Source organism: Embiotoca jacksoni, unplaced genomic scaffold (genome assembly GCF_022577435.1).
Source record: "Embiotoca jacksoni isolate LCO1_2020_lvr unplaced genomic scaffold, fEmbJac1.0.p SCAF_29, whole genome shotgun sequence".
Classification (NCBI taxonomy): Eukaryota; Metazoa; Chordata; class Actinopteri; family Embiotocidae; genus Embiotoca; species Embiotoca jacksoni.
The window spans coordinates 869,570-1,157,927 of NW_027185380.1; the positions used below are offsets into that span (position 1 = coordinate 869,570).

General features: G+C 40.0%; 6 protein-coding genes across 11 annotated transcripts; 3 read left to right on the top strand and 3 right to left on the bottom strand.

Annotated features, from left to right (window-relative positions):
- The first annotated feature begins 9,987 nt into the window (after positions 1-9,987).
- Positions 9,988-160,433, top strand: ryr3 (ryanodine receptor 3). 3 transcript variants are annotated; one of them, XM_069161764.1, is made up of 108 exons: positions 9,988-10,102; positions 27,460-27,579; positions 33,786-33,890; positions 36,921-36,941; positions 40,366-40,380; positions 40,817-40,891; positions 41,267-41,345; positions 41,786-41,898; positions 44,646-44,745; positions 45,119-45,212; positions 46,129-46,203; positions 47,316-47,472; positions 48,915-49,079; positions 50,594-50,715; positions 50,845-51,025; positions 51,529-51,664; positions 53,992-54,087; positions 54,238-54,356; positions 55,379-55,512; positions 55,809-56,050; positions 56,829-57,021; positions 57,574-57,790; positions 58,190-58,294; positions 59,927-60,030; positions 60,531-60,614; positions 60,876-61,035; positions 61,213-61,357; positions 61,777-61,982; positions 62,385-62,559; positions 63,647-63,855; positions 64,043-64,206; positions 64,359-64,407; positions 64,513-64,673; positions 65,806-65,968; positions 66,870-66,956; positions 67,300-67,526; positions 68,441-68,653; positions 69,494-70,100; positions 70,617-70,817; positions 73,056-73,158; positions 73,535-73,669; positions 79,497-79,770; positions 79,953-80,067; positions 82,119-82,251; positions 83,891-83,994; positions 84,641-84,776; positions 86,090-86,273; positions 88,028-88,130; positions 88,657-88,777; positions 89,518-89,687; positions 90,949-91,169; positions 91,990-92,080; positions 92,653-92,793; positions 93,292-93,455; positions 93,668-93,746; positions 93,927-94,016; positions 94,557-94,700; positions 95,701-95,763; positions 95,864-95,939; positions 96,064-96,187; positions 96,465-96,580; positions 96,683-96,750; positions 96,844-96,965; positions 97,176-97,225; positions 97,316-97,376; positions 97,497-97,735; positions 98,291-98,372; positions 98,890-99,020; positions 99,177-99,295; positions 99,844-100,042; positions 100,841-100,935; positions 101,217-101,362; positions 101,862-101,949; positions 102,043-102,135; positions 103,792-103,959; positions 104,249-104,308; positions 104,410-104,544; positions 104,977-105,089; positions 106,338-106,434; positions 107,470-107,582; positions 107,776-107,827; positions 107,935-107,988; positions 108,138-108,237; positions 109,112-109,191; positions 109,296-109,372; positions 109,457-109,530; positions 110,505-110,519; positions 111,367-111,447; positions 111,549-111,637; positions 111,729-111,857; positions 111,983-112,087; positions 112,629-112,710; positions 112,881-114,163; positions 151,955-152,007; positions 152,090-152,252; positions 152,402-152,488; positions 152,672-152,878; positions 152,957-153,087; positions 153,553-153,595; positions 153,890-154,017; positions 154,954-155,014; positions 155,188-155,334; positions 157,015-157,149; positions 157,750-157,906; positions 158,038-158,102; positions 158,781-158,881; positions 159,013-159,064; positions 160,132-160,433. In XM_069161764.1, exons 1-108 carry the CDS (start codon positions 10,055-10,057, stop codon positions 160,225-160,227), a joined length of 14,580 nt encoding a protein of 4,859 aa, XP_069017865.1. In that variant the 5' UTR covers positions 9,988-10,054; the 3' UTR covers positions 160,228-160,433. The 3 variants fall into 3 exon arrangements, with proteins under 3 accessions (XP_069017865.1, XP_069017866.1, XP_069017867.1); XM_069161765.1 differs by lacking the exon at positions 40,366-40,380; XM_069161766.1 differs by lacking the exons at positions 36,921-36,941; positions 40,366-40,380.
- On the bottom strand, positions 160,423-192,355 carry aven (apoptosis, caspase activation inhibitor). The gene is made up of 6 exons (XM_069161774.1): positions 192,105-192,355; positions 190,096-190,267; positions 164,377-164,447; positions 162,751-162,846; positions 162,018-162,309; positions 160,423-161,855 (listed from the first exon to the last, which is right to left on the bottom strand). Exons 1-6 carry the CDS (start codon positions 192,297-192,299, stop codon positions 161,674-161,676), a joined length of 1,008 nt encoding a protein of 335 aa, XP_069017875.1. The 5' UTR covers positions 192,300-192,355; the 3' UTR covers positions 160,423-161,673.
- On the top strand, positions 165,040-170,237 carry LOC138205653 (uncharacterized). Of its 4 annotated transcripts, none has more exons than XM_069161768.1 (2): positions 165,040-166,379; positions 167,359-170,237. In XM_069161768.1, the coding sequence occupies exon 2, from the start codon at positions 168,644-168,646 to the stop codon at positions 170,159-170,161; it is 1,518 nt and encodes a 505-aa protein (XP_069017869.1). In that variant the 5' UTR covers positions 165,040-166,379; positions 167,359-168,643; the 3' UTR covers positions 170,162-170,237. The 4 variants fall into 4 exon arrangements, with proteins under 4 accessions (XP_069017869.1, XP_069017873.1, XP_069017870.1 ...); XM_069161772.1 differs by having other exon boundaries at positions 165,040-166,323; XM_069161769.1 differs by lacking the exon at positions 165,040-166,379 and having other exon boundaries at positions 167,148-167,753; positions 167,949-170,237.
- chrm5b (cholinergic receptor, muscarinic 5b) lies at positions 180,551-198,446 on the top strand. Its single transcript, XM_069161767.1, has 2 exons — positions 180,551-181,657; positions 192,976-198,446. Exon 2 carries the CDS (start codon positions 193,049-193,051, stop codon positions 194,576-194,578), a length of 1,530 nt encoding a protein of 509 aa, XP_069017868.1. The 5' UTR covers positions 180,551-181,657; positions 192,976-193,048; the 3' UTR covers positions 194,579-198,446.
- emc7b (ER membrane protein complex subunit 7b) lies at positions 197,755-201,304 on the bottom strand. Its single transcript, XM_069161775.1, has 5 exons — positions 200,957-201,304; positions 199,639-199,758; positions 199,411-199,549; positions 198,899-198,979; positions 197,755-198,668 (listed from the first exon to the last, which is right to left on the bottom strand). Exons 1-5 carry the CDS (start codon positions 201,181-201,183, stop codon positions 198,519-198,521), a joined length of 717 nt encoding a protein of 238 aa, XP_069017876.1. The 5' UTR covers positions 201,184-201,304; the 3' UTR covers positions 197,755-198,518.
- A 616-nt stretch (positions 201,305-201,920) lies between these two features.
- Positions 201,921-207,391, bottom strand: katnbl1 (katanin p80 subunit B-like 1). The gene is made up of 10 exons (XM_069161795.1): positions 207,138-207,391; positions 206,394-206,547; positions 206,218-206,255; positions 205,711-205,993; positions 205,493-205,608; positions 205,354-205,404; positions 204,188-204,277; positions 203,777-203,881; positions 203,142-203,235; positions 201,921-202,522 (listed from the first exon to the last, which is right to left on the bottom strand). The coding sequence occupies exons 2-10, from the start codon at positions 206,400-206,402 to the stop codon at positions 202,490-202,492; spliced, it is 819 nt and encodes a 272-aa protein (XP_069017896.1). The 5' UTR covers positions 206,403-206,547; positions 207,138-207,391; the 3' UTR covers positions 201,921-202,489.
- Positions 207,392-288,358: the final 80,967 nt, after the last annotated feature.

A 288,358-nucleotide genomic window follows, 5' to 3' on the forward strand; every position in this document is an offset into this window, starting at 1 on the left:
ATTGTCAAAAGAAGAAATGGTTTCAGTCAACACAAACTAGTGATCATTTTTGTGGAGGAAGTGAACAATTTTAAAATAATAATAATGTGTCGCCTACAAATTCATGGTCACAATTGTTAAGTTATAATTGTAATTATTAATGCAAAAGGCCAAGTTTAATGCTGCGTTACAGTGATTTTAAGTTGTGACTCTGAAGGTGCAGTTACTGAATTACGACACAAGGGGGAGTATCTGCTACTGAGCGCGAGTTGTGGTGAAGCTGCGCGAGACTTCCGCTCCTCAGACGAAGAAGAAGGAACACGTCTGACGTCTCTTTTCTCTCGCTTCCCGTAACAAAACAGGTCAGTAATGATTGTTATATCATCACAATGTAATTGTAAGTAGTTTAAGAGTCTTTTCTGTGTTGTTTCAACAAGGTTTTCTGTCGAAAATAGTTGGTTTGGTCTGATTTAGAAACGTATCTGTCCACCACAGTGGAGTCCCGCCGGCTCCCGACAAAACCACGTAACAAAATGACGGCCATTTTACTGAAGCTCTTTGACGTGTAACTTCATAAACTTCAGGTTTCCTTAAGTTATTTAAATGTTAGTAGTTTTTCATTCTGGTCACGTCAACATTGCTAATCCTCTTTTTTTTTTTTTTTTTTTTTTTTTTAACAACAGACGTTGTACTTTGTGAATTGTAATATTTCAGCCGGTTTGTACACGAAGACTAAAAACAGATAAAAGTCTGTTTAATCAAACACATCCAACAACTCTTCTTTTTTTCTGGCTTCCTGTTACAAAACAGGATGTATCTAATGATTACTGGCGACTCCTGTTTGAGGCAAATCTTTAAAAAAAAAAAAAAAAAAAAGCAAAAAAAAAAAAAGCTTAAATAAATAAATATAAAATAAGGTCAACAGATCATAAAAATATGAACAAGAAATTACATTTATCATAAAAGATAGGAGGCAAATCACTGAAGGGAAGAAAGACATGTATTTGCTGATTATCTGTACAAATACAGTCACTTTAAAAAAAAAGGCTTCGAGTCTCACTGGTTTCAATCTAACAGGGACATTTTTCAAAGTATTACTGATCAGTTTAATAAATATTTCTTCACTATGTGTGTTCATTTTTTTTTTTCATGGATTCCAGAAGTAAAATAACCCAAATAAGACTCTTTAAACTTCCTCCTTCACTGTTTGACTTATTCTTACTTATCATCTGGTTCCACCCTTGTTTGCTGTCATCTTATCGCAGCCAGCAGGTTGTCGACAAACCACGTCGGTGATATTATTTTATATTTTTACTGCCTGTCATTACACTGTGTACATTTCCTTAAACAGTTATTGTACTTCCTGTGTCTGAGACGTGCCTGTTTACCTGCAGTGAGGTCTTAACAGGCCACACATAAGCTTACGAATGCTAATACAGTGTTTTTGCATGCATTAATCAGTATTAATTTATACTGTACGAGTTTGTGTGTTTATGTAACAGGAGTGCATGCAGATAATCTTGTGAAATAGCATTAGAAAGAACAAATACGCTGAACTGGATCCAGTATTATCCACTGTCCACTTTTAAGTGGATCTGAAATCATATTTTTGGTGATAGAAACGAAGTAAGACGCATCTTAAGGAGTATTTTCACCATAAATGATCATCTTTTTGTGTTTTAGTTTAGTCTTTTTCTAACTACTCTATAGATTTGATTGTTTTTAAAAGAGTTTTTGTTTATTTATTTGCCATGTGCTGCTGCTAATCTTTGTTCTGGTGCTTCGCTTTACTTTTTAAAAATCCTTTCTTGCAATCTTAGAGATGCTTTTAAAATCTCATTTTAAACACGACGCGTTAACGTCAAAAGCACTCATGCATGCACACAGTGGGAACCAGGAGTGAAGAGGTGGAGGTGCCCTTTAAACCAGAAATAAACTGTGGCGAGGCACTCAACCATCACGCCAAGTCTCTCACTCTACTCACCCTCAGCTCTCGGGGGAGAGGCGTGGACGTGGGTGTGTCACTGATGTCGTCCTCGGGGGCGGTGATGCGCAGGAAGTCGACGTGTTTCGGTCGGGACGCATCAAAAAGCGAGCGGCAGAGAGAGAGCGAGTCCTCGACCTCCTGCTGCCAGATCTCCTCCTGCCTCTGCAGAGCCTCATCTGGAGAAGATACGAACCGTCACACAGAGGTCAGACTCAAATCCTTTGCAATAACGTGCAGAAGTATTCGGACAGTATTTTGAACCCCTGACCTTCGGGGACGTGCTTAAAGGCTTAAGTTTGCAACACAGGTCCTTCGGTGTTAACATAAACCCACTCAAAGGAAATCTGAGACTTGGCACGTTCATGTTGCATCCTTCATTAGCAAACTGTATTTGCTCAAACACAGAGTCCGAAGGGGGAAAAAAAAAAGATAAATCCAGACATTTACAGTCTGGACTGTAGAGTTGCATAAAAGAAAAGAAAGTCCATCTTTCACTGGAGTTTCACTTTAAACTTCAAACGCCAACTAACTTTCTAAAGCAGCTGAATGTTGAGCTTTAGTGTCACCATGAGGATTTAAGAAGGAACTTCAGAGAAAGAAAAAATTGTAATTACAAAAACAAAACATCTCTCGTGATGGTGTTGCGTACTGATTCCCTGCATTAAAAACAGACAATTCTTGAATTGATCTTTAATTATGAGACAAATGCACTTGAAAAGTTTGTATGTGAAAGTTTAGTAGCACCTCCCAGATGCACTATTATTTCTTATTACGATTCTTCAGTATGTTTTTAACAGATTTATTATTGCTTAATTTGTTTTAATGGCCTGATTTGTTTTAATTATGATGGATGATGGTGTTTTAATTGTGTGCTAAATTACAATACGGATTTGACTCGATTATCTTTGCTGATGCATTCATGTAAAGCACCATTTATACACTTGAACTAATGACACTCTTTTTCTCGATGTAACAAACTTCTTGTATTTGGTTAAAAACTACTGGAGAAGGCTTCTTCACTGCAGTAAATCTGTGAGTCTCATTTCAGGGAGTCGTGTTACTTTCAGGAGACACGTAACCGTTCCACAGGATTAATCCGTTTACAGTAATGTGGTATCTGTTCCCAGTTTGACCACACTGAACAGAAAACTGGATTTCTTTTCAGGATAACCTCCAGAAGGCACCGAAAGTCTTTCTTCCTCTCACTAATCGTCGTCCCCTGAAGATTTGTTGAATTTCACAAAGCTCAGGGCTTTAATCCTATTTGGACAGCCTGCAGCCCGGCGGCACCGAGGACGAGACATCAGACTGTCTGCCGATCGGAGTGGATGCCAGGCTCGGCTACAGCAAATACATTTACTGGGCAAGTATTTCTATACACGAACGTGTTCTCGTTTTCCCTTTTTATTTCCCTGAAGAAGGCTGTTGAATAATCTGTACATAAGATCAATATCATCTTCCAGCTCTTCCATTTCTCTACACGGGGCTTTGAAATGCTCCAAATAATAGTTGTTGTTTTTTTTTTTTTTTTTTAAAGAGATTAGAACAATGTTTAGCTGCACCACATGAATTTGTATTAAAAAGCAACCTGACATTTTGAACTTTATTAACCCTTTAAACATTCACGCCGTTTTATGCGAAGCGAGATTTACCGAAATGCAGTTGTTTGTCTCTACCAACCGGTCGAGTTGCAGTTTCCTTCCACGCATGTCCAGATTCATTTAATACGTGTAAAGACCCCGAATTTGTCCAATAAAACTGATTCTGATAGAAAAATGTGTTGCCATGACAGCGTACGATGCTTCCAAATATGGATGTCGCTGCAAAGAAGCGACAAATTGGTGCTTCGCAGACATCTTCTGTGCGAGAACATAACACACTCCTAACACCACCACAACTTAATACCAAACCCCAAACCATCGCCATAAAACCAAGTCCCAACCCGCAGGCCAGCAAACATGTCTTCACCAAGGACAAAAACTATGTTTCTCAGGTCGCTGCAGATCGAGCGTTACAACAGTGTTCACATCAGGTGCTCACGAGTTCTTCACGCCTGGGTGACCGCAGACACTCGCACACCTACTCAGATGTTGTGGTATGTCAAACCAGCAAGCGGTCATTATTTACAGACTACCACACATCCTTCTGGTCTGCGGTGTGTGCGCGCGCGCGCGCGCGTGTGTGTGTGTGTGTGTGTGTGTTCAACGACCCAGATCAGACTGCAGACGCATCGTCGGAGCATCGAAATCAGAAGCGTTTTAATCGATGTGTAAATGTGACAGTCAGGACTCATCTGTTCTTCCTCTGGTGTTCACTTCACTGACCAACCACTAAACACACACACACGCACGCACACACACACGCACTTCTCCCACTGTATCACCGCTGGGAGCTTGAATCCACCGTATGCAGAGTGACCGCGAAGCCACATCTGTTGGAAGGAGGATTATCGGAGAGGAAGCCGCTCTGCGTGACGGCCACGCTCACAATCCTTTAACGTCATTCGTAACGTCTTTCACTTCCACGGAAACACTGGATTCTCTGGACACCTCTTGTTGCGGAAGAAATCTGATTAACTCATTAACATCATTCTTTTTCTTTTTTTTTTTATTAATGACTAAGCTTGGATGGCTTAGAAAATAGTCTGGAAAGTATGCGCCCCTATGGAGGAAAAAAAAAAAAAAAAGATTTTGTTGTGTAGTCACTCTTATTACAAAATAAGGATCTATTGTTTTTGTGGTGTCGGCATCTGAAAATGATTTCCACGGTTTTAATCATGAGGCTTTGGGCTTTCAAACGATGTCTGGTTTGTCACATTTCATTTAAAATGCGTTCTCGCCATTCAAAATACAAACACAGGACTTTCGGGCAAAGGGGTCAAAGGTCACTCAACTTTCAATCCAGAGATGATGTATATCAGAAATGTCTCTATAAATGATACAAAGCGCAAAGCTGGCGACTCGATTAGATTCATGCTCTCTTGTGTTTAATTTTAATTAATCAGTTTTTAATTTCTATAATTATTTGATAATTGTGTTTTGACAACATTTAACACTTCTAGAAAAAAAAAAAAAGGGTATTACAGAAGTACAAAAGTGGTGTTTTGGTATCGTAAGTCTTGGTTTGCTTGGGAGAAAAGAGTCTTTTCATCAAGGTAGCTCTTCACAGTTCAAAGCTAAATGGAAATAATCGTTTATGTTTATGTCTAAATCTCGAGTGTTGAAGCTGAAAACTTTAGATTTTTCTTCTTGGGACAGCAGAGTTTTAGGAAGTGAAGCAGATTCTTACACCATCATGAAAGAAAACCACCCGGCGGGCGTCGGTTTGAGAGCGCTGGTAACGTCTTTACCTGAAGAGAGCAGGTGGTCTTCCTCCGGACGTCCGTCTGACCGGGCGAGCCGCTCCCGCGCGTTCCTCCGATCAGCTCCTCCTCTTCCTCCTCCGGCGGCTGCAGTGTCACTCTCGCAGCCTCCGGCCCCGCGTGCGTCTTCCGCCGCGTCGGCCCGCTGTCCGCGGCCGTCAGAGACGCCCGCCTCGTGCCGATCGCTGCCTCTCAGGCCGGGCGCGAGCGGGGGGGGACGTCTGTCCGAGCTGCCGGACGGTCTCGAAGAAACCGCCGGGGTCGCAGACGCGACGGGGGGGTTTTCTCCGCCGGCCGAAGGGGCGCACGGCGAGGGGTTGTTTGGCACAGCAGAGGCGGAGCTGTGACGACGCGGCGGTGGATGGGGAGGTCTTCCCGTCGCGTCGCGCTGCTCGCAGAAAGTCTCGTTTGCCTCCGTGAAAGCTTCGCCTCTTGCTTTTGCTTCCTCCATCCTCAGAGCGCAGTGCAAACTTTGGCTCAGGGCTTCTCCCAGAACTCGAAGCTCCTCGACCAGCGACGGTGTGTCCTTGTCGGACTCCCTCTCCTGGTCCTCCAGCCAGGCCTCGGTACTGAATTCAGCCAAGTATCTCTGCTGCGGGATCTGGAGCCGCTGCAACTCCTCTCCGGCGCCTTCATCTGCTCTTTCGCCGTCTTCTTTGATCAAGTCCGAACTGGTGAGACTCACCCGGTGCAGGATCCCCTCCACCTCCTGGATCTTACCCATTACTCGCTGCGCCGCCGCCCCCTTCCTCACCTCCTCAGACCTCTGCTGACGGGGCTTCGTCTCTGCACCTTTTGCCTTCTTCTCCTCCTCGCGTTTTTGGCCCGTCGCCTTGCTGCCCTTTCCCTCAATACTAGAGATGAAGGTGGAGTACGTGTCGTTGTCGTACTCGGAGAGGTCGGTGTCTGAGTTGGCGGGAGCACGTTCGTCCCCTCGGGGGGCGAAAGGCCCTTTTCGGCCGTACGATCTGGAAAAACCTGCAGACGAAGCGTCAGGCAGCTTCCACTCCTGTGTGGGAGCACTTCTACTCTCCTTCTCTTTCCCAATGACTCTCTTTCTTCTAGCAGCGGGAGTGCAGTTGACCGGCATCTCCTCCCGGAAATTCCACTCCCCAAAGGAAGGAGAGCTCGTTACCCGGGGCCTCGTTAGTCTCCTCGCCTTCGGAGGCACCCGTGGGATCCGCGGCGTCGTCTTGAGGTCATGCTGAAGGTCGCCGCTGTAAACGAACCCCTCCGCTCTTCTCCTTCTCTTCTGAGGGATTCTGGGGGACTTTGGTAAAGCGCTCCAACTTTCTGGATGGCAGTGCGTCTTCAGTTTCGTGCCCTGTTGGTTGCCCATACTCGTGAAGCCCTGGCAGTCCGAAATCAGCGGTAACAACTCTGTCAACCAGTAGATCTCAGACGAGTCATCCAACGCTTTGAGGGTTTTCTTCAAGTCCGTGAGGCTGAGTTTGTGTGCTTGACCCTCCTCCTCTTCCTCTTCCTCCTCCTCCTCCTCCTCCTCCGCCTCGTCCTCGTGCTTGGAGACGAGTCTTTGTTGGTAGCCGAGAGGGGCTTCAGAGGGGGGAGATGGGCCCCTGAACAGGGAGAGGGATGGACTCACGCGGCACCTCTCCATGATGGGTCTGGAGAGGTGTAAGGTACTGTGTGTGCTCTCCATTATGTTTTTTTTATTTTTTTATTACCACAGACAAAGCAGGTGAAGGTTGGTTCTGGAGAAATCTCAGTCGCCACGAACCAACCACAAGAGACCTGCCATAAAAAGGAAAAAAAAACACGTTTATTTCACACCTGTTTAAAATAAATCGTGTTTGTATCTGCTTTCAGTATCGTCCAACCATACTATTAAAATCAATTTAAAGTTTAATTAAACACATGCATGGAACATTTATATTAAAAAAATATAAAGTTCTTACTTTGAGTTCCTAAATTGACTTTTGTTATTTTGCTGAAACCTCTACAAAGATGAAAAAAGTAAACGTTACATGGAACAACTAGAAAAGCTTCCACTTTCTTTTGTATTTTTTGAATACATAATTAACATTTGAATATGTCACATAGATGGAAATAAAATACATATTATTTACTGCTCACTTACTTGTAGTAAACTGTAGCATCCCTTCTCACTGTAGCTGATCACTCTGTTGAACTTCCAGCAACGCTCAGGTGACAGAAGTGAAGCCCCGCCCACTGCATTGACACACAGGCTTCAGCCAATCACGGACGCCAGCTGGAAATATGAAGGACTCCCTTTGGCTCATCAGTTCAAGCTCAGGACCACTAATCCCCTGAGGGCTGACAGGTACTGAGGGGAGCACATTAACAAACAGACGGTAGGCTCGGGGAGGATTTGGATTTATCATTGTAATCTGCTTGACTTCAATCTATTTCCAAATAAATACATAATGTGCATCGCTAGGGTTTGCAATTGTGTTCCTATTAAGACATATTATTGCAATATTTCAGGGTTAAGAGCTGCTTTTAGTGTCTTGTGACAGTCAGTTATGCTCCACAGAAGTGCACATGTCTGTGATCAGGAGTGGAAAAAGTCATCAGATCTTTAAATTAAGTCAAATTAACAATAACACAACTCCAAAAAACTATTTATACGTAAAAGTACTCATTACGCAGCAGAATGGGTATTCATATTTGTGTTGGGATTTTGAATCTATTACGTAACATTTTATATTGTATTGTTTGTAAATTCCTAATTGTTCAGTTACATTTCATCGCTGAGTAAACTCTTGAGAAATAATGTTCCTCGTGGTGAGTTACTGCTGCGTGTCCTTCCCTACGGGACTGTGTATGTGCAGTATAATCTCTATTAGCCAGGATCGCGTAAATCACATCTGCCCTGCAGCAGTCCACTTACTATGTAGGTCAGCTGCGCCCCATGCTGTGCACTGGTCAGTGCACGCACCGGGCTAATCTCACCGTTGGCCGGCTGTCTGCGATGGATTACAGACGTTTACAGAAAATAAACAGCTGTTAGCGTCACTGAAACCAAAACAATGACAGCTTTTCAGATGCAGATAAGAAGATGGATGATTACAAATTAGGTTACTCAAAAAAAAGACAACGGAGTCAAATGTAACTTATGCAGAATATTATAATGACAATATGAAGCGATTTAAATCTCCCAACATGTTATAATATTTCATTAATGTATACCACCTCGTTTTTGAATAATAATTGACCGTCACAGATGATTTTGTAGCTAAAAAAGTAAATGAAAAAAAACAACGGCAAATTCAAAGCACAACACATTCGCTGAGGAACAAAGAAAGAACAATAACTTTGATCAATGAAGATCAGCATGCTGCAGCAAACAAAGGGAGAGACTCAGCAGGGTGTGATCCAGGCCTCTTATTGGTTCAGGTGTTCCAGATGGGTAGAGGCAAAGTCCCCCCCCCCCCCTCATCCCGTGCCATGTGCACAGTTTCACTGGATGTTCACCACGTGACCACTAGATGTCAGTCATGTCTCAGCAGCAAACATGATGTAGAACCTATTTTTCTTGTGTCTCCTGATCAGCGAATAAATCCACGATTCTCACCTGACTCATGTTTTAGAAACTTGTCTAGAAACTCAATTAAAACAATACAAATACAATTCAAGTTAGATGTTTGTTTGGTTGTGGAGATTCTTTGGAACCAGGAGCAACTATTCTTCATTTTCAGAAATCATTCATTTGTTTTTCTGTTCCGTTTAAAATCTGCTCTGCATCAAGTCATTTCCTTCATATATACCTTTTTACAATACTGATATTATGCCTTTTCAATTGTAAACTGTAATTATCTCAGCAAATATGCTTATAATCTTTATTAAGTCATTTCGAAGAAGAAACTGCATTCGGTATCTCATGAGGATCCTTTGAAAATCTTGTTTAAATCAAGTGAGTCAGTGAGGACATCCACGCTTAAGTTATTTTTCCGAATACTAAACTATATTGATGCAACTGGCCACTTGTGGAATGACAGATTCATACTTTTCTAATGAAATGAAATCATGTATTTGTGACTGGATTTTTTTTTTTTTTTAAGAATCTCGGTTCATTAGTCAGTAGATAAATCAGCAAGCATGTAAGTAACTGCAGGATGAGATATGCAATAAAGCAAGTCGAGACCAAATTGTGATTTGAAAGTATAATCCCTGTCTGCAATTAAAACAATTAAACTACAATCACACCTGCCTGCAGACTTTGTGCACCGGTGTTTAATGTGCGAGCTGGGCTGCACTGTGGCTGCACACGGGGACGTTCATAACTTTACATTCAGCCCCACAGCTGCCAGCCAGGACCAGCATGCGTCACTGTCAAGACAGGGACTCGTTAAACTGCCGAATCAATTGGCAAACGGAGGGTTGATTCGCCGCAAACATTTTGAAAAGTATTTGAGCACCATCACCCATCGGCACCCATCAGCTGCCAGCGGCATCACCGGGAGTCTCGTCCCCTGACGCCCCGGCTCTGTCCGCCCGCTGGTCCGCACTGCTGTTGCTGCTGCTGGCGTCAGGGAAGGAAGGAGGGGGGAGGGAGGGGGTAGGAGGAGAGGGGAGGGGAGGCGTAGAAAGGGTGGACGGGGGAGGGGGGGGGGGGGGGCTCGGCCGGGCTGCCCTATATGGTTGTGGATGAGCACTATGCTAATATCGGCTTGAGAGGCACAGCATCGCGTTTCTGCCGGCAGTCAGTGGTGGCTTCCAGAGTCTGAGCAGGCTCCTTCACAGCCATGGCTGAGGGTGGAGAAGGGGAAGATGAGATCCAGTTCTTGAGAACTGTAAGTAAAGAGAATTTCCTTCGGCTCGGCCATAGCGGGCGCTTCAGTTTCGCCAATTAACTCGTTCATGTGCAGCCGGATCGCCCGTCCAAGTTGAATCATTGTGGAAGTTTCTGTTTTAAAAAAAAAAAAAAAAAGCATTGTCAGTAGTTAATTGTGCTTTTGCGCCTGTACGGTTGATGACTGTGGAAGTTGCCGCAGGTTGCACGCTGCACCCCGCGGCCACGGCGCACCTGTCGACAGGACTCTAGATGTGGGGAATCTCAATGACTCCCGTCTGCAGGTGCAAGGGCAAAAATGTCTGAACGCTATCTTGACATTTCATCCAACATACACCCCTCTCTCATTTGACCCCTTCATCGCTGTCTGATCTGTCTCTTTCTCTGAGGAAAGCCTCGTGCGTAAACATGTATTTTATTTATTTATTTATTTTTTAACCCAATCATCCACTGCTGCTTTTTTTTTTTCTTCTTCTGCTTTTCATGGGTGTATTTTTCTCCCCGGGGAGAAGAATACTTTCACTAAATTGTTGCTCACCCGCAAGCCACACTCTGCCATTACTATTTTAGTTTGTTTGACGCAGGTTGCTTACGGGGTCCCTGCTCTGGGTGGTTGTGCAAAGCAGCTATCCTTGTAAATGATATGACAGCTTGTATGTTGGTGTGGTGGGAATATATCTCTCATGGTGGCCTCCCTCATGAAACTTTGTGGTGTTTCATGAAGAGCAGTAAGACTCTGGCTACATGTAGAGCAGGGATGGCTACCTGGTTTATATCACCTACTTCTTGATAGGACTTTTATTTTTGTCCTTAGAAAACATGTGTGGATTTTGTTGATTTCAAATTGTGAATGTGTACCTTTGGTTTGACTTGTTGATTTAATTGGCATAGATTTCTCGTGATATTAAAAGCCTAAAACTATTTCTTGGACCTTAATCAGAACAGATTTATATAAACACAACTTTTGTCAATAGTTTGATTTCCTGGAATTTGTTGGTATGTCAATGGTGCTGTCGAAATGAGAAATTTAGTGCGATTTATTAAAGATTACTTTTACTTATTAACATAACAATACTGTTGTGATTTAGAAATGCGGATTTACTGTGCAATATTTAGTTTATTATTTCTTGGAACTTGCATGAGTTGTGTAAATCATCCCAGTTAACATCAAGTCTGCAATATTTTTCATCAAAGTTGTAGAGCTGTTATGAATTATTCAACATTTTAAGCTCATTAAGACAATAAAATATTTACAAAAACTGTCAACAAACACCTGTTAACTGTGAAAGACTACATAACTCAAGCAACTTTCACGCATGTGCCAATAGAGTTAAAAGGAAACCAATGGCTGCCTGGAACTGTAAATAAATACCCTGGAAATAACAGCAGGAGTACTCGCATCAGATTAGTATCACACTTCCATAATGTCAGAGGGCTTATTGGAGACTAAGTGGTCAAAATTGTTGCAGCAGTAGCCAATATATTCTGACTTTTAGTCACAATAGTATTATAGAGTCACACCCTATAAATTCCTACAAGCAGTGATGTTACTTGGTCGAATCTCTTATTAGACCCACATCTTTCAAACTCCCCACAGCCAAACATGACGTCCTCCAGAGGTTTAGATTATTCAGATGTTTTCAGAGGCTCTAATGCTTTTCTCATAACCTTTATTTTGTAGAATTTGGGTAAAGTTTTAAAGGAACTTAAACGTGCCAACACAGCATGATCTTTTAAGTGTCACCCTCTTCCCATTGACGCCCGTTCATAGCTCAGAGATGTTGAAACATGCGTTTATTGTTAATCCTCCGCTGAAGGCCAGGCTGGTTGTCAGGGGCAGGCGGCACCCTGCGTCTCGCAGCTCCTACTATTTGTGATGCCAGTGATATGCTGACCCATGTGCCTCTCAGATTCTACTGTCACTGTGGCATCCTGGTTATCTGATGACAACAGCGGTTTGGAGAGGGGGGCTTCCCCCTGAGGCTCACCGAGCCTTGTTATCAAACCTCTGTGGTGAGAGAAACGTGCCCTCGCAGGAAGCCCTGAAATAAGAGCGCTAATTGAAACACACTGCGTTACAAAGTGTTGAACATATAGGAATAAGCCTGTGTACAAGTGGTGTGGCTTATTGTGGAGCCAGAAGTCAACATTGCTTAATTGGTTTTGTCAGCAACTGCAGATATGGTGCTGCCTTTGTTTGGGTTTTAGAAGGAAGATAGTTCAGCATAAATTGTGGTGGAGTTTGCGTCTGAAAATTGAAGAGGAAGAATTCGACATGGTCAAAAGTGCAAAGTATCCGGCTACTGGATTTAATCCTGCCAGGTGGTGATAGAGGTCCGGACATTGTGGTTCAGTTCCAGCGTGGACGCTCTTCGCTGTTGATGTGTAACGTTGGCAAAGCTGGCAGCGACGAGTGCTTCTCTGTCAAAGGTGAAGACAGCAGTCCCTTCTGTGACTTTATATTCCCACACTAAAGCTCGCTCTTTTGTCTGACACGGGACAATAGCTTGCACATTAATGAATGGCTAAAAAAAAAAACACCTCACAATACATCGAAGGTATGTGATTAGGAAAGAGTTCTCTTGGACAGCTCATTTAATTTGGAATAAAGCTGACAGTAATGATGTGGTGTAGTCGGTTCCTGGAGCTTGTTTGGTGTCACACTCCAGTGCTCATGAACAAAGAGCAACAAAATAGTATTTATTGTGGTGCCAAGCTGCTGAAAATGATCAGCGTTGAGATTTGGCTTGTACTTCGCAAGGAAGCTGGAGATGCAAACAACATTGTTTTGGCTTTAATTTTGTATTTTCTTCCTACTGGGAGCTGCGTTATAAGAACACTGGGTGGTAATTGAAGTGCCATCAGAAAATAATGTGCAGTCACCTGATTTATTTGCTGTATTGGTACTCATTAATTGTGCAACTATGTTAAACAGTGCCGTTACAAAAAAAAAAAAAAAAGCAGAAATATAAACTTCCTGCTTTAATTATGTAATTCTGGAGTGCATTGTGATTCACAAGTTGTTTTTTTTTGTCCAGACTGTCAAATCATAGCAACTGCACCAAGGCATGCTAGTGTCTCTCAAACTTTGTATTTCTGCACATGTTGCAGTAGCATGCATTGGGCATGTGATTTTTTTAACCATAAAAAAACCCAATAATCCACCGAAAAAGAAACAGAATAGATTAAAGGGCGTGTTTATCTGTTGTAAGATGAGCAGCAAATGTTCGCTTGTCCGGCTTATTAACGGCCTACTCGCACTATTAACCGAGCATTGCTTCCCAGGCTGAATGTTAGCATATCATCTGCTGAGTATATCAGTCTGTTGGGTTCCAGCGTACGTTTAAAAAAAGCCTCTTTACAACCAGCACGTCTACTGTATCTCAAAGGATTTGTGCTATCAGATTTTGGGCTAATGTTAATGGCTCTGCCTTCTGGAGTGTTGATTCAATAGTGATACCAGAGATGGTGTTAATAAACCAAACACACCCAGACAAACATTTCAAGTAAAAACATAGGCTTCTGTTTTAAAATGAGACGTAGTTTAGGATGAAATAAAAGTCTGAGCTGATATTTTTCTACCCAAGAAAAAAGGCTGTTTCTTTATTAAATGGATCAACAGGTGATTTGGTGAAGTTTTGCTTTGGACATGCATCTTTATCCTCCCATCTTTTACCACAATCGTGCATATAGTCATCAGAGTGCGCTCTACATACAGTGGGTACGGAAAGTATTCAGACCCCTTTAAATTTTTCACTCTTTGTTTCATTGCAGCCATTTGCTAAAATCAAAAAAGTTCATTTTATTTCTCATTAATGTACACTCAGCACCCCATCTTGACAGAAAAAAACAGAAATGTAGAAATTTGTGCAAATTTATTAAAAAAGAAAAACTGAAATATCACATGGTCATAAGTATTCAGACCCTTTGCTGTGACACTCATATTTAACTCACATGCTGTCCATTTCTTCTGATCCTCCTTGAGATGGTTCTACTCCTTCATTGGAGTCCAGCTGTGTTTAATTAAACTGATTGGACTTGATTAGGAAAGGCACACACCTGTCTATATGAGACCTTACAGCTCACAGTGCATGTCAGAGCAAATGAGAATCATGAGGTCGAAGGAACTGTCCAAGGAGCTCAGAGACAGAATTGTGGCAAGGCACAGATCTGGCCAAGGTTACAAAATAATTTCTGCAGCACTCAAGGTTCCTAAGAGCACAGTGGCCTCCATAATCCTTAAATGGAAGAAGTTTGGGACGACCAGAACTCTTCCTAGACCTGGCCGTCCAGCCAAACTGAGCAATCGTAGGAGAAGAGCCTTGGTGAGAGAGGTAAAGAAGAACCCAAAGATCACTGTGGCTGAGCTCCAGAGATGCAGTAGGGAGAGGGGAGAAAGTTCCACAAAGTCAACTATCACTGCAGCCCTCCACCAGTCGGGGCTTTATGGCAGAGTGGCCCGACGGAAGCCTCTCCTCAGTGCAAGGCATATGAAAGCCCGCATAGAGTTTGCCAAAAAACACATGAAGGACTCCCAGACTATGGGAAATAAGATTCTCTGGTCTGATGAGACCAAGATTGAACTTTTTGGCGTTAATTCTAAGCGGTATGTGTGGAGAAAACCAGGCACTGCTCATCACCTGCCCAATACAATCCCAACAGTGAAACATGGTGGTGGCAGCATCATGCTATGGGGGTGTTTTTCAGCTGCAGGGACAGGACGACTGGTTGCAATTGAAGGAAAGATGAATGCGGCCAAGTACAGAGATATCCTGGAAGAAAACCTCTTCCAGAGTGCTCTGGACCTCAGACTGGGCCGAAGGTTCACCTTCCAACAAGACAATGACCCGAAGCACACAGCTAAAATAACAAAGGAGTGGCTTCGGAACAACTCTGTGACCATTCTTGACTGGCCCAGCCAGAGCCCTGACCTAAACCCAATTGAGCATCTCCGGAGAGACCTGAAAATGGCTGTCCACCAACGTTCACCATCCAACCTGACGGAACTGGAGAGGATCTGCAAGGAAGAATGGCAGAGGATCCCCAAATCCAGGTGTGAAAAGCTTGTTGCATCATTCCCAAGAAGACTCATGGCTGTACTCACTCAAAAGGGTGCTTCTACTCAATACTGAGCAAAGGGTCTGAATACTTATGACCATGTGATTTTTCAGTTTTTCTTTTTTAATAAATTTGCACAAATTTCTACATTTCTGTTTTTTTCTGTCAAGATGGGGTGCTGAGTGTACATTAATGAGAAATAAAATGAACTTTTTTGATTTTAGCAAATGGCTGCAATGAAACAAAGAGTGAAAAATTTAAAGGGGTCTGAATACTTTCCGTACCCACTGTAAGTTCAACCACTTCATGGAGCTACTGTTAGATTAATTAGCCTGAGACAGTTGTCATTGGTTAGAAATGAGCCTGCTGTTGTTTACATGTGTCTGAAATCAATGATCCATTGTTTTTTGTTTTTTTTAAATTAACCATGAATTTTGACAGGTACATTTTCCGCCATTACGGTCGTAAACCGCACGTGTCAAATGAAAACGGAAAGCCTGACAGGTGTATCTACTGTTTTTAGTCGGCTGCAGTCAATCCAAGCTTTTATTTTCGAGATATTGTATTTGTACCCGACAACAGAATTTTTTTTGTTTTTGTAATCTTTTGTTGTACTGTACAGGTGAGCTGCTGTTGCACTTTTTTTTTTCTTTTTTTTTTAAAAACAAGGTGATCGAGTCTAGCAGCTCCTCAGGGCTTATTTGGAGTTTATGTTGTTCTGGAAGCCCTCTGCATACCAAGGCGAGGACTCGGGGGGTTTAAATTTAGCCTTTTTAAAGATGATGCTTCCACAGCACATACAGCTCTGCTCCCCTGGCACCAAACCGCAGCACGGACAGGCAGTGCTTCAGCCGGGGCAGCACAAGACCAGCGACACTTTAACACCATTTTTATAGGGATAAAGTAGCATTTAGAAATCAAATGCTTAAAACCACACGGTAATATACAGCATGCGCTGAAGCTTAATTTGTCAAAGTAATGGGCAGTGTCACCAGGGTTTCAGATGGGGTGCAGTTTGGTAGATTTTAAAACAGAGGTGTGAACCTTGAATACGTTTTGATGAGTTTATTACTCCTGCTTTCAAAGGTGGCATTTTTTTTTTTTTTTTTTTTTTTCATCAAATGTCCATTTTGTCCCGCGTCTAAATAGCGAGAGAAGATTTAAGTTACTGCTAGCTGCGCATTTTTAGGGATGATGAAATTAATAGCTGGCTATTATTATTACATACAGTGCCACTAAAATGTATTCCTACAACTTTAGATGTTTTGACGTCATATTGTTTTACAGCATTGAATCAAAGTAGATTTAATGGGGAATTTGTGCTACTGTAGACTAGAAAAAGATTCTTTAATATCAAAGTAAAAGCAGCTTTTTGCAAATTCAGTGAAAGTTAACAGGAGTAAAAGCAAATTTCCCTCAGTCAAACCTAACCTATTTACACCAGCTGAACACACAAGAAATGTAATGTCATTTTGAGGGATTATTTCCGAGAGGTGGTTTGCATTTGTTTCTGCAGGTCTCAAGTGATTGACAGTAAACAGACAGTAATGAAATTCAACACCGAATGGAAACTGGAAACTGATCCGAACTAAAATGGAGGATAACAAACCCAAACATTTTGGTTTAGCTTTTCATCCTGGCAGTATATGACTCGTCCTCTGAAAGCTGTTAAACAGTTTTACATCAGCAGATGTAAGTTATAGTATAGTTGAATAAACCTAACACACAATCCGGAGTATTGGGAAGTAGGAGCTATAAACTCCTGTTTCCTCTTGAGTCACTGGATCACGAGTCCAGGACGCAGCCTTCACTGTATCGCGCTAGTCGCTGCTAGATATGGAGCGTTGTTTTGACGGCCGCAGGTGAACCTCCCTCGGCTTGATAAGAATTGAATGGGAAGGATTTCCTCTGTATTGATTGACCGGGCTGTGATGGCAGAGCAACAGTTTAGCTCCCTGGCAACTGCCGGCTCTCTCCAGTCATCATCGCTGAAGGACGACGAGGCCGCTGCCGTCAACGTCGTTTACACAACCTTGACGTCACAGTGGCAGGACCCCAACGCCACTAAATCTCCTGCATGCTTTTTAATTTGTACATTTAGAAGTGAGGGGTTTGACTGAGGTGGCCCTGTTTGGTTGAATGATAGATTAATTTAAGAATACAAGGTGATCTAAGCTCATTTGGTGGTGCATTCATTAGCATACAAATGTCGACATTATTCATTGCTCTTGTGTTTGGTAAGGAGAGGGAAGCCTTATCTTTGCGTTACTCCGTCTTCAGCTGTGAAACTGGTGTTGAACAGCTTATGTAAGACCCGTAAAACATGAAGTAGGAAGGACAAGGCTCTCGTCAGAGCGAGGCCTTTAGGGCAGCCGTCACCTGCAGACCTGCAGTTCATTCCCAAAATGCTGCATATCAGCATGAAGGAACTCCTTAATTATAAAACGGTGTACTATCTGTCTGTAAATTTCAAGGTATCTCGTATGGTTTTGTATTTCCTGCTTCAACTATTATTTTTTCCTTGACCGTAGCTGTGGCCCTTTTCTGCTGTCTCACAAATCATAAAAATGCAACTGATTTAATTTGCAAACACGACACAATCACAATCAATACCTACGTTTAAATTGTTGGCTCTGAATGCACTTACACCGCAATATAATTTCACACTGCATGCATTAAGTTTTATTTCCTAGCCAATAACACAAATACATGTAACTCATGTTTTGCACATATTGATTAGTTTCAGCGGGAAAGATTGTGCAGTAAGTTGCTGTGGAGGTCCAGGCAGAGTTAGAAAATCCCAGCAGCAGCAGCAGCGTGAGTGGACTCTCAACCCAAATAATTACCTTCATTACTCAACAGAAGACAGAAAAAGGTGTAGCCGGCGAGCTTCCTAGCATTTTAAGTGTCCCCGAGGTCACTCGGTTCGTTTTCATTTAAGACCAGCACGGTTCAGTTTAACGTCGGGTCTTTGTCCATAATGGTTTCTCCTTTCGAAACCAGTTAGCATAATTTGTAGCCTTTACGAATCCACCTTTAAGGCAACTGACAACTTTAGTTTTTCTGTCAGCTTCTTATTTGCTGGCAGTAATGAGTTCCGACATAAAGCGACTATTCTATGCTGAGGTTTGAACAGTTCCGGTTGTTTTGCAGGAGACATTTTTGTACTTTCTTGTTTGTGTTTTTCTTGTTGGTCTGCAGTGGGCGGGGCTTTATGTGATGTCACTTTAGTGCACCAATCAGATCTAAGAACGTTTTAGTTTTACACAATAAATAAATTCTACCTAAATTTATTTCTTAATAATGTTTGAGTTTCTTATTTTGTCATGAAAATGAAAACAATTAAAGTCAACAATGTTTGGCCAATTAAAGGTGCTGTATTTTTTACATTCAGATTTCCATTTCTTATTTGACGCTTAAGCGGGTCTTTGAGCTATATAAATACTGTGAAAGTGTCAAAATGTTCAGTCCACAGAGAAATGCAATGCTTCTGTAAGTTTGTGATGTCACAAACTCACACTAATACACACTCCGTTGCGGAGATAGAAAACTACAAGAGCAAAGAAAACCTGTTATTGGTCTGGGCATGTGTCACTCAGAAAAGATTCAGCCAATCAAAAGGGTCATTGGTATCAATGCACCTTAAAGACATAGAAACCACCGACATCATCGTCTTTTTAAGTTCATATGGCAAACTTGATAGCAAACAGTTATTCACACATCCTGCAGTTGCAGATAAACGTTATCCCTCATATGGAGTCATGTTTCGGTCTATCTGGTGAATTTAAGTGAATTATTCACTGTCCTTTTGGTTCTGTTTTTGGGCTCTTCCTCTTTTTTTTTAAATTTTTATTGAAATAGCAGCGTGGTGAAGCCAAAAGTGACATTATGAGAGCAAACAGCTAAACAATGAGCTTTAAGTCACCTCAGAGCCAAGCAGAGCTGCAGATTCAGGTGACATCACCACATACGACTCCTCTCAAAATGACAAATAGTTTGCTCGTAGTCATTTGACACATTGTTATTATGACATGTTTTATTAGGGGCTTGAAATGTACAGCATGCATATAAGCATTTTTTTTTCCAAAGACGCGTTGTTTTATCGTCCCTGAAAAACTCCCTGATGCAGACTGGTGCTAAGTGCCTTGCTCAAAGGCACCTTGCAGTAATAATGAAGGAGAAACAAGCACTTTTTCATTATTATCGCAAATAAATAATCAATTGTTTGAATTGCTGATCCCATTTTAATTATTTTCTGTCATGATGGGATTTAAGGATTTTTCACTGAGAAACATGATTATTTATTTTTTTTGGTCATTTTCCTAATAAATCACTCATCTTCAGTTTTTCCAGTAAGACAGGCCGTTCTATTTGCCGTGTGCATCCGGCCGTGGCAGCTGCAGTCTCGAGATGACATCTTGTTGCTGGATGGATCTGGAAACCATTTCCAGCCCTTGTTTGGAGGGAGGTTTACCTTGTCACCGGCCGCCTCTGATGTATTGCAGAACACTTAAAGGCTCATGCAATTTATCTCGTGTCACGTTTTCTATTGACCCGCAGTGATTCAGTCTGTCTCGGGAGGGAACACTCGACCTCCGTGAAAATCTATTGAAACGGGATCAGATTGCGGTCTTCTGAGGCTTTTGTATCACGAGAGCTCAAATCTTTTTGAGTTTGCATCAAATCTGACACACAAAGCACCGCCGGCATTGAAGGGTGAAGCGGCTGTTGGCCCGGGTCGGGAGCTGAGAACTTCAGAGTGAGAAAAGAAGACTTGAAGTCAGCTTCAGGTAAACGTCTTTACTTCACCCGACCTCCGCACTTCTCTTCTCAGACGCAACCACACAGATCCCTCACCACCCCGTCGCACCCCGCTACATCTCGCCTGTGTCTGCTCTGTCTCATCAGACAGGATGATGGATTTTAGAGACGCTCCTGCTTCATCCCTCAACCACAGGAGCCCTCCGCACACATTTCTCTGCACTTCTGCTGAGGTGGACACTTCGGCCCTGCATGCATGGGGTCGAGGGGGCTCTATTATTTGAAGCTACTCTAAAGCAACACGCATTCAAAACTAAGCCAAGAAAAATCCAGTTTGTTATGAGAACACCATATAAATCTTGGAGTCTGTGATCCATGGCGGTGCACCGTGGGGCAAAACTCGCCCGACTGCAGAATTTAATTTAATTTTTTTTTTTTTTTAATATAGAGCTCAGATGTGTGGTGCATTATTCATTTTGACCAATGACGTTACATCAGATATATACACACACACACACACACACACACACACACACACTAGTATATACACGCATACACGCATAATATACGCTCATATGTCTGAACATGAAACATGACAGTTGCTGCATAATATTAAATGCATCCTTGGTGACAAAACTGCGTGTAGCTCCTGAAGTCTTAAGAGATTATTTAGTCTTTGAAGATTTTATTTAGTTTTAAATCACCAATATATCTTTGATTCTCTGAGGCTGGCTGTGTGACAGCTTTGATCATCTGCAGAGAGTTCAAAACCACCTTCGTGATCCATTTTTGGAGGGTCAAGATATTTCCGAAAACTCTTAATGCAGTAATTATAGACGAGAACAAGGCAAAAATAACTGGATAAACATGATGTGAGTCCTTAATTATTTTCTACAAAGTCCAACTCATTAATAATGTTTTCATAGAAAATCTGAAGACAAAATCTGAGGGCATAACTTTTGTCAACTACTTGCCCTGTGCTTCCAGTTTATGTCGTGTAATAAAGTTTTCCAATTCTAATCTTCTTTCACGGGACGCACATCTGTTGTCTGTCCCTCGTGTACAGACAGAGATGGGAAAGAAGAAAACTGCCATGTTTTCTGCTCCAGCTACTTCAAATAGTTCTTAGAAGAAAACTGAATTAAAGACTGAATTCAAAGCTGTAAACTCTGTAAAAGATTCTGTTCCTGATTGTTTTTAGCTCATTTTACCTTTCTTAATACTGATAACTTTCTCTGTTCTTTGGGCCTTTATACAATACTGTCCTTCTTTTATTTCTCGGCCTGGTGTTGTATTGCTATTCCTGAAACCTCCTGCCATGCTGGCCAAGAATCTTTGAAAAAAAAAGAAAAAAGGTTGCTGTCTGTACCTGTAATTAACGTTAAAACAAAACCTGCAGAGTTGACAGATGTCTTTTTTAATGGGCAAGTAAAAGTGAAACCAGTACTTAAATCAAACCCAGCTGAGTTCAGGACCTGCCACAACTTATCAAGAGGAGTGAATTTAGAGGAGCTCTCCAGCAGGAGTCCCCGATCAGACCACAAAGGGTGACCGGACAATGACAAGAGGGCAGCAGCAGGAAGTGACAACAAGAGCAAAGCGCTGAAGTTATGGAGAGGGTGACAGCAAAGTCTGAAACCTGAAAAGTCTCTTTTGTGTTGAGGGAAAAAAACAAACCACATTATACATTGCTTTTGTTAATATGAAAAGTTACTAAATACATAACTCGCACCGATTGCTTCGAATCCTGACATTTCCGGCCGAGGCAGCAGATTCTGCACTGTAGCTTCATTTTGTTTGTGCGCTGAAGCTGAATGCGTTTTGTGAATAAAGAGACGTGGATCAACATCTAAATCTAATTAATCATGACATCACATTTATCAGTTATGACAGGAAGCGGTCTAGCTTTTGTTGTTGACTCGGTGTAACTGCTACCGCGGCTGAAACCCAGACTATGATGAATTATTATTGCACAGGGCAGCAATGTGGAAGTTTAAACTTTAGAAATGAAAGGACAAAATCTCTGTCTCCTACTTTTACCACCTCTTCATTTCTCGGTTTCATTTTTCTCTGATCTGAGTGCAATCTAGCGGCAAATTTAATCTTGATGAATAACTTCTGGTAACATGTTTTAATGACAGAATTCAAATATGGCCAGCGTCCCCGTCATTAATCTTGATAAAACTAATCTTGCATTTTATAAACTCGCCATATATGTCATATGTAAAATGTTAACCTGAGAGTTAACTGTAACTGAGACAGAGATGTAGTGGAGTAAAAGTCCAACATTCCCCTCTGAAGTAAACCAAGTAGCATAAATAGAAATACTCATGTAAATTGTACACAAATATGGTTCTTGAGTAAATAAGTTACTTCTCACCATTTTTTTTTTAACGTTGCAGACTTTTGCAGAAAGATATGGGGCCATTGATTCAGAGTTTTCCTGTCAGCAGATGATGTGGATCAGTGTTCATCAAAGTTTAATGCGTGTTTGGGAGCCAAGGTGGGAACTATTCTAACAGCTCGGTAGATCTGAAGAGTCTTTTGTGTTTTATTCTGGGAGCTGGGAGTTGCTGGACCGTTAAGGTAATCTAAGATTGTTTTGTAACTTAATATTTGAATCAAACAGGCTTAAATGTATTATTTATTCTGTAATTTCTACTATATTTATAAAGACTGTTGCATCTTTGTGTTTGTATGCAACCACTGCAGCTGACAGTATTGAATAGCTGGAGTTAGTATCAGTCAAACAACAGCAGCAGACTGAGACCAGACACGTCATCCGTTTTCTCTTTAACCAGAAATACTGAGAGTCCATAGAGCTCGGGTCATTAGCTCATTTCTACCTTCAGGGCATCTTGACTTTTGAAATATGTCTGTGAAGCTGCAGTGAAAATTTCCAACTCCTAAAATATCAGTTTCTCAGTCCTCGTCTCGGCTTGCTGCATATGTTGTTTTATTTTTTTTGTACTGTTGCTGAACTCTGTCATGGTCTCCTTTCTTCCTTTAATCATTTTTCTCTCACTATTTCCTGAGGCTCGACAAGGTTTTAAAAATTTAACATGAGGTTGGAACTTTATGAACACTAACTTTATTATTTATAGTCGGGTGCTATAGTGACGGATCACTCATGAATGCAAATCATTTTAAGCTCTGATCGTTTCCATCAGGGGTTCAAAGAAAGAAAGTTGAGACCACGATCCATGGATACAACATCTTTCTTATCAGAAAATAACGCCTGAATCTCCTTTCAACAAACAGATCTCCGATAGACACCAAAATCAGCCCTTATCAAGCTTGTCAGGGTGTAGTTCTCACACATCTACACTCTATCTTCTTCGCTCTTCGTGGTGTTAGCTAAGCTCCTCTAAAAACACGTAGCTCAACCTGCACTTAGCACCCCGCCTGACATTTATGAGAAACACGACTCCTGAGCAGTCACAGCATTTTAGACCGACTGCACACCGAGACCGTGTGAACAAGCAGGCAAATGTGCTGGGATTTTCTCGATTCCCTTTATTTTCCAACCCTCTCTTAAAAAAATGTTCCCCCCCCCCCCTCCCTCACTCTCTCCTCCCAAAGCCTGCCTGTTTTGATCTCCACTGAGCATGTGCAAAGCATGTGTGTCAAAATAGCAGCGCTGAGGGATTAAACAGATTCACCTTTTCTCAAGTTCACATTGGTGGCAGCGCCGGGTGAGTTGTGGGAGTTTATTTGGCATGCTGGAGCATCGGGAGTTCTCGGGTTTCTGTTGGTGGCTGCATCAGGCCGCACGCAGGCAAACACGCACACACACACACACACACACACACACACACACACACACACACCTGTCGCTGTCAGTTGAGTCACACACAGACCGGCTGCTCCGGAGGAAGACGAAAAGAGGCGAGTGGGAAATGCTGAGGGTCTGGGAAAGAGAATCGGTGCATCCAACAGTAGTAGTGGTCGGTGAAGGAAGTCTCTGACCAGAGTGACAAACTCTTAATTTTGGTTTGTTAAAAGTGGAGAAATGTTTGGGCGGGTGGCGTCGGGCTGGGAGCAGGCAGGGTCAAGTTCCCGCTCGACACTTGGAAGCTGGGTGAAGCAGCCACCCAACCCTCGCTCGCCTCCTCCTGCTGCAGGCCACGGCCCTATACATAGTAATGATGCTGCTCTTTAGCTGTCTAGCAGATGGTCGCGCCGCTGCGGCCGGGATCACTTTGCCTCAGATTCACCGGATTCTCTGGCTCTGAATCAAGTCAGGAGTGCAGAGACAGACAGAAACTGTCTTAAGAAAGCTTCTCCGCGGTGGCCACACATGGCCCTTTCATTAGATTTCGAGATTTGATCACAGCGATTGGATTTTTATGAGAAAATGCTGCTGTGTGTCCACTCATGACATTAAACCCTCCCGTACAGTGTTTCCTGTGGTTATATTTATTTAAACCTGCATTGGCGCTATCATCCATTCTGCTCTTCCTCCTGTTGCCTCACCCTCATCAGATGACCGGATGGCATCTAATCTATGAAGCTTTCTGATCTCAGTGCAACTCTGTTCACTTCTGTCTCTGAAGCTGCTCAATCGGAGTGAGAATAATATATATATTTGTGCACCTGAGCCTTTCAGTGTGGTCGTCCACTTTGACTGAACTGTTGCTTTAGAGGGTTTTTCAGAGCCTGGCTCCGCCCACCTATCGCTCACAGGTTTCAGTTTTGAATTGCAGTCTGGAAACCCTGTTGGCATGAAGGTTCGGCTCGGCCGCTCTGAAGGGCAGACCAATCAGTAACAAGTGGTAATCATGGCTCAGTGCGATGACGTTAAAGTCAAGCATTTTGTTTTGAAATATAGTTCCAACGTCGGTGACAGTAGCGAGCTGAAGTGATACCAACAGCTGCGGCAATGCGATCGAATGTTAAGGAACTACAAGAGCGATGCCTACAAATTTAAGAAAAAGTATGCAAATGGTCATCTACCCACGTGGCAGTACACTTTTCTACGTTGGGGGAGGGTTTCTTGCGGTGTTTACGGCTTGGTGAGTTTTGGTGGACAACATATATATAATATGGTGATCAGTACCGACTGGTTAAAGTCTCCTGCAACACTTTAATGGGTCTAAACATTAACGTCGACCACTTGCAGATTCTTTTTCCTTCTCTTTCGCGTGACAGGAGGTGAAGTTGTGCCAGAAATGATTGGTTAAAGGCTCAGGCATTGGTTTAAAAATTATCCCAAAAGTCGACGCCCATTTGGATGCAACAACTGTAAACAATCCCCAGTGGAGCCTGACCAGACCCATAAATTAGGAGGAGAATGTAAGTCTGGCAATGCCAGATAAATAAACACGTAAGTATAGTGTGTTGGTAAGGGTGCGAGGACCCGCTAAGGCCACCAGAATCCCAAACAGCTTAAAAGAAAGAGGTGTATATATTCGATCTTAAAGAGGTGGCAAGTCTTTGGTCATCCTGCGGCCGTGTTGAGTTTCTGTATCTCTGACCTGAAACAACAAGCTGTGTTTTCTCCATCACACGAGTATACCAGGAAAGCTCGGGTGATTCTGAGCCAGTGCCGATGCTTTCTGCTAACAGTAATCCTCCCTGAAACCCACAGTCGGGTCAGGGGGTGTTTAAAATGCTGCTGGTGTGGACTGCTGTGCCAGCCCCCCCCTCCCCCCCTCCCACCACCACCATGACATTTAACTTGACTGTGCTTCACTTTTAACACTGGAAGATGGATTTTTACTGACCAAAACACAGCCTCGAAACAAGAACTTTGGCTTTCAGTCTCAAATCAGCGGCTGTGCAGTCGTGCCTCTTTGTGCCTCGATATAAGATGAGTTAGTTTATTCATTTATTTCAGTTTTTTCCTCTTCAGACATAAGATATGATCGCTGAAACATGCTGCAGCTGGAAGCCAGATGATAATTTTTTGCCTGCTGCCATTTAAGATCAATTATTAATTTATGTTGCATGCAAATAAAAGATTCAAAACCTCAATATCACAGATTTGTATACCCTGCTAGTTTTTAAGCTATGAAATGCCGTCCTATTCATACAATATGTTTTAAGTAAAGTGAAGCACTATTTATGCCACAAAATGTCTGTTTTTTAAGTTTTTTTTTAGGAATGATGTTATATTATGCCCAAAATGTAGAATTCTATCAAATACAGCAAAACTTGCCCGAAAGAAATGTCCCCATGGGGACAATAAAGTGTATCGTAGCATTGCGTGTCGTAGATCTGGACTAGTTCCAATATTCACCCAATTCTTAGCATAAAAATTCACACAAACAATGTTGAGGAAAAGTCTGACATTTTGGAAAATAGGTTGATTTGCTTTGAGTTGGATGACGAGTTCAGTTCAGTTCATTTCCTCTTCTTTCCAGCCTTTCGGCAAAGCAAAGCCAACCAGCTGTGGTTTTGTATTTAGATACAAGGGTGGTATGGATCTTTTCATATAACTCCAAGCGTATTCCTAAAATGTTGTACTTTTCATCGAATGCAGCTCAGTTGTTTTATTCTGGTGGGTGTTACTGTTGTGGGAGAACACAGTCCAGTCATTTGTGAACACCTCCCACGTGTAGAAACCAGAAAGAGGCTTTGGGTCCGTTTGAACTTTTTAGCTGAAAGAACATGACAGTCTGTCATAAGACGCTTTTTCTCTTGTTTCCAATCCATTTCCATTCATCCGGCAGTGTGAAATTACTGACTGGAAACAATTTACTCCTACATTGTTGGATATGCTAAATTGAACCGAATGCTTTCTAATGCAGAAAAACGTCTGACAGCGTAATGGGATATATATTCAAAAACCTTCTTAAATCCTTTTCTTCTCGGCTTTTTACTTTCTAATCACAAACTTTCCTCGTTTGGGGTCCAATGTGCCGTTTTTGTCTGAAATATTGTCCGGGTCTGTTATCTCGCCTCCTGAGTCTGTGGGTGCTCCACAGCCTGTGTCTGAATCTATTGAATTAATACTGCTGTGAAAGAGGTGGGAGCCAGAACCATGGCAACCATCAGCTCAGATTAGTGTGGGACGCGAGCTGGCAGGAGACATCACACACACGCTACACACCCACATACATATACACACACACACACGCACACGCACAAACAAATCAATATCTGTGCCAAACAGAGCCCGACCCTCTCCGCCCTGACAGATACAGATGTTCAGTTATTGGTTGCACTGATTGAATCGAGGTCTTCCTCTACTCCCACAGAGATACCACAGTGTGCGTAACAGGTTTAGAAATGATATGACTCAGAGCCACATGCCCTCAATGCTATTGATTGATGTGGTTTTCCTTCTTTTCTTTTCTACTGCTGAATTGAACAGTCGTAGAAAATAAATAAATATTGGGTATCAGATCAAAATGCTGCTTCTATATCTGGTAATTTTGAGGCTCGACAAACTCGAAGGGTTTTTATCTTTTATGTCTGAAATCTAAGTTTCACAGGAGTTTAATTGGGTTTCCAGGTCGGAGAGGCGTCTTGTTTATTTTGATTGGGTCGCTTTTACAACATATTTGGCTTTAACGCTCGTCTCTCCTCCGGCAGGATGACGAGGTGGTGCTGCAGAGTGCGGCCAGCATCCAGAAGGAGCATCGCAAGTTCTGCCTGGCCGCCGAGGGACTCGGAAACCGCCTGTGTTACCTGGAATCCACGTCTGAAGCTAAGGTGAGGAGGGCACGCAGCTTTGTTTTCACCTGCATTTCAAAGCTGCTATAAATCTCCTGGAGAAAATGGGAAAACAGCGGCAGGTTTGCATTAAACATGCAGCTAGAACTAGACGTTGCTTCTCAAAAGTAGTGCTGGCGACTTTTTTGTTTTGTTTTTATATCCTTCAATTTCATTTTTTGTATTGTTACCATCTTTTTTTTTTGCCTGTTGTAACCCCACGGCCCCATTAGGTGAATTTCCAAACCTCTTCTTCGACAGTCACAGCATACGCAACTATCGTTATTTCTTTCACAATTAATCATCAATATTTAAGTATATTTGCTCAGGTTTGCATTTATACACTCAAAGAGGTAAAAAAAATTTGACATGTCAACCAATAAAACATTTCTTTTACCCCAATATTTCAACTGTTAACTATTTCAACCATTTATTCTTATTTTTCGCGATTTCGATTATTTTCTTTTAACCACCAATTTAACCATTTAGCGTTTAGCAAACTATATTGTTTACTTTCAGCTATCACAACAATCTATTGTATCATTTGGCAACAGTTATATATCACTTCTAGTTTACTTCAAACATGAGACCTTATGCAGCTCAACTGTTTATATCTTACTTGTAGTCATTTGAACCATTTATCCTTATTTTTGCTAAGTATTTAAATTATGATCTAACTATTTCAACCATGTTTCCATTACTTTGTTTAGCATTTACTTTTAGCCATCTGGGCTAGCTATCCTTACATTTAGGTAACGAGTCCAGTTTTCAGTTTCAACCAATTACCCTTATATAAAGCTAACTGAACTTTTTAGCTATAAGTTAACCATTTACCAGTTGCCATTTCCACCATTTATGTTCATTTTTAGCAAACACAAACTATTCCAACCTTTCTTTTAACTTCTTATCATTTTTAAGCAACATGGGATTTTCCGGTATTGCAGCGAGTATTACTATAGTTGAGCTTCCCGTGTACCCTCTGGCAACCACAGAAATACCCCATGTTTACAGAAGGAAGCTGGTTTCTTGATGACGTGACAGAATTATAGTTTACGAGACTAAATATTCAGCGTAGACGTATCCAACCTGTTGAAATGTACCAGATATAAACGCTCTGGCATGACGAGACATCTCGTCGTCTCATTCGTCGTTTAATCCCGATAAGCAATAGATGGGTTTCCTTAATCAGGAGGACGATGTTAATTCTGATGAAGTGTGACAACACAATCAGTTGGCGTCGTATTAGTTTCTGTTTTTCTATCATGTTCGTGTCGCCTCTCAAACAATGAATTACATCTCCCACTAATTTGAACCCTTCAACAATTGAAATGGGATCTGAAAAAAAAAAAAAAAAAAAAGATTTCTCCTGTGTAGCTTAATAGATGCACCAAATAATATTGCATCCAAATATGTCTTCAGGTTTGTTCTTGGCATCTCTCGTACTGACAGCATGTAAATCACTGAGACCCATTTGTTTATCCTGTCTTTTCTCTCCAACTGCTGCTGTTCAGATGAGCGCTCCTGGCAAATATGGGATGAATTAGAAAAAGTGAAGATTCTGTACAGACCCCGAGGTGCAGCTAACTACAGCTAATTAGATTTAAAAAAAAAAAAAAAAAAAAAAACAATCTTAAAATGGGCGTGTTGGTGAGCACACCATCACTGCAGTGATCCAGGTTCAGTTACTTCCAGCTTGGCTTGACAGCGTTTACGGGGTCAGTTTGGGGCGTTGCACTTGTTTCTGCTCTGGTGCATCTCAGCGGTTCGTCCTGACAAAAAAAAAATAACAAGTCTGATATTTACGGAACAGGATTTTGACCACTTTTTGTTGGTTTGTTGTCAGAGGAGTGATTTATTATTATTCTTTTTTTTTTTTTATTATTATTGACACTGAATGGTGTTGTAGCAATGCGGCTGAGCTGTCAGCAGTCTGTTACGCAACTCGCTAATCTTTTTGACAAAAAGAAAACGTACAAGACAAGACACGATGAAATGAAGCAGATCGTGTTCGCTCCGGAGAATGTGCTGCTTAATAGCTTTGTAATTGCTGTGTATCATTATGTGCATCATTAGTCACAAGATTTTTTTTCAGTGCGAGCATGTTTCCTGCCAGTCAGTCAGTACTCCGCTTCACACATACTTCACATGTTGGAGTGATAATCTCAAGATCACGATTTGTGAAACTCTCCAACAGGGTTCGGATTATTGTATGAGCTGTGCGCATGAAGCCGGGCTGGATTTTTTTTTTTTTTATCGGGCCAATGAGTAATACGACTTTAAGTAAATTTGGGGACAGGTTTGTGCTCACTCACCTGGAACAGTCGTCGAGCTGGAGGGCATCACCTGCAGAGCTCCGGGCAGACCGCCTCAAACGCCTCTCACCTTGGTATCGGTGACAATGCTTCGGGCCTCCTCGGGTGTGAAATGCGGCCGAGCATCGAGGCTGGCGGCTGTTGTTTTTGGCACGAGGGGAGTTGCTGTCATCTGCGAGCCGATCTCAGGTGTTGACACCTCGTTTCGCAGACTCTTAATGAAGCCGGACCGCCTGCCGCAGCCGGTGGACAGAAAAAAAGGGCAAAGTGAAACACTGGGTCCGATTTAAAGAAGAGTTCTTATAGTGTTTAACATGTACTGTTTGTGTTATTATATAACATACGATATCTTTCCATGGCACGTTGTCAGCTTCCATTGTTGTTGAACGATCTCTAATTCTTGTGAATTAACTTCTGCACGACACGTAATAGAAACCACTTACTGACTCCGATGATTCTGCAACTGAGATCAGATTCGATCTTTGAATATCTTCCTGCAAAAGTATGAAAATCTTTCAAGGAAAAATGTAAGAATTGAGATGTTCCCATTGGAGTTACAGACTGATAACTGACATTTGTTCATTGATTAAATTATCCCATGCCCTTCTTATCATTACTGCTTTTATCTAATGCATAGTTTTGATCACTTCTGTTGAAGGTTTTAATTGTGCTAAAGGATAGAGATGACGATATTAAACATTCTTCCTGTTAATAATCCCATAAAACTCGTTAAACTCTGAACGGGATCCAGCTTCCCCAAAGCCCATTTGGTCCCTTTGAAGAAATAGATCCATAAAATTATTTATGAATACATACTTATTAAAAAAGACTAAATAGTTCCATATAAAGTTTGTAGAGACGTTAATCCAACCGGACTGAATGGTGATTTCGTTGGAGACCATTTTAAATCATGGAATTGTACACACTTGGTCCTTTAGTGTGTATTTTCTGCAGCAGGACGGTTGACTCAAAATAAACTGCAGTGTGTTCATTGTAATAAAGGTGTTGTGCACTGGTGTCGCTCTCTGATGTCTTTTTAATATCCTTTAGACATCAATAATCTGTTTTGTAGAGGAGGAAGATATGTGCGAATTTTGCTACATAGACTTTTTTTTAAAAGGATCACTTTACTGTCGGCCTTTTTATGAGATTTTTTTGACAATAGGAACAAAAATTTTGAATATCATTTAGCTTTTTCCTTTATCAGCAGATGGCCTTGAGAAGATGGAGTAAGTCATTTCATTTCCTTTTATTTGATTTCTTCTAAATAGCTTGCATATGACATTATATTCCAGACTGTCAAATAAGTCAGTTAGATCTCCTGAAGGATTATTTTACCCCTTTCATTGCACTCAATCAGGCTCCCTGTAGAGCGCGAAAGAATTTGACTTTCTAAAAGGTGACTGCGACCACACCACGGAGAGAGAGAGAGAGAGAAAAAGAGACAGTCTCTTCTCCACCCAGACGAGGCAGAACTTTCAGTGTGTCTGCCCAACCCGGGAAGAAGTATGATAATTGGAAAATTGGCGGTGAATAATTCATAAGAGGTGTAAGGTTTGCAGCAGGTTGCGAGTTATCGCCGAAGAAGGTCGGATGACACCACAGGTGTAGCTGCATCTTGTCATGTTGGCTCCTCTTGAGGGTGAAAAATAAATATTAAAGTAACCTTTATCTCATATTTTGTGGTGCGATAACTGGATTTTAGGGGCTGCTGGCCTATTATATAAGTCTTTTCTATTATTTTCCTCAGCTTTTGTATCACTGGCAGCATCTTATCTAAATGGAATTAAATGATGAGTATCTGAGCGAACGGGGCTGTTGGTTACAGTGAACTGGATGCGCGCGCGCACACACACACACACACACACACACACACACACACACACACACACACACACACACACACACTCTGTCAGGGGTTGGAGGTTCCTTTGCATTTTTGTGTTGAGTTACAGAGCAGCTCCATCGCCATTATCACCCAGCAGCCCTCCCCTCTGCTCACATTTCTTTCTTCACTCCAGAGGTCAAAGGTCAGCCGGTTGTGCTCCTGCTCGTCCACATCTCTGCTGGGGAAAAACATGGACTGTGATGCATGTTACGCTGAGCCGGCTGTTGTTATGAAATGATATGATACGTTATGAAACACTGTTACTTATGTATTGAATAACATGAGGACGTATATGAACTGATGAAGGCGTGGGAGTTACTGGCCGACGGCTAATTTGTCCGTTTACGTGTTGTTGTTTACACAAAATGTCAGCAGTGCAATATTAATCAACACTGCCATCTAGCATATCACATTAATTTTTCATACTTTGACAAATAAATACAAGGTCTGCCTCTGTGCTGCATTCGAGCTGCAGGTATTTTACAAACATGATTTAGCCTCAAACACACATTTTAATTGTTCAGCATCGTCTCTTTGCATTGGCTCTGAACAGCTGTCTTGATTTGGGGATTTTTTTTTTTTTTTTTTTAAAACCATCACATCTACCCCCCTTCTTGCGGACAGTTGTTGATCACTGAATAATGCATAATCATCTGCTATTACTGAATTTATTGAAGCACAGCCGGTGGGGCTTTCACTCTGAAAGCCAAATCTGATGCCGACTTCCGCGGAAAGCCAAACAACCCCGCGTCTGGAGGAATGAAGGCCTTTAGCCAAACTAATTATGGGTCACTGTAGCTGCAGGCTGCACACCTTGTGACAGCTCTCCTCATATAATCCCCAGCCTCTCGTTAGCGGCACACCGGGACGGCGAAGAAGCCGGAAGTCATCGATATTATTTGTGAGCACCATTCGTCCCTGAGCAGTTTAATCATTTCAGTTGGTCTCTTGTGTCCCGTTCAGGGCCTGTGGTTAATCTAGTGACCAACTATTGCAGCAGAAAGTTTAGTAAATGTTTAGCAAGTTAGATAAAATATTCTCCAAATATATTTGTGTACATGTGCTTGAATAAATAAACATTGTTTCACAGTACTGCATTTCCCTGTTATCAAGTTAATTTAGTTAAATTTCCCCAAGATGCATAAAGATAGATGCTGACAAACGTCTCCTGGGACAGTCGATGCCGAACTTTTCTGACCAAACCAGATTCTCCAAGTCCTGCTTCCGATTGCAGATATCAATATTTCTTCATGGACTAAAATTCAGTTAACAATGAAAACTAACATCATGATGCGTCTGTTTAAAATCAAAGAATAGAAAAAAGTTCCCTCAGCATCACAATAGACCTCCCCAAAACAAATCAATCATATTTATCTCAGCTGTCTGTGTGTCGCTGATAAAATCTTTTTATTAGTTTATTTATGATGTCCTGTAGAAGAAGAACCTGCGTAATGGTACAAAGGCACCAAACTGAAATTTGAGGCGAAAATCCACAGTCAGGTGGTATGTTTATAGATTTTATGTATATATTTATATATATGATTAAAATTTAAATATCTTCTGAATATATTGCCTCCAGTTTTGAGCTACTTTAGACTGACAGTGTCATTTGTATTTAGGTCACTGCCTGCACATCACAGTCCATCAAATTATTCAGATACTTCACACGTTTGCTTTGAAAATGTCAGTGAAAATCATGAAACATGTTTATGGATTAGGTTTCCAGAACTGCTCTGAACTCTTTAGTTTTTGTATGAACCTGGAATATTCATCTCAGAAACAGGATTGCAAATCAGGGGAGTTTGATGCAGCTGCTTTCCTATGAAGCTCTACAGGTAACATAAAAGGCAATTCAAGGAGAGTAAACTCCTGCCACAGTGTTTTTTGTAACCAGCAGAGGAGCCTGTATTTGCTAAAAATACCTTGTCATTGCCTCTTCTGCTAATGTTTATTTCCCTCTGTCCCTTTGCCCTCCTCCTCCTCCTTTCCGTCCTTTCATCCTGCAGCATGTTCCTCCAGACCTGTGCATCTGTAACTTTGTGTTGGAGCAGTCCCTGTCAGTGCGAGCCCTGCAGGAGATGCTGGCGAACACCGGGCAGAGCAGCGAGGGGGTGAGTACCTCCTCCCTCCTTCCCATCATACCCCTCTCCTCTCCGTCTAATACACACTCTCACATGCTTGTGTAGACCAACACATCCGCGCACACTTGCATAAATGAATCAGTCTGCAGTCTACCACTCACTCTCCGGTCCAAGATGCCCCTGAGGTTTTTTTTTTTTTAGTTGCTGTTAGAAGTCTGTACTTCTGTGATCTTGCTGCTTCATGTGACACAGAATCAGTATAAGTGATTAATATTCTTCAGACTGTTTTCCAGTGAACATAGTTTAGCTGAAGGGGAAACCCCACGGCAGAGCAGTCGCAGTATCGGAAGTACAAATGCACTGAGTCTGCTTTAAAATAATTTAATCCGGGAAACTGGCATTATATTTCAGGGATTTGTTTGAGTCCAGCCAATCAAGGCAGAGTCCAGCCATGACGCATTTACTGCCGTTTCCAAAATCATCCTTCACAGAAGGAAGCAGGACTTCAAACACCCTCTGATGTCAGATTCAGACATCAAATACTTTGTAGAGTTGATCACAGACAATTATTTTTCAAGTAAATTATGTGGAAGATGTAATTTGACGCTAACGCAAGTACCTGCTGGAAATCTAAGTTGGAGGTTGGCCATTTTGGATGTCCCACTTTCTCGTCTGCACATCCGACCTTCACATAAAAGTTTCAGGAACCAAGAAAACAAATGAAATCTTTATGTAAATTGACTTCAATAGATAAGCACTTTGCTGTTTAAGGCAGCCAATCAAGTAACTTTTCACATCACAAATCAACATGAACACAAATACTAACACATATAACAAACAAACATCGACAACAAGTAAATCTTATGTTTAACAGGTCATTACTATATTTTTTTTAAAACATACTTTAAGAAAATACTTTACAATGTCAATTGAATCCCCTTCTGTTTTTCAGGAGGCTTTTATTTTGAAGATATTTTGCAAAATGCATGTTGGAGTTTTGTTCCTTTGCTTTAATTGGTCACTGGATTTCTTTTTCCTTTCAGCAACTGAGTTTTTAGGTCTATGTGGAACATTTTTCGGACGGTGATTAAAAATAACCGCAAGTTCGAGAAACTTAGAACAACACAATTTAACAACTTAAAAACTCCAGAAGGTCCCATTAATCACGACACTGAATACACTTACCAGGTCTAAGATGTCTTAACTGACTAATGCTCATTTGTTGCTGTTCATTGATGGGTAGTTGTGTTTTTACTTCAAACTACTTTTGCAGTAAATTTGAACTTTTAGAAGTGAATGTGGTGAAAATCAATAAGTAGCTTGGATCAAATCCCCGGGGTGTTCGGACTGAGTAGACAGACAACACCCAGCAACACCCTGAGCTCCGTTAACACCAAGAACTGGAACTGAATCCTAAACAGAAGGTGTCTCTTTTCATTCTGTGTAACACATTCCTGTTTTGCCCCCCAAAAAAAGACATCAGAAGGCCGTCAAGGGTCAAAGAAAGGAGGAAAATTATCTGTGAGGGCTCTGCCGCATCCACAGCATCCTCTCTCCTCCCCTTCCGCTCTCTTGATTTACACTAAACAAGGCTGAACCCTTTCGTCCCCCCCTCCGCTCCAGCGCTCACTTGGCATGTTTATTAGAGCAGGTAAGTAATCTTGGATGGGGCAGATTCGCTGCAGTGCCACCGGGGGTGTCATCGATAGCAACGAGGCGCAAGGATGCCGGGGGGAGGAGGGGGCTGTAAATCTTTGTCAGACGATCGCATTCACTCATGCTGCTGTGCTCTAACGGAGTCATTACATATGTCGTTTAAATTTCATCGCCCAGCTAGCCATAGACGTAAAGAGACGACACCACCCAGGGGCGTTACCGGGGGCCTCTTCAGGGAGATACTCTCATATACCATAGGAAATATATTATAATCTCCTTTTATGAACCATGTCAACGGATCTTTCTCTTGTTAATTCCAATTTATTGTCAATTTATTTCCCATTGTTAAGTAAAACATAAGTGTGTGACCCCCCCCACCCCCATTGACTTGGTTGCACCCGTGCTACCCTTATTAGCCAGCTAGGCAGCGCTGTATGTCCAAATTGGTAGCTGCCTCTAAAGTCAGTAAACGCAAAAGCAGCTGACCAAAACAAAGTGGCAGCAACTGTCTTGATTCACAGATTAGGTGATTTCAAATAGTAAATGCAATCTAGCAAATTTTCCCAATGTCCCAATTGAACCCAACGTCAACACAAATGGTTACACCCTTGTTTTGGATAAATTATTATCCACATGTTTTGGGAAAAAACAAAGAGAAAACAGTGCTTAAATCTCTAATAAGGTTAAATTTGGAGAAATAAACCACCACGTGCAATAAATTGCTCGTTAGTTTTTTTTTTTTTTTTTTTTGTATAAATCTCTTCCTATTGGATACACATGGTCTGTTCCAATTTAAAAAAGCATTCCTCAATTGATGGATTTAATTAGTATCATTAGCCGATACTTAGTTTGAAACAGATCACCGGTATTCTAGGATTAGAGATGACAAAGCTACGGTAGCATGAATCATTGCGCAGTGCAGCGATTACACAAACCCGGCCGCTGCGCAGCCTCACCGTGCTACTTGCGAGATGAATTGAGTGCAAGATCCCGCACACTACTAATGCAAGGTAGTCGGCGCTGCGTGCTGTGCTGGGTTGCTCCGCCACTGTACTTTGATGCACCACGCAGCCCTCTGGTACAGATGGTTCTTTAAGTGTCTTATTTCCGTATCCCGCTTGGGCTCTCTCTGCTGGAGAATCAGGCCTGCGTTGTTATTAGCCTGGATAGCAGATTTGTTTTGTGCTCAAGAGTGCAGCATTGTTGGCTGGCCCCTGTTTGGCAAGACAACACGACGTTGGCTCAAATACAAACTCTCTGCTAGCGAGGCTAATAAATCACCCCGCTCCTACTTTTCCACGGGAAAGAACCTGTTTCTCCCCGTTGTCGCTCTCAGATTTGTGTAACTGACTGCCGTACGTCCCCAATAACACGTTCTTTTCATTTGTATTTGTGTATCACTAGAGTGCTGACCATGAAAAATGGGTAGGTCCATCAGTGTGTTCATCCATCATGTTGTCGGTGTGCATGACAAAACCTCCTGACTGCCAAACGGAAAGGGTTGAACTTTCACTGAAAGCAATGCCTATTTCTCGATTGTCATTTAAAGCTGCATCCGTAGTGTGTGCAGCAGTTTAGTTTAGAAGTAGATGGCAGCTGCTGCATTGTAGAGAGATGTCGGACTAATAGCAGTACATTTCAATTTATTCCACATATTGCTATCAAAGAGACATTTATTTCTGTGTGGACTCCATCAGGACAGTAAATGAGCCTTTCACCTCAGCGTAACTCAACACATTCTCTTTCCCCTCAGTCAGCCTACAGACGTTCAATTAACTTGTCACACGTCTCCCAACTTTAACGTACGGCAATCTTGAAATAGACATCCGTTGCTGCTGCACATGAGTCAAATGTTTTTGCTTGGCCTCTTTGCGGACTACCTGGTGTGCAAGTGTGCAAACAATCGTGTCTGCGTCTCATTTGCTTAAAGCATTCATTATCGCATTTTTGCTTTTCAAACGCAATAAATTCAAGCCTTATAATATATGTTAAAAATGTTTGTGCTGCAAAAAAAAAAAAAAAAAATTCCATATTTTACAAATGTTGCAGATAAATGGTAATAATGAGCTCTCCTTATTAATCTAATTCATCAAATCTAAATGAAAGGATCTGAAATCCCACATGTTGGCAGAAAACTCACTTTGTTGTTTGGGGCGTGCTGCTCTGTTTTCTCTGGGTTTGGTCTCTAACATCAATTAATTTCAAGAATATTGTTAAGAGGAAATGTCCTGAAATCAGAAGTGATTTCAGAGCGTTCACGTTGCACAGCTCAGTATTGTTTTTGTTTTTTTTACCTGCCTATAATTAACCAACATTACATATCACAACGCATATCATATTTTGAATTACTGATATAAAGTACATGTGGAGCAAATGTAGCCCAATCCCTGTCTTATTATCCGGATGATTTAAAGGACAGGGCATTCAATATGTACATGAGGATCAATATATCAGATGGTACTTAGCAAATGAGTCTGGCATGAATCATTTCTCCACGGCCTTGGAAACATTTATTAGTGTGCTGTTTCCTCTCTCCTGGCCGTTCCACGTAATAATATTAATATTTATATTAAGTGAACATTTAGGGAAATTACTTAGTCATGGTTTGGTGTAATAGCTCTGGCAAAGAGAAGGCAGACACTCTTCTGTTCTTGTAAAGGCAAGCGGCCATGGACATAAAATGACTGTTTCGGATATTGGATCGTCTGAGTGACTATAAATAGACATCAAAGTCGTCCGTGTGTTCGGAGGAGTCACAATTTTCACCCAATGACATATTAACAGAAAACAAGCAAAATATTCTGTGATCATCATATTTTTGGTTGTAGGTAAGCGTAGTAATCAAAGGCACGGCCTCTATCCGTGTGACTAGCAGATATAAATGGATCAGTTCGACTCTGATTAAAAACGCAGGAGTATTTTGATATTTTGGGTGGAAGTTGTACTTTTTTTTTCTTTTTTTCTTTTTTTTTTACAGCTTACTAGTTAAATTTTTAACTGGCATCTGCCTTTGATCCGGGGTATGTGTTGACAGGTCGCGGTGAAAAATGGGTTGAAATTTTATGTACTGTTTTTAACTACCGTTTCCTAATGCCAGTTGAACAGATTTGAGCTCTATCAATGGTCTACAAAGCAAATCTATTTACCTACAACTAATTCCATACAAAGTAAAAAAAAAAAACTAAAAAAAACTGGATCTGCACGTTATGAACGTTACTGTTTAGTTTTTCTTTGTCTAAATTGCCTGTAGTTTGTATAAACTGCAATACACAGCAACTTTAGCTTCCTCCAACAATTAGATATGGATCACGATAACTGGTACATTTACTGGTACATTAGTTTTACTGGTACACTAATATCAGTATTTGTGTGTTCAGGTGTTCGCTTGAGGTAAAGAGCAAACCGTCTGACACATGGATGATTTCGGTGTCTAGCTTTGATCTCACAGCTTTCCCGACTGAACAGAAATTTTCAGCAGTCAACCAATTAAAATTCAAACAACTTGGGAGAATTTAAGACAAAATTGGCTCGTTCCTATAATTTTCCTATTATTAGTTAAAATCCCATGAAAAGACCATAATCGGTCTCACGTATTTGAAACTCCACATCGTCACAATCTGTGTAGCTGTTTCTGAAATAACTATATTGTCCATAAGTTTTGTAACAAAGAAACATGTCACCCAGTACAATGGCGTGGCCCTGTGATGAATTTTTAATGGTGTTTTTGTTAACAATGAAATAAGCTAAAGCCGACTTTGGATGTCAGACACAATATTTGTCAGGAGGATCAATTCCTTCTTGGTTCTAGTCTTTTTGGGATTTGTTGACGAAAAGAAAAACCTAGAAAATCATCAAAGATATGCTTTGAATGTATATTATGTAACCAAACTATTGCTATAACACACACGCACTCATACAAACCCTTATACGACAAAACTTCCTGACACAAATCACAGCCAACAGTGCTCCGCTGTTCAGGATACAGTGTGCAGCGGGAGGGGCACCGAAACCAAAGGTCACAGTTCCTGGCAGTGATGTGTCAGCACGACAGTAGGCCTGAAATACAGGCCAGCTCTCCCTCTCTTCCTCCACCCCCCCCCCCACCCCCCTCGCTCCCAGCTGTTGCTGGATACTCTTCCCATTTTTCTTTTGATCGAACCCTCCGTTTCTTTTTTCGTCTATCTTATACGAGCCATCTGGGAGAGACTTTTGAGGCCAAGAGAGAATTAGCTTCGGGTCATGTTTAGGGGGACAGTTGGGAGTTCCCTTTAGGTCTGTTTAAATATGCCCCTGCCAGCACACACAAATTAACGCTGACAACTGGACAAGAAAGAGGATAGCTTCTATGTGTTGCTTGTTGGATAAACACTACAGGGTGCAGCTTAGTGGGGAGCAGAGTCGTAAACCTTGGTTGTTTCTAGTAGAAGCTTAAAAAACAGTCAAATTAAGCGGACTGGGCATCTAATGTATGAGAAGAGCGTGTTCATTTTTAGTCCCGATGATAGAATTTGTTTTAATGACAGTGAGAAATATCTAACAAAATAACGTTTTCGTAACAGTATCTATTACATAAGTATTATGCTAGATTATTATTATTTTTTTGAACAATTTAATCCAAAATTTAAAAATCAAACTTTGAGAAATATACCAAAACTATCTCATGGAAAATAACTTGTACATAATTGTCTGCCTTTGCCTCACACTCGTTTGATTTAGAAGTGAACTGACTCCAGCTGTCGGCTTGTTCCAGATTTATATTTGCAAAACCAAAATCACAGCTGCAGATGCAGAGGTGATTTAGATGTCACCGCTCATTTTATATTCTTTTTTTTTTTTACTCCGCTGCTAGAGGTTGATTAAAAAGGTAAGTCATTTCTTTATTCACCATGATGACGGTGAAAAAAAAAAATCTCATCTTCATCCTTTTTCTTTTGCTCAACCGTTTCCTCACATTTCCTCGGGCACTTTGCTACTGTTGGTCACAGTTATTCTTGTTTTGTCACAAGAATAAGCAATCTGTCTACTGAGTGTGGTACCGTACTCGTGTTCGTTGGTTTGTTTGACTCTGAATGTGGCTTTGCGTGTTTCTCCTCCCTCTTTATTTGTCTGTTTCCTGCTTGCACTTCTAATGGAGGTCCAATTGTAAAACACAAAGGGAACTCAGATTTAATATCTTAATCAGAGGTGAAGTGGAAGGTACTAACTTAGACTATAAATGCGAAATATCAAGCCTGACACGGTCCGCAGGTGAAGGATGCTGGGACATGATAATAATCTGTTACCTGTTTATTTCCCGGTAGGCGGGTCAGGGCGGTGGACACCGGACGCTGCTCTACGGCCACGCCATCCTCCTACGCCACTCCTTCAGTGGCATGGTGAGTATCAACGATACAGCGCGGAGCTGAGTAAGACATGCTGGAATGAAATTAACTTTTGTAATAAGTGTATAAAGTTGACAATGACACAGTGACCAATGTGAAGTATTCAAACTGCTTATTTTGTTTGCACTACAATTATAAAACCAGACAGACAAAATGTAGATTTTTTTTAATTTTTTTTATAATAGATCATTTTCTGATCTTACAACATACTAATTGTTTAGCACTTTAATGCTCTAAACCATTAATGTTTTTGTTAAATATGCAAATACCTTTAATTCTAATGAGGTACTATAACAGGAGCTTTATTCCACTCGCAGCTGTTTTTTTGTGTGTGTTTCCTTTGACACTAATTCATTTTCCACTCACCAGTACTTGACCTGTCTGAAGACATCGAGGTCTCTGACAGACAAGCTGTCATTTGATGTCGGACTACAAGAGGATTCAATAGGTACAGTATGACGAATGGGCCGTTGAGTTCAGTCTTCCTGAGTGGCCATTTCAGGACTTAACCTTGAGATTGAATCGATACACTTTGGAGAAATATTGTGAAACCACGTGGGCTGTGTGTGTGTGTGTGTGTGTGTGTGTGTGTGTGTGTGTGTGTGTGTGTGTGTGTGTGTACACTGTAGTGCTACATTTAACATTTGAACCATAAAAAGGCATCGTCATTTATCAAGTGCAAACAAGACTCTCACTGCTCCTTCAGTCTTTCTCAGATGGTTGATATTTTTTTTATGGTTTTTGCTGTTTGTTTGACAGACATATTAACAAAAGAGAATAAAATAGCATGTTTATGACTGCGTCTCTAAATAGATATGCTCCAGTTTTGTGCTCCATTTTTTATCACCAATTAATGGATAATGTTTTTGTGTGTTTGTGCGTCGATAGGAGAGGCCTGCTGGTGGACCATTCACCCTGCGTCCAAGCAGAGATCCGAGGGAGAGAAAGTCCGTATCGGAGACGACCTGATTCTCGTCAGCGTGTCGACGGAGAGATACCTGGTTAGTCGCATCTAATGGCTCCTCGCCACAGTACAAACTTTCAAACTCACCTGTAACGGAGGAAAAATTAGACTGCTAAAGGTTTAAATATGTAGTTTTGATAGTTTCACAAGCAAACAAACTGTAATTAGCACAAATAATCTCGTACGTTATTTTGTTTAAAAGATGACAAATTCACGTTTCTTGAATTCCAGAAATTCAGTCCAACATAACTTTAGTCACTTCTGCAGTTGAAGCAGCAGCTTGCTTCAGTCCACAAGAAGTAGGAGAGGAAAAAACACTTTTAATCATAAAGTCTCATTTTATTTTTACAATTGCAGTTTATAAAATGAAAAGCCATGTGGACTTGGTAATTATTACATGAATAAATAATATGATTATCCAAAAATACCTAATTAACCACATACACACACTTTTACACCAAGTAATAAAGTCAAGGAGAAAACATCTGATGCTTTTCATTTCGTACATCTACCCTTAATTACCTGGTTTATTGACAGTGATTACAAATACGCGTACCGCTTTGTTTCATCTGTAACTTGCTAATTCAAAGCGTCATTTACCAGCTAGCAGGGAACAACTCCAATGATTAGACATTATGGTCAGTCAGCATCTTGTTACTAAAGTAGTCTCTCGTCAGAAACTGGGAGACGGCGGCACAATGCGTCGCACACTGGAGAGGAAGATGCAGCTTTTAAAGATGGCTCGTTAACTGTAACAGTTCTCATTAAACCGGCACGCTTCTCCTCAGTTTCTCACTGCCAGATAACACTCTTTTTCCTCTCATGATTATTTACTGTTTTTCAGACAGTCTGGATACATTCTCAGTATTGGTCTCTTGTTTCTGACTCACTGCGTACGACCTTCTCTGTTTTCATGTGTCTGTCTCGAAGCTTGAAAGAGAATTGTACCAAATGTAATGAGGGATGGTTGGGTGTTGTTTTTTTTTGGGGGGGGGGGGAGATTATGCGCCCCACATAGCTGGAGTTGTCTGCTTTTTGTTTGCTGTCTGTCTCAGAAGGCACTTCGGAAAGTTTCATAGCCATTGGATAGCTCTGATACCCGTCTCACTCCAGCTAACTTAAGATTGACAAGGCAGTTCAAGGGGAGAACTGGAGAACTTTTCACAGCTATCTGTAATGGAAATCTGATTACCTGAAAAGCCATCCTGTGCACTTTCCTTTCAAAAAAATATTTTTTATGGAACTCATCCATCTAACTGATGAGCTTGGAGTTAATGCTGTGTCCCCTATGCAGAGCGATACACCCAACCTCAATTAACTTGCTCGGTAAGGAGGGAGGAGAGGAAGAGGAAGAGGCAGAGAGAGAGAGAGAGAGAGAGAGAAATGGCGAAAGGGAGGTGCAGCGACGTGCCAGGCATCGGAGAGTGAGCAGTCTTCTCGGGGCTGCTCCGTTCCTTCAGGGAGGGAAATGTGCAATTAAAGCAGAACCGGCAAACAGCTAGACTTTCATGTCCCCCGATGGGAAATCTTCACCTGATTCGGTGCGACAGAAATTTGTCTTTTGAAGAATGCGACGCATCAGAAATTCAGGCAAAAGTAATCAGTGCTTTATTACCGTGAACAATCAGGGAGGTTGTGATGCAGTGTGTTGTAGGTGTTGGCTGCTTTGTGTCTTTGTGTCCGGTTCGGCTGAATTATGTCAGCAGTTTTCCTTCCGCTCTGCATCCAGGGTTGAAGCCGGGTGCCCAAATGTCAGGATGATAAAAAATAAATCATGTTAGGGAGCACCAGTGCAGTTATAATTCAAAACACTGATGTGCATCTCTCCATCACTCCATATTATCTGTCTACACGGTGGGGCGTGTGCACGGTACAGTTTCAGAAAGAACTCAAAAGCTGACACCAATATGGACTAAATTTGCTGCTTATATTTGGCTCAACAACGATGTAAAAAATATGTTGTTTTTCAATGGTTATACTGTGCAAAGGGTTTTAGGCAATAAAAGTCTTAAGCGAGAATAGTTGCAAAAATAATACCATGAAGCGTTTCTTTTTATACGACGAATTTAAAGTAAATCAAACCATTTTTTTTTGTACGACCACTCAATGCATTTACCACCAGTTCTCATTGGTACGAGCAGTTTTTCGGGTTTCAGGTTGGCTGGTAGGCTGTTTTTCGGTGGATTGAGGCTGTCTTAAATAGATGATGTGGAGATCGGGGTTGTGTTGGGGTCAGATTGTCTGTTGCAGGACTCTTTGTTCCTCTTGTCTCTGAAGATAATTCTTTATAACTCTTGACTGTATGTTTTGGGTCATATATCATGCTGCAGAATACATTTGGAACGGATCAGACGCCTCCCTGGTCGTGTTGGGTGATGGATCAGAATTTACACGTCTAAGGTGCCTAAAACTTCTGCGCAGTACTTTAAAAATTACAAAACAACATGCCACCTCTTACTTGAATGTTGCTGAAGCTTTCACTCACCTCTGAATGCTACCACATCTCCACATCATCTATTTAAGACAGACTACTGGAAAGAAAATATTTTATTATGAGGACTCTGCTGCATAGAGAAACACATTTTACTCAACAGTGTTGGAACGCTGTTTGGCAGCTTCGGAGGAGAGACACAAAGTTTGTTTCGCCTCTTTTCAAATCCAAACACTGGGACATCTCCGTCCTCTGTGCAGCGTCGCTGAATCTCACTGTTTGTCTCCGTTTCCCTCTCGCTAACACAACAACTGTCTGTCTGAAGCACTGTGTGACCTGCTTCTGTCTTCCAGCATCTCTCCATCTCCAACGGCAACATTCAGGTTGACGCCTCCTTCATGCAGACCCTGTGGAACGTCCAGCCGACCTGTTCATCGGGGAACATGGCTGTAGGTGAGTTATTAACCGCAGCAACAACCAGAGGAACAGCTGTTCATTTCTTTTCAAGGACAGTTTTCTGCATATTAAGTAAAGCTCTCAAATACAATGGGTCTCTTGTGTCTAATGAAGTTCTATACACGCTAAGCCGTTATGCTAAAAGGGGGGGGGGGGACATTTAAAGTAAACTCTAATCATATTTTCAGTTAACAGCACTCCAGTATTTTTAATGTTGAAGTCTTTAAATTAATATTTCCACGTCTTCTCTTTCATTATACAGTTGGTGTCTGAAAAAAAGAGGAACCATACACCCATATTAAAGATACAGAGTTTCTGCAAGATCAAACAGGAAAATATTGAAACATCATGTTGTTTTTGTTTCTGTCAGGGTTTTTGATTGGTGGACATGTGATGCGTCTCTGTCATGGGCACGATGAGAGTTTGACCATCCCCGGAGCAGACAAGAGTGAGGAGGAGCAGAGGTTTGTAATTAGCTGTCTCAGTAATGCAACTAAATTCAGCTGAGTTGTTTTGTGACCAGAGAGTTTTAAATCTCTGAAGCTAACAATAGAGAAAGATGTTTTTTTTAGGGATGATAATAGAGAAACGCTGTCCTTTTCTAATGGCCAAAGTGCTGTTTGATGGAGAAACTTATCAAAACTTCAATGAAATTACTTAGTGACCAACTGTAATATGACTTAACTTCTGTCCGTGTACTGTATATATGATGGTATGAAGTGCCGAAATAGAGCAATTATGCGAACTGAGGTTTAAAGTTTCACACTTACAATACATGTCCAGTGTCCTTCTCTTGAGTTCAAGGAGAATTCATACAATTCCCCTTTTTGTATTCGTTCATGAGTGTAAAATTCAGCTCAGATCCTTTTTAATGTCAGCTCATTTTCTGGTTTAATCTTCGGCAAAGGCAGACGGGTCATATTTTGCTGAGAAGCTCTGACCTTTCACGTTTCACTGTGGAAATTTTCTTCCTCCTGAATCAGTTTCACTAAAAAGTGTCCAACTGCTTGAGCAGGGAGATCTGATCAGGATTAAAGGCATTCCCTGCTCCACTGAACAGATTTCAGGGTTTTCATTTCTATTATAACACTGAGGTGCAACACCAAAAGGTTTTTTCTAAGCCACTGTAGCTTCACTGAACTTTGTTTTATGTGTTTAATTATTATTTTTATGGCAGACAGTGCGCTTTCAAATAAATATTGCAATGATAATAGTCCAAAATTGTGTGAAAATACGTAGTTTTTAGTCAAATAATTGCCTACCACCTATAACACTATGACAGCATCAGAAACAGAGGAAAAACCCTGGAATTTCCTCATATTATTTTTGCTGGGTCTTGAAGGATCGAAATAACTGAGTCTTGTGTCTTTGTGCTCCCAGGATAGTCAACTATGAGGCGGGTAAGGGAGCGTCGAGGGCCCGCTCACTGTGGCGACTGGAGCCTCTCCGGATCAGGTGCGATCGCACCTGAATACACACTCACTGCATCTAAATAAAAACACCTGTAAAGTAAATAATATAAAACTCTGACATAGATTTCTCTCAGAAACACACCAATTTCCTATTTCCTAGTCCTGTTTGGGTGGGATCTTCAAGAACAACATAAAGAATTGGAGCTTTATGTCTGAACGTTACAGACGCTGTACTGTAGGTTATATATAAACTTCACCTCCCTCTACTCTGAGCTGTCGCTACCAATTAGTTGGCAGAATCCTCAAGAGTGTGAGGTTCTGTTTACCATCTTTTTCAATCCACTTCTCTCCTGTCTATCACCCTCCCTCTTCTTTCTTCTCTTTCCTTTCTTTAACTGGCCACCCACGCAATTTCTCTCCAGTCACATCTTCTGCCAGCTCTCACTGGGAATTCCTGTCAGAGTCGCTACACGTTGAGACGGCGCAGGTGCATCTATTATGGCACATTTTCTTCTTTTTGGCTCAGGGAGGAATTTTGAGCAGGATTTTTCACACTGAATCATCCATATCGAGAAAGTTAAACTCCATTGACATAAAACTTGAGCCAGTTCTAGTTCATAAACTCTAATTGTATATTGTTTTGGATACATTTAATGTTTTCCAGCTGGGTGATTTAATCGTCACTGCAGAATTAAATAGCAGTCAGTGTTTCTGTAAATACAAAGGAGGGAATTATGGTAAACGAATATCAGTGGTGTTATTTTTCTTTCATTCATGAAGTCAAGTTTTTCATTCACTTAACAGATCTATGAAGCACTGAGAGCAGTTTGGTCAACTTATGTGAATAACTAGCTCTGCAAGAGAACTATATTATTTGGTTCTGTCTGTTAATTAAACTAATCTACCTCCAAAATCTGGCTGGATATTGTTCAATATCTTTAAAAATAAATATGGCCCTGAAGCTTCAGACATCAAAAAAGTCCTTTTTTCGAGATCTTTCAGATACATTTTAAACATTTCTTACAAATTCCTTTTCAAAGTGCTGCTTTGATACCTGTCACCTGTTAATGTCAAATAAAGGGACGTTTACACTGTCGAAAAACAGACAATCGTACATTGTATCCAAAGTTTATGACACCGTTTCTCTGTGTTCAGCTGGAGCGGCAGCCACATCCGGTGGGGCCAGGCCTTCCGACTGCGCCATCTCGCCACCGGCCACTATCTGGCCCTGACCGAAGACCGTGGACTGGTCCTGCAGGACAGAGAGAAGTCCGACACCTCGGCCACCGCTTTCTGTTTCAGGGCCTCGAAGGTCGGTGTTCTCTTTCCCTGTGTAAACATAATTCTATTTTTACCACCAGCCCCGATGTGCCTTTTGAGCAAGGCAGTTGCACCATTTGAAGGCTTCCCTGGGTGCTGATGTAAATAAACGCTGTTAGTTAACTTACCTCATTAAAAGAGGACTCAAAATATCTTCCCCCGACTCCTTCATCAAAGACTCCCGAGGCGATTCTATAAGCTCTTAATGAGCTCAAGCCTTTCTGCCATAAATTGACCTTTTCACAGCTGCTGAGTAGACAACATGGTAAACATTTATGTTTTCCATACACTGGCCTGCATTTAGCCGTTTTCAATTTGGAAATTAGGAGAAATTTACCTTCACTGCTGCAGTATTAGGAATTGCTCTGATCCTTTGAGGTTTTATTTTTCTCAGGATACCCACTTTGTATTCCTTCCTTAATTCATTCCCTCAATAATAGCCTGTTCTTTTGTCTCCCACGCTCGCTGTGTTGAACCCTGCAGGTTTCTGCTTCTGTTTTATTAGCCTGCCTTCCAAAAATAACATCTCGCTGCTAAAAATAAGCCTGAGAGAGGAGCATGTGATTTACTTAAAATTCTAATTGAAGATAGGCAGTTGAATGATGCTCAGAAATGTTGTAAAAAGTGTTTCAAACTGTGCTGCAGAAGGTAAAGATTATATTACAGATCGTTTTTCCATTGTGATCAAAAGAAGACCTAATATTGAAATAGGAAAATGCTTTATTGTGTACATTTTTGTGCACCACACTGTTTGTTTTGAGAGGAATCCTTCATTATTATCATGTGTTGAAATGACTACAGTCACATAAAAAGAGCACAACACATAATGAGTCTCCTTCACGGAGCTCCATTGTGTCCCTGTAGATATCCTTTTATCTACAGTAGATACAGTATAAAATCCTCCTGAGTCCTGTCAACTGTTTCTCGACTCGTGTAACTGCCCCCGTAGTAATCACTGCGTCAGGACCCTTGAGGGCTTGTGAGATTAATGACGACTCGTGCTTGTGTGGAAAAGTCGATTCTTTCTTATATACAAAGACTCTTTTTTCATTTCTGAGTCTTGTCTCCTTCCCATTTCCTTATCTACAACACCCTGTGCCAGTCAGTTCCTGTACCTGCAAAGGTCAACGCTTTGCCATGTTGAACATTGGTATTAATATGTTCCTTGCCGTTTGCTGTCGCCTGCGATCACCTGCATCGCTCCATCTCCGTGCCAGAAATGTAGCCGAGTTAATGAGGCCAGCAGCAACGTCCTGGCAGGCCGATGAATGCACTCTCCTCAACCTGCCTCTCTGATTACTGTCTAATCACAATATATCTTAATTTTGCATATTCCCATACCTGTGTGGTGTGTGTGAGTGTGTGTGTATGCTAAATTTCTGTCAGTGTATATTTGCTAATGTGGGTATGTTCCTCTCAATGTAAACATGACAGGAAAAGGGGGACTCTGGCCCAAAGAAGGACATTGAAGGTATGGCAGTGCCGGAGATCAAGTACGGAGACTCTGTCTGCTTCATCATGCACTTGGAGACAGGACTGTGGCTGTCCTACCAGGCGCCTGACGCCAAATCGTCTCGTCTTGGTCCCCTGAAAAGAAGGGTAAGTAGGACAAAACCTTTCTTGGGAAAGTTTAATTTTACCGAATCATTCCTGCACACATTAAAAATATTTTCCAACCCCCCCTCCCCTCCCCCCTCCCCGCACTGGCCCTAGGTTTCCTGTATGTAGTCTGTTCAGTGAAATGCGCCATGAGACCACAAAACACACAAACACAAAATAATAAAGCTGCTCAAAATAGATTTTGGCAGATGACACCTCTGTTACTGCTCCCTCTTTCCCTCTTCTACTACACCTGATAGTATCAGAACAAAGTCGGTGTTGTACTTTGGCAGTGCAAATCCCCAAACAGGTAATCAAAGTAATCGCATCGTGAACCTGAGACTTTTAAACATTCACCTACTTTAATCTAGTCTTTTTTTTTTTATGGTTAACAAAAGTTCAACAATACGATGATGTCATGAGGAGCTATCTGTATCACCGGTGAAAGTGCCAAATGTATAATTATGACTCAATCGTTGAATAGTGATACACATATCTATGTATCTATGTATCCCGGCAAATGTTTATTCTCCCCCTCACATGAAAACATTGTCTACGCCGGGTCCACTTGTTGCGGCGCCACTCTGCAAACTCGCACCCGTCCTGCACACGAGGCAGCAGCCTGTTTAAATGTGATAATTGGTCACATGGAGGGTGACAGTTAGTTTTGGGTGAGACAGGGGGATTAGGGCAACACATGAACGCCGCTCATTGCCGGGCATTCCTCCAGGGACATCGAACGCCACCTCGTGCTGGCGCCAGACAGTCCCTGCAGCCTTGGCAGCGCGCCAATGCACCTGACAGGAGGTGATGGTCAGTTTACACTTTAATCCTCCTGCTCGCCCTCTCTTCTCTCGATCATGCTGTTTGATCACAGTGAGTCACATTTCACTGAGCTTTGGTGGCGTATACCCTCTAGCTGCAGGAGCCTCTGTCTTTATAGTTACAGATTACGTACGAATATATCATTACATAATGATGATTTTAGATGAGCTCTGTGCTGCAGAGTTTGGTTCAGTGGTCCAAATTTTAATGGAAGACTTTGTCCTAATCATGCTTCATAAATCATAATCATTGATGATGTGTTCACCTTAGTTAATGCTTTAATTGATGTGTTGTTCATGCATGAGATCATGAATAAAAGACTTTGAATCCACGTTACTTCCTGATGACTTCATGAGGTATTAATGCATGAATCCTTGATAATTCATTCACCCTGAAACAAAGTGTTCACATTTTTTTCTTCTAGCTCGTGGTTGCAGAATACCTGCTAAAACTGTGATGTTATATCTAAGAATAATCAAAAAGCAATGTTGGGTTAACTCTGTGTTTGTATGATTCTTTAATAGCTGTTAAAACATGAACATCTCAGATATTACACTGATACATTTTCAAAAATCTGATTGGACAAAAGGTGCCTGGCTGGTTTTTGGTGCCTGGTTGTATCCCTGGTTTGTGTTGGTTCTATTTTAATAATAAAATCAAATTAAAACCCGTGTTTTGTCCGTGTGTAGGCCTGCCTACATTCTGAGGGCCACATGGACGACGGGCTCACCCTCCAGCGCTGTCAGCATGAGGAGTCTCGGGCCGCGCGCATCATCCGTAACTCCACGTTCCTCTTCACCAACTTCATCAAGTAAGAGGAGCATTCGCATATACTTTAATTTGCCCGTCACAAAAAGACAGCATGATAGTTATTTTCACCAGGTCTGTTTCAAGTTTTACAGTTTGAGTCTCGTCCTCGCCTCCCCTGTCTTTCCTGTAGGGCTTTGGACAGAACTGCCGACGGCGAGTCCACGGCGGTGGCCGGGTACGTCGAAGAGGTGCTGCAGACGCTGAACGACTTGATCGAGTACTTTAAGCAGCCCGATTTAGAGCTGGAGCACGAGGAGAAACAGTGTCTCCTCCGTTCACTCATCAAACGGCAGGACCTCTTCAAAGAGGAGGTGAGAGGGGAGCCATTGACTTCTCTAACAAAAGGCTGATTGTGACGTTCGCTACGTCAGGATAATTTATATCGTTGGTACACCAACAGATAATTAAACTTATTCTCGATAAAAAGGGGCTTAAGATGTCCGATGTTTGAAATACTTTGGATAAAAGTTTCCCATACTGTTTTCAGTGCATCAACTACATCAACGGAGAAGTAATTCACAGTCTGAAGCCTTTTAAATCTGGTTCAACTGGAGCATCAAAAAGATTGGGAAGAAATACAATACATTTTTTATACACACTGAATTTTTATTTTTTAATCTCACAGTTTTGATTTGGCCAGAGTTCCATAAAATATATGCACAAAAAAAAATAAAAAAAAATTCACCAAATTCAATAATTTCAAAGGTATTATTTCTCTGTTTTTTGATACAAAAAAGAATATAGTTCTGGTCTGCTGCTGTAATATCACATATTATCCATTAAATCGTATGATTCATATTTGTTTTTTTCTCAGGGTATGCTGAGTCTCTTGTCCAAATGCATTGACCGGATGAACGTGTACAACAGTGCAGCCCACTTCGGAGAGATGGCCGGGGAGGAGGCGGGCGCGGCGTGGAAGGACATCCTCAATCTCCTCTATGAACTGCTGGGTAAGCCGGCCAGAGCGATGGATCACTGCAAAGATCTTCTTTCCAGCGCTGTCGGCTGTTGACTCCTGCCGGACGAGCAGTATTAATCTTCCCCTCCGTGTCTTTGCCGAATCCTCCTCCTCTCCTTTACACTCCTCCTCCTCCCTTATAAACTCACTCCTCACTATTCTTGTTTCATGCCTCTGGAGTTCACAGCTGGTCACAGACTTTACATGACATTTATTTGTAATTATTTGTGATTTGGGACTGGAGAGAGAAAAAGCCTTTTGAATTCATCATTTTGTAGTCTGACCTGCCTTCCATCTAGGTCACATCCTCTCTGAAGGCAGAGCAGGGAGCAATGAGCTGAATATTTGAAGAAAAAGACAACATCATTAACAAAATGCCAGCCATCACAGGTGCTGGCATTTTCCCATCCTCTCAGGGCCGGCACTGAGTCATAAATGTTAAAGCTTTGACCTTGAAAAGTTGTACTTTTTTTTCGGGGTAGTTTGTTTTTGCTGTCATTGGAGCTCTCCCGTCAACAGCTTCCCCTCGGCTCACCTTGACTGCCCTTATATTCATCATCCCCTCTCCCGCATGTACTCTCCACATGTACACACACATGCTGAAAAGCCACACAAACACACTCCTCTGAGTAGACTTCGAGCCTTCCCCACAGTGGGGTCATCCCCAAGGATGCAGAGGGCGGCCTGCTGGAGCACATTTTGCATGATGAATTGTGCAGCGGCCTTGTTTGTTCTGACCTTCTCTCCAAAGAGCCAGAGGGTCTTAATTTTTAAGGAAAACACACACTTATTGATATAAGCTAATTGTCCAGACAGCAAGTGTTCCCAAAGAGGTAGATCTGTGATTTTGAATGTCTGTTTTGTTTTTTTTGTTTTTTTTAAGAGCCTGTATCTGTATTGTGTTATTAATAACGTTTATAATTTATTACAATACATGAATAATTTAGGGTTCAGGTCATTGTTGACCTTTGGAAGCAGCAGTTAAGAAAACAGTTGCACCGCAATGTTGAACATCCAGCTATTTTGGAGATATTTATCAAATCACATGTTCTTTATCGCCAGATGAAGTTGGTCAAGTTGTGTCAGTATTGACAGACAGACTTTATTGATCCCACGAAGGTAAATGGTTTCGCTACAGCAGCATTGGTTAGAAAGATAAAGCGTAAAAGCAATACAATTATGTTGTGTGTTTACTGTGTGTTGACAGTAGAGTGAGTCTATTGAGTCTATTGTCCACAATGGAGAGCAGATTGTTGTCATAATTATTGGCATTAATGTAGATGTTTACATATTTCTATTCCCTTCTATTCTAAGAAATGAGGAGTTTATTTTTAATAAGAAAAACTTACTGCCCTCACTTTTAAAAAAATTTTGAAGTTAATTTACGTGTACAGGAGATCAATGCAGCAAATGGTAAAGTTTAATCACTACAGGCCAGCAAAAACAAATTTTTTTTGAGGGTCTTCATCCACTAGTATGACTTATACAATGTTTTGTTGATGTTTTAATGCATAGCTAATGGGAACCTATTCAAAATTCCCCATCTAATAGGTAAAATGTGACAAATAAAGTTAAATTTTCAGTAAAGAGACCTTGTTTATGAGGCATAATTGTTGATCATGGATTAAAAAGCATAAATCTTTTCATTTCCATCGCTTAACCTCATTAAATTGCTGCCAGTGTCACTATTAAAAGCTCTGCCCTCTCTCTGTTAAGTAACATTAGCATTAACTAAGACACTCTATGCTAATGTAACCACAATGTGAAGTCTGTGTAGCCCCAAGCTCTCGTCTCTGTCCTTTCATTTCACTTTCACATCATTCACAGTGAGCATCACTGCCTCCGACTCGTTCTGTGTTCGCATTGAACTATAACTTTTCTGAAGAGGCTGAATTATAGGAGATTAGACCACCATCAGTATTCCTTGGGCACAAAGTGCTGTTAAATTGTTTCACGGGCATTATCTGTCTGGTGTCCCTGAATCATAATGGTGAAAAATGATCCGGGAAAGTAATGAGGGAGACTTCTTAATGTTGCCACAGTGGCACCCAAAGGGCACAAGGCAACACACCTCAACTTTTTATAGGGCAGTGAGCTCGTGATTTCACAGTGGCTTTACAGATTTTCCCAGATATTTTCTAGCAGAAAGATTTTATAATAGTTCCTGTCATGTAGTTTCACAGATTTAATGAATTCTAATATCTACCTGGTGACCAGAAAGTCATACATCCAGCAATATCCACTGTTTGGCGGTAATTTTACACATTTAAACATTATTATTGTCTTCACTAAAGCTTATGTGTGTTTGTGTGTTTTAAGCGTCACTGATTCGTGGAAACAGGAACAACTGCACCCAGTTTTCTCGCAACTTGGACTGGTTGGTCAGCAAACTGGAGAGACTCGAATCTTCATCAGGTATCATGGGAAACACTTTTTTTTTTTTCAGATTCTTGATTGAAAACTTTAAAAACATGCATGAAATAACTGCTCGATGGATGTTAAGATGTTGTCCACTGAGTAAACATTTGCTCTGTTAACGACAAATATTTTGTATCACCCTTTAAGGAATCCTGGAAGTCCTCCATTGTATCTTGGTAGAAAGCCCAGAGGCTCTGAACATCATCCAGAAAGGGCACATTAAATCCATCATCTCTCTGCTCTACAAGCACGGACGCAATCACAAGGTGGGTCAAAATATGAAGGCAGGAGCCTAAATATTAGGGAGACGTGTTTTGGAGCGGAGAGTGATTGGCTCCTGGTGCGAGCCAAGACTCCAAGTAGAACACTTGGATTATATTTAGACTGAATGTCATGATTTTTGAAAGACAAAATCATAATAAAGTAATAAACCAGAAAACCAAAATCCTAAATGGATTAAAAATAGAGACATTTGTCACCTGTTGAGGTCAAAATTTTAATGTTTAGTGTGACCTCATCTTACTTTCATCAGAGTCTAAAAGCTCAGCCGTGCTTTTAGCTGAATCTTAATGTGAAATTAGGTGAAGCCATAAAATACAAATATTTTATTATATGTTGCAACTGGAAGCAAATGTTTTAGGTATTTTTTCATTTCTGAAATGCAGGAAATTTCATGATGTTTTTCCTTAATTACAATCCTGTTTGAGTGGAATTTTATTTGTTATTTTCTTTTGAGTTAATTCAAATTCAAGTCTATTCACAATGGACAAATCCGAATTTGATTGAAAAGCACATTATAGCTCTACCTAGCTCTAGCCTTTATCTGAACCCCCGAATCATTTCTTCATCCTCTTTAATGCGTGACATCGTCTTGATTCTGACACCAAATTTACATATTGGCTCATAATCCTCAATCACTGTTAAACAAAAGTGAAGCTGACAAACTTGAACTCTAAAAACAGTCTATTTAAAACCTTTTGCTATGGCTTAAGTGTTTAGCTGCATTCCCGCTGTGCGTTTTAAACACAGTGTTCAAATGTCACAGTCTCCTAATATTTACCTTGTAAATCGTACCAGGCATGAAATGGCATCCTTGTAAACAATAGCTGCTGATCATGATTGACAGGTGGAACCCTGTAGTCCTGCTGCCTAGACGGCCCTTCATGCTGCGTGCATGCGCTGCATGCGTCGCAGGTTACAGAGAATCTGAATGTTTTTTATCTTAGTGTGTGAATGATTGACACATTTGTCCTGCCACAAGTGTTACCTTGACTTCTCTCTCTGTCAGATTCTGGACGTCCTGTGCTCCCTCTGTGTCTGCAACGGGGTGGCGGTGAGAACCAATCAGAACCTGATCTGTGACAACCTGCTTCCCAAGAGGGACCTGCTGCTTCAGACTCGACTGGTCAATGACGTTCAGAGGTAAAGAAACAGACGAGTGTTGGTGCAGCCTCCTGATGGATTTAGTTTTCACTCACAATATTTTAAATCCGCTTTGATCGTTGGTTAAAATGAGAAATATCAGTGTCTTACTGCAACCGATAGCACCCCTAAATCTCAAATTATTATCCCATTGCACTCAGTTGATGTTTTGAATGGGTTAAAAGAGGAAATTTGGGATCAATATTTGGAGCTAATTTCAAATATACCTAAATAACTTTTCCACTACCACTACTTTTCATCAGTCACCCGTCTTCATGCTCTGTTTTCCCCTCCAGTATGAGGCCCAACATCTTCCTGGGCATGGCTGAAGGCTCGGCTCAGTATAAGAAGTGGTATTTCGAGCTGGTCATCGACCAGGTGGACCACTTTGTGACCGGAGGGCCGACCCACCTGAGGGTCGGCTGGGCCAACACGAAGGGCTACGCTCCGTACCCCGGTGGAGGAGAGGGGTGGGGGGGCAACGGCGTCGGGGACGACCTGTACTCCTACAGCTTTGATGGGCTTCATTTGTGGTCAGGTGGGTTTCTCAACCTAATATTTCACAGGTGTCTGGTTTCATGTGAGTGTTGAGATTTAAAACCTGTAAGAACACAAAGAGACACAAATTTTGTCTGCTCTATATAATAGGAACTGGTAAAATCCTTCTATACCAGTTTGTAACATTATTGTGTGTTATACAAAAAGAAAAAGACACATGGAAGGACTTTTCCCTGACAGATCTTACAATGAATAATGCAGCAGCCTGCTGTCCACTCTCTTGGCTGCTTGTTACATTTTCCACACAGTGAAGGACACACAGCACTGATACTGATGTAAAAATTCCACCATGAAACCTTTACCCGACAGACCTCCGTGAGTGGTTCTGAAAAGCCGTACACCTTCGCTAATGACTTCGATATACCTGCATGACACCTTCAAACACGCTGCAAGGCCTCTAACTCAAGTGCAAGGCTGATTGCAGAGATATTTCTTTTGCCTGCATCAGAGGAAAGAAGTTGCCAGTAATTTGGCTCAGCCAACTGTTGGCTCGGTGCTTCAGGGCTCTTCTCTTCTCTTCTCTGCCCTAAAAGCATACTGTAACACCTACTTCACCTCTCTTCCCTTCTAAATCTGCGGAAAAGACCCATCACCTCGCCTCATCCATTTCATGTCATTCCTTTTTAAAGCAATCATCTCCACCTCTCTGCTTCCCTCTCTTCTCCTCGCCGCGTCATCCTGCCCTACATTCGCAATGACTTTGCAGCCGTATAACAGCCATCCATCCTCCCTCTCTGTCTCCGCCCGGCGTTGTCTAGGCCGAATCCCGAGGGCCGTGGCCTCCATTAACCAGCACCTGCTGAACTCGGACGACGTGGTCAGCTGCTGTCTGGATCTGGGAGCTCCCAGCATGTCCTTCAGGATCAACGGGCAGCCGGTCCAGGGCATGTTCGAGGACTTCAACACCGACGGGTTCTTCTTCCCCGTCGTCAGCTTCTCAGCAGGTGTCAAGTAAGGCTCTGCGTTTATAATTTGGAAATCCACTGGAAAAGTATTTCCAACAGAGGTGCTGGTTGTTTTTTTGTATGTTTGCAGCTTGTCAGCCTTTATCAGCAATATTGTCGTCCTAAATTTAACCTTTGCTAAGTCACATAAGTACAGTGTCCACTGTTCGTTCATAGCTTGGCATCTCTTTCTCCTTGTTTCATGTGTGTGCCTCTTCACTATTCCCTAAAAAATAACCTAAACAAACACATAACTGAACTGATTTATGTCCTGTCATGAAGAAAAAAGAAACCCGACACCGTTCCCTGAAAGTTGTTGCTCACCACTTTAATTATATTTGTGTTAGAAAGTAGGAATACATTTATTGACTGAAAGATTTATTTCAGTAGAAGCAGGTTGGTAAAATCGCTGCCTTTCATCAGCTTTACTCTTCACTGCAGCCCCGGTCTTATGTGATGACAGAGGTCCGTTTGTTTGAAGTTATATTTGAGTAGAAATAAAATTCCTGATTACAAGGTGAAAGGATTTCGTCCAATGCTGTGTCACCTCCCATCTCAGAGCCCGTTTCCTGTTGGGCGGACGCCACGGAGATTTCAAGTTTTTGCCGCCCACCGGTTACTCTCCGTGCTATGAGGCGCTGCTGCCAAAGGAGAAGATGCACGTGGAGCCTGTGAAGGACTACAAGAGGGACATCGAGGGGGTCCGTGATCTGCTGGGAACCACCAAGTTCCTCTCTCAGGCCTCTTTCATCCCCACCCCTGTCGACACCAGCCAGGTGAGGCGGAAAATTCAGGACGCAGCCAAGGACGAATGTAGATAATAAAAGAGCAAATGAAGATTTGCAGATTTCTGCTGTATGTCTGATCTGCTCCTTCTTCTTTAAGTATCGTTTAAAAATAAAATAAAAGCTCAGGAGGTTTAAGGAATCTCCCTTTTAAGATGAATTTACTTTGTGTCACACCCCTGTTACATAACATTTGGACCTGCAGCAGTTTCCCTGAAGCACAAATGCAAAATAGGTGCTCAGTTCTACAATCCCCAGCAATCAAACACATGCATGGACAGAAGTAAAAAAAATGTTTTTTAAAGAGAGCGGTTTTCTTTTGTCATCTTATTTTTCCTCCCACATCTTTCTTCCAACTCTACCATCTGCTCCCTCCTCCTCATGGTGCAGATCGTTCTGCCCCCTCACCTGGACAACATCCGGGACAAGCTGGCAGAAAACATCCACGAACTGTGGGGGATGAACAAGATTGAACTGGGCTGGACCTACGGCAAGGTAATCCTGCTATTCATCCTCATCACATGCAGACTGTGACAAAACTCACACAAAAACACCCCGGGTGTGTTTGGAAAGGGGTGGTGATGAAGGTCATGTCCAGCCATCGACATTATAATGCTTGTTAATGGCTCATTAACTCGAAGATTTCAGTCCCTCAATCTACACGGCACGACCTACACAGCTACAGAAAAAGACTGTTCCACAACACTCAAGTGAAAGAAAGGAGATTTTAAAGCTTCATGTCAGTTGAAGAAGAGAAGAAAGGAGACAATGAAAGATGTTATAAAAGAGGAACACAATCACAGAAAGAAAGTATCTTTTACTGGGAAAAGACGGTTTTCCATCAAAGAGTTTTTACCTGGCGGGTAATCTGTCTTCATACATACACAATCAGTCTGTTACCTGCTGTAAGAAATCACTGTTTCGTTTAGTTTTCACTGTACAATGTTCTCCTGGAGCAAACACTTCTCAGAAAAAGCTTTAACTAACAGAAAAAAAAATTGGAAAAAAAATGGCGCTGATGATTATAAACAGAGTTTTGTTCTGCTGGGTTTATTTTTAAGGTAAATTACAATACAATTAAACGTAGATTTTTGTATTAGTGATTTTATTATTATTATTTTCAAACTTACCGAAAATGGTACAGAAATAAGTTAAAGATAACTGCAGTTAACATCTTGTACATCCGCAGACATTTTAATCGGTCCTGTCTCCACTGTCCCTCTATCTTTCTCCCATCATTTCACTGTCAGTCGATGCTCTTGTTCGCTGCAGGACAGCTCCGTTAAAAGTCCGATCACACACACGCAGCCTCTTTTGTGCTCTAGTGGTTATCAGAGAATCATTTCCCTCTGAGGCTTTTCGCCACTGCGGCCGTTTAACAAACTTAATGAGTGTCTCACCTTCCAAAGAGTATGACATCCACATTAATTAAGACGTGAGGACGCTGCACTCGGGGTGTTAGCCCCAGATCTTACAGTTTATTAAGGACAACATTTAGGTCCAAACAGCTGCTCGGTGTTTAATTTTGCTGTAACAAGCTCAATGAGTCAATGAGGTCGGAGTGACGTTGCACTCGATCCAAGACCGACACATCTTTGGACGAGCAGCGGATATTTTGGCAGGCGGGATGATAATAAAGTTGGATGCAGCGTCGTTGTTTTCATTTCTTGCCCTTGCTGTACGTTGCTCATACCTTATGCGCACCACAGCTATTGCCAACAGCAGATAGCACATTATCAGAAGGAGTCACTGGCGGCATCTTATTGAGAGTCTTCGTGCAGCAGTAAATTTTCCTTTAGTCGACTCTTTCGGAGAGAGCTGAGCTTCCCTCCTCTGTGACTCTGTTCTTTAAGCTCATTCAGGCTTATCTGCGCTTCATTAGAAAAATTAACACCTCAGGCTTAAACCAGTCAAAGACTAAAACAAACATATATAATGCATCCGTGAACATCCTCTGCAGATAAAATTGATTACAGCCCCGATTTTATTTTCTGAATACCGAGCGAGGCTTAATCTTATTTAACTTCGGGGTGTTTTTGTCTTGAAATCTGTAACAGTTAGAGACGCTTATAAACCAAAAGACTGAGTGCTGCGAGACAAAGCGTGCAGTAACTGCTTTCTCTCCAGGTTCGTGATGACAACAAGAGGCAGCACCCTTGCCTTGTGGACTTCACCAAGCTGCCTGAAACTGAAAGGAACTACAACCTGCAGATGTCGAGTGAAACACTTAAGTAAGGCCGGGCAGTTCGCTAAATAATCCAATTACATATTCATGGAACTGCTGCTGCTCCCTGCTGAATGCCGCGCAAGAGCAGATTCAGACTAAGATTAAAGCCCTGCTTGTAATGACTTGCATCTCCTGAGTGAATTATACTATTGATTTTTGAAGAAATATTGGGATCCAAAGCTTATTTGAGCCAAATACTGAGTCATCTCACTGTAAAAACATTTGGCCTGGCTCGATGAGGGCCTCCTCTTACAGTGAGCTTCAATCAGGTATGCAGTTCATCGATTACATACTGTATCCACACAGCCAAAGCTGAGTGCTGCTCATATTGTTACTGCATCGATTCACTGAGATTTATCAATGTCTAATGAGCTGCATTAAAAATCTCCCTCAGTGGATTTCTTTCTGCTGTAAGGCTCAGACTTTTTCATCTAATGAGGTGTAATAGGGCTTGAACATTGATATTATCACTCTCCCTGTTTCATATCTGTCTTTTCTCCTCAGGACCCTGTTGGCTCTGGGATGCCACGTTGCCCAGGTCAACGTTAATGCTGAAGATGATCTGAAGAAAATCAAATTACCCAAAGAGTACGGCATCTGTCTATGAATTCAATTCAACATAAGAATTTTCTACCTGCAGTTTATTATTTTCGTTGGTTTTAATGATTTTTTTTTTTTTTTTTTTTAATCTATTGCCCAAATTTCGAATTTGTTAAATTTAGTAAAGCAAACATGATGCATTTTACCGTCTATATGTGATCAAATACATTCTTGTTGAAGTCATGTAGATGTCAAGGTGCAGTGCTTTCATCTTTATCCTCTGATCTTGTCGTGTTGTATCGTCTGCAGCTACATGATGTCTAACGGGTACAAGCCTGCGCCACTGGAACTGTCTGACGTGAAACTGAATGCAGGTCAGGAGGTTCTAGTTGATAAACTGGCCGAAAATGCACACAATGTGTGGGCCAAAGACAGAATTAAACAAGGATGGACCTATGGCATCCAGCAGGTAAAAGTTATTACTCTTTCTTAATGAGTAAGAAACTGGCTTTAGTTTTCAAATGCTTTTATTAGAGTAACCTCAGATTATTTTACCTTTTTATTTTATTTGCACTGTAATAAATGACTGTAGTCTGTCGGCATGCTTCCTCTTTTTTTATTGTTTGGTTGTCTTTGTTTATGGCAGGATTTGAAGACCAGGCGTAATCCTCGCTTGGTGCCGTATGCTTTACTGGACGAACGCACCAAAAAATCTAACAGAGATAGTCTGCGAGAGGCCATCAGGACTATGGTTGGATACGGATATAACATCGACCCTCCAGACCAGGAGGGTGAGACCAGCACGGAACCTTTAAAACCTATATATACACTTACTTAAATATAAATAATATAAAAATTTCAGGGCCATTTGCTGTTTATTATAAGTGTCGTCACCTAAATCTAAAGACGCCTGATGAATGCTCATTTTTATCTGTAAGCTTTCAGTTAATGTTGTTGAATGTTCAGGGGTTACTTTGTTGATGAGCAACATACATATTTAGTATTATTATGCTGTACTACAGTAAATACTACAATTTAGTAACTCTTAGTTAGCCTATGCAATATTTTCACATATTCAAATCCCGCAAAACAACTTTCTCCTAACCTTTGTTATTTCAGCCTGTCATTTGTTGGAAATATCAGCATGTGTGTATCATTCATGTTAGAGGCTCAGTTTTGCCGTTCTCTCTCTCTTTCTCTCTCTCCACAGCCTTGCACACGTCCGATGATCAGAGCATTGAGACCATCCGCTTCTTCCGCGTGGAGCAGACGTACGCGGTGAAGACAGGGAAGTGGTACTTTGAGTTTGAGGCCCTTAGTGGAGGAGACATGAGGGTCGGCTGGGCCCGACCGGGCTGCAGACCTGACATGGCGCTGGGAGTGGACGACCAAGCCTTCGTCTTTGATGGATTAAGGGTGATCCACATGTGTCCTTTCTTTTAACCTTAAGATGACTGACAGCGAGAAAAGAAATTATTTTGATTTTTGAAGGTCAAAGATAGACAGCAGTTTTGATTTAGTGTACATTTTCTGGACTGAGCGGTTTTAGTTAGGAATCCAAAAATAACAGCAGTATCTTTGTATTTAGAAAGGTTTTTGTGGAAATCACATAAAGTTGTATATTTTTTCATAATTTTGTTTGCTGATACACATTTTCTAAAACAAACAAACATATAGATATTATTATTGATATGACTCTTATTGTGATATTTTGACTAAATATACATTCACAGTCACGCTAGCTTCAGCAGGGTTTTCATTTAGTCAGTAAATTTTGCAAAAACAAACATATTTTTGTTGTTGTTGTTGTTTCTTCAGGGTCGACGTATGCATGCAGGCAGCCGCTACTTTGGACTTCCGTGGAAGGAGGGCGACGTGGTTGGTTGCATGATCAACATGGAGGACAAATCCATGATTTTCACCCTGAACGGAGAGCTCATGATCACTGGCAAAGGGTCTGAGCTTTGCTTCGCTGACTTTGAGACGGAGGACGGTGAGGGCTCCACACTCCAGTCAACTTAAAGTGCTTAGTCATTCATTTATTCTGTGCGTGTTTCCTCCACGGTGTCTCCAGGGGTAAGCCTGGGCTTGTTTGTTTGCATGCGGCAAAACAAAACAAGAAAAGTACAGTAATGCTAACAATGTTGCAATTTAATGAAGTCCATTGTGTCTTTGGCCCATTACTCTGTCAATGAACCATCTTTCAGGACAAGACAGGGTAGACAGTCACATAGGAACAATAAAGATATTAAAATGAATTGTTAGATGCTGGTTTCTGCTGCAATATAGAGTTTGCAAAGTGCTGAAACACTGATGACTTTTATGTGCTTTTCTGGGAAACAGTTGTGCTAATTTAAAAGTTTAATAATTTTTAGTACCAGAGTTTTTATTTTTTTAACATATATATATATATATATATATATATATTTATATGTATTTATATATATTTTAACATATATATATATATATATATATATATATATATATATATATATATATATATATATATATATATATATATATATATATATATATATATATATATATATATATATATATATATATATATATATCTATATCTATTGGGCGGCACGGTGGTGCAGTGGTTAGCACTGTCGCCTCACAGCAAAAAGGTTCCGGGTTCGAATCCGGTCCTGGGCCTTTTTGTGCGGAGTTTGCATGTTCTCCCTGTGCTTGCGTGGGTTCTCTCCGGGTTCTCCGGCTTCCTCCCATCATCCAAAAACATGCACCTCAGGTCAGGTTACCTGGCGCCGCACTAGTGGCAGCCTGCTGCAGCAGCTCCCCCCTGAGAGCCCCCCTGCTGTAGCGAAGAAATTTCCCCTCGGGGATTAATAAAGTGTATAAAATAAAAATAAAAAATATATGGCTAATTAAATGTAGCTTTTAGGGGTAGGGAAACTAAGTTATGATGGTCCAACTTTGTTTGAAAAGGAACCTTTAAAATGTCAACATGGAATGAAATGACTGACGTGCCATATTTCAGAAATCATTAATATTTTCTCACTATACGTCTGTCAATCACAGGTAAAAACCCACTAATAGACCCTACCCTCCTTCAGGTTTCATCCCGGTGTGCAGTCTCGGCATGTCTCAGATCGGCCGCATGAACCTGGGCAAGGACGCCAGCACCTTTAAGTATTACACCATGTGTGGTCTCCAGGAAGGTTTCGAGCCGTTTGCCGTCAACATGAACAGAGACATCACCATGTGGTTCAGCAAGCGCCTGCCCACCTTCTTCAACGTACCTCAGGACCACGTGCATATTGAGGTAGAGAAGTATTCTCACTTTTGTTATTATTTATATCATCTGATCTCTGGTGTTTTGGCCATTTTCTATCTTACTTGACACTTATAGTCATACCTAACAATGCGACTGGATTGGATGGACTTATTGATATTGCTGCTCTTCTTCTTTGTTTTTTTTTATTCCCTCCTCCTGACTCCTAACTCCTCAGGTGACGAGGATCGACGGAACAGTGGACAGCCCTCCCTGCCTTAAGGTCACCCACAAGACTTACGGCACCCAGAACAGCAACAGTGACATGGTCTACTGCCGACTGAGCATGCCTGTGGAGTTCTACTCTGCAGACAAGCTGCTGGACGAATCACTGAAACTCAGGTCGGACGTTCAGTGAGGCAGCTGCTTTCTGAAACTGTTCTAATAGGATTGACAGACTCAATTTGTACTTAAATTCTCCGTGTGAAATGAGCTTGTCGTTTCTAAGATGCACGCAAATCTCTAAAGCGGTCCGGTTTTTGTTTTTTTTGCAGCCACCCTCCGAAGGAAGATGGAGGTGTCAACTACGGAAGCATCACAACTGTAAATCAACCTGAAATTTCAGAGTTACACACGACATCTGAAAAAAAAAACCTGAAAAAACTAAAAAATGTCCTCTCTGTCTGTCGTGGGTTTTTTTTGGGGCAGTACTACCACTCAGTGCGAGTGTTTGCTGGACAGGAACCGGCCTCGGTGTGGGTGGGCTGGGTCACACCCGACTATCATTACTACAGCAAGAACTTCAGCCTCAACAAGACGCGTACAGTCACCGTCACCCTGGGAGACGAGAGGGGCCGCGTCCATGAGAGGTACGTTCCCTGCTGGAGTTCATATGAAGGTTGTGAACCCTGTTGTTGTACACGGCCCTTTAGGACGCTGCAGGATATGTCTTATGCATTCTGCTTGATCATTACACCTTCTCCATTCCCTTTCATTACTTTTTGATTTCTCATGTTTTCTCTTGATGTGTTAGCACGCTTCAGGCAGAGTTTGAAGTAAAAATAAAGCTGGTCCGTTAAAGTAGGTTAGTGCTGTGTGTTGCAAGAGAGTGTACTATGTTGAAATATGGGTGAATGTCGTAGTGTTGTGAGAGAATCCAATTCGACACAGACGCCCCAAACAAATATTACATTAGATTCGATTTTTTAATATTAACTTATCCAATGTTTTTCCAGAAGATAAGCTCTGCTCAGTCAGCAAATTAATGTAAATGAAAAAAAACAAAAAAAACAAAACCCAATAATAACTCTACAATTAGAATCATGATATGACATTTTGTGTGATTATCTCCTTTGCAAACAGGGAGCACTGGATGAACCTTCCATAATCAAATATGGGCAGAATAGCCACCATTAAAATTACAACTATTGCAATGCCTGGTCAAAATAGCCTGCTTGGCAGTATGATTGCCTGGCTTGTGCTATAGCTGTGTAGCTTTCTTGAGTGTGCAGTGCGACTCAGTGCCCCCGCGACTCTGCACCAAATTCGACAACGCATATCCTCGGGTCCCAAATGACACACTCACCAAGTTTGAAGCAGATGGATTGAACGGTTGTCGAGATATGCGAGGGACAAACATACATACGTACATACAAAGAAAGAGTACTTGCATTATAATATAGATTCCCCCAAATCAAACATACAATAATCATGTTAAATAAAAATGTGTGGCAGACCTTTGATTGACACGTATCGATTTATCTTTTATCAGCTGGTTTTCATCCTTATTCAGTATTCAGGGGAGTAAAAAAGGAAGAGAGCATCTGTGAATAAGAATGAGGCAAAAGTCACAAGTCAACACGGATCGATAAATGTTGACATCATGTAAATACATTGCACACGAGTTCTTTGTTTTTCAGCCGTCTCCGTTGTCCTGTGCGCGGTCACATTCACGTGTGTTTACAAGTGCTGGTGCTCATCGTTGTGCTTATTGTGCTGCAGCGTTCAGAGGAGTAACTGCTACATGGTGTGTGGAGCAGACGCCGTCGGCCCGTCTTCCTCCAGCCGCTCCAACTCTGACCTGGAGATCGGCTGCCTGATCGACCTGGCCACCGGCCTCGTCTCCTTCACTGCCAACGGCAAGGAGCTGCCCACCACGTATCAGGTAAACAAGCACAAGTGTGACGCAGAGGAGCGAAGCACAAACTCCAGGATGTGCTTTTAATGACTTCTTTCTCCTGTGGTAAATATATATATAAAGTAGTTTTCTAAACCAGTCTGGAAGGAGTGGAACGTTGTTGAAATTAGAGTATCTACCCCTCAATGCTTTGCTCCATCACTAATTATAGTCACCATTTTTGGTTTAATAAATCTTTCCAAAGACTCACCCCATATTTGTATTACCCACACGCACTGATAAAGACCCTCCATTCTCTCTTCCTTTCAGGTAGCGCTAACAAATTTGCACTGCAGTAAATTGGACCTGCAGAAAGGTAGTTAGGAAATTATACAGCTGAATTCTCATCTTTTATTTTATACTGGAGTCATAACGAAGACAGACATCTGCTCAGTAATCCTCGTCTCGCCTTGCTGATCTCCAGGCTTCATCCTGAATACCTGACTATACGTTGAAGCGATGCCCCGAGAAGCTTCCATCATCCTCGTCTATTTCTCTTCTTTGTCTCTGTTATTGTCTGCTGGTTTCCTCTCTTCTATTCTCTGCCTGACGTCGTCGTGAATTGGCATTTTTTTCAAAGGGGGGGGGGGGGAACCCCTCTGAGGGAATCAAGAGGCTTTTAACTTGATGAAAAAGATTTTTGTCCTATTACCGCATCAAAGCTCAAACTTTTCTGTTCTCTCTCTTCAATCCGTGATCTTTATCATTGAAACAACTAATACTAATGCAACTGGGCTTGGATGGAAAACTCCAGATAATCCATCTGCTTAAAGGTTTAAATACTTCTGACATTTTGTTTTTAATACAATTTTTAGGTGCTATGAATTTGCTATGAAGTTAGGATTGAGTTAATATGTGATGTGGATAACTTCACTATGTTTATTTTCAGGTGGAGCCAAATACCAAACTCTTCCCAGCTGTGTTTGTACGCCCCACCAGTGCAAACCTCTTCCAGTTAGAATTTGTCAAGATCAAGGTTTGTTTTTCTCTCCAAATCAAACAGGGGAGTTTTAAGCATTCTCATTGATTCGTACCATGGCCATTCGCTTCACCTCCCTCACAGTAATTAATAGGTCACTATCATATGTAGAAGCATGGGGCCTTGTACATTTTTTTTATGTCACTTCATTTCAAATAGTCATGCACTGGTCAGCAGGCCCAGATATTGCAATAATTGATTTAATGTTTTCTGTCTGTGCTTGAAGTGTCAAAATGTCAATTCAAGAGACTGTAATTTTAACACCAAAAGCACGCAATACACCCACGAGTTAATATAGTTTTTATTCTTGAAACGTATCTGATTTTCCTTCTGGTCTCAGGATGCCATGCCGCTCTCGTCGGCCATCTTTAAGAGCGAGCACAGGAACCCGGTGCCACAGTGTCCGCCACGACTGGATGTGCAGACCATCGTGGCCGTGATGTGGAGCCGGATGCCGAATACCTTCCTCAGTGTGGAGACAGCTCGGGTCAGTGAAAGGCACGGCTGGGTGGTCCAGTGCCTGGAACCTCTGGAGATGATGGCTGTTCATATACCGGAGGAGAACAGGTAACAGAACAGAATATATGAACACTGTCACCTGCAGTAAATGACTGGTTCAGTTATACAAAGTTATGTTGTGTTGATATCATCTATACATAGGTCATACTTTAGCTGTATGGGACTCCTAAGCGGTGCCTTTTTGCCATCGCAATCATATGTTTTTCATAGACTTTTCATAATGTAACTGTAGGACACATGTTTATAGGCCGGTCTGTCTCTCAGTGGTTTTAGCCATGAGTCAGCTGATTCAGGTACACCAGCAAGTTGTTTCCTTTAATATTCATTTCTCTTAAACTAGGCTAACAAAACAGGGCTGGTTTAGGGCTGATTAACTACGAAATACTGACTTTAAATGTTATAGCAAATGGTACAAATAGCACATGGACTGCAATTGTAAAGCACTTTTTTTTTTTTTTTTTTTTTTTTTTACCTTTGTTAAATGTTTTGCCTCTTATTCACCCATTCACACACACTCACACACACTAACAGAGCTGCCAAGCAAGGTGCTCACCTGCCGTCAGGGTTCGATGTCTTTCCCAAGGACACTTTGGCATAATTAGTGGATCACCCGCCCCACCATCTGAGCCACAGCTGCCCATAATGCAACATTCTATAAATACCGTAGTTACACTTGTCATAACTTAGATTACCCCAACTTTTTAAAACCTAATTTCCATGAAAAGCTGTCATCTCATATCCAGACGAATATGTCATCCTTTTCCTCCTAATTGATAAAATCAACGTGTGAAAGAGTAGAAGCTGTCTGACAGATTCATATCGTCTCACGGCTTACGTTGTAATATTGTTTAATCCCTTTTGTAAACAATGACATTCTGGTTTGCCAACTAAGCGCACACTGCAGCAGTGTAAACGGCTTCTGTGGTCGACACAATCCTATTTTCTTCCTGTCCGTCTTCCAGGTGTTTGGATATTCTGGAGTTATCCGAGCATGAAGACCTACGGAAGTTCCACTACCACACGCTGAAGCTGTATTGCGCCCTCTGTGCTCTGGGAAACACGCGCGTAGCTCACGCCCTCTGCAGCCATTTGGACCAATCACAGCTGCTCTACACCATCGACAACCAATACCTCTCCGGCATGCTGAGGGAGGGCTTCTACAACGTCCTCATCAGGTGTGTTAGCTGGACTGTCAATCACTGGGTTTGAATTTAACATAATCAAATAATATTATTTTTTTGAATTCTTGTCATTTGGAAAATTGTCTTATTTGTCTGCATGTGAGCTATAGAAGAAACACTGGGGAAAATAATGGATGCTTTTGTCAGTGACACAAAATTAACGTCTACAATACTGCAAGTTCTAGACTTTAATAACCTCAACTGTCATGCACAGAGAAAAAGAAGGTTGGCAATATTTTTAGTCATCAGTAATTGAATGATAATCTTAAATACAATTATTTCTTATTACTGTGTCAATTCCAGCAACATTAACTGTTAAATCGATGGAGCGGAGCACGAGATCACTGAGAAAATCTGTCTTATAAATCATAATAATGGTTCAGTGACGTGTTTATATTGCCTTCTCACATCCAGTGTAATTAAGGCTCTCTTTTCTTCATGTTATGTCACATAATAGAGCAAAATCACATTTTGTACTTTAATGACGTCGTCCCTTCCTCCATTATCAGTGAAAACACACTTTTATATGGACGGTATAAACAACTTTTTGGCCTGGTTTTGTTTGAGAAGTTTAAGTTGGAGAACTCAGTAGCTGAGTAGCTCGTCAGGTAACTGCTGAGTCATAGGTATTGATCAACAACCCTCCCTCAGATATATTATGGTAATACTGTTCTATGAGGCTGTAGAAGTCTTACTAATAGCACATTTATACTATTTAAGGAAAGGTTATTGTTAGTACTACATCTAGAGTCCTGAGTCATTATTTGCTGGTACGTGTAATGGCCAGTTACCTCGGACAAATGCAGTGATTGATCTAATTCTTCTTATTACCAGCATCCATCTTGAGACAGCGAAGGAGGCTCGCCTAATGATGAACAACGAGTTCATTATCCCCGTGACGGACGAGACGAGGTCCATCAAGCTCTTCTCCGACGAGTCCAAGCGACACTCGCTGCCCGGCGTTGGCCTGAGCACCTCCCTCAAACCTCGGGTCAACTTCTCGCCCGTCGGCATCATCAGCACAAAGCGCCACCAGTTCCTTTACAGCCCCCAGATCCCCCTGACCAATCTGAAAGAGAAGGCCATCAGCATGCTTACAGAGGCCGTGCAGGGCGGAGGGCTCCACATCCGAGACCCGGTGGGCGGGAGCGTCGAGTACCAGTTTGTTCCCATCCTGAAGCTGATCGGAACACTGCTGATCATGGGAGTCCTAACCAGCGACGAGGTGAGGCTGATCCTCCTCCTCATCGCCCCCATCGTGTTCGGCGAGGCCAAGGAGGGCGAGGAGGAGAAGGGGGACGAGGCGGCGGCGAGGGAGAAGGAGGAGGTGAGCAAGAACGAGGAGAAGGCCGTGGAGGCGGGCGAGGAGGAGACCAAAGAGAGCAAACCGCCCGTTAAAGGCCTGCTGAAGAAGTCGCTGCCCGAGTCCGTCAAACGCCAGGTGATTAAAACGGTCATGAAAAAAAAATGCATTTAATTTCAGTGATTAAGAATGAAGATCGAAAATACCGACATAAAACCAAGTCCATCAATTTATCTGCCATGGTTTTAATTAAATTTAAATTTTGTCCATCTTATTTGCCTTCATCCGATTTGGTACACTAATTCCTCATTTGTCGGCAGTTAAGAGCTTCTATGATTTATTTCTTGCTGAGTAGTGACTGCCTGCGTGTGAAGGAAGGTGGTGGCTGAATACTAATGTTCTTGTCAACGACAAAAATCTTCACAATGCTGTAAACATTAAGCCTTGATAAACACAATTTTTAATCCGTGGATGATGGAGGCGGAGACGGATAATCTCTGGAAAATGGCAGTAATAGGCGACATTTCTCACTGAAAGAAGTCATAAAACTTAGGGGAAAAAAACGGATATTGCAATAATAATTCAAAACCCACATCGAATTGTAGAGACAAAGAAAAAGAGAAAGGTTTTTAAATGGCTTTCTGTCCCTTTCAGATGTGCGAGCTGCTGCACTACTTCTGCGACTGCGAGCTGAAGCATCGCATCGAATCCATCGTCTCTTTCTCCGACTCCTTCGTCTCCAAGCTGCAGTACAATCAGAAGTTTCGCTACAATGAGCTGATGCTGGCTTTCAACATGTCCGCCGCCGTCACCGCCAAGAAGACCAAAGAGTTTCGCTCGCCCCCACATGAGCAGGTACAGTACGCTGCGGTGGAGAAAGTGTATCACAAATTGTTTACACTCTTTGTAGAGATGTATTTTATGTTCAAGGTTGTTTTAGGTATTATACAGGAACAAAAAAAAACAAAAACTGGAAGGACAACTTGGACCACGGGATGAAAAAAAAAAAATCAATGACCTTGAGTGCTGCAGAGTCCGAGGCACAGACTGGAATAAGGGCTTTTGTAGTTCTCCAAGTGCCTTTTAGATTTCAGTTGTTTTTTTAGCTTTACTTTCAGCTGGGATCCCCAAAGGGTAAATTGGGCCATATGTGCAGCTAAATTGAACTTGGAGAAAGCTAAACATCTGGCATTCAAGAGGAGATAAATTGTTATTAGACCCAAAGGGGAAAATATTTGTTACAGTGTGTTCAAATTTGTTAAATTTCAAATATGTTTACAGCTCAGGATTCAGTGAGAAACACTGTCTACGATGCACTTACTCACAGGTCAGCCTTAAAGTTGTTTCTAAGGTCGGTGACGGTTGTGCCAAAAACAAAACGAGGCAAACAGTAGGTGTTGCTGCTGAGAAGCCTAAAATCAAACTGACAAACGGAGCAGCCGCTGCCATCTAAACCTTTCAGACCAAAATATCCTCCTGAGGATTCACTAACTCTCACAACAGATGCTCAAGCAGTCTGCCTCTTTTACTTTTGTGAGATCAGACTCAGGTTTCATTATGCCGTGACGGGGCAAAGGTCAGTCCGGGGTCAGAGTGGATTGTGTAACGTTTATTGTTATTTGGATCCGTATTAGTGGTCACTCTCCTTCAGTTATGCTTGTCATCGACCGAGGCTGCTGGAGGACCTTCCATAATGCATTGACCTCCTCTCTTGTCTTCTCCTCTCTTTCACTCTCTATGCATTTATATGCCACCATTGCATCTCGTTATCTTTATTCGTTCTCTCTGAATTGTTGGTTTCCTCTTTATAATGTTTTAAAATGTTTTCTATATTCATTGCCCTGAGATGACTTGTGTTGCGATTTTCCGCCACATTAATCAAAATTAATTGAAACATTTTATAGTCACTAAGTTGTTTATACAATGCATATGTTCGGCTTTCAAGGAACGGCTTGACCAAGTTGCTTTATTCTCATCATTCATTTGTTGATGATTGAAACACTCGCTGTCCAAAATCAATGGATTCCTCTATTGCAGTTTTATAAAACTCACTTTTGGCTTCCTTTTTTCTTTTCTTTTACTATTTCCTTGTGATTAAGTACTGAATCTCGCTCTTCAGTGGCTCACTATGTCACAAAATTCACAGATCCCCTTGTGGCCACCACACGTTTTTAGTGTTTCAAGTTCAGTGTGTAGACAGATTGCTGTTTTGTTATCATCAGGCCCCATTTTAACATCAATTTATTTTTCATTATTCTTTGTTCCTGCCCAGTAGTCCTGAAGTCTCAGTCATTTCTTTCCTTCGTGTTCAGATCACTTAGTACCGGGCCGAGTAGTGTTCTCGAATGCAGCACAGCAGCGAGTGAAGTTTAATATATGCTCGACTGCGAGGCATCCGTGTTCGGAGTATTTAATTCCAAATCCTCTGACTTATTTAACACTGTAGATAGGAACTTGTCCACAGCTCCACTCTGATCCCTGAAAAATAAGTGGTGGTGGTCAGCAGCAGGTGTTTCCTGTTTATTAAAAAGCTCTGCTAGAAATAGACATCAGAATAGCCTAAACCAGACTGTGCATTTGCGCAGCCTGAGGATGCATCTCATTTATATTTAGTGTTTTATAGTTAGCTTGTGACAAACTGTAAAGCAAACACAGCAGGTTTGTGACTAATTAAAGTAGCGGAAGTCTTTTGTACGTCATGTGATGTGAAGTATTTTAATGATTTAATCTTCACTTGATGTAAAATGCTTCAGATGACTTCTTTCTGCATTGATCAGACAGATATTAAAAGAAAAGTGTGTGTGTGTGTGTGTGTGTGTGTGTGTGTGTGTGTGTGTGTGTGTGTGTGTGTGTGTGTGTAGAGACTGCATGAGTAATTCTGCTGTTCACTGTGACTCAGGATGGTAACGTGCTGTCCTACGTGACCTTCCACTGCTCTCTGCTGTGACGTCCCTCTTTTATTCATTCCTTCACACTCTTCTGTTCTTGTCTGCTTCCTTTCTCTTCATCCCTTCTCCTCTGAAAAACCCATTAAATACAAATTCCCTTCCTTGCTCTTCTAACCGTATTGCGCCGTTCGTCATTTTCCGGCAGATCAACATCCTGTTGAACTTCAGTGCCGGGGAGGACTGTCCCTGCCCCGAGGAGATCCAGGAAGAACTCAACTCTTTCCATGAAGAGTTGCGACTGCACTGTGGTAGAGTCCAACTGCTTACTCAGTAGATGCAGTACAAACACAAGATATTGTCCAAACATGTCACTGTAAATAGCTTTTGACACATCCAGCTTTGGTCATTAGATTTCATTCTAATAAGTTTGTTCTTGAACTTTTGATAAACACAAGTCAAGCATTATGTTTTATGTTTTTTATTTTTTTTATTTTATCATGAGCAGTAATTATATGCCCGGTGTAAAAAAAAAGAGGTTTATGACCAACAGTGATCCACACATTATTTGAAGATATTACTATATTAGCCACCTTCAACAGGGCTGTAAATTTCTGTGCACAATTAAATAGTGTATAACACTTTAAAACTATTGAGTGTCTGAAAGAAATACGTTTCTCCTTGCAGGAATTCCAGTGGAGGAGGAAGAGCAAGAGCATGACACTTCGATAAAAGGCCGCCTCCTCGCTTTGCTCTACAAGATCAAGGGCCCACCTCAGAAGACAGAAGAGGAACCCACCGAGACGGAACAGGCTGTTCCAAGTAAGTTCCTTCAAACACCTGTGAGGCCTAATAACCTGCAAGTGTACTCGTCTGATAAAGTGTCGTGACAGCAGAAATAAATGATTTTCTGTGGGCGTTCATGTTGCCTGATTGTTGTTGTCATGTGAATGCTCTCAACTAGGAAATGGGATGTTCCCAAATGCAAACTTTACCAATGTCCTGCTGCCTGAACACACAATATAAGTTCAACTATATGCTCGGTGTTTTGCTCTCAAACGTGCACAGCTGTGGTAGACCTACGATATATTAGCTTTACCTGGCAGAGTTCGCACTGCAGTTCATTTTCATTTATGCTTTTGAAGGAGTTTTTGATGGCTCTATCTGTCTGTGCACATTTATAATATTTGTAACATTGCATCCAATTTCACGGTGCCAAATATGTTCTACTTGAGCCTGGTAATAAAGCCATGTTTTTCTCCTTCTTTTGATACTTAATGGCATAAAGCTTTTAGGTAGTAGTAACACAATATAACCAGGTGCCGGTAAAAACAATATATAGTTTATGTGATATATATATATATACATATATATAGTAATATATATAGTTATACAAGTTTTTTTATTCTTTAATGACCATTTAAAAATTACAACTCATCTCTGGTTGCCATTAAATTAATATCTATTCAATATCCACATTTTTTTATCTAATTTCTAAATGGCAAAACACTACATCTTTCATTAAACATCACATTGCACTGCTAAATTTTGAAACTGGTCCAGATTTATCCATCATGAATGATACAGAACATAAAACACTTGGGGGTCAGTGGTTTCAATCTTCCTTTCTGCTCCCGTTTGCTGTAAGTGTGGTTTTGTTCTGTATCAAATATTAGAAGACTAATGGACAGTCTCTGTCAGACTCCCTGCTATAAATTTTAATGCCTTCCTCCAGCCTCCCACACCGAGCCTGCATTATTGAAAAGCTTTATAAATGGACAAATGATGTGACTCAGTGATTCTCATACTGAAGCATTACCTTTTCTACATCATATGAAGATCATATTGAAGTACGCTGATTAAATGATGTGTGTGGGGGTTGGAACTTATGGGAAGAAATGTATCACTAGAAACAATTTGAATCGTTTATATTCTCATTTGAATTGCTCAACTTGAATAATTGCATTTTAAATTCAATTAGAATCGCAAAATTGGAATTTGTACTATTTAACTTGAATTTGAGTTTGAGTTTCGCACATCTGGGTCATTAAGTACAGTAGCCTACATGCATGATTACAAATGCCAGATGTATTAACAACCAGCTTAATCAACATCATTACATTCTATTTGTAATAGAGGTTGGTTTCCTGGTTGGCTTTATTTACTCCTACATCACAGAGGCCTACTTGATATTCTGACAACATATTGATAGAATTTTTAAAGATTATACAGAATTGAATTTTAATCACAGGATTATTTTTGCTCAATTTTAGTCCTGCTGGTAAAGGCAGACTCTGCGGCTGTATTGTGGTGTTACGCTAAATACATTTAAAAAAAAAAAAAAAATGAACTGAGCAAGTGAGAGCTCTGAAATTGTATCATTTACAATTAAAGACATGTGGCCAACTCAGAGTTTGGCCATTGCTGATTTTGGAGCAGCTTTGAAACTGAAAAGTCTTTAGAAATGATACTTCACGTTTGATTGTGATCATTTGCAGATTAGCTTGCAGACCGTGTAGTTTTTTTTTTGGACTCCCTTGTGAGCCGCAGTTTGAGATGATGCAAAGCAGATGTGAGCCTGCGAGACATTCACCTTCAGGGCAGCTGGCCTCCTCTTCCTCCTCCTCTCCCTCTTTTTTTGTTTCTGTCTCGTCTCTAATTAGGATTCTGCTCGGATCTGACCCGCTGTTTGCTACAGATGTTGTGTTGTTTGACTTAAACACTCAAAGTTCAGCGATAACTTTGGAATAACAATGTTATCAGTTAGAGAGGTGCAGCATTCAGCTACAGACTTTTCATTCCTCACTCCGGGTCAGCGAGTTTCTCCGTCGCGGGGCTTTGTTTTTATTGTTGCTTGTCATCTGTAAGATTAAAGTTTGATGTGACCTTAAAATCTGTGAAAAAACTGTGGCTAAACTGCAGACTAAGCATCCCGGTGCATTTTTGGCAGTTACTGGAGACTTTAACCACACCAGTCTGGATAAAGTACTGCCAACTTTGCACCAGTATGTTAACTGCCCCACACGGAACAATAAAACTCTGGACTTACTGTATGCTAATGCCATGGATGCATACAGTACTACTGCCCTTCCCCCCCTTGGTAGATCAGACCACAACCCGGTCCTGCTGACTCCCAAGTATGTTCCCCTGGTGCAGAGGCAGCCTGTGACCACCAGGACTGTGAGGAGGTGGACACAGGAGGCTAAAGATGCCCTGCAGGACTGCTTTGAGTCCACGGACTGGAATGTGCTGTTTGGACCACATGGGGAGGACATCAACAGCATGACGGACTGTATCACAGAATACATTAAATTCTGTGAACACACCACCGTACCATCCCGGACTGTAAAATGCTTCCCCAACAATAAGCCGTGGATCACCAGTGACCTGAAAGTTCTTCTTAATAAGAAGAAAGCAGCTTTCAGGTCTGGGGACAGGGAGGAGCTCAGGAGAGTGCAGCGCCACCTGAAGGAGAAGCTCAGGGAGTGCAAGGACTCCTACAGGAGGAAGCTGGAGGCCAAACTCCAGCAGAACAACGTGAGGGAGGTGTGGACCGGTATGAAGGAGATTACTGGGTTCAAAGGGAGAGAGAGACAACCAGGGGGCTCCCTGGAGAGGTCAAATGAACTAAACTGTTTCTTCAACAGGTTTAGTTCACCACCCTCATCTGTCTCCTCCACACCTCACACCTCCCAAACACCTCTGCTGCCTCCCCCCCCCCCTCTGCACCCCCTGGTGAACTGCATAGAGCCCTCAATCTCAAAGGGCTCTTCCTCCATCGACACCTCAACCCCCCTCCCCTCACCCCCCTCTCTGTGACGACTGGCCAGGTTAGGAGACAGCTGGAGAGAATCCACCAGCGCAAGGCTGCAGGACCTGACGGCATCAGCCCCGTGGTCCTGAAGACCTGCGCCGTCCAGCTGGCTGAGGTCCTACAACACCTCTTCAACCTGAGCCTGAAGCAGGAGGAGGTCCCGGTGCTGTGGAAGACGTCCTGCCTGGTTCCTGTCCCCAAGAAGACGACTCCATCTGGCCTCAACGACTACCGACCGGTTGCCCTCACATCTCATGTGATGAAGGTGCTGGAGAGGCTGGTCTTGGCCCACCTCAGGCCGCTGGTGAAATCTTCTCTGGACCCTCTGCAATTTGTGTACCAGCCTCGTGTGGGAGTGGACGACGCCATCATCTACCTGCTGCAACGAGCTCAGTCTCACCTGGATGGAACCGGTGAATCTGTGAGAATCACTTTCTTTGATTTCTCCAGTGCATTCAACACCATCCAACCACTGCTGCTGAGTGAGAAGCTGCGGGTGGTGGGGGTGGACGCGTCCACAGTCTCCTGGATCACTGACTACCTGACAGGCAGACCACAGTTTGTCCGTCTGGGCAGTGTGCTGTCTGATACGGTGGTCAGTGGTACTGGAGCTCCACAGGGAACTGTTCTGTCTCCCTTTCTGTTCACCTTATACACAACTGACTTCCAGTACAACTCAGAGTCCTGCCATCTGCAGAAGTTCTCTGATGACTCTGCAGTGGTCGGATGTATAAGGGATGGACGGGAGGACGAGTACAGGGCAGTAGTGGAGGACTTTGTGGAGTGGGCGGGAAGAAATCACCTGCTCCTGAACGTGGCCAAGACCAGAGAGATGGTGGTCGACTTCAGGAGGAAGACGACGGCTCCACAACCGCTGAGAGTTCTGGGAGAGGAGGTGGACATGGTTGAGGAGTACAAGTACCTGGGTGTGTCCATTGACAACAGACTGAACTGGAAGACCAACATCAACGCTGTCTACAAGAAGGTGATGAGTCGACTCTTTTTCTTGAGGAAACTTTGATCCTTCAATGTGTGCAGCGAGATGTTGGAGATGTTCTACCAGTCTGTTGTGGCCAGTGAACTGTACTTCGCTGTGGTCTGCTGGGGGAGCAGCATTGGAGCCGGCGACACCAACAGACTTAACAAACTGGTTAAGAAGGCCGGCTCCATCATCGGCTACAAACTGGACAGTCTGGAAAAGGTGGTGGAGAGGAGGACGCTGAACAAACTATTGTCCATATTGGATAATCCTGTCCACCCTCTCCACCACCTGCTGCAGGGACAGCGGAGCACTTTCTCTAAAAGATTCCTCCAGCTCCGCTGTCACAAGGACAGATACAGGAGATCATTCCTGCCCACTGCAATAAGACTGTACAATAACTCACCTCTGGCAAAATCCATCACAGTACAATAACACTGTTGACTGTGTTTCTTGGTTTGTTTGTATATAATATATATAGATATATACTGTACTGTGTATATATATATATATATATATATATATATATGTTGACTGTGTTTCTTGGTTTGTTGTATATAATATATATAGATATATAATGTACTGTATATACTGTGCATTTTATATTTATATTTTTTACTGCTATTTACTGCTATTTTATTTTATTGCTTTTCTATTATTCTATTATTCTATTCTATTCTATTATTTTATTATTTCTATTATTATCTTATTGCTTCTGTATGCTGCTGTAGCGAAAAATTTTTCCCTCGGGGATTAATAAAGTAAATACCTACCTACCTACCTACCTACCTAAATGGAGTTTCAAAGGCTCAACCAGATTTAGCAACTTTTTAAGAAAAAAAACACCTCCCTCCTGGGCTGCAGTTTAATTGGTCTGTCTCTGTATCTATATATATATGCTATAGATGTGCTCTAAATGTGGATAAAGTACAGGAAGTAAACTCATGTTATCCCTTTTTTTAAATGAAAACCCTTTCTGTTGTGTGAGGGGAACAGACCCACAGATGTTTCTCAACAGTCCTTGGAAACCTTTAATACATGTGATTACTGCAGGAAGTGAAAGAATGTGTTATCCACATAATCCAACCTTAATGACTTACATCTGATGTTGGTTTTCTCCTGACATAAATAACAAAAGACACACTCTGTACTTCTGTTTCTAAACCAAACACTTTTTGCTTGGTTGTGGATTTTTCTTGCTGATAATAATTTTTTTTTTTCCTGAATATTTTACTTATGTGCCCCCTCAGGTCTGTTCCTGAGCCTCTTAAGCTCCTTATTGGCTTCTTTTCATGCGAATGATATAATCGTTTTGGTTTCCTTTACGATTCAATACATTACAGAAGCCTGTTCACATTGTGCTGTGTGCTAAAAACCTGAAATGTAAATATAATAATCGCAACGCTGGTGACGGTCACGTAGCCGCCCTGAGGCCTCTGATCAAATCATACAAGTTAGATCGTGATTGTCAATTACTTTATTGTGTTGCCATTTTGGCTTCATCAAAAACTTCCACTAAGATACTGTTTAGATAAGTGAACCGTGGATGATTCATGCAGAGCATCTTGTGTGGTTGTTTGGTTGGCGATTCTCCTTCTAAATTGTTTGCTAATGATTTATTCATCTCTGTCAGATCTGCCTGCTGCGAAGGACAAAAAATAAGACGTAATGGTCGGGATAAAATCATGTGTCAGCACAACAGCGGCATTTTGCAGAAGTGGTGCCCAAACTCTGTCAAAACCAATCCAACACACAGGGACTTTCTGTTTAGTGGTGGTCAGGCGTAGAGGCACAATTAGCCCCTGATAACAGGACAGCAATAACTGTATACCATTATTGAATTCTCGCTTCTCCAGCCAACCTGAAGGAGCTGATCTCCCAAACCATAACCAGCTGGGCTCAGGAGTCTCACATCCAGGACCCCGAGCTGGTCCGGGTGATGTTCAGCCTACTGAGGAGGCAGTATGACGGCATCGGGGAGCTGCTCCGGGCCATGAAGAAATCCTACACCATCAGTGCCGCGTCCGTGCAGGATGCCATCAACCTGTTGGTGTCTCTGGGTCAGATCAGGTCTCTGCTGTCGGTGCGCATGGGCAAGGAGGAGGAAAAACTCATGATCGACGGACTCGGGTAAGAAGATATGTTGCTATGAACAGAGTGACGCCTCTTTCTTTGTATTTTTTAAAGGCTGAGTACAGTAAATTGTAATTTAAATAACTGTTCCTCGTTGAATATTGTCCTGTGTGCAACATAGTGCCTCAAAATGATTTCATGTACAATACTGTGACCTTCACTATTCACTGACTATCCAGTGACATCATGAACAACAAGGTATTCTACCAGCATCCCAATCTGATGAGAGTGCTGGGCATGCACGAGACAGTCATGGAAGTCATGGTCAACGTGCTGGGAGGAGACAAGTCCCAGGTAGGCTTGACAAGAGTTAGAATAGATTTGCTGCTACAAAATTATTGAATTAATCAGTTTCTTTGTCCCAAAAGGTAAATTTATTGCAACTTGCAATTTTTTTCAAACAAGCTCAACTCAAAGTTCACTTACACACAATAACTGGAGCTTTCGGCCACATGAGAGTCCTCATTTCCACTGGAAAGGTTTATATTACAACTTTTTATTGGTTAGAGCACCTCTAATCGTTCCCATCTGTGCTGATTTGTTGAGTAAATTGTATTTTGAACAGAAAACGATCCAGGCACCAGAAGGAAGACCTTCGTAAAAATGTTGAAACTTTACCTGTATTTTAGACACAGGAACCTAATTTTGTGTTTCTGTCCCCTTAAAAGTCCCTTCATCCCAAATTAAGTGGCCACTTTCTTCTTAACCAGGGCTACCAGGATTAATATACAGATTTTGTCTATAAAATGTCAGAAAATAATTAAAAAAAAAAAAAGAAATCCATCAAAATATAGCTGACCCCAAGGTGTTGTCTTCAAATTGTTTTGTTCAATTAATAGTCTGAATGGCAAATATATATGAAACAATGGAAGCAGAAAAACGTCACCTTTAAGGAACTGGAAACAACAAATGTTTGGTATTTTTACTTGAAGAATAACTCAAACAATTGATCCATAGTTACAAATTGATTATCTAAACTAACTTAATTACCAAAATCAATTATCTAATCTGAAAAAGTCTTGTTTTGGGGGAAATGCACATGAAAAGTTCACTGTTAGTTCCTGATTCAGATGGTTTGTTAAACTGTTAAGGCCTCACACGTCATGTACTGATCTCAGGAGAACAGATGTTATCCTAAGAAGTTTGAGGTGAGCCAAGAGCAACCGGCTGATACCCAGATAAAAGCCACAGGGGTAACGGAGAGGGCAGAGAAGTGAACTGAGCAGAGGAAGGCATGAGAATGGAGAGAGGAGGCCTCTTCAACCTGACCTTTTTGGGCTGTGCTGACAGAAGCTGGAAGAGCTGGTGGAGATTTAATGCCACGGCCAGTGCCAAGCTTGAAGTGAAGCTCAGACAGATAGACCGACCTCAGGGAGACACTCAGGCCTTCACGTCTGACTCTGGCCGTCGAATCACACAGTCTCAGACATAAATTCCAGACCAGTTTACTGACACTCGATACAACTTCGCTTACCGCGGCCATATAAAGTGCCACTATTGCAGCTTGTAAAAGTATATCAGCTTTGTAATATTTACTCTGTGATTATCTTTGCTGTTGTCTTCGTCGTGGCATGGTGATGAATAATATCAAACCGTTATTTATTTAGTTTAAGATAAGTTAAAATAATTATATCAGAAAAGCAAAAGTTTAAGAATCAACAGGCTTTTTTTTCCAAACCATACTTTAAACAATCAAACTTTATTTATGTCGCACTTTTCATACATTTTGGTGCAGTTCAAAGTGCTTCACAGATGATTGACAGCTCAATAATAAGACCAGAAAAATGATGATTGAAAGTTCACCAGTTGTCAGTTGTCTGATGAGAAGTGTGATTTTCTGAGCCGTGCATTTGCAGATTGTAATTTGCTTGAAGTAATATGGAGGATTTCTCTCACTCTAGTGTCTATCCATCTCTCTGGCAGTTTACTTTTTACATTCGTGGTGTGGAGAAAATGACTCGGCTGATTTATGCTCAGACTGAACCTTGGAATGAGCCCATAGTAGAACTTAGATAAATGAGGATGACACTGAGGTAATGGGATTAGCTAATAAAAAAAATTAAAAAAAAGGGCTTGAAGGTGAAATCCTTTTCCGGCTGTTGTTTTCTGAGCAGGAAATAAATTTTACTGATTGACATAAGCTTTTTGATGGTTTTGTGAGCAATCTTTATCCAAGCCGAGCATGAGATACTCTGCATCCTCCAGACATATCTAAATAAATTCAAAAATCTCCCTGAATTCCTGCAACTGCTCCTTCAGTCAGATATTAGATAATATCTTCAAACATTCAGGAGTCTGGTGGTGCTCCGGTACATGTACATGTGTTTCCATTTCTTCTTCCTCAGGAGATTGCCTTCCCCAAGATGGTGGCCAGCTGTTGTCGTTTCTTGTGCTATTTCTGTCGCATTAGCCGCCAGAACCAGAAAGCCATGTTTGACCACCTGGGCTACCTGCTGGAGAACAGCAGCGTCGGACTGGGTAAGTAACTGTAGATTCACGAAATGAGGGACAGCCGAGCTTCTACTGACAGTCACCGTACGGCTTTTAGAGTTAATCATTCTGGGAGGAAGACAGGTTCAAAATGTGGGAAAGAATACAAATATGCAGCAAAAGAAAAAGTTCTAGAAGTAAAGTGAAGAGGAGAATTACTGAGAAAAGTAGTGATGGGAATACTTTGGCATTTTGAAATTCTTCCTCAAGTGTTTGCCAAACTATGACGACTTAGAAATGCCCTTTTGCTGCTCCTAAAACAATACAAAAAGTTCATGGAAACCAGCCGTTGCTACTCGCTGGAAGCAGTTTTCAAGGTTAATTGAAGTGCAGACTCAGACTTTTCACCCACATTATGCTGTGCGGCCGGTGAACAAGAATAGCAGGCTGTAATTCAAAATGCCAGGATAAGAGGCTGAGAGTGGAAGGTGCAGAGAAGGAGGCGGCTGATAGAGAGAGAAGAATGGCAGCGAGGGCGGGAGGAAGATGAGAGTTATTTAGGTGTGCAGGGCAGGACTGATGAGTCACTGGGCTGCGTGTGCTGCTGTAAACTAAAGCACCTGCCTGAGGAAGACGAAGAGGCTCATGTGGTCCTGAGAGGACGTATGAATGCAAACACAGCAGTTGCGGTGCTGAAAATGACACATTTGATATTTGCGTGTTTATAATTTACATGCGTCAATGTGTTGGAAGCTTTCAGTGCAAATTGTCCCAAATGATAAATTTGACTGCATGAAGGACACAGTTATGATATATGAAATATTTTGTGATCTTAATTGCTCTGAAATAGTTTGCATAATTACTTAGGAAGAAGGTGTCCGCTGGGAATGGTAGCATTTACGTGGGCGGGGAGTTTTTGTGTGTGTGTGTGTGTGTGTGTGTGTGTGTGTGTGTGTGTGTGTGTGTGTGTGTGTGTGTGTGTGTGTGCGTGCGCACAGAGGATTCATTACCTTGAATGTAGGATTATCTGCATAACGTCATCAGTATTTCTGCTGCTGTTTCTCTGAAGATGTTTCTAAAAAGTATATCGGTTACAGTATGTTCATTGCGGAAAATTGGAGTCACAGTTGTAGAGATGCTTCATCTCTGAAATATTATCTGAATCACAATTCATTATTGTCAAAGCATAGGTTACAACCAAAATTGAGAAAAGTAATATAATATATATAGTAATATAAAAGGTAATGTATATTATTTTTTTATCTCAATGGTTTCTCCAAATTCTCTTGCTGTTCGCACCTCTAATTGAATGCCAAATATTATTGAAATTATATTTTCAGTAGAATTGTATTAATTAAATATTTTGTGAAATTTAACACCCAGTTATTTTCTAGAACATGTGTTTTGGTGCTTTTAGTTTAATCTGATAAAGTCAAAAAAAAATTTGCTCTCCTTAAATATCTAAAATGTTAAAATAATATTTAAAAAAGGTCAGATATTAAGTCAAACTAGTTTCTACATGACCTGATACTCAGACAGAACAGGGAACATGTGATGTGTTGATAGACTGCCCCCTGTTGTTTAATACAGGACATACGTAAAGTTTGCTCTGCTCATGACTCTGTGTGTGTGTGTGTGTGTGTGTGTGTGTGTGTGTGTGTGTGTGTGTGTGTGTGTGTGTGTTTAGCCTCTGAAGCCATGCGGGGCTCCACTCCGCTGGATGTGGCAGCATCTTCAGTGATGGACAACAACGGCCTGGCTCTGGCCCTGGAGGAGCCCGATCTGGAGAAGGTTTGTTACATCCACATGAAAAACAAAATCACAGCTAAATCAAGTTTACAAATGGCTGACTGCACAGCTACTAATCCTACAGCACCAGGCAGATTAGATTACCAGCCAGTGTTTACTCTGCTCGGTCTGACCTCGAGGTATTTGTTATTGTAGCAGTTAAATCTGTCACATGATCCTGGATTTAGTTTGATGTTAATACTATTTCAGGCTCTGTAAAATTGTAAAATGAATCAGATTTCATGTATCGTCCTGCGAGAAGAGAACACGATATATTTGTAGTATGTCAAAAAAGCACGTGTGCTGGGACATTGAGATGAGATAAGCCTCGATAGTGCTACAATTTTCAAATTATGTTTATATATTCGGTCATATTAGTAATAAATACCAGAACAGTTTGAAATACAAAAAGATCAGCAGATATCCTTGCTCTTATTAAAGCTTGTCATCACTGACTTACCCCGAGAGTAGGTCAAATAGAAAACTCATGCCGCCCACGTTTTTCTCTGAAAAAATGCAGAAAGATGTGACAGTTGAAAAAGCTGACTCAGCAGATGCTTTCAAACTGTCACCGCCGCTGACACCGAGAGTCAAAAAGACAGTGTGCCATTATAAAACCCTGGAGTGAAAGAGCATCGTTTGTGTGTAGGTGGTGACGTACCTGGCCGCCTGTGGTCTTCAGAGCTGTGCCATGCTGGTTGCCAAGGGTTACCCCGACATCGGCTGGAACCCCATCGAAGGAGAGCGCTACCTATCGTTCCTCAGGTTCGTCGTCTTCTGCAACGGTACGTACGTCGGCTTCGGTGGTGTGAATATTGTAAATATTTTCTTTCAAAGAGAAATGTCACATCCCCTGTTGTTCCTCTCACTTTGGAAGTTTACCCCAGCGTCTTGTCAGCTCACCGTCAGTGCACTTACAACAAAACGCACTTCTGACTGCACCCATCAGTGATGCTGAACAGACGTCAAACAGACTTGGAAGATGTTAACCCAGAGAGAGCATGTCTTTGTGGTGTTAAGGTGTCCTGTGGAGTTTTACTAAAAAAACAAAACAAAGTTTGTTTCTTTACATTCAGTGTTATGAAAAAAAAAAAGTGTTCTAACATGTCCATCATTAAACATTTTCATTGCATCACCAGTTTTCACTCAGTAAAAATTTAGTGAAAACTATTTCCAGGATTATGTATCACATTACCCTCGGTTGTGCGTGTGTACAGCACAAAACAAGAAAACAAATATTTCAAAACCTTTGAAGGGGTAAGCACCTGTTCTGGCTGAAAAACGCCTTTCATAACTCTAATTATGAGACACACAACATTACATAGCTATTGATGACTGGTTACCCCAAGATTACATATAAATATATTGGACTGGAAGCAATAATTCATTTCATTAGATTATATTTGTTGGATGTGTATCTATGTGTAATTTTGTGACTTTTAGGTTCTTTTAAATTCGGAGTAAAATAGATTAAAACAAACAAACAAAATTCCATAGCACTGCAGGAGGTTAAAAAGTCCAAAGGGTACAACAGAGTTACTCTTTAAAAGTACTTAAACAGATTTAATAAAAACTTTGACAAGATGCCTGGAAGAAGCAATAAATGATTAATATCAAGAAAATTTCTAATTAAGAAACACCAACTTCAAAGTACTTTATTTTGTATGTGAATGCAGGGATTTAGTAGGTGCCACTTCAACTTTATAAAATGTTGTATGTAACCTTAATAGAACATTAATAATGTATAAAATGTAATATGTTATATTCATAAATGTGAGAAGTGCGTATAGATGCATTTCTGAGGTGTAACACTGACACTGTTATTGTTAGAGAAATAAAAAACAAAACAAAAACAGGATTTGCACAAATCACAGAGTCTGCCAGGGAAACCAAAACTGGGAGGTTCCAGAGTGGAAATGTTAGTCAGCTTTTCCTGGATAAAAAAAAATGTAAGCAGGGCGCTGAGTACCACTTTCAGGATCGCTGCGCTCCAGCTGACTCTGACCTTTTCCTTCGGGGATAATTTAAATCATAACCGAATGTGCGAGAAGGCTGAGTGCCAACGCTTTTCTATTGGTCTGCTGTGTTTGTACACCAGGTGAGAGCGTGGAGGAAAATGCCAACGTGGTGGTGAAGCTGCTGATCAGACGCCCGGAGTGTTTCGGCCCCGCGCTGAGGGGAGAGGGAGGTCAGGGTCTGCTGGCTGGCATGAAGGAGGCCATCAAGATCGCTGAGGATCCTGCCCTCGACCTGCCCGAGACCCCTGCTGGAGTCCCCACTGGGTACAAAACCACACCAGTTTCCTACATAATAGTTTTTCTTGAGTGTTGAAAAGCTGCTGAATCAGCATTTAGATCACCACGAGAAAAGCCCTTTAGAGGCTCGAAAGCCGTCGCTATAGTGATTAAATCTCCCATTATCTTTGTCTTTGTGTGAATTGTTACTTTAATGACATTTCCCTGTGTGTCTGAGCTTCGCTAAACCAACATTATTCTTAGGTGTTACACACTTTAATAGAGACATATATTTTATGTTGTTCAGTCAAATTAGTGGGAAGATATTAAAGTTTATTAAGGAAAACGAGGTTGCTCTTAGTCTGAATGTCGACTTTTAGCTGCATATTAAAATGCTAATTAAAAAATAACTTGCCAAACCAGGAAAAGTCAAGTCTGTGATGACCATTGACAATATATATAAGTTGATGCAGCTTCTGGGTCGGAAAAAAAGAGGCTAATGTGAAAGTGCCTTAAACTGCACTACCACCAAGGGCCACTAGGGGTTGGTTCCAAAAAGCCTCTAACTCCATAGACTCCCATTCAACTTCTCTTATGAAATATAAAGTCAATATTTTTTCCCCACGGGTCATTATGGTGCAATTTCATAAAGTCACTCATTGTTATTAGTTTTCTGGCGATCCATCTGAAACTAATTCCACCATTTATTAGATATTAGGCTTCAGAAAGTTGTATGTGTCTGTTCAATTGACAGCCCTGCGGTTTAGTCAGGTTTCTGCTGTAGGTGGGGCGGGGCTTAGTGTCCTCTGTTTCCCAATCAGATTCATTGCTCAACTCCCCATGAGCGCGTCCAAATATGGTCACTTCTGGCTTCAAAATACCAAGATGGCAACGGGCAAAAATCCAAACCTCAGGCTTCATAAAACCACCAGTGGTTGACATCACTGTTGGTTGCCGCTTGGTGATGAGATGGACTTGATTTACTCTTTATTCAACCACTTCATGTCAAATATGAAGCACTGTTCCATAGATGGTAGCATCGTTTTTAAGACACATAAAATCTATTTAGTTTTAACTAATGGTTTTTCCAGCATGTTTTTAAATTAAGCGGGAACTTAAAAATGCAATGATGGATACAATGCAAAACAAGTCAAACTTTTCCAATATTGAGTTCTTAAATAAAAATGTTGAATGTTTGTTTTATTCCGTGAAATTAAAGATCAACTTGTTTTATTTAAAAAAATTTTTAGAGTTAACTCATTTTTGTTTCAAGGTACAATATAAGTTGAACTACTAATGCAACTGACAATTATTTGTTAAAGCAAGCCTTGAATAACAGAATCTGATATATTGTGAAACATTAACTGGAACATACGAGCATCATGCGGAGGTGCTCGTCTCTTTAGAGGGTGAAGAGAAAGCAATATATCAGCGTTGACATTGATCGAAGGTGCAGCTGGTGTGCAGGAAATATTTGTCCCCTCCTGCTCACATCAGTATGCAGTCACGCTGTAAACACACTGGCGGAATTTTAATGTTGAAAGTTGTTATTGCAAGAAGTGAGGAGAGGGATTTGGAAGCTGTTCAAAATCAATAAGTAAAATAGCGGCCTGTGAGGAGATCATGTATTGTATAAATAAACGCTGTTATAAATGCTCACAGAATTGTCCATCTGTTGCTCATTTAATTCTTAAATAACCTCGTTGAATTCAGTCTGCAACTTCCAAGAAGGTTTTCGGTATTCAAAAGAAAAACATGTTATTACCTTCACAGTCTTCATGTTTGCGTCCCGTGTGTTTCAGGTCTGGTGAGGAGGGAGGAGAAGTGATTCACATGGGCAACGCCATCATGTCCTTCTACTCGGCTCTCATTGACCTGCTGGGACGCTGCGCCCCCGAGATGCATGTGAGGCTCTGAACACGAGGCTGAGCTGAGGAAAGACACTCCGTAGAGTGAGGCGTGAACTGCAGTGTGGAGGGCACACTCGACTTGAATACCATTAGATTCTTAAAAAAAGAACACATACAAATGAGTAGAATTGCCAGCACCATCCTCGTGATGATTTTTAACATTAGCTTTATTTAGACAACTGTAGTTTTCATATTTATTCACACACTGTTCACACACTGTAAATAAATAAAGTAAAGCAATCCATATTTTGCTTTGGTGAAACAGCTTCCGCTTTCTAAAGCATAAACCATATTCAACTTGACTATTTCAGCTACTCTTATATGCTTTTAAATGTATATTTTATTCATATTTTCTCCTAAATATCGATCAAATTTAGCAGTTATCACGTTAACCTTTTGTTAATTTTCCATCTTGAATGTATTGCCCTGTATGAGCCCTTCTTCATTTTTTGCTAAAGGGATCAATATGACGTAGAGATTTTATTTTTATGTTTAACTGTACATCTCTGCATCTCTTCCAGCTCATCAACGCAGGTAAAGGTGAGGCGCTGCGCATCAGAGCCATCCTGCGCTCTCTGGTTCCCACTACAGACCTGGTGGGCATCATCAGCATCACCCTCAAAACGCCTGTGGCTAATAAAGGTATGCTGGTCTTCTGTGGCTGTTGTTTATTTGTTTGTTTGCTACATGATATCTTTCAGTTGCTGGCAGTTTAAAAGCAGCAGATAAATGGAAAAGTTAAAGCAGGTGGCAGCCAACAAGTGAGATAAAAAACAGTGTTTGGTCTGGATTGAACGCTGAAGCTACAGCGGTCTGATAAAACATTTGAATTTATACTTTGTATACAAACACGAGCTTCAGTATATTGGAGTCCATTTTTCCTGCTTGCTGCTGAAGTAAAACTAATAAAAAGTAGATTTTGGCTCGTATAGCATGTCTGCACTTCCAGAATCATCTCAGCTCTGCCAACTGGGGGTATATCATTGTAAATGGCTGTGTGCCCACCAGCAGGCATGAATCTATTCCCTTCTATCTGTCTCTACTGTCTCTATTGTGGAAGGAGAATCATGCCTGCAGTGCAATTCTTTTGGTCATAAGTCATGTATCATTCAATACTTGTGTTACTTCAGATAACTTCTAATTCCCTTCATCCCTTGTTCTTTTCTTCTTTTTGAATTCACTCTCTTTTAAAGCTATACTTTCTTCTACTTCTCCTAAACTAGATTTTTAAGATAAAATATTCAATTAAATTATCTGAAATGCTGGGAAAAGACTAAACAGCACACTGGTTATTTCTGTTTAATCTCAAAGTGTGTTTCCTTGTACGATTTTCACATAAACCTAAATCTTTTTTTGTGTTTTAAAATACATTTGACCTTCAGATGGCACAGTGACAGAACCCGACATGTCCGCTTGCTTCTGTCCGGACCACAAGGCCCCCATAGTGCTCTTCCTGGACCGAGTGTACGGCATCGAGGACCAGAGCTTCCTGCTCCAGATGTTGGAAGTCGGCTTCCTGCCTGACCTCCGAGCCTCGGCGTCACTGGACACAGTGAGTCCTAAAGACTTTTCACCACATATCTTTTTGCCTTCACATTCCCATTGTGTTAATCACCACCTTCTAAAACATGTATGTCTTTGTTTTTTAGTTGTTTTTTTTAGCCTGTAGTTGCACTGAGTAGAATCTCTGTCTGCCATCTGAAGTAATATCACATCTTTACCATCTGCGCTATTTCTGCTCCTATCACATCTCTATCGGAAATTATACATTTAGTAATCATTTCAATGCACACAGTCATGCTGAATCTCTAGTTTGCTCATCAAGTGTGTGGAAAAGGCAAACAAGCTTAGCAAAAATAAACAATCAAATAAAAACAAAGCCTTGCTGTGAATTTTTAGAAACATTAAGTTAACTATTGGTGCAGTGATCGGGTAACAAACATTAAACATCTGCTCATCCTAATGGAGCAGAATAATATGATTCTGTATTTAGGGGTAAAATACTTTCTACAGGGACAATGTGAATGTCACCATTGGGGCTTCTCCCTGAGAGTTGACGAGTCGGTTGGAAACTGAGATTCTTCAAGTCGAGCAATTGGAAAGGAACATAGGGCGGCCAGGGCGGAGCCAGCACACCACACACAGGTTAAGGTTCTGATTGGTGGGCGAGGACCCGGTTACACTAGACAGCGGCCGGCCTACACGCCCACCCCGATGCCAAGTTTGTCTGCCCTCAGAGCAGACCACTGGGTCTGTGTGGGTGAAAAGGAGTTGTTGGGGGACACAAGGTCGTCGGTTCGGAAGTGAAGCTCAGCCGAGGATGTTTTTTTCTCACCATGCCAGTCTCTCCAAGTGAAAGTCTGCTTGGGTGTAGACGAGGGCAGATGTTTCGGGCCATTTTACTGATTTTAACGGAGATTGATTTTCTGCCAACAACTAATCAAATAGTCCTGTAATTGTTTCAGCCCTTTTTTGATATAAGGAATTGTTTGCTTTTGGCAAGTTCATTTGCATAGAGTTAAACAACACCATCACAAATAGCACCTGTCTCCCATAAAAGTCAAATTAACATGAAATTACAAAAGCAAATCATGTCCACTCAGTGCCGCCTTATTCAAACTTTGGTTTTAATGAGTAAAAATATTCCCATCTGTAACATCAGTCGTTGATCACCACCTTTTTTCTGTTAGAGAATCAGATCATGTTTGCTTTTAGGAGGAACTTGTAATCACTGCAACCTGTTTATCTTCACACGTGGGGACTGTACTGCGCCTGTCATCCTTCAGCTGCATGTATTGTTCTCCGTCCCACAGGAGGTGCTGAGCACCACGGAGACGGCGCTGGCCATGAACAGGTACATCGGCTCGGCGCTGCTGCCGCTGCTGACCCGCTGCGCCCACCTCTTCGCCAACACGGAGCACTACGTGCAGCTGGTCGACTCCACGCTGCAGACCATCTACCGGCTGTCCAAAGGCCGCTCGCTCACCAAAGCCCAGAGGGACTCCATCGAGGAATGTCTGCTGGCTATCTGCAAGTAAGGAAGCTTTGTTCACACTCAGCTGGGTGAAAAGCATTAAAGGTCAGCTGGACATTTTCAGAGGCTGCGTGATAATATTTTTCAAACAATCGAGCCGTGAAATGGCTTGTCGCAGGCACTAGTTAAAAAAAAAAGAAAAGAAATTGCACTGGTTAAAACATTAAGGTCTGCTCTGTAAAAAGAAAAAAAAAATACATATTTTAACCAGGCTTTTGTGTACTTTTCAACCAAAACATACACGTGATATACATATACATAAAACATAATACACCATTTTTGGGTTTTGGTACCTGGTAATAGTGAAAGCAGCTAGCTTTTGGAATTTACTTCATTTATTATTTCAGGTTTATATATTTTGCCCATTAAGTACGCGTGTATATGTTGTACTTTAATTAATGCAACATTATTTATATTAACGGCCTATTTACTATTACAAAATGATTGTACTTATAATTAAGGTTTTTAACAACATTACAATTGGTTGCTATTTTTACTCTCTTTCACGGTTTGCCATTCATTTACCCAGAATCATGCAGTATGTTGCATACAATAAGTGAACTTACTGAAAGTTTTCTTTCACAAAGTTGCACCTGGCATTTCACATCTAAGTTTTTTTAATTCTTGGATTTGAGCATATTTACATTTTCTTCAGGTGCTTGACTCAGTTTAATTGCACAAGAGAGAATAATATTGCAGTGCAGTATAATGCTGAAAGACACCTCTGTTAAATCTGCATTTATTTTCCCCTTTTAGGATGTCCTCAGAGTCCACCCACATCTTTGTTTGAAGAAAATGTAACTCTGTTCTTATTCCACAGGTATATTCGTCCCTCTATGATGCAGCAGCTGCTCAGACGTCTGGTGTTCGACGTTCCTATGCTCACCGAATACTGCAATATACCGCTGAAGGTGAGACACGGAACCGTTTTCTGGTCAATGATGTGTTTGGTTTATGAGCTGAAAGATTTATTGGATAATTATAACAAGCGATCACGGGCCTGTAATACTTCACAACCCATTCATCTTCCTCACTTCCCGTGTGATGAACAAGAAGATCTCTTTCCCCATTTCTTACATTTAGCAGCAAGCATTTTAGCTTTTCTATAAACCTCTTTTAGAAGCATATCCCATTGTGTGACCTCTGGTTTTGCTTCTTTTGTCTAATTGTTACAACTTACCCCGCTAGTTGAGAAGGTTGTAACAAAGGAACTCCGTGTATTTCACATCAACTCGCGAGGTTTGTGATATTCTTACAGAGGCTTGAGTTTCTGCCAATTGTTGCACACAAATGAGTGTAGTTTGTATAAAAGTTTAGATAAGTAACAGGTCCTGAAGCAAAATGTGTTACAACCATACCCGGTCTCCCCCTCATGTACAATCCAATGTTTTCGTTCAATGGGACAGTGAAAACGTTAATAATTGTCCTTTATCGTCTTGTCACTGCAGCATTAAGTTTTAACCTGAATCCTTTTGATTTCTAGCTGCTAACCAACCACTATGAGCAGAACTGGAAATACTACTGTCTGCCGTCAGGGATGGGCATCTTCGGCACAGCCTCCGAGGAGGAGCTCCTTCTCACCAAGAAACTCTTCTGGGGGATCTTTGACTCACTCTCTCAGAAGGTACAACCAGAACTCATGTCGCAAACATTATTTAACATTAGCTAACAGTGAGTACTCATACCTGTAGAGAGCAGTAATACTCTGAAGTTTCAAGAGACAGATGAACATTTCCCTGATATACCTTCTTGTAATGTTTGGTAGTCTAGTGGTGTTCCCTCTCATGAAGCTCTCCTCTGTTTACTTCTGTTTTTTTTCAAAGATATCTTGAGTTTTTCAATACTTGTGTGTGGCTCTCCAGAGAGAAAACTTCTTGGTAGTCGAAGGCAGTGAAGTGAAAGTTCAGTGAAGTGCTTGTGAGCGGTGCAGCTGAAGCAAAGCCAAAACATATGAATCATTTATCAGTCTGTGACAGGCCGTTACTCGCTGCAGAGTTTCCCAGTGTTTGAGCTTTCAGTTTCACTGCTTTTTCTCTTCCGGCCGTTATACGCAGACGTGCCCTCAAAAACATATCAGAAAAAACAACCTCCTCCCTCTCTTCTGTATGTTCCTCTTGTGTAGAAGTATGATGCTAAACTTTTCGAAATGGCCAAGTCGTGCCTGTGTGCCATCGCGGGAGCGCTGCCTCCGGACTTCGTGGATGCCAGTTTAGGGGCAACGCTGGAGAAACAGGCTTCAGTGGATGCGCAGGGAAACTTTGACCCCAAACCCATCAATACTGCCAAGTAAGTGGTCTGGAAATGCTCTCACTTACTTTCTTAGAGAAAAGGAGACTTAAAAGTACAATGATGAAATTAATCTTTTTTTAAAAGCTGTTTTTTTTCTGGCATGTTTATTGTCAAAAAAAAATCTAAAGAAAGCTTTTACCTGCTCAATGTTCAAGTAAAAATGACTTTGAAAGACTCCTAAATATTTAAACATGAGCTCTACTTTCCAGCATCTCCCTTCCTGAAAAACTTGACTACATTGCCCATAAATATGCAGAGCATTCCCATGACAAGTGGTCCTCAGAGAAGGTTAGTCCAAGTGTTTCCCTCACACATTTAATTTATGGCATTTCTCCTGTACCGTAGAGACGCATGGAAAGGTCAGCGCAAAATGCAAATTAATGCTAACTTTGTTTACATTTTTATGGTACAAAAACACAGCGGATTTGTTAGACCTGAATGTACAACCGTAATAAACTGCCGTTGCAGATGTCGGCAGGCTGGAAACATGGAGACAGTGTGGATGAGCATGCCAAAACCCATCCGCTGCTGAAGCCATACAAAGCTTTGAGTGAGAAGGTACATACACACAGCTGCTGCTAGGAAGCTAGTTAATAATCTAACCGCTAAACTTTAACGGGTAGATGTGGGGTTTTTATTTAAAAATATATTAACCTCAGTCCAAAGCAGAAATGTTTGGAAGACGAGATATTTGGTATTTTGGTATTTGTATGGCATTTTTTTAGGTGTTTGCTAACTTGAAAACTTGATTAGCAAGGCAGGAACATTTTAAAATTCTAGCATAAAAAAAATGTTCATGCCACTTTTCAATGAATAAAGTAAAATTTAATTAGGATCATAATTTAAAACGGATCATTCTTCAGAAAAAAAGCTTGTTGTATAAATGTTTTCACCTGTGTTGAAGTGTGATGGCCAGTAGGGACACCGCTTTTGGTTTAACAGTTTATTGTCTGAGAATAAGAGGGTCCAACTTTTGTGTGCGTGTGTGTGTGTGCGTGTGTGTGTGTGTGTGTGTGTGTGTGTGTGTGTGTGTGTGTGTGTGCGTGTGTGTGTGTGCGTGTGCGTGTGTGTGTGTGTGTGTGTGTGTTCAATCTGTAGGAGAGAGAAACGTACCGCTGGCCAGTAAAGGAGTCCCTGAAGAGCATGTTGACGATGGACTGGAACATCGAGAGGACCAAGGAGGGAGAAGCCATGTTCCAACAACGAGAGAGCGAAAAGCAACGAAAGATCTCAGAGTCTCAGGTAACATCTTTATTTACACTATGATCCACTTTGATGTGATCAAACTTTTCACAGTTAGACAGTATAATTGTCAGAAATGTCTTCTCTCCTTATTTTCTCTTCGGTGTTTTAATGTGAAGATTCCCACTGTTCAGCAGAGATGATTTATCACGGGGGTCCATTAAAGAAAGTAAATGGGAGGAACGCTCTCTTGTCATGGAAGAATAATAAACACGAAGCAATAAAGCTAATGACTTGTATCAATAATGGCATCGCATTATTTTCAAGCGTCATTCATCATAGAAATGCAAGTTTTTTTTTAACAGATGAGATTCGAGATGAGAGTCGTCTAGGGCTGAAAAGTATCTGCTGCGCTTTCTACACAAGTGATAAATCAAAATGTGTTTGTCAGCACTGTGGACGCTCAAAAGATTGGCCGTGGTCAAATGTGACATGTCCCGTCTCGCCTTCACAATTTCACTTAAAAGTAACGAATCTCTGCGATAATTTCACTATGTTTTTTGAAACATATGTAAAGTGAATCTACTGCAGATAAGATAGTTATGCTACAGTAAAACCTTGTTTCCAAAATAGTGTGTTATTGCACTTAATTCTTCACCCGTCAGTGGTTTTATTATAATGGCTGATCGGTGCATCTCTTGACAAAAAAGTGAGATGTGTACATCCGCGTCATCTGTACACCATGAACATGCAGATGACTTTGAATCAGCTTAGTGATAACTATGTGAGGTACAATGGAAAGGCACTCATGTGATTTTGTGTAGCTGGTGACTGTCAAGAGTTCATACCAACCACTGAATTGCCAAACCAGAATTATGAAACACATCCCGTTCTGTACACTGGAGGATTTTTGTCGTTTTTCTGTTGTGTATTAGTTGGAAAAAGGTACTAAACTACACATTGACTTGACGGCGAAATATTGTGGAAGGATGCTTTTATCTTTTCTGATATTCAAGTGTGTCTCTTTGTTTGCTTGCTTTCCCTCGATTTGACTCTGTAGGTTAATGGATTCTCTCCGACTCCAATGGACCTGCACAATGTCACTTTGTCTAGAGAGTTACAGGTTGGTTGTCACTCGACTCAGAACTATTGTTGCAGCATTTCCTCCAATCTGATTAAAAAAAAAAAGACAGAAACATATAGTGTTGTTCCTGTATCTGCAGGGCATGGTGGAGGTGGTTGCAGAAAATTATCACAACATCTGGGCCAAGAAGAAGAAGTCTGAACTCGTTAGCAAAGGTGAGCCGGTTAAGATTAAACACACTTCAATGATTTGAATTGAGGTAATTCTGACCACTAATTTGTCTTAAAAAAAAACAAAAAAACACTTGAATTGACATCAGAATTTGATTTGACCGACCAGGAGGAGGGACCCACCCGCTGCTGGTTCCCTATGACACCCTGACTGCTAAAGAGAAGTACAGAGACAGAGAGAAGGCCCAGGATCTCTTCAAGTTCTTGCAGATTAGCGGCTATGTTATCACGAGGTTAGCCTCTTCACGCTCACATTTTTTTTATTCGCTTAAATAAGAAGCTGAAATTAGCAACATAATGTCTCAATCTTTAGTAGTTTCAACACAAGAGAAACTTAAACTTACAGTGACTTCACCTCTCCATTAGGCTGTCCTCCTCTAATTCAAAATCCCTTCCACCCCTGCTGTTGATACAAATAATCTTTCTATTATGCTGATAAGCTTTCCTTTTGTTAAAAGGATTGAGTAAGTCATCTGAGCAGTCGTGACCTCTGACCTTTCCGTCTCACAGAGGTCTGAAGGACATAGAGCAGGACTCATCCTCCATGGAAAAGCGTTTCGCCTATAAGTTCCTCAAGAGGCTGCTGAAGTACGTCGACTCTGCGCAGGAGTTCATAGCTCATCTCGGTGAGTGTGTCGCATTTAGAAACACTGATGCTGTCTTAAAGCATCTCTGTAAGTACTAAATGAACTGGCTGACCTTGCCACTCAACACTATCATGAATTCAGAGGCCATGGCCACCAGTGGGAAGACAGACAAATCTCCTCATGACCAGGAAATCAAGTTCTTCGCCAAGGTGAGGAACACTTTTGGCACCCGAGTGACTCGTGTGCTGTTGTTTTGATCTTTAAAAAGGCTTTTTAATAAAGTTTTTACTTCTTCTCTGCAGGTGCTGCTTCCTCTGTCTGATCAAACCTTTAAGAACCAATGCCTCTACTTCCTGTCGACGCCCAGCAAGAACCTGAGCAGCTGTGGCTGTGCCTCCAACAAAGAGAAGGAGATGATCACCAGGTACTGTGTAGAAGAAATGCATCATCTAATCAGCTTTCTCACTGTCAGGTTTTCTCGCTTTGTGTTTTACTATCTAAATGAAAACGTGCATGAAAACAATTCCAATTCCATATTTTTTATGAAAAACCTTTTTTTCTTATTTCCTTCCACTGAGTTGCTTTCCTCACAAGCCCGTCTTCAATTCTGTCCTTGCCTCCTTTCTTTTTCCAGCCTGTTCTGTAAGCTGGCAGCTCTTGTCAGACACAGGATTTCTCTCTTTGGTAAGGTTGGCATTGCCTCTGTCCGTGTGCTCGTGTGCCTGTTTTGCTTTGAATCCCTTCCAATATCTATAGTAAATGTCTCTGTCACAGGAAGTGATTCGGCGATGATGGTGAGCTGCCTGCACATCCTCGCTCACTCACTCGACACCAGGTAAGTACACAGGATTTTCTGAAAATAAGCTGAAGGAAAAAGGGGCAAATTGAACGCTAGAAAACTACTTGCAAATATTATTTTACATGCGCACTAGCTCTCGCCTTCCTCCCCTCTCAGAACAGTGATGAAGTCCGGCTCGGAGCTGGTCAAAGCCGGGGTCAGGACTTTCTTTGAGAGCGCAGCCGAGGATCTGGAGAAGCTGCTGGAGATGCTGAAACTGGGAAAGTTCATGCAGTCCCGCGCTCAGATGAAGAGCGTCACCCAGAGCATCAACTACGTGACGGTGGCGCTGCTGCCCATCCTCTCCGCCCTCTTTGAACACATCAGAACATACGAGTTTGCAATGGACCTGCTTCGTGAGTTCCTGTTTTAATTCTCAGCTTTTTCTGTTTTTTTATTGTATAAGAGAAGAGACTGGAGCACTAGCGGCAACAGCTACATTTATTTATACTGAGAGTGAATTTGATATATGTCTGAGCTTATATTTCCAATGTTCCCAAAACAAATAGGGCCTCAACCTCCTCGTATAAAGAAGCTCTGAAAATGAGTTTTTCTGCTCCTGGTCTCAGATACGCATTCTGATCAGCAACAATTCTTTTCCTTTAGTCTTGCCATGTTAACTCAACATAGTCACCCAGGAGAAAAGATAATAAATAATAAGATAAAATAGACTGAAATGCAATAAAATTTGGTGTGATGTTGAATTAAGGACACTTCAAGTCCATTACACAGTCCAAGAGTAGAAATCTTAAAGAAACACCTTGTCTTTCATACACTTGCCGTCTTTACCAGCTCATTATGCTCGCAATTTCTGCACTTACACGGTACATATTCACCGTTTTTAGTCACGATATTTTGTTTTTAATGTGACTTTCATCTTCTACTTGACGATTTGTTGTTGTTTATTTCAGTGGATGATGTGCAGCTGTCCTGCTACCGAATCCTGACGTGTTTCTACTCTTTGGGGACGGGAAAGAATGTCTTTGTGGAGCGGTAGGAGGCCGAACATTTTTAAATTAGTGAAATAACAAGGCATAATCTGAATTAAGCTTGTCACAGTTAATTAGGATACGGCAGTTTAGCTTTTTCATTACCTTATGTTTATGTTTGTGACAAATACACTCAGGACTTATAATAATAAATGATTGTTTCTGATGTACTTAAGTAAAAGGTGTAATATAATTTGCGTGCCGCAGTTTATGTGCTACAAAATGAAGGCGGAAATTTAAGAAACTTTCCTACTTTTCCTATAAATATTTCAAGGGCTGTAAAATATTTTTCACTAAAGCCACAGTTATTGTTCCCTGACTGGTTGTTACGTGGCTGTAAAACCTCTCAAAAAGGCTGTGAATGAAAAATGTCTACATCTTTCAAGCTAATAAACAGTGAAAAAATGTGACCACAACATGGCACCCTGGAAAAAGAACCTTTTTCCAAACAGAAGAACTAAGTGTTTTAAAACTTTTGGTTTGCTCATTTTCATTGTATGAATCGACATGTTGATTTACAGGCATCTGCCTGCGCTGGGGGAGAGCCTGGCGACGCTGGTGGCAGCCATGCCTGTAGCGTTCCTGGAGCCTCATCTAAACGCCCACAACCCACTCTCCGTCTTCAACACCAAGACCCCTCGAGAGCGAGCCAGTCAGTGTCCACCTGATCCTCCTTTTAAATTCGATCGTCACATGCACATTCATTTCTGCCATCTTCTGTTATTGCCCCCTTTATAGGATCCACATTGTTTTCAGAAACGGTCTTTCTCGTTTCCTCACAGTGGCTGATATTTTTTTTTCTTTGCAGTCCTGAGTATGCCCGACACCGTGGAGGAGATGTGTCCGGAGATGCCTCGTCTCGACAGGCTGCTGAAAGATGTCAGCGATGTCTCTGAGTCTGGTGCTCGCTACAGTGACATGCCTCAGGTCAGAGGGGCTGATGGGATATTTCAGCTCTCTTTTGACATGTTTGGTCCGACAGCTAAAAGCTCACCATTGTACTTGCTTTTAAATTGCATCATTGGAAGTGTAAGATACATTGTGAAACATACAAGGGATAAAAAGTCAGGATATCTCATGTTCAATTAATTTTGACCTTTGCTCCACTTAAAATAGTACAATAATAAATCACCAGGAAACACGTTTTTATGAAGCGGGTACTTCATGGACTATTAGTGTAATCTTAAAAACATCATTGAAGAGGATACGGTTTTCATCTTTGCAGTTTTGCAGTGCACCTAATGTTATTTTACAATCCATTCTAAATGATATAAAAAATTTGAAATCAAACACAATCTTTCATTTAAAAATTATATTAAAAGCCTTTTAACACAATGGGGCCTAAGTCTGATGTTTTGCAACCATAAAATGAATCATTGCTAGAAGCTGTGGATTAATAATATCACATATAAGTTTTGGTGCAAAGTGTAACATGATCTGACTGAGACGTTTAACCTTCGTCCCGTTTCCTGCAGGTCATCGAGGTGATCCTCCCCATGCTGTGTAACTATCTGTCCAACTGGTGGGAGAAAGGTCCGGAGAACTCCCTCTCAGATGCCCAGTGCTGCACCATGGTGACCTCTGAGCACCACAGCATCATTCTGGGAAACATCCTCAGGATCCTCAACAACAACCTGGGCATTGATGACGCCCCCTGGATGAAGAGGATCGCAGGTAAGTGTCTGCCTCAAGGATGTTGGAGAAAACAATAAACGTGATCAGAAAAGATTCCCGCTGTTCAGATTGGGTCGTTTTCAGAGATTGTGGTAAGTTTTTTTGAGGGTGTTGTATAGTTTTAGATCGGGATTGTTCTGTTTTTCTCCAAAAATTCAAAACTACCTCGGTAACCCATTTTCTCTTTTAAAAACATGAACATACAAAGAAAGAGTCAAAGTTAAGGAAGTTTTCCACATAATAAGACAAACTCTGAGAAGTTATTATTTTAGGGAAGCGCCAGTTCGTATAATTGGCTGCCGCGAGGACACAGAGCCTGAGGCACTTTCTGGCTTGTTAAAACTGTATTTGAATTCTATACTTCACAAAAAGGAAATTCGATTTAAAAAAAAAAAAAAAAAAGGCTGTGCTTTATATGTGACTTTTCAATACGGATTTTGTTTTATTTATGGAGGATAGTAGACGTGCTTCTACGTTTAATTTGATCTACTGAATTTTTGCATTATTTGTATGTTTAATATTTGTCCTTTTATGTCCTTGACTCTCCCCGTTAATTGCCATCAGTGTGTTCTTGTTACCCGTATGTTTAATATCTGTCTTAAAACCAATATCCTTCAGGATAGTAAGAAAGTTGAATTCATTTTGAGAACTTGCTGTAGTTGTAAAAAACTTTTGACAGTCTGCACCAGAGCCAATGTTCTTCAGGGACACGGGTGTCTTTGCGGTCCAAATACTCCCTCAAACCTGATTTATTCTCGAGAGCATCAGAATATAATTTTTTCTCCTCTTTGTCTCCAGTCTACTCTCAGCCAATCATCTGCAAAGCCGGAGGAGCTCTGCTGAGGACCCACTTCTTGCCCACACTGGACAAACTGAAGAAGAAGACAGTGAAGGTGAGAGCTTCAAATATTCTGCACGTGGTATTACAGCTGCACATTTTATCCCTTGCTGGGTGTTTTCTGTCATTAAAGTAGATTTTCTGCTGACTTCAGCAAAAGCTGTTGGAAGAATATGTTAATTCACATCCTTTTCTGAGATTAAAAGTGCCTCTGTGTCCTGAGAGAGGAAGGAGAGAGGGGATTATCTCCAGCGGGTGTGAAGGGGTCGTGTGTGCAGACATTTAAACTGATGAACTGATCTCAGGAGGTGAGTTGTTGATGTGCTGTAAACGCAGGTGGTGTCTGAAGAGGAGCTGCTGAAGGCCGATGCTAAAAGTGACAACCAGGAGGCGGAGCTGCTCATCCTGGATGAGTTCTCTGTGCTCTGCAGGGACCTCTACGCTTTCTACCCCATGCTCATTCAATACGTGGACAACAACAGGTGCTATGCACACACAAATACGCGCGCGCGCGCACACACACACACACACACACACACACACACACACACACACACACACACACACACACACACACACACACACACACACTCTCAACGAAACTGAGTTTTTTTGTTTTTTTTGCGGGATTTAGAGTTGCGAAACTTTCACAAATGTTCAGCATCAAATGCCATTTATATATTGCTCAATAACCAATTCTCATTTTCCTTGATATTTTAGGGGATCTATTAATCCAACAGATATATGCTGGTGTTAATATTTGCATGTTTTTATATGATAAGTAAATATGTGAAAAGGGTTTGTTTGCTGATTTAAATTTAAAAAAAAAAATTCCATCCAAATTTCCAAAGTATATTACTTCTTCATTTAATAAACTGAGCTTTGTTGTTGTTGTTGTCGTCCAGTCCTTCGCGGATGTAACATCATGTATCTCATACTTCAGTCAAAACTGTTCCCTGTTTCCGTGTTTGTCCCCTCCAGGTCGAGGTGGTTAAAGGGGCCGGATGCAGACTCCACTGAGCTCTTCAGGATGGTGGCGGAGATCTTCATCCTCTGGTGCAAGTCACATGTGAGTCTCACAGTTTGGTCCATCACAGGAAGACATTTAAAACCAGAATAATAACGGTCTGCTTTACGTCTCTTCTTTCTCCTCTGAATGCAGAACTTTAAACGTGAGGAGCAAAACTTTGTGGTTCAGAATGAGATCAACAATTTGGGTTTCCTAACCGGTGAAGGCAAGACAAAGATGTCCAAGGTAAGAATGTGGACATAAGACATTAACTTTCAAACTAACACTTTTACTGTTTTTAATTATTCTTGAAAAGTTTGAATTTATTAAGACTAACATCCTTACTGGAGGTTTCGGTTTTTGGTATTTCCGTGGAATTTGTGTATGGTAAGAATTTTTTTTTAAAAGACCAGATTACATTAAAAAAAAAAATCACTCCAATTTAGCAGTTATTGAGTATTTTTGATTTTTGTTTTAATCAGGCAGAATTATGAAGCAGTAGACAGAAATATCCAGAAATATCATCACCAGGTCAACAAATAATAAATTAATTTGTATTGATCTGATTATTTGGGTCATCACATTGTACAAATTCTCCTTTGACGTTCTCTAAATATGAATTTCTAATATAAATTTTCAATAAAAGTAAATCTGGCCTCTTCTAAGAGTAAAGCTTTCTTTTTGGAGTTTGACCTCATCACTCCGGGTGACATCGGATGTAACAAACCCTGAAGAGGGAGCCGAGTACATCTCAGTCCTCTCTGGGTTTAATTTGTCTCCTTGACTATGTCAGCACAACCAGACTTTCCTGATGAGATCCTCAAAGTGTTCCAGTTTAAATAAGAAAAAAACCTCCTTACATAAGCACCTCTCTTGTGTCTTCAATCGGGCGTCCCTGACAGATGCTGAACAAGCCGAATATGTAGATAGGAGATGTTCAACAAATCAACCGCAGGAGTTCACACCTCTTAAATTCCACTTTACATCCAGGGTTTTCGACATATGACATTTTTGTCGTGGTAAAGTCGGTCGTATATCTTGATGTGGACAGCGTTCGGTTCGACAGCCGCTCAACCAGCTGTCGCTGGGAGAGTTGGTTGTTTATTTGTTTTGGAGCCAGATTGTTGATTTATTTGTATTCTAGGATTGCTTTGACACGATCGCTCACAGCGGAGAAAAAGCTCTGAAGCCTCTGAGGTACTCTGCTTGCTAACTGGTGATGATGATGATAAAATGATTTTATGGCTAAATTTGATTTGCAATTTAAAATAGTTCATTTAAAAAAAAAAAAGAGTACATTCTCAGAGAACATAAAAAACGGATAAAACCAATGGAAGACATACTGTATATTAAAGCATTAAAGTTAAGGGGATTAAAAAGGATTTGATTGTTTAATTTGATTTGTAAAACACAAAAACTATTCTCCAAGAAATCTTGTTTAATAGGACCCGACATTTAATAACTTGATATCCAGTAAAATACAAAAGATCACAATATAAACAACACAATTTTAACTGTCTTCTGTTTATTTCAGCATTTGTTTGGTTGGAGTTTCTGAGGGAGTGTTATAACCCCGGCTATGAAACATGAAGGCCAAATCATAGCAGGATGAGTTTAAATTAATCAAATATAAAAAAGAACAGTGAGCTCTTCTGTGGACCCAGAGGCTAGATTTACTTCTCTCTAAATCCCTTTAAATAATAACAGTAAAAACTAAATAATTCCAATGGTACGACTGAGGCAAAAAGTGCACGACAAATACAAAATTTCTAATAAAATAATAAAAAATCTGCATCTTAAAGTTTCAGTTTTAAAAACACTTACAGATTCGGGGAAACCTGAAGCTCTCGTAGCGTTACCACATCAATAAATAAACTTCACGCCTCTTGTCTCTCTCTGTAGTCGGGTGGAGACCAGGAGAGGAAACACAAGCGCCGTCGTGGTGAATATTACTCCGTCCAGACGTCTCTGATCATAGCTGCCCTGAAGAAGATGCTGCCCATCGGCCTCAACATGTGCACCCCAGGAGACCAGGAGCTCATCTCTGTGGCCAAGATACGCTACAGTCTGGTGAGCTGACCAAAGACCTACTGTAGAGATTTTCAGACAAACTAAATTCCAGCTAAATACTCCGGCACGTGCTCGTTCTATGAGTGTGTGGTATATCTCGGTGCTTACCAGTGCAACTTTCTACATCAAAGATACAGGTAGACTGGTGCCTCTTGACCAGACCCATTATGTTGTGTCTTTACTTTAATCTTCAGTCTGTATTGTGTGTTTTTAATACTATCGTGACAATTTCTTTTATGGCCACAGCATTGCAATCTTTCTGTGATGTAAACACCTTTTCCGTTCATAGAAAGACACAGATGATGAGGTGAAGGAGCACTTGCGTCAGAATCTACATCTCCAGGACAAGGTAAGACAACTCGGGCAGTAAGAGCAGTGCATAATGATAATAATGTTAAGCCTACTTTTCTGTGGCTTACTCATTGATTTGATTGCTGTGTTTTGCTGTAGTCCGATGACCCGGCGGTCCAGTGGCAGTTGAACCTGTACAAAGACGTCGTGGTGAAGAGCGAAGAACCGGCAGACTCTGAGCACACAGTGGACCGAGTCCAGAGCATCTCTGCTGCCGTCTTCTACCTGGAGCAGGTGAAAAACCACGATTACCATTAGAGCTCAAATAAAAACAATCCATCACGTAGCAATGACTTAGTAGTTCTTGGGACCTAAAGTTAGATCATCTCAAGAAAAGGGATAAAGTATCAGCAGTCCCACAAAGGGTGTCTTCCTCTTAATAGGGCAAATAAATTTAAAAATGACACAGAGCAAGGCCTTCTGGGTGTGTGATAACAGTTTTTCATGAATCAAGTAGTTTAACAAACTGAGGCAAGAGATTTTCTTAATTCTTATAAAAAAAAAATTTTTAAAAAGACGAATTAGGAATTATCATCAATTCAAATCATTTCAGCTCTAAATTAAACTTTAATTTGCAGTAATGTAAATAATAATTTGATACACTAATTATGCCTGTTAAATAATACAGATATTATGTAATTTCACAACTCCCTCATTACTCCTCAGGTGGAGCAACCTCTGAGGAACAAGAAGGCTGTTATGCATAAGCTGCTGTCCAAACAGCGTAAGCGTGCCGTGGTGGCGTGTTTCCGCATGGCTCCGCTCTACAATCTACCCAGGTGAGTCTTTTTTTCTTTTTTTTTTTCTTTTTTTTTTTTCACCTGTCACACTTCTGAAAATAATTACGAAATGTCAATTATTGAATATTGGCATCCTGTGTTTAAACAAGCCACTTAAGACGTTGCTTTATCACAATCTAACCGTACATAATAATCAATCACCGAGTAGCCGTGGGGGGGTGGGCCATTTTTTTTCTTGATTGTGTGCCCATGTGAACCCCTCATCACCTCCCTAATGACAGTCTCTCCTCTGTGTTGTTTTCTTGCATAACACTACCTCATCCTCCCTCAGATACAAAAATAATAATTACTTCCTGAATGGCTATCGGGAGGTTTGGCTGGAAAGGGCGTTCAAAGCCTCCAGCTTTGACCGCCTGTTCTCCCTGCTGACGGTAAAGTGAAACCACGGGGCGAATGCTTCATCTGTCCGACCCCCCCTTCCCCACTCCATCCACCAGGCTGTGGAGCGAGCTGTGCCTAGCAACCAACTGTTTCTGCACTGTTGATTCTGATTGGTCAGCTAGAATGAGCCTGAGAATTGACTGAACCAAACTGATTTGGAAAGTGGAAGCACACTGCAAGCTGCAGGCCTCTGTTTCATTTCAGGTGAACCCTAAAGGAAGGAATGAAGAAAAGGAAAGAAGAAGAAAGAAAGAAATCTGTTAAACGCAGTCTTGACTTTGATAAGCTGATTAGCTGGTTTACAACATTTTTGCTTGGTCACAGTAAGATATAAAAAGCTGTTTTTTTTGTCATATTTCCTCCCCCTATTATGATGATTTAAAGATTTGTTTTTCATCTGACAGATGTGCATTTTCACAACACATCTGTGCATCTTTGTGAAGAAAAATGTATAGAGTGAATTTGATCATTTAAAAGAGGACAAATGGAAGTCGAATAGACCCATTGATGTGTTGGAAAACTGCATATCTCCCCCCCTAAAGTGTGCATGTTCCTATAATGAATTTTCCAACCTGATGAAAGTAGCTGCAGTTGTTTTAGAGATTGAAATATGACCAGTCAGAAGAGCCAGTGGATCCCACATTGACCAATCACCACCCTGCCTGAAATGCACTTCCTGTAACCCCTTCCTCCCCCCTTACATCTCTCCTTCCTGTCTCCTCCTCCAAAAAAAAAAAAAAAAAAAAAAAAAAAAAACCTCACCACAACCCGCCCTAATGCCACTGTACCTCCCTCCCTGCTCCCCTTCATTCCTCCCCACCTCCCCTCACCTCCCCCCCTCCCCAGGCATCGTGCTATCAACTTCTTCATCCCGGCCTATCAGAGACTTTGGATAGAGGCAGAGGAGTACTCCTTTGAGGAGAAGCTAGTTCAGGATCTGGCAGTAAGTACTGGGCTCGCCTCGCCCTCGCCCCGCGTGCCCTGCGTTGGCACCCCTCTGCCGGTCCTGTCTGCCGAATGCTTCTTTAGCTCCACGCCCGTTGAGCCTTGGGAGCGCAGCCGGGCGGGGACCTCGCCCAAAGCACCCAGGGGCCCCCGCTCTAGGCGCGCGAAACCCTTCAAACAGAGATCCGTCAGGGGTCAGAGGCTGCATGACCAACTCAGGAGACACAGGGCCAGCTCCGGCGCGCACAGCTCTAGAAAAGCAGGCTTTCTGACAGCAGTGGTAAGGAGGGCCTTTCCCTAGTAGGAGACTGTCACTAGCTGTTTGGCTGTCAGATCTGGATCCAACCCATCAGTTGTCCTTTCGCTGTACTCTGTAAGTCTGTAGTGTGAGTGTGAAGGTGACGTTACAGTGCGTTCTGTGGCCGTGACGTCGGTGGCATGCTCGCGTAGTCATGTGACGATCACATTTCATATCAGATCTTTGTATGCAGATGTGCAGCAAATTCATCCAAACACCAAAAACTCAGTAAAACCTCAGATACAGAAGCTTTATTATCAGCTCATCCACTGTTATTGATAGGATTGTGATTTTAATTCTACAATTCTGTCAGATTAGTTTAGACTCTTGAAGGTTTGTGTAGCTGTCATCCTCCCTCTTTGTGATGCTCCTTCACTGTCAGGATCATTCCTCATGTTTGAAGTCACATCACCAAATGGCTTACTGCTTGCATCTGTTCGCTGTCACATGCATGTGTTTGAAAACTGGTTCCAGCACTTTTCATAATGCACTCTTTAACTTCCTCGTCCCGTTCCTCTCACACGGATCACCAGGACACAACAACCCATCTGCATGCCAGTGCTAGGTGAACGACTCATCTCAGTGTTTTTCACAAACGCGTGAATGTGCGCGGTCGTCGGTGGGTGTGTGAAGACGAAGAAAATGTGGATGAGTTAAAGCTGTCATGGGATGAGTAGTGAGCTGGTAAAGGTTTGGGCAGAGCTTAACCGTTCACTCCTCTGGACCCCCCTGCAGAAAACCCCCATGAAGATTGTGGAGGAGGAGGAAGAGGAGGTGGCTGAGATCCAGCCTGACCCCCTCCACCAACTCATCCTCCACTTCAGCCACAACGCTCTGACAGAGAGAAGGTGAGGCGTTTAAGTGACTGAACACGGCAGAGTCTACATTTTAAACTGATTTCATTATTGTGGTTTATTTCATCTAGCTTTTACCTTTAAAATTTAACATAAAGGAATAATTCCATCAACAATCTGTCATGTTTGATGTACTGTGTCTGTTATTATGAAACGGACAGTAATGGACTGTGACTTGATTTTTCAGTTACTTGGAAGAAGATCCTTTGTATATTGCGTATGCAGACATGATGGCAAAGGTAGTGCTCGCTTTAGTTCTTTTACCAATCAATAAATACGTCAGGTAAAACTCTCCTTTCTTTAATAAATAAAATTAAACTCGATTGGTGACCTCCTGTGTTCTCAGAGCTGTGCAGAGGATGAGGAAGAAGAGGAAGAAGGGAAAGAGAAGACATTTGAGGTACTCTGGTTCACACATTGGTTGTCAGACTCTTAAAAATGTCCCTTTTGCCAATTACTGTACACGTGTGTGTGTGTGTGTGTGTGTGTGTGTGTGTGTGTGTGTGTGTGTGTGTGTGTGTGTGTGTGTGTGTGTGTTTTGCCCCTCAGGAAAAGGAGATGGAAAAGCAGAAGATTCTGTATCAGCAGGCGAGGCTGCATGCTCGTGGGGCAGCAGAGATGGTGCTGCAGATGATCAGCGCCAGTAAAGGTAATAATGACCTGATCTTTTGTTTAGATTTGTTTTGGGACCAGTTAACTACACAGCTAGTTGGATCCAAAGCTCTGTCACAGCAATTGTCAACATCGTCAGGGTTGGTAAAAGGAAATTATCCTCCAACTTCTTTTACAGACACTTAAAAATGACAGATAAAGGCGGTCTTTTTATTAATAGTAACAACAGCCTTTGACATTGTGCTGGATACCAGCCACCCAAATAATCCATGGATAAGGAGGTTGTGGATGTGCTAGAGCAAAATCAAATTATTTCATTTGAAAGTTTAATAATTTGTTTGTTGATTTTTTTTAAATTTTTTTTGCAAATGTTTTTCTTTTTTCTTTTGATAGAACTAAAGAAACAGTGTAAAGGATTTAGTGGCATCTAGTGGTGTGGTTGCAGATTGAGAGACCTCACCTCTCTTTCATCTCCTAAGTCTAGAAGAGAATGTATTGTGGACGTTAAATTTTCACAAAAACCCCCCGCAAAAAGCCCTCATTAGATCCACTGTTTGGTTTGTCCATTTTGGGCTACCGTAGAAACATGGCGGGCTCCGAGGACGAGGATCTGCTTCCTATGTAGATATTAAGAGCTCATTCTAAGGTAACTAAATGATGATTGTGATGGTCTAAAAGTTTCATTAGAGAGGTTTTTGCCATTACATTTTATTGCAGAAATCTAAAAAAAAAAATCCAAACTAATCAGATCTGACATGAGACATTCTGTCACTTCTACTTCCTACATGATACATGCATATGCACACATGTATTTCGGGCAGAATCCTCGCATCTTTTCCATGAAATGACTTGCTGTTTTATGAACGCCTCACTGATTGGTCTCGACTTTAACCTTACCTTTCTGCCTCCAGGTCGTTTGGGCCCCATGGTGACCTGCACCCTCAAACTGGGTATCGCCATCTTAAATGGAGGAAATGTGCAAGTTCAGCAGGTGAGGTCATCCAGCATTCGTTTATATTCACTTTGTGTGTCCACACAGCCAGTTTAGGATGTGGATTTAACAAGATGTTTAAATCTTCATTTCTCTTATCACAGAAAATGCTTGGTTACTTGAAAGAAAAAAGAGATGCAGGCTTTTTCAAGAGTCTCTCAGGACTGATGCAGTCCTGCAGGTGGGCGACGTGATGTTATACGTTCTGCAAAAACAATTAAAAACATCAGGTGCTGAAAATTGACCTATGACTTTCTTCTCCTAGTGTCCTGGATTTGAATGCGTTTGAGAGGCAGAACAAAGCAGAAGGACTTGGCATGGTGACAGAGGAAGGTTCAAGTAAGTGAAGTGAAGTCTTATTAGATGCGTTGCATTATATTCGATTCTTTTTCTCTTCTAAAACCCACATTTTTGACAGTTTTCTCTTGAAGTTCAGTCGATGCCTGAAGCACCTGGTATTACTCTCGATTACAAAACAACAAAACGACACCGTCCTTCTTCCCCTCACTGAACTAATGCTGAACCATGACAACTGTCAGTGTCCATTCAAAGCTGTTAATAAATGCTAGTTCGTAATAGTGTCTGTATGGCCTTCTGAAATGAATCAAAATTACATTGATGTCACTGAATTCTGATTACATTGCTATCAATGTGAATTTTGATTTATATAAACAGTTTGCTGCTTGCGCTGAAGTCACTGAAGTCGTCAGTGTGGTGTCTTTAATGTCTTTTTTGCAGTAAACAAAGCGTGAGTTAGTTGTAAATATGTTATGGGTCTGTGTACGCTCTAACAGGTGGGATTCATTTAAAAGTAAAATCCCATTTCCTGTCAGTCTTTTTCATGTATAATCGTAGAATATATTTAGTCATAGAGGGCATGGTCCAGCATTAAAACAAGACCTCTGATCTTCCTCCGACTTTTCCACACACTCCTCACTCGATGCTTCACACATCAAACTCTGTCCGTCTCTCCATCAGTCCTCTGCTAAACATCTCCACTGAGCTCTGTGTTAACAAGTCACCGTTACTACTCGTGTCTCTGTTACTGTTAAAAACGTTTCATCTTTACTGAATTCTTATTTGGTACTCATCCTGTTAGATGCAACATAGATACGGCCCAGGCCTTTGGTTTTTCTCCCTCCCCTTCCCTCCGTCTAAAACTATTTTCTTTTTAACTGCATGTCTCTGTTTCTTCACTCGTAGCTGATGTATTCATATCTCCTCGTACTGTAACTCAATGTCCTCTCTTTTTGCTTATGTCTTCGTGTATCGTTTGTCTCCTTCCTGTCATTTTAAAAACTCATCGATGGCAGTCCACACTCAGCGGGGTAAATAGCAAATTTAGATGATCCTGATATGGCTATGCTTCCACCCTGAATGTCCCCTCTCATATCTGTGGTCCACACTTCCTGCTTTATTTTGGTACCCTGCCCCTTCCCGCCCCACAGGTTTCTGCAGGGACACAGAGTGCATGCCGACTGTTGGAGTACACAGAAAGTGGATCTCCAGAATCCATTGCCTGTCCTTTTGTGTGGTATTTGTTTCCCATTCCCTCCATGTTAACATTTACTAATGCAAATCCTATTACTGATGCTCAAATATGCCGCCATCAGGCTATCAGTGCCACCAAGGGTTTGACTGAAGGTCTGTGGACTCGTCTGCAGCCTAAGCAAAGCTTTGTCTTGCTTTGAACTCGGGGCTTATTTCACAAAGCTGGCTATGATACATGTGTCTAACTTTCACATGGTTTTATCTGCTCTCAGAAATGTATTCTGCTCATTTTGTCGGCCGGATTATCCGGTCGATTTATTTAAACCATGAATCACGTAAACCACGTCTGTCCGCTGCGCCTTTCTGAAAATAAAAAACATTCGTCAGGCCCAATCGCGGCCTGCATGTGAAAGTTATTAAGCTTCCACCAGCTTATGGAAATGTCCTAGTGTTGTTTAATATAAGAGCATTTTTACAAAAAAAGCACTTTGGATTCAGTTTTATAACCTGCAATCTAAAGGCCCTGGACTTCAAAAATGTTTTAAACAAGAAACATGTCCTGCTTGCCTCATTAATTGCTTTTAAAGGGAAGTTTCACATATTGTTATACCTCCTTATATTGAGCAAATAAAGACTGCCGTGTTGGGTTTGAGCTTTATTCACAGAAGTATCTGTTTTCTCAAGGCTCCAAGGTACTACAGAACGATGAGTTTACTAAAGATCTGTTCCGCTTTTTGCAACTTCTCTGCGAGGGGCACAACGGAGGTGAGGCCGCGCACACAAACAACGTTTATTTTCTACACCTGTTTCCTGAGAGATCAGCGAGGACACGAGGATGTGGATGAGAAAATATTTGTTTCTGTCAGATTTCCAGAACTTCCTAAGAACTCAAACAGGAAACACAACCACAGTCAACATCATTATCAGCACCGTGGACTATCTGCTCCGTCTGCAGGTAGACTGCCGACATCTCACATATCCTCATCACTTATGCTGTCATTTATTTTTTGATTTGATCCGTCCACTAATGTGACTCTCCTCTTCAGGAATCCATCAGCGACTTCTACTGGTACTACTCTGGCAAAGACGTCATCGATGAAACGGGAAAAATCAACTTCTCCAAAGCTTTATCTGTAGCCAAGCAGATATTCAACTCACTCACTGAGTACATTCAGGTAAGAAGCTGCTCCTTCAGTCAACACGGTTGAATCTGCAAAGTAAAGACTCAATTCCTTTCATCAAATATTTGATGATGTGTTCTTTTTTTTTGTCCTGCATCATCTCTCTCCCTCCTCTTCAGGGCCCGTGTATTGGCAACCAGCAGAGTTTAGCTCACAGCAGACTGTGGGATGCAGTGGTGGGATTCTTGCACGTGTTTGCAAACATGCAAATGAAACTATCCCAGGTACGACAAACCGTGTGTTGCTTGACTTTTTCTCACAGACTGTAACAAGCTGACAGACTTTATTTTGGTATGTCATGAAGTACATCAATAAGTAACCCAATGTGGCTACACCATAGTATGTGGGAAATATGAGAAATCATTTGTTAATTATAATTACCGTAAATTGTATGTAAAAAACGGACTATCCCCATGAAGCTGCGTGTTTGTGCACATTTAAAAAACGTATTTACTCAAAGCATTAGGAAATTCCTTTAGACATTGTTCTATCTTATTAATTTAGATCCCTTAAAAATATCTAGTTCATTTATTCATCTTTTTAAGTTTAAGTCTTTCCATTTTTTGATTCGAGTGTAGCAACTGCTGCTGACGAGTGTATTAATTACAATAGCTAGATATGCATGTATTTGCACGGGGGGGGGGGGGCATTCATGTATGCCACGAAGTAAAACAAAGATTTAAAATGGTGAACGATTGAAGTGTAAACAACTTGGTGTTCTTTCTTGGGAAAACTCCCTCTAAACAGTGTCTGGTCTCCTTGCAGGATGCCAGTCAGATCGAGCTATTGAAGGAGCTGATGGACTTACAGAAGGACATGGTTGTCATGTTGCTGTCTCTGCTTGAGGGTAAGAGCCTGAAGCTGTCATTCAGTGTCAGAGAAATGACAAAAGGAACGGTAAAATCGTTATTCAGAGCTTTAAAAGTAATAACAAATCTGCTGGGATTGTTCTAGTGAACGTCTGTGTTGTTGTTGTGGTGTTGTTTGTAATTTATTCAAATGAACTGTCGCCGTCAGGTAATGTGGTGAATGGAACCATTGGAAAGCAGATGGTCGACACGCTGGTGGAGTCTTCCAGCAATGTGGAGATGATCCTCAAGTTCTTCGACATGTTCCTCAAGCTGAAGGATCTCACCACCTCGGACAACTTCAGGGAGTATGACCCCGAGTGTAAGGGCATTATTTCGAAGAAGGACTTCCAGAAGTCCATGGAGAACCAGAAGCAGTACAACCAGTCGGAGATCGAGTTCCTGCTCTCGTGCGCGGAGGCCGATGAGAACGACATGTTCAACTACAAGGAGTTCGTGGAGCGATTCCACGAGCCGGCCAAAGACATCGGCTTCAACGTGGCCGTGCTGCTGACCAACCTGTCTGAGCACATGCCCTACGACTCGCGCCTCGCCACCTTCTTGGATCTGGCAGAAAGTGTGCTCAGCTACTTTGAGCCTTACCTGGGTCGTATTGAAATCATGGGCAGCGCGAAGCGAATCGAGAGGATTTACTTCGAGATCAGCGAGTCGAGCCGCGAGCAGTGGGAGAAGCCGCAGGTCAAAGAGTCCAAGCGCGAGTTCATCTTTGCCGTGGTCAACGAGGGCGGAGAGAGCGAGAAGATGGAGATGTTTGTGAACTTCTGCGAGGACACCATCTTTGAGATGCAGCTGGCCTCACAGATCTCCGACTCGGATATGGTCGAACAGCCCGAAGAGGAGGAGGAGGAAGAGGGACACAGCCTCCTGGATGAGCTGGAAGGGGAGGAAGAGGACGCGCTGGAGTCGGCCTCTGCCTTCACCACTGCGTGTCGCTCAGTCAAGACGAAGATCGCGCACGTCCGCCAGATTTTCTCTGTTAAAAACGTACGCAAGCAGTTCAAGAAAATAAAGAAGCTGAGCCTCAAGGAGATTATCACCGGCTTCTTCTCCTTCTTCTGGATGCTCTTCACTGGCTTCTTCAAGGGAATCTACGGCCTCATCTTCGGTTTCTTCCACCTCATTTGGTCCTCCATGTTCGGCGGCGGGCTCGTTGAGGGAGCCAAGAACATCAAGGTGACGGACATCCTCGGAAACATGCCTGACCCGACTCAGTTTGGTATCCACGGAGATGTGATAGAGGGTGAGAAAGTGGAGGCCACAGAGTCATTGGGAAGCCCAGACACAGCCATGGCACCGGCAGGGGACATCGCGGAGGTCGACATGATGGACATGCTGACGATGCCTAAAAAAGAAGGCGGAAAACACGTGGAGCCCGGCCTGGGAGATATTTCTGAGCTGACTGCCGAGTCCTCCGCCACTGATCACAAGAAGGTCTGTAGTCCAGAGCTGCAACGATTAGTCGCCAACAAATGTTTTGGCAATCGATTCAATGTTTCGAGTCATTTTTTTTGTGGAAAAATGCAAATATTCTCCGGTTAAAACTTCTTAAATGAGAATATTTTCTAGTTTCTTTAGTCCTCTTTCAGAATAAACTAAACATCTTTTGGTTGTGGACGAAACAAGACATGTTTGGCTGTGCCTTTGGCTTTTGGAAAAACAGGAACAACATTTTGAAAAATTTTCTGACCAAACAACTAATTGCTTGATCAGGAACGTAATCAACAGATTATTTGTTAATGAAAATATAAATTTTTCGCGGCCCTACCGTTATCACAATTGTAAAAAGACTTTTCAACTATTTGATTTTAAATCTTGTAGATAGCAAGCTTGGTGCTGCACCTCGATTTGAACCAATCAGCATGTCCTGAAACCATCCAATGCTCTGCCGCTGCTGTCATTACCAGCACCCGTACCCACTAAAGTGTTTTTTTTTTCCTGCAAACAGCGTATTTTAAAGGCCCAGCACTGAATGTTGCGAAAGCCCTATTGTTCTTGCTATTGCTAATGCTATTGTATGACTTTTTTCACATTCGACGACATACTATAGAACTACTTTTTTTCATAAATTTGAGTGACATGCTATAGCATGACTTTTTTTCAAAAAGACTTACGACGTGTAAAGTATGACTTTTTTCATATTTTGGACGACATGCTATAATATGACTTTTTTTCATATTTTGGACGACATGCTATAGTATGACTTTTTTTCATATTTTGGACGACATGCTATAGTATGACTTTTTTATATATATTTTGGACGACATGCTATAGTATGACTTTTTTTCATATTTTGGACGACATGCTATACTATGACTTTTTTTTTCATATTTTGGACGACATGCTATAGTATGACTTTTTTCATATTTTGGACGACATGCTATAGTATGACTTTTTTCATATTTTGGACGACATGCTATAGTATGACTTATTTTCATATTTTGTACGACATGCTATAGTATGACTTTTTTCATATTTTGGACGACATGCTATAGTATGACTTATTTTCATATTTTGTACGACATGCTATAGTATGACTTTTTTTCATATTTTGGACGACATGCTATAGTATGACTTTTTTTATATATGTTTTGGATGACATGCTATAGTATGACTTTTTTTCATATTTTGGACGACATGCTATAGTATGACTTTTTTTATATATATTTTGGACGACATGCTATAGTATGACTTTTTTTCATATTTTGGACGTCATGCTATAGCATGACTTTTTTTCATATTTTGGACGACATGCTATAGTATGACTTTTTTTTCATATTTTGCACGACATGCTATAGTATGACTTTTTTTTCATATTTTGGACGACATGCTATAGTATGACTTTTTTTCATATTTTGGATGACATGCTATAGTATGACTTTTTTTCATATTTTGGACGACATGCTATAGTATGACTTTTTTTTCATATTTTAGACGACATGCCATAGTATGACTTTTTTCCATATTTTGGACGACATGCTATCGTATGACTTTTTTTCATATTTTGCACGACATGCTATAGTATGCCTTTTTTTGTATATATTTTGGACGACATGCTATAGTATGACTTTTTTTGTATATATTTTGGACGACATGCTATAGTATGACTTTTTTTTCATATTTTGGACGACATGCTATAGTATGACTTTTTTTCATATTTTGCACGACATGCTATAGTATGACTTTTTTTTAATATATTTTGGACGACATGCTATAGTATGACTTTTTTTTCATATTTTGCAAGACATGCTATAGTATGACTTTTTTTATATATATTTTGGACGACATGCTATAGTATGACTTTTTTGTCATATTTTGGACGACATGCTATAGTATGACTTTTTTATATATATTTTGGACGACATGCTATAGTATTACTTTTCTTTCATATTTTGGACGACATGCTATAGTATGACTTTTTTATATATATATTTTGGACGACATGCTATAGTATGACTTTTTTTATATATGTTTTGGACGACATGCTATAGTATTACTTTTCTTTCATATTTTGCAAGACATGCTATAGTATGACTTTTTTATATATATATTTTGGACGACATGCTATAGTATGACTTTTTTTATATATGTTTTGGACGACATGCTATAGTATGACTTTTTTTATATATATTTTGGACGACATGCTATAGTATGACTTTTTTTTCATATTTTGCAAGACATGCTATAGTATGACTTTTTTTATATATATTTTGGACGACATGCTATAGTATGACTTTTTTTTCATATTTTGGACGACATGCTGTCGTATGACTTTTTTGTCATATTTTGCACGACATGCTATAGTATGACTTTTTTGTCATATTTTGGACGACATGCTATAGTATGACTTTTTTTTCATATTTTAGACGACATACCATAGTATGACTTTTTTCCATATTTTGGACGACATGCTATAGTATGACTTTTTTTTCATATTTTGGACGACATGCTATAGTATGACTTTTTTTTCATATTTTGCACGACATGCTATAGTATGACTTTTTTTTCATATTTTGGACGACATGCTGTAGTATGACTTTTTTTGTATATATTTTGGACGACATGCTATAGTATGACTTTTTTTTCATATTTTGCACGACATGCTATAGTATGCCTTTTTTTGTATATATTTTGGACGACATGCTATAGTATGACTTATTTTTCATATTTTGGACGACATGCTATAGTATGACTTTTTTTGTATATATTTTGGACGACATGCTATAGTATGACTTTTTTTTCATATTTTGCACGACATGATATAGTATGCCTTTTTTTGTATATATTTTGGACGACATGCTATAGTATGACTTTTTTTTCATATTTTGCACGACATGCTATAGTATGCCTTTTTTTTTCATATTTTGCACGACATGCTATTGTATGACTTTTTTTTCATATTTTGGACGACATGCTATAGTATGACTTTTTTTGTATATATTTTGGACGACATGCTATAGTATGACTTTTTTTTCATATTTTGCACGACATGCTATAGTATGACTTTTTTTTCATATTTTGGACGACATGCTATAGTATGACTTTTTTTCATATTTTGGATGACATGCTATAGTATGACTTTTTTTCATATTTTGGACGACATGCTATAGTATGACTTTTTTTTCATATTTTAGACGACATGCCATAGTATGACTTTTTTCCATATTTTGGACGACATGCTATCGTATGACTTTTTTTCATATTTTGCACGACATGCTATAGTATGCCTTTTTTTGTATATATTTTGGACGACATGCTATAGTATGACTTTTTTTGTATATATTTTGGACGACATGCTATAGTATGACTTTTTTTTCATATTTTGGACGACATGCTATAGTATGACTTTTTTTCACATTTTGCACGACATGCTATAGTATGACTTTTTTTTAATATATTTTGGACGACATGCTATAGTATGACTTTTTTTTCATATTTTGCAAGACATGCTATAGTATGACTTTTTTTATATATATTTTGGACGACATGCTATAGTATGACTTTTTTGTCATATTTTGGACGACATGCTATAGTATGACTTTTTTATATATATTTTGGACGACATGCTATAGTATTACTTTTCTTTCATATTTTGGACGACATGCTATAGCATGACTTTTTTATATATATTTTGGACGACATGCTATAGTATGACTTTTTTTTCATATTTTGCAAGACATGCTATAGTATGACTTTTTTATATATATATTTTGGACGACATGCTATAGTATGACTTTTTTTATATATGTTTTGGACGACATGCTATAGTATGACTTTTTTTATATATATTTTGGACGACATGCTATAGTATGACTTTTTTTTCATATTTTGCAAGACATGCTATAGTATGACTTTTTTTATATATATTTTGGACGACATGCTATAGTATGACTTTTTTTTCATATTTTGGACGACATGCTGTCGTATGACTTTTTTGTCATATTTTGCACGACATGCTATAGTATGACTTTTTTGTCATATTTTGGACGACATGCTATAGTATGACTTTTTTTTCATATTTTAGACGACATACCATAGTATGACTTTTTTCCATATTTTGGACGACATGCTATAGTATGACTTTTTTTTCATATTTTGGACGACATGCTATAGTATGACTTTTTTTTCATATTTTGCACGACATGCTATAGTATGACTTTTTTTTCATATTTTGGACGACATGCTGTAGTATGACTTTTTTTGTATATATTTTGGACGACATGCTATAGTATGACTTTTTTTTCATATTTTGCACGACATGCTATAGTATGCCTTTTTTTGTATATATTTTGGACGACATGCTATAGTATGACTTATTTTTCATATTTTGGACGACATGCTATAGTATGACTTTTTTTGTATATATTTTGGACGACATGCTATAGTATGACTTTTTTTTCATATTTTGCACGACATGATATAGTATGCCTTTTTTTGTATATATTTTGGACGACATGCTATAGTATGACTTTTTTTTCATATTTTGCACGACATGCTATAGTATGCCTTTTTTTTCATATTTTGCACGACATGCTATTGTATGACTTTTTTTTCATATTTTGGACGACATGCTATAGTATGACTTTTTTTGTATATATTTTGGACGACATGCTATAGTATGACTTTTTTTTCATATTTTGCACGACATGCTATAGTATGACTTTTTTTTCATATTTTGGACGACATGCTATAGTATGACTTTTTTTCATATTTTGGATGACATGCTATAGTATGACTTTTTTTCATATTTTGGACGACATGCTATAGTATGACTTTTTTTTCATATTTTAGACGACATGCCATAGTATGACTTTTTTCCATATTTTGGACGACATGCTATCGTATGACTTTTTTTCATATTTTGCACGACATGCTATAGTATGCCTTTTTTTGTATATATTTTGGACGACATGCTATAGTATGACTTTTTTTGTATATATTTTGGACGACATGCTATAGTATGACTTTTTTTTCATATTTTGGACGACATGCTATAGTATGACTTTTTTTCATATTTTGCACGACATGCTATAGTATGACTTTTTTTTAATATATTTTGGACGACATGCTATAGTATGACTTTTTTTTCATATTTTGCAAGACATGCTATAGTATGACTTTTTTTATATATATTTTGGACGACATGCTATAGTATGACTTTTTTGTCATATTTTGGACGACATGCTATAGTATGACTTTTTTATATATATTTTGGACGACATGCTATAGTATTACTTTTCTTTCATATTTTGGACGACATGCTATAGCATGACTTTTTTATATATATTTTGGACGACATGCTATAGTATGACTTTTTTTTCATATTTTGCAAGACATGCTATAGTATGACTTTTTTATATATATATTTTGGACGACATGCTATAGTATGACTTTTTTTATATATGTTTTGGACGACATGCTATAGTATGACTTTTTTTATATATATTTTGGACGACATGCTATAGTATGACTTTTTTTTCATATTTTGCAAGACATGCTATAGTATGACTTTTTTTATATATATTTTGGACGACATGCTATAGTATGACTTTTTTTTCATATTTTGGACGACATGCTGTCGTATGACTTTTTTGTCATATTTTGCACGACATGCTATAGTATGACTTTTTTGTCATATTTTGGACGACATGCTATAGTATGACTTTTTTTTCATATTTTAGACGACATACCATAGTATGACTTTTTTCCATATTTTGGACGACATGCTATAGTATGACTTTTTTTTCATATTTTGGACGACATGCTATAGTATGACTTTTTTTTCATATTTTGCACGACATGCTATAGTATGACTTTTTTTTCATATTTTGGACGACATGCTGTAGTATGACTTTTTTTGTATATATTTTGGACGACATGCTATAGTATGACTTTTTTTTCATATTTTGCACGACATGCTATAGTATGCCTTTTTTTGTATATATTTTGGACGACATGCTATAGTATGACTTATTTTTCATATTTTGGACGACATGCTATAGTATGACTTTTTTTGTATATATTTTGGACGACATGCTATAGTATGACTTTTTTTTCATATTTTGCACGACATGATATAGTATGCCTTTTTTTGTATATATTTTGGACGACATGCTATAGTATGACTTTTTTTTCATATTTTGCACGACATGCTATAGTATGACTTTTTTTGTATATATTTTGGACGACATGCTATAGTATGACTTTTTTTCATATTTTGCACGACATGCTATAGTATGACTTTTTTTTAATATATTTTAGACGACATGCCATAGTATGACTTTTTTTTCATATTTTGCACGACATGCTATAGTATGACTTTTTTTTCATATTTTGCACGACATGCTATAGTATGACTTTTTTTTCATATTTTGGACGACATGCTATAGTATGACTTTTTTTTCATATTTTGGACGACATGCTATAGTATGACTTTTTTATATATATTTTGGACGACATGCTATAGTATTACTTTTCTTTCATATTTTGGACGACATGCTATAGCATGACTTTTTTATATATATTTTGGACGACATGCTATAGTATGACTTTTTTTTCATATTTTGCAAGACATGCTATAGTATGACTTTTTTGTCATATTTTGGACGACATGCTATAGTATGACTTTTTTATATATATTTTGGACGACATGCTATAGTATTACTTTTCTTTCATATTTTGGACGACATGCTATAGCATGACTTTTTTATATATATTTTGGACGACATGCTATAGTATGACTTTTTTTTCATATTTTGCAAGACATGCTATAGTATGACTTTTTTATTTATATATTTTGGACGACATGCTATAGTATGACTTTTTCATATTTTGGACGACATGCTGTCGTATGACTTTTTTGTCATATTTTGCACGACATGCTATAGTATGACTTTTTTTTCATATTTTGGACGACATGCTATAGTATGACTTTTTTATATATATTTTGGACGACATGCTATAGTATTACTTTTCTTTCATATTTTGGACGACATGCTATAGTATGACTTTTTTTCATATTTTGGACGACATGCTATAGTATGACTTTTTTGTCATATTTTGGACGACATGCTATATAGTATGACTTTTTTTTCATATTTTGGACGACATGCTATAGTATGACTTTTTTTCACATTTTGCACGACATGCTATAGCATGACTTTTTTTCATATTTTGGACGACATGCTATAGTATGACTTTTTTTTCATATTTTGGACGACATGCTATAGTATGACTTTTTTATGTATATTTTGAACAACATGCTATAGTATGACTTTTTTTTCATATTTTGCAAGACATGCTATAGTATGAATTTTTTTTTTCATATTTTGGACGACATGCTATAGTATGACTTTTTTATATATATTTTGGACGACATGCTATAGTATGATTTTTTTTTTCATATTTTAGACGACATGCCATAGTATGACTTTTTTCCATATTTTGGACGACATGCTATGGTATGACTTTTTTTATATATGTTTTGGATGACATGCTATAGTATGACTTTTTTTCATATTTTGGACGACATGCTATAGTATGACTTTTTTTATATATATTTTGGACGACATGCTATAGTATGACTTTTTTTCATATTTTGGACGTCATGCTATAGTATGACTTTTTTTTCATATTTTGCACGACATGCTATAGTATGACTTTTTTTTCATATTTTGCACGACATGCTATAGTATGACTTTTTTTTCATATTTTGGACGACATGCTATAGTATGACTTTTTTTGTATATATTTTGGACGACATGCTATAGTATGACTTTTTTTTCATATTTTGCACGACATGCTATAGTATGCCTTTTTTTGTATATATTTTGGACGACATGCTATAGTATGATTTTTTTTTCATATTTTAGACGACAACCCATAGTATGACTTTTTTCCATATTTTGGACGACATGCTATAGTATGACTTTTTCATATTTTGGACGACATGCTGTCGTATGACTTTTTTGTCATATTTTGCACGACATGCTATAGTATGACTTTTTTTTCATATTTTGGACGACATGCTATAGTATGACTTTTTTATATATATTTTGGACGACATGCTATAGTATTACTTTTCTTTCATATTTTGGACGACATGCTATAGTATGACTTTTTTTCATATTTTGGACGACATGCTATAGTATGACTTTTTTTCATATTTTGGACGACATGCTATAGTATGACTTTTTTTCATATTTTGGACGACATGCTATAGTATGACTTTTTTGTCATATTTTGGACGACATGCTATATAGTATGACTTTTTTTTCATATTTTGGACGACATGCTATAGTATGACTTTTTTTCACATTTTGCACGACATGCTATAGCATGACTTTTTTTCATATTTTGCATGACATGATATAGTATGCCTTTTTTTGTATATATTTTGGACGACATGCTATAGTATGACTTTTTTTTCATATTTTGCACGACATGATATAGTATGCCTTTTTTTGTATATATTTTGGACGACATGCTATAGTATGACTTTTTTTTCATATTTTGCACGACATGCTATAGTATGACTTTTTTTTCATATTTTGGACGACATGCTATAGTATGACTTTTTTTCATATTTTGCACGACATGCTATAGTATGACTTTTTTTTAATATATTTTGGACGACATGCTATAGTATGACTTTTTTTTCATATTTTAGACGACATGCCATAGTATGACTTTTTTCCATATTTTGGACGACATGCTATAGTATGACTTTTTTTTCATATTTTGGACGACATGCTATAGTATGACTTTTTTTTCATATTTTGGACGACATGCTATAGTATGACTTTTTTTTCATATTTTGCACGACATGCTATAGTATGACTTTTTTTTCATATTTTGCACGACATGCTATAGTATGACTTTTTTTTCATATTTTGGACGACATGCTATAGTATGACTTTTTTTTCATATTTTGGACGACATGCTGTCGTATGACTTTTTTGTCATATTTTGCACGACATGCTATAGTATGACTTTTTTGTCATATTTTGGACGACATGCTATAGTATGACTTTTTTATATATATTTTGGACGACATGCTATAGTATTACTTTTCTTTCATATTTTGGACGACATGCTATAGCATGACTTTTTTATATATATTTTGGACGACATGCTATAGTATGACTTTTTTTTCATATTTTGCAAGACATGCTATAGTATGACTTTTTTATTTATATATTTTGGACGACATGCTATAGTATGACTTTTTCATATTTTGGACGACATGCTGTCGTATGACTTTTTTGTCATATTTTGCACGACATGCTATAGTATGACTTTTTTTTCATATTTTGGACGACATGCTATAGTATGACTTTTTTATATATATTTTGGACGACATGCTATAGTATTACTTTTCTTTCATATTTTGGACGACATGCTATAGTATGACTTTTTTTCATATTTTGGACGACATGCTATAGTATGACTTTTTTGTCATATTTTGGACGACATGCTATATAGTATGACTTTTTTTTCATATTTTGGACGACATGCTATAGTATGACTTTTTTTCACATTTTGCACGACATGCTATAGCATGACTTTTTTTCATATTTTGGACGACATGCTATAGTATGACTTTTTTTTCATATTTTGGACGACATGCTATAGTATGACTTTTTTATGTATATTTTGAACAACATGCTATAGTATGACTTTTTTTTCATATTTTGCAAGACATGCTATAGTATGAATTTTTTTTTTCATATTTTGGACGACATGCTATAGTATGACTTTTTTATATATATTTTGGACGACATGCTATAGTATGATTTTTTTTTTCATATTTTAGACGACATGCCATAGTATGACTTTTTTCCATATTTTGGACGACATGCTATAGTATGACTTTTTTTATATATGTTTTGGATGACATGCTATAGTATGACTTTTTTTCATATTTTGGACGACATGCTATAGTATGACTTTTTTTATATATATTTTGGACGACATGCTATAGTATGACTTTTTTTCATATTTTGGACGTCATGCTATAGTATGACTTTTTTTTCATATTTTGCACGACATGCTATAGTATGACTTTTTTTCACATTTTGCACGACATGCTATAGTATGACTTTTTTATATATATTTTGGACAACATGCTATAGTATGACTTTTTTTTATATATATTTTGGACGACATGCTATAGTATGACTTTTTTTCACATTTTGCACGACATGCTATAGCATGACTTTTTTTCATATTTTGGACGACATGCTATAGTATGACTTTTTTTTCATATTTTGGACGACATGCTATAGTATGACTTTTTTTTCATATTTTAGACGACATGCCATAGTATGACTTTTTTCCATATTTTGGACGACATGCTATAGTATGACTTTTTTTTCATATTTTGGACGACATGCTATAGTATGACTTTTTTTTCATATTTTGCACGACATGCTATAGTATGACTTTTTTTTTCATATTTTGCACGACATGCTATAGTATGACTTTTTTTTCATATTTTGGACGACATGCTATAGTATGACTTTTTTTGTATATATTTTGGACGACATGCTATAGTATGACTTTTTTTTCATATTTTGCACGACATGCTATAGTATGCCTTTTTTTGTATATATTTTGGACGACATGCTATAGTATGATTTTTTTTTTCATATTTTAGACGACAACCCATAGTATGACTTTTTTCCATATTTTGGACGACATGCTATAGCATGACTTTTTTATATATATTTTGGACGACATGCTATAGTATGACTTTTTTTTCATATTTTGCAAGACATGCTATAGTATGACTTTTTTATTTATATATTTTGGACGACATGCTATAGTATGACTTTTTCATATTTTGGACGACATGCTGTCGTATGACTTTTTTGTCATATTTTGCACGACATGCTATAGTATGACTTTTTTTTCATATTTTGGACGACATGCTATAGTATGACTTTTTTATATATATTTTGGACGACATGCTATAGTATTACTTTTCTTTCATATTTTGGACGACATGCTATAGTATGACTTTTTTTTCATATTTTGGACGACATGCTATAGTATGACTTTTTTTCATATTTTGGACGACATGCTATAGTATGACTTTTTTGTCATATTTTGGACGACATGCTATATAGTATGACTTTTTTTTCATATTTTGGACGACATGCTATAGTATGACTTTTTTTCACATTTTGCACGACATGCTATAGCATGACTTTTTTTCATATTTTGGACGACATGCTATAGTATGCCTTTTTTTTCATATTTTGCACGACATGCTATAGTATGACTTTTTTTTCATATTTTGCACGACATGCTATAGTATGACTTTTTTTTCATATTTTGGACGACATGCTATAGTATGACTTTTTTTCATATTTTAGACGACATGCCATAGTATGACTTTTTTCCATATTTTGGACGACATGCTATAGTATGACTTTTTTTTCATATTTTGGACGACATGCTATAGTATGACTTTTTTTTCATATTTTGCACGACATGCTATAGTATGACTTTTTTTTCATATTTTGGACGACATGCTATAGTATGACTTTTTTTGTATATATTTTGGACGACATGCTATAGTATGACTTTTTTTTCATATTTTGCACGACATGCTATAGTATGCCTTTTTTTGTATATATTTTGGACGACATGCTATAGTATGACTTTTTTTTCATATTTTGGACGACATGCTATAGTATGACTTTTTTTCATATTTTGCACGACATGCTATAGTATGACTTTTTTTTAATATATTTTGGACGACATGCTATAGTATGACTTTTTTTTCATATTTTAGACGACATGCTATAGTATGACTTTTTTTTCATATTTTGGACGACATGCTATAGTATGACTTTTTTTTCATATTTTAGACGACATGCTATAGTATGACTTTTTTTTCATATTTTGGACGACATGCTATATTATGACTTTTTTTTCATATTTTGCACGACATGCTATAGTATGACTTTTTTTTCATATTTTGCACGACATGCTATAGTATGACTTTTTTTTCATATTTTGGACGACATGCTATAGTATGACTTTTTTATATATATTTTGGACGACATGCTATAGTATTACTTTTCTTTCATATTTTGGACGACATGCTATAGCATGACTTTTTTATATATATTTTGGACGACATGCTATAGTATGACTTTTTTTTCATATTTTGCAAGACATGCTATAGTATGACTTTTTTATTTATATATTTTGGACGACATGCTATAGTATGACTTTTTCATATTTTGGACGACATGCTGTCGTATGACTTTTTTGTCATATTTTGCACGACATGCTATAGTATGACTTTTTTTTCATATTTTGGACGACATGCTATAGTATGACTTTTTTATATATATTTTGGACGACATGCTATAGTATTACTTTTCTTTCATATTTTGGACGACATGCTATAGTATGACTTTTTTTCATATTTTGGACGACATGCTATAGTATGACTTTTTTGTCATATTTTGGACGACATGCTATATAGTATGACTTTTTTTTCATATTTTGGACGACATGCTATAGTATGACTTTTTTTCACATTTTGCACGACATGCTATAGCATGACTTTTTTTCATATTTTGGACGACATGCTATAGTATGACTTTTTTTTCATATTTTGGACGACATGCTATAGTATGACTTTTTTATGTATATTTTGAACAACATGCTATAGTATGACTTTTTTTTCATATTTTGCAAGACATGCTATAGTATGAATTTTTTTTTTCATATTTTGGACGACATGCTATAGTATGACTTTTTTATATATATTTTGGACGACATGCTATAGTATGATTTTTTTTTTCATATTTTAGACGACATGCCATAGTATGACTTTTTTCCATATTTTGGACGACATGCTATAGTATGACTTTTTTTATATATGTTTTGGATGACATGCTATAGTATGACTTTTTTTCATATTTTGGACGACATGCTATAGTATGACTTTTTTTATATATATTTTGGACGACATGCTATAGTATGACTTTTTTTCATATTTTGGACGTCATGCTATAGTATGACTTTTTTTTCATATTTTGCACGACATGCTATAGTATGACTTTTTTTCACATTTTGCACGACATGCTATAGTATGACTTTTTTATATATATTTTGGACAACATGCTATAGTATGACTTTTTTTTATATATATTTTGGACGACATGCTATAGTATGACTTTTTTTCACATTTTGCACGACATGCTATAGCATGACTTTTTTTCATATTTTGGACGACATGCTATAGTATGACTTTTTTTCATATTTTGGACGACATGCTATAGTATGACTTTTTTTTCATATTTTAGACGACATGCCATAGTATGACTTTTTTCTATATTTTGGACGACATGCTATAGTATGACTTTTTTTTCATATTTTGGACGACATGCTATAGTATGACTTTTTTTTCATATTTTGCACGACATGCTATAGTATGACTTTTTTTTCATATTTTGCACGACATGCTATAGTATGCCTTTTTTTGTATATATTTTGGACGACATGCTATAGTATGACTTTTTTTTCATATTTTGGACGACATGCTATAGTATGACTTTTTTTCATATTTTGCACGACATGCTATAGTATGACTTTTTTTTAATATATTTTGGACGACATGCTATAGTATGACTTTTTTTTCATATTTTAGACGACATGCTATAGTATGACTTTTTTTTCATATTTTGGACGACATGCTATAGTATGACTTTTTTTTCATATTTTAGACGACATGCTATAGTATGACTTTTTTTTCATATTTTGGACGACATGCTATATTATGACTTTTTTTTCATATTTTGCACGACATGCTATAGTATGACTTTTTTTTCATATTTTGCACGACATGCTATAGTATGACTTTTTTTTCATATTTTGGACGACATGCTATAGTATGACTTTTTTATATATATTTTGGACGACATGCTATAGTATTACTTTTCTTTCATATTTTGGACGACATGCTATAGCATGACTTTTTTATATATATTTTGGACGACATGCTATAGTATGACTTTTTTTTCATATTTTGCAAGACATGCTATAGTATGACTTTTTTATTTATATATTTTGGACGACATGCTATAGTATGACTTTTTCATATTTTGGACGACATGCTGTCGTATGACTTTTTTGTCATATTTTGCACGACATGCTATAGTATGACTTTTTTTTCATATTTTGGACGACATGCTATAGTATGACTTTTTTATATATATTTTGGACGACATGCTATAGTATTACTTTTCTTTCATATTTTGGACGACATGCTATAGTATGACTTTTTTTCATATTTTGGACGACATGCTATAGTATGACTTTTTTGTCATATTTTGGACGACATGCTATATAGTATGACTTTTTTTTCATATTTTGGACGACATGCTATAGTATGACTTTTTTTCACATTTTGCACGACATGCTATAGCATGACTTTTTTTCATATTTTGGACGACATGCTATAGTATGACTTTTTTTTCATATTTTGGACGACATGCTATAGTATGACTTTTTTATGTATATTTTGAACAACATGCTATAGTATGACTTTTTTTTCATATTTTGCAAGACATGCTATAGTATGAATTTTTTTTTTCATATTTTGGACGACATGCTATAGTATGACTTTTTTATATATATTTTGGACGACATGCTATAGTATGATTTTTTTTTTTCATATTTTAGACGACATGCCATAGTATGACTTTTTTCCATATTTTGGACGACATGCTATAGTATGACTTTTTTTATATATGTTTTGGATGACATGCTATAGTATGACTTTTTTTCATATTTTGGACGACATGCTATAGTATGACTTTTTTTATATATATTTTGGACGACATGCTATAGTATGACTTTTTTTCATATTTTGGACGTCATGCTATAGTATGACTTTTTTTTCATATTTTGCACGACATGCTATAGTATGACTTTTTTTCACATTTTGCACGACATGCTATAGTATGACTTTTTTATATATATTTTGGACAACATGCTATAGTATGACTTTTTTTTATATATATTTTGGACGACATGCTATAGTATGACTTTTTTTCACATTTTGCACGACATGCTATAGCATGACTTTTTTTCATATTTTGGACGACATGCTATAGTATGACTTTTTTTCATATTTTGGACGACATGCTATAGTATGACTTTTTTTTCATATTTTAGACGACATGCCATAGTATGACTTTTTTCTATATTTTGGACGACATGCTATAGTATGACTTTTTTTTCATATTTTGCACGACATGCTATAGTATGCCTTTTTTTGTATATATTTTGGACGACATGCTATAGTATGATTTTTTTTTCATATTTTAGACGACAACCCATAGTATGACTTTTTTCCATATTTTGGACGACATGCTATAGCATGACTTTTTTATATATATTTTGGACGACATGCTATAGTATGACTTTTTTTTCATATTTTGCAAGACATGCTATAGTATGACTTTTTTATTTATATATTTTGGACGACATGCTATAGTATGACTTTTTTGTCATATTTTGCACGACATGCTATAGTATGACTTTTTTTTCATATTTTGGACGACATGCTATAGTATGACTTTTTTATATATATTTTGGACGACATGCTATAGTATTACTTTTCTTTCATATTTTGGACGACATGCTATAGTATGACTTTTTTTCATATTTTGGACGACATGCTATAGTATGACTTTTTTGTCATATTTTGGACGACATGCTATATAGTATGACTTTTTTTTCATATTTTGGACGACATGCTATAGTATGACTTTTTTTCACATTTTGCACGACATGCTATAGCATGACTTTTTTTCATATTTTGGACGACATGCTATAGTATGACTTTTTTTCATATTTTGGACGACATGCTATAGTATGACTTTTTTATGTATATTTTGAACAACATGCTATAGTATGACTTTTTTTTCATATTTTGCAAGACATGCTATAGTATGAATTTTTTTTTTCATATTTTGGACGACATGCTATAGTATGACTTTTTTATATATATTTTGGACGACATGCTATAGTATGATTTTTTTTTTCATATTTTAGACGACATGCCATAGTATGACTTTTTTCCATATTTTGGACGACATGCTATAGTATGACTTTTTTTATATATGTTTTGGATGACATGCTATAGTATGACTTTTTTTCATATTTTGGACGACATGCTATAGTATGACTTTTTTTATATATATTTTGGACGACATGCTATAGTATGACTTTTTTTCATATTTTGGACGTCATGCTATAGTATGACTTTTTTTTCATATTTTGCACGACATGCTATAGTATGACTTTTTTTCACATTTTGCACGACATGCTATAGTATGACTTTTTTATATATATTTTGGACAACATGCTATAGTATGACTTTTTTTATATATATTTTGGACGACATGCTATAGTATGACTTTTTTTCACATTTTGCACGACATGCTATAGCATGACTTTTTTTCATATTTTGGACGACATGCTATAGTATGACTTTTTTCCATATTTTGGACGACATGCTATAGTATGACTTTTTTTTCATATTTTGCACGACATGCTATAGTATGACTTTTTTTTCATATTTTGCACGACATGCTATAGTATGACTTTTTTTTCATATTTTGGACGACATGCTGTAGTATGACTTTTTTTGTATATATTTTGGACGACATGCTATAGTATGACTTTTTTTTCATATTTCATATTTTGCACGACATGCTATAGTATGCCTTTTTTTGTATATATTTTGGACGACATGCTATAGTATGACTTTTTTTTCATATTTTGCACGACATGCTATAGTATGACTTTTTTTTCATATTTTGCACGACATGCTATAGTATGACTTTTTTTTCATATTTTGGACGACATGCTATAGTATGACTTTTTTTGTATATATTTTGGACGACATGCTATAGTATGACTTTTTTTTCATATTTTGCACGACATGCTATAGTATGCCTTTTTTTGTATATATTTTGGACGACATGCTATAGTATGATTTTTTTTTCATATTTTAGACGACAACCCATAGTATGACTTTTTTCCATATTTTGGACGACATGCTATAGCATGACTTTTTTATATATATTTTGGACGACATGCTATAGTATGACTTTTTTTTCATATTTTGCAAGACATGCTATAGTATGACTTTTTTATTTATATATTTTGGACGACATGCTATAGTATGACTTTTTTGTCATATTTTGCACGACATGCTATAGTATGACTTTTTTTTCATATTTTGGACGACATGCTATAGTATGACTTTTTTATATATATTTTGGACGACATGCTATAGTATTACTTTTCTTTCATATTTTGGACGACATGCTATAGTATGACTTTTTTTCATATTTTGGACGACATGCTATAGTATGACTTTTTTGTCATATTTTGGACGACATGCTATATAGTATGACTTTTTTTTCATATTTTGGACGACATGCTATAGTATGACTTTTTTATATATATTTTGGACGACATGCTATAGTATGATTTTTTTTTTCATATTTTAGACGACATGCCATAGTATGACTTTTTTCCATATTTTGGACGACATGCTATAGTATGACTTTTTTTATATATGTTTTGGATGACATGCTATACTATGACTTTTTTTCATATTTTGGACGACATGCTATAGTATGACTTTTTTTATATATATTTTGGACGACATGCTATAGTATGACTTTTTTTCATATTTTGGACGTCATGCTATAGTATGACTTTTTTTTCATATTTTGCACGACATGCTATAGTATGACTTTTTTTCACATTTTGCACGACATGCTATAGTATGACTTTTTTATATATATTTTGGACAACATGCTATAGTATGACTTTTTTTATATATATTTTGGACGACATGCTATAGTATGACTTTTTTTCATATTTTGGACGACATGCTATAGTATGACTTTTTTGTCATATTTTGGACGACATGCTATATAGTATGACTTTTTTTTCATATTTTGGACGACATGCTATAGTATGACTTTTTTTCACATTTTGCACGACATGCTATAGCATGACTTTTTTTCATATTTTGGACGACATGCTATAGTATGACTTTTTTTTCATATTTTGGACGACATGCTATAGTATGACTTTTTTATGTATATTTTGAACAACATGCTATAGTATGACTTTTTTTTCATATTTTGCAAGACATGCTATAGTATGAATTTTTTTTTTCATATTTTGGACGACATGCTATAGTATGACTTTTTTATATATATTTTGGACGACATGCTATAGTATGATTTTTTTTTTCATATTTTAGACGACATGCCATAGTATGACTTTTTTCCATATTTTGGACGACATGCTATAGTATGACTTTTTTTATATATGTTTTGGATGACATGCTATAGTATGACTTTTTTTCATATTTTGGACGACATGCTATAGTATGACTTTTTTTATATATATTTTGGACGACATGCTATAGTATGACTTTTTTTCATATTTTGGACGTCATGCTATAGTATGACTTTTTTTTCATATTTTGCACGACATGCTATAGTATGACTTTTTTTCACATTTTGCACGACATGCTATAGTATGACTTTTTTATATATATTTTGGACAACATGCTATAGTATGACTTTTTTTATATATATTTTGGACGACATGCTATAGTATGACTTTTTTTCACATTTTGCACGACATGCTATAGCATGACTTTTTTTCATATTTTGGACGACATGCTATAGTATGACTTTTTTTCATATTTTGGACGACATGCTATAGTATGACTTTTTTTTCATATTTTAGACGACATGCCATAGTATGACTTTTTTCCATATTTTGGACGACATGCTATAGTATGACTTTTTTTTCATATTTTGCACGACATGCTATAGTATGACTTTTTTTATATATGTTTTGGATGACATGCTATAGTATGACTTTTTTATATATATTTTGGACGACATGCTATAGTATTACTTTTCTTTCATATTTTGGACGACATGCTATAGTATGACTTTTTTTCATATTTTGGACGACATGCTATAGTATGACTTTTTTGTCATATTTTGGACGACATGCTATATAGTATGACTTTTTTTTCATATTTTGGACGACATGCTATAGTATGACTTTTTTTCACATTTTGCACGACATGCTATAGCATGACTTTTTTTCATATTTTGGACGACATGCTATAGTATGACTTTTTTTTCATATTTTGGACGACATGCTATAGTATGACTTTTTTATGTATATTTTGAACAACATGCTATAGTATGACTTTTTTTTCATATTTTGCAAGACATGCTATAGTATGAATTTTTTTTTTCATATTTTGGACGACATGCTATAGTATGACTTTTTTATATATATTTTGGACGACATGCTATAGTATGATTTTTTTTTTCATATTTTAGACGACATGCCATAGTATGACTTTTTTCCATATTTTGGACGACATGCTATAGTATGACTTTTTTTATATATGTTTTGGATGACATGCTATAGTATGACTTTTTTTTCATATTTTGGACGACATGCTATAGTATGACTTTTTTTATATATATTTTGGACGACATGCTATAGTATGACTTTTTTTCATATTTTGGACGTCATGCTATAGTATGACTTTTTTTTCATATTTTGCACGACATGCTATAGTATGACTTTTTTTCACATTTTGCACGACATGCTATAGTATGACTTTTTTATATATATTTTGGACGACATGCTATAGTATGACTTTTTTTATATATATTTTGGACGACATGCTATAGTATGACTTTTTTTCATATTTTGGACGACATGCTATAGTATGACTTTTTTGTCATATTTTGGACGACATGCTATATAGTATGACTTTTTTTTCATATTTTGGACGACATGCTATAGTATGACTTTTTTTCACATTTTGCACGACATGCTATAGCATGACTTTTTTTCATATTTTGGACGACATGCTATAGTATGACTTTTTTTTCATATTTTGGACGACATGCTATAGTATGACTTTTTTGTCATATTTTGGACGACATGCTATATAGTATGACTTTTTTTTCATATTTTGGACGACATGCTATAGCATGACTTTTTTTCATATTTTGGACGACATGCTATAGTATGACTTTTTTTCATATTTTGGACGACATGCTATAGTATGACTTTTTTGTCATATTTTGGACGACATGCTATATAGTATGACTTTTTTTTCATATTTTGGACGACATGCTATAGTATGACTTTTTTTCACATTTTGCACGACATGCTATAGCATGACTTTTTTTCATATTTTGGACGACATGCTATAGTATGACTTTTTTTTCATATTTTGGACGACATGCTATAGTATGACTTTTTTTCATATTTTGGACGACATGCTATAGTATGACTTTTTTTTCATATTTTAGACGACATGCCATAGTATGACTTTTTTCCATATTTTGGACGACATGCTATAGTATGACTTTTTTTTCATATTTTGCACGACATGCTATAGTATGACTTTTTTTATATATGTTTTGGATGACATGCTATAGTATGACTTTTTTATATATATTTTGGACGACATGCTATAGTATTACTTTTCTTTCATATTTTGGACGACATGCTATAGTATGACTTTTTTTCATATTTTGGACGACATGCTATAGTATGACTTTTTTGTCATATTTTGGACGACATGCTATATAGTATGACTTTTTTTTCATATTTTGGACGACATGCTATAGTATGACTTTTTTTCACATTTTGCACGACATGCTATAGCATGACTTTTTTTCATATTTTGGACGACATGCTATAGTATGACTTTTTTTTCATATTTTGGACGACATGCTATAGTATGACTTTTTTATGTATATTTTGAACAACATGCTATAGTATGACTTTTTTTTCATATTTTGCAAGACATGCTATAGTATGAATTTTTTTTTTTCATATTTTGGACGACATGCTATAGTATGACTTTTTTATATATATTTTGGACGACATGCTATAGTATGATTTTTTTTTTCATATTTTAGACGACATGCCATAGTATGACTTTTTTCCATATTTTGGACGACATGCTATAGTATGACTTTTTTTATATATGTTTTGGATGACATGCTATAGTATGACTTTTTTTCATATTTTGGACGACATGCTATAGTATGACTTTTTTTATATATATTTTGGACGACATGCTATAGTATGACTTTTTTTCATATTTTGGACGTCATGCTATAGTATGACTTTTTTTTCATATTTTGCACGACATGCTATAGTATGACTTTTTTTCACATTTTGCACGACATGCTATAGTATGACTTTTTTATATATATTTTGGACAACATGCTATAGTATGACTTTTTTGATATATATTTTGGACGACATGCTATAGTATGACTTTTTTTCACATTTTGCACGACATGCTATAGCATGACTTTTTTTCATATTTTGGACGACATGCTATAGTATGACTTTTTTTCATATTTTGGACGACATGCTATAGTATGACTTTTTTTTCATATTTTAGACGACATGCCATAGTATGACTTTTTTCCATATTTTGGACGACATGCTATAGTATGACTTTTTTTTCATATTTTGCACGACATGCTATAGTATGACTTTTTTTTCATATTTTGCACGACATGCTATAGTATGACTTTTTTTTCATATTTTGCAAGACATGCTATAGTATGAATTTTTTTTTTCATATTTTGGACGACATGCTATAGTATGACTTTTTTATATATATTTTGGACGACATGCTATAGTATGATTTTTTTTTTCATATTTTAGACGACATGCCATAGTATGACTTTTTTTCATATTTTGGACGTCATGCTATAGTATGACTTTTTTTTCATATTTTGCACGACATGCTATAGTATGACTTTTTTTCACATTTTGCACGACATGCTATAGTATGACTTTTTTATATATATTTTGGACAACATGCTATAGTATGACTTTTTTGATATATATTTTGGACGACATGCTATAGTATGACTTTTTTTCACATTTTGCACGACATGCTATAGCATGACTTTTTTTCATATTTTGGACGACATGCTATAGTATGACTTTTTTTTCATATTTTGCACGACATGCTATAGTATGACTTTTTTTTCATATTTTGCACGACATGCTATAGTATGACTTTTTTTTCATATTTTGGACGACATGCTGTAGTATGACTTTTTTTGGATATATTTTGGATGACATGCTATAGTATGACTTTTTTTTCATATTTTGCACGACATGCTATAGTATGCCTTTTTTTGTATATATTTTGGACGACATGCTATAGTATGACTTTTTTTTCATATTTTGCACGACATGCTATAGTATGACTTTTTTTCACATTTTGCACGACATGCTATAGTATGACTTTTTTATATATATTTTGGACATGCTATAGTATGACTTTTTTTTATATATATTTTGGACGACATGCTATAGTATGACTTTTTTTCACATTTTGCACGACATGCTATAGCATGACTTTTTTTCATATTTTGGACGACATGCTATAGTATGACTTTTTTTCATATTTTGGACGACATGCTATAGTACGACTTTTTTTTCATATTTTAGACGACATACCATAGTATGACTTTTTTTCACATTTTGCACGACATGCTATAGCATGACTTTTTTTCATATTTTGGACGACATGCTATAGTATGACTTTTTTTTCATATTTTGCACGACATGCTATAGTATGACTTTTTTTTCATATTTTGGACGACATGCTGTAGTATGACTTTTTTTGTATATATTTTGGACGACATGCTATAGTATGACTTTTTTTTCATATTTTGCACGACATGCTATAGTATGCCTTTTTTTGTATATATTTTGGACGACATGCTATAGTATGACTTATTTTTCATATTTTGGACGACATGCTATAGTATGACTTTTTTTGTATATATTTTGGACGACATGCTATAGTATGACGTTTTTTTTCATATTTTGCACGACATGATATAGTATGCCTTTTTTTGTATATATTTTGGACGACATGCTATAGTATGACTTTTTTTTCATATTTTGCACGACATGCTATAGTATGACTTTTTTTTCATATTTTGCACGACATGCTATTGAATGACTTTTTTTTCATATTTTGGACGACATGCTATAGTATGACTTTTTTTGTATATATTTTGGACGACATGCTATAGTATGACTTTTTTTTCATATTTTGCACGACATGCTGTAGTATGACTTTTTTTTCATATTTTGGACGACATGCTATAGTATGACTTTTTTTCATATTTTGCACGACATGCTATAGTATGACTTTTTTTTAATATATTTTGGACGACATGCTATAGTATGACTTTTTTTTCATATTTTAGACGACATGCCATAGTATGACTTTTTTCCATATTTTGGACGACATGCTATAGTATGACTTTTTTTTCATATTTTGGACGACATGCTATAGTATGACTTTTTTTTCATATTTTGCACGACATGCTATAGTATGACTTTTTTTTCATATTTTGCACGACATGCTATAGTATGACTTTTTTTGTATATATTTTGGACGACATGCTATAGTATGACTTTTTTTTCATATTTTGCACGACATGCTATAGTATGCCTTTTTTTGTATATATTTTGGACGACATGCTATAGTATGACTTTTTTTTCATATTTTGGACGACATGCTATAGTATGACTTTTTTTCATATTTTGCACGACATGCTATAGTATGACTTTTTTTTAATATATTTTGGACGACATGCTATAGTATGACTTTTTTTTCATATTTTAGACGACATGCTATAGTATGACTTTTTTTTCATATTTTGGACGACATGCTATAGTATGACTTTTTTTTCATATTTTAGACGACATGCTATAGTATGACTTTTTTTTCATATTTTGGACGACATGCTATAGTATGACTTTTTTTTCATATTTTGCACGACATGCTATAGTATGACTTTTTTTTCATATTTTGCACGACATGCTATAGTATGACTTTTTTTTCATATTTTGGACGACATGCTATAGTATGACTTTTTTTGTATATATTTTGGACGACATGCTATAGTATGACTTTTTTTTCATATTTTGCACGACATGCTATAGTATGCCTTTTTTTGTATATATTTTGGACGACATGCTATAGTATGACTTTTTTTTCATATTTTGGACGACATGCTATAGTATGACTTTTTTTCATATTTTGCACGACATGCTATAGTATGACTTTTTTTAAATATATTTTGGACGACATGCTATAGTATGACTTTTTTATATATATTTTGGACGACATGCTATAGTATGACTTTTTTTTCATATTTTGCAAGACATGCTATAGTATGACTTTTTTTATATATATTTTGGACGACATGCTATAGTATGACTTTTTTTCATATTTTGGACGACATGCTGTCGTATGACTTTTTTGTCATATTTTGCACGACATGCTATAGTATGACTTTTTTGTCATATTTTGGACGACATGCTATAGTATGACTTTTTTATATATATTTTGGACGACATGCTATAGTATTACTTTTCTTTCATATTTTGGACGACATGCTATAGCATGACTTTTTTATATATATTTTGGACGACATGCTATAGTATGACTTTTTTTTCATATTTTGCAAGACATGCTATAGTATGACTTTTTTATATATATATTTTGGACGACATGCTATAGTATGACTTTTTTGTCATATTTTGGACGACATGCTATAGTATGATTATTTTATATATATTTTGGACGACATGCTATAGTATGACTTTTTTAGATATATTTTGGACGAAATGCTATATAGTATGACTTTTTTTTCATATTTTGGACGACATGCTATAGTATGACTTTTTTTCACATTTTGCACGACATGCTATAGCATGACTTTTTTTCATATTTTGGACGACATGCTATAGTATGACTTTTTTTTCATATTTTGGACGACATGCTATAGTATGACTTTTTTATGTATATTTTGAACAACATGCTATAGTATGACTTTTTTTTCATATTTTGCAAGACATGCTATAGTATGATTTTTTTTTTTCATATTTTAGACGACATGCCATAGTATGACTTTTTTCCATATTTTGGACGACATGCTATAGTATGACTTTTTTTTATATATGTTTTAGATGACATGCTATAGTATGACTTTTTTTCATATTTTGGACGACATGCTATAGTATGACTTTTTTTATATATATTTTGGACGACATGCTATAGTATGACATTTTTTCATATTTTGGACGTCATGCTATAGTATGACTTTTTTTTCATATTTTGCACGACATGCTATAGTATGACTTTTTTATATATATTTTGGACATGCTATAGTATGACTTTTTTTTATATATATTTTGGACGACATGCTATAGTATGACTTTTTTTCACATTTTGCACGACATGCTATAGCATGACTTTTTTTCATATTTTGGACGACATGCTATAGTATGACTTTTTTTCATATTTTGGACGACATGCTATAGTATGACTTTTTTTTCATATTTTAGACGACATGCCATAGTATGACTTTTTTCCATATTTTGGACGACATGCTATAGTATGACTTTTTTTCATATTTTGGACGACATGCTATAGTATGACTTTTTTTTCATACTTTAGACGACATGCCATAGTATGACTTTTTTCCATATTTTGGACGACATGCTATAGTATGACTTTTTTTTCATATTTTGGACGACATGCTATAGTATGACTTTTTTTTCATATTTTGCACGACATGCTATAGTATGACTTTTTTTGTATATATTTTGGACGACATGCTATAGTATGACTTTTTTTTCATATTTTGGACGACATGCTATAGTATGCCTTTTTTTGTATATATTTTGGACGACATGCTATAGTATGACTTTTTTTTCATATTTTGGACGACATGCTATAGTATGACTTTTTTTCATATTTTGCACGACATGGTATAGTATGACTTTTTTTTCATATATTTTGGACGACATGCTATAGTATGACTTTTTTTATATATATTTTGGACGACATGCTATAGTATTACTTTTCTTTCATATTTTGGACGACATGCTATAGCATGACTTTTTTATATATATTTTGGACGACATGCTGTCGTATGACTTTTTTTTCATATTTTGCAAGACATGCTATAGTATGACTTTTTTTATATATATTTTGGACGACATGCTATAGTATGACTTTTTTTCATATTTTGGACGACATGCTGTCGTATGACTTTTTTGTCATATTTTGCACGACATGCTATAGTATGACTTTTTTTTCATATTTTGGACGACATGCTATAGTATTACTTTTCTTTCATATTTTGGACGACATGCTATAGTATGACTTTTTTTCATATTTTGGACGACATGCTATGGTATGACTTTTTTAGATATATTTTGGACGAAATGCTATAGTCTGACTTTTTTTTCATATTTTGGACGACATGCTGTAGTATGACTTTTTTTGTATATATTTTGGACGACATGCTATAGTATGACTTTTTTTTCATATTTTGCACGACATGCTATAGTATGCCTTTTTTTGTATATATTTTGGACGACATGCTATAGTATGACTTATTTTTCATATTTTGGACGACATGCTATAGTATGCCTTTTTTTGTATATATTTTGGACGACATGCTATAGTATGACTTTTTTTTCATATTTTGCACGACATGCTATTGAATGACTTTTTTTTCATATTTTGCACGACATGCTATAGTATGACTTTTTTTTCATATTTTGGACGACATGCTATAGTATGACTTTTTTTCATATTTTGCACGACATGCTATAGTATGACTTTTTTTTAATATATTTTGGACGACATGCTATAGTATGACTTTTTTTTCATATTTTAGACGACATGCCATAGTATGACTTTTTTCCATATTTTGGACGACATGCTATAGTATGACTTTTTTTTCATATTTTGGACGACATGCTATAGTATGACTTTTTTTTCATATTTTGAACGACATGCTATAGTATGACTTTTTTTGTATATTTTTTGGACGACATGCTATATATAGTATGACTTTTTTTTCATATTTTGCACGACATGCTATAGTATGCCTTTTTTTGTATATATTTTGGACGACATGCTATAGTATGACTTTTTTTTCATATTTTGGACGACATGCTATAGTATGACTTTTTTTCATATTTTGCACGACATGCTATAGTATGACTTTTTTTAAATATATTTTGGACGACATGCTATAGTATGACTTTTTTTATATATATTTTGGACGACATGCTATAGTATGACTTTTTTTTCATATTTTGCAAGACATGCTATAGTATGACTTTTTTTTATATATATTTTGGACGACATGCTATAGTATGACTTTTTTTCATATTTTGGACGACATGCTGTCGTATGACTTTTTTGTCATATTTTGCACGACATGCTATAGTATGACTTTTTTGTCATATTTTGGACGACATGCTATAGCATGACTTTTTTATATATATTTTGGACGACATGCTATAGCATGACTTTTTTTTCATATTTTGCAAGACATGCTATAGTATGACTTTTTTATATATATATTTTGGACGACATGCTATAGTATGACTTTTTTGTCATATTTTGGACGACATGCTATAGTATGATTATTTTATATATATTTTGGACGACATGCTATAGTATGACTTTTTTAGATATATTTTGGACGAAATGCTACATAGTATGACTTTTTTTTCATATTTTGGACGACATGCTATAGTATGACTTTTTTTCACATTTTGCACGACATGCTATAGCATGACTTTTTTTCATATTTTGGACGACATGCTATAGTATGACTTTTTTTTCATATTTTGGACGACATGCTATAGTATGACTTTTTTATGTATATTTTGAACAACATGCTATAGTATGACTTTTTTTTCATATTTTGCAAGACATGCTATAGTATGACTTTTTTATATATATTTTGGACGACATGCTATAGTATGATTTTTTTTTTTCATATTTTAGACGACATGCCATAGTATGACTTTTTTCCATATTTTGGACGACATGCTATAGTATGACTTTTTTTATATATGTTTTAGATGACATGCTATAGTATGACTTTTTTTCATATTTTGGACGACATGCTATAGTATGACTTTTTTTATATATATTTTGGACGACATGCTATAGTATGACTTTTTTTCATATTTTGGACGTCATGCTATAGTATGACTTTTTTTTCATATTTTGCACGACATGCTATAGTATGACTTTTTTATATATATTTTGGACATGCTATAGTATGACTTTTTTTTATATATATTTTGGACGACATGCTATAGTATGACTTTTTTTCACATTTTGCACGACATGCTATAGCATGACTTTTTTTCATATTTTGGACGACATGCTATAGTATGACTTTTTTTCATATTTTGGACGACATGCTATAGTATGACTTTTTTTTCATATTTTAGACGACATGCCATAGTATGACTTTTTTCCATATTTTGGACGACATGCTATAGTATGACTTTTTTTCATATTTTGGACGACATGCTATAGTATGACTTTTTTTTCATATTTTAGACGACATGCCATAGTATGACTTTTTTCCATATTTTGGACGACATGCTATAGTATGACTTTTTTTTCATATTTTGGACGACATGCTATAGTATGACTTTTTTTTCATATTTTGCACGACATGCTATAGTATGACTTTTTTTGTATATATTTTGGACGACATGCTATAGTATGACTTTTTTTTCATATTTTGGACGACATGCTATAGTATGCCTTTTTTTGTATATATTTTGGACGACATGCTATAGTCTGACTTTTTTTTCATATTTTGGACGACATGCTATAGTATGACTTTTTTTCATATTTTGCACGACATGGTATAGTATGACTTTTTTTTCATATATTTTGGACGACATGCTATAGTATGACTTTTTTTATATATATTTTGGACGACATGCTATAGTATGACTTTTTTATATATATTTTGGACGACATGCTATAGTATTACTTTTCTTTCATATTTTGGACGACATGCTATAGCATGACTTTTTTATATATATTTTGGACGACATGCTGTCGTATGACTTTTTTTTCATATTTTGCAAGACATGCTATAGTATGACTTTTTTATATATATATATTGGACGACATGCTATAGTATGACTTTTTTTTCATATTTTGCAAGACATGCTATAGTATGACTTTTTTTATATATATTTTGGACGACATGCTATAGTATGACTTTTTTTATATATATTTTGGACGACATGCTATAGTATGACTTTTTTTCATATTTTGGACATGCTGTCGTATGACTTTTTTGTCATATTTTGCACGACATGCTATAGTATGACTTTTTTTTCATATTTTGGACGACATGCTATAGTATTACTTTTCTTTCATATTTTGGACGACATGCTATAGTATGACTTTTTTTCATATTTTGGACGACATGCTATGGTATGACTTTTTTAGATATATTTTGGACGAAATGCTATAGTCTGACTTTTTTTTCATATTTTGGACGACATGCCATAGTATGACTTTTTTCCATATTTTGGACGACATGCTATAGTATGACTTTTTTTTCATATTTTGGACGACATGCTACAGTATGACTTTTTTTCATATTTTGCAGGACATGCTATAGTATGACTTTTTTTTCATATTTTGGACGACATGCTATAGTATGACTTTTTTTCATATTTTGCACGACATGCCATAGTATGACTTTTTTCCATATTTTGGACGACATGCTATAGTATGACTTTTTTTTCATATTTTGCACGACATGCTATAGTATGACTTTTTTTTCATATTTTGCAAGACATGCTATAGTATGACTTTTTTTCATATTTTGGACGACATGCTATAGTATGACTTTTTTTCATATTTTGGACGACATGCTATAGTATGACGTTTTTTATATATATTTTGGACGACATGCTATAGTATGACTTTTTTATATATATTTTGGACGACATGCTATAGTATTACTTTTCTTTCATATTTTGGACGACATGCTATAGCATGACTTTTTTATATATATTTTGGACGACATGCTATAGTATGACTTTTTTTTCATATTTTGCAAGACATGCTATAGTATGACTTTTTTTATATATATTTTGGACGACATGCTATAGTATGACTTTTTTTCATATTTTGGACGACATGCTGTCGTATGACTTTTTTGTCATATTTTGCACGACATGCTATAGTATGACTTTTTTTTCATATTTTGGACGACATGCTATAGGATTACTTTTCTTTCATATTTTGGACGACATGCTATAGTATGACTTTTTTTCATATTTTGGACGACATGCTATGGTATGACTTTTTTAGATATATTTTGGACGAAATGCTATAGTCTGACTTTTTTTTCATATTTTGGACGACATGCCATAGTATGACTTTTTTCCATATTTTGGACGACATGCTATAGTATGACTTTTTTTTCATATTTTGGACGACATGCTACAGTATGACTTTTTTTCATATTTTGCACGACATGCTATAGTATGACTTTTTTTTCATATTTTGGACGTCATGCTATAGTATGACTTTTTTTCATATTTTGCACGACATGCCATAGTATGACTTTTTTCCATATTTTGGACGACATGCTATAGTATGACTTTTTTTTCATATTTTGCACGACATGCTATAGTATGACTTTTTTTTCATATTTTGCAAGACATGCTATAGTATGACTTTTTTTCATATTTTGGACGACATGCTATAGTATGACTTTTTTTCATATTTTGGACGACATGCTATAGTATGACGTTTTTTTCATATTTTGGACGACATGCTATAGTATGACTTTTTTTTCTCATATTTTGCAAGACATGCTATAGTATGACTTTTTTCCATATTTTGGACGACATGCTATAGTATGACTTTTTTTCATATTTTGGACGACATGCTATAGTATGACTTTTTTAGATATATTTTGGACGAAATGCTATATAGTATGACTTTTTTTTCATATTTTGCACGACATGCTAAAGTATGACTTTTTTTTAATATATTTTGGACGACATGCTATAGTATGACTTTTTTTATATATATTTTGGACGACATGCTATAGTATGACTTTTTTTTCATATTTTGCAAGACATGCTATAGTATGACTTTTTTTATATATATTTTGGACGACATGCTATAGTATGACTTTTTTCCATATTTTGGACGACATGCTATAGTATGACTTTTTTTTCATATTTTGGACGACATGCTACAGTATGACTTTTTTTCATATTTTGCACGACATGCTATATTATGACTTTTTTTTCATATTTTGGACGTCATGCTATAGTATGACTTTTTTTCATATTTTACACGACATGCCATAGTATGACTTTTTTCCATATTTTGGACGACATGCTATAGTATGACTTTTTTTTCATATTTTGCACGACATGCTATAGTATGACTTTTTTTTCATATTTTGCAAGACATGCTATAGTATGACTTTTTTTCATATTTTGGACGACATGCTATAGTATGACGTTTTTTTCATATTTTGGACGACATGCTATAGTATGACTTTTTTTCTCATATTTTGCAAGACATGCTATAGTATGACTTTTTTCCATATTTTGGACGACATGCTATAGTATGACTTTTTTTCATATTTTGGACGACATGCTATAGTATGACTTTTTTTTCATATTTTAGACGACATGCCATAGTATGACTTTTTTCCATATTTTGGACGACATGCTATAGTATGACTTTTTTTTCATATTTTGGACGACATGCTATAGTATGACTTTTTTATATATATTTTGGACAACATGCTATAGTATGACTTTTTTTATATATATTTTGGACGACATGCTATAGTATGACTTTTTTTCACATTTTGCACGACATGCTATAGCATGACTTTTTTTCATATTTTGGACGACATGCTATAGTATGACTTTTTTTCATATTTTGGACGACATGCTATAGTATGACTTTTTTTCATATTTTGGACGACATGCCATAGTATGACTTTTTTCCGTATTTTGGACGACATGCTATAGTATGACTTTTTTTTCATATTTTAGACGACATGCTATAGTATGACTTTTTTTCATATTTTGCACGACATGCTATAGTATGACTTTTTTTTTATATATTTTGGACGACATGCTATAGTATGACTTTTTTATATATATTTTGGACGACATGATATAGTATGACTTTTTTTTCATATTTTGCAAGACATGCTATAGTATGACTTTTTTTATATATATTTTGGACGACATACTATAGTATGACTTTTTTTCATATTTTGGACGACATGCTGTCGTATGACTTTTTTGTCATATTTTTCACGACATGCTATAGTATGACTTTTTTGTCATATTTTGGACGACATGCTATCGTATGACTTTTTTATATATATTTTGGACGACATGCTATAGTATTACTTTTCTTTCATATTTTGGACGACATGCTATAGCATGACTTTTTTATATATATTTTGGACGACATGCTATAGTATGACTTTTTTTTCATATTTTGGACGACATGCTATAGTATGACTTTTTTTTCATATTTTAGACGACATGCTATAGTATGACTTTTTTTCATATTTTGGACGACATGCTGTCGTATGACTTTTTTGTCATATTTTGCACGACATGCTATAGTATGACTTTTTTTTCATATTTTGGACGACATGCTATAGTATGACTTTTTTATATATATTTTGGACGACATGCTATAGTATTACTTTTCTTTCATATTTTGGACGACATGCTGTAGTATGACTTTTTTTCATATTTTGGACGACATGCTATGGTATGACTTTTTTAGATATATTTTGGACGAAATGCTATAGTCTGACTTTTATTTCATATTTTGGACGACATGCCATAGTATGACTTTTTTCCATATTTTGGACGACAAGCTATAGTATGACTTTTTTTTCATATTTTGGACGTCATGCTATAGTATGACTTTTTTTTCATATTTTGCAAGACATGCTATAGTATGACTTTTTTTCATATTTTGGACGACATGCTATAGTATCACGTTTTTTTCATATTTTGGACGACATGCTATAGTATGACTTTTTTTTCATATTTTGCAAGACATGCTATAGTATGACTTTTTTTCATATTTTGGACGACATGCTATAGTATGACTTTTTTTTCATATTTTGGACGACATGCTATAGTATGACTTTTTTTTAATATATTTTGGACGACATGCTATAGTATGACTTTTTTATATATATTTTGGACGACATGCTTTAGTATGACTTTTTTTTCATATTTTGGACGACATGCTATAGTATGACTTTTTTTTCATATTTTGGACGACATGCTATAGTATGACTTTTTTACATATATTTTGGACAACATGCTATAGTATGACTTTTTTTTAATATATTTTGGACGACATGCTATAGTATGACTTTTTTATATATATTTTGGACGACATGCTTTAGTATGACTTTTTTTTCATATTTTGGACGACATGCTATAGTATGACTTTTTTTTCATATTTTGGACGACATGCTATAGTATGACTTTTTTACATATATTTTGGACAACATGCTTTAGTATGACTTTTTTTTCATATTTTGGACGACATGCTATAGCATGACTTTTTTTCATATTTTGGACGACATGCTATAGTATGACTTTTTTTTCATATTTTGGACGACATGCTATAGTATGACTTTTTTATATATATTTTGGACAACATGCTATAGTATGACTTTTTTTTATATATATTTTGGACGACATGCTATAGTATGACTTTTTTTTCATATTTTGGACGACATGCTATAGTATGACTTTTTTTCACATTTTGCACGACATGCTATAGCATGACTTTTTTTCATATTTTGGACGACATGCTATAGTATGACTTTTTTTCATATTTTGGACGACATGCTATAGTATGACTTTTTTTCATATTTTGGACGACATGCTATAGTATGACTTTTTTTTCATATTTTAGACGACATGCCATAGTATGACTTTTTTCCATATCTTGGACGACATGCTATAGTATGACTTTTTTTTCATATTTTGGACGACATGCTATAGTATGACTTTTTTTCATATTTTGCACGACATGCTATAGTATGACTTTTTTTTTATATATTTTGGACGACATGCTATAGTATGACTTTTTTATATGTATTTTGGACGACATGCTATAGTATGACTTTTTTTTCATATTTTGCAAGACATGCTATAGTATGACTTTTTTTATACATATTTTGGACGACATGCTATAGTATGACTTTTTTTCATATTTTGGACGACATGCTATAGTATGACTTTTTTCATATATATTTTGGACGACATGCTATAGTATGACTTTTTTTCATATTTTGGACGACATGCTATAGTATGACTTTTTTATATATATTTTGGACGACATGCTATAGTATTACTTTTCTTTCATATTTTGGACGACATGCTATAGTATGACTTTTTCATATTTTGGACGACATGCTATGGTATGACTTTTTTAGATATATTTTGGACGAAATGCTATAGTCTGACTTTTATTTCATATTTTGGACGACATGCCATAGTATGACTTTTTTCCATATTTTGGACGACATGCTATAGTATGACTTTTTTTTCATATTTTGGACGACATGCTACAGTATGACTTTTTTTCATATTTTGCACGACAAGCTATAGTATGACTTTTTTTTCATATTTTGGACGTCATGCTATAGTATGACTTTTTTTTCATATTTTGCAAGACATGCTATAGTATGACTTTTTTTCATATTTTGGACGACATGCTATAGTATCACGTTTTTTTCATATTTTGGACGACATGCTATAGTATGACTTTTTTTTCATATTTTGGACGACATACTATAGTATGACTTTTTTTCATATTTTGGACGACATGCTATAGTATGACTTTTTTTTCATATTTTGGACGACATGCTATAGTATGACTTTTTTATATATATTTTGGACGACATGCTTTAGTATGACTTTTTTTTCATATTTTGGACGACATGCTATAGTATGACTTTTTTTTCATATTTTAGACGACATGCCATAGTATGACTTTTTTCCATATTTTGGACGACATGCTATAGTATGACATTTTTTTCATATTTTGGACGACATGCTATAGTATGACTTTTTTTATATATGGTTTGGATGACATGCTATAGTATGACTTTTTTTCATATTTTGCACGACATGCTATAGTATGACTTTTTTTTCATATTTTGGACGACATGCTATAGTATGACTTTTTTTTCATATTTTAGACGACATGCTATAGTATGACTTTTTTTCATATTTTGCACGACATGCTATAGTATGACTTTTTTTCATATTTTGGACGACATGCTATAGTATGACTTTTTTTTCATATTTTAGACGACATGCTATAGTATGACTTTTTTTCATATTTTGCACGACATGCTATAGTATGACTTTTTTTTTATATATTTTGGACGACATGCTATAGTATGACTTTTTTATATATATTTTGGACGACATGCTATAGTATGACTTTTTTTTCATATTTTGCAAGACATGCTATAGTATGACTTTTTTTATATATATTTTGGACGACATACTATAGTATGACTTTTTTTCATATTTTGGACGACATGCTGTCGTATGACTTTTTTGTCATATTTTGCAAGACATGCTATAGTATGACTTTTTTATATATATATTTTGGACGACATGCTATAGTATGACTTTTTTGTCATATTTTGGACGACATGCTATAGTATGATTATTTTATATATATTTTGGACGACATGCTATAGTATGACTTTTTTTTCATATTTTGGACGACATGCTATAGTATTACTTTTCTTTCATATTTTGGACGACATGCTATAGCATGACTTTTTTATATATATTTTGGACGACATGCTATAGTATGACTTTTTTTTCATATTTTGCAAGACATGCTATAGTATGACTTTTTTCATATATATTTTGGACGACATGCTATAGTATGACTTTTTTGTCATATTTTGGACGACATGCTATAGTATGATTATTTTATATATATTTTGGACGACATGCTATAGTATGACTTTTTTTTCATATTTTGGACGACATGCTATAGTATTACTTTTCTTTCATATTTTGGACGACATGCTATAGTATGACTTTTTTTTCATATTTTGCAAGACATGCTATAGTATGACTTTTTTCATATATATTTTGGACGACATGCTATAGTATGACTTTTTTTCATATTTTGGACGACATGCTGTCGTATGACTTTTTTGTCATATTTTGCACGACATGCTATAGTATGACTTTTTTTTCATATTTTGGACGACATGCTATAGTATGACTTTTTTTCATATTTTGCACGACATGCTATAGTATGACTTTTTTTCACATTTTGCACGACATGCTATAGTATGACTTTTTTATATATATTTTGGACGACATGCTATAGTATGACTTTTTTTTCATATTTTGCAAGACATGCTATAGTATGACTTTTTTCATATATATTTTGGACGACATGCTATAGTATGACTTTTTTGTCATATTTTGGACGACATGCTATAGTATGATTATTTTATATATATTTTGGACGACATGCTATAGTATGACTTTTTTTTCATATTTTGGACGACATGCTATAGTATTACTTTTCTTTCATATTTTGGACGACATGCTATAGTATGACTTTTTTTTCATATTTTGCAAGACATGCTATAGTATGACTTTTTTCATATATATTTTGGACGACATGCTATAGTATGACTTTTTTTCATATTTTGGACGACATGCTGTCGTATGACTTTTTTGTCATATTTTGCACGACATGCTATCGTATGACTTTTTTTTCATATTTTGGACGACATGCTATAGTATGACTTTTTTTCATATTTTGCACGACATGCTATAGTATGACTTTTTTTCACATTTTGCACGACATGCTATAGTATGACTTTTTTATATATATTTTGGACAACATGCTATAGTATGACTTTTTTTTATATATGTTTTGGATGACATGCTATAGTATGACTTTTTTTCATATTTTGGACGACATGCTATAGTATGACTTTTTTTCACATTTTGCACGACATGCTATAGTATGACTTTTTTTTCATATTTTGCAAGACATGCTATAGTATGACTTTTTTTTCATATTTTGGACGACATGCTATAGTATGACTTTTTTATATATATTTTGGACGACATGCTATAGTATGATTTTTTTTATATATATTTTGGACGACATGCTATAGTATGACTTTTTTTTCATATTTTGGACGACATGCTATAGTATGACTTTTTTATATATATTTTGGACGACATGCTATAGGAAGACATTTTTGTATATATTTTGGACGATATAAGAAAGCCATACTATCACAGGTGCAGTGTGGTTATAGTGGTTAGCGCTCGTGCCTCTCAGTGAGAAGGCAATTAGTTTGATTCCCGCTGGAGAAATATGAAAAAAAAGTCATAACATAACATGTCCAAAATATGATAGTTATATGTCTTCCGAAATTTGAAAAAAAAGTCATACTATAGCATGTCGTCCAAAATATGAAGATAATTTTAGATATAATTTATCTAATATAATTTTAAGACTCGCTGTGTAAACGCTAATCCCAGCAGGTTACCAGACTGCGTTCAAAGCTAAGAAAAGTGAAGCTGTGAGCGGGTGTTGGTGCAGCCAGGCTACGAGACAGCTGCCTCTCATCATTTCCTCCATTCAGTCTCTCATCCCATGAAAATGTCTTCCACTTGTTGCAGAAAGCTGCTGCCAATCCTGTTGAAACCCCTGAGAATGGAACAGAGAAAGCAGAGTGAGTGAAGTGAGATGAAAGCTAAGTCTCATCATACAGAATGAAATCAACCGCAAATTAAAAACATGTATGGTTGATACAGCACAGAGAACCAGGAGAAGGAGGATAAGCCGAAGCAGGAGGAGGTGAAGGAGCCTGTGGTGGAGGAGAAGCCCAAGGCCAGATTGAGTCAGCCTAAAGAGCATGCACCTACCTTCATGTCCAACGTCTTTGCTGTCCTGGACGTCTATAAGAACAAGATGCTGGTGAGCCGTCAAAGTCACTCATTTAGTTACATAACGTCTTCACTTTACTGGTGTCCAACCCTGTGCTCAGGGCTGATATCCTTATTTAATCATTTGGATGTGGTTATAAACAGTTATAAAGCACTGCTGATCAACCTTTTTCCTTCCAGAACTACCTGGCTCGTAACTTCTACAACCTCCGTTTCCTGGCTCTGTTCATGTGCTTCTCCATCAACTTCATTCTGCTCTTCTACAAGGTAACTCAAGTCAAGTTTCGCTGCACAAAATTTCCAGATAATATGAAAGCAACGTCCGTTTCCTTCCTTCGTCCTTTCTCCGCTGCTGGTGCCGGCTCGGCTCGACAACATTTTGTTTTTAGCCACCAACGGAACAAAATATTCCTTTCCCACGTGGTTTATTCTGTACATCTTGCTCTTCAGGTCACTGGCGAAACCGATGAGGAAACCGACGCGGACAACAGCTGGGATGGCGCTGAGGAGGACGAGGAGGACGAGAACACGTTCTTCGACATGGACGAGTTTGTGCTTCAGGAGAGCAGCGGCTACATGTTGCCGACCCTGAGGTTCTTGGCCATTTTCCACACCGTCATCTCCATGCTCTGCCTGGTCGGCTACTACTGCCTGAAGGTGGGGGTGGTTACTCAGCAGTCTGTCCTCGCCTGGCCGGGTGCGTCTTCGTCGCCTGTCTTAACGTTGTGCTTTTAGGTTCCTCTGGTGATTTTCAAGAGAGAGAAGGAGATCGCCAGGAAGCTTGAATTTGATGGCCTCTACATCACTGAGCAGCCGACTGACGAGGACATCAAAGGCCAGTGGGATCGACTCGTCATCAACACCCCGTGAGTCGCCGGTCTTGTTGACACTGTTAACGTGGGTCTCAAATTTCGATCGTGCCTCAACGTGATTTATATGTTTCGGTTTTTTTTTTTCCTCAAACATAACTTTTGCTTAAGTGAAGGGATGAAAGCAGTGATGATGTGCTGAACCAGTTTTCTCCTGAGTGAAATTTCTATACAAATTAAAATATACGTTGCCATAAAATGACAGTAACAGTTTTTAAATCGAGGCTTTGTTAAAAACATAAAGATAAGTTCACCGGTTGGAAACCTATTGAACCTGTTGAAAATGTCTATAATTTATAGTCCTGCTGCTGTCAGTGTGAAATTTAAATTTGAACAATTTACATTCATTCTTGAATGATGATCGTTACAGCTGCTCCATGTTAGAGCAAGAAAACTCGATGCATGAATATTAGATATATTTCTATTTAACTCAATTTATTACCACAATTCTTCCCATTTTAGGTCCTTCCCAAACAACTACTGGGACAAGTTTATCAAGCGCAAGGTGAGTGAGAGAGGAGACACAAGTTTAACCTTTTATGATATAATTGCCATGATTAGATTGTTAGCCCTGGGCAGCGAATAAAAAAAAAAAATTAAATTAAAAAAAGTGAACCGTCTGATTTAAAAAAAAAAAAAAAATGCTAAACACGATAAACTAAACATAAGGAAACATTGTATGTGTTCATCTCAGTTGATATTGTGTCCAGACGAGCTAATTTGATATTATCCCAGGAATCATTATTAGAGTTGTGGTAATCTCTTAATAATAATTAACGATGAACATGTGTACGTGTAGGTGATTAACAAATATGGTGACATGTACGGGGCTGAACGCATCGCTGAGCTGTTGGGCCTGGATAAGAGTGCTCTGGACTTTGACCCCACGGTGGAGACGGTCGAGAAGGAAGCGTCCCTGCTGTCCTGGTGAGAACTCAGTCCCTGTCCCTGTTTCCTCACTCCTCCTCTACTGCTGGGTTTACACCAAACACAGTTGTGTTAAAAAAAAAAAAATCATCATACTGTAGTATGACTTTTTGGACGAATACAAACATTGTTTCAGGCTGGAATCGAACCCATGGCCTTCTCACTGCCAGGCAGCGGTACTAACTACTGTACTATTGTGCCTGTGCTGGTATAAATGTTTTTTTTTCTGTTTTATTTAATGACATGCCATAGCATAACTTTGTTTGGACGAAAAAGTACTTAATTTTTTTGACGAGTACATACATGTCTCCAGCCGGAATCGAACCCATGACCTTCTCAATGGGATGCAGCAGCACTAACCACTGTACTGCTGTGCTAGTATAAAGCAGTTTTTTTTCTGTTTTATTTAACGACATGCCATAGTATAACCAATTTTTCAACAACAAAAAAGTCCTACTATAGCATGACGTTTTGGACGGCATACTATGGTATGACCTTGTTTTCATATTTTAGACAACAAACTAGTCTTAAGTTTTCTAAAAAAATTTGTTCGAAAAAAAACCATGCGTTTTTTATGATTTTTTTGGACAAAAAAAAAGTCATACTATAGTATTACATGTTGGACGACATACTATGGCATGACTTTGTCTTCATATTTTAGACAACATACTATAGCCCGACGATTTCATGACGTTTGTGACAAAAAAAATTGTCATACTATTTTTTGGACAAAAAAAAAAAAAAAGCCTTACTATAGTCTGCAGTTTTTTTCCTATTTTTATGGACATGTCTGTTCTGTTAGGAGCAGACTCCTATTAATAATAATCAACATTACAAGCTTGTGCATTCATATAGAGCATACTGCGTATTGTTGCTCAGGTAGCTGATACTTCGTACCGTTCCTGAAACTTAAACATTTCATTTCCCCGTTGACAGGTTGAGCTCCATTGATACAAAGTACCACATCTGGAAACTGGGCGTGGTTTTGACTGACAACGTAAGCTCATTGCACGTTTACCAAAAGCGGTTTGTATTCACGTCACTGCGTGCGGGAAGCTGAAGGAAAAATGAAGAGTGGTTATAAAGAGTTGTCATCAGGATTTTGGTTAATAAATTACAATAATATTAAAAGCATAATTTGTCCATTTCCCCCCCCCTCCACTCCTCCAGTCCTTCCTGTATCTGATCTGGTACACCACCATGTCCATCTTTGGACACTTCAACAACTTCTTCTTCGCTGCTCATCTGCTCGACATCGCCATGTGCTTCAAGACCCTCCGCACCATCCTGTCGTCCGTCACTCACAACGGCAAGCAGGCAAGTCCTTCCACCGGCAGAGGGAGCCAGAGCACAAATAAGAAAAGCAACGACCATTCAACACTTGATCGTCAGATAGCTTGCACTTCACCTCGTTGCACACCAGGGGTCGCCTTTTCCTTCCATTTTCGGCTTAGATTTTGAGAGCCTTAAAACGATATGAACGTTTCTGGGGTCTTGAATCATTTACGAGTTATTACAAGTGTGGTGAATTATTGTCCTGCTGTCCAGAGACACTGTGATTCCAGACCCCCGTTTCACACGTAGATACTTGATTCTGCAAATAATCTGCATCAACACGTGGTCTCTGATAGATAATAGAGGCCAAACAACAAGCATCGTGATTCATATTTAACGCCAACATAATCAAATCAAGAAATTTAAATCTGGAAAAAAGAAAAGAAAAAAGGACGGCCTTGTGAAATAGAATTAAACAAGACGTGGCTTGAACGATTCTCAGAAGTCACGGGGTCTCGAGGAAAAAAAAACAGTCATGAGAAATGAATCTGTAGAATTGAATATAAACTTGTAGGGAGAAGAGGGTTTGGTGTTTAATTTTCTGGATGTTGCATCACTTGTTCAAGAGGATTTGTCATTATTACAGTCATTCCCACCGTCATGCCAGCCGGAGAAACTGAAGGGAAATCATTTTATGCGTGCATAAATAACTTCCACGGTTGAGGAGGTACTTGGAAAGATTGTGGAGTAGCTCGATGAAATTGAAAAAAAAATAAAATAACACCATTTCGTTTGAGTAAAACAAATCCACACGTTATCCACATATTGAGTCAACACCTGAAACGCAAGGTGGAAAAACCGTCCGGCAAACAAGGAAAGGTTTTGCATAAAGGTCGTTCAAATAGTTGACTTAAAGTGACCGATGAATTGTTTGAATGGTTTCCTTCGAGTTGTAAATATGCGGTTAAAATCACTAAAAGTAATATATAGACACTCGAGATAGAAAGTTTTAAGTTTGGAAGAAATGCACACAAAAAAAAAAAAAAGAGGTCAAAGTAGCAAATCAATTTTAAATTGATGTAAAAATACTGAAGTGGCTAAAAGAAACATGATAATTCGCTAAAATGTCCAGTTTTTCAGAGGCAGGCCTCGTAGTATGAATCAAGCTAGAACAAACCAATTTGTTTGTATAAAAAAAAAACATACAATGCCCACATTAATGTTGTGTTAATAACATCCAGTCTACTCAAGCATTTATAACAGCAAATGCAACATGTAGTATCCATGTAAAAACGCAGGATAACAAGGAAGTAAATTCCAGGGCTTTGTTAGAGAAGGAAGTGCTGCAATGGTGTGGATTTTTTTTTTTTAATTTCCTGCGCAGCTGAAGGTCTTAAAAAGTCTGAATACTGATGAAAAGCTGTCCTACAATCTTCAGTTCAGCTGCAGTGGCCTCCAAAGTACTGCAGTTCTTTGGTGCTCCGCTCTCCCTGGTAAAAAAAAATAAAATAAATGACACCGACATGTTGATCCAGTTCTGACAGAATCTACAAAAAAAAAAAAAAAAATGACCCTGAGAATCTGCATTTAAAGAAGAAAAGGCACAAACGGCCGAGGAATCCGCCGTCTCCTCTTGTTCTCGGCTCGGCTCGACACCGTGAATAAACAAAGGTCAAATAAAACGTTTCCGTGCGCTCGGTGATGAATTCTCTCTCCTTCCAGCTCGTGCTGACGGTGGGTCTGCTGGCCGTGGTCGTCTATCTCTACACCGTGGTGGCCTTCAACTTCTTCAGGAAGTTCTACAATAAGAGCGAGGACGAGGACGAGCCCGACATGAAGTGTGACGATATGATGACGGTACGTCCGGGGCGCCTCCGGCATCCGTTCGCGTCTGAAAAAAAAAAATGACTGAACGCTGCGTTGAGCCGAAAACTATTCTCCGGTCCCCGGTGGAGGTCGAACGTTTCGGGCTGAAAAACATTCGGGACGCTTTTATTGCGAGCCGTTTACGTCCGTCCTCCCAGCCTTGATCAGCAGAAGGCACGGCTGAGTGTGAAGTATTTTTTCATTAGTGAGTTTTCTTCATAGTTAACCTTTGTTAAAGTATCTATTGCGTCCGAATAGAGGACATTTTTGTTTAATTCCAAGGATCGGTTCGAATGATTTCCTCCCTTTTGAAGCAACAGCCTAACGTTTTCAAAGTAGTCATTTTTCTTCACATTTTATACAAACGCATATTTTTGCTTTTCTTTTTTCTTTTTTTTTTAAATGTTCTAACTCACAAAACCTGCAGCTGCAGCTCCAGTCACACTCCAGCTTTCAGCAGCACGGTGGACTGAATTACATTTTTAGTTTTAATGAGGCATGAAAGTGAAATTGAAATGTTCTCTGGTCTGGCTCCCGCTGAATCAGACCCAGCAGCCTTTAACACACTTCTCCCTTTCGGCTCCCCGGCAGTGCTACCTGTTCCACATGTACGTGGGCGTGAGAGCCGGAGGAGGCATCGGAGACGAGCTGGAGGACCCGGCCGGAGATCCCTACGAGCTCTACCGCATCCTGTTTGACATCACCTTCTTCTTCTTCGTCATCGTCATCCTGCTGGCCATCATTCAGGGTACGCACGTTCTCGCGCCCGCCTTCCGTCTCCAAGCCCGAAACGCAGCGTGTCCTCCGCAGAAGCCCGTTTGGCGGCGTTGGGTACAGTATGCCGCGCTCAGTGCTCCTCTCGTCCTTCTCCCTTCAAAGGTTTGATCATCGACGCCTTCGGAGAGCTGAGAGACCAGCAGGAGCAGGTGAAGGAGGACATGGAGGTGAGGCTCAGCTGCCGCGAGCGTCCGGGAGATGTTGTAAAGAGACGCGGAGGAAAAAAACAACACTAAAGAAACATAAACAGACTAATAACGGCCATCGAGTCCTACTTGGCGTTTACGTCCGCAGAGACGAGGGAGCGATCTGTAAGAAAACTATACAAAAATTATCTCGTAGCTTGAATCCGCTTTTTACAATTCATTATTTACTTCTTTTTTTTTTTTTTTTTAAACTCTTTTGGAAAAAAAAAATAAATAAAATAAATGCAGCAGCTTCTTAGACACGAGTTTTGTAAATTGTGCGGCCACGGGCCCCTAAATCCAAATAACTACTGAAGACCGTTTGATGACGACGCGAAGCAGGATGGGATCAGGGGAGCTGTTTGGTTAAACAAGTTGGAAAACGGATCTTTAGGTTTGCAGTTCGACGCAAACATTTTGAGACGAAGTCGATGTGGCGCTCTCTCCTCAAGTCCGTGGAAAAGTCCTGAATGCGCACATCGCCGGTGCTGAAAGACCCCGCGCGGGACCCGTAGCTTTTGTGTTTTGGACCGCGCGTTCGACCACGTCCACGTCCCTCTCGTTGTTTTCAAAGAATTTACCGACCAAACGGACCAACAACAGTTAACAGTCACTCATCAGTCAGTTGCGGCCCTCAATCCGCTCTCCTTCCTCTTTCAGACCAAATGCTTCATCTGCGGAATCGGGAACGACTACTTCGACCGGACGCCTCACGGGTTCGAAACCCACACCTTACAAGAACACAACCTCGCCAACTACCTGTGAGTGCAGCAGCAGACGCCAGAAAGAAAGAAAAAAACCAAAAAAAAACATTTCCAGACGTAATGAGTTTGAAGTATTTCTGATTTATGAGTGAACATGTTGTTTTTTTTAACGTTCGTGTGCTCCTCAGGTTCTTCCTGATGTACCTGATCAACAAGGATGAGACTGAACACACGGGTCAGGTACGTGGCACGTCACAAATCTGACCTCCAGCTCACTTCTTTGTTGTATTAACTGCTCAGTAGTCTTGAGACCGGTCACAGACAGCAAAGGAAAAACAGGAAGGTTGCAGACTTCAGTAGGTTTTACTTATGCAACATATCAAGTGGGTTGAAATGTTGCACAAGTGCGGCTTCGCAGGAGGAAGAAGCAACGCGTGGGTTTTCTTTTGACTTTTTTTTTTTTTTTTTTTTTTTTTTATATCGACCCGTTATCTTTGAGCACCTGTGATCCAAGTTTTTTTTATTTTTTTTTTATTTGATGCACATGTACAGTTATTATGTCACAAATTTAGCAAAAGATAAGTGAACTTACATCGTTGTAGTTCCTGCGAGCTGCGGAGACATTCAGCTACTTCTAGAGAATAAGTCACAAAAAAAAAAAAAAAAAAAAAAAAAAGAGATACAAGACGAGAAATGCCGCACAGGTAGGAAACGAGCGCAACATAAAACGCCAATTCTGCAAAGTGAGTTTAGCGACAGCATCGTGTTATCTGCAGTCACGCTTCAATGTTTGAGTTTTCTATTTCTGCATAAATATGATCTCAAATTTGATTTTCACAACTCCTGTAAGTAGATAAAGACGTTTAAATTAAACAAATTAGATACAAAAAAAAACACCACTTGGTCATTAACCTATTGTGGAAAATGATCCAATTATTACATCATAACAATAATTTTTTTTTTAACTGCTCATTTGTTTAATTTAAAAAAAAAAAATGTTTTATCTACTTTTAGCAAATAAAGAAAATCCTAAATGATTGTTTTACATCATATTAATGCAGAATTATAGAAAATTCGAAAGGGTTCACAAACTCCCGAGCAGCACTGTGACGTCTAATTCCAATTGGTAGCTGAAAGAGTTCATGGAGCAGCATTGTGTTTGTTAAATCTTTCGGGGTAGACTCCTCAAAAACTCGAGCAAACAAAAGAAAAAAAAAACAACTATTAGCAGGGGTTTCAACATCGAGGGGCTGAGGAATAAACCGTTTTGTCAGTTGGGTAAAACGATCCTTTCGACCTTTTCCCAGGAGTCCTTCGTGTGGAAGATGTACCAGGAGAGATGCTGGGACTTCTTCCCGACCGGAGACTGCTTCCGTAAGCAGTATGAGGACCAGCTGGGTTAGAGCGGGCCGCCCCGTCCGGCGGGCCCCCCGAACGCCCCTCTCCGCTTTTTACTTTCCTTTTTCCCTGAAAGAAAACACTGAACTCGACTTCGCCCTGTTAACGGACCCAGAGCGCCCGCTGTCACTTTGAAATCCGATCAAAACAAAAACAACGATTCTTAAGGAGGTGCGACTGACGATTGGACGTTTGAGTCCCCCCCCCCCCCCCCCCCCCAAAAACGGTCGCCCCCCCCGCCACGACGCCTCTTTTTATGCAAATTCTTCCTTTTGATTCTGACTCACATTGCCTTTTTCACCCGCTTAACCCCAAACCTGCTGCACAGTTTTGTTGTGTGTAGACTGTCTGATAACGCGCGAAGGGTTACAGCATGACAACTGAATGTTTGAATATGCACAATTTCTAGATTGACGCCGGGGGTTGTTAAGTGTCACTGAAGCAACCGAACGGACGGCGCGCTGCCGGTATTGATCCGGTTAACGTCAGATGAAATGAGTGAGACCCGATCTGCCTTTCAAAACCTGTCTTGACGAAATGAAGGTGGTTCTCCCAGGACCAGAGACGACTTCGCTTTTAGGTGTTTATCAAGTGCCGACGTGCCTTACGACAATCTATGCAAAAAAAAAAAAGAACAAAAAAAAAAAAGAATCAAAACAAAATACTACGAATCATTTTCGTCCCTCCTGACACAAGCAGTGCTCTAGTTCTGGATTAGTTACAAGCAGATTTAGGTGCGGCTAGTTTTGTGGCTTTTAAATTTGAAAAAAAAAAAAAGAAGAAGAAAAAAACAACAACTCGAGAGTAACATTTGTTGTATAAACTCTAGACGATCTTTGTGTAAATGTTGCGTCGTTTTGGTTTTGTTCCTGAAACTGTGGTGTCCTGCCCACCTGCACTTCTCTCCACAGTCGAAGAACCCCAACAACAAGGAGAATACAAACAAAATACAAAACAAAACAAAACTTGGTTCAAAGATTTATTGACGACAAAAACGGCTAACTGCTATTGTACGGCCGTTTGTTTGTTTGTTTGTTTGTTTGTTTGTTTGTTTGTTTGTTTGTATGTATGTAGTAGCTTTGGTAAACCGCTTTTGTTTTGACGAGGGGGAAGAAATGAATAAAGTAATTGACGCAATAAACCAAACGTGTCGTCTGTGACCTGTCTCGGTGTCTGTCTCTCGGACGGCGGCGCGAAAACGTCCAGCCTCGCGAGGGACAGAGACTCACTTTCTCCGCAACGTCACGCGCTGAGGAAACACCCCGGCACGTCCTCGGGTAATGTTTCGGGACGTACCGTCCCGTCTCCGCACCTCCGAGGCCGGCGCGAAACGAGGGAGCGTCAAACCGGGTTTTACCAGAAAAAAAACCCAAAAAAAAGTCTGCGCGGCACGTCGACGATTTCAAACTGGAAAAGTCCCGTTGTCCTTTTCGTACCTCTTTCCACGGTGGTCAGGAGATCATGCTGTCCAGCCAGTCCTCCAGGTCGTCCTCCGTCATTTCCTGTTTGACGGACTTCGGAGGTGTGACATCTTTCACCTCCTCCTCCTCCTCCTCCTCTTCTATGGCCTGCGGCGCCGCCTCCTCCTCCTCCTCCTCCTCCTCCTCCTCCTCCTCCTTCACTTCCTCACGCGCTGGAGATGAAAAGAACACGTAACAATCACCAGACCGAAACTCTCCTCCCGTCACGTTTCACCCCTCCCGACTCCGACGCGCTCGGACCTTCTGGCGCCGGGAGGCGTCGTCCTGGAAACGCTCGTGGGCGCGCGGAGCGGACCGATCCCGAATATACTCGCCTTCCTCTGGAGCGGCGCTCTCCTCGCCCGCGCCGCCGGCGGACCGGTTTCCCGAGGCCGGTTTCTGTAAACCGAGCAGCCGGTCCAGCTCGTCATCGGCGTCGCCGTCCGGCGGCTCGGCGGCACCGGGGGGAACCCGAGGGTCCGAGCCCGGTTCGGCGGCGGCGGCGGCGGCGGCAGCCTCCCGGTCGAGGTTTTTAAAAGCTGCGGACGGAGGCGTGAATTTGGACGTTTTCGGCGCTTCCTGTTTGGCTGCGAGGGTCGTGGCTGGCATCACCGCAGGCGTCGAGACCTGGAACATCAGCGGGGGGGGCGGGGAGGAGGGGGGTCAAAGACTTGTTAGTGTTACAGATATCTTCAGGTTGTTTGTTTTTGTCTCATTTTCAGTTTTTCAGTTCTCGAGTGTGAAAACAGGACAGCAAAAATAACGATGAGGCCCAAATCTAAATTTCATTAGATTTTTGTTTCTACTTTCAGACTCGGCTTCCCCATCAGCAAATCTATTCTCTTTAACGATCCCTGGATTCTCCAACAGGAAACACTTATTTATTAATATGAGAAATGTGTGAGACTTATTTAGCAGAGAAGAAATTCTCAGTTTACTTCTCTTGGTTGTTACCGGCCGCGACAAGAAGCCTGAACACACGGGAAAAGCCTGCAGCGCTTTCTCTGAAACCGAAACGAGAGCTGAAGACCGCTCGGTGGGGGGGGGGGGGGGGGGGGGGGGTCGCACCTGAACAAGCTCCGCCTCCAGGTCGAGTCTCCGGCGAAGAGGCACTTGTTGAAGAATCTGAGCGAGAGCCGGGAGGTCCACAAACACCGCCGACATCTGGAGAGGAAACAGCGGAAACTGAGTCGAGAAGCGGCGGGGTTTGTTTTTTTTTTCCCCGCGGGCCGCAGATGTTCGTGTCCGCGGAGTTAATGACGAGCGAAAGAATCGTGCAGTGACGAAAGGAACCGAGGATTATAAAACGCCAACGTTCAAAGTCCCCAGAGGAGTGGAAACCTCGGTTATAAATACTCTTCTGTGAGTGTAAAACCCACTCGAGCGGGTCGGATGTCCTCGGCGGCTCTTATGTAACGTCGGGTGCTTCAGATCCACAGACGCCGCCGCAGGACGAGTGCCGGTCGACCCGATCCGGACGAATTCGCACAAAAAAAAAGTAACGGCGATATCATGACCTGCCGACCTCGAACCGTTACGCAGCGCGGCAGGTCGAGGGAAGCGATGTGAAACACTTCAGCGCGACAACAAGCGCGGCCGAAAGCGGCGCTCCGAGTTACTGTCGTCGTTATTAAACGAAAGAACTGAGATCCTTTTTTTTTTCTTGTCAAATCTTCTTTTTGTGTATTTAAAGTCCAAATTTTACATTTACGGTGACATATAAAAGTATACAAATGATTTTTGGTTGCAACCGTATGTTCTAGAAAATCATACCAGAACATTTTTCAGTATTTTTAATCACAAAAATACGGTGAAACATTCTGATATTACTTCATGGCTGTGACCCCCAAAATGTCCTCCTGGGTGTACAGATACCGAGCGTGAGCAGAGATGTTGAGGCGGAGAACTAACTGAAGCCTGCACGAGGCTCAATGCTACGACCAGCTCGTCCGTGCCCCGTTCACCACGTTCACCACATTCACCCCGTTCACGTTCACCACATTTAACACGTTCACCCACGTTCACCCCCGTTCACCCCGTTCATGTTCACCACGTTCACCACGTTCACCCCGTTCACCATGTTCACCCCGTTCACCCACGTTCACCACGTTCACCCCGTTCACCCCGTTCATGTTCACCACGTTCACCACGTTCACCCCGTTCACCACGTTCACCCCGTTCACCATGTTCACCCCGTTCACCCACGTTCACCACGTTCACCCCGTTCACCCCGTTCATGTTCACCACGTTCACCCACGTTCACCCCGTTCATGTTCACCACGTTCACCCCGTTCACCATGTTCACCCACGTTCACCACGTTCACCCCGTTCACCCCGTTCATGTTCACCACGTTCACCACGTTCACCCCGTTCACCACGTTCATGTTCACCACGTTCACCCCGTTCACCACGTTCATGTTCACCACGTTCACCCCGTTCACCACGTTCATGTTCACCACGTTCACCCCGTTCACCACGTTCATGTTCACCCCGTTCACCACATTCACCCCGTTCACCACGTTCACCACATTCACCCCGTTCACGTTCACTACATTTAACACGTTCACCCCGTTCACCACGTTCACGTTCACCCCGTTCACCACGTTCATGTTCACCACGTTCACCCCGTTCACCCACGTTCACCACGTTCACCCCGTTCATGTTCACCACGTTCACCCCGTTCACCCCGTTTACCTGACCGGCCGTGAGCGGGTCCGTCTCCCAGTCCTTCTCTTCTGAAAACCGGAACTGAGTGAACGAATCGCCTGAGACAGAAACACAGAAACACAGAAACACAGAGACGGGAGTTCAGCGTTAAAGACGGTTGAGGGAGACGACAGCCGCGGTTCTATTTGAAACCGCGGCGCCGCTCGTCGCGCTCCGCCTCCACACGGAAGGAGGCAGTCGGTAAGTTCGCGTGGACGGTCGATGAGTTTTGAGAACCGAAAGCGGCGCCGACGCGTGACGCCCGGCCGGGAGCTCTCGCGCCAGCTGAAGATTCTTCAACGCTACAAAACGCCGAACCGACAGTTTTTCTTTTGAGGTAAAAGAAAGTGGAGAATAATTGGACGTTTGAGAAAATGAAGATTAAAAAAAATGCATTCAACACAACTGGGACACGTTTGATAAGTGGAAGCAAAAGAGATCTAATGATAAAGTTTTAAAAACTCCCGAGGAGTGTAGGTTTGAAAGTTTATTCCATTTAAAAGTTGAACCGCACATAAAACCAGCTCACAAGAAACATCCGAGGCACGCAGCTGCTGGATCGTGTTCAGCGGTTGCAAGGTTTAAATGCGTTCAGATGTCAGGAAGGAGCTGCATGATAATATAAAAGCCCGCCGACTCCACGAGGTCTTTTTGATATCTCACTCATTCAGAGAGGCGATCGAGGACACGCCGAGTGTGTGGAAGGCAGAAAATGGGTGTTTGTTTTTTTTGTTCAATACCATTTTTCACATTTTCTGTCGTCTCGGACCGACGGACGAACTAATCAAACAACCGAGCCTCGAGTCTGGAATTCGTGGAGAAATGTTATTGACTGAGGGATTTGATGAGAGAAGTCGAACGGGAGTCCGCGGAGCCGGAGGCTTTTTGGAGCCGCCCTCTAGTGGCGCCCGGCGGTGTTACAGTTTGAGGCAGCTTCCGGGTCGGCCTCATTTTCCAGAAGCCACTTTTACACACGGTCTGTTGTTCTGGGCTGCGGGAAGGTCGGGGAGGTTTTTGCTGCTTTTTTGACATTTCGTGGACAAAAAAAAAAAAAAAAAACGAGAAAAAAAAAAAAGAAAAAAAAAGAACAAGTAGTTTTGGAAAATAGCCGTCAGCTGCAGACCTAAACGCCCCGATGTTAAACACGGATCAAAAGAGCGGCAGCTTTGACTTGTCGGTCTGCCACGCACAGATGGACGGTCAGCGGGAGACCCGCGGTCGGTCGCCGCCTCTCGCTCCGGAGTACAATGCAGGCAGGGCCGAGGAACAGACCCTCTCGCTGCAGGCGCGACCATCAGCATCAGCTGCGGTCGTCCTTGACCGCTCGGCCGTACGAGAAGCGAAGGGGGGTCGAAAAGGAGAAACCGCAGGAGGGATTTGTTGTTGTTTTTTTTGTCTCTGGGCCGAGTGCCCCGCTGTCAGACGGGCAGGAGAAAGATGATCTACGAATAGGAGCGTTATCGAGGTTACAGCGACTGCGAGGCGGACGGATCAGAGAGGGCAGTGGGACCGTCGGCTTTATTTGACAGCTGAGGGGAGCGGATGCTTTTATGTCGGGCCACGCCGGGTTTCCGCCGTCGGTGGGATCGACTGATTTTTCGCCCCCCCCCCGCCGGGAAAGATCCGAGCGTGCAGAAGCTCGGTTTGGCGGACGCGAAATCGACTCACGTCACCGCCGGTGCCTTAAGCGGATCAAACGTCATTCGCAAACAATATTGTGGGAAACCGGGGTTCCCGTCGACCGACCCAACATCGAGAAACGTGATCCATACCCGACCGCCAGAACTTCAGCAACAAGCTGAGGCCAGTCGGATGAAAAGAAACTCAAACGAGCTCCGTCATCGTTTGTCTATCCAGATGTTCAATTTCCGATCTCCCGAGTTCTTTCTACGGACATTTAAAAAAATTAAAAAAAATAAAAATCCTGTCCTTGATGTACGTATAGAGTTAAAAACCTTTTTTTGTCGACTCCTTTTCTCGGCTTCCAACTGGTAACTTTTCTCTCTTTTTTTTTCTAACCCCGACCTCAACGACCGCCCGTGCGGTCGCTGAGCGAGATTACACAATAAATTTAAGGTTCAGTTTAAAACCAAAAGATTTGTGCAGCTACCCACAATTTGGCAGCCTGTAACACCCTGAAACGCGGCCGGATGTCGCTCGTCGCATCGCCAGACACGAACGGGTGAAGTCATCGCGAGCTGCTTGCAAAAATTGTCCCACGTTGACGAGGTGTTCCTCTTTTTTCCTTCCACCCAAAACTCGCATATTTCAATCGTCCGGCAGCCTGCGACCGACTTGACCGTCCGATGTGCACGAGGCAAACTTATTTTAATACTGTAAAGTACTGGTAGATGCAGAGGCGTGGTCAAATACAGCGGTAAATGTTTCACGGGCTGCTTTCCAGGAATATCCCCCCCCCCCCCTCAGTTTTGTTTGTTTTTAAGAGTAGTAACATAAAATTGAAATTGACGTACTGTTTTCAGATTATTTAAAAAAAAAAAAAAAAAAAAGCGAGTGTGTAAACCACAGCCTAAAACAGATCCGGTGCTTTCCTCGACTCTAATGGGAACACAACGATGCACTAAAAACTCACTTTCTCATTTGGGCTGTAATTTGTGATTCACCATGAAGTGCAGGAACACCTGCGTTATTATGTCATTCAGATGTTATTATGTCCACTTCAGCGTTAATGGAACGGCTGCAGGAAGCGCCGAGTGCCCCCCCCCCTCCTCCCCCCCCCTCCTCCTCCCCTCCCGGTGCTCCTCGCTTCATCGCTCTCACGGATCCAAATTACACGACTTTGCGTTGGAAGGTGAAGTCTGCGTCGAGGCGAAATTGACCCTGGAAAGTGGCTGCGGTGAAAACACTCTCACCCTCGCGTTCACTCCGTTTCCGGCTCCTCTCTGTTTAATAACTTCCCAAACCCTAATTCTCCTCTTCCTCCTCCTCCTCCTCCTCCTCCTCCTTCAGTCCAGCACGCAGAACCGCTGACGGCGGTGAACTGCTTCCCTCCTACACCTCACAGCCCGGCGTTCTCCCGGTCGGCGTCCGTGCAAGTTCCGTCGCAGGTGGTTCGGAGGTTGCCGACGCAACCATGGCAACGGCTGCCGGCGAGGACGGGAGGAACTTCTGTCGAACCTCCGGGAGACACGGGGCGAGAGAGAGCGAGCGAGAGAGAGAGAGAGAGGCCCGGGGGAGGAGGAGGGGGTGCACAGAGACAACATCGAAGCGAGCGAGCGAGAGGGAGATGAAAGACGAAGTGGAGCGAACTCTTCGTTCGAGCTCTGAAACGCAGCCGAGACTCGAATCCTCCGACGGCGTCTCGAGAGCGGAGTTTAACATCTCCAGAGGATCTTCGGCCTCAGGTGTGTCACCCAGCAGCGTGAGCAACACCCCCGATATGGATTTTTTTTTTTTTTTTAATAAATACTAGAGTTAGTTTATACAAGAGACCAGAATATCTTGGGAGGATCTGAAGATCAGAGCTGGTGCTAGAGCTCCCGCAGTGAATCCATTCCTTTTAATAATCAACTCTTTCTTCTTTTTTTTTTTTTTTTAAGCAAAAACATCAAACCTGAACTTGCAGCCGATTCCATTTCTGGATGTTCGTAAGGCTGAGTCAGACGCTACCGAGACGGCCGGAAACACCCAGAACTGAGATTCAGAAGCACTCTTCGGTAAACTTACAGGCGACGTCGAGGTCACTTCCACGTTTCAGATCCAGCCTGGGATCTTTACACGCTGATTTTGAGTGAATAAATCTCTGATTTAGCCTTTCTGAAACTCTGGCGGAGGTTTTGGAGGTTTTCTGTCAAAGGATTTTTCATTTCCCTTCTAATGAAAAGGGAGGTTTTCTTTCCCGGTTTCATGTTTTCTTCCGGTTAAAAAGAAAAATATTTCCTTCCCACCGTCTGAGGTTTTCTTCCTGATGAAAGTCAGTTTTTCCTCCCAGTTACCGTCAGCTGAGTTTGGTCTCTATAATGTCCCCCCCCCCCCCATGTAAGGACTTCACCGTGTAAAGTGCACCGGGGCGACGGAGGTTGCGATTTGGCGCAGCGGTACGTAAATAATATCGAAACACGTTAACGTCTGCTGCTGAGTGCAGCTCCGGCAGGAGTCGCGACCCTTTCTGCAACCGGTTAAAAGATCAGTTTCACCGGTGAAACGATCGTCCCAGGTGGCGGTCGGGCCGGTGAACCGCCGCGAGCCGCTCCGCGGTGAATAAACACCACGGCTGGCGTTGTGTAACTCCTGCATGTCGTGGCGCCGCGGTCTCTCGACATCTTGCAGCCTGAACCCCGTGTCGACAAACGAGGCTTCCTGCCGAGCTATCTGCGGCCCGCCGGTGCGGAGTCCCACTCTCGACTATTATATTATAATATATAGTCGGCCGCTCTTCTCTGATTTCGCCACCGCCTTTCCCCGCTCCACTCAGCTCCACTCTGCTTTTACCTCTCCTCCGTTCGCCTTCACCCCTCTCCTCCATCCGCCTTCGCCTTCACCCCTCTCCTCCGTTCGCCTTCACCCCTCTCCTCCGTCCGCCTTCACCCCTCTCCTCCATCCGCCTTCGCCTTCACCCCTCTCCTCCATCCGCCTTCGCCTTCACCCCTCTCCTCCGTCCGCCTTCACCCCTCTCCTCCATCCGCCTTCGCCTTCACCCCTCTTCTCCATCCGCCTTCGCCTTCACCCCTCTCCTCCGTTCGCCTTCACCCCTCTCCTCCATCCACCTTCACCCCTCTCCTCCGTTCGCCTTCACCCCTCTCCTCCGTTCGCCTTCACCCCTCTCCTCCGTTCGCCTTCACCCCTCTCCTCCGTTCGCCTTCACCCCTCTCCTCCGTTCGCCTTCACCCCTCTCCTCCATCCGCCTTCGCCTTCACCCCTCTCCTCCGTCCACCTTCGCCCCTCTCCTCCATCCACCTTCACCCCTCTCCTCCGTCCGCCTTCGCCTTCACCCCTCTCCTCTGTCCGCCTTCACCCCTCTCCTCCGTCCGCCTTCACCCCTCTCCTCCGTCCACCTTCACCTCTCCTCCGTCCCCCTTCACCCCTCTCCTCCGTCCGCCTTCACCCCTCTCCTCCGTTCGCCTTCACCCCTCTCCTCCGTCCGCCTTCGCCTTCACCCCTCTCCTCCATCCGCCTTCGCCTTCACCCCTCTCCTCCGTCCACCTTCGCCCCTCTCCTCCATCCACCTTCACCCCTCTCCTCCGTCCGCCTTCGCCTTCACCCCTCTCCTCCGTCCGCCTTCGCCCCTCTCCTCCGTCTGCCTTCACCCCTCTCCTCCGTCCACCTTCACCTCTCCTCCGTCCCCCTTCACCCCTCTCCTCTGTCCGCCTTCACCCCTCTCCTCCGTCCGCCTTCACCCCTCTCCTCCGTCCACCTTCACCTCTCCTCCGTCCCCCTTCACCCCTCTCCTCCGTCCGCCTTCGCCCCTCTCCTCCGTCCGCCTTCGCCCCTCTCCTCCGTCCACCTTCACCTCTCCTCCGTCCCCCTTCACCCCTCTCCTCCGTCCGCCTTCGCCCCTCTCCTCCGTCCACCTTCGCCCCTCTCCTCCGTCCACCTTCGCCCCTCTCCTCCGTCCCCCTTCACCCCTTCCTCCGTCCGCCTTCACCCCTCTCCTCAGTCCGCCTTCACCCCTCTCCTCCGTCCGCCTTCGCCCCTCTCCTCCGTCCTGCAACGCGCCGCTGTCGAGCTCCGGCACCGAGTCGGCGTGAAGGCGAGGCCGAACCCGCGTCGCCTCGTTACGAACAGGATGAAGGATCGAGGGGACGGTGTATGAACTGTGAAACCTTTCCAACTTGTCTTCTCCTTAATGGCAAACACGACCTAATGAGGCCGTGGAGTCTTTGTTTGGTCCCGGCTACGAGTCTGGTGTTACGCCTTAGTTGCGAGCTAAATGTCAAACATTTTCTGCTTCCGTCTTTCTCCCGTCGAGAGAATTTGTTTGTTTTTCCTCCCTTTGTGCCATTTTACGACGGAGTATCTTCGGGATTTGGACAGCCGGTCGCAACCAGCAATTTGAAAACATTTCTGTGACCTCTGTGAAACTGTAGTGTGAATTTTTTTTCGCAACTTTTTGACATTTTGCAGACAAAAATGAACCATTGGTTGCCACCCGGAGACATGGCTCAAACCTCAAACAAACCATTCGACTCATTCGTTAAACTGCACGCAAGGGCTTTCGGGGAAGTTTCAACCGCCAACCGTGATAACAAATACAGAAATGTGGAAATAAAAGAAAAAGCCTCAATAAAAGTTGATATGTAGAAATGTGAAACTAAATCAAAGAGATTTGTTTAATTTGTGTTCATTTCCATTATCAAAGCAGATTTATTTTTTCTATTATTTCTCCATTTATTTATTTATAATTAAGAAATTTGTCATCCTCCACGGTCTTATCGTCCAAGTGATTAGTCATTTAGTGAAGAAAACAATCAGCAGATTAATCAAAAGAAAATAATGAAGCGAGAGCTCTTCTTTAATTTTTCTTTTGCCTCTGTGATTTGCGTACTCTTCCTGGGTTGTGTTGCTCTTAGGGAGCGTCCACCAATTTCCAATAGTTGTTCTAATTTAGAAAATCGATTAGTATACGCGACTACCGTCCTTTCTTATTTCCCCCGTTTGTACCGGCGGCACTCCCGTCAGACGGTGGCGGTAATGCGCCTGAATGCGAATATTCAATTAAAAAAAAAAAATCGAGAAGTTCAGAGCAATTTTCCAAGAGTAGTTTGGCTCCATCCGCGGGCCGCCTTAGCCGTGATCAGCCGTCTTTCCTGGAGCGCTGACCGGCCGAACGGAAACGGGAGAAAACACAAGGCTTCAGGGGAAAAAAAAAAAAAATAAAAAAACGCGCGGGAACGAGCGCTCAGAGAAACTTCCTGTCGCGATCCGTGGAGCTGATCGTCTTCGCGAGAGCCGCGGTGCTCCCTGTCACGCCTTTTTAACCAAACCAATTAGCCTAACAGGACATGGTGCCGAAACCCACCACGCGTCGATAAATCACTGTCTGCGCTAATTGCAATTAAAATCCCGAGCGAACCAGGCGAGACAATAAAGAGGGGCCGAAGCTATTTACTCTTAACTTTTAATGGTGATTGCGTGAGGCTGTGTTTATGTCAAACTCGTATCAGGAGAGCTCCAATCCACTCGAGGACTGCATCTCGTTAGGCGCGGGTTTTTTGGGGCGTGCAGCTTGTTTGGAGGTAAGCGGCGGAGGCTCGGCCGCTTCCTGCCTCACAGCTCATCAATCATATTCAGCATCTTTGCTGGATGTTATCAGGTGACGACGGTAGGTGCTGTTCTCTAATGTTTAGAGGAAATAAAGGGCTGCGGGGTCAAAAAGAAATGTGTGGTGCACTTAATCATCCTGGTGGAGCACACACAGGATTATTCTAGTGTAATGTCCATTCACATCCTTATAACATGATAGAAAGGGGTTTTTTTTGGTCTGGGTATTGTTAAAAAAAAAAATGTGTACCAGTACTGATACCTGTTCCTGAACAGTGAATCTTATAAAAAAAAAAAATCTTATTTCAAGAAAACACAATTACATTTCACATTAAGGTACAAATCTTTAGTTTCCATGCGGTTCAGAGGGGGGAGAGTGTAACCTGGATTGTTTTCTGGAGCTACGATTAACATGTTTTCTATATGCAGCACATGTAAGTTATCGCTGGATGCTACAATTTACCGATGGTCCCTAAACGTCTCACACGGAAGCAGACGATAGATGCTACAATTTACCAATGATCCTTGAATGCCTCACATGCTTACAGCAGATGCTCGCTGACTGCGCACAAAGACTCCAGTTTCTGCAGAGCACACAATTCAGAAAGACATTCGGCCAAAAATGTGTTTGAAAAGAGTGAACTAAGGCGTTCGAATGTAAGATTTACTTAAAGTTTAAACCAATTTTTTTCTTTGTGGGAAAGACGCCCAAGTAGAGGCTACGTATGGTAAATCCAGCAACCTGCTGACGTTCATGAGATTAACTCGAACATAACTGTAGCAAAAGTTCTGCATTTTAAAACAAAAAAGTGTGTTGATGTTAACGTGGATGTAGCCTGAGTATAGAAATTTGGTACCAAATGGCAAGGAGATAGTGTTCGAGCAACGTGTTCGGTGCCATGAAGGTATCAAAGTTTAGCAACCAGACCTAATTGTAATTGAGGACGGAGTTATTTCAAAAAAAGGAAAACACAATATAATGAATTTTCTAAAAAAAAACCATCATAGACATACGGTGCAGAAGAAAAATATCAACATAGAAATAGTTAATAGAAATAGTTACTACAATGTGAAGCTTCAGGCTGTGAAATGTTCGAGCCTTCTTTTAGTTCGTCAATTTTGTTTTTGTTTACACAGCTGAATAAGTGTTGACTTTCTTTTTTTTTTTTTAGTTGAGCGACTGACTCTCATGTTGCCACTTCGTTTGCTCCATCTTTTACAGATAAACACAACAGTCCTGCAATAAAAGATCCTTCGTGACGGTTTAAAATGTTTCCGCTTTTCGGTCATTTTGGCAGATGTTTCTATTATTTTGTCCACCACGTTACTACCGGCAACGGTAGGTTTAAATAAAATAAACTCTCTGAATAATACAACACAATTTCGACACCTTCAAAAATCATCACGCCTCTCGAAACCGGCATCGTTCGACGGCATTAGTTGGAGCCGGGTGCTCTGATACAACAGCTTCCTGAGGCTGACGTCAGGATCGGTCTGAGAGGGCGGTGACATCCGGGTCCTGAGACTAATAAAAAGCTCAAACTGATCAACACTGTGGTGAAATGGGTCAATAATGTTAAACAAGCACATGCAGGATGTTCAGCCGTCACGCCACGATTCGACTTCAAAGTCGGAATGAAACTCGACAGAAATTTGAGAAATCCTCGTTTACATGCACCAGTTTGTGAACCGGTGCATTTTCCTTGATAAGTGGACGGGAAGTGAAGATTTCTTTTCTCACAGGCATTACTGGTGTTTGTTCTGTCTTCGCAAGAAGGCGCTCGAAAGGTCAGCGGAAGGTAAGAACAACGCACCCACTGGCAGCTAAATAAAGAGCCGCGGATCGTCTTAAATAAGCACCAAACTGCCGGGGAGCAAGAACGTTTCAATCTTTTGAAAGCTCGAGAGGATGAAATGCGACAGCCACCGCAGCACTTGAATCTGAACAACATATCCGGAGCAGCCGCCCCGGCTCATCTGTTCACTTCGGGAGTCCCGAGTTCCTCCGTTCGTGCGGTAAAAGTCGTCAAAACGCGCTCAAAACTGTCCCGACTGAAACCGGGAGGCTGCGGTCTCAAGGACACAAAGCGCACACCGCCACCCCGCACTCTGCAAAGATACGCTTGCCACAACAGCGTGGGATCAGTCGTCGAGCTCGTGCCTTCAATTTGAAAGTTGGGCCAGAAAAACGCAACAAAAATGTGAATATATGAGATTTATGGTCACATAAAACAGAAAATCAGCAAATCCCTGAAAAATCTGTAAAACTCAAAACCTATTGATCATTTTTTCGGGGGCTTGAATATCTGCCAATTATTTATTATTATCAAATTTGCCACCTAATTTTTTTTCTCCTGTCACTTCATTTTATTCCTCTACAAAGAAGAAATTCCAGATACGTGATAAAAACTTTTTTTTTTTGTCTAATGCTGATATTTCAAAGATCTGATTTTACTTAAATACACGAACAACTATTTCAAATAACTGCTCATTTAACTTAAATTATTACAAGACGGCACTAAATTGCCTTTTTGTTCCACCAGGACAAAAAAAAAAAAGCATTTGTGCCCAATTTACTCGACGCTTCTAATCAACAATGCTGACAGACGTTTTAACTAATTTCATTAACATGCATATTTATGCACAATGACAGACCAAAATCAAATCAGATCTCCTCCTCCACATGAAGTTTCAGAAAAGGCCAATTTGCTCAATGAGGTAATTATGTCATTAATTACCAAATATATTTTACACTAAAATGCTTGTCTTTGTATGCTATGTATTCAATTCAATGCAATTTTATGTTAAGAGTAGCATCGCGAGGAAAAAAAAACGCCTAAAAAAACCCATTGTTAAGCAAAAGTAGCGTGACTAAGGGAAGGTTCATCTAACGATAACATTTATTTTATAATTAGGTAAATGATCCATATCTGGTATCAACTGGAACTTAAGAGTTCCCTCTTTAAAAGACAAAGATCATCAAAGTTTCTACAGTGAATTTTTCTACACAGCAACACAATCACAGGCCCTGACGTGACGTGGTGGCGTGATGTTATCAAAAAAAAAAAAATAAATAACAGATGACAAAGTGGATAATAAAAACAAGAGCAGTTTCATAAATTTAAGTGGCTACTGTGTTTGGTTAGAAGACCTTCGTCCTGAAGGCCGTGCTGCTTCGAGCTATGTGGTTTTACCACGAACCTGAAACTGAAACTTGCATCAAATTTTGCATCAAACTTTTGAAAGAAAGTGAAAGAAGTCACAGGGAGCCACGTTGAGCGAACAGGGCTGGTGGGGAGCAAAGATTGCGTTGCGGGGTTTGAAACTCGTCCATTTTCAACGTGGCGGGCACGCGGTCACGTCGGAGAATCCGATTGCTCCAAAGTTCATGCCGTTTGCTTCGAATATTTTCTCTCAAACACTTTCAACACGTCACAGCGGGACTTGGCGCAGACGTTTTTTTTTTTTGCTACGCAGAGCGGGACGAGTGTGATGTCACCTCAGCGGCCTCGTTTGCTTCAACGCCGCGGGCTTTCTGAAAGCGCTTCAAAAGGTCCCCCGTTGCCGAATTTCCCCGAGTTTGACCCAAGCTTTGGTGCGCGCTCTCGGCTCAAGTCCATGTCGAAATCACAAATATGCACACACCGGTTGCCGTGGTTGATGTCAATCCAGCAAACGTGACTTGGGATACGTACGAAGGCGGTGGCCTCCTCCGCTCCGCGTGCATCTCCGTGTTGTGCTCCGTTCGTGCGCAACAACAAGAGTCCCAAAAGGTTTTGATCACACCTCGTAGATTATCTCCATGAATAACTGGAAGTAGTTACGGCTCATTCGATAAAGCTAATCTTGGTTTGCCGATGTCAGCGGTGGCTATTTACAGAGAATCGGGCGCTCACTGATGTTCACTGGAGTAAAAGACCATTTGACTGATGACAAATGTTACGTTTGGTTAATCACAGCTAATTAGAAACCGGGGCTAAATAAAAATAAATAAATAAATAAAAATGCTCAGGCAGAGATTGCTGACAACCAAACACTTTTGGAAACCATGCGTCTGGTGGAAAGCTTTATGCGCGATTATTATCAGCGCCGCTATTGTTATTTACCACAAGGCAAGCACCGCAGCGTGGGAGGTGTGAAGCACACAAAGCAATTATCTTTAATTGAGGCAGAGAATCACACCATTAAATGACTAATTTGTTTTTTCTTTCTAAACCACACTCTTTTTGTAATAACTGGCTCGGCTTTGGGGAATTTAAGGTTATTTCACAATGTTGCTCGGACACAATTATATAGCATCTGTGGGCAAAAATATATAGTCGACCCCGGTATCGATATTTTGACAGTCTTAGAGACTGTGCACAGATAACAAGGGTAACCTAGACTTCATCGATGCATTAGCTGACCGGCTTTTCTTCCTTTCGCCACAAATACTGCCATGTCAAGTGACATAAAATCTACTTCTCTAAAAAAAACCTCCAGCTTTCCTGGTGTGGTATTTCCAAGTTCAACAGGCGTATTCTCCCACTTCCCAGTCTCATAGACACACCGTTTGGCAGATATTTCCAGTTTCCGGGGTACATTTTAGGCAGCCCATAACTAGAACAAAGATACAACACCACACCCTCACATGGTTCCCGATTAGAAAGGCTCCTCGTCCCAGTCAACTCAATCCAGGGCCCCGCCCTGAAACGCCAAGAGAAAATTTAGGACCTCCTTTTTTTGGGAGAAAAACCCCGACAAAGAGAACCTCAGAAGGGGGACATGAAAAGCCGTAAGAATTTTAAAAAACAATTTTGCAATTAGAAGTGAACTAAAATCTCAAACCGGATCTGAACATGAGAGAATAAGGCGCTGAGACAAACGCTTGGCCAGTGCAAGTTTATCCAGACCAGTAAGCGCATCAAATTAACTTCACCTCTCAAATTCAATGCGCACGTAAAGGAATATGATCCCTGCATTGATGCAGTTACTGAAATCCAAATGATGCTTCTTAATAATCTCACAAGGAACCAAGTATTTACTCTTCACGTAATGTCAATATACCAGCTCATAAGTCCATTAATCACTTAGGCCTTCAATAGGCTCCATTCGTGGTAACAGTGGTGGTTAACAGCACCATGTCACAGAGCTGGTGTCACAGCGACCAACTGTGTAGTTGGAAGCCTGCGATGCGTCCGGAAATCAAGCAATCACCAGGTATCCGTTGGGCCTCGTTACATGAACTCCCCAAAGGACAGAGTACTCAATGCCTCGTACTGAATTGTCTTGATAATCAGTAGCTTGGCGGTGGATAAGCGATCCACGGGAACATGCGTGATATATTCGTATGAAAGGAAAACTCGCTCAAAGAAAAGCTTGAAGCCGCTCTGGTCACACAGTTCGATCACGTGCAGGGAGTGAAAATGAATCGGCTGATGCCCTTTCGGATGTTCGTGCGGGACGGGATTTCTGAGGGAGCCAGACAAACGGTGGCCCTTCAGTGGGTGGCCGTGCAGGCCGATGGGGGGGGCTGAGAGGGTGATGAACAAGGGTTAAAAAAAACAAAAAAAACTTTAATCTAAGTTATATTTTTTAGGGAGTAAAAACACAAGGGCTGTATTTTTTACCATTGATATATGTTTAATTTACTTTTCTACAAAGACTAGTGTCCATAAATGTTATTTAATTGAATCATGTATACACTAAGTAAAAACACAAACCGGTGCATTTGTTCTGGCGGGACCAAGTGGCAACCCTTTGTGATGTCACCCGTTGGCGAGCTGACGAGGAGCGAGGGTGGATCTGACCGAGAACCCCAACACGTGATGCTCGCCCACCTATACGAGCAACCTGACTGATCAAACCAAACACACCTCCGTCAGGCCTAGTATTTATTTAATTATCAATTATTTTCAGAAGGACCACCGGACCGCTGATCAGAAGGAGTGAATTTAGATAATAACACCATAAAGCCTTGCGAAAAGTTTTGTATCGACTTTCACGAGAGGATTTGACGCTTTTTGAGTCTATGGGAGCCGGATGTTTTTAGCTACCTTGAAGGGTATCGCACTTTAAGGCCCTTCCGCACCTGTTTGGGTTCAACACGCCACCCATATTTGAACAATCTACACTCCTAAAGTCAACAGCATAAACCCAAAAGCATTAAGCATTGCGATATTTTCCATGTCGTACACTGCCAGATTAAAATGAGCAGAAGGTTTCCACACGTGGGTTAAGAAACAACTCTTTACTGTATACCTCTGTCCAAAATGTGTGGGTTTTTAGTTTGAATAAAGTTTGATAAATATCCTTTCTACGTGCTCAATTTGGGGCTCCTCCACGCTGCTGAAAACACCATACAACAACAACTTACCAATGTTTTTATAACTGGGGTCAAGAGAATTCAGTGGCTTATTTTTCGATTTATACTGGACGCACTCTAGTGAAGAGTGGATACAGTTATCTAAGGTAACTGTTTTGTTGTTTCAGTCTGTTGTTTTCACTATCACTTCCACCATCACAAACAGCCCAAGCTGCAGAATTGTTTTGTTTTTTTGGGCCACCGATTGTTTTTCCGTTTCCGTTGCTCCCATATTCTGTGTACATATTTATTGTAGATGTGAGGCAACGCCTTCTCACAAAAGAAGAAATTCAGGTTCGGCAGGCAGATGATGAACCAGGAAAAAACTAATGCAAAGCTTGTGAGGTTTATAAATAACCGACACTGAATGAGAGGGGGAAAAAAATGACACCCGGTATCACAAACGTCTTCATCGCCGTTGCTCCCTCGGATGTTGCTTCTTCATGCCATGACGGGCGCAGTGTGTGCTGACAGCGTGTTTCACAACGCGTGACAACGCGTTAGTTTCGTCGCGTCAACAGCAGTCACCGAGGTGTTCTCTGCTGGAGTGGACGCTGCTTGCTGACATAAGCAGCTGCTCATGACTCCCAACGACGAGCACCAGACAGGTGCCGTAAGATCCTGTCACTCCGATCGGGAATGAAAGTCTTTGCCTGACGACACTAGCGGGTGCTTCTCAGGAACAAAACAAACAGCCAAAGGCATTGATTCAAAGCACAATGAGAATTTGTGGGGAGTATTAGAGGGCAATTATCCTTGACTGGCCTCCTGTCAAGAGTGGATTAGTCGCTTGCTATTGACATGTTCCATTTTCCACCTCATCCTCATAATGACTCACAGTTCATGACTAATGCCACATGGCTCTAAGGAAGCTGAAGTCAAAGATGAACAGCATTTTGATCATTTGAGTAAGGCTTAGCAATTCATCATTATTCCTGTCTAATTGACCTATTTTTAATCAAATATTTAGTCAATTTATTCCTTTATGCAGATAGATAAAACAATATGAATGATATGAAACATGCAGCTTTTGGATGCAAACGAGAAGGAACTGGTACACAATACGTACGTCAAATCAAAGAAGTGCCGTTCAGATCTATTTATAATACTCTTCGTTTTGATGCTGGCTGTTGCTTAAATGTGAAATATAACATATTTTAGTTTTAGCGAGCACATACTTACTACGTGTTAAAATATTTGATAAACTAATATAAGTTTTAGTACAAGAATCTTTTTCGTCAGTGCAAATAGTCAATAAGAGCTCCATTGTAAAAACAGTCTGGGTGGATTTAAGAATAAATCCTTTATTAATCCTAACAGTTATGAATGTAAAGCTTGGTAACATGCCAAAGCATGTAATACACTGTACATGTTATTCAACGAGATGAAACTGTGTTAGTGTCACGTTTTGCCTCGCAAAGGCATAAAAAGTAATGTGCTTTCGTTTTGGACACCAAAGACCAGTTGGTTAGACTTAAAAAAAAAAGAAAAAAAAGGTCATGGTTCGGCTTAAAATGAGTATTTTTACGTAAATAACGTTATGTCCATCACGTAAATTACTTAACGTAAGTCAAATATGTTGTGTTGTCTAACTTAATTGTTATACTTAAAAGAAATCCACGTTGACTTTTTGCTTTCTCATGGGATTGAACGCTGCTCATCCGAGTGCGAACTTTATGGGTGTTTGTACTTCGTCACATGACCTCCTTCTTCAACCCTGGTCATGCATGCGTGCGCTTTTCACGCTTAGACGAGGCAAAACGTGACACTGAAACGCTGTCCTCTGGTGGAGTGACGAGTGTATTACACGCTTCGGCCCGATAACGGGCTGAACTGTGCTGGTTGGCTCCTTTAATTGGAGCGGCTGTGGCTCAGATGGCAGAGCGGGTTGCCCACTAATCGGAAGGTTGGTGGTTATATGCAAATATATTCTATTTGTCAATGAAAGAGTTCGATAAAGGTCATTTTTCAACTGTTATTCTGAACATCTTAGTTCCTATGAAACTTTGTCACGACAAAAATATTCCAAAAAAATCCACATCACAATTTTCTAGTCACTTTATCAGAAAATATATAGTTACCAGAGTATGTTTGTTTATTCAACAGCCCCATATTAATATCACCATCAGCCTCAAAAATCCAATATCTGTCAGGTTATGCCAAAGATACACTCAAACTATTCTGACCTCAGTGTCTGTTTTTCACTGAATGAATTTTCCATTTCAGCGCTTAACGACTCCATGTTTTACCTCAGAAACCCTCATAATTTCTCACACTGAAGTTGTAACTCGAGCGAGAAGCTTATCTGCACAGCGAAGGTCATACCAGAAAAAAAAGAGAAAAAAAAAAGACACAACGCACACACTGAGGAGGACTTACTGTGAGGCTGATAGAGGCAGCAGAGATCGTGTGGTAAAATGAAAGCGGTTTAAAAACTTGCCGCCACAGACTGCTTCGACAGTCGCTCGCCCTGCTTTAGACGAGGGTGCACGGTCACATTCATTTGGGATGACCAACCCAGTTACCATGAAGTGGGACGTGCGTGTGTGTGCGTGTGTGCGCGCATGTGTGTGCGTGCGTGTGTGTGTGTGCGTGTGTGTGTGTGTGTGTGTGTGTGCGCCCCAGACTGAGGAGCCAGCAGTTGTGTGAATGCACTTCCTCTCTGATGAAGACATACAGCTCTCATGCACTGCCATCGCAAAGGCAAACACTCAGCTGCTGCTGACATCCACATCAGCTCCTCCTCCGGCTCTCCCCCCCCTCCTCTGCCTCATCCTACTCCTCCGCCTCCTCCTCACCTCTTCCTCCCTCCTCTTACATGTTGCTCAGTGCTCGGATACAGCATGTGGCTTCCACCTATGTGGGAATTTTCTCCTAACGGTGGCTCACGAGCGAATGTTGCTGAGGATGAAAGTGCGGCGCGCGTTTAAGCAGCTTTTCCGGCGGCAGCGGGCAGAAGCCTGGTAGGAGACAAAAAGTCTTTCAGCGTGTGCAGCCTTGAGGATCAACGAAGCTTTACCCTCCTTCCTTGCCAGTGGAGTTGCCCAAACTTTTGCACAAAGAGTGAGAAACTGAGACTTTTTCTGCTGCTTTCTTTGATTTCTCAGAAGATTTTGAGCTCGCTGGTTCATCTTTGGCGACAAAGGGGGGGGAAAAAAAAAAAAAAAAAGCTTTGACGACGCCGTCAGTTGATCGTCGCTGCTGCGGAGAACGAGGAGCTCATTCCTAGAAATTCACCCTTCTGTGAAAAAAGGTCTGAACAGCACCATCGAGGCACCTCGGCCGCTTTGCCACGTGGACGTTGACGCTGAACAGCTGTTGCGTTTACCATCTCGTCTCAGAAAGAAGCCGACGCATTCAGGAGCTGCGGGTGTGCTGCACGACGATGCTGCCCAACTTGTTTGCCCTCAGAGTGCCTCGTACTTAGCAACTGGTGAGGATGAGCGACGGTGTGATGACCTACCTGTATTTGACAAGTGTGTTTTTCACCTCGTTGGAGAGGAAAAAAGTCGGCGAGAGGGAACAGGGGAGGGGAAGAGAGAGCCGGCGAGGGAAGGTGTGAAGTAGTGAGAGAGCCGGAGAAGACTTGCAGAGCTGGGAGAAGAAAACGGAGTTCAACACTGGGGGAAGTAAAGGAAAAACAGTGTATCAAAGACTTGGCAGAGCGGCCGCCTACTACTGGAGCATCGCGTTTTGCCGTACAGGGTGAGTATGTATTCTGTTTGATGTGGCTATTATGGCAGGAAATTAAAGAATTCACGGGAGCAGCTGTCAGCTGACCCTACTTACCGTTCACCAACATCATATTAGATATTCTAACATGATAACATTTGTGTTACTCTATAGTAAATCCAGCCGGAGTCGCATTATTAACTAATCATGGAACAAGTACTGGGGTTCATCAGCTGTCAGCAGAGCTTTTATAGTTCAGACTCCGAGCTCTGCGGTATGCATGTCAAATCGTGGATTTTCTACACCACACAAGGGTTGTTTAATTGATCTTAAATAGGTTTCAGTGTGGGTTTGTAGCGCTGTTGTGTGTTTAATTAAAGTAGGACGTATGAAGAGGGAATTGATCTGATTTAAGGCATCATTAAAAACCATGATCAGTCACATTTCAAACGTTCACCTGTTCTAGCTTGTTAAATGTTAAGAATTGCTGCTTTTCTGCAATACAAATTATTTTACTAGGCCACCAAATATTTAGTATTTATTGACAAAAAGTTCAAAATATTCCATTTAAAACGATGTTTTAACAGCAACAGAATGCACGGTTGAGAACCTAAAATTGTCAACTGTTCTGCATTTCTGCTTGAAAATGACTCAAACAGTGAATCAATAACAACAACAAAAATTCATTAATTCATTGTGAATTGTTAATGGGAAAAACTGGCAACTCGAGTGATCATTTTGATGACTGTGGCAGATCATTTCTTAAGCAAAAATGTAAAATATTAAATAGGTCCGTCTTCTTTAATGTGAAGATTTGCTGCTATCGTCTGAATGTGAATTGAAATTTTGCAGTTTTGGTCCGGAAAAAAAAAAAATGACTGGAGATTTTCTATTAACTTCAACATTTTATAAACTAATACGTCTAACAGACGATAATCCACTAAAATGAAACCACATGGTAACGTAGCGGCACATAAAAGATGGCTCAGGTATGCAAGGATGAAAGTGGGCAGACTGCTCAGTGGGATGATCTCGCTGAAGTGTCTATGATCCACCTGCGGCTTTATTTAGCCCCACGCCATCTTCCACCGGCCTGTACTCCATCAGCAGGAACAGGGAAACAAACCAACCACCTGTAATGCTTCAGTTTCCTATTTCTGCCACACAGACAGTACATGACTGGCTTCATTCCTCCGCTTTGACGCCAGTTTCCTCCACTCGACATGGCTAATCAAGTATCCATAACGACACCGGAACATATAAATTAATGCCATGATTGGGACTATTCATCTCGGTTAGGAAAACGTCCTTGTGTTTGTCAATCTAGTTAGCCGAATCACCGAAGCGCTAATGTGATTTCCTTTTGTCTCATTATGATAGAGCCTTGATAGGTGCCCATTAGCGGCCTTGGTAAACTACGGCTGCGGGGGAAGAGGATTGATCCCCCCTTTAATGTGTACAGATAGATGACCGTGTTAGGATGTAAATAACTGGTCGGCAATTTCCACCGCCCCGTCATACAGGCACATGGACACGCGGAGACACACACACACACACACACACACACACACACACACACACACACACTCAGAATAAGGGAATTGCACCATGTGTGCATTGGCCCTAGCAACAGCACAATCAACCCCCAACAAAGACTAAGACGAACCTGACGGAAAGAAAAAAAGAAAAAAAAAAGGAAAAAAAGGTAGAGAGCAATTTGTTTCTCGAGGCAAGAAGGCAACTTGATTGTGTTTTAATTCAATTAATACATCTGCTATTCAGCAAAACACCCCTCTGTTTCACGACAACTGAAGCTCTCAAGGTTATGAAAACCTTCTCTGCACAAAGGTGCTTTGAAAATGAACTGGTCGGGAAATATTTTTAATATCACAAAGTACCAAGGTTTCATCCTTGAAAAGCCTCCTGAGTCTGGAAGCCACAGTCGTGGAAAAAAAAAAGAGTTTGCTGCATCCTCACGCACTGAAACGTCAGAGGTCAACGAAGACACATGAACGCCAAGAGAACTTGGGATGCTTCAATCTAAATCAAACGGTTTGTTTATATAATTTTCCATTCTTCCTAATCACGCCGAGTACAGTCGAGATTTCAAAAGAGCTTTTGCGACACAAACCGAGACACTTTGTTCCCTAACAACTTAATTGTGTATTATTTGTTTTGACCAGATTGGCAACGAAAATCTACTGAAAAGCTTCAAGTCTTTGTGAATGCTGTGTCCATTCATCTATTCATAGATGAGGTGAAACTTTAAGGCTCTTTGAGGGAAAAGTGTGTTGCTCACTGCAGCAGCAAATACATCTGGACACATTAAACGGAAGAAAGAGTCCAAATGAAATATAAACAGCCTGAAGTGAGATAAATGGGTGCTGTATAAACATCAGCAGTGACAAAGTCTGCAGGAGAACACCTAATGCAGAATGTATAAGAGAAACAAGCGGGATGTTTGGACCTCAATTCTTCAGCTTAAATTCTACCCGTTTTAGATATATAGGATCATTTTGGGGTGAAAAACAGATTTTTTTTATTTTTATATATATATATATATATTTTATATATATATTAAAGGCTGCAAATAACGATTTTGTAATTTTCTAAATTAATCGATTGTCGGCGAGTGTTTCCTGAAGCCGAAGGTGCAGTCTTAAATGTCTTGTTTTGTCCTGACCAACAGTCCACAATGAAAAGATATTCAGTTTGTTATCATCCAGGACTGAAGGAAACAGGAAATATTCACAGTAATCAAAAAATTTAATCGTTGGCAATTAATTTTCTGTCAACTCACTAATCCATTCACTGACTATATGGGTGAAAATCCCCAAATGCTGAATACATTTGTATCTACATTTCTCATTTTAAGATTATATAATTTTTTAATGGTGATTAAATAATCCTCAGAGTTCATTTCGTGACTCTTCTAGAGATTTTGATCATACTGCATGAAAACTTATGCACTCAAATTTCTTTCTTTTTTTTTTTTTTTTCAGACGACTCCTCAGAGGCTCTGTAGGCAAAAATAAGTTTATTCGCATGTCTGATTTTGTCTGGAATCACATTCTTAATCGAGTTAAAATCTCGATTTAAGATGGAAGACGGCTCCTCGTGGAGCTCAGAGAACAAACACAGACTTTTCCTGACACTGAAGGCTTCGACGGCTGCACCTCAGGGAGGAATATAACTGCACAACTGGTTTCAAAGCTTCAGTAACCTTTGGAACCGTTGAGCCATTTTGATGAGACGGTCTCTGCATCTCTATCTAGAAGTGGAAGTCGCTCTCGACATTAAAAGCTTTTTACAAGTATTTGTAGGAGTTAAAGGTGCTGACGGGTGTATTTACACAACTCTAAGCTAATGACGGTGCCTTTTTTTTTTTTTTTTTTTACCTCAGACTTTTTTCTTTTACAAAAACTAGTAACCAACAAAACCAGTTCTACCAGAAAGCAGTTAAAGGAGTTGCTTTGCGGCGTCCAGGTACTTCATACTAAATCGGGCCCAGCTGACTCACGATGGATGTCGTCACAGTCGCATGACAAGCTCATCAGTTAGTCCTCTCTGAAATTGTCTCGCTGGACTTATGGTATTAATTAAAAGCAAACTCATTTATCTTTTGACAAATAGTGGCTGCACGTAATCATAAAGTCAACAAACTGACTCAGAAATATCCGTTTAGGGCTTCAACGAATGGTTACTTTCTCTGTAGATTCTTCTCTTAATTAACTGATTATATTTTTGATCAATAAATCATCAAAAAAGAGTCGCAAACTTGCATCCCAGCCTCCAAAAGTGCAACTTGAATTTGGACTTTCCTTGAGCGACAGTCCAAAATGCAAAGATATTCTGTTAAAGGAGGTGAAGGAAGTGAATTCTAGGATCATTTTCTGTCATCTAATCAATTAATTAACTAACTGTTGCAGCTTTGAAGATCCTCTTTCCGGGGCTCCACAGCTTTTATTTTACAAAACCTCTGTGCTTTCTTCTCCTAAGTGTCAGGCAGGACAAAAACAATCCCCGCCCACTCAGGTATATATTTGTACTGTTTTGTTTTGTTGAAATGTGCTCAGCTCCGATAACAGTCGCTCGCAACATTATGGGATGAAATGCCCTGTTATGACAGACTGCATCTCTGCAGCTCTCAGCGTGTGGAGTACGACAGACTGCTGTGCAGCAAAAGCAGAAAACACTGCATCTACTTGATTAAAATGTTGTAAAAATCATCAGCCTACAATCACGCTGCCGTCTAACGCCTCCGCCGCGCTGCAGGTGACGCTCGGCTCTCGACCTCGCTGCCCCGGCTGGGATTTTGAATCTCGGAAGAATTGCAAGATACGTTGCAAAAGGTTGCGAAGCACCGCTGTAGGCCATTTCTCTCCAGAAATACATTAAAATCTCCAAATGCTTCTGTCCAATCTTGCCGATAAAACGAGGAGCGCACTTCAACACTTTGGAAAGACAAAGTGAGGCTGCACAAGAAGTGTTTATGCACCAACTTCAACTGAGGAGGAAAAAGGGAGGTTTCTGCGGTGAATTTCTGATTTCACGGCTACGTTAATTGGCCAAAAAGAGAACAAAAAAAAAAAAAAAAACAGCTCTTAAAAGCATCACCTCCCACGTACAATTAAGTATACTCTGGAGAGCGGCAGCCTCTTGCTGTGCGGCATGACTAATCTGCCAATGTGGGCAAAACACAGAGACGAGAGATAGGACTCAAACAAATCACAACGAGCACCTTTTGGCATTTACACTACAAGAGAAGGAGAGAGAGCTAACTGAAAACACCAACTTTCTGATGGCGTGAGAAAAAAAAAAAGACAGAAAAAAAACAGTTCGCTGCTGAAATCACTCATTGAGACTCATGACTTCCTCTAAAAACAAAAGCAAGTTCAAGTCCTGCACGGCTCGTCAGAGGCTGATCGAAGAAATATGCCTATGAAAAATGTGCTCTACTAGTCATTAACAGCAAGATTCAGCAGATTACAGGTCTGGATTCAAGCTTAAACAGTGCGATCGATGAAGGCTGTCAGGCGTGAGTGTCATCATTAAATTTGTCGATTTTCCTTCCAGAAATAGTGATAATTAGTGTTATTAGGTGTTATTATGCCTCGGTCCCCTGGAGACACCATTTTAAAGCTGCATTAATGGATTCTTTTTTTTTTTTTTTTTCAGGGTTTAACACAACACTGACATGTTATCGGATAGCACCGGCAAAACAGCTGCTTATTTATACATCCATACGCACAAGAGCAGAATTCATTTGAAGTCATGTTTCTGTTTGTGACCACCTGATGGATATGAGCTCGATGTTTACTCTCCTCCCAGCTTTGTCTTGGTTTAAATATCTGACTCAGCGGCTTAATGCTTCACTTTGTTCACCAGCTAGTCACTAACTCTGTCAGTGTGTTGTTTGGCGCTGGGCAGCGAGCGGACCGGGAGGTTTTGGAGCTTTTGTCCTGCTTCTGCTGACGCTGATAAAAAGAGTTGCGGGAAAAACGCACGCCGTACAACCAAAACAAATGTCTGAAAGACACTAAAACGCTCCTTGGATCTGAGGGGAAACTGCAGAGTCAGGGAATTATCCTCTGATGGTTTGTCACTATGAGCAACCCCGTTCGCAGTAGACAGTCTTTTGACTTGTATTTTCATCCCAAAATATCAATAAGTGTAGCTTTACAGCGCTGTTAAACACTAAAACTTTTTTTCTCTCGTTTCTTGAAAAAGTGCAACCACCTGTTAAATATGTTAAACACCGTGAGATGCGAGAAGCTGTGAAATAATGAATTGAACAAGCATGAAGCATAAACGGGTAATTTGAGGGGGAAAAAAAACATAAAATGTGCAAAGGAAGTAAAATCGAATTTAAATGCTTTCCAGTTCATTTATATGCCATTGTTGAAAAAAAAAAAAAAAGGAAACTCAATCATCACAGCATGCAGGCTGGCTGACTTTAGTTAATTAAACCAAAGGCAATGAGTTGGTGTAACCCTACTTTGAATAATGGCATCTTAATACCCGAATCACATCCTAATGCTTTATAAAATTCAAATGATCTAACGCTGGATAACACTTTTACACTTCCACACCAAAACACCTGTTTATCCATGAAAAACACTCAACTACCCGCTGCAGTACATTATGAGATCTACTCAGTCACGCTGACAAGAGGCTGAGTGGAAGGGAAGCTATTTAACCCCCCAAAAATTTACTTTTATTATTAGTATTATTACATCAGTCACAACTCGGGCACCTGGAGCTTTCAGAAAATACAGAGATGCGAGGTTGTGAATACCAAAAAAATAGATGTTAGCAGGATGTATTGTTGATTCCCAAAATGCAGGAAGTACTCGTGTTTGGATTCTAACATATAGGATGCCTAGAAAAGTAGCCAGAAAACATAAACCCATAAAAATCTAGTGGCTTAAAGTAATCACAGAGTTGAGCATTTAGAATTTACTTCTAATAGTGTTTATAATCTTCCAGCTCGTAGGAAGATTTGACTGGAAATGTTATTTTAGAGGAGGTTCATCAGCTCCATCATTCAGTACCTCTGGTGGAGACAGTAAAAATCCAGCTCGACAGTAAGATACTGACAGAAAACAGTTTGAAACTTCTAACCAGGGGTGTGTGTCGCCTTAGAAAACGTGACGCAAGAAGAGCGGATGAAAAGGAGAAGCAGACATGTCACGTCGCGAGATGCTTCGGGTCAATATCGCTGCACTCACTCGCCATCGGTCCAGGAATAATCAGGATGTCGACAAGACGAGAGAAGCTGCTCACTGGAACTGATCGTAAAAATTGACTGAGCTGCAGAAACGTGGCCGCGTTCAACTCAAACTCACGACGCTGCAAAATCATCACGAATTAATTGCTGGAGACGCGACAGCCACGGAGATTCAAAACAAGCAGGAGCTGTTTTGTGTTTCACGCTTGGTAGCAGCTAAAATGAGACTAAGCAACTAAAATTATAACCTGGCGACACTCCCGACAGATTTAGGGGCTGACCATCTGCCGTATTTACAGAAGCCCGGGACATTGGCTAAATTGGTGCCGAGAATCAGCCCGATGATGAAATCTGGAGCTCCGCTCTAATCAGACCGCACCGAGCTCTGTTACTTGTGATCCTTTGGGGGAAAGGATATCAACAGAATCAAAGAGTGTAAAGATCCCAGGGGCCCAAACACTGACCACTGAGGCTGAAATCAGCAAAGACAAACAAGGATCTGCCATGCAGCCATCTGACAGCAGTGTCCATACAGAGCAATTAAAGTCCCTTAAGGCAACAGGCATTTCCTTTTAACTAATTAGCATACAGAGACAACCTCAGAAAAATGCATCCAGACACAGCGGAGTATTTGACACAGAGTATTTCTACTAAAGGCTAATAAGCTTTTCCTTCAACACAGTGATAATTTGATCATCTTCGGTCAAACTGACCGTCTGCACTTTGCAGAGCAGCCAACGCAAGCGTCCCCTCTCTCTGAAATGATCTGCGATTGGTCTAAAGTCTCCGCCACAAGCTACATTTTCTGACTAAAAAGCCCAGAAAAGGTGCCGACGTCTCCTGTTCTCTCAGACTACTTGATTTAAAATATGCTTGTAGCAAGGTTGGTGCTACCGGGGTCTCTCCTGGACACAGATGACACGCTCAGCCGTACGTTCAGGTGTAAAATGCTTTTATTTGCCCCGGCCCATACACCAATGTACTCGTGCAACCGCTTCCTCTTCCGCCTCCTTCTCCCTGCTCCCCTTTATAGGGGAGAGCTCATCAGTCCACATCCAGCTCAGCTGTGCTCATTACACCAGCCCGGCACCGTTCCCTGAACCACTCCTCCCACTCTCTACCCCCTGCAGCTGAGCTAACCACACCCCGCCACCACAATGCTTAAAGGTTATTATGAAGTTTTTCCCAAATGAAGCCACCAAAAAAAAAAAAAAAAAAAAAAAAACTGCCTACCTCAGCTTTAAATCCTACATGGAATTACGGTACATTCATGAGCAACTGGGAAGTGGGAGAGTTCTGCTCTTAATACACCTGAACACCAGGTGAACTGTGAGTTTCCTGCTCAGAAAGTAAAAGATTTTTGAGAGCTCTGTGAAGTATTTTTGACGTCGCTTGACACGGCAGCGTTTGTGGTGAAAAGGAGAAATGTAGCCGCTCCAAAATTAAGGTGAAATTACAGAACTCGGTTAACTTGGCCAACCTCGTTCACGTAGCTGCGTTGAACATTCAAAACAGCAGTACATCAAACCATGTAGAAATGTAGTGTACAAATAATATTGACCTCTGTGACTCTCCACTTCACCTCTTGAGTTTTCTGTATTCTGACTGAACATTTTCTGGGTGCCGCCTGTTTTTGAATGAAGACCCCAAAACTTTTCCACTTCCCGGCTGCCTGAACACACGATTACACATCACCGTCACCAAAAGCATCTCCCTGCCACGTTCGGTGTTTACATCTCACCTGCTGACTCCAGCAGCACGTGGTAGTCTGTTCCTCTCTGAGTGGGCGTGTCGTCCGCCGGCTGCTGCTTCTCAGACTCCTGGTAACGGTCCCAGTTGGATTCCAGCTTCCTCCTGGAGAACACCTCCGTCCTGTCATCTTCCTCCTGAACGTCGTCCTTTTCATCTTGATCCTACAGGAGAACATCGCATGGGACACAATGAGCAACATGACATCAAAGAAAATCAATGAGCAGAATCAGATCGCCCAGAGTTACGGCACACAGCACGTCATCAGACCTCGGCTAAAGGCTTCAGTGTTTATACTTATTTCAGATGGCTGAGCTGGAAGGTGGCAAAGAGAAAGACTGGGATACAACTATTAAAAAGCAATAATGGGGTTTCACTCTGTTGTGCACGCACAAAATTGAGCTCGAGGGAGACTTCGAAGCCCACTGTAGCTGAAATGTCTAAACATCTGGATAACTGCAGCATAAAGTGTGCAAAATTTTCAAATTCTCAGCTTCAAAAAGGTACAAACATGTTTAGATGCAGCTTGATTAATCACTTGGTCTGCGAAATGTAACATCTTCCCTCTAATCTTACCGTGACGTGTGCATTTCAAATGGTGGATGAAGGGAAGACAAACTTTCAGAAATCTGTCATGGAATTGTTGGCTGGAAAATGTACACGAAGGGACGGTATTTTTATTTTAAATTTAAATCCTGGCTTTTGTTGTATAACTTAACAGGTGTACATTACGACAGAGATTCAGCACATGGTCTAAAAAAAAAAGTGATTTGTTTGTCTCATTTTTCTTCATTTTTCAAAACTCTATAAACTACATGCACTGGGGATTGTGACTAAGATTTTCCTAACCAAAAATACTTTTGCTGACTGTGCTCCACGGGGTATAAGTCAAAGAGCATTTTGTAAAGCGGTGATTAACGCATAGTTCTTATTCATAATTTAGTAGCTAAGCCTACCAAAAGGGTCGAGCGTATGGCAAAGAATAGACGTCAGGGCCAAAACCAAAAGTCATTCAATTCGTCTGAGTCATACGCTTCTATTCTGTTCTGTCACATAGCTGCACAAATGTTTTGATAATGTTGCCATGGAAATGTGCAGCGCAAGATATGAGTCTGGCGAAACTGTGGATTTGCTCAGTTTTTAACGTGCCTTAGAAAAAGTCAAACAAGTACCGTGCTCGTTTTTTTTCTCCACCAAAAATATCATTAAAGACCGGATGGTAGCTACAGATGCACAAAAGGAGATTTCTATGATTGCAATCACGGAGCCCCTATGCACCAAAAGGAGATTTCTATGATTGCAATCACAGAGACCCCATTGTTTTCTCCTATAATTCTGCAGTTGCCATGGCAAGGTCATTAACTGACTGAACATCCCAGTGGAAATTAAGCTGAAGCCTCCAGTGTTGTACCCATGGCCCAGATTGCACAATGAAAATGTTAAAGAAGAGACTTAGGAGATTTTTCAAGTGCTTCATCACAATGATGATTCATCTAAAAAAAAAAAAAAGGTTCATTCTGATCAATCTAGCTCTATATACGTGGTGGTGTGGTTTCATACCGTATGTGTACATCCTATGAACAGCAGAAGAGTGTGGATGAATTCATGATGACTCTCTCTACTGCAAAGTAATCAGCATATAAACTGTACGGAAGCCTGCAGCATACATATAAATTATCACTTAGGCAAACTTGGCATTTAGCGTGTCCATGATGCATAACTTTTTTTTCAACAAATTGTCAATGTTTAGAAGTTTTCACAATGCTGTGGACCAGCCTCTGCTGGCATTTTGGTTCAAATTAGCTTTAACCACCACACTGAAATGAGTGCCTGTTCGGCCGAATTGAAGAAGAAGCCCTGTTTGTATTTACATTATCAAGTAAATATGTGTGCGTTTGCTTGAACGGCGAAAGCTCCCAAAATCGCTAGATTTTCAATGAAGTTTGGCGGAGCAAAGGGAACCGGAGTGCCGATAGAACGCACATTCCCGTGCTCTCTCACCCGCTGATGGAAGTTCGCTTCCTGGGCGCCAACCCCGCGTCCACGACCCCGGTAGTGGTCTCGTTTCCCCCGGCCGCGGTGGTGGCCACCTCTCCCTCGACCTCGGTGATCACCGCTAAAGCTGTCGCCGTCGTTTCCACCCCGGCCGCCTCTTCTCCAACTGCCTCCCCGGACTCTGCTCACTCTTGCCTCCATTACTGTCAACAGTGGACGGACAACTAAGCACGCGACACCTTGTGACACCCGATAGAAATGGGTGTTACAAGGAAATGCGTCCCACGAAAAACTCGTATTCGATTTAATGGTTCCAAGGTTTCATTCGGACCAGCCGGGACCAACATGTTGAGAAAATCTTTCTGTACAGAAATGAAGAAAATGGCAACCGTAAAGTAATGAAACGAAACATGATATGAATTGTTTAACCATATTCTAACCGGAGTGTTTGTTCTCGTGGAATACAATTTATATAAGGTAGAAAAGATGTAGAAATGTTCAAATAAAATAAATATATACATACAATTAGAACAATAATTTTAAAATGCACAAGTCTGGATTTACACAACAATAACTATCAATGAAAAATACTTTTTTTCTAAATAAAAAAATATTAAATACTAAAATTTGGTATCTGTTAAAATAAATCACACTTCAGTCAAGCTTTCAGGATTTTTAATGAAGAAGATGCTTTGAGAGTATGTATAAAAAAAAGTATTGTTATTTCTATATGGCATGCAGTATTATATCACAAATTTAAGGTTCAAGAAAGCTATTATCAGTTTAATAATTCTGTAAAATGGGTAAATTGATTGGAAAAAAAAACCTCACCATTTGTGTATAGTTATTTGTAACTGCTCTTTTCTCTTCACTTCAGGAAAGCTGCTCAGTCTGCATGGGGCCACACAGGCACATCTTACAACTGTAACACAGACAGACATCGCTGCACCATGGATCTCCCCAACAGCACTTTTGGCAACACGTCACATGTCCCGGCTGCTCCTCACAGCCTTTGGGAGGTTATAGCCATCGCTACGGTGTCGGCCATCGTCAGCCTGATAACTATAGTTGGCAACGTCCTGGTGATGTTGTCCTTCAAAGTAAACAGCCAACTTAAGACTGTGAACAACTACTACCTGCTGAGCTTGGCCTTTGCCGACCTCATCATTGGAGTGCTGTCCATGAACTTGTACACCACGTATATACTAATGGGTTACTGGTCCTTGGGGAACCTTGCATGTGACCTCTGGCTGGCAGTGGATTATGTAGCCAGCAATGCTTCAGTTATGAACCTACTTGTTATCAGCTTTGACAGATACTTCTCCATTACGCGGCCGCTGACTTACAGGGCAAAGAGGACTCCGAAGAGAGCGGCCATCATGATCGGCCTGGCCTGGCTGGTGTCCTTCGTCCTCTGGGCGCCGCCTATTCTCTGCTGGCAGTACTTTATAGGAGAGAGAACAGTGCCTCTAAACCAATGCCAAATCCAGTTTTTAACAGAGCCTGTGATCACATTTGGGACAGCCATCGCTGCTTTCTACATCCCGGTCTCGGTTATGACCATCCTGTACTGCAGGATCTACAAGGAGACGCAAAAACGGACCAAAGATCTGGCAGAGCTGCAGGGGCTGACAACAGAGAACGCTCCAGAGGGGACTAAACCACAGAAAACCATCATTCATTCCTGTTTTCATTTCACCAGAGAGAGGAGGGACCGAAGTCAGGCCTCCTGGTCCTCATCCAATCAAAGTAATGCCACTAAAACCACCACCAGGTCAGATGAGGCTTGGGTGAAAGCAGACCAGATCACTTCTTTTAACAGCTACACGTCGTCAGAGGAGGAGGAGCATCACGTGTCAATAGACACCCCACAAGGATCTTTCAAAGAGCCAGGGAGTGGACAAAATAATAAGAACGGGCAGGTGACTGATTACACGGAGGATCAGTACTTTTCCACTCCGAAGAAGAAGAATAGTAAAAAGTGCATCTCTTATAAGTTCAAACCGGGCTCGAAGAGTAAAAACAGCAAACCGACAAGTGACACACCGGGTCCACCTGAAGGAGAGCCGCCCGCCAAAAACGCCTCCCCCTCCTCCTCCTCCACCTCCAAGCCCATGGACCCCGTCCTGAAGAACCAGATCACCAAGAGGAAGAGGATGGTGCTGGTGAAGGAGAAGAAGGCGGCCCAGACTCTCAGCGCCATCCTCCTGGCCTTCATCCTCACGTGGACGCCCTACAACATCATGGTGCTCATCTCCACCTTCTGCGCCACCTGCATCCCCGTGTCCCTCTGGCACCTGGGCTACTGGCTGTGCTACGTCAACAGCACCATCAACCCCATGTGCTACGCCCTCTGCAACAAGACCTTCCAGAAGACCTTCCGCATGCTGCTGCTCTGCCAGTGGAGGAGGAAGAGGAGAGGCGAGGACAAGCTCTACTGGGGAGGACAGAACCCAAACGTCAACAACAAGATGACTTGATGTGGCGCCGCAGGATCACAGCAGACTTTTTATTTTGCCCACATGTTGGATTTACTTTTAAATATACTGTAGTCAGTGGTCAACTTCAGCATGAAGTGCTGCATGTGGTTTTTGTGTGAAGATACATGTTGGTGGAAAAATGCCATCAGCCTAATGCAGCACTTAAACAGCTGTTCCAGATTATTACAGGACACAAACCATGAAGTCGGCTGCACATTCTCACAGGATGAAAAGGTGAAAGAATAGTTTCAGATTGTATCCTAAAAAAGGAACGCCACAAATGTCAGTTCCAGTTTGTGTGTTTTCTGTCTCATTACATTTGCTCATTTCATTGCCAGACATGCTGATGCATTTAGGCTTGCTTTTTCTTTACATTCCCAAATTGTCTAAATTTCCTCTCACAGAGGTGTGGAAGGATAATTATTTCCCCAAAAAGCAAAATTTGTGCTCAAAAGACTTTATTACATTACCCACTTAATTTGGTAACTGTCTCTGGCTGAACTTAAAAAAAAATATTTTTACACAGAAGCAGGATGTTGATTTTGTCAGTCTCTCTCACATCATAGCAAAGGTTTTTAGAGCATGATTTAGCATCTCCATGGAAACTAGATCGAAAGCCTCCTGTTTTAAAGCTTATATTTCTAAACATCTTGGATATTCTCATCATTAAAAGTATGCCGAGCTGGGCTAATCCCGTTTGCAAAGCACTGATGTGGGTAAAGATAACTATCACTGGATTATTTCAAAAGGAACGAAAAGTCAAAAACGTGCTGATTTACAGGCAGGTTCGGGTGTCATGAGGAGCAACTTTTTATATTTTCAAACAGATTTACAAACTTCACAGATAAAATTCTTGGGATATGTCAGTCTCTGAACATAAATCAGGGGGTTAGACTACAGTACAGTAACTTCCGCATCTCACACATCTATCTTTGCCTGATTAAAGGGGTACTAACAACCTGCTTCTAATCAACATGAGCATGAGAGTAAAAACTCTCAATTTATCCTTTAAACCTCATATAATCCTCCTTTATTCTATTGCTCTCTTGCACTGTATATAAAGAACATAATGTACTGTAATATTTCAAGTGATTATAGTATGAAGAACATATTTCACTGATTATGTTGGATTTTACACCCTACAAATGGAAAATGTAAATTGCTTTGTGTGTATCAGTGTTTAGTGAATGTTGTTTTTTTTCTTGTTTTTTCATCTGGGCTCTTGCCAATAATATTTGATCTTGTGTTTAAGGGCTAATCTGTACATTTCTGTGCATTTACAGCTAAATTAGTTTAACAGTGGTGATATGATATGAGATTATTTATTGATCACACCTCTACACTCAACAATGTTCACATTACTGTAAAAAAAAAAGAAAAAAAAGACTTTGTAAACATGGTATTTGAAGTCCCCCCCTTCCCCCCCTCCACGTCTCTGACGGATGACTGATGCCGTTGTACATTTTAGCAGTTTTGATGTCATATGTATCTCCCTGAACTCTGTGCCTTTTGTGAGGCTCATAGTAGGAAAAGTGCTTCGTGAGTGAATCCGTGCTCTTCGTCTGTCTGTGCAGTTCTTGTGGAAGTGAGTCTGTGTGTACTGATATGAACAGTGAAATACAAACTCAAAAGGCGGAACTATAATCACCATCAAACGTGTCGAATCTGATCTGGTGCGTCATGTCTTTTTGCACGTGCGCTGACAGCATGACTGTTGTTGCGTAGTGCAGAGCCGACTTCCCAGACGTCACCGGAGGTTTCCGAGACTTCATGTCGGAACAGTTGCTTTGCTCCGACTCAATAACAAATAAATAAAAAAAGAAATGTATTGATCCCACTGACGAGAGTCTGCACAGTCACAGACTGTCCGTTGTTGTTCGAACATCAATAAAAACTGTTCCGCTGAACAACGTCCCTTAATTACAAAGAGAACGGGCCCCGTAGCTCCTTTTGAGTCCGTCCCAAGCACACTGTCCCGTTACTGTAAATACTCATTAGAGATGCAAATCCACAGCTGAGCAAAGAGACCGTTTGCCCTAATTTTGGATAATGGTAAATAAAAACTAGTCTCCAGTTTCTTAGTTTGAAATGATTGAATTTGTAACATTCATGTCTTCAGTGGGTATTAAAGTGCTTGGAGTGAGAGCCACAGGCATGCTGGGGATGTCAGAAAGTATTCAGAGAAATACTTACATTGCGTATTTTAGTATTTTGATGGTATTTGACCTGAAGAAACCCACTTTGCCAGCTTTATATAACAGCTCATTCTTCACCTTGAAAATGGCAACTTGACAAAGCAATCCTAAGTGGAGGTCTACATTTGTCTGCGCTTTCAATCGCATCACACCGGCGTCATCAGCCAGTGGCGTTTGCTCGGTTGTCAAGGAGATGGATGCATGCGAGCTCAGTGGCGGTTTTCATCTGTAGGACTTTAAGGACTTCTTGTCCACGTTGGCACCCTGTGAAATTTCTTTATAAACAAAGTTAAATATTCATTCACTGCTTCTCACAAAAACACATTCTCCTTGAGGAACAATATATTTATTGAATTCATTCCCTTCCTCATAAAAAGCCCTTTTTCAAAGGCTTCTGGTTATTTGTGTTAACAACATTCTTTAAGTTCCTCAGTGAGCCATCTTTTTTTTGTTGGTCTGTACCGTTGCTTTTCAAATACCACAAAAACTTTTGGAGTCATAAACTGTAAGCATCGTTACATGCATATTTGTGTCGATGCAAAAGATAAACAAACTTGGACCCACTGCTGAAGATCAGTGGTAAAAGAACAACAACACTTCAGTTAACTATGAAGCCAAAAATACAGCAGCTACTGAGCTTGTATGCTAACAGATCAATTTCCATAACAAACAAAATGCTGAAGAGGAACATGCGGTATAGATGAAAGCTCCAGAAAAGCCAGTAACTGGACCTTGAGGTGGGCTTGTTTTGTCAAACTCTATTATTAGAGCTATTCATCATTACTACATTTTTTATTTTGAGATTTCAGTCAAAATCTTGAGAATAAAGTCAACATTTCAAAGCATTTAAACTTTAATCTCCACATTTTGACTCTAATCTCAAAATGCAGAATACAAAAAATGATCCTCTTAATTTTTTTCCTCAATGTGCCCCTAATACTAGCAATTAAGAGTGACAAAAGGAGGACTTTTTACCACAAACACATTTTAAAATGACTTTAATATGGACTTCACTGTCCGCTTTAATAAAAGTAAAACCTGTTACACTCTGTAGAGATCTTGAAAGCAACCACACAGCTCTTTCACTCTTTGAACTTCCAGTGATTACCATCTTAATTTATACACCTTAGGCACATAATGTACAGTATGAGAGTTCTCACCATACAGTACACCACAATAATTCAAAACTTGAGAAGGTCATGTGTTTACTCTCGAATAAGATGGTCGGAAATAAAAACACAGCTGTCATAAACCATTGCAGTTTATTTATCTAGGCTTTTAAATAAGAATTTATCCGTCTTAAAATTCAATTTATCTTCATTCACAGTCGTATTACCGAAATCGAAAAAGACAAGAAAATCTCTGAATATGTATATATGCTCTCTGTCAGGTAGTGGAATTAGCAGCAGTGGAAAAATGCACAATGCAGGGTTAGCACAGAAAAGATGAATGAGTAGTAGAGTCACATGGAGAAAGCATAGCAATCATCCCAAAAAAAAGAAAAAAAAAAAAAAACTTTCGCAGAAATTTCTATCAGTGCAGTATGGGGAGGGGGGGGAAATTAATTTTAGCTCAGTCTCCAATAGCATATTAGAAATCCAGATGTGCTCAAAACATCCCATTTATGAAGAAATCTGTACAATAAACCCAGAGGACCAAAAAAAAAAAAAAAAGACACTTAAAAATCCTGCTTCCATGGCATTAGTCGAGCTTCTTTAGGCAGATTTTAGGAGACGTGTACAGTACTACCTCCTCTTGGCAGCTGGCCGGGTGCCCTTGCTGCTGCTGCCCGCCTTGCTGGAGCCCTTGGAGCCGGAGAAGAGCTTGGTCATCAGCTCAGAGACGTCTGGCAGCTCAGGGTTGGGGTTCAGCATGTTCATGGACTGCTCCATTTCCTACAAAGACGGGAGTGAATGATCAGCCAAATGTCCTGATTTTACAAATGCATCACGTAAACGATTTAAGTGGCATTTGTCACAGTTACGATGAGCACATCAGCATAAGGCAAATAAATCCTCATTAAACTGATCAGAATATATTAAATACAATCCAGAGAGACAACATAATGAACTCCTATCGTACTATGTTCTATATAATTCAAATAATCCTTTAAGAGATGAATTACCTTTCTCATCTCGGGGTCGTTGGTGTTGACCACCTTGGGCAGCAACACAATGATCAGCAGGGGTAAAACCATCATCATAACCTGCGAAGGAAACAAAGACACAACATTTAAACAAGAAGTTCAGATGTAATTAATTCATCTTTGACTCGAGCGAAGGATTAAAATGTCAACGACGACTTATTTTTCTTCATCAATGTAAAAGAACAAACTTGATTTAAAAGAACAAGCGCTGTTTGACTGGTTAGGAACTTGGACAAAATCTTGACGCAATGGAAATGTGATTTTCTGCACAAGAAAGGTTCACACCAGTTATTATTATCATACGTCGTGGGGTTCAGAGCATTTACATTTTTTTTTTTTAAATAAAGTGTATTTCCTGGTTCTGATGACTCCATCAAACCTCAGCTTATGCTTTGTTTTTAACAAGCTGCACTTTTGTAGCATACCCATCTCTCCAACCCACTTATGATGTAGATGTAAGTCAATCATACAAGTTTGGTGCATTTTCCTACCATTGGGTTCATGAGGAAGTCCGTCCAGCCCCAGGTTTCTCTCTTCATGAAGTAGGTGTGAGGACCGTTGGCTCTGATTTGAAGAGGGTAAGGCTGGCGAATCACCTCTGAAGTCTTGATGTAGTTCACGAGACGCGCCCTGTGAAACGACACATGGTTGAGTGGGTTAAGTTTGCGTCTAAAAAAAAGTAGACCGAGCAGGATTCAAACGTGATCGTGAGACCTTACCTCATCTTCCCCTTTGATGTGATATCAACGCGCACCGGTTCGAACCTAAAGGTTGGGGTGACGACTTCCACAACGTAAGATCCTGACGGGACGTCATTCACAGCAAAACTCCCATCAGTTCTGTAACAAACGGGAGTCACGTTTCTGTCACGGCTGCACATATTCACAAATTATTAAGTACACATACAGCAGCTAAGCATAATGCAATATAATACAGCAGGCCCGCTGTAAATCTGAACCTCATGATGGACATAATGTTCTTGTTGAAACTATTTTAGAGATGCTGATTCAACTGTTTGGACATTTTTGTCTGCTGTGGTGCTTTAAACAAAGAAATGTTTCTTCTGACCACCTGTGGGTAAACTAAATATTTAAAAATAACTTCTGAGCAGAACACAATACAATTACACCAGGTTAAGCGAGGTGTAAATGATAAACTAAGAAGTGAGTGTTTTATCCAGGTCAAGTGTTAAATCATTGGCTCGGAAAAAAATAAACAAATCTCCAGGGGGACATTGATATGATTACCCAAATAATGTCTGACAGCTCGACTATGATCAGCTTACAATATGACGCACACAAACATCGTGGTAGATCTACACAAGGATGCAATTCAGTGCACAAATAACAGTTGAAAAACACAAATGATATGAAGATAATGAGACATGATGAAAAGATGCAACAAATCCTGCAATTATAGACGTTAACACGTGTGAATCGGTACATTTGATGACGTTATTTGTTTTTGTTTTTTCCTGAAATACGTCTGAAACGCTGGTATCAAATTAATTGCTGATTATATTTCTGTTGATAAAGAGAAAACATTTAAAAGGAAAAAAAACCTGCCCCCCCCTCCGTCCAATTAAATCCAGTTCACACTTTATTCCACAACTGTGGAAAACAAACCCACAGAGGATGCGCGTGTTGTTTAGTGGCGAGTATTTGATTAATAATAATAATTAATAATAATAATGAGGACAAGGTCAGCGCCGGTTGGGAGACTTTCAGTAACAGGCGCGCGTCTCGTCGCCACCGTTTGGTTTGTTTTGGTTGCGGCTACAAGGCCGCAGGGGCCCGGTGGGGTTCACGATGTCATCGAACAAGTTCCGCGACGCCGTGACGGGAGTCCACGTCCACAACAACGTCCACAACAATGTCCACAACAATGTCCAGCCGTGAATTTCGCCGCGACGGCCGGGAGCCGCCGTCCGCCCCGCCGCAGCTCCCGAGCGCGGTCACCGGCAGCGGTAAGCGCTAACGCTAACGCTCGGTAGCTCAAGAGGCCAGCCGGCACGTGTAGCCGTGGCTTGTTCCTCACCTCACAAACCCGACGTACTCTTCCCCTTCCACCAGGATCCTGGCCGCGGACACCCAGTCTTGCGTCTTCACCCCGGGAACGATCGCCCTTCCCTCGATTTTGAACCGATCTCCGTTCGGCTGCGTCGACGCGCCGGCGCCGGCGCCGGGCCCCGTCTCCAGGTCGGTGAAGCACCGCGCCGCCTGCACGAACACCCACAACAGCGCTATTCTTTCCCCGCGCAACATGTCGCCCGTCTTCACGAAAAAAACAAACAAACCAAAAACGACTTCTAACCGTCTGCGCGTCGACACCGTACTGAAGGACAGTTTACCGACGACGCGGAAGACGGAGCTGGCTCTGCGGAAAATGACGTCACTTTAAAAAAAAAAAAAAAAAACAACACACACACACACAAAAAAACTTTATTGCTCACCCCGACGATGACACTTCATTGGTTCGTTGGTGTGTGTGTGTGTGTGTGCGTTTCATACATTATAAACAACTTTTAAAGCTTCGGTTGAGGCTGTCAAGACTTTCTTGTGAATGTTGAATTAATTGATGGCAATTAGAAATCCACAAAATAACATTTGAACTGTTTTCATTCAAAATTCTAAATATGAATTGTGTAAAAGTTATGGTAAAAAAAATAAAATAAAATGTGAACGTAGGATTTAATTGTGCCTTCAATTGACTGTTTCGCACTAACATTTAGAAAACGTATGTTTATAAAAGTTAATGAAAAAAAATACTAGAGTACAAATCAACTCGAAAGAACGTTTGGCCCCTTTGGATCACCAAACATTTATGCATGTTTACTTTAGCAATTATTATTGCATAACTGCTTTATTTACCAAAATGTGAAGCACAAAGTACACTAATATTTAAAAAAAAAAAAAAAAAATCTCTGATTTTTCTGTTGGACTTTAAGAGGTCCGATTTATATTTAGAACACACAAAAAAGGAAAACAAAAGAAAGTTTTGATTTTTAACAAATTTATTTAAAAGAAGATTAAAAGAATCACTTGTTTTTACATTTTACATTATACAGTCAAATGTCATGGAGAGAGGCAAAAAAAAAACAACAACAAGAACACAAGCTCTAATAACTTAAAGACTGTTGGAGATTCAAGTTCCTGATTCTGGAGAAGTCAGGCGCGAAGACATCAAGAGTGGATCATTCATTACATCCGCGGGTGAATTTGCATTCCATGGCGAAGAGCTGTGTAGTGAGAGACAACGAGCTTGGCACTTCATAGAGCGACATTACACCCAGTCTCATGGAGGTCCATTAAACGTGCCCCCTTCACAAGACGGTCCACTTCAATGTGAAGCAGTCATTTGCTGTGCAGGAAGGCTTCTCTCGGCCCTCCTTAAGAGTCTCCAGCTCCAACTGAGGGAGTCGTCTGAATTCTCAAGTTCAGTCCCAGTTAAGAGGTTTGAGTGTGAATAGCAGAGTGAACCAGTCCGTTTCTCTGGCGTCAATATCGGTTGGAAACACAGCCGTGATCGGCAGTAGTGGTCACATCCTCAAGAGTGCTACGTTGGCAACCGTCAGGGCAGCTGCGACAGATAAGCCTCGACGGCCTGCGACACAAAGCAGAGGCGGCACGTTTAGGTGCCGTCACAGTGAAACAGACTGCATGCTTTACAATAATCTTTGCTTTACTATAGTGTTAACGCAATAAATAAATCACATTTTAAACACGTATTTCAACCATTTCTTTTTATGATTTTACCATTCTGACATCACAAAATACTGAATATAAAAAGGGGGATGTTGATCTGACTTCCTGCAACAACGGCACACTATTTTTTTAGAACATCTCATGAAAAGGATCTTGTGTGGTTTCGATGTCTTTTCACCATGAAACAGGATGTGAAGAGAGAAACAACCACAACCACAAAAGCCTATGACGGACCTAGAGTTTTTTTTTTAAGGATGGGCGTGGTTGTCTGTGTCCACCCAAAATCAACAGACAACGGAAAGAACAGCAAGAGCACCTTATCAGACTCGTAAAACAGTTCTGTGATCATCATGAACGTGTCGTTTGCTTTGACCGAAGTGTTCCGTATTTAAAAGTACTTTTCATCTCGTTCCCTTTTAACCTGATACTTTTGAAGGTGTGCAAAATACCGTTTGACAAACATTTTCTGTAACTTTTCCAACAACCCGCTGCTGCATTATGAAAGAAATTCCTCTGACCTCTGCCAGTTCTCCCGTAGATCCTGGAACCAAACATAATCGGGTTCCTTCCTTCCACAAGTCCTTCAGCCGCTGCTTCATGACCTCAACGTTTCTGTGATGGACATACAAACGTTAACAAAGCAACGTGTGTAGGGTGCACCGCAGATGCAGAGGAAAAGACTGAAGCTTTGGTGCGATTTTAGATTTCCCATTTGAGAACAGACAGCAATTGTGACTACAGGCAAGACTGTAGACTCATGCATCTAACACGCAAGTGCACCTGGCGTAAGAGCCATAAACATAAATGTTGAGTAATAATGGAAGCAGACAACAGGTTGTTTTATCTGTTAACATGCCTGCCGGGTACTGAATTAATAAAAGGATAACATGGGCATAAATAACCAAAAGGAATATTTTTCTAAATACATTTCAAAATTTGCATGTTAAGCATTAATATAATATTGTGTCGGTGGATAACAGATATTTTTCATGCGAGCCATTTTTTTCTTTTAGTTTAGTCAACAGTCAAAGATTTGATTAGAATCACTCGCAACACAGCCGAAACTATGAAAGATATTCGGGGTTAACAATTTCCGTAACTACCCTTTAAATCTACGGGTCTGTTGGGTTGTATTGAAGTGTGCGCCGCTCACCTGTCTTCTGAACAACTGTCCCGCAGTCTTTTCTCATTTTTAGAAAGTTCTGGCCACCATTTCCTGATGATGGACTGAACCCAGTGTAAACCCACCGTGATGTGTCTATTTAAAAAAAACACACACAAAAAAATAAACAGTTAAACCAGACCAGCCAGTCAAATCATAATCCATGAAAATGCTCTGTCATCTAGTTCATTCGATATTTACATGTCGAAAGCATCACGGCTCATCCAAGAGCCTTCAGCAGTGCTCACTTCAGTTCATGAGTTATTTATTAAAGCAGCTGAAACTTCCTGGGTGACTGGAAGATCATCTTTCAGACTAAAACAGCAAATCCAGTCACTTTGAACTCAGCGCTTCGTAATATAATCTTTAAAATGACTTGTACATTTCTTCACTATCACTTACTCTTCGTATTTACTGCCAAGAATCACTTTGACTTGGGGCAGGAGGTCAACGCAGCAGCCAAGTGACAAACATGGTGCTCCAGTTTGAAGGCTGATGGGGAAAAAGGGAACACAAGATGAAAAAGAAATGAGCTGATCGTCAGTCATGTGGGAGAAAGCAGGGAAAAATAAAAAGGCAAACGGGACTCAAACTGTCATAACCGTTGACTTCAGCCTCACACTTGCTGATTGAAGAACAGCAGCCGAGTCAAATATCAAAACATGCAGTTGGAGAGTCTCGGGGACGAGGACGCATCTGGTAAAAATGAGGTTTTCTACCAACTCAAAGTCTTTTTCCGCTTTCCAGAATTTGTATTAAGGAGAAACAGCTTTCAGTTATATCATCTTTTATTATGGGCAAGCCATGTCGTATTGTTCAGGATAATCCATTCATCATTTTTAATGTAATAATAATAATAAAAAGTATCTTTTGATTGAAATCATGAGACATCATTCTGACTTTGTACAAAATTGACGCCATACTGTTACACTTAGGAACTAAAAGCATGTTTATAAAAGGGATCCACAGTGGAGCAAGTAGTTCCAGAAAGGGGAGCGACTTCAACAGTGTGGAAGTGAAGATCAGATGTACAACAAACCACAGTAATATGTTCATTTTTTATGAATATTTAATGGAAAACTGTTATATTTATGCTGACATATAACATTATAACACTTATTTTGCTGCAATTCTATATTCTTGAAGTTCATAATTCAATATTTTTCAGTATTTTGTCAAATTGTCAAGGATGTTGTCATTAGAGAAATATTGTGACATTAGTTTAGGGCCGTATCCCTTATCCCAATAAAAGGACTCCGATTGTATATTTCAGTAAAGTAGAGTTCAATTAATTACTTTACTTTATGTACTTTTCAATTGAATTTCATTTGGCCTACATGTATATTGAGGTATAACAGTGCTGTTTCTTTGTTTTAATGTGAAGATCTCCTGCATTTCATTGTTTGTTATAAGGTTACAAATTCTATATCTACAAGTTTGAGCCCTGGAAAACTACCCAGCTGCTTCTTTAAAAATCCTTTCTGACACTTTACAGACTTGTATTGACACCCTGTTTGTAAAATCTATCCGTTGCAGCCGTAATGATGCGGCTCGGTCACGTGACTCACCTGTTTGTTAAGACAGGTAAGCAGTCGAGCAGCACAGCTGTGTCCTGTATTCTGCAAAACCACAAACATGATTGAGAACGAAGCGCGTTGTGTGCTTGAGCAATAAAAACAAAGTACCGAACAGCAATCGCTGTCTTACCTGATTAGGTAGGCCACTAACTCACTGGCATTTTTTCGCCACAGCGTTTGGGCCACTTTAAGTCTGAGATTTCTTCCAAAAAGGACGTGACTCATAGCTTCGTGGTCCTTTGATAGCTAAACGGAGAGAAACGATGCACAAAAAGCAATTCAGCGTCTCCAGTGTTGCAATGAAAAAGCCTTGACATTCACTTTCTTGAAATTCGCTGCGCTTCTCACCTCAGTGAAGTCACTGTACTTGGAGCCGGCCCCGGCCATCTTGGAGGCCTCTGCAGAGTTCACCGGGAGCCCACAGTTGTCATTGTAGTGAATGCCCCGCACGTCGTCGGAGCACGTCAGCTCATTTTCTTTGTTGGCCATGCCGGGGTCACGGGAACGGCCTACATTGGATGTTCTGCGGCGTAGCTTTATGCCCACCTCCGCCAACGCACAACCCTTCCTCTTGCAGGACGACAACCGCTTCGCTTTGCCCGGACTGTGTACACTGTAATGCACCTGAAATCTGACAGGAGGAAAGACAAGTTGGACCAGATGGAAAGCTGGAAAGAAAAAAAGAAACAACACACAAAACAAAAACCCATTTCAAAGCCACGGACGTCGTGATAATGGTTATGGAAAGGTGGCGTGATGGTCCAGCGACCGAGAGGGATGATCCGCGGGACACGAGAGGCAGCGAGTGAGTGATCACAATTAAATGAATCCCACAGATGTGGATCGGAGACTCACCTGTCTTTATCTAAATCTTCCTTATTAATAAAATCCACCTAAAACAAAAGGATAGGGGATGAGGCCACCGCTGCAGTCTGTACTTCACAGTCACCAGGATTTCACAGACAAATGAAAATAAAAAAAAAAGTATTTACATAATAAAGTCACAGGTGCTCGCTGCTAAATCTTCATACCTGCTTCATGTTCTTTTCAGCAGCAACTCGCAGGCAGGATCACAGAAAGCCATCGGTGGTGGTGGGGGGGGGGTTGTTTGTTTTTGTTTATCCCGGTTGACCTGAAAGACTCTGCGTTGCCAAACATGCTCACCAGCTGCCATAATAAGGGACGCTGTTGGACAAAACAATCGGGACAGTCGTTTTGGTGATCTCCTCCCAAAGTGTCAAAAGAGTCACAATCACTTTTACGTGGCTTCACAGCTAACAGGTTGGCTCAAGTTTGCACAGCATGGGGAGGGGGGGGGGCGATTTAACGGAACATTTAAATAAATAAACAAAAACACAGAAACACAAAATGCTGCATTTAAAAAAAAAAAAAAAAAAGCTTTACGAAGGCGTTGGCTGCTTGTTGAGCTCGTTGGGCTGCAAGTAACAGTCACTAGATGTTGATTGAAAGTTACGTCTGTGTTTTATTTATTTATTTTAATTATTATTATTATTATTATTCGTCTGTCTCGCTATAAAAGAAACGCGCCGATGTTTGCGTTTCGTCACGTCTCTCGGCTGAAAAGCGAACTCGTGTCGCTCCGCACGGTAACGTCGCCGTTAGCATGTAGCTCAGAAAACACCCGTCGAAAGTAACGCGCTTTGGGCCGCTAGCCCCGCTAGCCCCGTTAGCTCCGGCTCGTTAGCCTCCAAAAAAAAAAAAAAAACTTAAGGAGACACAACACGGCTTTCAGCTCCGGATGCTCTTATATTCACCGTTTTCACGCAGGAAAGTTGAATACCAACCGGCTCATGTTGGGAGGTTGTCGGCGGGGGTGGAGGTTGCGGGTGGTGTAAATCCTCCCCCCAAAAAAAACGTGAGGAAGCGGGTTAAACACAAACCCCCGCTGTGAGGGATCGTTGGACTTTCAACCATTCAAATGAACGCACCGCCGGTGACGGAGGATTGTGGGATTGATTTTTTTTGGGCACGAACGAGATTTGAGCGATTTAGCGCCGACTGCTGGACATTTACAAACAAAAATAAAATATAAAACAAAACATCTAAAAACCCAATTTCAGGGCGCTGTGGCGCCATCCGGTGTCATAAAGTCTGTCGTGCGGGAAGGAAGTGAGAAGCGCGGTCACGTTGTTTAGTGCGGCTGCGCGGTGGCGGAAAGTAACGAAGTACATTTACGAAGTACTGTACTTGAGTATCCTTTTAAAGTAGGCCTACTTGGACTTTACTTATTTCCGTTTGATGCTGCAGTATCCCCCACATGTCGGAGGTCAATGGTGCTTTCTACTCCTACTTTTCAGATGAATATTGGAGCCTGTGGACATAAAACAAAAATTACAACACATTTCTTTCCAACGTGTTTGTTCTTCCTCTGCCCAACAAAAATCAGTGTGTAGTCCGAGTCACATTTCAGGTGTCCAAATTGTTAGCAGCTCCACCAAATAACTCAAATTGTATTTCAACAAATGTTAAAATGATCCAATATCTAAAAAAAAAAAAAAAAGATAAGACAAAAACTGAAAACAGGTTTGTTTAACAGAACCTGAATCAGAATTTTTTTTTTCCTTCTTTCTCTCCTAATCATCTAATGACCCTTCTGATTTTTTCATCCATCTATCTATCTATCTATCTATCTATCTATCTACCTACCTACCTACCTACCCACCCACCCACCCAGCCAGCCAGCCAGCCAGCCAGCCAGCCAGCCAGCCAGCCAGCCAGCCAGCCAGCCTTAATGCTCCACGTTTTATTTGAAGATTCCTTTCACAGTGTCTTTCATCTCACCAGGCTGAATGGTTCTGGCTGCTCTGTTACATTGCAGGAACATTTGCTGGCACGTCTTAGGTACACTGAAGCCCCTCAAAGGGCAGCGTGAACGCCAAAAAACACAAAGCAATTTGGAGTGATTGCTGTCATCGCTTTATGGCGAAGAATTTGTGTCCTGATGGAGGTGGAAGTACATCGTCTTTACAGGCCGAGAGTGGTCATTGAAAGGGAGGCTGAAAATTAAAATAATGTGACTCATTCACTACGTCTGGCGCCGTCAACCACTCAACCTCCTCTCAACTCATCTTGCAGTGGAAACATCAAGCTCCATGGTTACAAGCAATATGAAAGACAGGATTTTCTCTTGAAGGTATAATGATGAATTGAGTTTGTGAAACGTGGAGAATAAACAGCAGGGCACGTTGAAAGAGCTCACACTGGTCCAAGAGCCCATTCAAAAAAAAAAAAACTTTATGGTGTTTCCTGTATTCTTTGACCAAAATTCTATCTGTCTCTTTCCCCAGACAGACAGAAAAATGAAAATACCTGATGGCTGTTTCTGTTTATAATCTTCAGGAATACTGTTCAGCTGCACGGACCAATTCAAACATAAATCTTGGACTTACTCGGGTTTATTTTCATTTGTAAGAGAAATTGAAAAGAATGTCCTGTTGGTGCACATGAACAACATCCAAAGAAAATGTTCTAGTTATTTGACGGAGGCATAATTTGATTTTGGCAAATTTTTCGGTAGATTTTGTGTACAGAGGTCTAAAGAAGACATTTAGGCTGCAGATATTTAAAACAACACTCCTCTAACAGGTATGTTACAAAATATTTTGAATTCAACAACAAACTCTCATTTCAAAATTTGTTTAATTATGCTGATTACTGGAGATAACTAAATCACGCATAACTAAACAGTGCTTTTGACAGTTTAAGCAGGTTACTGTTCTGCCTGATGGTGTTGGTCATCTTTTGCAAGCATCCTGTGACCCGCTGTGACCCCTCAATGCTTATAAGTTAAAAAAAAAAGAAAAAAGGAAGAGTATTTGGTCCATTGGCAAATCTTTTCGGGTGCTACCAGCCATGAAAAACAATTGAAATCACATAGTACAAGCACAGACACAGTTTCTGTTTGCATTCCTTATTTTTTATCAAGTCATCATAGAGTAAGCTTGAACATCTGTGAGTGCAATGGACTGTTACTAATAACGTCGAGGAAATCTCACAGACTTAAAAGGGAACTGAAGCCATATTTCACATCAAAGTCTGTTGACAATGAAAAAAGTTGTTTAAAGCAATTTGCTACTCCAGAGGGAGCTCAGTGACATTTAATGAACGGCCTCAAGTGATCAATACATTTCATTCAAGAACTTTAAAGCAATGCAGGCATAAACTAATTACTGCAAGCGCCATAAATGATAATCAAGTGAAGTGAAACCTGAGTGGCGCCCATCAAAATGACAACAGATCAGCAAACACGCAACGATTTTAGGCTTTTAAGCTATTTTCCTGGTTCGCATTAGAATCACAGGTGTTTGTGATATTGTATCATGTATACTTCACAGAGGTGGATCTGTGACAGACAGCAGCGGGGCAGTTTCCTAAGCACATGGTAGCCATTTAGGAGTGCATTGGTTTGATTTAAAACAAATTAGCATACAGATGCTTTAGCTCCAAATTTAAGGAGATTAAATTATTGTAACAGAGTAATGTAAGTAATGCAATTTAAGCCTCGGAAGGTTAGGAGGGCATTTGTTCTGTGTGTGAGGAGAACAATATGTGTATGTACAAGCACAAAACAGGGTTTAAAATCCATAGACTGCAGGTAAATCCTAATAAGCCACAGTCAAAACATTGGTCAGACCATTGAAATAGAATATTTATGCATCAATACCAGCTGTAAAGAATAATTCAATACTAAAATATTTACAGCGCCTCAACCCTGCAACGGTTGTCTTTGTTGATCGCTACAGAATGTATTCGTTTTAATACGATTTTTACAATATGCAGTGGGTTTGGTGAGTGGAAATAGATTATCTGCTGCATGTATGAGCCCACACAAAGATTTGAGAAGGCACACGTTGTGTTCATTTCAGTCCTCCGGGGTTTATTGTAAACATTATTTCGAAAATAAAATCAAATAATGAGTTAAGAGATAAACATGGAGGTCTAAATCTGATTTTCTCAGACAAAAGCTACCACCCACAGAGGCAGTAAGAGTATTAGGAGATTTACATTAGCAAGGAAGGATTTATATGACAAGGTTTCCTCCACATAAAAACAAGAGTGCTTGTTAGAGTACGCGGGTGTTCGAAATTTAAGCTGGAATTTGTCTGAGGTGCAGAAAAATGCCCTTCATATTTGTGAAAGGCTAAATCTCTCTTAGCAGGACGTGCTTATAGCTAAGAAGCAGACTTGTAACGGCGTACAATTTGCTCGCGGTGAATGGAGCTGTGTTATTCACGCAAAGCTAGTGGACACAATGAAACCAATCTCAGCCTGTCTAACTCGCAAGGGGTCTGGCATGAAAATCTAAAAGCTCTTGCGAACTGTTCGGCACACAACGTGCTTAATAATCATATAGCATTGTCACAGAAGTGAGAAGATGGAAACTTGTTGCAGTGATTGTTCCTGATGCTTCTGAGCCATCCAGATTGTAAATAAACTCAACTGAAACTAGCTAAAAATGATAACTATTAGTTCATTCGCTTTCTAAGTTGGCTAAATTATGTGACAAAACCTGATCAAACTCAACAAAAAGAGAAGTTTATACCCCTTTAAAGTTTCTTGACTGTTTCCTTTCTATGTGGATTTTTGTGAAAATTAATCAAACCAGCTTTCAGGGCGAAGGCCCGGCTTAAATATCAAAGATTTAAAAAAAAAAAAAAAAAACTTGAAATTGAGGATTTTAGCCACATTTCTGATGTAGCTCCAAGTGTGGCTGTATTGGTTTGTTTAACAGTTAGTCGGTGAGCTCACCATTTGGGCAGAGATTGAAATATTTCAAGAACTACCAAATGGATTTCCACCAAATTTGGTACAGATACAGATATATGTCGCTATGCCGATGAATCCTAATGGCTGACTTTCCCTCGAATAACCCCATGAGGACACAGTTTGAAAAGAACCTTCTGACAAGCTGTTTGGAAAATAAATACTCTACTGGCAGCTTAAATCCACACCTATAACCGCATCTTTGAGGACCTGAAGTCAACATGAAGGAAAGAACAAAGTGTGAAACAGTGGAACTCATTAACAAGTTAAAGCACAGCTCTGTTCCCGTGGGGCCGACAACAAACAAGCAAACTAATCCGTTATTTTCTTTTATCAGAAAACGGAGAGGACACGCTGGTGAATTTACTAAGGCCAATCAACTTTGGTCCGTAATCTGTCTTTTCCTGCCCGCGCTCCTTCAGACGAGCCCTCAGATCAGAGAGGGAAAAAGCTCTGGCCTGTTGCCCTTGAATTTACTCGTAGCCATCAGAGCTTAATGTCGGTAATTGGGTGGACGTTATGTAAGGCTGTTTTGAAAGGTGCTTCACACACAGCATCTCTGTCCTCGGAGCAGCTCACTGCGACGACGAAGGCTTCGGGGCTCCTCGTCTACCAAACCGCAAACTAAATATAATCAAAAGGATGGCAGAGGTCTCAGGAAGGGAGCAGTGGCAGTGATTTCAGCATAAAATTCAGGGACAGATGTCTAGGACAGAGTGGGTGAATCTCTTATATCTCGCAGACACTGTGCTGAGATCATCAGTTTTGGACTGAAGTTCCCTGGAGAATCGACTAAACCCTTCCAACCAATAAAACTGAACCTCAGCTGACCCTCTGTACAAACCGTTAGATCTACATCGTACCTCTTCTCATGCGGCGGCACGGAGAGCCAGCAGGAGACATGCTGATGTAATTTTATTGTAAGTAATGATGTCTAACACGCATCAGCTGTATGGCTGAGTGTGGGAATGTTTCCAGTCTTCTTGAAATAATCGGGAAATAACACAAAGTTTCTCCGATTCAGATTTTATCTCTCACATTTCAATGCTTTCTTTTGAGGTATTATTAAAAGTCATGGCGATGGAGTCCTGCTCGGGAAAAAGAAGACTGTGGCACACGCCAATGTACTTAAACATGTGTATGATTTAAGATTTGTTTTTTGGTGGGCAAATTAACTTGGCATTTCTTTGTTTAAAACACTGTTGATCTCCTCACCACCTCAAATCAGCGGCTTCTTCTGCCAAACACACGCATCGAGTGTCTCAGTTTCCAAACATCCACAAAAGGGCAAAAAGCTCCAGCCGCATGTTTATTTCATGGTATAAGAGTGCGTCGTCATCCAGCCTCTCTGGTTCTGTTTTCTGCCAAGTGTGTTTGCAGTTTTCAGGCCGAAGTGCTGATTTATTTGAGCCTCCAGTCTGGCTGGGGAGGCCCGTTCAGATGAGTGGCAGATCTCTTTTGTTGTACTGAGTCAGGACATACAGATCTCCATGTAGGTGGCCCTTTACAGCAAACAGATGCTGAGGGTATGAACTCTGTCCTCCTCTGAGAGCTCCTTCCAGCACTAGATGGCAGTGCGTGTCTGCAGCTGCTGGACTTGTGGCTGGGTGTCTTGATGGTTTGCCACCAGCTGCTGTGAGATCCAGCAGTTCAGTCCACCTTGAATGGTCTCAAAGATTTGTGCACACAGGACTTCCAATGTCACGATCCCACAGAGGGAACCAATCGTATTGAGAAAGTCACAAAGTGTACAGAGTGAAAGTAGAAGCTGACTGCCTCACAAGACGGCAGGGAAAAGGTGGATCTGAAGATGCTTTATCAGGTTTTAACCGTTGACTGTATATAAAAGTGTTCGTAGCTTCTAGGTCTGAAAAATGAGGCCGATGCAGAAGTGGTTTAAGCTGCAATCCCACTCTATGCCACTAGAGGTTGGCTCCAAAAAGCCTCCGGCTCCATAGACTCCCATTCAACTAGTCCCATAAAATTCCAAGTCAATAAAATTTCTGCATGAGTGGTCTCGCTTTTGTTAACTAAAGTTGCTCCTTTTTATTAGTTTTGTGGCGGTCCATCTGAAAATAATCCTGTCAATAATTAGAAAATAAGCCTCAAAAACTCGTATTTGTGGGGGCGTTTCTGTTTGATTGACAGGCCTGTGGTGCAGTCAGGTTATGGCTATCGGTGGTCGGGACGTCAATCAGATTGAATCAAATCCCCAACTTGCTCCTCCCAGGCTCATAAAAAAAAAAAAAAAAGGCGAACTGGAGGTTTCATAAAACCAAACCAATGGGTGACGTCACTGCTGGTTGCCACTTGGTTTTAACATGTTTAAAACCCAAACCGGTAAAATATTTTCAATATGGAAAATTGTAGCTGCACACTTGCCTTATACTGTGTTCTTAGTGGATGCACATGGATAGACAGAGGTTAGTCAGCTGTCACACTTTTGAACTGTCTGGGTATAAAAACCTTGAACAGAGGAAAGTATTTATTCATGCATTTCACTCCGTATTAGCACCACAGATAGTAAATTACTGTATGTTTACTGTTCCATACAGACAGCACACTGTAATTATCTTGAGTAATTGTTGAATATGATGTCTTTCTTAAGGCGCTGTACAACCACATGTGTGTTGTTTTAGGCGGAGCTCAGTTTCAGGCTGACATTTACTGGAGCTATGTGAGGAATTTAATGATTTTACCAAACACTAATAAGAAGAGCTGTGTGCCATCTGGTATGTGCCACATGTTACAGAGATAAGAGCCGGGAAATCCACTCAGATGAAAAGCAGGTGGCACATGTGGTAGCAGGTATGCGGTTGAATCTTTATCAAATGATTTTCAAACAGCAGCAGATGGCTGTCTGCACCGTGTTCAGATGTGTTAACACTTTCTGTTGAGGATGAGTGTAATCCAATTTATCCTCAGAAAACCTGGACTGCACACCTCTTGGTCCCGTCTATATTTTCATATTAACAAAGGAACATATGACTGCATGTAATGAATTGCTTGTAATGATGACACTGCAGATAATTATCACCTGACTTATCACCAGACTGCTTTAGTGTCTTTCAACTCACGTTTTAATTTTAATGGCCTGCAGCTTTACTGTGTTGGTTCACTGTCACTGCTCAGATCGGAGTCATCTCCAGCACCAAATGTAAGCTGATTTAGTGCACAGAAAAAAAAAATCTCTAAAAGCTGCACATAATCAGCTCAACACCAGACAGACCCAGTTTGAACATAGTAGAACATTTAGCTGCACTTATCATGATGTTGTCCTGAGCACTCAGTAGAAACCAAAACAAAGCTAAAAGGAGGGTAATTATTAGACTTAGAGTCATCAGGTGGACAGACACACATCTCCAAATCCTCTAAATCCCACCGCTCCAAATGATGTTTGCTGGATGTGGAAATAGGGAAATGTTTTCTAATATATTCGTCACAGTAATATCAATTAGTGCTGGTTCAAATATATTTTTCAGGTCAGAACAAAGCAGCCATTACGTTCTTGTAAAGCACCAAGTTGTTGTCAGATTTCTCATTTTCTTTTACCAAATGCATGCAAGTCAAACATTCTATATCAAAATCTCAAACGGCAGCAAATCCTCACAATAAGAGGACGAAATGGAGAATGTTTGGCATTAAACACGATTCGGCAGCTGATCAACTAATCGGTTAATTGACTAATCATTTCAGCTCCAGTTCTTTTGAAGACTTGCAAATGTTTGCAAAGACAGTCCAGTATAATTCAATGTTGCCCAGTCACACAAAGTGTATATTTACTAGTGGCCCACTCTTTGCTACACTGTTGGATTCCCCATCACATTTTTTACATATTTGGTAATTTCATATGTCATATGTGGGCAAATTCCTGTTGATTTGAGTTGGCACAGTCACTGTGAGCTGTTTGTGGTGACAAGTTGAAACACGGAGAGATCATGACCATTTATCACCCAATAACAAAGATGGAAGACGTCCTGAGAAGAGGTCTAACCAGAGTGACTGGAGCTATAATGGCTTTGCAGCTGTGCAGTTTGTTCAGTTTATAATGATTTCTTCTTCAGTTCAAAGCAACAGAGCGGTGCGGATAGAAATGGGTGTGACTTCTCCGACGGCTACATTTGGTTTTCCCAGAATTTAGGAAGAATGAAAAGCCATTAATGAAGAATGCGTGAAATGTGCTGTAGGCTGCGAATGTCTTTCATTATCATTTACAACCAGGACAAAGGGCAGAGTTTTCAGTAATTCAACTACACCACAGCACAATATCAAAACACGACATGAGAGCCGCTCGAGACAGGCGATAACTCAGGGCCTAACGTCCGTCGGACCATCACAGGTGTGCTAAAGCTCAGCTGCCTCCTTCACATTTGACCTTTGACCCTGGGCTGTCACTCACAACTCTTCTACCTTAACATATTCCATAGTTTTACTTTAGTGTACTCCACTGTATCTGCTTATTGTTCCATGATAATACGTCTCCCTCGGAGCCGTTGCCTGAGTGCTACTGGGGAGTATAACACTGTTAAATGGCCACATTACTCACAATAAGCACTTTAAATTCAGGATGTGAAACTCAGGCCCGGCCAGCAAAAACACACTTGTGTACCTTCATGGCGTGTGCACAGACCAAATGAAGATAAAGTGCCCCCACACTTGAAGGCTGAAAACACATTTCATAGCATGCGTGGAACATATGGCCGCTCTGAGGTTCTCCTCATGTTTATATTTGTTCAGCCAAAGATTTATAGATTGAATTTGTTGGATGTGTGTCTTGGCGTGAGCTCTTCTTCTATACTTCGGTCATTCATAGCACAGAGCGTGAAATCGACAGGAATTAAATGTATCTATGTGCTGCACCTCTCAGAAGGGAAAGTTGAGCCTACATCATGGAAAATGGGCTCGGCAAGGGGATAACGTATATTTAGTATGCTGTATATGTATTCAGAATTAACTACTCTTTATTATTTATTTCCTGAGATGAGGTGCTCCAAAATCTCTAAAGATAGACCGTACAGAGTAAAAAACATGAATAGTTAGGTTAGCCCAGTTACAGTAGCTCAGAGAAAGGGAACGTGAACCGAGAAATTATTACCCAACCTGTCAGTTGTAAACATTCAACACAAACTCCAGGTGTGTACACTCAAACTTTCCCTGTGCAATGAAAGGTTATTATCAACATTTCAAGTGCATTCATTCCTGTTTTAACTCCACAGCAAAGTGCTAACTTTCCACAATTTCATCAACTTGTACTATTATTATAATCAATAGAATGAGAAACCAGTCTTACAAAAATATATGTTTTTAAATGCAAGACATCACTTATCTGTATACCTTTCAAATCGCAGTCAAAAAAATATATCCATTTTATGACGTGCAAAGGTTTGATTGGGTTTGGATGCTCGGTGATTTTGGTGAGTTAAAACAACTTCTTCATCGAGGTTAGGGAACCTTCGCCACCATGGTTACAATAATAACCACGTGGTCAAGGTTATAGTATGATTATGGTCATGCTTTAAAAACAACTTTGGCTGTCGGTTGGAAACTGCCAGTAGTGTTTTTTTGTTGAAGACTGATGTTTTGTCAACCCATTGAGAGCTTTGGGCTACTTTTCTGAAACGACTGATGCTTTCATTCATCTTAAGGGAGGACAATCTCAGCTTAGCTGTGAAATGAAACCCAAGTTGAAATAAACTGTATTTGTGTCTTCCTTTGAGAATAATATGGTTTGATTTTTGGTGTACTTCTTACATTCTAGCAATCTCAAAATACATTTTTGAATTTATGAAAGAACACTTTGAGGTTGCAGGCTTTTGCCAATATGCGGGAAAACTCGGTAAACCTTTAAAAGGATTGAAAAATGTCACAAAAGCATTATTATACATGCAAATAATGTGCCCTGCTGGGCACTGCAGGGCATAAGTGCGTCACACTTCAGGCGGCTCCCAACCACAGGACTGAGACGTCACAGCGTTTAGGTACAGTCCAAGTTGTCAAAACTTCCAAACACAGATGTTGTTTGAGTCAGCAACTTTCTGTGAACTTTCTGTGAGGCTCTGTAATGACAGCAGTGCAGTTTCCATCTTGACCCCTTCCATCACGGCTCCCTCCTCAGCTGCCTGTTTTGGTAATCCCAGCATCCTGACACCTTCACCTACCGGCCAGAAGAAGACATGCAACAGTGGCCGCACACAGGAGGCTAGTTGTCCCATTCCCAGCGTTCAGAAATGAAGTCACTATTCCACAGCTATGTACAGCTGTACGGATGAATAAACATTACTACCATTGAATGACAGTTATTTGCACCACTGGCAACATAAAACAGACTTTAATTTTAAAATTAGGACAGGAACACTGTGTTGGCCTGTGTGACACTGGTGGTCATTGTTGCTTTACCAGAATTTTACTTTTTGAAAGTGGGTTTGGATGATAGCGGCACCCTTATATGTGCAATGTATGTATTCTTAGTCTTGCATGCCACTGGAAATATTACAAATAATTACAGTAAAAGTTAGGAGCAAACCAACCAAAGAAACTTGAGGTATATACAATCAATAGTGTTTATTAATAAAGTTCATGCATAGCACTTGGCCTGCCGAACCCAAAATAAGATAATGTTGTTATCTAAATGTCTTGTTTTGTCTGACAGTTAAAAAAAAAAATCATCAAATAATCATCAAATAATCATCAAATCCTCACATTGGAGAAGCTGGCGCAATATCATTGTTTTTTTTAATGACTTTAAAGATAAATCAACATTAAACACCGTTCCTGAGTCATTTCATGTTGATTGACGAATTGATTGATCAACCAAACATTTCAGCTAACAAAAAGATAAAAAATACACCCACAGAATTTGTACCATCATTGATTAAAAAGAAAGAAAGAATTCATGTTCATGCATTTGTGTCATGTCTCACCATGTAGACTCATGACACACTGTATAAATTGCCAAAGTTAAACATGATCGTCTTGCACAGCTGGAAGATTTTCTCTGTGGGCAGGTCTGCAAAAGCCATAAAGAGGATTCGTGTTTGAGTGGCTTGAGATGTTTTAAGCGGAGACTGGTACCGAGGTCTCACCTCCATGCAACACTACCCATGAGGTCCATGAGTGCGTGTGTGTGTTTGCCTCCCAAAACACTCCAAGCCAGTTGAAGAAAGTTTCCATTTGGCTGTTTTCTGCATGCCTCCCCACTAGTTGTACGTGCCTTGCCTGACAGCTCCACTGGGTCTCTGGAGGGAGCTACCATCTGCACATTGGGGCTGGGTTTATCTTCCAACTGGACAGGTATTTAAAAGGCTGACGAAGAGCCGGGGAAGACTGATATACAGCTCTGTATGTCAGCAATCAATCTGTCAACTCTTCAAGCTGATGGAAAATCACATCACAGCACAAGAAAAACACACATGCATATATCATATTCTATTCTTGCAGTCCTGATTAGTTTACTTTGCTGCTAAAGGGGCAAAATACTCTTCAGTGAATAATGTTTTATACTTTCAAGATGTGTTACGCAATTTTCTTGTGTAACATCTTTATCTAAGGTAAAGACCTATGTTTATGCTATGTTTACAGTGGATGCAGATTGATAGTCAGACATGAAGACATGAGAGAGAGGTCAAATGCATACACCCAATAGTTTCACCTGATATTGAGTGATGCTTATTATAAATTAATACAGTTCCCCTACCTGTATTTGTTTTATAGCAAAAAGGAAAAAAGTGAAAGACAAAAACTAACAAGAATTTGCAGTAAATGCTAATTGGCTAAGACTATTTTATCTAGTACTAGAAGAGACTGATACTGAGGTGCTACAACAAAATATATTTAAGACAGTAAACTACAGCATTTTTCCATAATTAATTAATTGATCACTTATTTTCATTACAGCAATGAATCAATTAAATAAACTAATCCTTTTTATCCTTGGTCTTACGTAAACAACCATCACAAAAAATAAAGCATTATAGATAAGTAGAAAAAAAGTTGTTTGTGTTTTAAGAGGAACTGTCCCTTTAAATTTTCGTGTAATACAGACAGTCATCTCATAAAAAAACAACAACCACGTAGGTCTCAAAAGTAGCATGTTATGACCATCAATTACGAACTGCAAATGCCCCAAAACAACATATAGTTACGTTGAAGGGACGGTGCCTTCTAGTGGGCACTGTAATTATGACGGGAGCAAAACAGGAAGTCAAGCGATGTTACAGAGCCACAAAGTCCATGAAAGGTGAAGGATGGGTCAACAAAATAATGAACAGAAACCACCTTTCATATCTAGTTTTAAACCTTTCGTCAGCATTGTCTCTTTTGTTCCATGAATTATAAATATGGCCACATTTATTATTGTCACCGTGACAACAAAGGTCAACTAACAATAATAAAATACTTTTACCGGAAACCACGATTCTTCAAGACATCTAACCAATATGTTTTTGGGTTTAAACTTAATCAATCTTTACCATAAGCCACATCATCAAAAGTGTAGTTATTTATTATTTCAATTGTAATTTTGACACCGTATCTGCTGCCACCGGTACATCACTGAGTCGTACCAGCAGGTAAGGACAAACAAAGCCCTTTAGGTTGAAGGACTTGTTGCGCCAATAACTTATTCTGCCATTGAACTGAAGTTAACCTGCTGCACATTATCTGTGTGTCATTAGAGGCTACAAATTAACCTGATGGATGACAGCCCACAAACATTCCCTCCGTCGTGCCTCCTCCTCGTCGTTGGTGCTGTGCTCTCAGCGCCGTACCATCCAGCCACAGCTGGACTGTAACAAGATTTCCACTGCTCTCTCACTCACCCTTCAATTCTCAACGAGGAGTAATTGGACACACCTGCAGAAAGCATGAATCACAGACCACTTCACCAGAAAAAAAAAATCTGACTATAATTTGAAGCAAAAGGCAAAGATAAAGTGGAGTAAACAGCTGAGGGGAGAGGGGGCACACTCAGCAAATACAACTATCCGAGCACGCTACAACTTTCCATGCAGAACTAAACAGCTCTGTCAATGAGCCACGAGGAAATATCAGGAACAGGCTGTAGCCCCTTCTGTCAGATGGCGTGTCGAGCCATCAGAGTGTGTGGATGCAAAGTGTTTTCATGTGTGGGCCGACAACGCCGTCCTCCTCAGCTGACCTGTGTCGCTGTTGCACTGGTCTATCTCCGAGCGCTGTCACCACCAGCTACTGGTCAGACGACGGCCCACCCTCCGACTGGAACCCAACACACAACAACGTGCTGAACACATGCGAGAAACCTGCCCGCGGCTCTCTGCGCTGCTGGAATAACACTCTGCACATCAACACATGCCCATGTGGAGGAGAGACAAAAAAACACTGGCCGATCACGTTCTCTGCAGCATGCCGGGCCGTCGGCCCACAGGGCGGAAAGGTCAGCCGAGACAAAGTACGAAGGTGGTGAAGGTATCTGGCTGCTCCTTTAGATTCGGGTGCTTTTTATGCTGGATGCCAAGTTTCTGTTTGGCTGTCCTCTTCGTCAAATGATAGACCTCCTGGACAGTAAAGTGGGTGACAGTCGGATCCATTCACATTTCACACACTGTTGACTCAGAATGTAACTGATGAACATTTTTTATATGTACATTGTTAAAATGACACCGGGCCCCAGTCTACATGAGCCTAAATTATGGTTTGTGGCAAATATTGGAAGTGTTGTGCATCTATGTTATGCTTCGGCTGAGTTTCATGTTGATTTAAACAGGTGTTTCATAAAAGTAGCCACCATAAGAAATAATTGTTTTGACGAAGATGAAAAGACGAGAGGAATAAAACAAAACTCTGTTATAGAGGGTGCGCCTCTCTTTTGCTACCAGCTGGAGGTTTACAGGTGTGTAAGAGGACATACAAAATGTTTTCAAATCTTTTTATGTTTTCACTTTTGTAATATTTCTTTTGATTGCTTTTAAAAGTACTGTACTTCACCAACTTAGATGTTTTAATTTTTTTTTGATTGAACATGACCCATAAATATGGAAGTATTATGAAGCACATTGCTTCATAATGAGGGACCATGAGTCAAAAAAAAAGGTTGGGAGCCGTTGCTGGCAATGTAAAAATTAAGAAGCATGTATTGAAGCTGATTACTTTAATCGGTTAGTAAATACTGGGCACATACATGTCATACAGAATCCCTGATGGGATGTCATGTTACCTGTGTTTTCACAAATATTGGTCTCTCCAGTGCTCTCGCAAAAATGATCATACGATCAAATGATCGTAGTGCAGCTACCAAAGCCGACACATCAAGTGGATGCATATTCAAATTGGAGTTGCAATAATGGACTGCCGCATTATCAACAGAAAGAAAAAAAAAATCATACTGATAATGCTGAAGCTAGGAAATTGCTCCCCAAAAAATAGCCATGTTTCCAGAGGAAATGAATGTGCCGGCTAAAAAACACAAACATCAAAATCTCTATTGCTGCAAAAAGTTTCTTTCCTGATGGAAAAAAACTCTCTTTGATGATGGCTAAAGACTCTGTCATGTTTCAGTGACTGAGACATGTTTTCACACTGCGAGTGACCGAGTATAGAATAACAAACATCCGACTCTTTTAACTGTAGCAGAAGTTAATCCCTCAGCACCAGAAACCCGAGGAGGAAAACAGAACGCCAGTGTGTGTGTTTGTCAGTGTGTGTGTGGAGGGTTATCTTCGCTGGTTAGTGAGAATATGAAAATGTCAAGATAGTATCATAAACCCTGCCTCAATGCAGTTAGTCTTAACTAGTTCAATTGTGACTGTAGTTAGTTGAGATAACAAAATATGGACTTTTGTAATAATACAACACAGAGTGGAACATTTTTAAGCTGCACTAAGTAATGCGGAAGGGGTCGTGTCTAGTGACAAACCATAATCTATATATAAAAATGGAGGTAGTCTATAGGTCTGAAAAGTGAAGCCAATATTGAGAGGTCTTACAGAGGGCCACTAGGCGACTGGCGCCAAAACATTCTGACTCCCATTCAAAAGCTTCAACTTCTCAAGTCAATAAAAAATTTTCCACAACTTTTTAAGGTGTTATTAGTTAAATTCACTACTTCTGATGAGTATTCTGGTAGTCCATCTGAAAGTACCTCCATAATTAATTAGATATTAGGGCTAAAAGAGAGGTATGTTTGACCACACGGCTGGTTTGATTGACGAAAAGTCGAGTTTCATCCAGCACTAACAATTACTTTCCCCCTGGTTGTACTGGTGGCTGTGTGTAGTTTCTTGGGGTTCTCAGTCAGATCCATGTTGTTTTGTAATTGTTTTGATTTAATAACCTGCAACTTTTACCATTTCTGATTCATAAAAAAAAGTAATGCTTTTAGAAAAATGTATAAATTTAAACAGTTGCACGGTCACAAAGATTTTTTTTTTAATATAATATTGCATTTATTCCAAATGGAAAATAGTGCTTCCTGCTTGTGATGTGTGTAAAAGTCAAAGTTCACCATTAATAAAACATGGTCGTAATACTCGATCTTTGATTTGGATGATGCAAAGAATTGGTTGATACTGTATATCCTCTACATCACCTCTTCCTCCACCTTGAAGTAAAACACATTCAGCTCTTCTCGTATGTGATCGGGCCTGCCCTCCATCTCCCCTTATCTTCACACTATTACATGTAGCTGTCCTACATTCCTGCTGGCCCTGATTAGTCACTAAGCCTTTCACTCTGTTATTATTGCAAGAGTATCTCAGGTCATGAGACTTAAACAGCAGCAAATTCCTGCCCTCTGGACCCTCGGTTCCCCTCATAGGGCTCTGTCCATTAATACTTTGAATTACCGAGCTATCCCAGGCATGAAAAGAATGGACATCCAGACGTGGGCTTGTTCAAAAGCTACAGTTGCTGTCATGAAATCATGAATAGGCTACAACTTAATGAAGCCCGGTCGATCGCTTCTGAGAATACATTTTCTTGAACTTACTTGATTTATTTGTGGATCCGCTGAATGTTTTTTTACAGTTTTCCTAGCACGTAATAGATGGTTTCTATTTACTTGTCAATCATTTGATTTCAATTTCCCTCGTAGTAAAATGAAAAATTTGGATCAAAGACGGATCTTTTCCAGCAATCATACACCTGCATCAGGTTATTTTTGTCTCTTGAGTCACAAGTAAACAAGTTCAAGAGCTTGTTTACAGGCTTCAAATTCCTCCATGTCTCCTTGTTAGTCCCTTAATTAAAATAATTTGAAGTTTTTTTTCCTTAACTGGCCTAATATTTACTGACAGTACAATTGTGAACTCTGACAGCTGCTTATTGTTGCTTCAGCCAGATGTTACAGTCTTGCACACATGCATACGAAAAACACGTGTTTGTGCACACACACTACAAGGCCTCAGTTGTCACTTAGTAAGTCAGACATGCAGCATTAACAATTACTTTCCTGCTCGTAAAAGATGAGAACGCTCCAACTGATAAACTCTTTAAATACTGGGGAATGGGCTGAGAGTGACTTATCGTAGCACTAATCAGAGAGGCGGATCTCCTGTTACCCCCCCCCCCCCACACACACACACACACCCCACCCCCTCCCACCCCTCCTTCATGGGTCTCTGGGCTGAAAACACACATGACTTAATCAGTGACATTCATGGAGCTGGGATCTCCAGAGTCCGAGGATCACATTACCCAGGTAAGGCCCGGAGGAATGCAGCGTGGACTGTACATGTTATCAACTCATGACCAGGAGCTGATGAAAGGTTGACCTTTTTGATGATTAAACATGATGTAACTGACAACGGTGGCGCTGCAGAGGCCGCGTGATGCTGGAAATGTGAAGGTGGCAGTCGGAGCCACCGGGAGGCTGAAGCCAGGGATCGGTCAGACGGCTGAGGTCGGCACACTAACAGGAAACCAGACTTCTACCTGACCTTTGCATGGCTGCCTGCATCTCGTGATTCAAACATGTCTGAACTGCACAGTCAGAGATTAGCAGGTAGGATTTAAGGTGCTTTTCTACATCACTACCAAGCAAAAGACATTTATAAAAGTGAAAGAAAAGGCAACAAGCATGACTGAGATCAGTACAGGTGTAAATGTAGCTGCAAGTGAGAACAAACAATCCTTGGGTCAACACGTCTTTTTCATCATTATTAAAGAGGTGTTTCATTTAACTGCAGCAGCAGCTTGAGTTTTGACAGGTGAATAAATCAGACGCGACTGGTCAGAATAAAATAAAACAAAATAAACACAACGCCTGACTACAAATCTGCTGCCATGAATAATATGTCAGGCACTGAATGAAATACACATTTCAGTCTGATTGTGAATCTAACTGGAAGCCAGTTACATGGAGGATTTAGCAAAGCATCACACTTTTCACAGAGTTAATGTCACAAAGTGCTTCAAAATAATAAAAATGTATATAAACAGAGAATAATAATAATAAGATGATATGACAGTAATAAAAACAGCAAAAACAAACACACTATGAAACATAAGCAAAAGTCATGCACTTTCAAAATAAATAACTGCATATCCACAGTGCCAAACAGCACAAAAGAATAGAAAAGTACATCACTGGGCCTTTTTTGTGTGTTCACGCATCCTCCATAATTTTTCCTCAAAAGAAATGTGGTGTTTTTCTTTCTCTGTGTATGGAGACCATGCTAAATGCTGCTACACTCAAAATAAAATAAATTGAAGATCTTAAAATCACAAAAAAACAAAAACAATAATAGACAGCATGGAACAAGGCAAAGGCCAATTTGAATAAATCAGTCTTCAGCTGCTTTTAAACACATTAGTCAGAGACCAAAGACTATACATTATATAATTATATAGTAATGATGTAGAAATATAAAAATGGAACAAAACAAAACAAACAAAAAAAAATCAGTTTTAATACGTGTGTTTATCTTTCTAATTACTTCTAAATTCTCTATATCTTGTTGAACTCAGCCATCAGTCAAATGTTTGCTAGCTTTTGAAAAACATCATCAAGATGCTGAAGACTTTAATTAGGGCTGTTTTTAGTAGAGTTTATCTTCCACACAGCGGCACATTCTGCACTAAAACCCACCACTAACATTGTGGCTCACTTTGTTTAAAAGTAGCAGGTTACCCACTGAGCCAAAACACAGACTGATCCATACCACTGAGGAGGCCTCTGACAGGACACCCCCCCTCATCTTGTCTGCAGGTCTAATCTTCTCTGTCTGTACCCGAATCAGCTCAAAGCTTTTGCTTATTTGCCAGTTCGGGCTGTTTACCTTCCATCAGATATTCAACCTGCGTTGGCAAAAGTTTGCTCATCAAAGAGTCACTTAAAACTCACAGGATGATCACACAGACATGATGCTTTGAAAGAGTTTTCCCTGAGTAAACATTCTTGTTTGGTGGTTTGCGTAACTCTACAGTGACTGTACCCATTCATAAGGTTAAAAAAGCACGTACAGACGTCAACAAGACTAAAATATTAAAACATTAAAACCACTGCAGGTGAAGCATAAAGTATAATATCACCTCAGCAAAAAATCCTCCCTTCATATGAATTATAATGTTCTGTTGTTTTTCAATCAGATTTAGAGGTGTTGATTTATTTTAATGGGTTTTTTTTCTCTTTTTTTTTGGAGACTGTAATCACTATTGCTGCTGAATTGCAGGTGTTCCTAATATTTTGCCCCTCCAATTTAAATGAATTGGGCTGACAAAATATTAGGAACGCTTCTCAGTATAACATAGTGTAATTCAACAGCACCACAAACTAAAGTCTCTAAAATGACCATTAAAAGGAAGCTTGGTGAATTTTGCTCTACAACATAGATCTTATGGCGATTGGTTAAACGCTGCTGCAACAGTTTCAAAAGTATCCCATGTTTTATGCCTATTCAAATGAAATGACTGGAAACACATGAAGTGAATTTGCATCTGACATAATAGGGCTAAATGTCCCTGATTGATTGATGTTTTTCTTAGTAATGTTTTCGATGTAAACTTGCAGCCTATGAAAAGCTTTGCGTGCTCACTACATGCTATTGCAGATGTTAATCTAACTATTCTACAATAATATCACGGTATACTGTCAATAAAATCTATTGTTGACGCAGGGAAGAGTATCCCCGTATAAAACGACACTTTGACCTCAGATAGAAAGCTTTGTGAGAGACTGTGAACTAATTATAAACTTACAACAGGATAAATCTGTCTAATAAACTCAACACAAGAATCAAATGGGAAGAAGCAGCAAAACGCTCCGTTAACTTAATGATGTTATTTCTGACCAACTGGAATTATAAGCAGCATTCAGCAACAATGATTTTCTTGTTATTCTGCAGCAACATGATTTATTTAAACACATCAATAAAAATTAAAAAAAATCCATCACACCTGCAGTTATTTTTCTTTGCAACCTCATGACCACACATTACATAACCTCCTGCTAAACTAAATTAATGAAAGTGACTTCCTAAAGCCAAGCGCTGTGATAAATTAACAGTGTTGTCGTTGAACGGCCATTCATGCTGAATTAGCATGCATCATTCATATGCTTCAACTGATATTCAAATATTGTTTTATGTAAATTATAAGGGATCAGAGAGGCTGCTGGGAAGAACTTGGCATTCCTCCTCACCAGCCTGCTTCAGTCCAGCAGGTTGCCACCCTGAAAACAGCCCAAGGACACACCAGAGTAAACTGTGACAGGGAATATTGTGTAAAATCTGACATATTTTCACCTCTTCTTCTTCACCCAGTTTACAGAAGATGTTCACAGTTTGTCTTTTTATGAGGAAATGTGCGCGGTGACTGTCTGTGCTGAGTCATGGTGGTCAGGCCACAGTGTTTAACTTGATAGAAACACCCAACAAGGACCAATATAGATCAGTAGTTGTATGTACAGCCATTCATGTTGGATTATATAACCATTTTATATATTTTGTTGAATTATTTTTCTTTATTTTTTTCTTTATTTCAGATGGTCAACTAAAATTGTTTTTGGATTCTCTCAATCGATGTGGATTTTGCAATCTCACTGCACTAATTATTATTTTTCATGCTCAGAGTTACACCAAACTAAAGACAGACGACCAACACAGACGAGACTTCATCTGTCTCCAAGATTCCTGACTTGAAGATCAAATGTGGTTTCGATCATTTATGTTTTTTGGCAAACTAGATAATGAAACAAAACTAAATAAAAGCAATGTGCGGATTAACGTGTTTGTGTGTGAGAAATAAAAAACATTTTAATTAGATGAAATGAGACTCGAAAAAGGTCATTCATTGGCCTCGGTTGCTGTTGATTCAGATGCATCATGATAAACAAGTCGTCTAATCAATCCTGTCCATCAGAAGCTCACCACGTTTCGGCAGGTTGGAAAATATTTGTCATTTACATTGGAATGAAAGGAAAAATCAAATAAAAAAAAAAAAAAATCAACCTTTGTAACTCTGCGCAGATGGTTTATTTATTATTACCGTTTTGTTTTGGATTTTTCTACCCAGACCTCCAGGAGCAAGTGCTTTGTGGAAAACAGACATCAATGGCCAAGTTGATGTGATAATTTCAATACTGGTCAAATTAAACAAGTAATACCAGGAAAGCCGAACTCATGGCTCAGAGCTTTGCAATGAGATTTTAAATAGCCGCTCTTTGAGTCCCTCAGCATCACGAGCTGGTCCGCAGAGTGCCAGGCAATGTGATGTAATCCCTTCGGGAGCCGCCAGACAGTTTTGTCGCTGGCTTGCGGTCACCATCTTGCATCATCTGGCAGGAGAGCTTCAGTATAAATCTGCAGGCAGCGCGCGCTCCATCCAAGTGTTGTAAAGGGCTGCGTAAATTCACAATATTGAATTTCCAAGGATCAAAGTTTAACTGGCCAAATTCAATGATGGCTCCCTGATGGAAATGAACAAATAGGTAAAGTGCTTGGTTCTCTTCCACCAGCTGAGGAGTCTGTCTGAACTGCCGGCCGCTCTCTCATCACACAGGTGCTCCAAAACAGTAGAGGACATTTTTCCAAAACCAATTAAAGTGATTGGTTATAGTTAAATAACAGTGTCACCCACTCCGGTCAGAGGACGAGTTAAGTATCTGTTTATCTAAATGGAGGAGAAACGTACAAGTGATATGGACTCAGTGAAGTGGATATGGGTAAAGTTAAAGACCGAATGCTGCCGAGTTTGTCAAAGAGAGAGTTGAATTTGAAGGAAAATTAAGAAGGAAGGTCCTCATTTCCAAGTTTATTTAAAGCTGAATTAATGTTATCTTGGTTAATAAAGAGTAGCCAGACGTTGAGGTGCAGGACGAGGGGGAGCAGGAGGTGTCGGATGGTGTGGGTTTGTGTGAGTCCACTCGGAGCACCTCATACAATGCCCCTCTCTGTCTGGACTGCTCAGCCAGCTATGGTCCGATACTCGCTCGCACACCCCGTCACCACCCCCCTTCACCACCAGATATGCTGCGGGGCTGCAGAAACAGGGGGGGGGCCCGGGGCCTCTGCATATTTCATTTTTCAGGCTGGACTTGGTCTCCTCAGAGAAAAGGGCTGTCTGGTGACCTTGTGGTCAAATCTACCTTTCCTGCTCTGGAAAACACAGCGTTGTCCTTCCAAGAATGAACATTATCCACCTTTACGGTACTTTGCGCAGGGAACCACAGGCGGTGCAGTGAACTGATCGAGGAGGACTAACTCAACAACACAAAAATATTCATATTACACACTAAATTCACAGACTGAAGATATATGTTACACTTCTCGCCATCATCTTGGAGGCAGAAAACCAAAACTTTTACAAAGGGAAGAAGGCTGAGTGGACATGAGGTGCAATGTGTAATCATTCACTCTGAGTCAGGATCGATAGCCCCGATCCAGGAGGGTCATACAATGAATCACAATCATCGCTATCAGAAGGAATCAGAACATATCAGTCTCAGGTTTTCATAAAATTTGTTCCAGGAGGAACATTAGATCACAAACTCACAGAAGGAAAATATATTCTCTGACTCAGACAGATCGGGGTAAAGAAACGGAAACATGTCTTACTGCGATGAAAGGAGAAGATTTCAGATCAATATTTTGAATTTGTCAAACATCCTAAATTTCAAATCTCGAAAGGATCCATGACTCAAATGTAAATGTAATCAAATGTAAACAATCAACTTGGCTGACTGTGAGAAACTTGTCTTCTTATATGAATATTTGCAACGTTAGCAGAGGTTATTGGAATATTGGATATGAAGATGTACAATATTTATTTATATATCAATTTATTTAGAGATTAGTCAGGATTTGTACCGGTCTCTCCGATACAGCCTGTCCTCCTGCCTCCCACTTCCTCTCCTTCACCCACTGCATGTGCTTGTAGCTTCTCTTGTGCCTCTTTACGTGATCCCCTTTTTCTCATTCTCTGTCTTGCTCATCTTGCACTCCAAAATATTCAAAATAAATCATGCTAAACTTATATACCTGAGGCAAAGTCCCTTCCAGTTGAAGTAAAATAAACCAATACCTTGCTTTCAATATCGGGATTTTTGGAAGAACAGCAGCTTCCACGTTGACTTTTTGACCTCAGCTGAGGTCGAAAGTTGCAGCTTTATCAAATCAGCTGTAGAAAATGTTTAGGATATCCGAAAAATGTTTTGGTTTTGATTTAACAAATGAAGAACCTCCACAGTTATTCTAGTTCTGTATTCACACAGGGTTTAAATGATGGTGCTGTGTCAACATCTATTCACCGTTTTTGTGCTTACTAGCCACATTTACAGGTGTCCGAACCTGAAACTAAGTTAACTCCACCCCACCCCACCCCACCTGAAGCTGCTGACAGGGATTTTATCTGCAGCTTCAATGGTTAAAAGGCTAATTTCCCTGAATCTGACAGGCAGGAAGACACACCTCTGCTTAGCTCAGTATCAGGTATCTTTTACATCAAGGCCGGACACAGGTGATGCACAACGTTTGGGTGAAATCCCCACATGTGGTTGATCGTGAGAGGATCATGTGATCCAGCTGTTCCAGGGACATCCATCAGTGTCTGTTAGCGAGGCAGCACATGTCGGTCAGAGGACCGTCACAGGGAGCATCTGTTGAGCTGTTATGTAACTTTTAATGAAACTGTGGTTTTGAGAGTTTGGCTTCTGACATAGCAGTGCTGTGCTGAGGATGGAGGAGGAGGAGGAGGAGGAGGAGGATGAAGGGGAGGACGAGTCTGTCACACCAGCCTGAGTGTGTGGAGCTCTGTGTGAGAGATGAGCACAGACACTCACAGCCTGGAGGTGCTGGCTCATTGTCCCGCTGAGAAAACCAATGGTGGTCCCACCGAGCTCAAACCAGATGGGATGGCGTGTCACTGCAGAATTGTTGTGGTGGCCATGCATCTGAATACATCAACAATTTTATCACCAGCAAAGTACCCCCCCCCACACCCACACACACACACACACACACACACACACACACACACACACACACACACACACACACTTCCCCCAACACCATCACATCCTTCGTCCATTTACAGCAGGAACCACACATCCTGTCACCTTTTCAAATTCCTGCTGGTTTAATGTCAATTCTTTATGTTTCTCTTCCCATGCAGACCTTTTCCATTTGTCTCCTTCAGTCGTGAGTCTGGGAGGCATTGATGCGGGCTCTAATCTGACGTATGTCAGATGGACAACTCAAAAATACGACTTTAATTTTTCTCTGCTTAATTGCATAGTTCTTCCCAAAATATGGATTACTACAGCAGTTGACTAAGGATATTTTCTGTATACTAACACTACCTCACCACAACATGAAGATATTCTAAAGCACATCAGGCACATTAGATACTGCCAATAGAGTGCAAAGCTGTCATCCATGCAAGCAGTGGCACCTTTATCTAAAATCTAAAACACATTTTAATTTTATTACTCCTTTTCTTTCACTACATGACATCATGAGTGTTATTTTATGCTCATGACAGCCTCAGTTCTTTTCTACTCTTTCATAAAAAAAAAAAAAAAATCCTTGAATGAGTAGTTATGTCCAAAATTTTGACTGGTACTGTAAATCAGATGGATGGATTTGTTTTTTCTTTGCTGCTCTCACTGTTTTATTGCCGTTTAATCTTCCAGTGCTCCAGGTTTCTCTTCCTCTCTGAGTGTTGACTGAGCTCCTGTTTGTTTGAGGATGGCTTTATTCAAGTAAAACAGATAACAGTGTGTCTGTCTGGTCCAGCTTTCTGTTTCCTGGGGTGTACTGAGGAAAAGCTTCACATTTAATGGACACCATGACGTGGCTATTAAAGTTGAGTTTTTTGCACAGTGCAGGTTTGGATGTGAGGAACATAATACAGTCAGGGAAAATCATATTGATGGCGTGATTGATATTTTTTTGCTTGGAAGACAACCAGAAGGGAATGTTTTTAAGTTTGGCTAAAGGTGGAAGTTCTTGCATGTTTCCTGTTATTTTCCTGCAGAAATCATGTGTCCAGCACTGCAACAAGGATAACAGCACATCTCATTGTGTGACGACGGCACAGCTCTCACTGCCATGTGAAATGTAACAGACTTGTAAACAGCTTTGGGCAGCGACATGCCACGCTCAGCACTGTGGTGTGTGCATGAACTTTGTAAACAGAGTGTGTGTGTGTGTGGTGTATTGACGTGCACATTACTGCGTATGTTCCCGGTAAAAGTCGGAGTAGACGTCTTTACACCGGGGAGCAGGGAGCTGCTGAATAATGTTGAGAAAGGAGAAATGCCCGCTGGTCCCAAACAGACACGCCAAACACCGCTCACCTAATTTACACCTCCAGAAACACACACCCCTCCAGTGTGTGTAAATGTCGCACGTTCGCTTGACCCCTGGGTCTCTGAAAACAGACCCGGGAGGGGGTCAGTTTGGAGGCCGTCTGAGAGTAGAAAAACAAACGTGACAGACCCAAACACGGGACTGGATACAAAGGAGGAGCAGAGCCGGGAAAAGTGAGAAAGTCACAGTCGAATAAAACTGACACAGCCCAGAGGTTAGTCTACACTACTTCTTCTCATGTTGAATCCAGGGCATACTGGAAGCTACAGTGACTCACTATCGCCTGCAGGGGCAAGGGGTGGTACTACATAATAGTACAGGCCTGTGCTATTTGGCTACAATGCTAACTTCAGCAGAAATCTGCACAACATTAGTATTTCCCCTTCCATTATTTCGGGAGAGTGGGCCACCCCGCCTACGGGACCTCCTGCCCCTCCGAAAGAAAAAAAAAAGAAAGAAAAACATACTCGTAGAACTGCAGTTACGTCCAGTAACTAATATTTATTTACTTCATTCCTGTGCACCAGTTTTATTTAGCTCAGTGTGAGAGTCGCTCATGCATTTTACAAATTGCACCTTCAAATAAATATGAGCATCCAGGTTAGGAGGCCTGTTTTGATGGGACAGAGACATCTGGTCGTGTATGTCCCTGTATACATGATAAATACTCATAAATACTTATTATTGAATGTTATTTGCATATGTGATATTTACAACCTCACAATTTTTGTATTTGACATTCCTGTAACCCTTAACCTTGAATGAATTTGACTGTGATTATCAAACTGACTTGCTTACTTTATATTCAACACAACATACCTAAACAGGTCAACATTTTGATGTTTTCTTCTATCTAAAATATCAAATATTTTTTAACTCTTTGATTACAAAAATACACAATTCAGTTAATAAATTGCTCCAAAAGTGAGACGCTTTCAATGCCACTATTGGTACGGTTTCTGTCTATCAGTTAAAGCAGCTTTAATAAATTGTGTGTAATGTCACTTTTAAATTTGTACATGAATTAGATTACATTATTTATGCCCCACAACTTTACTGTCACTCTCATCAAACCAGTTTCCAGCCACAGTAGGTGTCTGTTTTCAAAGTAGGAGCTCTCATAACACTATTTTTCATTCAGTATCAATCTGCAGACAAAGTTAGCAACTAGCTGGTGAACATATTGGTCAATTTTACAGGGAAAGAGCGGCATTTCTCCATCGGGCTGGTGGAGAATAAACAAGAGCTAAAAGCCGAATGAAAATTTGGTCTTAGATTCCTTATAGACAGAATTATGACTCCTAATGAGCCGTAATATTGCTCCATGCTCGTTGAATGTGTACATAAGCCACTGTTTGCTAACACATTCGCCATATCAACTTTATAAGGTGCTAATATGTCAAAGTTATGTTTACAGCTTGTTACACTGCAGCAAAGTGGACAAAGAGGATCAGTGAATGCAGGTTTAGCTTGTGAATCGCTGATGAAAAAGCTGCTCTGTTGCAGTCACGGCGTTTGTGTCTGTCACTGGAAAGTCAAATGAACATTTTTTCCATTAAATTCCTTCTCTTCTCTTTTATCAACTGTCCCTCAGTAGCCTTCCTGTGAGCGGGAGGGTTCGGGGGAACAGAGGCCGGCCTTCAGCCCGCCTCACTGAGGCCGTTGGCTGGGTCTTGCCACTCTCTCAGGAGGCCCCCCCGCCCGCCCCGCTGCTCCCTTATCCTCCTTTCCAAACGAAGTGGGTAAAGTCAACACGTTCGGAGGCGGCGGCTGATGGGGAGTGCTGCGAGACAGGCCTGCGGTTGTCAGCAGGCACGGAGGTGTTTGCCAAACAGTTGCAGGGTGTGAGTGAGCGAATGAACGAGTCACTGAATGTATCTGTGTCGACCAGCGAGGGTGTTGTAGCTTCCAGCAGACACAGACGCTGCAGTGATTTGCTGCACCGCTTCGTCCGCTGTGATTATAATAAGACTCACAAATATTTGCGGCGGATGTTTGGAAGATAACAAATATCATTTGGTGTAAGCATTGACCCACTGAACCCTAAAATCACATGTAATATTCAACATGTAGCATATACCTTGGTGATCTTACTACCTTGCTCCACATTTGAGGCTGCAGCACCAGACTCGCAGACATGGCTATCAGGACGTCACACTGGCCCGGGCAGAGGCTGAAGGAGAGCATTATGGGTGAATGTTTAAATTCGTGCCCTGGCACTGTACCAGTCAGTAAATACGGCAGGGTTGATATGAGCCACAGTAACGGCGCTGCTGACCCAAATCTGAAACAGAAGTCCTCACAAGTGCAGAATCGAATTCATATTCCATTCACAGCGTCCACAGGAAGTAGACGTGGAGGACTGGGTCGGTGCCACGCCGCAAGGATGAGATCGTCTGCTCTGAACCCGACCAAAATCAAATCAAATGAGTCTCTTCATTTTGGCTCAAGAGGTAAAACAGTGATTGAATTTCACTAATTGCAACAAAAATAAATTCACTTTGATCGAGGAACTTTCTGGGTCAGACTGATACAGATGTTTCCTGGAATACGGTGCTGATTTTCATTTCAGTGGTCTTGGCGTGTTCTGGCCATCTATCAGTGCAATTCACCTCGGGTATGATTGAAATTCCTTTCAGAGTAATGTCATGAAAAGTTCTGGAAAAGAAAATTATACTTTTGTTGCACATTTTATTCATTTGATTGTTTATTAATCATATTAGTTTATATTTGCTGCCTCAGAATGATCCAAGAATTTTTTTTTTTAATGAACATTCGCCTTATTGAAGCTTCTTTTGGAGGCTGTTTTATTCTGAGGAGGTTTTCCAGCAACATTTTGGTAGAAAAACTAGTAAATATTGTCATTCAGTAATATTAACCATGACCATGACCAACCGTGACCATGAAACCCTCTGGAAATTATCAGCAACAAATAATTTAATCTGTTGGCATAACAATTGCTGGTAAAATAGAAGGAGTCCAAAGCGGTTAAATAAACCAAAACAAAATAAATAAGAACAACAGTTTACATTACACTTCGCTATTCATTTTTACTTCCTTCCTTTTAAGGGGTTAAAATGAAAATCATAATGCAGGAATGATGGTCCAAAAACATACTATGAAATACAAATTCTATTTGATTGACAGTTATGTAAAATAATTTACAGTCACTTTACGACAGGGTTTCCTTTTTGGAGTTGGTTGTTTCTACTTTTAAGTGTCAATCTGGTTGAAATGTAAAAATGTCAGCACTTCACAGAGTCCACGAGGTGACCAGGAGTCGTTGGTCACCAGCCTATAAACACCTCCACAACGAGACACCTTAACACGTACAAGTAACCAATCAGTACACACTTAGAAAACAAATAATGAGGGTTGCTAAAAAGGTATGTTTTAAATGTTTACTTCTGTGTGCCTATGTGTTGTGTGTCTGTCCTTTAATGCATTTTATTTCAAATATTGTCAAATAAGAACATTGAAATAAACTCATACAGTATTTGTGTGTGTGATTTGGATTTTGGATCGTAACAAACGATCGCCAAAGACATTTATAAGATTCACTAACAGGAGGTGTGCTAATGAGAACAATAAAACAATTACATTCTTAGGGAATGTGATAATTACCTTCCATGTGATGCAGCTATTGTGGATAATGATGTGGCTCCTGTTAACACTAACTAAAATACTAAACACGGTGATCATGCCCGAACACTCTCCCCTGTGTGAATCCGTAAAGATGTGTGTGAGATGACATCATGAAGCTAAGAGGCCACAACCTGTATGATTCAGCAGTCATTAGCGTCTGGTAGCACTTAGCTGATAATTGCACTGCGAATGGAGGCTGAGGAGTTCAAGTTCTTTAACAGAGGTTAGTGTCAGCTGCATTATGCAACTCTGTGGTGAAGACAGAGGCCTGCGACGTCAGACCTAAACTTCACTGTAAACTCACTACATGTCAAACAGAGGACTCCTCACGCTCCTCCTCCTTCTCTCTAAGTCGTGTGCCCCCCCCCACACACACACACACCCCTCCTTCTGGGACTCGGCCTCAGCTGACGCTGACATGTCGCGCTGCAAGCAGCTGCTGCTGTTCGACAATTGCTCAGCTTGTCCGGAGGCACTTTGACCTTTCACAGACAGCAGTGAAGTGCTGCGCTACCACACGTCACGCCACCAGCAGCTAAACATCTACCTGCAGGCGGCTCCAAAGGAAATAGGCCAAATTTAAATGGCTGCTCTACAAAGCTGCCGTTGATGCACGAGGGACAAACATCACTGGAGAAGACGGATGTTTGGCCTGAAGAGAAAACCAGACTTCTGTCTTCTCCAACACATTGATTGATTTCTAGATTACACTTCCCTGTAGAGGCTGCAGGTGTAAATATACTGCATGTACTCTCCTTTTGCAGCCATCCACAAAGACATCCCGCAGTTTTAAATAAAAGTTCTTTGTATTCATATTACACAGTCCAGGCCTGCCCTCTATCATTTGCATTAATGTGGAAAGTCTTCCTTCAAAGTAATTGCTTGCAATGCATGACTACTTTCCCATTTCCCTGCTGGGTACTGTGAAGGGATTTGCTCTTAAATTATATCGTCTGTTAAAAGCAATTCTGCCCCTCCAGCACATGAATGAATATTGGTGATTATGATGACATAGTAGAAGTATTTTGGCAACATTGGTGTTTTTGGCGCTTTCTCTGGTCTGTGTCTGAACTTGGAGACACAGCAGATCACGCTCCCTCTGTCCTCTGCCTTGTTTAATCTGTGAAGTGAATGTGAGAGCTTTAAACCGCAGCTCCAAACGAGGAGCAGGCCAATTGGTCTCGACACCAGACAAGAGTTATTCGCGATATTAGCTTTATATTAGATATTAACGAAAAATAAATTTGCCATTTCCATAAATGTCCGCCAACGTGTCACAACTCGAGGCTTATAGAAAACTTGGAGTTCCAACGTCGCGAATAACACAAGAGGAGGCCGTTCATAACACTTTACTTGTGTACACAGTAAATACAAACCCATTTGAAAGCAGCATTTTTTCCAAGTAACACTGGTGCTCATATGTCGGGGGTTTTAGGAAGTCTAAAATTGCTTCTGGCTACTTGCTCGGAGGTTGGAGAGGTTTTCGTTAGCAGTTAGCATTTTGAACCAACTCATTGACACTAGTGTTAGTTTATAGTTAGCTATGCCAGCGAGAGTTACTTCTAAGAAATATCCCGGAAGTAACCGATTTCCAAAACTTTGGAGATTGAAGTCAAACAGACACATGTTGCTGGTCATTCGGGGCCCAACTCAGTTTCAAAGAAGCTAAATTTGTTCATATTTTACTGCAAATTTGAATACTTGGACAAACAGACAAAGTCATTGCAGTCATGGAATAAAATCCAAGGTGAAATTGATTTGTGGTAAGACTTTGCCGATGCAAATTTCACATCCATACGGCACCGTTTCACCAAATAGGAACGGACTGTTTCAGGTCAGTGTGAGGCTTTCTAGAAATATCACAAGCATCTGTATTTGCTGTCTAAAAAATAAAACAATAACACTTCCTTTGATGTGAAATAACTCCCCAGCGATCAAAACTCTTCCCATGCAAGTAAGTTCATCTTTACACACATTGAACACAAAGAGTGACTTTATATGTAGAGGCGTTTTAGGCTTATTAGTTGGCAAAATTAATAAACCACCTGAGACAGGTTTTCAGCAGGTCTTATGTGTGGTATTTAAGGATTTCTACCAGCTGGAGCTTAAAAGCATACCTTCTAAAATCCTCAAGAGCTAGTTCCTAAATGTTTTTAACTGGGGAACAGAGTCAAAGTTTTTGAGGTACAGAAAAACTCTTGACCTTCATCTCCTTCACCTGCAGAAAGGATGTTGGAGAGCTAGATTCATGTCTTTTCTGTTGGGCACTTTGTTGTTGAAGTCCACAAAGAAAAAACATCTATATTTTTGTAAAAGGAAAAAAAAAGTCTGTCTTCACATTAGGTTTTTCAGAGACTTCTAACAACTCAAACCTCACAGAGTGTACAATTCCTGGCTGAGTTTGGATTAAAGAGCAACAAAATCTGGGTGCAAGATTCAGCATGTTGGTATTTAGTTTTTCCCCCCCAGAACTGTCTGCCTATTGCTTTAAATCAGTTTATGATGTTTCATGATGCATTTGGTGTTTTTGGAAACAGTTCGTTTAACCATTTATTATCTTTTTTTCTCTTTTGTTTTTTGTTTTGTTTTAGGTCAACACTCACTGTATGAAGTTGTTTCTGTCTCTTTTTCCAAAAAAGACCGAAACCAGCAAAACTGTGAGGGATCATTTGTTTGAATTCCAAGATCATGTGTTTTTACTTACAAAATTACTCTTAAAATTGCTCTTGCTTTGATGATGGCATTCAAAAGACAAAAAAATAACTTCACATGCAGTAAAGTTTCTCCAAATATTTCCTAGTTTAAGCCCCTTAAACATAATAATTTGATGCTCTTCTCTCTTTTTATATATTTTAAGACTGAATATTTTTGGCTGTTAGACTGAACAAGCAGTTTTCAGATGTTACTTTTGGTTCTCAGAACTTATGATGGTTATTTTTCATTATTTTTACTATTATTTACAGACTAAATGATGAATTGATAATAAAAAAGAATCATTACTTTCGGATCTAATCAAAAGTTATTATTCTTGTGCTTCAATGCACTGTGAAAAAAAGAGAAATTCATGAATGATCACACGCATGAGGAAGGATACAGATCTGAAAACAGCTAAGCTGAACCTACTTACCAGTGCTGGTCACAGTACCAGGCTCCAGCCACAGACTCGGCGTCTGGATTGCAGAATCACTTGCCTGAGGTTGAACCACAAGCTCGGTGTAAATGATGATGATCGATTTTGACATCCGTGACTCTTTGTTTTAATCGTGGCATGTGCTGGACAAAGAAATAGAAGGAGCGTCTTCGTGTTTGTGGCTGCACTCACATACAGAGGACAAATGGTTGAGGAATGGAACGAATGTCGCTGCCTTTTGGCACTAATATTTACATTCATTTTGTTACAGAATCATAGAATTTCCAGTAAATGTTATGGAAAAAAACCACCAATTTGCATGGCAATTATCTCACTTGGGATTGTAACTGTTAAACAACACTTTTTTCTAGCAATCTCGCCTGCACACATATTCTGTCGTTGGGTAGTGTGATAGTGTTTGCTGGGAGAATTGAAGGGTAGTCTGCGCTATCTCTGCTCATAGAGAAGAAATGGGGACTAAAAGAGGAGAAAATGAAGACAGAAACAAAGAGGAAACAGAGAGGAGGTGAAGAAGTGGGGCAGAATTGCGACGGCAGGAGCTCCAGTGCAGTACAGTATCAGTCTGTTCTATGTATACGGCTATCACAAAGATACCACTATGCAGACTGTAAAGTCTTGGACCCGTGGGAGACGGGGAGGCCAGACAGCAGACATGGCGTGAACCCGCTGATCCAGACAGCGGAAGAGTCCGGCCGCTGTGCAGACAAGAGTTTACCGGTAATACGGAGATCAGTGTCCGAGTTCAGGTGGTTCTTTATCCTGGAATGTGTTGCATCTGATCGCTAACATAATATTTTTTGAACACATATGAAGGGAAATTGAAATACTGTGGAGTGTGCGGCCACCAGTAATGACACTTTCTGACATTTTCATAGAAATTTTCCCCTTTATTGCTCGTTACATAATCGTAATGATACCCAGCAGCTTGACATTTTTTACATTTGTTATTTTAAACTTTCAGTGTCTGGTGGTTAAATAATCTGGCACATTAATGAATTACATATGGCAGTTGGCGACTTAAAGGAACAGATAAGAATCAAGCAGACATGTCAGCATGGAGAGGTTTTATTATTCTAATAAATTGGATTAATTTTTGAAATTGTCCAAGTTGGCTTTATATGTTAACTAATCAGTGGCGGTATTTTCTTTGGCCTTCTCTCCATTCTTAAGAGTTTCAAACAGTAGCATACTAATAATGTCTCCTTATGTTTTTGTTTATATTTGCAACAGCAAAAGTATTTTGGAGAAAGATTATTTCAACCGAAATCATCGACATGGAAGGCAATGTTTCGAATAACATCCTGACAACAGGTCTGACAATGCATTGACTTTTCTGTGATGGAATTTCTATATATTTAAAAGAGAAATTGTTTAAGACAGACAGTGAGACAAGTTGGGATGACTCGTGATTTTTGAATGTTCAAATAGAAAAAAAACCCCAAAAAACTGTCATGGTTTACGCAACTATCGTTTATTCTTATTTCCCTTGTTCTTACCAGCATCAGGTAGTAATGCGTTACAACCACCAGAAGGTGGCAGTAATGCACATTAAAGCTGTTTGCCAAAGCTAATACAGATCAAAAGGAGGAGAAGAAGAAGACATTACAAACAGGCTCAAGTAAAACGTGTGTGGAAGACACGGAACAAAAAGGAGAATCATATAAATTACAGTCGTAAAAACGTCTGCGTGGAACTCCTTAAAATTTTTTATTAAAATGAGGTGCAGTGCAAACTTTGCCAGGTAAAGCCAGCATATTACAAACCTACCACTGCTATGCACGATCACCGATGCATCCACGGATTGCAATCAATGTCTAGCAACAAACTTGATTTCAAATATGAAGATAAAGGCATGCCTCCCGTTACTTTCTTCAGTCACAAAGTCAAACCACATCGAGAGAAACTCTACAACAATCGACATCATTGTGCTGTTTGACTGACCGGCGGTGAAAAAAAAAAGAAGCTATTTCTCTAACAAGCAATACTGAAAACAAAAGTGTCAATCAAGAGCTCTCATACATACTGCTGTACATTAATCAAAGTTGAAGTAACGTTAAACTCCTGCTGCTGATATGAATACAAAGAGCATCCTGATGTGTGATAGTGCTGACAACATAGAACAATTAATCTCCCACAATATTAGCTTTAGTGTTTCCTGTGTGCCTGGAGAGAAGGACTAGCCGGACTCAAGGCCAGATCAGCCTCTTTAGGTTTATCCTGATCCTCCGATGGATCAATCAAATCCCAGCATTCCAGTGGGAGCCGTTTCCCCAGCGCTCAGCAGGAATCCTTGTTTGGGTCCTGGAGGAGGGGGCCCGCCACTCAGGAATGTCCTGGGACATCTTATCTGATGGGCCCTGGGTATATAGTACTGGTGCATGGTAGACTGACCTAAGTTGGCCCTGGTCTGAGGGACATTTTGTACCCGCTGAAGGCCCCTGAAGACTCAGCGACTCTGAGGCCCCAGGCCCCGGCATCAGTCAGAGTTTGATTGCTATCTGAGGATCTCGACAACTTTAACGATTCACACAGTGAAATCCCACCTGTGGGTCTCCTCGTTGTGTAACTTGGTGTTTCTCTCCCGGTTTCCACAATTAATAATTATTTTCACCAATAAATGACCAGGATTGTCTCGCTTTTTTGGACTTATGGACCTACAAAGAAATGCCAAGTGTTTCAGCATCTTTCATGTTATTGGTTTGGTTTTACGGTTTTCTAGCTTTCTAGCTTTTTAAAAAAAAAATATTATTATTAATGTTTTTGTTTGTTAATGTTTTAGAACAAATCTCATCGTCTGATGGTTGCTCAATGTCTGCCCCTCATCCTTCCTGCTTTCTTTGCAGTACTGCATCTAAGACAAAATGTATCCCAATATGCCAACCAAACAGAGCATGGTTATAAGAAACCTCATGACCTCTGCTAAAAGCCCAAAGCAGAAACACTACACAGGGTGAAAATAGATGTAAAACAAAAACATTGCTAAATTTACATTTGTTTTACATTTATATATACCATTTCCAAGAACTGGAAGCAGAACAGAGATGAGAATGGACCCAAAGTGAACCACAGAGCAGTGCAGCCAAAGGCTTGTGACAAAAATACTAAACCCCCTCTGGAACTGCTTGTAACTTCAACCCAATGGATATGATGTGGAAACTATTTTGGCAATGATACATCCTTTTTCCATTTCTAACTATATTTTCACTCCTTCATGTCTTTTAATTATGTAACACGTGAAAGCTGCTCCTGTAAAAAGAAACACCCTGCTTAGTGGGGGCCAAAGCAAATCCGCTCTGAGTGGCTCGAGCAGGTAAATGCAATAGAAATGCACTTCCTCATAATTGAACACATAAAAACACACGAGTGAGGAAGGGGGGGGGGGATTAGCATGATTTAAAAACATATTTCCTAAAGGGTTAGGCAAAAATAATTACAGGGATGATTATCAGTGTGGACTTTTGGGGGCCTAGGTGAGAACCATTCCTCTCGTGCCGAGATATGATGAAGCATTTGCTTGAAAGACCGGCCGAGGGGCCAGGAAGGTGCTCCGAGTGCTGAACTCTCACTCACAAAGGCACCATTCTGCAGGCGCTGACAGAGCAACAGCAACACCCAAGGAAAGTATGACACTGGATGTCCAGGTAAACATTTCCACAGCAGCTAAAGTTTACAATTGTATGGAGGCTGCTGTGCACTCTTCCTCGCCTCTCCTATTCATCCCTAATACCTTAAAGCGCGCTATAAATGAGGGAGATTTGAGTGTCGGGCGTTGGTATATGGCGGTTTATTTTCCCTGTGTATAAAAACATTCCAGGCGAGGGCGAAGGCGGACGAAAGATTGGGAATGAGGGAGAATTAAAGGAATTGTAGGGCTGTGGGGAGGCGTGAGAGACAAAAAAAAGAGTGAATGTGCAGTTAGTGGTATGTATAAGGGGGTTGCAAAAGGGGGAGCGCACGGACACGGGGCAACAAGCCAGGCCGGGCGGACCGCGAGCACTCCCTTCGCAAACAGATAGCTGTGTGTTCGACAGGAACTGCGGCGGGGGCCCCCTCGCTCATGAAAGCTGCTTCATAAATTGGTAAACCTAGAAGGCTGGCCGCTTTTTTTCCCCCCACGGCGCTTATTTTCTCATCCCCGATACCTTAATGATGAAACGGGCAGAGGGCAAACATGACGCACACAGACATCTCTTTATGAGGCCGATGCACACCTGCAGAGGAGACGTACTGTCCATCAGGGGAAGTAGGCGGAGGACACCGGGGTCAACATCCCGCCACACTGGACCTGTATTCCCCTCACTGCAGGACACAGGGGCACCTACTGTATGTTTCGTGGCCAGGTGCTGTTCAGGGATGGACAACAGTCAGTCAGTTCACCAGGTAAATTGACTAAAACCCTCGATCGAACGATTGTCCCATCAAGCTTCGATTCTTCCAGATGTTGGAGCAGTGTGAATGTGGCGAATGTAAAAGGATACTCTACATCTAAACAGACTGATTGATGGTACCTCTTTTAACTTTTCCGAAAATAAGTAAAAAGGGCTGTGAAAACTCTGCTGCAGTATTTTGAATAATGTAAAATAACAAAGCCTTACAATCCAAACTATGTCAAATATTTTCAGATAATTCCACAGCAACAATAGCAGCAGCAGCAGAAATAGTTCCTTTATAATATAAGCGCGTAGACAACAAAGCATTCGTTTCTCACCTTTTCTACCATCTGCAGGCGACCGTACTTGTTAAATCACTATTTGCTGCAAACTATTTTCAAGAGTTCAACAAACAAAATTCTCCTTATTTTTCACTCTTTTTTCGATAAAAAAAAAAATGGGCTGAATGTTAAGAGCTTAAGCTTTTAACCTTTTCAACATTAAGTTAGAAAATACAAACAGGTACGTCAGCTAAGCTGTCAGTGCAATGTTAGAATAAAACAGTCTGATCATTTTTCCTTACAATACTTATGATAAAAAGACAAACTAACGCTGCACTGCAGTACAAGAGTGCTCGTTATTTCTTTGTTTTATTTAGAAAACAATCAGTCATCGACTGAAGATGACTAATAACTTTTTGTCTGCCATATTCAACTTTAATCTTTTAGATGGAGTTTGGTACTTGAACAACAAAAATATCTTCTAATGAATATCAATACTGCTAATTAAACACCTGAACACCGTAAAATATGGGATCTTTAAGATAAATTTACAGGCTTCCCACTTCAAAACGAGTCATCTGGAAACATTAACAACAAATGACCACCAACCAACTAATGAACCTTAGCTTCATAAACTACCTTAATAATATAGCTCTTCTGAAACTCTTCTGTCTCAAGGATTTTTCTTTTTTCAAAAGTTGCTATTCGAATTTCAAGTGACACATCTGCCGAAGTTATCGTTATAAGCTACATATGTGCTATGTGAAAAGTGAAAGATTGACAGGTATAGCGACAGTAGCAAATTAACAGTTTGCTTAGTCACTAAATGTTCCTCCCCTCCCCCCGCTTTATATTTTTATTTTCATATCGTCAATCTTGGAGAGTGGCTGACAAATTCTTATTTGCTGGATCAACTGATGACTCAGGGCTTGTGTTAGCGGTGATGGGACCTGAAGTCGGTCTGAGACTGAGGGAAAGCAGAGCAGTCTGTTGGCTGGGTGAACTCTGATTCTGTCTGCCAGAATGTCATTTATCACTCAAGATGACGAATCTCCCTCCTCCTCTCCAGAATCATTCCCTCTAGAGGTCAATACATCATCATCAGAGCAGCTTCGAATACAGATACTGAAATATTTAGGACTTATTTTCAGCTGGCGAAGTCACACTTGCATGAAGTCATTTTGGTCTGAGCTGTAAATCCTCTTCACTTTGACAGAAAATGAATTTAGTACACACATCTCACAAACATATGGTAATTTGGTTATGATTCAAACTGCTCCTCAGACATGACTTTCAGTGTGTGTGATGACACTGGTTTGTATCAGTTATGGATTATTCTAAGGAGAAATAACTCTCACTGCCCCATAACTCAAAGCATTTCTGTGAATGTTTATGGGGTTGCTGATCTCAATATCAGGGGCTCAACAAGTACTTTACCAAGTCAGAAGATTTCTGGCTTTCTAAGTGGATTTTCCAGGCTATAGCGGAACAAAAACCTCTGACCCAAGGTGGGTGGGCTTTGAGACTGCGAAATCTTGCTCCAATACTTTGATTCAACAGTTGCGATTGCTCTGCTTCCAACAGAGATGGAGAAATTCCAGGTTCAAACAGAAACTAGAATGATAAATTCACTGCTGAAATGTAGAGGAGATGGTGGCTTAAGTTGTCAGTATCTCTCATTGTCCTGGCAGCAGTTGTCAGTTTAGTCTTTTTATTTGAAATACAAATGATTCATTTACAGCCGAAGCTACATTGTGATAAGAAAGAAGCGGCTGAAAATCATCAGCAATCAGCCAATCGTGTCGTCGCTTGCAAACTTTAAATCTGTTCTTCCCTCTGTGGGAGCTGTCATTTCAGCACAATTAGCTGCGTCCTCCTCCACCCCAGGTCGTTCATTGGAGTCCTCATCACATCCAGATCTTTGCCGTTCATCCCATCACCACCGCTAACAATTCCGCGACCCCAGGCACAACTTCAACCTCTTCAAATATGGTGACATTATGTGTTCTAACCATCGACTGCATAAAAAAGCAGACGTAGCTTCCGGGTTCCGAAAAATTAAGCCAATGCGGAAGTGCTATAAACTGCAATACCACCGGGTGCCACTAGGGGCTGGCTCCAAAAAGGCTCTGGCTCCATAGACTCCTGTTTAACTTCTCTCATGAAATACAGTCAATCAATTTTAAATGTCGTTCAGGAACCGGTATTGAATTCGAGGTATCTGGTACTGAACATTTCTGAACGATGCCCGGCCCAACTCATCAACAAGGCGTTTCTGTCTGCTGAATAAGATGTTTTTTGCAGCATTAAGAGTAAACTCCTGAAACTGTTATGCATTAAAATCCAACACACAACATAATCAAAGCGTGAGCATTTACTGAAGACCTGACTCTGCAGGATTGAATTCATTGCACGGCTGCCACATGATTGGCTGCTTGGACAGCTGCATGAATAAGCAGGTGTACAGATGTTCCCCATAAAGTTTGTTTCAATTGAACTGTTTAAGGGAAAAAAAAAAAAAAAGATACTACAGTACATTAAACGTGTCACAAAACGTGACTCGCTCTTTTTCAGCCCACAGGATCAAATGGTTGCATTGCGCAGCATCATAATATCATCATCTTTTATCCATTTTCTCAACAGGAAAAATACTCAAGTCAATAGCTTCAGCATGCCCCAGCTGTGAAGACAGACCACATCACTTATCTGCGAGCTGACTGCTTCCTTCACAGTAGTGAGAAGTAAATACAAAACAGTAGCCAAAAAAAGGACGGCTGTCCTTGGGGAAAAACAAGGCCTCTATGGGAGACAGGAAATGAAGAGGAAAAAGGTAGAGAGAAAATCCTGCAGTCTCTGAACATGACGGACAGTAACTAGATCTCAGCCCGTGAAAATGCAGGAGAGCTACGATCAGATGAGTTGGAGCCAGTTTGTATTAAATATGTGGGGATGATAACGGGAGGAGACAGGAGAAGAAACACGTCTTGTTTACCGCAGCTCGACCTCATGTGGGGCTCAGAAACAGTGAATAAGACGTCCTGTGAGGCCATCACAGGAACCTCACCTCACATATCCATATGGAAATTCAATTTATCCGCTACTTCCGCAGGCAACACCTAGGAAGACCTCCCACAGGTAACTCTGTGGACTCTACCATTATGGGTTCTGACCCGGTTCTGGAGGGAAAAATTTTGATTTTTGGCCAAGTTAGAGTTGACGGACCCAGGGCGATTTTTTAGGCCCGAGCCGGAGGTCCGGACCTACAGTACGTTCATGTCTCTGGCTGTTGGCAGATTGTACAGGAACTGCTGCTGGATGTGGGCGCAGAGTTGATGCTGCGAAGCCAAAGAAACCTGAACACAGGAAGGTTGTGTTTAGTTTGGTGTGCTGTAACAGAAAAAAAAAATAAAAAAATGCACACTCACTGTACCTGGAGAGGGAAACAGCCCTGATGTATCATAACAGCGTGAATGTGAAAGAGCATGGAAGATTTATTAGCTGTAAAGAAAAATCTCCGCAAAGTCCGACATACTTTGGTTGGCGGAGGTAAAACTCAGCTAAAAGCTGGATTGACAGATAACAAAAAAAAATGTTTTTCTTGGATCTTCCGACACCTCTCTCTGTCTTTCTCATTTTTCTTTTTGGCAAAGCTGACTTCCAGCTCACATTTCTCTCTCTGGCTGCTTCTTTCGCTCCTTTTCCACCAAAAGTGACAAAACAGCAGCCTGTGATTGTGCGAAAGGATAAACCCCCCAAAAAACCTTCACTTGTGGTGAGAGGCACTTAGGAGTGTACGTTACCCCAGGTTCCCTGAACACACACTTATAGTCGATTTCCATGTCAGAACTGTTTCAGGATCTCAAGGACTTTTATCTGAGTTTCTGCCTCTTAATATTTGTGCAAATCTTCTTTCTGAGATGAAGCTAGTTGCTGGTATCAATATTAGAACATGGTACGGATATTTCTTGTATTGTTTTCCGATGTTAAAACAAAGCTGTATTGTCGACTTTCTGACTAATCTAAGAAGACCAAGAAAAAGAGAGTGTCCTGCTGTTGCTTGAGGAAATTAGATACAAGTGAATTAGAGGAGAAAATATGATTTTTTTTTTTGTGCACGTGATGGTTTTCAGTCTCATTTTACACCTCTCCGGTCCCTCCTGTGCCGTCTACTCATTACGTCCAAACAAACATCAGTCTTACCACAATAAATGCTAAGAACAAATTCAATTTCAAACATCCCAGTCAAAAGTTCATCGCACCGGGATCTGTTGTCAAAAAAGGCTTTTATTAAATACACAAATACAGCGATTGCTTGACTTTCCATCTTTGTTCTGACTTTATTGGTTTCTGGGGATTATTATTGTCTCTTGGTCCTGCTGCTCTCCCTCACTGTCCTTTTGCCCTTTTCCCAAAAGCGACAGAACAGCAGCTTATGATTCGGGGAAAGAACAAACCCAGAACCATAAGTACTCTCTACCTTTCCCCCAGGCTGCCCAAACAAAGTTTCCTTTTTCTGCTGATCTGTTAAGTGAAAAGATGCCAAAACGATCCGTATGTCATAGGTAGCTCCTTTGCACTGGTTGATGACGGGGATTAACCAAACAAATACTGTTCAAATGTAAAGCCATGCATGCCATGTATATGTCCAGTGGATTGAGCTTGATTCTGACTCGCTGGAGGGCATTCATAATTTTCAGATTACTGTTGTAAATTAATACTCATAGCTGGAAGGTTCCTCTTTTCTGCTCCTATTGGGTTTTTGAGTAAATAAATACATGTTTACCGTATGTAAAAAAGACAAGATTTCAATTTAAAGAGCCCAAAAATACAAACAAAATATATACTGTGCACTTATGTTTGATTGCTGGCAGGTGGCCATCTCATATGAGGGATAATCAGGCTGTATTAAATAATGTACTCTCCACAGACAAACTTTGCTCTTGGCCTCCATGTCATGCATTACTTTTCAATAACTGAACGGCTCTTTGTGTATTATCCCCGACATGCAGACATCAGAAGCATCTATGGACAACCTGAGAGCCAGATAAAGGAGGCAGGATTTAATCATTTCTGGATGTTTTTATCTCAAATTAAAAAGCTAATTTTACTCATTGTCCAAAGTTAATTAGTGTATGCAGGAATGTATATAAAAGCCTCATTATTTAAATGGATCCAAGACTGGATGGAGATGTCTGTAAGATGTTATTCAGCAGTAACCTCATTCACACACTGTCATCTCTGTCCTGCACAGGCCTGATGTTGGGCAGGTAAATCCACTCTCACAGACTCCATGTCCGAGTCACAGGCCTCCCTCTTTGCTGCTCACAGAGAGTATTTTTCTAACCTTCAGCAAAATCTTTTAAGTCAACATTTATTTCCAGTCAAGAATCCCAAAACGGGGTTTACACATTTTACAACGATGGTTCTGTCCTTATCGACAGGATGCTAAATACAAAAAAAGCCACATTTCAGACCGCGTAAATTTCACTCAGGTGGTTGGACTGGTAAACTGTAAGTGAGTGAGTCAGCAGAGGAGATACATACATCAAGCGCTCACTGTAAAGCCCCCTGTTTCATTCATAGCCGACTGTAAATATACTGTCTAGGACTGTGATTTATGTCAGTGGTCCCCAATCTTTTTTTAGGATGGCTTTTGGCTTGTGATCCTTAGAGGAAGGCATTATAAACAGCAACTTTGATAATCAATTAGTTGTTTAAGTCATTTTAAAGCAGAAATGAATACAAATTACATCTTTTTAGTATCTCAATTGTGAGTATTCACACATTTTCTCAGAATATCTCTGGGTTTAGGACAATACAAATAAAGACAACATCAATCTAATTAAACTGACTGTAAGCGGCCATGACATAACTGATCGACATTAATAACTAAATGTCTTTAGGTTCTTCATTAATCATTATAAAATAAAAACACCATCTGAGTCATTAAAAATGTAGCACTTCATTCAGTTACAGCACATGCCACAGCAATCCCTGTCTTCATGCTGCTTTATACAATATAGGCTACATGCAAATCAGGCTGAACCACAAACATATAAGGGTGTAAGCAAGTAGGAGTGTGCATCTTGAGTCAGTGACAATCTATGTGGGTAACCTTGGCGACAGGAGAGTGTAGGGGGGGTGGGTCAGGGAAACCTTGTGTTAGCGACAGCATGTGCTGTAACTCACTGCAACAGGATTACACCTGCTTTGTATTTAATGTTTACTCAGTCACGCCTCCCGCTGCACTCTGGGCTGCCGGGCCACAGAAAAACTCAACGAGCTTCAAAATGTGTCTTTCAAAGCAAAGAATAGACATAAAGTTGATTGTGATAATCGTCATTTCTCGAACGAACATACCGGTATATATTTACTTTGCCAGCTGCAACAAGTAATAAACTTATGTAATGGCTGCTGTCTGGAATTAATTATACAGATACCATTAAAATGACAGAAAAGAGGGGAATGTGACTGGTTTATTCCATGTTGTAATATATCTATTAACATGATACTATCGGATTTATTTGCAGTCGTTACTTGACAAAGTATTCAGTGTGGCTCACTATAACTCAGGGATTTTCCGTTTTGACTCACTTGCTATCAAATTGCAGAAAAATTTGGGAGAAAGAGATCGGTGGCTTTGGATCAGTTCTTCATATCTACAGATTTAAGGTATTCGAATTGGGAGAGAAAAAGATGGATCGGTGCATCCATCTTCTGACATATTTTGTTATGCTGTTTCCAACTAAGATTAGCTGGAATAGTGTCTATGATTCTTGTACTTTTTTCCTATCTTGTTGATCAGCTCAGATTTAACTTGCGAAATGTCGGAAAGTCCAACTCCGAGGTCGGGAGCCACCGATTTGACTAATTTAGGCTTCATGAGATCCAACCAAAAACCCAAACAATGCAACTGTTTCAGTGTTAAGCCACTTAGTTCAGCCAGTGTGAGATAGCCTGCTGATGTAATGTGCCACTTTTTCACGACAGTTAAAGACATTGCAGCTCACAGCATGATGGTGTTTAACAATGACAACTGGAGATGCCTGCTGTTTCAGCGAACAACTCTCGCAAGGACTCCGCTGTCTTGGACAATCGCACAGAAAATAACAGAGCATGACAGTAAATGCTGCGTTACACTATTAGCCGAGAAAGGTGCGAACCAGGTGGGAAGATTAACATTTCTCTTCCCTCATCTTCTGCCTCCACCGAGGCAACAAAAAGTTCAATGTGTTGATGTCACCTAATTTCAGCCTCCATGTGTTATTGGTTGAGCTCATGCGGCATCATCTGATCCTCTGTTATGACTAAGCAGGAGCACAGCGGTCCCAGCGGGGAGGAGACGGTGAACAGGGATGACAATGAGAGGCTGCTAAATGGCAAATCCTGCATGTGAATCAAGCACCAAAGGAAGGCTGGGAATGTTTAATTCAACATCTGGAGTCTATTCATCAATTTCTTATGGATGGTAATTATTGCTGTGGGAGGAACAATGGATAACTTCTATCACATGCAGCCAGACTCACAAAGCAGAGCCTTCTTTCACCATTTGTTTTCACTCTCACACTCAGAAGTGTTTCTGGGTGAGCTGAGTTCGATTGTCCTGAAGGCTTTTTTTCTTTTGGAAAACAATTTCAGTCTGTCCTTCGGGGACTTTGTTAACTCAAGATGCATATTACACCGTCCAAATAAAGGGGGAAATTTTTTTTCTCTCATTTTTATCTCTCCTGCAAGGGTCCAAGGTGACACTTGAAACTTGAACACAGTTGAGAGGCTGTTTAGAGGCTTTAAGGAGAGAATGCGTTTCAGAAAAGACAAAAAGATTTTCTTTAGTGGCAGATCTACAGAACGTTTTAATTGTGGTTGAACAACTGTCTGAAACTCCAATATGTCATTCAGCATTATTCCACAATTAATAATGACAGAAATACAGCTGTGCCATTAAAATGCATAATTCTGTACTTATAAATTGTTTTTATGTTTTTCCCTCATTTAGCGAATTGTTTTGGTTTTCACCTAATTCTCCTCAACATTGTTTGTTGATAAACTGTACACAAGCTGCCCAGCACGAAACAGCAGAAAGACAAACTTCATGACTAGTGGGTAAACATAGTGGAATATTTTAAAATCCTAGATGTTGGTGGAGGCCAAAACAGAGTTAAAAAGCAGAGTGAGCATCAACTCCAAATGAATGTTGCTTGTTGTGTCTGCTGGCGGCGTATTATGAGACAATACCAAGTGGTAACCCACCGAGACATCACCCATCGGTATGTGAACCGCCTTGCTGGCATTTTGGCTGCCGCCTTTTTGTTTTTTTTGGACACAGAAGTGTCCATATTTGGGCGAACTGGGGAGAATAGAGGGGTGGATCTGACTGAGAATCCGAAGACAAGACGCCCACCCACCTATACCGGAAACCTGATTGCACCCCAGGCCTATCAATCAAACCAGGCATGTCCCCAAACATACAAGGAATTATTTTATGAACAGAACAGCAGACCACCAGAATATTGATAAAAGTATGAATTTAGCTAACAACTAGCAGTTTATGCTTTTTATAAAAATGGGAGTCTGTTAGAGCCAGTGGTTATTAATGGTGACAGCCTCTAGTGGTATTGCACTTTGAGGCCCTTCCAAAGTAGCTTCCCTTTTCAGACCTGGAGTGTTAAGCTAAGCCAAACAGGCAGTTGCTTCCTATTTACTGTACAAACATTCAAGTGGTATTGATCTTTTTTTATCTAATTCTATATGTATTTCCCAAAATGTCAAGTTATTTCTTTCAGGTTATGAACAGTAAAACACAATTAAAATGGATTGCATGTATCTCTAATTCGACAGCATCGGGGCTTGTGAATTGAAATTGGTTTTACACTCACTTGTTCTAAGTGTATCTTTTACACATTTCCTGAAATGTCCACTCACGAGATCCTCCTCAACGGTAATAAGCAATCTGCAGAGATCCTTCCTCTATCTCATAAATTCTTGCCATCCTTTCCCCCACATGTCACAGCTCAAACATCTTTAGTCCTGAGGATTTCCATGCATCTGTTCTGTCTCTGCATCTCCTAAATTATACCCCGCTACTCTTTGTCCTCATCTTAAAACAATAGGATGAGGAGCAGGCCCCCTAAAAGTTAAGGGGCTCATCCCCCGCAGTTGTTTCCCCCCCAAGTCTTCCTAATGAGAACCCGCTGCACGTTCAAAGATGAGGACAGAGAGCCCCGCTGGGGCGGATTCCTCAGAAAAGCCCAGACTTTACTATCAAACGACAGCAGCAGGGCGGGTAGGTGTCATCACTATTGTCTCATCAACATTGGATCAGGCTGCAGCCACTGAAAAACAAGGAGGAAGGAAGGTCTTAAGCATCCGACTAAAGCATCTTCCTCTCAGGTTTATGAGGCCGGAGGCGAGACATCGGAGGGGAGTGAGAGTCATGTGCCCGCCCACCCGCTTTGATCGCCCTCGCCACCCCCGGCTTTGAAATGTTAACACACGGAAAACACCATTCCTCCCTTGAAATAGGGCTTCAAAGGGTGAGAGAACACAGGAGGCAATGTAGGTGACCCTGCCCTGGCGGAGAGGAAAAAGGCTGACGGAGAGGAGAGGAGCCGGGTGGGGCCAAGTGGGCAAGCTTGCACAGCATAGAGTGCCCCTTTATAACCAAATATACTGACTTTGATTTATAAATGAGCTGAAGGATCACTTAGCAGGGTTGAGGTGCACTTCCCGATGAAGTTGAGAAGGCCAGTTTCAAGTCATGTGAGGACTGTGCACAGAAATGTGGCTCCAAAAATCTCCCCAATAAAATGTACTCAAAAGTTGCCATTAAGTCATTAGGTTGGCGTTCAATTTAACAAATCTGTTGGTTCTTCAGAGCATTTGTCAAATAAAATGGCCTGGCTATTTCTCACACGGTGTTAACTGATGCTCATGGCACCGCAAAACCACTTTTTAAATACGTTTTATTTGAGCTTTTCTCATAAATCATACAAAAGTGGGCCACATATTGAAGATGACATGAACACAATTTCAACTCACAGGCGTATATTATATCTGTATACTGTGGCATGTGCTACCGCGTGTCGCAGCCAACCAGACACACCGACGAACTGTTTGACCTCACAGAAAATCCACAGCAGCATCATCAGGATCACGCTGCAGATCCTCGCTGTCAGTCCAGCATTTTACTTCTTGATCTGAATAGACTGGAGGATCTGCTAGAGCAGAGCTCTGTCTGGGGTAACTGTTAAAAGGCTTTGCTGCTAATAAAAAACAATACGGAGCTCATATAGACTCCTGGTTCCTGGAATTTACTTGCATTAGATGGACCTCCGGGCAGCCAGAGATGAGACTGGTGATAACCACAGGGAGGCTGTAAATCAAGCACGTTTTCCCTACACGTACAGTCTGGGAGGAGACGAGCAGCTCATGTGGTTTACCAACGTGTTTCTTTTCATCCTGTTTTCAACTGCTGACCTTAAACAAAAACCCGTCCTGAAGTCAGTCTGGTGAGGAGTGTACTCTGGACTTCAAGGTCCTTTGTGCTGTTCGTTTCTGTATTTTCTTTTTTTCTGAGCAGACAAAGACAAAGTGATGTCATGCTGAGGTCTATTAACAAAGTGAATTTGGGTCTGTGATTGACCGTTAAGGCTGAAAACGTCAGCAGATTGCTCTCTCTCTCTGACGCTGAGGTGCACTAGGATTTCGTAACAATCATGAACAAGTTTCACACTTTTTATTTCTTTGAATATGTGGAAAGGTTTTGACATCACAGATGGTCATTAAAACGTACTTCTTTTAGGTAAAATATCAGACTAATGCAAGCTGTTGAACTGTTAGTGCGGCAGGGCTGTGCTTGAACTGCAACTAAGGCGAAGACGACTGAAGAAAAAACATCAGTAATTGTGTTTATGAAAACAAAGATATATCTATAGCTAAGAAAATGAACCATAAGCACAATACAAATCAAAAAGCTAAAGGAACCGAATGGATTGCAAATTTAGATGCAGTTATAATTTTAATTTCACTCTACTTCAAAGACTCTTAAGTGATTCCTGAGTATTTTATTAATTGAATTTATTTGGACGTGATGTGATGTTTGTATATGACAGAGTGCCTCTTCCCAGAAATGTATAAACATACTATTCCAGGAAACCAATGAATTAATTTGGATTTAGTTCTGATCTAAGTCCAACAATCTCAATATTACAAGAAAATAAAATGATTTAAGTAATTATGTGGACTTGAATATCAAGCTCTCATAGATTTATTTTGGATTTGGCCGCACGTTGAATGAGTCTATTCAACCGAGCATGTAAACAAGTAGGCAGATTGTGATACAATCGTTCGTATGAATCATTTGGTTTACAGACCTCCAAAGGCAAACGATTCATTCAGTGTACAACAGCAATAAAAAAGAGACTTCCAGACAGCCATCAGTGTAATCATTTCCAAAGAGTTAAGCTGGTTATATGCCTGAGGTAGCATTGTTTGACTGCTGTCTCCCCGGGAAAATAACGCTCATGCCAAACATGACATGCTGCATGCCAGTGTCAGAATCAATGTTTTACTATGAGTTTCTGTGTTTGAATCAGCTGCTGGGAATGAGAACCCCTGCTGCCACGGAAAAGGTGACAAGATGGGTGAAAACCGCGTTGGTTTTTTTTGTTACCTGTGATCACGTTTTGTCATTTTTGTCAAACTTTATCTCGGCCGTGTGTTTGCTCATGCCGTCAACACAAACCCACTGACCTGAGCGCATGCTGCCAAATAAGGCACGTAACATTTAATGGGTTTCTAGAGAAGCCGGTTGGTGATTAATATGATTAAACACACTTAGCAACCGGCAGGCAGCTTTCATTTTTTATTCCTGCTGAGTTTGACGTTAATGTGAATATATATGTCCAATATGGCAGAGTAGAGCCTGAACAGTAAATCCATGGGGATTTGTGTTACATCGAATTGGCTCCTGTATGTTTTATGGGCCGAGTCATTGGAAAGGGAGAAAAAGTTAAACTGTAACGGAGCTGCAGTGCTCAAACTTTGGACTAGAAGCTTGATCGAAAGGCTGAAAATGGAAGAAGAGAATAACTTTAAAGAGGAAAAAGGCAGCTGCAGTGGCAAAGGACAGTATTCATCTGGAACACATAAATTAAAGACCCTGTCAGTGATACCAGACAATTTTTTTCAGTGATGATGTTTTTTTTTTGTTTTTTTTAAGTTAAATACCAATGTTTAAAGTAATAATAAAGTCATTTGTTTAACATTACTTTTTAAAAACACTTGGTTTAGTTTAGAGTAAAAAGTTAACACTAATTCCAGGTCTTTAAAATTATGAGCTGCAGCTTTGTGATTTAAATGGTCCAAAAACCAGACCTGACTCATTGGTAAAGTGATTTTTGTTTTTATAACATGGTTAAATTAAGAAGTATACACCTGTCTTTGAAATTACTAGAATTGTACGACTAATGATGTACAGAAATAGGATGAGGACTATTACCGCAGAGTATGAAGAGGATGCAGGAATTATGCCCGAAAATGTGCAAAATTATCATGTAGAGTACTTTCTTAACCTTCAGGATTTTAGCTTGTTTTTTCTCTGTTCGTACTTTTAAGAAATAGGTGAGGCTATAACAAACAATTAACTCTTTTTCAAAACCATGACATCCAGCCAGACTGCTGTTAGACAAATTCTCTGCTGGCTGACTAATTCAGAACCAACCGGCTATCACACCAAAGCATGTAATACACCCATCAGTCCAACAGACGAGACCGTGTCAGTGTCACGTTTTGCCTTGCTTAGGCGTGAAAAGTAAGGTTCCTTTGTTTAAGCCAACAAAAAACACATCATTAGGTGAGAAAAAAAAATGATGGTTGTGGTTAAACATAACGGACGTAATTTGGTTGGCTGAAGCTTAACTACTTGGTTACATTTAAGAAATAAACAATACACTGGAGACCAATGCCAAAGTCTTCTCTTTCATCTCTGTCCTTGTCGTCCTTAATCTCTCTCCGAAATTCGAAATGTACTTCACCTGTGAAAGAGGAGGGCAAACAAAATTGTACAGCACAATCATCCTTCCTCTCTGGACAAAGAGGAGATCAGTCTCTGGGTAAATACCGTCTCAGCTGAGCGACTTCCATGGGAAAACGGACTGATCCTTTTTTTGGCGGTCGCCTCTGCCCTTATTTGGACGAGACAGTTTCCCAAACATTCAGTGAGCAGTTCTGAGGAATGACTGAGAGCAGTGTCCTGTGTCATCAAACAAGAAGGCAGACTGAGCTGAGAGGAAGACATCAATTCATGTCACAGCTCGGTGAGAGACACGCAGCACAGTGTGATCTGCTTTAAGACGGATGTGCAGTGTCAGGCTGATATTGACCATGTAATTACATGAATCATATCAGTCTCCTCACGTTGTCCCTGTCAGATATGATGGACTTCCTGTCTAGCCACAGCTTCATAAAGACAGTATTGTACGAAAATACCATCAGGGGCTCAAAAGCAGCCATATTGCTAGTCCCATAAAGATGACAGAGGTTGTTTAAATGCCTTTTGGTAATTTTGTGGCTCTAATTGAATCCCATCATGTCACACTGGTTCAGACTTCAGATTTCATCACAAATGCAAGTCAATCAAACAGACTTTCAGTGATATTTTTATCGACAGAAACTTCAGTAGTAACATTATTATTTCAAAAGTGTGAGGTAACATTTGAACTGAACTGTAAAACTGTTCCTGCAAAATGTGTCTTTCCCGTATTTTATAACTGTGCACTGCATGTAAACACACACATATATAAATATGCTATGGTTTTGATGCAGCAAAAAACAACTTTCCCATTCAGTATGCAGAGTGAAACTTATCATTGTAGTCCCCTCAATTCTCTTATGTTTCTTAGCTTGCAAGATGCTTGATTTGTTTTATCAGCAGATTGTTACTTTGAGCTTTCTGCCATTTCACTCTGAGCAGGTACGAAAACAACCAGGTAGCAAAACAGAAACTAAAAGCTGCAGACAGCTGCAGACAGAGTGAAGTGTTGATTCTCAGTGGGATCAGCAGTGCAGGCAACCACTTCAAATCACTGGAAGAGATTTGATTCAATGCATAAAATGAACCCCAAAAAATCTTGCTTACCTTCTTAACTTGGAGTCACCTTTATTATTGGCAACTGGATGTTTCAAATAAAAGACGATTTCAGGATTATTTTTGTTTTCTCAACTTTATAAGGTTAAATTCAACGTTAAAATAACAAAAATCAATCGACCAAGCTTTTGTGTAATACCAATTTTCTACCATGTCAACTGCAGACTTGTGGTATGCCAGGAATGCCCACAGACAAGAGCTCCAGGAGGTGACCATAGGAACCCAATGAGGCCGAGCCAGGCTAAACCAGGAACACAAAGTGACTATTGTTCCCCCTGGCAGCCATCCTAGCTGCTGCCGTCCACACTCCCCATGTTGTTTTGGAACAGACTGTTTTTGTTTTGAAGTGAGAGCACCCCGAGTGATGATCCCAATTATTATTAATTATCATGTCAGCACTAATCACCGACATGGCAGAAGACATACAAAATTACCATACGAAAACCGACAATTTACGTACATTGTTGGGCACAGAACTTCATGCCGAGTCACAACAAACACAAAGAATCCGCCCGACCTCACCGCACTTTCTTCACCTGTGTCCCCTGTATTCTATTACCGTTATTGTTTGACTGACTTTATTCAAAACCTCAAAAGACACAAAATGTACATTCTCAAAACTGACTGCTGAGCAACAACTCAAACTATTTTAGAGACTTCATTGATATGGAATGTCTTTATTTTATCATTCCTATGCTGATGTCCACAGATTCAATCCTAAACAAAGACAAAAGCGTTATATTCCACATGGGATCAACAGAAAACCTCAAACTCAAAGTGTGTGGGAAATTGTTTTGAAAAGGCCCGAAACTAAATACAGGAATTAAACTCTCCAAGTGATACACTCGGGCAGATGGAAAACGCTCATGAGCCATGAATTCAGTCTAATTAACGTTTGCTCGAGCTTGCCTACGTCAGGGACTTTCTCATCTGAAAGCGTTTAGACAAAAACGTGGTGGAAACCTTCGTTTTCCCATCGCTGCTGATGTGCTGGACCCGGTAGCTGCCGTGAGCTGGTTTCACCGGGTCTGATTTAGAAGCTGGCGGCGGGTATTCACAGGTCGGTGGGCTTGGAATCCAACCTTTCCTAATGCCAAAGTAAACAATTATCCTACACCCTTGTTTACTACTAGACAGATTTCGACATTCCTTGACTTGTTTTTGTTTGGACTGTATGTAGCTGCTGGTTTATATACAGCGAGAGTGGTAGATGGGCCACTTCGAGGGCCACACTACAAGACTAAATTGGTATGTGGTTCAAATCAAGCATCTTCTGGCCTACTATCATAACCTGGGACTCATACAGAAAAAGCAAAAAGCAAGAATATGATCACTGAAATAAGGTGCAGATGACTGTAATAGACAGGTCATGTACACCACATCAAGGTAAAGACTCAAAAGTTGGGCTAAGATTAGGGCTCAGTACCGAACTTCAATTTCGTATTGGAACCGACCAAATTGGTTTGGTAGTGACTGGCATAGAAAATGTCATTCGGTACCAAATTTTTATACCTTACGCTACATCCACACTAACACATTTTTGTTTTGAAACACAGTAATTCTGCTCCCTTCAGACATTACTAAATCTCATTGATGTCAGTGAGCAACACCAGTACAGAACCTTTACATCTTTACTGAAGACAACATCCTCGTTATTCTTTATTGGGACTCTCCAATACAAAATGGAACACAACAACTTCCAACGTGGGCGAATCAAGATACATTTATGGGTTCATGAGTCAATTAACTTGATAAGAATGAAGAAAGTAACATACTTCAGCAGGGTAAAAAGATCAGATTTTCTTTTTATCGAACGGTTTTACGTTTGCCTAGATTACCTGTTCAGTCCAGTAAAAATATTCAAACTACAGTAACTGATATAGGAAGCAGGCACCTTTGTAATGTCTTTACCACCTACTGCGAAACAGACACGAGAAACAATAGTGTGCATAATGCATAATAATATAATTTGATATATATAATTACGAGAAACATAAAGCTGAACATCTGCACAGTGGTTCCTGTACAAGCAGTCTGAATTATCAACATATCAGACGCGGTTCTATGAAACGGCACACACCACACTACTGGTTATTATATAGTTGATGACATTTTGAATGTACCATAAGGGGAAAGTATCAGTGTCACTTTTAATTTTGTGTAACAGGGGAGTCAGATTTGTTGATTTGGCAAATGAGCATGTAATAAATGTAGTTGGCTTCCAGTCGGTTCCAATGCCTTCGACAGAGCGGACACATTTTACAGGCTCGTCCACAAAGTCCTCGTTCAGACCTTGCGGTTCCTGTGGCTTTATACTCTCATGATCCCTGACGGGACGCCCGTTAATGTGTTCTCCAAACACCCTGATGTCTCCCTTCATCTCTGTTCTGGTCAGTGGCTGTCACTAAAACGACTGTGTTGGTTTAACACATCAGTGGAGGACGTTCACGCAGGGTTTTACATTGGATTTTTCATTTTGTGTTTAAATTAAAAGAAAAAAAAAAATCATAATATTGAATTAAGTATACATATATATAAATGAATGTCATTTATCAAGCAAAACCAGCCAAACGTGTTGTTCCACCTCTTCAAATGTGAGAATTTATTCGATTTTGTAATATTAGCTGACCAAAACAAGTAATTTGAAGTTGAGCTCAACCAGTCACTTGAAATTTAAATTGCAACTTGTAAACACAGTTTTTTGTGCTCGTCTACAATATTACACACAATATCTGTGCATTTTGGCCTCAGACAAGTAATTTGAAGATGGTCACTTGGACTTTAAAGAGTCAATTAAAATAATATATCCGACAGACTAATCAATACAATAGAATAATAAGAAACCAACCAAATTTTGCTTTGTGTTTCCACATCAGGGATTCAAAGAAAAGCATGAATGACGAAAAAACATGACGCTCCAATCAGCGATATAAACGTCTCGGCCTTGGAAAACCTCACGGGAGGATCAAATGGTCTAAACACAGACTAATCAGACTAATCAGTGACATCACTGCATCTGGGGAATGTTGAGCAGTGCCAGCCATACATACCAGGAAATACTCAGGGGATTTTGGGAATAGACACAACTTCTGTGTTTGGAGGAGCTGGTTGAAACACTAAGTAAACATGGCATTTAAAAAAATAAAAAGAAGCCAAAGATCAATCTGCAAGCACACGCACGAGTATTATATGAGCTTTTATGATTTCCGTGATCTTTAACTAAGCTCATATGACGTATATCTCAGAAGCATCAGTGTTTTATTGTGCCATCCACAACACAAAAGCTTGGCTTCGCAGCCCAGATCTTTGGAAGGTGAACAGAAGGAAACACACATTATAAAAGAGGAAAAAATGCCATTAGTACCCGAGTCAAATGAAATGACATTTAAACATAACGTAATTAGATTAGAAGTCTTGGAAAAAGATCCCATTTGACGTATTTGTCTTCACTCATGACAATTTATACAACTTAACCACATAAGTTTAAGAAACACAATTGCATTAGTATTTAGTGCGACATAGAGTATAAAAGAAAAATCCATGTCTTTCTCCAGATCTGACAATAAGTACCACATTTCCAGACAGAACCTCCACGTGCAGCCGCCCTCGTGTAAAACAAATTCCAAGGTCGTCCTTAAAAGGAAAACAACAGATGAGTTCGTCATGATAAATGCAGGCAAAGCTCGTTTTACATTTGGCAGAAGTGTGAATGGTAATCAAATTAATGATGAGACCAAACAAAGCCAGTGAGTTAAATACTCCAGAAAATTACATGATGTCAACTGGTGTATCTTTACTGTTCAGAGAGGAAAAACCTTCAACAATACACTTGTCTTTCTAAATCCTTCTTACTAACAAACTACTCACACATTGTTAGACATTTGGATGATAAATTAATACAGATTATTTTAGTCTAAATGGTATTTCATGAGCATGTGGCAGTTTTTCACTTTACCTGTATCTAATTAAGTGACCTGAGATGCCACATGGTTTGTTACACAGAATCATCTGAGAAGTCGTACATGAAAAGCTGTTTGGAAAAAGGTACTTTCACAAAGATACTTGGTAGGTGATTGTATCCATCCTCTGTCTATAACTGTCCATCACAGGCTAACTTCAACTAATCACATTGTTGTTGTTTTCAAACAGAGAGTTGCTTCTCGCTGGTCTCACAGTTAAACCACATTTGTATCCGCCACACAAACTGCCAGTCATAAAAAAAATAAGTTCTACTTTTGTAAGAAACAAATAAACAGTGACAAAACAGCTGTAATAAAGGGTATTAATAGAGAAGATAAAAGATTTATGACAATACTTGGTGGATGTGACAATGTCAGTGAAACTGTAAATGGTTGAAGTGTTTGCTATTTCAACACAGGGTTCAACCAAACTCCGCCGACTTACCATTGACTGTATAAAAAAGTGGACGTAGCTTCCAGGTCTTAAAAATTAGGCCAATGGGAAGGCTGCAATATCACCGAGTGCCATTAGGGGCCGGCTCCCAAAAGGTTCTGGCTCCATACACTCCCATTTAACTTCTTTAATGAAATACAGTAATAAGTCAGAAATTTATTTCCAAGAGTCGTTTTGGTGTCATTTGGTCAAGTCACTTCTTAGTTTTCTGGTGGTGCGTCTAAAAATAATCCCGTCGTTAATTTGATATTAGGCCTCAAAAAGCCATATTTTTGGGGGGTGTTTGTTTGATTGACAGGCCTGTGGGGCAGACAGGTTTCTGGCGGGATGAAGTATTGTTGGGTTTCCAATCAGATTGAGTCAGATACACAGTACACTCCTCCTTATCTTGTCCAAATATTCTGGCTCCAAACCACTCCGAGATACCAAGATGGCGTAAAACTCCAGGCTTCATAATGGCAGTTCACAAACCAATCGGTGATTTCACTGTTGGTTGCTGCTTGGGTTAAACTGAAATCAGCTGCCAGTAACAGAATACAGTGTGTTGATTACTGTCAGCTCTTTCTTTGTTGTTGAGTTTCTATTGCTGATGACTGCACAGTTTTCTTTGTTTAACCACAGCAGCCATCAGTGTTTAATGATAATTAATGAGTTCCTTTCTGTATTTCAAACAAGCGAGAATTGCCAATTACATCCTAATTTGCTGATCAAAACAAAACACTCTATTGTACACAGAGAAATTAATCAAGTGTTAAGCTCAACTATCACAACCACTGCATGAGCTTTACTCGCTTTTTGATTTGTATGTACTGTATTTTAGCATTTTTCACCTGCACTGCATGGAATCAGTTGTTTGAAACTGTCATGAAAGGGTGATTCTGCCAAAATGTATGCAATAAAGTACAGAAAAGAAACCGCAACACGTGCAGAGGCTTCAGTTCTTGTTCTGATTCTGGTTGTGGCCTGTTGGCTGCACCACTGGCATTTTTATTCACAATGTTTTGTCTCTAACTGAGCATTTAAAAGCTGTATATCTACAAACAGTAAGGAGCTCCTGTCAGATTATGAAGGAGGACTTCCTCTGCCAATCATGTCCATGTGGCAGGAAACCAACATTTCCTGTTTATGCAGTTTTACACTGAAACGTGCCACAAGCACACGTCAAACCTCTAACCTGACTGTCAGGAGATAAAGTCGAGACGATGACTGACAGTTCTGCAGAAGCATTTAGAGGGCAACATGAATGTTTTGGCTTTGCTGGACGGCTGGTGCCAAATTGTTTTCCGGTTCTGACCTAAAATGAAGTTGTATTTTGAGTTATTTACTCAGCAGTAAAATATTGATTGTTGTGGCAGAGTTTGCTGGAAAAGCAGAAGAGGTGATAAATTTCGTTTGATCAACAGCTTTTCCGGATAAATGAGCTGAATTACTGATCTGAATCATATTCCCGGATCTTATTTGATCTTAACAAATGCCCACGCCTGCACAAACATAAACACACACAGAAAGTATTCACACTCATAAAACTAAGCCATAAAAACTGAAGCAAACCATGCAACAACCGTCTGTTTCTTTAAAGCCATCTGATCCTAAGAAGTAAATGTGCCGTGAATGTGCTTCATGCCGTCCAGCAGATATTGTCATGGTGAGTGAAATCACCAAATCTTCTTTCTAAAAAAAAAAAGATAGACAACTAATTTAGTTAAAAACATTTTTTTATTTCAGCACATAAACGTCTTGTAGAGATTAAAAACTCACGCCAAATTCTCATAATCTTTATACATTATAAACTGGCTCCCACAACTCAGCACTTCATCTTTCTTATTGTCATGCATCATGTTGATGTTTTTGGTGCTTTTGTTAAACACTCTTTATTTTTATTCTAAGTTTTATGTATAGTACACCTTGGTTGGTTTCCAAACTATCTTCTGACAACTTCTGCTTGTACGTTCATTTGCTGAACTCGGATTTAAGATGAACAGGAGTAAACTTCCCTACTTCAGCAGATGAGTTTGAGAACAGCCTTCCACTGAACTCTGAACATACCGTAAATCATTCTGCAGAGTGATGGTCAAACACTCGAGCCAACAACCGTGGAGTTCAACAAACTGCTTTACGCCTACAACATCTCGATTGTTAAACCCTCAGAAAACACAACTGATCTCACAAAAACACTCGGTCTGCAGAGGAGATTCCACACAGGTCGCTATGGTAACTTGTGTTTACTCAGATGACGAGTGCACAATCTAATCGTCCCTTCAGCGAGATAGTGCTCCCTGCATTTACTCAGCGAGCAGGAGGGAAGTGTGCTCCTTCTCTCTGCTCGTGTCTTTGATCTTCCTCTTCCCTGGGTGAGGAAAACTGTTTTGGTAACAGCAGTCAGACGTCCTCCTCTGTCCCTGCGAGTGAATCGACCGGTCCACCTTGATTTCTTCACGCGCGGTGTGGAAATTCTCCTGACAGTAAGTGGAGCCACATTTGGTGCCGGAGACGCATAAAACAGCACTTGTTTCCTTTCTCTTCGACAGTCTCTGACGATGTCAAGGAGTTTGCCAGCGCGGACCTTTCCATCGCCTCGTCACTGAGGGGCAGCCAAGTGCAGTGAGTGGGAACCGGACCAAAAAGGAGAAAGAATTACGGGCCTTGGCAATTGCTGCGAGGCTTTGCCGGACATTCGCAAAGAGAAAACAGTCCTCTGCGTTGTCACGCAGCGGAGACGAGGCACTGGACTTCAGCATTGGAGGAGGGAAACCGTTGGAAATCCAGTTTCAGGACACACAGTACAGAGTGCGAAACAGGACAGGAATGTACTCAGAAAATGTAACAGCAGAATAAAAATGAATTTACACAAGCACACGTACAATACGGGTAGAAATATGAGCATACAAAGACACTGTTACCTCATCAAAAGCTATGACACAGTATTCATGTTTTTTTTTTTTTTTTATGAAAACAATACAAAAGAAAGTACTCTAACTATTGAATTAGCTACTTTATCTAAATACAAAATAAAAACTAAACAACCAAAAATCAGGAACTACCAGCATGAAAAGTGTATTTTGTAGAAGCAAAACGATGTACCAACTTGAAACTAATGTAAATCCAACCTGACTACAAGTGGAAGAAGCCACAAGGTTTTCTGAGGCATCTTTCAGATCTAAAAAGACGCCACTCCTTCCGTCACTATCACAGAGTTTTCAGTCCCAACTGAGTTTGATTGAAGGCCCCCCTGGACAGATTGCCAGTCCATCACCGGGCCAACACATAGACACAGACAACATTCACGCTCACATTCACAGCTACGGCCAATTAAGAAGCACCAATTAACCGAGCATGTCTCTAGACTGGAGGAGGAAGCCGGAGCACCCGGAGAAAACCCAAGCAGGCATAATGCAACACCTCGCTTGAAGAAATCCCAACATTTTGAAAGACATGTTGTCAGCTGCTTGCTTTTGACTTCCTCATGCTGTTGTTACAAGTGTTATGGCTGCCGGACATAGCATTATACCCACAGCTGACTATGTCACCAAACCAAGCAGATATCTAATATTAATTAAAACCAAAGCACAGACAAAGAAGTTTGATTAAAGTACAGAATGAACACAACGTCAAACACTGATAAACTATAATGTGCCCTAAAAGTTGTATTTTCAGGTTCAGGACGGTCTTGTCTTTGATTGAACATGCACTCTTCTCTCCAGCCTGTTGGTGCTCTCGTCCACACACACACACACACACACACACACACACACACACACACACACACACACACACACACACACACACACACACACACGCTCCAGAAGCTCCGCCCACTCTGCCCGGCCACCCACTGCACCGCCAAACAAACTCCAGTCTGTCAGATGTTGGTAGCAGATGTTGCTTCACACAGAAAACCCACAGCCAATTATCTCAGCATGGGGAAATAGACGTGTTTGCCTGGTTTGGAAAAGTAATGAAGACTTTGTTCTCACAGGATGTAAAAGATACAATGCACCTGAAATACACACAAGTTTACTTTTGGATCAAAATGAAAAAAAAAAAAAAACAGACAGATTGCAATGATGTTTTTTGAGTTTGATCTATTGTACAGTATCTTTATTTATCTGTCGCACGACCTGTTCCTTTAGAGTCTTTCCGTCATCAGCATTCACATGTATATTTGTGGGATTTACAGCCAAAATTATAATCTAAAAGAGGCTAAAAAGTCTCAATTGAGCTCAGAGTGCTGCGGAGTTGGGTGATAATAAAGAACATGGTGATTAGTGGAGCTTTTAATGTCCAAACAATTTGATACAACAGCATTCTTTCTCTACATTTCTGCACATAATTAAATTAACATCGACGTTTAACGACTGCAACATTTCTAAGCCATAAATATCAAAGCTTTTAAAGTTGTATTTCATTCATATTTGATCTCAAGCCAGAGATGTTTAATACGACAGAGAATTTATGATGTTTCCTTCATATACCCTCCTCCCCTCCAACCCTCACCCCCTCCTTACCCCCCCCCCCCCCTTCCTCCCTGCGCTCAGTCCAGATCAGACACTCCCCACTTCCACACAGCAGCTGCCTGTAATCCAAGGCATCCTCGTCTAGCACATGAGCTGTGAGCCATTTCACCTGAGGCTGTCTTTCAGAAGCGGGAAGCCACCAGATGGAGGGCGATGGCATGGAGTGATACTGGACAGCTGTGGAAGACTGGGAGCACTGGGAGTACTGGGAGCACTGGTACCAAGGTCCCAGTCCCAATCCACTCAGCGGGCTTTGACGGGGAAGACACGCAGTGACGTGGCCGATTGTGTATTTTCTCTTCCCAACAGACATAAATCCGTAATCCTGTTTTGAATTTATGTGTTTCTTCTGGAATGTTTTCTTCTTTTAAACTTAATTTGTCAGCTGTTGCTCTAGATTGTAAAAGACTACCCACTACAACATATCGTTTACATTTAGGTCTGTCATCATGATGTTGGTTGGATTTGTAGGTAACACTTCACTTTAATCCACCTACCACCACCCTGGCATCGCTCCGCCAAAACTATTGGTCAAAGCTTCAGTCTTCTCTGTGATTATAGTCTGCCAACTGTTCAAACTGAGGTTTGCTCAGTTGATCTGCAGGGCAGATCAATCAGGGACCAGTGAGAGTGGCTAACGATGTCGAAGTAGTTCCAACAGTGGCAGCTGTGGTAGAGTTTGGACGCACAACATGCAGTTTGTGGTGGTCAATGTCGATTGGTTAAAGGCTGTTCCAATAGTCTCAAAATGAACTACGTCTATTAGGATGTAACGGCCCCCAATGACTGTCTCCATTCTCCAGAACACTAACCCCACATTTCTCATTTACAGGTTATAAATATAATAGTTTTGAGACACACTATAATGTAATTTATACTGATAGGAACATTCAGGAGTTTTTTTTAATGTACATAATTAATAACAAAACACAGTCATAACTTGTCCTATGAAAACATATTTTACGTTATTAAAACTGTGTTTTACTATGTTGTCATTATCTGGTTACATAGCAGCTTCCACTTATGTGTGCCCACAGGAGGAGTTATAGTTGTTCACAAATAAACACGTAATTCCGCGACATTAAACTTTACATGATTTAATTAATATCAAATAATGTAGATAAGTGGGGGTTAATTAGGTGTCACTGATTGTTGCAATCAGTATAATTATGGAGGAAATGAACCCCCATCTCAAAATATTTAACCATCTCATTATCACTTCATAAATGTATAATGGGAAAACTACAGAGCATGCTGGTTGTGGTCATAAAGCAAAAGCTTCAGTCATGCGACCTTCACTGAGCAGAATGACGACATAGATCAGAGCCAGATGTGCAGGCACATCGCATAGGACCAACTCAAACAACAAACAACAAACAAAATACAAATAACACGGTATATGAATCTCAAAATAAAATAAGATTGTTCCTCTTTCCTGAGACTGTTTACGGCATCTTTAAAGGGATATTTCCACACGACAGCTGTTACTGGAGAGAAAATGCGAAAATGTTTATATTGTGATATTGAATAATAGATGTAAAAACGTGCGTTTAACAGTCATGTCATCCCCGGGCTATTTACAGTAGTGGCATGGCAACAATAAACACATAAATCTATTTTAGTACAACTTAATTCCATTTGACAAAACATCCTTCAAGCCTCAATCTAGGTACAACTTTTGCACTTTGCTTTTGAATACCGAGAGTTAAACAAGCAATTTAATATTTTAAGCAATAATGTCATGCCTTCCTCTCCAGGGGGGTTTTCTCCAAAGTCCAAAGAAAAGTGTCTTTAACCATACATCGTTAAACATTGCATTGAGAGGGAACAGTTGCTAGAAACTATCAAATTAGGAGCAAATGGTCCAGAACTTTACGAAGGAAAATCACATTAAAGCTGTCCAACCTTTGGATCCAGTGGGAAGTGGATTTTTTTTTTTTTTTTGTAAAAAAGGACAAAAAAGCTGATGAACTGCAAATTTGCCAGAAATAAGTTTCCGTATAGAAAAAAAATTACATAACATGTCCACCTCACTTCTTTTTTCTATGAAAACAAGAGGAGCCAAGTGTTGCTTCAGGGGCCCGCACGTCCCCTTGTCTGGTCCGACACAAAAAAATGAATAGTCGAAGTGTGAGATCTGACCAGACTCTGACCAAGCTAGAACAGTCAGGAACAATCTACCAGAGAGTCAGATCTCCCTCTTTTACTTCTTCTCTCCAGAGACACACTGGCCTCCAAATCTCAATCAGGCTAAAATCAAATTGATAGACAATGCAATATGAAAAAATGGGAGATGTACCGAAACAGCGAAAAGCAAAGCTGTTGCTTCAGACAGATGAAATGGAAAGAATTACGGCCAGTCCAGATCTTATCTGCTGATGGAGTGAAGACCATAAAAAGGTCTGACTATATTTCCAAAGTAAAACCTTATGGAAACCTGCTGAATATCATTCAAGGGAATGTGCTGGTCAGAGGGAAACAATCATATGGACGATCATATTGTACATTAACCTACGACATCAGTAGTGACATATGTATACTTTACAGTAATTAAGAACAGAGTACAATTATGGTATAAGTACGTAAAGGATTTTCTATAATTCTGCAGAAATATGACCTATAACATCATCAGATTTTCACATAAGTCCTAAATGTAGATAAAGAGAACACAATTACACAAATGAAATTCTTTATTGAGTAGAATTATCCAATATTATAAATCTGTGAGTGGCAGAAGTAGGTGAACCTTTGCTTTCAGCATGTGGTGTGACTCCTTTCTGAACTGCTCGCTTCAGGTCCCTCCACAACATTTCTATTAAATTAAGGTCGAGACTTTGACTTCCAAAATGTTAACTTTACCATGATACTACCACCACTATGCTTCACTGATGAGAAAAGGTTCTCATGCTCAACTGCAGAGTTTTCCTGTTTCTAAACATACCCGATTGACCTCCTAATCCTTTATATACTCAAAGATATGTAATACTGGATCATTTTCCTCAATAAATCAATGACCAATTCTCATTTTATTGTCACATTTGTTTCACTGGGTTCACATCTACTGTAAAACTCGTGATAAAATCTGATAGTTTTAGGGGATATTTATGAAGAAATTCTGAAAGGTTTAAAAACCTTTTAGCACCATTGATGTATAAACATCTGGTTTTTTTCCTGCTTTGACAAGTCATGCTGTTTCCCGTGAATAAGGACTATTTTCCTTCAAGATTCGATCGGTTTATGCATTTCATTTAATTTTAAAAAACAGATAACACAGTGAATGTTTTGATTGAGATAATCTGTGACAGACTAACTTTCCTAAACATGCTGCAAAACATTAAAGATGCTGTAAAGCAAATTCCATGATTTGCTCTTCAGTACATTATACACGTGTGAAATGAGTTGCTGAAAGCATGTGCAAAGCTAGAAAACTTTGTCGCACTGAAATGTGGAGTTAGACTGTTAAACAGTTTCTCACCCGTTTTCAGCTCAGGTTTTTTTTAGGCAGGGCTAAAACCTAACCTAACTACCTCACAACAACCTATCTACCTCAGATCACAGCCGGTTTATTTAACCTTCTGCATGGCTCCTCCTCTCACACTGTGAAACGCCATAAAAGCCTGGAGCTCATTTGCATAGGAGGTCACCCCACTGGACTTCAGTTCTACTCCTGCCGTAGTCAGATTGTTATTGTACATCAGCTGGCTGCTACAGGACGTCTCCCTCCACCTGCAAGTGCATCTTTCCTGGATGCAAGAACCTCCAAACTGGCGCTGCATCGCTATTTAAATTTCCTACTGAGGAGGAAAGGAAAAAGAGGTGGATTGATTTTGTCAAGAGCCACACTGATGGAGAGCTTCGCATCAACAACAACAGCCACCTGTGCAGGGACCATTTCACGGCGGATTGTTTCACCAACTTCCACCGGAGACGAACGGAGTTCACGGAAAACGCGGCTCAACCTGAGCAGGTTCAAAGTTTGAATTGATGTGATGTAATGAATTGACGTGATGTAGTGCAGCGTTGTGCATGTTGCAGTCGTTACAGAACTAAATCAACTCCTTCGCTCTTATTATCTCCGCTATTGAAATGCAGGTGCGTTAGAAGTAGTTGGAGACTCACTGTCTGCTGTCTCTGGTGTCCAGTTCTACTCCTGTGTTACAGCTCAGGGGGTACAAGCTTCATTTATATGCAGCTGTATGTTTCACTCATTGGACAAATAAATTATAATTCTATTTTGTTTTCCTAAAGCAGGCTGCTCCGTCCACCAGAGAGACAGAGTGCCAGTGGGACATCATGTTTTAAGTCACAGAGAGGTTGGATGTCAGACGGACCGCTTAGTGGGGAAAAGAACTGCAGCCACAGGACTGTCATACAGGACACTGGACATATTCCAGCGAGTGGGCGGAGCTTCAGGCGACACCCCCCCCCCCAGTCTCAGAGCAGAGAAGACTGAGGATTTTCTCACTATTTTAAAGCCTAATTTAACATACTTGTCTGTGTTATTTTTCATTCAAATGTGGATGGGTAGTTAACAACCCATACTTCTGTGGTGTGATGAACTTAAAACTCATTTTCATTTCTACTTTACAGCATCTTTAAAGTCACTTCATGTGCCACGATTAAGAGTCCATAAGTAAGACATAAAAAAATCTGCAGCAGATCCAGAGGTCAGGTCGTGATCTCTGACCCCCCAGGTTAAAACGCGGATCAATAATCTATCAAAGCAGCCGTCTATCTGCTGGCAGGCTTTCCTGGACCTCTGTTTCATGGTTTCAACAGATGTTAACTGTTGGCTCTGGCTGTCCAGAGAATAAACTGAACACAAAATGATGTTTCCACAGGCTCACGTTGGCCTCTACAAGGTCAGCTATGTGACGAGGAGACACTTTGACACGCGTGGCCTCCCGTCGCAAAGCACGGTGACCCTGACATTTTGGGGCCATGTGGGTTGGGAAAGGATTACATCATCTGAACATAGACACACGTGAGGGAGTGTTTTATTATTGGATAATGAGATATAGTAAATAAAAGTCCATATCTTGCATGTTGGCTTAAATTGTATGTCTACATATAAAGTAATGTCTGAGTTATTCAATTGATCCACATACAAACAAATTTAAACTAATTTGAATGCATTATGAGTAATGCTTTGCATCATGCTAAATGCAATTACTACGTTAACAACCCTTTAAACTCCCTGCTGCTATGATCATTAGGAAAAGATGTACAACCTTTTAAAGGCTTGTTTCAATCAAATTTCAATGTATTAGTTATCTTTAACAAGCTAAAAAATATACGGCCCAAAACAAAAACACGTATTTTCAACAAAGTACTGAAAAAGTATATTAAATTAAGTATCAGTTAGACATTTGCAAAAAATAAAATAGTAATGAAATAATAAACTGCAAGAAACACAGATGTTATCGATAGAAAACAAAACCATAAAAAACATATTGCTGTCTTTGTGTGTGCACGGCTTTAGCGTTTTTGTTTAAACAAGCTTTACGTAACCAGGTACGACTTCGTTGTGCTTCCAAATCTCATTTACAAGAGAGACCTGGCCAGCAGGACAGCTGTATCAGGTTTACTTCTCCCTTCCTTCTGTTCTGTGCAGGGAGAAAAGCAAGTACCACAACAGCTCGGTCTTATACTGCAGGCTTTCTGTCAGCCAGTGCACACGTATGATCCGTGTTTGAGGTCAGTGATGAGGCAGGAAAGAAAAGTGTGGTGATTTAGGACAGTGTGTCCACTCCAGTCATCCTGCTGTAACATGATACACTGTGTCCGGTTTCTGGAGCCAACATCACTTGGTTGAAATTTGAGTTTTTTTCAAGATACCATTTTTCCAAGTACAAATCAGTATTAATTTTGGTTATTTCATCTGCACATCTGGTTCAAAGCCTTTGTCAACATCTATTTTTGTTCTTTTTTTTTCTGCTTGCCAAACAGCGAGCAAAACATTCCCAAGCTGGAACGCTCTGAAGATTCACTGTCTGAATGCTTAGTTGATCATAGGGATAGCAATTTCAAGCAAAAACAGTTCTCGATAAAGGCTCTAAACCAGGGGTGTCAAACTCATTTTAGTTAAGGGGCCACATACTGCCCACTTTGATCTCAAGCGGGCCAGACCAGTAAAATCATAGCATAATAACGCATACATAACAACAATATTTCTCTATGTTTAAATCATTGGTGAAGGTTTTTGGATGATAAACTCTGTTTTAGGGTCTTTCTACAATAAACTAGAAACATAAAGACCAAAAACTCAGACATCAGCCCACTGTTTATCTGCCCCGGCTCTCCTCTGCAGATTCCCTCGCTTTGTGACGCGTTTGACGTCAAACGCGTCACAAAGCGAGCAGCGAGCGCGGCTGCCTGTGGCAACAAGCGCTTCTGCCTCCGGAGCAGACGTCGCATTTACGCTGTTTTTGAAGCAATTACTGGATCGATTAAAAAAAAAAATACAAACCGTTTGTACTCATAAACCTCCATATTCTCATAGAAATGCAATTTATGTCTTTCTGTAATTTTCACACTTAGCAAAGTCATCCGGCGGGCCGAGCTGGACCCCCTGGCAGGCCGGATCCGGCCTGCGGGCCGTATGTTTGACACCCCTGCTCTAAACTAATTGATTATTTATCGACTATTCGTCTTGTGCATTGATCGCTGTCTGCTCGGTGCTTCACTCTTATGAATGTACTTAGCTGTGGAACACAGTGGCATTTAATCTCACAGTGCCACACAGGTTCAACTGCAAAGCTTTGGAGCCTGGTAGCAACGTGTTTTTCTTCTTATGTTGTTTAAAGGCAGTCGGCAGTCAGCAGACAGCTTTTAGATGCATTACCGCCACCTTCTGACAAGCTTTACAACTAGGCACAGGTAAAAACAGGGTAAATAAGGAAAGACGAGTCACACACACAAAGCGGTTTTTTAATGAGTATTCGAATATTCGAAAATCATAACCCATCTCTAGTCGATTAATTCAATTGTTGGCTAACTGGCAGTAATCGATAAGATTGTGTAGTACTGAAATAATTTTTGAAGCAAAACTGCCACTAGTATCAGTTCTCAAACGTGAGGATTTTCTTCTCCTTTGTTTTCTTTGTCCTTCTTTGATTTAAGAGGCTGAATATCTTTGGAGTTTGAATGGTTTTTGGACAAAGAAATGTAAAATCCAGTTTTTCACTCTTTACAGTTCAAATGCACAATCGAGAAAAAAAAACTAGATTGACATGCTAATCAGGTAAATGCACATTCATTTTTTTAAATTTTAATATGAACACTGCCAATGTTGTTTTTAATGAATCAAACAGACCACCTGCACTGACTGCCACGCTACCAAGAAAAAAAGAATGTAAAGGCTCAATTAAAATATAAGAAGGATTTCCAATGGTTTCAATTCCCAGCCTTTAGGTTTACAGGTCAAGACATAATTTATGGTTCTATAGATCACAAAAGCTAAATCCCTTGAGAACAAAAGTAGACTGTTTCAGGATTAATGTTGCACGGCTCTTATTGCTGGGTCACTTCAGAGTTCTCCTCTTGTTACATAATCAAAAAATGCAATTTTCTTTTCTTTAAACTGATATCATATTGAGCAGTGCAATCAAATGAATATTACTATTGAAAAGGTACATTCATATCTTAAGTGTTTTGTAATCATGTCCTTTAATTTTCTGACTGTACCTGGAGCCACTGTTTTCCTCAGATGTAGTCTCCCCGGATCAAAGGCGTACTTTTCCAATCTGGGCAGCAACAAAGTGATTTTCTCCAGCCGCTGTGATGCATTAGGTCCATTATGTAACAACACTTTAGACTGTTTTAAGGGAATTTCAGCCGCGGCGTCCTTACTTCCTTGGGAATAGTTTTCCAGCCCATTTTAATCAAAACTGACAGAAGCAGGCTAAGGTGGATTTGGACATCTTAAAGAGCAAATATTACAACCACAGAGGAGATATTCAGGAAGACAAATATGAGTTGTAGCATTTTTTTTATGATAGCCAGACATGGAAATTGTACTTCCACTCCTTAAAAACATAAAATAGAGCATACAAATTCACAATTCAAGTATATTTGGCTAATTTTCTTTCACGTCATTGTGCCGTTTGACGTCATTATAGTTTAGCGACAAAAATAAGCAAATAATCTGGGGCAAAGCTGCTCATGTAAATCAGCGACAGTCTTGACAAAGCAGTTGTGCCCTAGACACGATAATAACCACTGGGCAATTAGGCTACATCTGATAGTGAGCAAGTACGTCTTATCAGTCTCTTAAGACTTCTGTACTCTGGCAATGATCAAGAACGAGTGCCTTCGTCTCGACTAAACAGCAGAACTGCCGGACTAAACACCCTGTGGCCTGTGGAAAAAAAATGCAAGGAAGCCAGACTCCTCCAGTGTGTATCTAAGATAACAGGTCACCTACACGACCCCTTTTCCTGCCACTGACCCTGACATTGTTGGTACAAGGCTGTGATTGACAGCTTGTAACCCAATGCACAAAATTGCTCAGAAGCACGTGTGTTGGCTGGTGAAAGTTTACTGATGATGTTTACATGCCGTCATAACAAAAATGTGCCTTTACAGAATTCTATATGTAGTTTATTCATAGCACACAATATGTAGAAATCATAACTTTCAGGCCTTCTTAAAGGTCAATTTCCAACTTTAGCGTCCTGAAAGCATAGCTCAGCCCTATTTCACCGGCACAGAGTGTATTGACAATAAAGGTGTAAAGTTTGTAGGATTTATGGGGATGTATTAGCAGAGATAGAACATAACATTCATAATTATGTTTTAATAAGTTTACACTCACCTGAATCTAAGAATTATTGTGTTTTTGTGACCTAAGATTGAGCTTTTTATATCATTTATATCCTCTTCCACAGCGTCCCCCATGTTTCTACAGTAGCCCAGAACGGACAAACCAAACAGGAGTTTCATGGCCACCGTAGATTCTCTTACACACTTGGAAGAGGAGGTTGAGGTGAGCGGTGTTCGGTTTCAAGCTCACACCGAGATGCCACTAAATTCTACACACTGCTCCTTTAAAGAGGTGGAGCTTAAGTAGCTCAATGCACACATCAGCAATGTGCTCTCAGACTCTGACTCAAAATTCACCATGATCACCAGTCTGTTCCTTTTATTTTATGGGCAACACTGGAGGACTATAAACAGTTTGAATGGCTCTCCTGGTTAGCACGCCTAAATGTAAGTGAGGACATAGAATAGGAGAGCATGTGATCACAATTTTTTTTTTTTATCTTTGGTCCTTTACGATCGTAACTGATATTTGTTTTCATCTCCTTTTCACAGTGACTTTAACGCAACCCCACTTTCTCTAAAATCTGCAACACCTTCAGTTTGAACACACCTTTAATTTGAAGTGAAATGATCAGCTCCAGGTTCGTCTGCCGTGACCCAACATTCCTGCATTCTTCTGAAGGAGACTTTCTTTTCAAACATCAGACAAATGTGTGAAGCAAGTTTATATAAGTGCGAAAACAAAATCCGTTAATGTTCGGTCTTTCTGATCAATAAAAGCCACCACGAAAATGAAATGCAGGAACAGCAGGAAATACCATTCGATTTTTCATTTCATGGTTTAAAAGGTTGCACTCAATGTAAATATTTAACAATGTGGTCTGATTGATTCTCATTTTACAAAAATAGATTTATTGTCTGTTGTTGATTGACTGAAAGAAGAACTCTGTACCCTTGAAAACAGAAGACAAACTGTGGTCACATGTTCTTCTCCTCGATGTCCTGACTGGGTTCATTGCTTGTGCCAACCTGAAGACATATTTTACACTATGTTCAGTTCTCCAGTGTCCCCGTTTGGAAGGCGGACATCCGACTAGCAATGAGAACTGGCAACTCCACCTTCATATACTTCACACTGCTATGAGGTGAAGAATAAAAAAAAAATTTAAAAATGGGGGAAAAGAAGGAGAAACCCAGACACCCAGCAGAGGAGCGGCCAGATTATAATTCACTTAATTGTAACCAGAGAGGAGACGATCCTTCTGCAACAGCATCGCTGCTTTTCCACTGCAGCTTCACACGCCGGCAGCTAGTTCCACTTCCAAACAGTATATGGTGGGATGATGGAGGGGAACTGCGTCAGAATGAAGAGTCTTCATGGAAAAATGTAAGCAAGATTACACTAAGATTTCCATAAACCGTGACATGGCAGATTATACACTGTCTCACGCTCCGTGTTTCCTCTGGATTTCACGGGGTTTGAAAACAGACGCGTTAAAAAAATAAAAGCCACTGAATGTTTTGCATCGTGTTTCAGTTTGAGAGAAAAGTTTTGGCGTCATCTACAAAACTTTTGACCATGTTTTTAGTTTGTTTATTGGCTCTGGTAGTGGGAAAGCGTTTGAGAACTGTTAACTGGAAGTCGGCACATTGATTCCTTCACATTTTACTTTGGCGAGTGGTGACAACCCGGATGCAGGCGAACCCAACTACGGTTTTGCTGTCCTGGGCTCCAGACAGAAGCTTGGAGGAGGGACTGAGGATCAGGGAGAGCTCGATGACTGAGATGACAGTGAGTCAGACGGACAAAGACAGAGTCAGACAGTCTGAACATCGCAACGGGGGCTGACAAGCTTTTCATCTGCTGAAGATTTCCCATGAGTATCAGTCTCACAGGGGATGAGGCAGAAATTCAAGCAGTCACAAAGACAAGATAAGGCCACAAACAATTTAGAAAAGAATCTCTGAATATTGCACACAGATTGATGCAAAAGATTGAATCATATAATATTCAAGAGGCTTTTCTGACAACACAGAGAATTCAAAGCTGAACAGGTGTTGGTCTGCTTTGTTTTATTTTTCACTGTTATTCATAAAACGAAGCTGCATGATGTGCACACATGTGGATTAGGCTCAAAACAACACCAGAAAACAGGGAGGGCACGTCAGGACATCTGTCGTTAGCTTGTTCGCAGAGAATGTCGCGTGTCCAAACAAATATGCAAAAATGGCACGCAAATTTTATATTTAAAATGTGTCAATTTAAATAATTTTAAGAGGAATGCGAAGTTATGTAACAGTGTTTTCTATCTTCTGTTGGCATGTTTTCAAAGCTGCTCATTCATGGACCTCCTCCTTCAGCGGCTGGAAACGTCTGAGGATTGCCAAGGACATTCTAGTGATAAAAGTGAACCAGGCTGGAACAGCTCCTTTAACTTCTAAGAATCGATGATCTGACGTAAAATCAATCAATCTTCAGATGACATGGCTGTAAAACCATTGGGTGACCTTCGGCAGTGGGTGGACTTTGTTTTAGATATTTTTTCATCTGCGAAGTGAGCTACTGTCGAGAAATGCATACAGATTTGATTTTTTACAACAGCAGAGAAAAAGAAAGTTTAGCAGAGCATAATGATAGTGAGAGATAGTCCTTCAGTTAGCATTATCAACAGAGGGAAACTTTTTACGCCAATCGCATCAACCTCATTGAAGGCTGTCGTGATCATGAAATTTTAGCTGATGATTAATTGTCATAAAAATAACTGCGATTAATGATTTCATTGTATTTTTCTGTTGATTTTATGCCACTATGGTACTAACGATTAATGAATAATAAACTTGGACCTTATGAAGAAGAAAAGCCATATATTAGCAGAGGTGTTTGACTTTGCAACTAAATCTATGATGTTAATGTCAAGAGATGTTCATTGTGGTGCGGTCAGTTTTCCAGATGAACAGTTGGTGGCACTTCCTGTCCACTTGTGCCATTATACCGTAGAAGAAGAACTGACGAGTCACATATTTTTCACCGGAGGTGGTGGAGACCACAAACAGAGCTAAAAGAACAATAAATGCTGGCTTTACATAAATCAGGTGGACTTAAACCCAACTCAAAATGACTGACAGTGCTGCTCATATTCACCAGAGGCCAATAAAGTCAATGTTGTGTTTACAGGATGTTCCCCTGCCCTAAAGTGCCCAAAATTCATTCAGTCACAATCAGACCACTGAAACCAATTTTTCGGGAGAAACAATTAAATTGCAATAAAGGTTGATAGGTACCAGGTGTCATTGCATAACATGCCTCAGTGTTCCCATGAATGCTAATTTGTATGTTCAACGACAGCCAAAATTCGATGCCCTGAGCAACAAACAGCGTGCAAAAAGATGGTGTTAGAGATTATCTTCCAGCTGTATCACCCTTCATTATAGTCTTTTATCTCCCAGATGCTGGGGGAGATATTAAATCTCAGAGGTATGTTGATCCTCGAGGCGTAGATCCTTCTCTACTCTTTTTCTCTAGCGAGGAACCTCGTAGTTTGACAAGCTTTACAAACGCCCAAATCAAGAAGAAACTCAAGACAAGCAAAGACAGAGAACGTCTGCTAATGATTTTTGGGTGAAAACTATTCTGAGGACATGTTTGTTATGGTGTACTTTATCTGAGTACAATCCAAGCTGTGAATGGACATGAGCTGACAAGCCTGAATCTGTATCCTGGAACTGATCGAGCACAGACATGGATTTGTCAGCCTACACTGCTCTTTCACCTTTTATCTTCCTGACGAATGATTTTCTTTTTTTGCTGCTACAAGCCAATGCTTTATTGCAATGTTTTGAGAGTTCTGAGTAATAAAGAGATAATAACGTGCTAACAGCTCTAATGACTATCAAAATAAAAGACAATATGTTTGTATCTTGTATTTTGGATACCAACCTACCACAATTACACAGCGTTAAGTAATTTAAGCATGCATAGCAATTACAGCTGTTTCAATGTTGTCTGACTCATAGCCAAACAGCCAAATCAGCCAAAATATGACATTTTAATATGATACATGTATTTTCTAGTCTTTATAATAAATATTGATATATTGCAGTGATATTATTGATATACGTTTTACATAAAAATAGGCCTTTTATCATTAAAAAAAAGTTTTGTCTTAGTGATGAGATTTGTACAATTGAAAGGCTGTGGAGGGGAGTCAGTTTCAGTGGAGAACATTGATTTATATTGTAGTCATGTGACTCATAACCACAATACAAAACTCTACACTATATTAAAGATTTAAAATCAACAGGTCTACTTGTAGTGAACACATCAAGGTAACTATCATCAATACTTTTATAATGACCTATCAAATAGCCGCATGAAAAATGTTTTATATTTCCTTCATGAGTTGTTGGAGACCAAAAGTGGAGCCTGAGAGTTTTAAAGTGTTGATGTTTTTGTGAGTTTGCAACTTTGCAATCGGACTTCATTTTAAGGACACGTTTTTTTTTAACCTCCATCAATCTATCGAAAGTGACAGTATAAATATTTGTGTGGGGCCACTGTTTTTTTCCAAGATAATTTACTGCAAAGCTTGGGTAAAAATAATCTTGTACATGGTTCTGTAATTTTTTCTTTAATTGTTTTTTTCCCTGTTAGACACACCCGAAAGGGAAATACTTTTGGCACTTACTTCACTGCTGTGCATCATCATCATTATGCCAGCTTTCTGGAAATGCTGCTTTCACCACGATAATGGCAACACTTAAGTTAAGTGTCTTTAAATTCGTCTATTAAAATAATCAGATCACTTTATGTTTATGTTATGTAATTCCCAGTGTTGCTTATGATGATTTACTTGTTAAGACTACAACAAAAATGTTTTTATTTCTGAATTTAATAAACTACGTTTTTTTTTAAAAATATATTTCTAACACCCAATTTAATTTATATGTGATTTTTTTTTTAAACGATATCTCGCTGTGTTGGCACATCCACAAATGATTGCGTGGGGGAAACACTGGGGCTTAGGAGCACCATTAGCCTCTACAAACAAGCAGAGTGCGGGCATTGTTTGATTTGCTGCTGTGTTAACAAGGTTCTGCAATTTGTGAGGTAAGGTTGAAGATATTAAAAGGGTGTAAAAAAAAAATCCCACATGATGCAAATGGGATTTCCTGCCTGGTAAATTGCACTTACATAACACTAAATGACAGCGAGAACATATCAGTACAAGCAGATGTGTTGTTACGTAAAATATGCAGGGAAATTTCATGTTTAAATGTCACCTATTCACGGAGTAATAACGAGGCCTATTCGCATTTCTTTCAAAATGGTTGATGAGTAAACAGTAATGTTAATATTGTTTTTGCACAAGCACACAAAGCACCTAAGGTAACATAAACTGTACAGAAAAGATGCCAGCAGCCCTTTTCTCTCGTTACACACTCAAAACACTGTTTTGTGTCTCAGGAGTGAGACAGGAATGCAGTCGTGGTCTATTTTGGGTTTTTAAAGGAGCACCAGGGTTTTGTGAGGTCTGACCCCGAGAAAATCTGATGTTACACTTTGTCAATATTTGGAGCCAAACTGCTCTGCCTTCACAGCGCTCGGCATGAGAGGATCCCATCGCACACATAAACACGCTCTGCACACATGCAGTAAAGCACGCAACACACATATTTTATGACCATGCTTGTGACTCAATGGATGCTCTCACTTCCTAATCTAAGCCTAAACTGTAAGCAATAAACAGTATTTTCCCACACAAAGTTTACCGAAAGACTTAGAAAAAAGATAAAACAGTGGTGAAAAAAGGAGAATTCATCGGCGCAAATAATCAAAAAACGTTCCCAAATGAAAAAAAAAAAAAACTAACAAGAGGGCAAATTGTACTAAGAAGTCCTCATTCATTCATTTTACAGCCACCTGGAGAAGAAAGTCACTCTGGCTGTCCTTCGTATCATGTCACTCTTTGGCTTAAAAGCTTTGTTTCATCAAAACATCCAGTGTAGTTATTTTATCAAATGTTCTATAATAAATCCCAACAGTCACTGGAAAATAATCACTAATGAGCTACCATGGGACACTGGAGGGTGTGGACCACCCAACTTCTCATTACCCTGGCACACTGCATTCATCATCATGGTGTCAAAAACTTCTCCACACTCATCACTCATAAAATATAAAGAAAGATCAGAGAAAATGGCACCTTACACGCATGCTTTTAGTTTTTAGCTCCTGTGGCTCTCTGGAGGAAATCAGTTGATTTATGCTGGCAAAACCACCATAATGACGTGTTGTTGTAGAATTTATTACAATTGGAATTCAGTTTGAACCGACAAATACTGACCTCTGGCCTCTTAAAGTTCAAGTCAGGAATGGAGAGGTGGAAGCAGCCAATTGTTGGAGTCTCAAACACTTTCATCCCTTCAGCTGCCTAAACAAAAGGCTCTGGCAGGACAGGAAGTTGTTGAGTATAAACAATTGAAAAACATTTCCAAATCTGTGCATCTTCACCACATTTTCAAATGTTTATCCACTGTTTACCCAAATTTGACCATGAGGGATGTTTTTCTCAACATGCATATGCCCAAAGTACTTGCTTCCTTCAAGTTGTGCACCACAGCTGCTCTGAGATTCGGGGACATTTGAAGGCACACAAAGGTGAAAAATGTGCTGTTTGACTATTACATAATAAGAAAATCACCCTCAAATTGCATCATATCGTATCTCATTCCTTATGTAGCCTCTATAGCTATAGTGTGGGACTTTTACATATACAGTAAATGAACATCTGCTTCATTCAAGCAAACGAGTTCACACAGTGCTGATTAGGTCTATCACTGCCAGATAAATCTCATTGTATTTCACAGTATACTGAGTTTTTACATGTGGTGAGACTTCCGCCGGCCGAATCGGCTAACTTCCTGTTTAGCCTCATGCTAACTTGAGTGGGGATTAAATAAGTAAACTTTGCGGCTCCTCTAGACTTTCCAAATGTCATCTGACAAAATGGATCAAATTCTGATCGCGAAAGGAGTCGTTTCACGGGGTTCATAACGCCTTTTATTCCATTTACAGCGGCAGCAGTAGCGACGGAGTAGGCTACTGTGAAACCTATGACGTAAGCATGTGTTGACAAGGTTTCCGTTATTACACTGACTGGCAGACGGGGAAGACAAAAGGCCTGCCCCTTACCTTATCTCAAACCTTTTTTCTATACGAAGCTCTTGGAATTGAGAATATTTTGTAACCACAACATCTGTTTTAGAACTAGACATACATTTCTTTTTCCAGGTGTGATTTCAATAATGTTGTCACATTTGTCCGTCCTGGTTATCTAGTTGATACTAATGATGACGTATGATACCAATAAGCCAGGTTGTAAATTAGTGGCAGATTCTTTTGGTTGTGCAACGATGAAAGTGACGTAATTTTCCCTGCATCCTTTTAAGATCTCACTCCCTGCTCGTAAAACAGCTGCACTTTGAATCTGAACGACGAAGCGTAGTACCAGATCACAGTCTTGTATAAGACATACTGAAAAACAAGATTGCCGTAGAGTACACATGAAGGATGAGACCTCGGATCGTCCTTTGGTTTGGTTTGCTTCTGGTTCGACTGAGCCACCGAGGCGGCTGGATGGTGAATGAATTAGAGGTTTAATAATGACTTCACTGCTCTCAGCTTTCTGGGTCCAGATCACAGAGTCACTGAAAGCCCGGTGGCTTATCACAACAGGCCATAAAAAATACTGCAAAATGAAAAATGAGGTACGTCTATTTATCATTATATCTGTGATTGAATTTACTCATTGCAAGGCATGTCGTCTTACTGTAGGTGTCTGTGGATACATGCAGGTTGATCGATTTTATTTAATGGAATATTTGAGTCAGCCCTTAAAGTGTGTCAATCTCAGCAGGAACACTATTGTGTAACATTTTGGCTGGTGAGGCAGGAAAAACTCCAGATGAGCAGCAGATTTAAGTGTATCTAATCTAAAATGCTTGAAAAACACACGGACATACAAATATTTGGATAGCTGCGTTTCAGCCGAAAACACTCCAGGAGTGACTTCTCGCAAAACAACACGAAAATGAACTGACCTGTTCCCTAATTTTCTGAAAACTCCAGTAGATAAAACAAACTCTCCAAAAACCTCTGTTTAAAATATCACATCAGTTTGACATACCCAGAAGTCCCCATTACATCAGTCAGCTGCATCCTATCAGGCTCGGGTGGTGTACAATGTGACTTGTGTGAAAGCCAGTGGCGTGAAACACAGACATAAGTGAAAGTCACAGAGGTATGCCGACAATGCAAATACAAACATGGTTCATGTTACCTGAGGTGGCTTACAAAGACTCTTTCACTGCTGCGAGTTTTTTTTTGTTTTTTTTGTTTTTTTTTGAGAAAAACAATTTTGAAGACTGGACGGTCTGCTAAGTGTATTAACCATAACTGGTCAAATTTCAGCAACTTCGGGTAAGATAAGTATTTTTTTATAATGGTAGTCTGTGGGGAAAATACTGTACTGCTGTGACTCGCTCCTGGATGTGCGTCCACACTGTCAACGTGTCTGTTGCGGCGCTGCTACTGCAAGCTCTGTCTTTCTACAATGAGTTTCCTCCAGATAATATCCGCCAGCGTCCAAGAGTTGTAACCGAAAAGGAGTTACGATATTTTTGTTCACCCTCAATTTAGAGAAAGATACGTACACACAGGATACAAAGAGTGGAACTCTGCAAAAAGATACTTCATTAGGTTTCTGCTATGACTTTATAGTGCAAATATGATCACAGATCTTTATATACTCCACCAACAAGTAAGAAAAACATCTTCCAGTAAGTACAGTGCACTGCATTTACTGTCCACAATTTTAATTTTAATGTGTAAATTTATCTGCAAAAATTCTACGATGGAATTTAAAGTGCACTACTTTCTGCAAACAATCACACAATGCAATGTGACACATCTTGCGCAACTCAACAGCTGACTGTGACAATAATTATTAAGTGTCCAAAATCTCAATTTACTGCTCACCCTTGAGTGCCTGAGTCAAAAATGTATTTCAGATATAGTTTTGGTGTTTAGCTCGCTTGCTAGTTGTTAATTTTGTCTGTCTGCTGTTGGGTGAGGAGCAGATAGTGGAACTTAGTGGCACTTGATGTAAGTTGCGCAATAAAAGTGGCACCAAGGATGTGAAATTGTCAAAAGAAACTGCATCATGCTGGGTAGCAAAAGTGATTATTTGTCTAATGTCATTCACAATTTCATGACATATACAGGAGCTTACTATACAGTAACACTGATATTAAAGAGTCAAGACAAGGCTTAGCAAATTATATAACTATATTTAACTTTCTTTCACAACAATTTACTTTTGTTCTTAATTACTGTACTAACACAAGCAGCTCAGGGTCTGTTTCTCCACGTTAGCCATCACTATCAGCCGACATGTGTTTATACCTGTATTTAACTCTTCTCATGGGCCACCTGCCCTGCATGTGAATCAAAGGCTTCTGGGTAACCACCTGGGAGCTGCTGGGGTGATATTACCTCCTTAAATAAAAAAAACACTAGCTCTCCAGAGGTGGAAAGTAGGAAGCAAGTACAATTTTGAGGTACTTATACTTTACATGCTACTTTATAATCTAATACATACCACATCTCAAAGGGAAGCTTTGTACTTTGTACTCCACATCGATTTGACATGTTTTCATGGAGTTGTTTTTCAGATCAAGATTTTCACATTAGGATTTTGTAATGTTAAAAAAAACAAAACATGATAAGTTCTAAAAATACATTGTATTGTTAAATATTTTGTTACAAAAAACTGATTATTTGGGGTTGTTTGTGCCTGGATATGTTGCACGGGAAGGAGTTTTTCATTTACGCAGTAACGATTACATGATTCTCAAACACATCCTGACGAAATAATCATAGAAATCCACACAACAAAGTGCACTCAGTTGGTAAATTTGAGGGATTTCTGTGGCACTCTGTGGATATGTAAGTGATAGAAAAACACACTCACACACACACACACACACACACAGGTTATGTGGAACCTCCTCACTACTCAATGACTCCAGTGTGTTCCTAAAACTAAATGGGCCAACATCTGGTTCATCTCAGAAGTGTATCCACCAAACCTCGACCAATTCCTCGTTATGTAATATTTACACACTCAAACAGATTACATAACAATCACCTCCATGCCATTGATGAATGGATGTGATATTTTGCCCACAGTTTGTTTATTGTTAGGCTTGTGTGATGTTATATACTGTGTACGTTCAGAAGCATGTGGACACCTGATACCGTTATTTAAAATCACCCAATTTATGCAACTGTTTAAACCCTTTGGATTATTGGCAGAGGATTAAATGAAACTGCTTTTAATGGATGAATTGGCTTTGCTGGTACACCTGGCTTTGGGTCATTTCTTATAGATGTTGGATACATCGATCTTCCTCATGAAAGTGTTTTTTAAGCTGTAGGCACAGTTTATCTTATGAATGGATGCACAGTAGATTCTCCACATTAGCGTTTATGGGATTTGCAGTTCAGTTTGGAAACGACTTAGAAGGTATTTAATGATGTTATAAAATGGCACTTGTGTGAGATGTGTGCGTCTCTTTAAGCTGTAGACAGTTCGAGGGTCTCAGTTACTTCAGGAGGATGATATAATATGGACTAAGTTACGCAAGTCTTTCATTTAAAATTCGGATTGTTTTTTTATCTATTTACTTAATCAGTGGAATAGCAGAAGCATGAAAAGTTATTGTTGGGTTGGATTTCTGCAGTTATCCACAGAAGAGCGAGAAAATCGGTGTTGAAGGGCCAACAGTTCCTTCCCACAGCAGCTTTCCTGTGATGCCAACTGCTGCAATAATGAAACTAATTATCTGATGGTAACTCTCAAATGCAATGCCTATGGAAACTCTGAGAGTGAAAAACAAATGTGCCAACTAATTTACAGAGGAAGGTTTCCGACGGGGAATCTTTAAAGCTAGTTCATGAACTTGGGTTTACGTAACAAACTTTAAGGGGGTATAAACGGCAAGATGTACTTAGAAGATGCAAAACTAATACTCATGAAGGCAGACAGCGGAAAACTCTTCAACGTTTAGAGTCGACTTTTAGAGACACAAAGTGACACCGAATGTTGTTGCTGAATTGGCTATTGGCTAAAAATGTTTTTTGTTTGAAATGGCTGTTGCAAAGCCATAAATGGTTAGATACTAATGTTAATGGTTGATTTTTGTTGATTGTCAGTTAAGGTTAATTTTGGTTACACAGTTAACTACAAATAAAACAGGTTCTACCAACATTTTTAAATGTTTGCATTGAAAAATTAAATTTTTACAAAAGACACAGGAAAAACATAAATAAACAGTAAAAAAAAAAAAACGTTCTTTTTTGCTTTTTTAAACATGCATTCAGAACAACAAAATCTGACTCTTCAATTCTCCCAGTCAAAATCATATTAAGCCATAGATTGTGTATTAAAATGGACGTAGTCTCTGGGTCCAAAAAAAAGTGAAACTAATGCTGAAGTGCCTTAAAGTGTACTACCACTGAGGGCCACTAGTGGTTGGCCCTAAATAACCTTTGGCTTCATAGATTCCAATATAAACAGGGTCAACTTATCCTATAAATTAAAAAGTCAATAAATTTGTTTGACATCATTACGATGTCATTATTTATTCATTTCTTCTGTTCTGTGTTCTGGTGGGCCGTAAAACTAAATTCCATCGTTAATTAGATATTAGGCCTCAAAGAGAGGTATGTTTGGGGGCATGCCAGTATATGTGGGTGGGCCTTGTGTCTTCAGATTCTGGGTCAGATCCACCCTTCGCTTCACCCCAGCTTGTTCAACTATGGCCACTTCTGGCACCAAAATAACAGGATAGCAACGGCCAAAATTCCAGAGTCAAGGCTCCAAAATGTCAGTTCACAAACCAATAGGTGACATCACGGTGGGTTGGGACTCATATTAAACTGGGTTTAATGGAGCTCTCACCTCACAAAATGAATAACACAAAAATATGAAGAAAAAAACCCCCCGATTACATGAATTAAAGAATGAAAATATATGAACAAATAAAATATACAGCAAATACAGAATAAGTGAGTTTTGAATTGAATAAGTAGTTTAATGTTGTTTTTCTGCCAACCAACACAACTATTGACAACTAAAGTAGCTAGCTAATTTATACATTATTAGATAGAGTTCTGGAAGGGAAATTGCTGAACAAAACAGGATTAAATCTCTTATAGAAGTCGCAATGTATCTCTCTTTTAAGACCAGATGAATCCTCAGTCACACCACACAAGGCAATTAAGAGACTTGATTCAACTTTTATAGGCTTGAATGTTTCTGACTGGCTGTACTGCTTCAGGCACAACAGTGGTGCTGTGTTGGTCCACACAGTCACCACCGCACTGAGGTTTGTCTCGGGTAATCCTCCTGTTAAATTCATGAACATTGCTGCAGTCAAAACAGGAGCAGGGTGGAGGCCTTTTTAACCATACAGCGTTTGGACATTAATAGAAAGTCAAATAAATTTAGCTCTGGAAAGTAGAAGTCATCAACCTAAGTCTAAACCAGATATTATTCTGTCTATAATATTGTTTTTGGATGCATCAGGATCCTGAAATGAAAACTGAGTAGTTTAATTGTAACTTTCAATTGTATGGTGAAAATTGAAGTTTAAAATATGTCTTCCTGTCTAACCCCGCAGAGAAACTAAATGGAGATACAAATAGCTGGATTTAGAGGAGTTGGAAGAATAAACTATTCAAATATAATTTTGCTTGAAGTCAGACCTCAACGACTGCCGCAACACGTTTGATGATTTGACCAAAGTATATCACAAGCCCCAATATCTGTCACTATTTTTCTGGCACATTCGGCTTTTCATTTGTTTTGCTCAAACATACAATAAAATGACTTACTTGAACTTGGCATGATGGTAAAAATGCTTTTGCTCCTGAGTGTAAATCCCTCAGGAGTGTGAGCAGGACCAGCTGCAATAAAGCAGATTGAGAAGTGAAGGCCGGTTGATTTAAAGCTTCACAGGTCTCTTCTTTTTTTAAATGCATATTTGAATTTTTTTTTTTTTTTTGTTAAACTTATAAGCAGCTGCCAA

Bases quoted from the DNA above. Each gene is read 5' to 3' on its own strand.
- aven (XM_069161774.1), bottom strand. From the start codon at position 192,299: ATGGAGGCAAGAGTGAGCAGAGTCCGGGGAGGCAGTTGGAGAAGAGGC. The intron at 190,268-192,104 runs GTGAGAGAGCAC...GTTCTCCTGTAG, and splicing joins AAGCGAACTTCCATCAGCGG to GATCAAGATGAAAAGGACGA. The intron at 161,856-162,017 runs GCGAGTATATTC...TTTCATCTCCAG, and splicing joins GAGCGCCGCTCCAGAGGAAG to CGCGTGAGGAAGTGAAGGAG.
- chrm5b (XM_069161767.1), top strand. From the start codon at position 193,049: ATGGATCTCCCCAACAGCACTTTTGGCAACACGTCACATGTCCCGGCT.
- emc7b (XM_069161775.1), bottom strand. From the start codon at position 201,183: ATGTTGCGCGGGGAAAGAATAGCGCTGTTGTGGGTGTTCGTGCAGGCG. The intron at 199,550-199,638 runs GTAAGGTCTCAC...GTCGTTTCACAG, and splicing joins ACATCAAAGGGGAAGATGAG to GGCGCGTCTCGTGAACTACA. The intron at 198,669-198,898 runs GTAATTCATCTC...CCGTCTTTGTAG, and splicing joins ACGACCCCGAGATGAGAAAG to GAAATGGAGCAGTCCATGAA.
- katnbl1 (XM_069161795.1), bottom strand. The intron at 205,405-205,492 runs GTAAGACAGCGA...GTGGTTTTGCAG, and splicing joins TTAGTGGCCTACCTAATCAG to AATACAGGACACAGCTGTGC. The intron at 203,236-203,776 runs GTGAGCGGCGCA...TGTCCATCACAG, and splicing joins GACAGTTGTTCAGAAGACAG to AAACGTTGAGGTCATGAAGC.
- LOC138205653 (XM_069161768.1), top strand. From the start codon at position 168,644: ATGTCGTGGCGCCGCGGTCTCTCGACATCTTGCAGCCTGAACCCCGTG.
- ryr3 (XM_069161764.1), top strand. From the start codon at position 10,055: ATGGCTGAGGGTGGAGAAGGGGAAGATGAGATCCAGTTCTTGAGAACT. The intron at 33,891-36,920 runs GTGAGTACCTCC...GTGTATCACTAG, and splicing joins CCGGGCAGAGCAGCGAGGGG to AGTGCTGACCATGAAAAATG. The intron at 107,828-107,934 runs GTAGTGCTCGCT...CTGTGTTCTCAG, and splicing joins ATGCAGACATGATGGCAAAG to AGCTGTGCAGAGGATGAGGA.